The following is a 288,358-nucleotide window of genomic DNA, read 5'->3' on the forward strand; positions in this document are numbered from 1 at the left end:
CCACTGGTTTTAGCAGCAAATATTTAGAGACACGAGCCTAGAGATTTTGATTTTTCTTCATACTTGGTGGATAAACTTCATGAAGGCTTCATGAACTTGAAAGATAATCTAGACAAGCATTTCAGGCATTATTCGCTGTTAATGCATATTATTTTATTTTATGGGAGATTTAGAGGGTTATGGTCAGAAGGTTTGAATATAAGTACAGTTGGAAAGAATTTACAGGATCAACTAGTGTAGTTATGGGTTTCTCTCTAGGATTATAGATATGTAAATTCTCATTACCTCAAATTTGAAGAATTCTTTGTTAAACCGATTTTCTTTCTCTTTGGTGAGCCTTTGTAGGGATGGTTTTCTAAGGATGTAAAGAATTTTCTTAGGCCTCATGAGCACAAAAAGCAAAAGGTTAATCACAATTGGGGTGATTGGTACTAATGCCAAAACTTCACTTTTGTTCAGTGCTATGGATTTGAGGGTTACCCCTATGTGTTGCCGAAGCCTGCACCTGACAGGATTGCTTTTTTGGAAATTGTAAGGAAATTAAGTGTCTCTAATTCCAAACATTTTGGAGGTGCACATAAGTAAGCCTTCCTCCTTGACACACTTCATTTCTTAGATTTTAAAATTGTATCTACCAAAGAATATGAGGTTATTGACAAGAAGCTGGTGGATGAGTACAACTTGTTCCAACACACATCTAGAATGCATTATGATCCTGAGGGCTACATCCACACAAGCAGGAAGAGACAAGAGTTGGGAGATTACTTTCATCAAAAGGATGAGTTTGAAGACATGTGTAAAAATAAGGAAGTAGAGGAGCTTACAAAGGTTATGGAGACCTTGGAGAAGAAACTGGAGGAGATAAGACAAAGAGTAGAAAACATGGAGGGAGACCTAGCTCAAAGTGATTCAGGGGAGAACGAGGTAGTTTCCAAGCTCTGTGCACCTGAGAAAGAGAAGGAACCAGAAGCATAGGATAAGCTCCTCATTGTGCTAAATGCAGAAATGGATGAAAGAATGACAGAGCACATTTCATTTGTTTGAGATGATCAATTCATCAAGTCTAAATAATTTAAATCTTTCTTATACCACTTCAAAGGGAAGAAGATGAGGGAAGCAATGCCAAATATCACACCAAAGAATGAGGAGTCAATTTTGCAGAAGCTTAGGGATGACATTGATGCAGAAATGGAGACAATGACCCCTCAGAGAGGAAGGCAGTTTCTAGTGGAGGCAGGTATTATTCTTTTCCCAGGATGGGATTGAGTGCATCTTTTATTTTTGAAACTTTATTACATTCAAACAATAAGGACTTCAAGTTGAATGTCCAAGGGGTTAATGATATATTCATTGGATCGAGGTATGATCTGGATGAACAAGCAATATTGTTATGGGCATTGTACCCCCCAAATAAAAGGCCAAAAATCATAGATGTGGATAAAGATTTTGGTCACATGATGAATTTAAAAGTTGGAGAGGTAGATCCTATGGTCACTGCTGACATAGGTATTAATATCGCAAAATTCAATAAGGCTCAAATGAAGCACGAGATAGCAGAGAAAAATAAATATAAGGACTTGTATGAAGAAACCCTTAAGAGGAGTGGGCATCTAATCCCTTAAATTACTGATTCAGGAGGCCACTGCAAGAACAAATTTGAAAAATTAGCTTATGAGCACAATAAGTTAGAGATGGAGATGAAGAGCATTAGGGCTGATACTTCTTGTGTATTGATGAGTAAAAGATATGATAACATGGAGAAGGCATTGAACAAATTTTGGGATTTATATCAAAGGAACATGGACAATATGGCGTCTAATACCAAAATTCAAGATAGACTCAACCTGTTGTTACAAGATGCATCGACTATGGAAAATGTGAAGAAGAAGGTTTAGGGTTTGCTTGTCACACATGATGAATTTACGAAGGAATTGAAATCTGAATTTGAAGAGTGCCAACAAATTGTTCAACATGGTGTTCCTAGTTTGGTAGATGATACAGGTATAATCAAGGACAAGACCATATGGCTTTCTAATTGCAAGTCTTTTCTTAGTGCAGCCCAAGCCATTGCCAAAATGGATATTCTTGATATGAATGACACGACCGATCAGTTGGAGAACTTTTACGTGATAGAGAACACAGCCAAGGATGCAATATTCAATGCTACAACTTACAAAGACACAGGCTATTTGCGGCACATTCAGAAGTGCGGATAGCAGCTGGATCAAAAATCGTAAGTCATTGTTTAGTTTTGTATTTATAGTGCAGTTGATATTTAAGTTAGGTTGTTTAGTTAGTTGTTTAGGATAATGAAAGGGCGTGTCCTTTCATTCGTATCTCTTAGCATGTGTATATATAATGAGTCATTTTGTATGTAAAGGCATAGAGGATTCAGAAAAAACATACTGCCTGGAAGGACTACAAGTTATATGTATTAGGGAGGTCTATAGGAAGAAGAAGTATCTTTTTTGTGCAAACAGACTATAATGGAGTATTTTCAAGTCCAGCTTATGTATGCAATCATCTCCTAAGGATTAATATATAAAGGTTCATTGTTTCTTTTTCTAAATATAGTGCATACTTCTGTGTTGATGAGTTATCTTTGTCCTCTTGATAAATCTATAATTTGATTTTCTATGATGCGCCATCACATGTTGTTACATTAAATGTGAGATTGGTTTTTTTTCATTGTTGTGTAACACATACTGAAAGCTTCATAGTTGATGATTAATATTGTCTCAGGAGTTGATAAGGTTTTTTGTCCACAAAGTGTCATAAATATCCCTAGATAGAGGCATTGGTCTATTATTTTTCTTGTAAGGTCCTGGTTGGCCATGCATTTAAGGTCCTTGATAGAGAAACATTCTTCCTAAATTTTATATGAACTGATCTTGCATATTTCTTTTAAGTCCTAAAAGCATTCTTATTCTTAATACATTATCATAATCATTTTCATTTCTTTTCAAAGGCATTCACTTAAAGAACATAATAAAGCATAATTGCAAAACAACAATTTGCAAGTTTTGTAATTTGCTAAAAGGCTTAAATCCACTTTAAATAATCTCTTTGTGCTTGAGAAGAAGAGGTATACCCACCTAGGCTCAGTGGAGCCTTAAGTGTAGAGGGATTTGATCTTCGACCATCCCTATTCGTTTGCAAAGGCTAGTTGGATTAGTTGAGGGTTTGGCAAACCCTTAAGTTTTCCAATCTATGGTTTTGGGCACCAACATACCGGAGGAAGATTTCAAGGAGGAAAAGGATACACCGGATGAAGAGGAACTAGTATGGATTAGAACAAGGACAAGGAAGTAAGAAAAGAAGGTAATTCATACCGGAAGGATGATAGAAATTTCTACCAGAGGAGAGAACCAGATGGTTACCGGAATGAGAACTTTGGAAGACAAGACAACAGGACATTCCGAGGAACCTATTTTAAATGTGGAGGAGAAAGACACTGTTCCTTTGAATGTAAGAAGTCAGAGGCTACCAGAAGAGTGACAGTGGTGGAAGAGAACCCCACCAGATCAAACAATAAACCAGAAAATGGAGAACTATTGATGATGAGGAAAGATTTGTGTCATACCAGAGAAGATAAAGAACCCTTATAGAGGAAGAGCCTGTTCAAGACTAGATGTAAGGTATCTGAGTGTTGTAAAGTTGTTATTGATTGTGGTAGTTTGGATAATCTTGTTTCTGAAGAGATGGTGAATAAGTTGAATTTGGAAAGATTGAAACACCCTAAGCCTTACTAGATAGCATGGATTCAGGATGAACATAAGTTGTTAGTAAGTGAACAGTGCTTAGTAAAATTAAAAATTGGGAATTATCATGATGAAGTTTTGTGTGATATTATGCCTATGGACATTTGTCATCTTTTGTTGGGAAGACCTTGGCAGTTTGATAGAAAGGTAATACATGATGGAAGGAAGAATACATACACTATTGTGGCCAATGGGATGAAGCAAACCTTGTTGCCTTTGGAGGAACCTCTGAAGAATGAAGTCTGTACAAATACCAGAATCTGTCTTGTAGATGGAAAGAAGTTCATAGATGGACTGAGACATAAGAATAAATATTTTTCCTTAATTCCTAAGAGGACTGAGAGAATGAAACCAGAAGGAGAACACCCAACAAAGATAAGAGATTTGTTGACAGAATATAAGGACATCATTTTAGATAATGTACCTGATGGATTGCCACTTGTTAGAAGTATTAGTCATTACATGGACTTAGTTCCTGGAGCTAGTTTGCCTAACAAATATGCACACTAGTTAACACCAACAGAGAATAAAGAACTAAATAGACAAGTGTAGGAGCTCTTGAAGAAATGTTTGATCAGGGAAAGTTTGAGCCCTTATGCAGTACCAACAGTATTAGCACCTAAGAAGAATGGAGAATTTGTATTATTTCAAGAGCAATAAACAAGATCACAGTGAAATACCAGTTTCCCTTGTCTAGTAAGGATGGCATAATGGACTATTTGAGTGGAGAAAAGTAGTTTACAAAGATAGATTTGAAGAGTGGATATCATTACATTAGGATCAGAGAAGGTAACGAATGGAAGAATGCATTTAAGACCAATGAAAGATTATATGAATGGTTGGTGATGCCTTTTGGATTGACTAATGCATCAAGTACTTTCATGAGGTTGATGAATGAGGGTTTGAAGAAATTCTTGGGTAAGTTTGTTATTGTATACTTGGATGACATTCTAATTTTCAGTAAAACAAAAGAGGAACATTTGTTGCAGTTAAGACAAGTTTTGTAGAGGTTGAGAGAAGAAAAGTTACTGATCAATATCAAGAAGTGCACTTTCATGAAGGATGAGTTAGTCTATTTGGGCTTTGTGATATATGAGGATGGTTTGAAGATGGACCCGAAGAAAGTGAAAGCCATTATTGAGTGGCTTACACCAGAGAGCATTGGAAAGGTGAGATCATTTCATGGATTGGCTAGTTTTTACCGGAAGTTTATCAGGAATTTCAGTTCAGTTTGTAATCATATGACCGAGGCCATGACGGGAGATAGGAAGGAATTCAAGTAGACCACCAAAGCAAACAAAAGTTTCAAGTTGTTGAAACAGAAAGTGACTGAGCAGCTTGTGTTGGCTTTACTGGATTTCAATAAGGTATTTCAAGTAGATTGTGATGAAAGTGGAACCTCAATAGGAGTAGTTTTGAGTCAAGAAGGGAGGGAAATAGCATATTTCAGTGAGAATTTGAATGATGCCTAGATTTGGTATATGATCAGGAATTTTATGCAATAATTCAAGCCTTAAAGAAATGGAAATATTACTTGTTTCCTAAGGAGTTTGTGTTGTATACAGATCATCAAGCTTTGCAATATTTGAGAAGTCAAAGTAAGTTGAATCAGAGACATATGAGATGGGTAGAGTTCTTGTAAAGTTACACCTTTGTGTTGAAGCATAGAAGTCTAACAAAGTTGTTGCTGCATTGAGTAGGAGGAGGAATTTCTTGACAGAGATGAGAGTGACAATATTAGGTTTTGAAGATTTGAAGACCTTGTATGATGAAGACCTAGATTTTGTAGAACCTTGGAAATCCTATAGAGAACCGGTTATGGTTGATAGGAGAAAATGGTTGGATTACTTCATTCAAGATGGAATGTTGTTTAAGGGTGTTCAATTGTGCATACCTAAAAAATCCATGAGAGAGAACCTGATAAAAGAGAAGCATAGTGGAGGTTTAGCTGGACACTTTGGCATTGATAATATAGTTGTATTGGTAAGTGAGCAATACTTTTGGCCCTAGATTCATAGAGATGTTAAGAGATATGTGTAGAGTTGTAGAGTTTGTCAAGTTCCAAAAGGTAGTAGTCAGAATGTGGGATTGCATAAACCTTTGACAGTACCGATAAGACCTTGGGAGGATATAAGTATGGATTTTTTACTTGGCTTACCTAAGACATTGAGGGGGAATGATTCTATATTTGTGGTTGTGGATATATTTTCAAATATGGATCATTTCATACCTTGTAAGAAGACATCAGATGCATTGCATATAGCAGACCTATTTTCCAAGGAAGTGGTAAGATTGCATGGATTACGTAAGAGCATAGTTTCAGACAAAGACACTAAGTTTGTTGGCTATTTTTGGAGAACACTTTGGAAGAAGATGAAGATAGATTTGAAGTTCAGTTCTACTTTTCCCCCATAGACTGATGGACAGACAGAAGTAGTTAACCAAAGTTTGGGAAACTTGTTGAGATGCTTAGTAGGAGATAAAAATAGAAGTTGGGATTTGGTCCTTGCACAAGAAGAGTTTGCCTATAAAAATTCAATGAATAGAAGTACTGGAAAAACACCTTTTGAGATTGTACCGGAGTGAATCCTAAAGGAATAGTAGAATTAAGAGACATTAGCAATGAAGATTGAAAGAGTTCAGAAGCAAAAGAATTTGCAGATCACATGGTAACATTGCACATTCAGGTTAAACAACATTTGGAAGACGTGAATAGAAAATAGAAGGAGAAGGCATATGAGAAGAGGAGACATAAGGAATTTGAAGTTGGCAATGAAGTAATGGTCTATTTGAGAAAAGAGAGATTCTCGGTTGGAACTTATAATAAGTTGTAGATAAAGAAGTTTGGACCCTGTAAGATCTGGAGAAAGTTCAGTTATGGAAATGCATATGAAGTGGAGCTATCAGATAGCTTAAGTATTTCACCTATATTCAACATTACAGATCTTCATGAGTACCATGAACCAAAATTCAGTAAGGACAGTATTGCAGACTTGGAGAAACAATTTCCCTAGAAGGAACCAAATCAGATTGAAGAGATTTTGAATAGTTGGATCAAGCGTAGTACCCAAAGTAGTCAGTACAAAGAATACCTTGTGAATTGGAAGAACGGACCAGTGGAAGACTCATCTTGGATTTCTCAGGAAGAGGTAGACCACCTTGGTTTTCCTCTGACCCCAACAAAGTGAGAGGCTCACTTTCTATTAACCCCGGATGTTTGATGTAGGAGCATCCTCTGTTCATAGAATTCTTGCATCAACCAAAAACATTTTCTTTTTTGTTTGCAGTTTCAGTTTTTCTTTATGTGTGACCCAGTTTTGGCACACTGGTTTCCTATGGAGTTGGTTTCTTCTTGAATACTTGACCTCCCTGCTTTCTCTCTAACCACATCTCATTTGGATCACTTTCCGACAAGATATCGATACCGGTTTCATCGACAGTTTCTTGTTACTAGGTTGTTCCGTTGTTACCGGTTACCTAAGACCTATTCTGGTGATCTACCAGAACCCATTCTGAGGCTTGCAAAACCTTGGATGTTGATCTTGATGTTTCTTGATGTGTGGTCGACCTTCTACATTTCATCCTTTGGGATTTTCCGCAGGCCGACTTCATTCATTTCTATACACTAGGGTTTTGATCCTTTTGCGCTGACCTGATCCTTTGGATCAATATATATATTTTTAAGCATGCTTTGCAATCCAAGAGATAAACTGGGAGATAAAGGGGTATCAGATAGATAGTGCTTAGAAGATAGATCTTTCGACTCAAGGTCCCTATGAGACCTATTCTACCAGGCCAGTGTGCTAGTATGTTGTAACCCGGTTGTCACCAGTTCGATGTAATTAACTTTTCATGCAATAAAACAATTTGTTCTATATTTTCCTCCATCATATCTATGTGTTTTCGTTGTGTTAACTCTTGTTGACTATTTTTGGACTGATCTCTTTGAGGTCCCTCCTCGTCAGTGATTGCTTCAGTGCCTTTCTTTTCTTCCTCTTTTTGGTCTTCTTTGCCATGGTCATGACCTCCATCACACACTTCTACATCATACCTTTTTTTTTATCTTTATTAGGTTCCCAATTTTTCCTTCCAGTGGTCTAATCCAATTACTATTATGTTCACATCCAAGGCAATTTTGGGGATTTTCCAAGTTCTCGATCCTAACATTAAGATACTCAACCTCTGTAGCCATTATATACTAATCATAATTCTCACCCAATTCACCACCAACCTAGATTGGTCTTCATGTTTACCACAATCTTTGAGGCTATTTAGCCATTCAAGAGCCTCATTGATCCAAGTTTCCATTCAAGAGAAGGAAGAAAGGGAAACTTTTGGAACAAGATTCAAATGTTCATCCTTGGTTTCCTCACTACTCTCAAAGCTAGTGCCATGAAAAATGAAATCTTTCGTTTGGTCTTCACTTTTGTACTCTATGGGGGTCTTAGTAGTAGCTTCAACAATCTTAGAGGCTACCATTAGTTTAGCAAGCCTAGCAACCTACATTCTCTTGAAGAATTGGTAACATTATCCTTGGTTACCCCACTATCTAAAATTTCAATGGAAAGTGAGAGGTAAACCACAAGGCTATTCTTTGAAGACTTGTAGATATCTTTTCCTTTGATGCTAACAAATTTAGGGTGGCTACTTCCAACTTGGTTTGGTAGAGTTTTCTTTCCTTTGAATAGGGTGACTTTTGGTTCAATATCAATAAATAGGGGGAGGCTTTATATAGGGAAATGGCATGTGAGGAGGATGGAATTTCATCCTTAAATACAATTATTTTCTTGGAATTACATGGCAGAGGAGGGTTTCAATCCTAGTCCACTAGGGAATCATAGGGAGAGGTATGGTTAACAATAGGAATATTCTCTAAATAGTAGTATAAATGGCATAAATTAAACCCCAATGTAACTAAGGAAAAACCCCCTTAGCAACACATTTTCCCATTATAGAGAGGACGAAATGAATAACTTACTAGTTTCTATGCTGCAAATGATTCAACATGAGAAAGTGGTAACTGTGAACCATGTTGAACCTACCTTGCAAGGTGAAATAATCAATAAGATGGTAGCACATAGCTCCCTAAGTGGTAGAGAATCTTCTCAACTAAACACACTCTAGTGTCTCTTCAAATGCTCTCCTTCTTGTAGGAAACATGTCATGTAATCTTCATAAGTATGCCTCTAGCTTACTCTAGGAACCTTCTCTCCTTCACATTTAAGCATGGTGACTTGCTTACAATTAACTTCTTTAGCACTTCCATTTTGAACTCTCCAACCATAACTCTTCCATTCTTCCAGTTGTTCATGAATTGTAAGGATAAATCTTCATCACTCCCTTTGATAACCTTGAAAATAGGGGTTATTCCAACCCTGTCAAAAGTATCCCAAACTTGGGTGTTCTTCTTGAGATAAAAGAACAAAGAGGGATCTACATGCAATTTCATCAATTTGGAGGTTCTTCCCATTGAATTCAGCCTTCTCTTTAACATAATTATTAAAAATTGGTTTAATTCTCACTTTGCATACATAATTTTATGAATCCTATTTCCAACACTAAACAATCACTTAAAATTCCATGTGTTTTTCAAAATAGGTCCCATATTGAATGCACTTCTTCAATTATGAATTTATAGAAGAACATATTATGAAAGAGTAATCTTTATTCAAATTGTTGGCATCTATGATTCGCATCTTAAACCCTTTATTCTAATCAAAACAGGTCCCATGTGTTTTTCTTAACTTCTATGATTCACATCTTAAACCCTTTATTCTAAACAAACCTCCTTTCCTTTAGTCCTTGAATGCAATAACAAATGGTTAAGTAAAAACTATGAACATGAAAACACAAACAAATCAATTCTTCTTTATCAAACTACAAACCTTGAGTTTAAGTGTATTGTGATGACTTTCTCATGAACGAATGTGGATGTAACTCAAAAATAAAACATTATGTTGGTGAGCTTCAATGGAGACATGAAATTGGATTATGGAGTGATTTTGTTTAGATGCAAATGTTTCTTTGAAACAAGGCACCCGACCTCTTCATGTCCTTAGGGTTGTTGTCTTTGTTCCTATCCAACCTTGTGGAAAAATTTTGAGTGGTGTCACCTTGCAATCTTTAACTAGTGACTCAGCCTCAAACTCTTCATAAACTTTGGAGCCTCCTTCTCTATCAATTGTCCCTACTTCAATGGTTCATTGATCCCTTGTGGCCCTTGCCTAGGCACCCCATGTATCTTTGATTGTTGTTGCTCATGCCCAAGATGATTTGGCCCTTTTAGATCACTCCTTGCATATTGTTGACACTCCTCTTGCTACTTCAGAGACTCTGTCAAGTATGGGACTCACTCCTTCCTTAGTTCCAAACTATCTTTCTTTGCATTGTAGAGTTCCTATTGTAAGTTTGACAACTTTTGTTTTAGACTTTTTGTTGCCTTCAAGGGTTCTCCAAGCACTACTCATCTCATTTCTCTATAAAAGGATTCACCTTGGACTATGGTGTGTTTAAAGAACAAGAGTAATTATCTTATGACTCAAATATTTCATATTGTTCCTTTGGGGCCACTTCTCAGTCCAAAATTTAATTCTCAATGGTATGTTTGAAACTTGAGCTATGTTGTCATTGATGTCAAACTTGTTAGGTGTTGATGTCAACTTATCTGTTGTTGTCATTGATGACACAATTTGTGTTATATGTAATTGTGTGTCGAAGTAATAGAAGTGAAGAGGAAGTTGGAATTATTCAGTTGTGTGAATGTAGTGTTTTGTCCAAATATGAGTGTTCAAATTTTGTTATGTTGTCTGGTGATGATGTTAAAAGACTATGAGGTGTTTTTAGAAGGCTATAATAGTGGAAATTACAATATGCAAGAAACAGTGTTTAATGTCTCTATGGAAGAATGCTCTACATTCCTCAAGTTCTTAATTAAGATGACTTATATTTTTGGATATAATGTTTACATTCTATGATATTGCACTATCACGTTTTTAGGTCATTAATCGCTCAGATGATGAAATTGGTTATGGTGGTTGGTTGAAAATGAAGTCATCTTTTAGAACTAGTTTGAAGAATGCTTCGCATTTGTTTGTTGTATTGGTTCAAGTGTTGCAACTTGAAAGACATGTTCATATGGTTAGTGCACTATCCTAGTTCATATTTCTAGTGTTGGTTTGACTAGCAAGTGAAGTTATGTTATTTTGTGTTTGGCACTATTAGTTGAGTTGGACTGTAGCCAACCTAATTGATTTATCTTATTTAAATCATACTATTTTGCTCCAAATATACATTAGAGGTCGAGTTACAATGTTGAAATGGGTCTTACCATGGTGGGTGTAGATCTGCATTGAGTAATTTACATTGGATGATGTTTTTTGGTTGACTAGTTAACGTGTACTTCATTGTTTTTCTACACGTTACATTTGGTGCCAAATTTGGAGGATGTGCTTACCTAGTATTGAGAGGTTGATGAGGAGAACAAGTGGATATTGGTTGATGGTCAGTGGATGTCCAACTCCTTGGTGTCTGATGTCTACACTGAGTTGAGTGTATTGATAATGCTGATGACAACAATGATATGGTGATGTCTAGATACGTTGAGATATTAAGATGTGAAATAGATGCATGATGAAGATGATGTACAAAATGAGAAGGTGGCATTTCTAGGATATTTTTCTTCGTCGAAGTCTAATGGAGCGAGTTGGTATAAGAAGTATGTATTGATGTGTACCCAAAAGAATGCTCCACATTCCTCCATATTCCTCCGCATTTGCAGATATGGTCATGTGGACTTCAATATAATATTTACGCTCTATGTACATTGTACTCCTCTATTTTATATCCACTGGTGTTGTAGTTGATGTTGTCAGTAATTATTGTTGGCTGATAATATAGTTCTTTGTTAGAAGTGATCTAAGAAATGCTCCACATTTCTCTACATCAGTGTTTCTAGTGTTGTAGCTTGGATGAAATGTTTGCAAAATCTATGCTATGTCTTATTTTAATTGCCAAATGGTGTTGTGGTCTATAAGTAATGATATTGTGTTATTTGTTTGACTGCCTCTCCAAAATGAAGTGTTTATTATTAGCTATGTTATGCCAATACGATCTTCATATGAATAAGTAAATGAAGAATTTGAGAGTGTTGTTGGATATTCATGGAACATCCTCATTTTCTCTTCATACTAGTAGATCTTTTTTATGATTCATGGTGATTGAAATTTATGTTTTAGGGTAACTGCTTTGGTTCAACTAACTAGTGTGGTTTCTTAATTTACAATGAATCCTTGGAAGTTTCCACTTGTTTAGAAGTTTGTGTTTCATTAATTTTGAGTCCTACCTTGGTGTGTAGGGATCCACATTTGACTTTTTCATCTAGAGGATATGTGTTGGGATGACTTGTGGTGTGTTGTTTGGTGTATCTATATGTTACCTTGTTGCCAAACTTTGGATGATGATTAATAGCATGTGAATTATTTCTACCTATTTGGAAAGAAGTATTAATATATTTTAGGTCTTCTCTATCTCCTATATTGGACCACTTTCACGATAATTATGTTTTTGTGGCCAATTTGATTGGACCTATGTTTTCTCTCTATTCTAGCTAACGTAATTGATGTTGAGTGTGTGAGTGTGGATGTGTGAGTGGTTGTGTGTGTAGGAAAGAAGTGTAAAATGCCTAGATGAATATATCATTTACAAAAGTTAGTTGAGATAAGGTTAGTGTGTATTGTGGAGTTGGTCACTTGAGATAAATTTTCAAGGCTAGCTTCATGTTTGGAGATTGTTGAACATAGTATTATTGAAGGCCTAGTTGTTGTTGATTCATATATTCATTATATTTTTCTCTAGAGAAGTGATCTTCAAATTGTAAGATTTTTATCTTTCCCTAGAGTTATGCAATTTAGTCTACAATTCCTTTACGGAGCAATGTACTTCTTTGGATGTGAGCCTAAAACTATATTTTAATTATTTCATATATTGTGAGGGGACTTTCACCATGGTTCTTCCTTTCTTGGAATTTCCACATAAATATTATATTCTCTTGTGCATGGTGTTTCATTGTTATATCTATTATTATTGTTCATAAGAATAAGGTTAAAGAATTTGTGGATTAAGTAATAAAGTTTAAGTATTAGGTCTAGATTGATTCACCCCCTCCCCCCCCCCCCCACCCTCTCAGTCCTAAGGTTTGTTCAACATAACAGTGTTAGCTCAAATAAACAAAGCATCAGAATCATCATTAGAGGACATTTTCATGGAGAGATCATAATTCCAACACTCTACCCTTTCAAGGGCTCATAGAATGTCCTTTGGTCTTATCCATTTTTAATCCCCTTTAGGCTCTTTCTATTTGGATATTTATTGCACATGCAAAATAAATCTTGCGAGTCAACATATGTGGACTCTCTCCTCATCTCTTTTAAAAGAAGAATGTAAATTATTTTATTCATATTTGGCTCTGAATTACCATTGCTAATTGTAACTATTATATTTTCCCAAGATTCAAGCAAAGAGAAAATAAATAAATATATATATATATATATTCATCGTCTAATTTAGCATCTATTGATGTAAGCTAACTTTAAAATTAAAATAAATGTATTCAAATGATCAACAATTGAATTACACCATTCATTTTTTAAGAATACAACATCCTCTTGAGATATAACTTATTGGAGAAACTTTTGGTTTCACAAATATCACCTATCCTCTTCAACAAATTATATATGGAGTCCTCTATGAAGATATTGAAGAGAATAAAATTAGTAAGATACAATTCAATGGTTCCTTAGGTCTTCTTGTACATTTTATTTTAATATTCATCAATCATAGTAGATGGCTTTATCTATTCTAAAATTGACAACCACTAATCTTTTTCTTCCAAAAGATCTTTCATCTTTAGTTTCCACATCTCATAGTTATTGCCTATGGTATTGTAAACAAGCTATAAACAATCCTCATCGATGAGAATTCAAAACTTCAGTTATATGGCGTCTAGTCATGGATACATTGGTGCATCCTAATGGCCAAATAGACATTTCCCATAATTAATGTGCATGTTAAGACACATCAAAAATTATATTTTCTCCATATTAAGATAAAAATTGATGACTAGAAATTTGGCTTTTAGACTAACAAATAGGAGGGATTTTTTGCAATGTATCAAATTATGATATACATTTCAAGATTTAACTAAATAATTTTTTAATGAAACTCATTGACTCATATTTTACTAGTAATGGTTCACATAAGGACATCTCTCATGACTAGTGGGTCACATAAGCCCATTCCTCATGGAGAATAAATGATCCACTTAGTATTCATTGCATCTAGGTAATGCTCACAAGGGTAAAGCACTAGAATTTCCAGAGAAGTCACACATCCCAATACTACTCCGACTCAAACATGTTTAACCATGGATTTTCCTTTAAGATCAAGTCCACATAGCTTTCTATACTATTTACAAAAAAAATAAAATTTTTTTGCCTTACAATCCATTCATTTATACAATCCCATTAGTTCACCCATAGAAAAGTAAGGATGTTTTTCATTGTTTGTGAAATTATGATATTTTTATAACAATTCAAGTATATAATTTTAAAATTAAAATCATTGACCTAGATTTTATGAGTTGTGGTTCACATAAATCCATCTCTCAAGAAAACAAGATCAAAATGCAATATTCAAACTATCAAATAAACAAAAATTTTAAAATCATATTGATAATTTATCTCAATAATGACCTATCCGACAAAACTAAATCACAAAGAAAATATGAATTATTTATCTATTTATATATGAATTTCTAGATAAGCACAATTAAAAAGATATATATCTATTTCCAAGATAGAGAGAGAGAAACTGGATTACACAACAAAGGAGAGTATTGGATCTATTTGTTGAGCATTTCATGGATTAATTAGAACTCAAACCTAAGACCTTCCATTGTTGTTGGAGTATTCTATTGAATGAGCTATTTGTCTTTATAGAACTAGCCTATCTATAATTAGAATGTGATTTATTTCCAACAACTCCTTTAAGAAATATGAAACAAACAAATTACATCCATTCTTGAAATAGAGAGAGAAACTAAATGACAAATCAAAGGAGAATTTTGGATCTATTGATATATATAAATTCTAAGAAATGTAAAACAAACAAGGTACATCCATTCTTGGGATAGACATTGAAAATCAGTGCTTTCATTGCATGGCTGGTGAGAAGAGGCTTACCGTTCAGCCCAGATGTCTAAACTATGGAATTGTGCAGAAATAATTCAGTCCTAGAAGCCGCTGTTTTACCAACTAATAACATTTTACAGAGAATTTTTTGCACATACAAGAACTACAGTTTACACCAAATGGTTTATACTCATAGGAATCCTTATTTATACACCGCTGAATGTCAAATACTATAGAATTTTGAACCTTGCCTATCCTCTCTAAACCAGCTGATTAGTAAACAATAACAACAAAAAGAATAAATTGCAAAAAGAAATCACAATTCAGAATAAAAAACAAAGTGCCCTATTTCTTGGAATTGCACACACCAATTTATTTTATTGAAGCTTAATTAAAAAATTACATAGAGGCTTTATATATAAAGAATTTGCAGCCTAGAAGAATTAATAATAACTCCAGTTCTAAATATATTCCTCGCATTGCATGGAAAGCTACTAAGGCTCTCAAATTAAGAAAACAAACTACTCCCTAAATTAAGAATACAATAAGTGCATGCACAACATGCTTTATTTACTAAAAACAAACTCATGCAAAAAACAAAACTAAAAATAGTCCTAAGGATTAATGCATGCTAGAGTACATGCTTTATTTGCATGAATAAACAAAAACTGATTTAAACTAAAAATAGCTTATGCATGGTGATGAATGGATAGATTCATGTCCAAACTGGAGCTGCATGGAGCCGCATGCTAGAGCAACATCAGTTATCAACATACTACCCCTTGATGCTGAGAGGGCTCACAATCTTATCTTGTAGTGCTATAAACTGAGCTTTTGCAACCGCTTTCATGAATATATCTACTAGCTGATCCTGGGTGTTGATGTGCTTCAATTCAACATCCTTCTTCTACACCAGATCTCGTATGAAGTGATATTTCAAATCAAAATGCTTTGTTCTACTATGATGAACTGAATGCTTAGCTAACTTGATGGCACTCACATTGTTACAATATATCAATGTAGGCTTAATTTGTTTTTCTCCAATTTCTTCCAAAACTTTTCTGAGCCAAAGAGCTTGTGTACCTGCTGAGGTAATTGCAACATACTTTGCTTTTGTAGATGAGAGGGCAACAATACTTTTATTTTTTGAGCTCCAAGTAATTAAACCAGAACCAAAAGAAAAACAATTTCTAGATGTATATTTATGGTCACCCATACTACCTCCCCAATCTGAATTACTAAAGCCTACAAGATTGAACTTTTCAGAAGAGTAGTAATGAATACCAAAATTAAATTCCCTTTCACATACCTCAAAATCTTCTTGGCTGCCTTCAAATGTATTTCAGATGGATTTGTCATATACCTTGAAACAAGTGAAACTGAATAGGCAATATCAGGCCTCATGTGGATTAGAAACATCAAGCTCCCCACAATACTTTTGTAAGTTGCCTCATCAACTAAATCAGCACCATCATCTCTACATAAAAAAACTCCATGAGCACTTGGAGTGGAGGTAGGGTTACAATCAGTCATATTAAATTTCTTCAGCATATCCTGTGCATACTTTGTTTGACAAATGAAAATCTCATCCTTACTTTGATAAACCTTCATTCCTAGAAATTATTTCATCAGACCAAGATCTTTCATCTCAAATTCTTTCATCTTAGAAATACTACCCATATACAAAATATCATCAACATACAAACTTATGATGAGAATATCAGTACCTTCTTGTTTGTAGTAAAGGGTAGGATCACTCTTACTTCTTTGGAAGCCATTCTCCTGAAAGTATCTATCAATCCTAGCATACCACGCTCTTGGTGCTTTCTTGAGGCCATACAAAGCCTTCTTCAACCTGTAAACAAGATGCTCTTTTCCTTCCACTTCAAAACTTTGTGGCTACTCTACATATACTTCCTCTTCTAAATACCCATTCAAGAAGGCACTTTTCACGTCCATATGATGTATGTTCCACTTCTTCTGAGCTGCTAATCAAATCAACATTCTTATGGTCTCTTGTCTTGCTACTGGTGCAAATGTTTCTTCATAGTCAATTCCATCCTTCTGTGTGAAGCCTTTAGCAACTAATCTTGCCTTGTGTCTTTCAACACTCCCATCACTGTTAAACTTGGTCTTGTAGACCCATTTGGTGACAATCTTTTTTTTGTCATGTGGAAGTTCTGTTAACTCCCAAGTGTCATTCCTGTGAATGGAATCCATCTCTTCTTCCATGGCTTTCACCTAACCCTCATTAGTACATGCATCTTCAAAACATGATGGTTCAAAATCAGCCTTGGCTAATAAAGCAAAATTCACTATCTTACCTATTGGGTTTTCTTCGTGTACTTGATTTCCACTCCTCTGGTAGATATCACTCAATTTCCTTACCTTTCTTGTAGAACTTGGAGAAGAAGCTGGAATTGAACTTGGTACTGAAGAAATTGATGAAGGGTTGCTTGGTGGAGTTAAACCACTAGATATAGAAACATTAGTTGGCTTCTCATGATCAATATCAATAATTATATCATCATTCAAAATAGATTTTTTCTTCTCAACATGGCCTTTTTGATGACCATAAACTCCCTCTTCATAAAAAATCACATCTATTGAGACAATAATCTTGTTAGTGAGGGGATTATACAATCTATAAGCCTTTCTTTTCTCACTATATCCAATAAAAATACATGACTCACTCTTTGCATCTAACTTCTATCTATTTTGATTAGGTACATGCACATAAGCTAAACATCCAAAAACTTTGAAATGATTAACATTAGGCCTTTTTCCATACCAAGCTTCATAAGGAGTCATCTTTTCTAGTGCACTGGTGGGGCTAGGGTTGAGGATGTACACCGTTGTAGCAACTACATCTCCTCAATAAGAATTGCTCAATCCCTTGGTTTGTAACATGAACCTTGCCATTTCAACCACAATATGATTCTTCCTTTCAGCTACTCCATTCTATTGAGATGTGTATGCAGTAGTAAGTTGCCTCTTGATGCCATTAAAATCATAATAACTTTGGAAAGCCTTTGAGCAAAACTCTCCTCCACGATCAGTCCTTAAACATTTGATCTTGCACCCTTTCTCATTTTCCACAAGGGCTTTAAACTTCTTGAATGTATCCAAGGCTTCATCTTTGGCCTTCAAAAAATATACCCAACAATTTCATGAGTAATCATCAATAAAAGTGATGAAATATGATGACTTACCCAAAATCTTAGTCTGCATAGGACCACATATATCTGAATGAACAAGCTGAAGTGGGTGATGAGCCCGCCATGCATTGCCCTTTGGAAAATTTTCTCTTGCATGCTTTCCTTTAGTGCAACCTTCACAAACCTCCTTGTTTTCCTCAACCTTGGGCAAACTAGAAACTAATGCATGCGAGGTTAGAAACTTCAAACTATGAAAATTTAAATGCCCATACCTGAGATGCCATAACCAACTTGAATCCTCATAAGCCATATTTGCCAGACTATTGTTATGTTCACCAAACGTCAAGGGGAACATCCTATTTCTTGTCATAGGAACAACAATGATCACCCTATTATCCTTATTCGTATAATAGATAGTACAAGTCTTATTCTCAAAGAATACTTTATAATTTTTCTCACATAGCTACCCAACACTTAACAAATTGTGCTTCAATTGTGGAGTATAATAAATATCATGAATACTGTTTATACCTTTTTTTGTTTGGACTTCCATAGCTCCTTTGGTAGCAACCTCCAATGATTTATCATCACCAAGATGGATCTTGGATCAGAGCATCTAGAATCTAGGTACCAAACATCTTTACTAGTATTTTCACCCTTGGCATAAGATAAAAATAAGTGATCAAGAGGATTGTCACTACTTTCTTGAGCATAGTTAGCACTTTTACCTTCTTTCAATCTGCATTTTCTTTTAAAGTGGCCATACCTATTACAATGGTAACATTGAACATTTCTCTTATCAAATCTGCCTCTACCTCTTCCTTTGAAACCACCACTTCCTCTTGAGCCACCTCTTCCTCTACCTCTTGAAGAATTTTGGCTTTGCCCTTTACCTTGGCCTTGATTGATTTTGGCACTAGTGCTTCTTGCATCTTCATTTTTTGTGATTAGCAATTTAGAGGAAAACGCTTTTTCTACACCTTCAAAAGATTCTTTCAATCTTTCTTCATGAGACATCAGGGATCCAACCAATTGATCAAACTGCAGTTTTGTCAAATCCTTGCTTTCTTCTATGATTATTGCTACATGATTCCATCTGGGTGTCAAAGATCTCAACACCTTTTTTATCAAAAGTTCATTGCTTACAATTTTCCCAAGTGTAGCCATTTTATTGACCACATCTTTGACTCTGACACAATAATCACTTATACTTTCAGCTTCTTGCATCTTCAAATTCTCGAACTCTCGCTTCAATGTCTGAAGCTTGACCACTTTAACTTGATCACTACCCTGGTAATCTTCTTGTAGAGTCTTCTAGGCATCTTTGGTAGTTGTTGCTCCTAATATTCTTTGAAATAAGCTCTTATCAAGAGCTATCTGAATGTGAAACAAAGCTTGAGCATTCTTTTTCCTTGCTTCCTTTCATGTTGTTCTTTCATTGGCTGTAAGGGCATTCCAATCAGCTGGCTCTTCATAACCTGATTCAATAATCTCACACAAATCTTTTCCAATCAAAAAGCTCAGCATTTTAATGCACCAATAATCATAATCATTCCCATCAAATTCTGGAACGGGCATATTGTTAGAATTCGACATGATCAACTTTGGTGAAATTCCAACAATAAAACTTTAACCCAAAACAATTTTACCTGCTCTGATACCACTTGTAGAATTTTGAACCTGGCCTATCCTCTATAAACCAGCTGATTAACAAACAATAACAGCAAAAAGAATAAATTACAAAAAGAAATCACAATTCAGAATAAAAAACAAAGTGCCCCAATTTTTGGAATTGCACACACCAATTTGTTTTATTGAAGTTTAATTAAAAAATTACATAGAGGCTGTATATATAAAGAATTTGCAGCCTAGAAGAATTAATAATAACTTTAGTTCTAAATATATTCCTAGCATTGCATGGAAAGCTACTAAGGCTCTCAAATTAAAAAAACAAACTACTCCCTAAATTAAGAATACAATAAGTGCATGCACATCATGCTTTATTTACTAAAAACAAACTCATGCAAAAAACAAAACTAAAAATAGTCCTAAGGATTAATGCATGCTGGAGTACATGCTTTATTTGCATGAATAAACGAAAACTGATTTAAACTAAAAATAGCTTATGCATGGTGATGAATGGATAGATTTATGTCCAAACTGGAGCTGCATGGAGCTGCATGCTAGAGAAGCATCAGTTATCAACAAATACTGCACACAGGAAAGTGCAGGGTTTATCTATATCTGAGTATCTATTTCCACGTGTACACTACTGTCGTTTATGCTTATTGGGAGCATCAATATTTCAACCACCCTACTCATGGAAGGCCTCTTATTTTTGTCCTGCTTAATGCATAAGCATGCTGTTTTCAACACCCTTCCATTTCCACCTTTGATTTCCGCTCCATATCTCTCCCTCCTAATTTCGGGTCAACCAAGTTGTCCGTCCATATATTTTCTCTAACACTGTCAGAAGCCCATTGCACAAAATTACTCCCAGACACATTAAATTCCGCAGCCTTCCGCCCGCTAACCAATTCCAAGAGAAGAATGCCAAAACTGTAAACGTCTACCTTGGCTGTGATTGGAAGGTTCATTGTCCATTCGAGAGCCAGATACCCTCGTGTCCCTCGTATTTTAGAGAAGGTGAGAGCACTAATTTCCTTGTCATTTTCATGCTCCTTGTCTACCAGCTTTGACAAGCCAAAATCTGAAACTTTTGCATGAAAGTGCTCATCTAGAAGAATATTCTCTGGTTTGATGTCGTAGTGGAGAATCCATTCAAGGCACTCCTCGTGTAGATAAGGCAGCCCTCTCGCCGTGTCCACTGCAATTTGAAATCGGTTGTTTCAGTCTAGAACTCTTGAGCTATCGTGGGTAAACAGGTAATTATCTAGAGAACCCTTCTCAACATACTCATAAACTAATAACCTCTGATCACCCTCTGCACAAAACCCAAGCATTTGAACCAAATTCATGTGATTCACTCGCCCAATCATGCCCAGCTCTACCCGGAATTCATCTTCTCCTTGAGACACTCCTTCCAATCGCTTCACAGCCACCAATTTATTTTTGGGGAGGAGGAGACCTTTGTACACTCTCCCAAATCCTCCCTTCCCCACGCTGTCCTTGAAATTTTTAGTCGCTCGTCTAAGCTCTGAAAACTTGAACCTTCTAAGTCCTCCAAGAACGGCAGAGTAACCTTGATAATTATGGACACTAGGACTGCGAAATATCCGGAAGAGAAATCCCCATCCGAGTGCTATGAAAACAAACTCTGTAACCCCAATAGCCATAAGAACAGATGCCGGGGCAGTAACTATCTGACTTCTTCTTTTCTTTGAAATGCCAGACGAAGTATTTTGCTGCTGCACTCGGGGTTCAAGCGAACATTGTGATGAGCCCGATCGCATCAACATCAACATAGACACTAATACATTTGGGGTCAAATTCTGACGGAGGTTTCCGACGGACAAGGAGCATTGTGTGAAAATTTGATTTTTTTTTTTAAAAATGCCCATGTTTGTCGGAATTCCGACGACCTCGGACATTTTATTTAAAAAAAAAAAACACAAGGCATTTTCATTTTGAAAGCAAACTGAAGCCGTCTTGCCTCCCTGCACCCCCCCCCCCCCCGCTGGAGTGATCTCTGCACAAGCAAGGTAAGAACTCTTTGTTTTTCAATGAAGGCAACTAATTTTTTTTTGCAACTAGTTTTTTTTTTTGAATTAATTCATTTTGTGCATATCCTGCGATCTTAAAATTCCATGAAATCACATCTCTTTGAGGTATTTCGTCATACAGTTCACATGCCGTGTGTATGCTACCCCATTTTGCGATTAAAACCCCCTTCGATTATGCTTTGATGCTACCCCATGATTGGAATTGGTTGTTGTGTCTTCGAGTTCGGGTGTCCAACCAACTATTACTTCCTGGAACTATTTCTATCCCACCCTACCTATAGTTTGATAGCTATACAACCAAAATCGAGAAACTTTCCATTCCATATATGGATGGAAGCTAGAACCGCTAATCCATGAACAAGAAGGTGGGTAAACCATTACCCGGGGATAGATAGAAACTAGATACCGAACGAGGAAACCAGGGGTGGGTGGATATCGGGATTATGTGTGGTGTTTGAGTTGGGTCCGCGCCTCAAAGTTAGGGTGAGGGCCGAGGAGGGAGGAGAGGATGTGTATGCGAGGGGAATGAGGGAGATTAGTAGTATGAGGTTTAGGGTAGAGATTGGTGATTCCATTTTCAGATGTTATTGAGGAGGGGAATGTGGGGAATAGGATTAAATAGGTTGTGATAGTGAGAGTGGGTGAATTGGATTAAATAGATTCACCTAAGAGAAAGTAGATTCACATAATGATAGGTGGATTTTCCTAAAGATGAAGGGATAAGACTTAACAAAAAGAGGACTTAGGATGATGACAAGGAGGATTCATTTAAGGATATGGCATATTCACCCAAGGGATAGTGTATTCTCCCAAGAATATGGAGAAATTATTGATTGGTGGAATGACATACTAGATCAAGGAATGATACAAGGGTAGATTCACCTAAATATAGGGTAAATTCAGCTAAAAGGGTACCCATGAGATTGTGGTATTGAGTACCTATCTATGGATGGTGTATTTGGATACAAGTATGATGAAACCATGCTTGTGTATGATGAAACAAAGTCCAGATCTCTATTATAGGTCCAACATAATCTCTATTATTTGAGACACCATTTTATTAGCATATCCAATTAGGGTAATTTATGGGTTTAATTATGGATCATGTTGTCTATTTCCATGCACTATTGAACTTAATTGGATGTATTGTGATTATTTTAATTTTGAAGTTATAAATAAATTATGTTTGTACCTTAGAAAGGGTAACTCCAATTAATGTTTGGGCAGTTTATTTGAAAACTTATGGTGATTATTGCCCTATGTTATGTAATGGAGTTATTTTTACACTAAGTAATTAACTAGAAAAGTGAATTTGTATTGTTGTACAAGTATGATGAAACCATGCTTGTGTGTTTACATGTTTGTGCATCCTATTGAGATCCAACCTCACTATTGAGGAACTCAATAAATGTGGTGTTATGTAGAAGAATGGAAAACTCAAGAAGCTATGGTGACATATTGTGCCATTAGGAGGGATTATCTCTATTGACAACACCTTTCAAAGATAGTATCCCCTAGTTCTCTCATAGAATGGATCATTGGATGGCTCATAGTGGTATCCTATCCTACATTTATCTTGATGGCATTGCTGATAGTTGGTATGTGGTTTTTGGTACGGGTTTCCTCTTACCCTATTATCTTATTTATATCTTTGTTCCAACACATGGAGATTTATTTTTGTCATGCTATGATGATTTTCATGTTTGCATGTGTTTTGACTTTATGCAAATAGATATGATGTCACACCATACTTATGTTCTGATATAGTGTAGGTGATGGTTACATGTTGTTGATGGTAGCGATTTGGGTTCAAAGACACAATTCCACACACACACACAAATATTTGAAGATGCATTTTATATTATTCATTCTTAGTGGCGATTAGTGTTGGAAGATTTGCACACATGTAGAGAGGAACTCATGTTAGATATAATAGGTTGTGTTTGATAACATATGAATGTGCCTCATGATGTATACATATAGCTTTGGTGTGTGACATGCATGCACATTTTTCCATAAGACACATTGCTATGTGGCATGTGCCCTATGCATGTCTTCTTTGTGAGGCATGTTGCTATATGCAATGTGGCCCTAGGTGTGTCTTCTCTATGAGGTGTATTGCCATAATATGTTAGGATTTGTAGTGTGCAGGCCACAAATGCATGCATGAGGGACTATTATTATCATCATGTTTTTTGGGCATGTAGCCTAGGCATGTCTTCTCCATTAGGTACATGGCCATGTCGTGTGGGAGTTTTTGTGTTCATGCCACAAATGCACACATGAGGGACTATTATTGGAGTCATGATGAATCTTCACTCTATTTAGCCACAATTTCTAGTCGTATAGTTATGTAATGTGCACTTTTAAGGATATTGAAGTTTCCTTCAATTATTGATGATCTCTCATCTTTGTTGCATGGGCCAACAATTTTATTTTATCTTGTTTGAATTAGTTTAATCACTATTGTGAGTTTTCTCTATTGTGTAGTTATTGTGGCTATGTTTGATTTGCTATTGGAATTGAACACATTTATTTGACTTATTATTGTTCCTATTTTTTCTTTCTTTCAATATTTATGATCTTTGGTAGTTTAGTGAAACTCTTGCTATTTTTAAATGTTTCCTTCTTTGTTGTGATGTGATTCCTCACCAAGATTGACATAGATAACCTTGGATGAGTGTATATAAGGAATCAAACATTGGGAAAATTTGAGGATAGGGATAAGTGTTTGTTGTATGGGTAGCTACGATCCTCTTGTACATTCTTAGTGATTATTGACAGCTATGTCTTGGAGCTGGATAATCCCATTAAACAAACAAGGGGGAAGTCATACATAATCGTATGGATCCTCCCTAGTTGTGTGTGGATTCAAGACCATCATTTCATATGGTTCTTGGTTACTTTGTGAGACCATGGCATCCTCTTAGACCAATATGTGAGCCTTGTATTGTTATCCCTGCAATGTGGATGAATAAGTGTATGTTAAAATAAATGCTTTGCTTAGAATACTCAAAAATGTCTCTCAGAAAGTCTGCAACAAGAAAACTTTTAGTAAGAATTTGCAGACACAATGCTCATAAATTCACACAATCGGCTACATTAAATACGTTCTCTATTAAGTTCAATGGTTTTGGTTCGATTTGCAATTTTTGTGAAGCTTTTGCACTGAAGTTTCCATAGACTAATTTTTTTGCCTGTGAAGAAAGACCATGTCAGATAATATCAGCGAAGAACAAAATAAGGAGACAATTGCTAGATTATGGTCTAACTTGAAAAGAAAAGGTGATGGGAAATGTTATTGTCCCTGCAAAATTTGTAAGGGCTTAAAGACTAGAAGACTTCTGATCAAAATAGCTAAGAAACATTGTAGGTAGCATGGTCACATTGAAGGGGGACATGATTATCATCCACTAGTGAGTTGTTCATTATATCGTTTTAACAATTTATATACATAAGAAATCACTTGATAATGAGATCATGATCACGGTTTATTTATGTATATCAATTTTATATAGGTGGAGCACCCTAGAGCACATGTTATGGATCAACAAAACCCTGAGAATATGGTTTTCAAAGTGGAGGAACATGGAGGTGTGAATATTGAAGCTGAAGATAATGATCCCATGGAAGATGACGATCATGCACCAGAAAACACAATTGAAGATGATGGTACAAATGCATTGATCCATGACACATTTAGTATTGGCACAACTGATCATGATGATCAGGATGACCTTGATGTTCATGATTTACCTCTTCTTGAGAAGGCATATGAGCCCCTTTACAAAGGCTCCCAAACAACTCTTCTCTCTATTGTATTGTTGTTGGTGAACTTGAAGGTTATGAATGGTTTATCCAACATAACAATCTCACGTATGTTAAGGTGTGTCATACATGTCATTACAGTTAATAAATGGTGAATCATGTACCATTAATATTCTTTATATTAACACCTCAAACTTTTTTTTTTTGCTGTAGATTGATAGGTGAGTTTTTCTTACCACCATCAAATATTCTACCTCGCTCATACCGAGAATTATCTGCCATTATGAAAGATATTGGAATGGAGTATCAAACAATAGATGCTTGTCCCAATGATCATATTATATATCATAAACAACATGAATTTGGAACAGAATGCCCTGAATGTCATATCAGTAGATATCGAACAGATCAAATAACAAAAAAGATGCCTCGCAAGGTTCTTCGTTATATTCCCATTATTCCACATATGCAACAATTATTCAGGTGCACTAGCTTGGCACAATTTATGGATTACCATGCACACAATATAAGTCGAGATGACATTATTCAAATGCCTGCGGATGGTTCAGCATTTATGGACATAGAGGAAAAGTGGCCACACTTTAAAGAAGAACCTTGTAATCTTAGGCTTTCATTGGCAGCGGACGGTGTCAATCCATTTGGAGAGTTGAGATCTGTTTACTCAGTGTGGCCTATTTTTGTTATCAACAATAATATTCCTCCATGGATGTCAATAAAGAGGGAGCACATAATGTTGGCAATGATTGTTCCAAGTATTTTATCATTTATAGTCATCTACATTTAATTATAAATATTGCAGTAAAATGGTCATAATAATTATGTAATGTTTTTGTTCATTCCACTAGGCAAGTACCAAGTTAAAGATATGAATGTATATATTGAGCCTCTTATTGACGAGTTGCTAGAGTTATGGAATGGTGTGACCATGTATGACATCTCTAGACCAATAGGACAAAGACAATTTCAATTCCATGCAATGCTTGTATGGACAATACATGATGCCCTAGGGCTAACACATTTTTGTGGTACGTTATAGTGTTGAAGTTGCGCATGATAATTATAATTATAAAAATTAACAGATTTAATAGAATTATACATTATCTTGTAGGTCTTCAAACAAAGGAAAAATTTGCATGTCCAGTTTGTGGTCCAAAGATGAAATCCTGTCATTCAAAAAGTTTAGGAAAGCAGGTGTTTGATGAGTATAGGCACTTCCTTCACAAAAATCATAAGTACCGGAATACTGAAAAACATCTTTTCAATGGGAAAGAAGAGACAACATCAAAGCCATGAAGAATGACTCCTCACTTATGGAAGTTGGAATATAATAGAATTAATCATCAAGGTAATGTTATTCCATCTAATGGTTTATGTTTGGAATTTGAATTTTTCTATCGTGTTTTGTTTACTGATGATGTAATTGATGATACTGAAGGTTGTCAAGGCATGGATGGCCACCTTCCAAAGGGACTAAAAAGTTATCCCAGACAATTCAGTAGGTTGCCTTACTACGAGCAACTAAAAATTGTGCATTTGTTTGATACAATGCATATTGGAAAGAATATAACAGACATTATGGAAAATATTGGATGGAAGGCATGACAAAGAAAAAATTGTCAAAATTTGTAGTGACATTGTGAAATCCAATCATGCAATGAAAAATGTCATTCAATCAAATAGCAATGGAGATCAGATTAATTTAAGTGCCCTTCCTTGGTTATTAATGGAGCAGCAAAGCAATTCTATAAAAGAAGTCATACGAAAAATTCAATTTCCCATAGGATTTGCTGCAAACATAAACAATCTCATATCAAAGAAGAGTAAATTTGGACCAGGGATGAAAACACATGATTGGCATACCTTCATTAAGGTAATTCGTGTTCTTGTGTATTTACTATATATTTGTATACTGTGCATGTACTTTTCATTGTATTATGTTAGAAAACAATGAAAATATCATTTTATAATTGTTGCAGTACGTTCTACCTCTATCTCTCCCAGACCAATTCGACAATAATATCAAGCAAGTCATATATGATCTTGGAAAATACATGAGGTAAGTAGTGATGTTTGTTCCATTTGTTGTATAGATATTATATTTGCCATTTGTTTTACTTGTTATGCAATATATTGTATATTATTTTGTAAAGTCTCGTTTATATATTTTTACATTTTCAATCTCTTTAATTAGGTGGTTGTCATCTAAAGAAATCCACAAGGAAGATATAAAATATTGGAAGAGAAAAATCCCTCATTTAATGTGTGAAATGCAAAAGTGTCTACCTTCAACTTTTTTGAATGCACAAGAACACTACCTCATACACCAAGTTGAGGAGAACAAATTGTGTGGACCTGTACACACTAGGTCAATGTGGATGGTTGAGAGGCACTTGAAATTTTTGAAGGCTTTGGTTCGACAAAGAGCACATCCTGAGGGTTCTATGGTGGAGGGATATATGGTATACCAAACTATGGTGTACATTACTGAATATCTTCCTAAGTTTGCAGCAAAAATCCACGTAGATCGCATTTGGGATCCCAACCCCATTAATAAATTCAAAGGGGAGCACTTGATGGGGAAAGGTAGATTGAAGAAAGTGATAGGTAATTATAAGATGTTATTGTAGTAAATTAATTCTTCATCTTCTAAATAAATCAGTTGTAAGTGGTCTATTAATTATTTGTACAGTTGGTCAAGAGTGGGATACGCTACATTTGTATATTGCAAACAATCTTTATTGGAAGACGGTGTGGATTGAACGATGTCAACATTCTGGTCACACATTAACATGGAATAGTGTCGCTTCATTGGTTAAAGAAGCTCATCGTAATGGAGATTCCAATGTTACACAAAGGGAAATTGATTTAGCATATGCTTTAATAGATCAACAGGTACGTATAATTTTATTAATCACCCGTATGTTTATCAACTCATGATGCAATAATTTTAATATGTTAGACATATTGCAGGTCAAACACCACAAGGCTATGTGCTGCAATGGTCATAAATTTTGCATCAAACAGTTGGATGACAGGAAGAAAACTTGTGATTCTGGGATAACTACAGTCTTTGAGGTGACCAATATTTCATCTAGAAACGACATACATCCTCAAGTGTCTAAAAATCGATACTATGGCATTTTGGATGATATACTTGAGTGTGACTTTAATTCCTTCAAATTAGTTCTGTTCATTGTCAAATGGTATAGGCTATGACTGAATATAAATGATCTTGATAGAACTGTTATCGAACATGATAATGGATTTACAATGGTTAAAACAAGGTCGTTTGAACGAGTTGGGGATGAGCCCTATGTTCTTCCAAGTCAATGTGAGCAGGCATTTTACTTGGAGGTTCCACATAAACCAGGTTGGTCATTTGTTGTTAGACATGATCCAAGAGGAAGGCTGATAATGTATAATGTGATGGAAGCAGAAGATACCGAAGAAGTAGAAGATGATATAGATGATCACGATCGACAGTTACTCGATGATGTTCCTAACGGAAATGTACATGAAGAAAAAGTTGATGATGATGATGGTGCTGCTACTGATGATTATGGTGATGGTGATGGTGATGGTGATGGTGTCAGTGATGGTGATGACGATGACAATGACGAACACAATGATGATGACGACAACGACGGCGATGATGACGACGACAATGACGACGACGATGATGATAATGATGATGATGATGATGATGATGATGATGATGATGATGGTCATGATGATGAGTTGGATGAAGAAGAAGATCAATGACATGAATGAAATGTATGAGATTCGATTATTATATTATCTATTTAATATTGATATCTTGATAGAAATTGATTTGACTTATATGGTTACATAACTAATTCATATGTTTTGAATTCTAATGCCATTACTTAATTAATTCATGATGCACCTTTAGCTATGTGATAGATGGTGATTTAAAATACATATGTGACGGATTACATGCTTATGATGATACATGTGACATTTTTTGAACTTTTTGTTTATTTATGGAATGTGGACTACTTATTAGCTATGTGATGGATGGTGATTTATGATACGTATGTGATGGATTACATGTTTATGATGATACATATGTGATTCTTATGATGCTAAATTACATATATGATGATACATATGTGATGCTTATGATGCTTATGATGCTTATGATACTGCAATATTTATTGTTTATCAAATTACAAATGTAATGCTTATGATGCTCAATTGTTGGTGCAGGAACCTGAACCCCTTTGATGAGGATCTGCATAGTCTCATGGATCGATAGGTATAAGTCAATAAACCTTATAGAAATAATATATTTTTTAATAATTACAAGAAAAACAAACTTCCTTAGTTTTTCAAACCTCAACATTAGCAGCAAATCTAATACAGTTATCAACACTTGAGGCGCCAGTTGGACTTACTCAAATTTTAATCTCAACATCAACTTTATGGCTGACTTCTTCATCAATATTGCCCTCATTTGCAAAATATCTCTCTCATTACCAACTAACTCTCTCATTTGATGGTGCACAGGTATCACCAAATAGGTATTTGTCAGATGTGTCTTCCTTGAGTGAGGGAAATGCAGGAATAGAAGAGGAAAGTGAGACATGTAGTAGATCTCAAATAGGGAGATCAACTAGAGGTCAAAAGATTAGAAGAAAATTCAATAAACGCATGGAATTTTTTCTTGCTCAAGGGGGGTCATGTTCTTATGATGATGAGACCAAAGGCGACATTGAGGTGCCCTCAAGGTACAAACATCTACTGAAACAATGTGTACCCAAGGAACTTCCTCCAATAAACACTGATTTTTTGTGTTAATGAGAGGATATATTGCATAGCACCTTCGTCATTACATGGTTTGAGCCTATTTTCAATGGACAACATAAAGGTCTGTTACAACAAAGTTGCTGAATTGATGGAGTTTGTTGGACCTTGTTACAGTTATAATGATTGGATGCAGATTGTTCGATATAAAAAAAGTATGCGTAGGTATGCACTGTCAACCAATTATATACAACAAAAAGATAATGATCAAAGTAAACGAGTGGCTGTATACATTGATGGAAGGCCAAAAGCAACAGGGAATATTGCAGGTTTTATAAATAGTACATGACCTGGGTCAACTAATAAGCAACCCAATTGCATATTTGAGGCACGTGAGGCAAATTGTGTGTTTGTATGTGCAATAAAATAAATAAGTGCAGGGGAAGAGCTTCTAATCGATTACAATTTGAATCGTATAGATACAAACAAAGTTACTATCATGGGGGTGGTACATACTATATATATACCATTTAAGCCAACTTCCAATTAATGAATCCAATAAACAATTGTATTATTAAGTTTTTTTGCTAAGTCTATTGGTTTCATTTCGCTAACGTTTTTATTTTTTTTCTTTGTCATAGGGCCACATGGATCCACCACATAGCACAGATAGGGGTGTAGGTCCTGACACTTCTACGGAGCAGGTAAACCTCATTGTAATTGTACAAATTAAATAGAATCAAACTGTTACATTATGATCTTTTCTTGAGTGTTTTGAAGTAATTTTGATAGTGTTAATTATATTCTTGTCACAGACGGATGTTTGGGATAAGGGAAAGGAACCTACAGTACCTCAACACCTCCATAGGGATGTGGGGCGCTCGACAGTGTTATGCGCTGATGACATCACACTTAGCGCAAACTCTATGCAATTTGTACAAAAGAATATTAGAAAAATTAGGCAAGAGATTGTTGATTTGGCAAACATAAGTCCTCAGACTGATGAGATAACAAAGAGGGTGCAACTATTGTTGACAACAATGGAAAACTTGCAAGTAAGCAGTAATGAAAGCTTTAATCATAACAAAAGTTCAATAATGGTTTATATTTTTATCTCTTTTATGTCATTAACTAAAATATGTATGTGTTGTTTTTATAGAAATTTATAGGGCCTCATCATCTTGGTGGCAATGATCAAGGTATTGCGAGTAGTTCAGGTGATGACCATGTTCTATATATTAAAACCACTCCTTTGGACTTGTGAACTTGCTTTTTTAATGTTTTACATATTTAATGTATTACTCTTCAGGTGCTGACATGGGTTCGAGGTCGAGCCCAACTGTATTGCCGACTGCAATGTCGGAAACACGTAGCATGCAGACATCATCTGTTGCACCGGCTCGTGTTGACCCGCCCACTGGTGGTAGATCCCTCTTTTTCTCTCTCTTTCGTTATGTGTTTATTACCCTTGAAGTGTTCTTTCTTGGAGGCATTTCATAGTGGATTCATTTACTATGGTAGGAGATGCACATGAGGATGCGCCAGAGGCGAGTACTGCTGATAACATACCATCATTTCCTGGATCTTCCCGTATTGCTAGTACGGGAACGTTGGAGGCCACATTGGTGGTGAGCGACGAAGAATTGATTCCCTTGAAGATACAAAAGGTTCCAGGTACTTTAAAAATATTATTATATATAGTCTAATTGTAATTTACTTACTGATCACTTATTTTGGACTAATGATCCCATGTTTTTTTTGCAGGAAATGATATTTTTTATAAAAATTTTAATGACATTTTGTTGCAGATATTTGGGCCCACCATACGTAAAAGGTGGAACATCATACATGAACTAACCCTTATCCACTATTTTGATTTCATATCATTGCTAGAATAGTTTTCCTTTTATCCATTTCTTGAACTATATCAAAGGTAGCTTCAGTTTCTTTCTAAATCTAACAGGTTTGATTTTGCTTTAAAGGTGGAATGACCAAGAAAAAAAGTTAAAAGATGAACTCACAAACCATATGGTAGGGTTGTTTGGAAATGACACATTCGACAAGACTAAGCTCCTAGAAAAAGCTGGCACATATCTAAAGTATGTGAGGGACCAATACAGGACACATTTAGAGAAGAACGTAAAGTATGAGCGTCCCCCCATGATTCCAGAGAGGGAGTGGAAGGACCTGATTTTGGATGCAAAGGAGAGAATTGAAAGGAAAAAAGGAAATACACCACTAGATGCCAGAAGAAGGTATGTGATACTATTAAGAATATGAATATGTACTAATTATTCATTATATTTATATAATCTAACATATTTCAAACTTTTCATAGATTGAGTGACACATTAAAGGCAATCAAGGCAAGACAAGAAAAGCATGGGCAACACAAACTCGGCTCTGGTGGTTATATGAAACTTGTCGCATGAATTGTAAGAATCAGTAAATTAAGTATCACATCAAAATATTTTTAAATTGTAAACAACTTTTTTTTTATCAAACAATAAAGCAAAATTCACAATACTAAGCAAAAATGGAGGGCTCTGAATTCAATAGAGCACCCACGGAAGATGACAAGAGAATTGGCTACCAGCAAGGCTATATAGCTGTGGCTGAATGACTATGAGAATTGAGTGGGCAAACACGAGATTTTGATGCATCTGTCACAATGGTAATCAAGCTAAATGAAAATTATTTCAAATTGAATACTTAACCAATAATCTATTTGATGTTAAGTTTCAACATAAAGTGACTATATTTTTTTTAAATAAGCAAGCAATGATAACACTGTGCATGACATTGGAATGCAGCATGATAATCATGGAATAGAACCTGTACATGAAGGTCCGGATGTGCATCCTAGTAGTGGAGGTATTCATTTGCTATTCAGATTTTTTTATGTAATTATTAATGCAATTAAACATCTTAAATTGAAAATTAGTTTAGTAATTAATGTAACCTTTATTGTTAATATTTTAAAGCATGTAGTCGGTGGTGACCAAGTGGAGCATGACCTGAGTAGAAAACATCAGGAACGTGATATTCCCCAATTAGGTAAAGAGGACCACTGTTATTCCTTTAAAAAAATTTAATTGCAATTGGTGTATTGATTAATGTAACGTTTCGTATTTCAACTCCAAAGGATCTAGAGGGTGCTCAACATGTCGAGGTTGAGGCTAGACAAAATGATGTGGAAGATGATGTGGCCCCATCAGGTAAAGATGTAATGGTTGTGTTCTTTAAATTAATGAAATACTTGTAACAATAATAAAAAAATACATTTTGAATTTAACCCAATTCTTTGTTATTACAGAGGACCCCCCTTTGGTTCAGCATCCTCATCCTTTGTATAGGACTAGGCATACATCAAGAGCATGAGAAGAGGGCATAATATCTGCTGATGGGGGAAATGATGAAGAAACTGATGTTCCACTTAGTCTTTTCATAGCTTCAAAGAAAAAACAAAGAAAGAAATGATTGTAATCTACCTTATTTGATAATGACTGATTTTTATGTGTAATGAATGTAATTATGTGCTAATGAATGTTCATGAATGATATGTGTTGATGATTATTGATGAATGTTGCATTTTAATGAAAGTTAATGAATTTATGTGTTAATGAACGTTATGTGATAATGAATGAATGTTATATTTTAATAATGGATGAAAGAATGAATGAATGTTAGATGTTAACGGGGAATTTAGAGTGATGTTAGGGGGGGGGGGGGGAGGGGCCAAATGAGCTTCCACCTTCATGTGGTTGGCCCTATTAAGTAGAGAATATTAAACTATTCTCAAAACAAAGCGAAGCTCAATTATAAGATGTGAAATGTTTGAAAGGTGAGAGTCCACAAACAAATGTGAAATGTTTGAAAGGTGAGAGTCCACAAACAGATGTGAAATGTTTAAGTAGGCCTCCCAATGAAGTGGATCTCATAGACACGAAGAATCCTATATAGAGAATCATTAAGAGCCCTTGAAGAAGAAAATTTGAACTTCGATGAAGCAATACATGATGGAGGAATATCTTGCAAGAGGAAATCAAAGTCATTATGGTGTCATCTAGATCTGAAATGTGGTCTACTTTTCAAAAAAGTAAAGATGCTTGATATGAATGTGTCCTAGTGGGGTGAATCTAGAAGACATATAATCCTATTGCAAATAATCATGGAAAGTTCTAGAAGAAGCAACTTTTAATTCTGAAGTAGCAATGTGTACAAGAGATGTTCTCATTTGTAGATGGAGTATCAAGAGGAGGATCACTAGTCCATGGACCATGTCATTGTTGTTAGATACCTACTCTTTTGTTCATAGTCACTTGGTGTAGGAATGAATTCAACGAGATAGGGTAGGAGATCCTACATAATGTAATTGTGGTTTCCCCATCTACCTCTACCATTGTGATTAAAGGGGTCTCAATCATAGAAGGGTGGATAAGGTAGCATGGATAGGGAGGGCAGGTACAAGTTTACCCACTAAGCACACCACCTCATATGGATGGCGGACTGCCACATGGGGCCAAGAGGGATGGTATATCCTCTCTTTGGCTTAGCATGTGGACAGCTTCGGGTGCCCTATCATGTTTCTCATCCAAGCCCTATTATGGTTTAACTCCAATTATGCATTATAGATATTGTGTAGTTCACATAAAATTGAAATAGTTATGAATATATGCTATCTAAACCTAGTTGAAATGGTTTCTCTATGAATTATACTTTCAATACTTGTCTAACATGATTGCAGGTTTTATCTAACATGATTGCAGGTTTCAAAAATTATTCTAATACCCTGATGGTATTGTTTCTTCATTGGGACTACTCACATGCATTCGAGGACTGCTAAACTATCATATTCACATAATATTGTCTCAATAATAAAAAGAGAACCCTAGGTCATCTTTACCATTATATGCTTTTGATCTTGCAACTCTGCGACTACAAATAAGATTTTAGTGGGATTCTAGGACTTCTCCTATGTTTTGATTTTTTCTTTCTCCATTGGGGCTATATTGTTCTAGGGTCTTAAACTAAGACAGTGATTGTCTCATGTAGCTTCATCCCTAGTTGTCATTTGTATAATTTGATGCCAATAAGGACTGATATGCTACTCCTTTTAGTGAAGTGTCATAGTTCTTTGTACTGCTCATACCATATTCTAAAATTTTATGAAAACCCTACAATGAATGACTCCTTGACTATCATCATTGTTTGTATCTTACCATTGTGGATTTGAGTCTTGATTTGACTATATGGCTTCTCTCAATAGAAAATTGTTTAAGGCATTTGTAACTTCTAATCCATGACTTCTCATCAAGCTTTGGCACATTGAGATTGGAATAGGGATCCTATATACCATCACTAGAGATTATGAACAAGAGAAGATTCACCTATTGATCCTTTAAACTGATAATTCTTGATTGCCTTTTTGACTCATCGTGCTTTGTAATGGTGATTATCTTATTTATGGCTTAATGGATATTGATCTCTCTCTCACAAGAGTTTCAACTAATCTTTGGTGAATACAAACCCTTCTCTTTTGTTGAGTGCAAATATCATGAATGCATTTATTTTTCTAACTATCCATAATGACATTTTCAAATATCTGAGACTACACTTAGGCATGTTGTCTCTTGATTCTTCATTGGACTATGGTTTCTTTGATAGTTCTTTGTAGCTTTATCTTTGAATGGTCACTATCTTATTTGTAGCTTTGTATTTCCTTTATGGTGGTAGACCTCATGCAATGTTATCACCTTTAAAACCAACACTAAACCTTTCAACAACCATCTTCATAGACAGTTTGATATCAAATTGTGATACAACATTAATCATTTCACCACTATTATCAATTATATTTTTGCATGCTCAGTGTCCATGCCTTCATTATGCTTGAGTTGTTGATTGCTACAACTTTATTACTGTCAAATCTGCTTCATGATGTCTTGTATGCATATGACATAATGCTAACCTATTTATCAGTGCTATAGACTTTTCACTTTGTGTCATGGCATCCTTTTATCTTTCATCAAGATCTGGGGGTGAAGAAAATAATTATGACACTAAATACCTATGACCTTGCATTATGAATTGCCCTTGCACATCTTCTAGAACTTCATGGGCTATGGAAATACTGTGATTTTGACCTTTCACAGCCTTTTGATTCTTTTTTGGGCTACTAGATGGTTGTCTCTAATCTGACTATAGACCTTGGTGCTTCATATTTATTGTTCTCTCTTGAAAAGACTCAAATTAGGACCTCTATTCATGCTTTGATAGTGATACTTGACACTGTCATCTCCATATCATGGCCACTGTCATTCATCAAATCTCATATATTGCCGCTCTCAGTGTTATACCTATCAGTTATCCATGTTGAAGACTCTCACACACCTTCTAACACTATCTTAGACTTGGCTTTTTCTATTTAATACAACATAAGACTGTAATGAGGCTACTATGTGTCATTGATTTGACAATTTCTAATGTCTGGTAGATGACTTTGATGCTCTCAAATTGTTCTTGAAGCTTATATGGCTTGGTTCTGATCCTTATAAGGTTTTAGACTGATTTAGGCACTATGATCTCACTGCAAATTTATCATTTATTGTTTGTTCTTTTGTTGATAGTGACATTTATCACTACTTTCATCTGAGGCAATCACTTCTTGACAGTCAAAGGGTTGCCCATCAATTAGTTTTCATTGTCTTTATCTTCTTGAGACCTCTTATTTATTGATAGAGAAACACAATAAATTCTTCAATAATCAATCAAACCTACTCAAATAAAGAAGGAGCTTCTTCTAAAGTTGACAATGATCCCATACTCTAAGAAGAGGATTTCCATTTCTTATCCATGTTGATTGTTACAAGTCCTATGAGCTGTTCACATGGCTATAACAGTGAATGTTACTACAAAAATTCTAAAATCCACCTTTCTATTTCAATGTAACCCTATAACTTGTAATTTTCTGTTGTAATTGTCTTTGTGTTTTGAACCGTAAAAAAACTTTTATCATTGTCTTTTTAATTCAAAACCCTTCTTCATTACAAGCTCTAAGTAATCTATTCCTTGCTATACTTATGATTATCTATTAATACTATTCAAGAATTGGGGAAAAAATAGACCCTATTATCAATGTCTAAACCTTCTAACAGACTACTCTACTAGTCCTTACTGTCATTGTTATTTTGGTGGAGGCTAGACTATACTTCATTTGAAACAAACAAACCATCCATACAAATCATGCTTTCTCAAAAATGTGAAATCCTAGACTAGAGTAAAGGAGATAGCTAGCCCAGACATGAAATGCTTTGAATGTTCCAGACATGTAGCTACTCTTTGTTAGAATTTCCCTTCTAATTTTGCAACATGTCATGGTTCTCCTTCTACGTGGCTGTCATACTGCACCTTCGACTATAGCTTACCAAACTGAATACTAGGGTTTTCTCCCATCAAAAGTGGAGTCCTCTACCATTGAACTCAAGATCCTCATCTTTACCACAGGTTTATCTTGAATTTTGATTGACCTTAGTTAGAATGGGCATTGAATAGTCTAAGAAAATTACCTCCAAAATGTTAAACTCAAACTTCAACTCATGAATTATAAGGCCACACAAGTTTTTCTTTCTCTTTTGATGAAAGTTTAGCTCCCCACTTTAAAGATTTTGACAGTATTACCATAAAACAAATGTGACACCTTTGAATAAATTAAGGCTTTAAAAACCTTAATAAAACTTGGAATGAGCCTGAAGCTTAGAATATGAAAAAGAACTCTAACAAAGAAGCCTATAGAAAATGTGTTCCACAACAGAAAGGTAGATTCAAATTCAATTTTGACATTGCTCCAAAGGACAACCCAGGTATTGCAAGAAGTGGAGGACTCATTATGGATAATGAATGTAAAGCCCTTCGCATTATTAAGCTTTAGCCCTCCGCTTTGGCATTAGGGGACTAGAGATAGAAGAACGCTCACTCCTAGTGATCAAAGGAATGCAAAAGAAGGGAGTGACCAGCAGGAGGTTATATAATATTAGAACAGTATTAGTGCTAAGAATAGACATAACTTTTGCACATTGTTATGAATAGGCAAAGTTGGCAAACAAACCAGTGGAACTCCTCATCTCCAGAGGAACCCTTCAAAACAATCGAATAATTTACTAACGTCATTACAAAACTATCCAAAAGCAAACACTGGATTTCACTTATAAGACGAATAATTTCAATAATTTGAGCGAACAGCCGTCTATGAGTTCATCGCCTTCATTCTTCATCATTTTGATGTCTTTTGTACATTGGAAGGTAATTCTTGACCACCATACCTCAATCTTGACCTATGCTACCATAAAACCCTACAACCTAGTCATGTTTACAATTGAGATCTTGGTGACTTGATCACTTAATACAGCTTAATCATGCAGGTCTCATCTGACTCCGACTCCAACACTTAAGCAAATCAACCCTAGCAACCAAGTACTTTGGGAAATAACATGGGTAATGATGGAGGAATGGAAGGTGAGACCTATAGAGGTGAGAGAGAGAGAGAGGGTGAGAGGAAGAGATAATGACCTGGAGAGGGTAGAGAAAGAGAAGTAGAGAGGGAGAGAAGAAGAGAGGGATGGAGAAAGAGACCTAGAGAGGGGAGAGAGAAGAGAGATAGTAGAGAGGGATAGAGAAGAGAGATAGAAGAGAGATACCAATGTCAATCTTTTTCTATAAAAAAAAATATCTGAAAAATCGGCCTACCGTCGGAATTCTGACAGAGGAGTGCCGTCGGATGCACAACATCCTCGTCGGAATTCTCCTAGAGGCCATCGTAATTCCGACACAAAAGGGTTAAAATTACGACGGCCTCCAGGAGAGTTCCGACGAGGATGCTGTGCATCCGATGGCACTCCTCTGTCGGAATTTTTACCCTTTAATGTCAGAATTCCGACAGTAGGCCGAGATTGGGACGGTATTCTTTCTGGGTATGAGCATCCATGGTGGCCGTCGGAAAGGTTGGAGCTGATGTCGGAATTGCGATGACCACAAGGATAGTCGGAACTTCCGACAAAAAGTTTTCGACGGCTTTTTTTGTCGGTAGTACGACGAAATTGCGTCGGAATGCCGACGAGGTGCCGTCGAAATTTTGACCCGAATGTACTAGTGAGATGAGACATTTTTCGCTGAAGAATCGCTGGCAGATATTTTGATGTACATGTCGCGGGTTACCCCGGGAGATTGCAATCCGCTGGTAAGAAGGTACTTTGGGGAGCAGTCTCCTGAGCCAGTAGTTGCGTAAGCAAAGCCTAAACAAAAGCAATCATCCATGCAGATCTTTCTTCACACTTGGAGCGATAACCCATATGCATAGCCAGACCGCTCGTAACCATAATAATCTGTGTAAGGAAGCCGGAGAAACTGAGCATTATTTGGGGCGCAGGAGAGTTTCTGAATGAGCCGGCAGCCTTTGAACCAGTCTGTTGAGTCTTCCATTTCAAAACCAGGCGGGCAGATGCACTTGGGCTCTGGTGTATATGTGCACACACCGTTGAATCCACAGAGGCCGTGGACGTTGCATTGTTTGGTAAGAGCAATCCACGTTATCGCCCAGGTGAGATTCTGTGAGTCCAGACTGTATAATCTCAGGTTCCCATCAATATCCAGTGTCAATCTTCTGAGGGGGGCTTCTCCATAATCCGAGGCATTAAAACTGAACATATCGCTTGATATGAAGCCACCGAATTGATCAAGAGAAGCCAGGCGAGTAATGTTATAAGTAGTTCTGCCGATGTCAAATACACCATATGCAGTATTCGGTTGAGGCGGCCAATACTTGCTGGACAGATTCAGGCCTTGATAAATGAGCCCCAGGTAATTGTCATCGTTGAAGTAGAAGCGGTAGTAGCCAGATTTATAATTACCCAACTCTATTCTTGAGATAAGCTTACTATTCTTTGTGAATGTCTGCTCGGGAAGGAGGGTATCAGTGGGAAAATCAAAGCTTTGCCAAACTATTTGTTCAGAATCACTGCGCAACACCAGATTTCCTGTGGTGAGAAGCAGAGCTTCCTTAACACCGACGCCTTTGGTGTCAGTTCTCCAAATGGGGATTCCGCCTGCGTCCACCAGAAGGAGGTCGCCATCGTTTAGAAAACGGAGAGAAGAATCCCGTCCATTGACCGGTTGGTCTCTGTTGGCCATCCACACCACTGTCTTGGGTTTGGGCTTACGAGAATACCATACCGCCAAACAATAGGCATTGATGCCCACATTGTAAAATCCAGCAGAAAATATGCCATCAGGAGACAGCAGGATAGTTTCTCTTGCTTGCGGTGAGAGAGAAGAATATCCTAATCTCAGCCTGTCGAGTCCATTAGTGTCTTGGCCAGCGACAACGGAAGTGTAAATTAGCACAGAGGCTAGCCATAGACGGAGAATGAAACGAACAGAGTTTTCCCATCCTGCAGATTCCATTGTTACGTATGAGTAGTAATGGCCAAGTATGTAGCTAATGAATCATTTAAGTGGCTTGAAGTAGATAGCCGAGCATAATGGGGCGTCCAATTTCTTTTAGAAAATCAATTCTTGACCCGGACAAGCCGATACCGCCCCAACACTTTTGTGAACCAGATAGATATCCACGCGACTTGAACAGAACATTCTTGACCAGATACGCACGTGATTTGAACCACGGACCTAAAGACCTCTAGATAGAGGTAAAGACTTTAAAAAATATTTATATTTTTATACAATTGTTGTTTTTTTCTTTTGGTAGAGCTTTCATTACGGCTATACATGTTCTTTCTATTTTAATTTTACATTATTGTAAAACTAACTCCGAACTGTAGGAATTAATTTCTACCACCATGAAACCACCAACCTACAATTAATACTCAGTTTAGAAACATTGGTAAACAAGTCTAGGCGATGAGAGAAGAGTCCAGAAGGGAAGACCAACGAAGGAGAATGAAAAATATAGAAAGAACGCGACTCTTCCAAATCCTCCTATAAAAGAGCACAAATGTAAATCGTTTATACAGAGCAATAAAATGTGTTTATCTGTGCAGCAGCACAATTAGTAAGAGTTTTATGTGTATTATTATGTATTGCTCCATCCACCCTTAACAAAGTGGTATCGGAGCAGATGTTGGAGATCTTGGGAGTGAAGGATACCATAGCAGGTTATAAGTGTTGTGCAAAGGTCTGAGTTAGAGCATCTATGTTGTCAGAAACGAGAGATACGAAATGAAATGGAAACGGTAACGTGACGAGAAATACAATATTTTAAGGTTGCGTATAAGAAATATATATATATATATATATATATATATATATTTGTTTGTTAAATACAAAACATAATTAAAATATCAAAATATATCATCAAAAGTTTGAAGTTGAACAAGTGTTTTTGGTTGTTTCAACTTTCTACATTTCAACTGCAAGTAAGCTTTCCTCTACATTATCTTCAAGGACTTCTATTGGCAACTCATCAGTCCCATCATCCATTGAACCACCATAGTCCCACATCTTATGAGGCCTTGATTTATAATCAGTGGAAGCTCAAGATAAAAGACGAAGATTTGAATGTATATACACAAGATCTTCCACCTTTTTGCTACCTAGCCTATTATGCTTCATAGAATGGATGGAATCATACTCACTCCAATTTATTTCACATGCAGAAGCACTAGAGACCTGTTTATGTAAAATCAAAATAGATAATGGTAATATTAACATTTTAAAATAAATGAACAACAAAATGAATTATTTATTTAATTATTATATGATGAAATATGCAAATATTTACCTAAGACAACACACGAATTGTGGTATCTCTTAGATGTGGTGTTTTTGTTCCATAGTTCTCCCAAAATACCTTGGGTTCCATATTCAATCGATCAAATGGAACATCTCGATGGGCAAAATTATCTACTCCATCAATATATTTTGACATTTCCTATTTAATTATAGTACGGTCTTCTCTATTTGGATAAACTCTATCCATATATGCTTGCCATCCAGTAGAAACCTCATCAGCCAACCATGGTTTTTTGTGAAACCATTTTGGATTAAGTAGAAATCCAACAAAATGAAGAGGACTGTGAAGCATCTTACATCTTTGTAAACTATATTCCCAAACAATATCCTTTGTTTCTTGATCAAATTATTGTGCCCAAATAGTAAATATATATCGTGTAATCTCTCCCTCAATTGATCTAGTTTCTCAAATACATCTCCCATGCATGGTTTATCATTATCAAAAAGACAAAGGACTTCAAGAATGGGCCAAGAAAGTATTAGAAGGTCACTTGCCTGTTGCCAAAATAAAAATGATCCACTACCAATTATGAGATCAGAAATTTCATCGCAAGCTTGGCTACCAATACTTGGTCTATCACTCCATCTCTCTCATTCAGTGGACACCACCATTTGTCTTGATGCTTGTTTTACCTTCACAATTCTATCAACCACGCTAAAATTGGAAGAAAAGCATGTTTTTGCACATCTAAGCAACAAAAAAGAAGCATATTTCCTATATATAGCATGTGGCATAGAGTGATTTACAACAAAATGTTGTATTTTTTTAACATTTGCAACTACCTGACCTATCCAAGGAAGCGTATTGTGTAAATCTTTAAGAAGTAAGTTCATGCAATGCACTACACATGGTGTCCAAAAAATATCTAAATATTCATCTTCAATCCCTCCTACTAAGACATTGTTTGAAGCATTATCAGTTATAATCTACACAACATTATTTCTTCTAACTTGTTCAATTGCTTCTCGAAAAAGACCTACGAGATATGTTGCATCTTTTATATGACCTGAAGCATCATGTGATTTCATAAATATTGTACCCTTAGGTGAAGAAACAAGAATATTGATTACTGGTCTATGTGCAATGTCGGTCCAGCCATCAGAAACTATAGAGACACCTATATATGACCAACTATCTCTAATATCTTGTAGTCTTCCTTCAATATGTTTCTTCTCATCATCTAACACAACAATGGGAATTTTTTTATAACTTGGAGGCACATATCCTTTGGGTGCATTATTGACCATCATCATAGCCTCTTTCCATAAAGGAGACCTATCTATGTTGAATGGCATTCCACAACCAAAGAAAAGTCTTCCAATAGTAGTATCTACATTCTTTCTGTCGGTAGAATCAAACATTTTCCCAGGTTGAGATTCATAAATAGAGGTAGAAGCACTCCCTAGTTGAAAATCTTTTGATTGTCCTTGAGGAGATTTTAAAGACTACATAATTGAACTCTCTGATCAAATTAGATCTTTCTCCTTTTGGAATTTGATTGCAAACAACTATTTGTTCTTTTTTGCCAACCCCCAACAAATGATATCAAACTCGTGCAATTGAACTAGTCTTGTTTGATTTGCAATGTGGGCAATACCATTGCCTACTTCCAAAACTTTCATAATTTGCAGCTGAATAATTTCCAGTTACTATAACAATCTTCTGCAACCTTTGATCAAATTCTTTCTTTGCTTTATTATATTCAGTGGGTTTTGTAGATTCATTTTGTGATTCTCACACAGAAGGATTTTAGGGGGTACCATCCATATTTTTTCAAATGTTGTTTACAAGTATATACAATTTCAAAATAAAAATACATACAACCAAGAAATATGTTTCAAACTTTTACAATGTAAACTTTTTTATTCAAAAAAAAATGTGGAATTGATTCATGTGCTAAGATTTATTTTATAACAATAAAAAATGATCTATAAACTCATGGATAGAAGAAATAAGCATACCTAAAAAATGAATTTTGAATTCTCTTCTTTCTCATGTAAATATTTCAATGAATTCTCTTTACAAATATTGTTTAATAAATATTAATCTTTCTTTCAATCATTTAATAACCAAATTAAAACATAGAATATTTCTAAAAGAACTTATACTGTGTATAGAAAAGTTACTTTATAGATTAATTTCAAAAAACAAAAAATATTAAATATCTAAATTACTTTCTATACTAATTTAGAAAATACAAAAATAATATAGTAAATTTCTAACCTATAATAATATGTAAGGAAATCTTCTTTATAATCTCCTGTGTTAATTTTAGAAAAAAATTGGAAAAATCAAACTCCCAAATCCTCCCTCCTGTAAATATTAGAAAGTTAAAAACTGTGTGCTGTGCAGAAATGTGTAGTGAATATTAAAATAGAAAGTCAAAAAATCTATTTAAAATAAGTTAAAAAAGAACATTCCATATGCTAGCACCACCAAGAAACCCGTTTCTCTGGCGGTGAAACCAGTTTCCTTCGTTGAAATGGGAAACGGCAGGGTGTCGTCCCATTTTTGGCAATAGAGTGGAGCATACTTGTGAAAGATGCCAAGCGAATGGAAAGCCATTGATTTGAGGAGATGATATTGTCTAAGAAAAGAAGGAGAGAAGGCTAAGTTGTCACCCAAGTTGAAGATTGTAGGGATTAATGAAGTTGCGAAACTGAAAGCCACTATAGGCATGTCGAAGGACCAAATTCAAGAAGTGATCGCACTTTATCACTACTACAAGACCGCTATTGAAAATTGTTATCAGAGTATTGAGAATGAAATCACTATCAAAATTACCAGAGAAAATGTATAAGAAGATAGGAGACAAGTTATATTTTTAAGACGTAGATATTAATTTGCTAAAAAACACCGATATTAGAAAGGAGTGAACAAAGCAGAATTTAGAGAGACAGAGTAGATGAAAGTATATTGTGCAAAAATCAGGAAGATTGGAGGCACATGCAGTTGTCGAATATCGGAATAATGAAATCAAGATAACAAGGTGAGTATAATTGATTGCTGCAATGGGAAAGATAGGAAAAAGGGTGAAGAAAGAAAACAAAATTTTAATTTCTGAGGTAGATCTTTTAAATGAAAAATTAATGAAAGTGAGGAAATAAAATGAAATTTTAATTTGTAAGGTAGATCTTTTAAGAGAAAACCTCAAGAAAAATAACGAACTTGAAAAGAAAAATAAAGAGTTAGAAGCAAAACTAAAGTTGTTTGATGAGATTAAGAAGAGGAATAAAGAATTAGAAAAAAGAGGGAAATTGGTTGATGATTTAGAAGAAAAGATTAAAAAATTAGAAGAGGAAAAATAAAGAGCTATAGAAAAAGATGAAGATGTTTGATGAAGTCAAGAAAAATAATGAAGATTTGGAAGAAAATATGAAGAGATTAGAAGGAGAGAATAGGTTGTACAAGAAGGAAATATCAAGATTGAATGAATGTTTAAAGTCAAATCCATTGATATGTGATGTTTCATGTAGTACTGAACATTTGTGTATGCCATTTGATAAGTGTAACTTTGTTGAAGATGTTAGTGATAAAAATTGTCATGGTGAAAATGGTAACATTGTTAATACAAAAGCTTCTAGTAATCTTGATAATAATGTTGGCTTGAAAATTATGAAAACAATGGGTTATAAAGGTCAGAGATTGGGTAAACATGAACAAGGTATGAAAAGGCCTATTGAACCAATAATGAGGTCGAAGTATGAAGATCTTCTTTATGTCGCAGGTGAAGGAAAGAATGATACCGGTGTTCCAAGTACAAGTAAATCAGTTCAAGTGATGCAAAGTATGGAATGTTCATATTGTAATAGGGAAGGACACACAAAGGAATAGTGTTGGGATCTACATCCTTTCAATATTTGTGGTTTGAGAAATAATTGTGAGAACACATGTTGGAACAAAGAGTTGAAGAATGAATGCATAAAAATGGATTGTGAATAGATTTATGGAACCAATTAGTAGAAAATTACAGGTATGATCAAGAATTTGTTCAAGTATAAAAGTTCACAAGTGAAAGTTGATTGCAATCAAGCAAGTTTTTCAAAATGCATAATAGATGTTTCAAGTCAAAGGAAAGTATTGTCTAGCAAGACATCCATAGATAGAAAGTTTGCACAAAGTTGTTGATTGAAATTTCAAAGAACTCTCATAGCAGTTGGAGAAAGCTAAGAGAAAGGCATCATCATTGAAGTAAATATTTGAAGATCATAGAAATGGTTTGAAGCTATGGAAGAAAAATAATTTGAGGAAGTTCGCAGACTTCGTTGGAGACAAAGGAAAATAATTTGCAAAGAATAATGTTTCAATAGCGTTGGATTATTGTGAATGATTGTGATTGTAAATGGGTACTTAACAAGGCTTTAGGTCAGGACCCATCTCTACTAGATCATGGCATGTATATTCAAAGATGGTTTGTCATAGAAATTAAGGGGGAGAAATGTAGGAATCAATTTCTACTACCAACAAACCACCAACCTACAATTAATGCTTAGTCTAGAAACATTGGTAAACAGATAAACTAAGTGATGATAGAAGAGTCCAGAACGGAAAACCAATGAAGGAGAATGAAAAATCTAGAAAGAACCCGACTCTTCCAAATCCCTCTATAAAAGAAGACAAATGTAAATCATTTATATAGAGCAATAGAAAGTGTTTATCTATGCAGCAACACAATTATGTAAAAATTCTAGGTGTATTATTATGTATTGCTCCATCCACCCCCAACAAGAACAAATGTAATTGTTAAAGAGGAATAGTGAAGTAATGTTGGGATGGTCTAGTTAAGATGAATACATTCTTACCCTCTAAGAAAAGGCATCAAAAAAATTTAAATTAACAATCCATAATTCTATGCAAGACCACAAAAAAATTTGTGTCGAACACTTCATAGCTTCTTTTGGGTTTTGGTTGAACTTTTCACATTTTCTTTTTGGATTTTGATGAGGCCTAAGTGGGAAGCTCATTCATGACATCATTGTGATGCATGCACAAACTTCTTGTCATTCAATTAGAACATGCAGTGACAAAATCTTAGCAGAGAGTGAAAGTATGAATTTGCTACATTACAATTTCATTACACACACGGAACATAAACGACTATCTAGTCTTTAAGATGCATCAAGATATTAATATATTTTATATATTAATACATTATAATAGATTTGTGGTGCATTCGAAGGGTTGTATATCCATTTCCGAGTGGAACGACTATTTAACCACTAGGATGCATCAAAGTATCTAGGGCTAGATGTTATATAATTGAATTTTTCACTTCTCATCAATTAGGATTGTTTGTAGCTTGTTCATTGTACTATCACCTCAAAAAAACAGCAGCAGTTCTCATTAATGAAAATAAAACTTCAGCTATGTAGCATCTGGCAATGAATCTCATGGTGCATCTTGATGACTGCATACCTATATTTCTTTAATTTTCTGTCTCCTTGTCCTACTTCATACTTGATTTAAGAAACCTTCCATCTTATTATCTATATCTCTAACTCAACATTGATCCATACTTTTCATATATCCTAACCTCTAAATCTTCACCTTCCATTTGACTCAACATGTAGCACCTCATGGCTTCTCTTCCTCTAATAAATTATAATATTATCATAGCGTCAACCCTAAATTTAATCCTTCCTTTGTCCTTATCAAAAGCCGACTCTCAAGTTAGCCCCTTTGCCCACTCTCACGATTTGTCGTTCAAGTTGCAACTTTCCTTTATTATTGAGTCTTATCATTATGGTCCTAAAGTCTCGAGAATCGCCAATTTCACTTGAGTATCCTTTAAGTTGAAAGGGAATCGTCAGTCATAAACAACATCAATATCTTCAAAGTTAGATGATCGAAGCATTTCTGAACCATGGCACTAGTTCTAAAAGTTCTAAGTACCTCTTACTAGTCGATCGTGCTTGAATATTTTGTGCATTTATAGAATATAAAGATCAGACAACAATTGTGTTAAAGTATGTATATGTTTCAAAGTCTTAATCTCTATCTGGAGGTCTCGAGTTCAAATCACGTGGTTTATCTGGTCAACGATGTCCTGGTCAAGTCGCTTGGATATATATCTGATCCACACAACTCTTCAAGAAAGGTCGGGCGGGTTTAATTGCCGTGGGTGTCTGGTCAAGGATGTCTTATTCAAGTTGCGTGGATATGTCTGGTGCACAAAACTGTTCAAAATCCCTTTACCCACAGGAGTGGTATTTGGCTTGTCATAAACAAAGACATTAAAATAACATATGATTTTGGAGACACTAACTTGCTCTCCTTCACAAATTATTTCTTCACGAGGTCAAATATCACCACATGTAATACTCTAAAGAGAGAATGTTTGGAGTACATGTAAATTATCCCATAAAACCACCCCTATTCCACAAATGTTTTTTTCTTCTTTGATAAAAAGTTAGATTGGATAACTAATTAAAAAAATAAGTTAAGATATTCAAATGAAAATTTTTAGAATAAAATGTATGTTTAAATATTCTCTATGAAGGATCTCATAAAGAACATATAAAGTATAAATGATCTAGTGGTTGTCCATGTTCTAGTAGTTGTCATAGCATTTGTTAATTTAATATCTAATATTTTTAATAATATAACACTAAAAATTGTGACTTTCTTTTTATAATAAATTGTTTTGATGTATTTTATTATTATTAGAAGATTTTTCTTTTTAAGTTTATAAAAAAGTTATTTGTTTGTATGGACATTATGGTGGTGTTTTTCTTTATCTTCTTCATTTCTTCTTTTCATCATCAAGTGATTTTTTATTTTGTTTTCAAATTATAATAAATGATTTCAATACATCAATACTATGGTAGTGTTAGTCTTTTTCTTCTATATTTTCATTTGTGATAATAAAAAAATTTAATTTTTTAAATTTATGATAAAATATTTTAGTACATAGACACCATTTTAGTATTAGTCTTTTCTTCTTTTCTTCTTTTTTCATCACCATTAAAAATATCATAACTTTTCTAGTTTACAATAACTAATTTGGCACACGGATATAAGAGTAGTGATGGTATTTTTCTTCGTTTTCTTTTGTTATAGTCAAGAAGACTTTAGTTTTTCAAATTTATGACAAATGATTATAATGCCTAGACACCATAATAGAGATGGTTTTCTTCTTCTATACTTTTCTAGTCATAATCAAGAAGACATTAATTTTCCATGTTTATAATAAATGATATTAGTAAGTAAATTTAGTCTTTTCAAGATAGAAACTAAAATCTAACGTGCAATAGAAAATGAAGATTGCTTACATTTGATTAATGATTTTTTTGAATTAGACTATGTAAAGAGATTGCCAAAATAGTGCACTTCAAAATTATTGGGTGAGTTGGGGAAAAACAAAGATCTACCCTAGTGTTTACCTATCCATCTTAACATGTTGGCGTAGTCAGTTTTTCTCCACAACTTAGGAAATCAAAAATTTCTTCTTCTCATATTTGTACTACTCTCTACTAACAATTTTGGAAGAATGCATTCAATATTAGCATGATCAAATGACATTGAGTTGATCAAAATTTAGAGAGGTTAATACAAAGGGATTCCATATTCACTCATAGGTCAAAACAAAACATCCATAGGTGATAGAAGCTTTGAGAACTATTCCATCATAGTTTAATAGGTTTTTTTCTTTTAGGGCTCTTAAGAGATTATGTAAGAAAAATGCACTCTAGAATGACCAAGTGACTTGAGGAAGGAACAAACCCTTCCCTATCATTCACTCACCCACCTTGACATGTTGGTGTAGTTGATTTTTTTCTAAAACACATGAAACCAAAAATATGTTTCTTTCCATATTTGCACTACTCTCCAGGATGCATGGAACAAAAAAATTGACATACTTGAATGAATAATAACTTTTCCTCCACCCCTACACTTTTGATACTCAATTCTATTGTAAAAAATAAGGGCATTACAATGACATAGGATTTTGGAGGCATTAACTTGCTCTCCTTCACAAATTCCTTCTTCACTAGGTCAAATATCACTACATGTAATACTCTAAAGAGAGAAGGTTTGGAGTACATGTAAATTATCCCACACAACCACCCCAATTCCTTTAAGGTGTTTTGTTTCCTTGTTAAAAAGATAGATTGGATAACTAATTAGAAGAATAAATGAAGATATTAAAAGGAAAAATGCTACAATAGTAATGCATGTTTAAAGATTCTCTACGAAGGATTTCATAAAGAAAATGTAAAGAAAATAGGATAGTTGTGCATGTTCTAATGGGATGGCTTAAATCAGACACACTAAGCTTACACTTCTAGGCTTAAAAGTGTTAAATACTCATAGTTGACAAATATTTTCTAGGCATAATATTTTGCTTAATGTATATTGTCACACTAAGAATACACTTCTAATTAAAAGTGTTAAACACTTAGAATTGACTAACATCCTCTAGACTTAATATGTTACTTAGTGTGTGTGGTTTAAGGTTGCCCTATTCTAATAGTTGTGATAGCATTTGTTAATTTAGCACATAATATTTTTAATAATATAACACTAAAAATTGTTCCTTTAAAGTTGTTAATGTTGATCATAAGTACTCATAATTGAACTAAATGTATTCTTTAGATCTAAAATACAACAAATTATGAGATGCCACATCAACATGCCATAAAAACATAACTTAATACTGTGAGGCCCTACCCCGATTCAGTTTGACATTTACAGTTATTTGCCTATTGAGACTATTATGGTTGTTTTACTTTATGCATTATGGACTTAGAACTTATATGATCTCATGATTTGGATCACACTGACACTTGCTGATGTTTTATTTCATGCATGATGATTATGGAACTTTAGATATGATTTCTAGAATAGAATTACATTATGATGGTGAATGTCATTTGCAGGATTTTATTTTGGTAAAAGAAAAATGATGCATATTTATGAATGGTTCATTTTTGGGAAAATTATGTTAATTGCTTATGTGAAATTGAATTTGAAAACAAATGAGATATTGAATTATTGTTGCCTAATGTATGAGTGTTGAATTGCAATGGAATCCATGTATTTGATTATGAATAATTGTGATTATTTGGAGTTACTAATGTGTAAATTGAGATGCGCAGGAAATTATCCATGTGACCATGGAATTTATGGAGAATCAAGCCTAGACCAATGTGCGTTTGTTAAGCCGGGAGTTGTCTATTTGGAGAGACAACACCCCTCCCCTTGTAATGTATTTTATTTGTGATGTGTATAATGCTTGAGTGTAAAAATTTAATTTATATGTAATTGTGTAATCCTTCAAGAGACCAATTTTCCATGTGTGATTTTATATTGTATTTTTGTTGTGTCACTTGACACATGTGCTGAATAAGTGTCATTGATTTTGACTTGTCTCTTGGAGGGAGTTTTGTTCTATCAAAGCCAATTCAAAAACTTGAGTGTGGTCCCAAATTTGTCTTGGGTAGGGAGTCATGGGAGTGGTCAACTCATGCTTGACCCGTAGGTAAACTTCAATGGAGTTTCCAAAGGGTTTAATGGACTCCTAGGGTAAGTTTTTAGGCTTTTCCAAAGGTCCTAAGGGTATACCTATGGGTTAGGGGTGTTTTGCAACATGTGGCTTCTCCCATGTGACTATGAAGTCACTTCAAAAAGTGATAATACCAAGATGCACGAAAATTGGACTTAGAAAGTTCTCCCTAGGATAGAGAACCTTCCCTTTAGGAGTTAAACTCTCTTCCCCATTCTCTTCCACCTTTTCCCTTTCCAATTTTAGTAAAGTGCAAGAGTTTGGGAAGGGCAACCAATGGGAACTCACATCTCACCCAAGGAGTTGGGAAGTGTGTGAGAGGCCTTCTTAGGCAAGATTTTTCAAACTTAGTGAGTAATCACCCACTCTCCTCTCTTGGAGATTTTGCTTGTTTTGGAAAAAGTTAGTAGGAGTTGACATTTTTAGTGGAACTTTGGGAGGAAAGATAGTGGAAATTGGGCAGCTCATCCCCAATTAAAGTTAGCATACCTTTTGGCAGAATAAGGTTGGTTACTCCCTTCTTCTCTTGTTATGTGGTAAATGTTAATTTGTGTTGTTTTGTGAAAGCAAAGAGTTGTATGTAAGAATGTGCATTATGAAGTTTTTATTGTTGAGGTTAAAAATGTGTAGTTTCTCTTCTTTGTAATTTGTTTGTGTTCTTAATGTTTTGGGAGTGTCCAAGATCTCCTATCCTTGGGAGGGTAGGATGATCTTGGGGTGGAAGGAGTTTGACAGCCATGGGTGAGAGGCTCTCCTTATGGAGAGTGTTCTCAAGGGAGTCCTTGGTGACCCTTGATGCATAGCCTTGTGTATGCATTTGGGGGTCATAAGGGGAGCATATATGGCCTTGAGCCTTTTTGGGGGGCATAAGGTTGTGAAAGTAGTTGGGTTGCATTTGTGTTGCCATGAGGTGGCTAGTGTAGTATTGTTGTTTCGCATGCATTCTCCCCATTGGTACATGGTCCACTTCCACCCATGGAAGAGTCACCATGAAAGTGGTGAATGTGAAGCTTAGGAAGGGGAATTTTGATTGTAAATGTGTTCCTATGTTTTATAGTGGTTTTGTGTGTGTGTAACCCGTCTAGTGCTTGGTTCTCCAAGCTCGAGGGTGGCTTCTAGTAAGCCTAGGCTGGGAGGTGAGCTTCCCATGGTCAAAATATGTTTTAATGCAGGTTGCATGGGAATGGGAAAAGATGGATTAAAGAGCTATGTGGCTGATTTTTGTTGCAGAAGAATGTTTAAAAGATAGGGAAGAAATGGAAGCATTCAATGTTGTAGTATTTTCCTTCAAAAAAAAGTTGTATTATTTTTAAGTAACTATGTAGAGAAATACATTGTAGGGTGCTCAACCCATTTGTATTCAAGATTATTTTTGTGTACATGAAATTTCTTGATATCTACTTGAGAATGAAATATTTGTTGCTTTCTATCCCTATTTCTAGTAGTGGCAAATGAAAGCTTTAGTGTATTAGATTGTATGAAAATCTTGTGTTTAACTAGGGTGGGAAAAGTAGATGCATTATATTTCTTTTATGTATTCTGCAAATAAATGTAACCATGTTGCTGTAAATTTAATAAAACAGTCCTTTATTTTCTGGTTATTGCAGAAAAGGAATTTTATTAAACAAGTTTATCCTTTGCAAAAAAAAATAGAACTTTTAGCTTTTAATGTTATCATTTGTTTCAAAAATAGAAAACAGATCTAGAAATCCCCTTGAAATGTATTTCGTTGTTTACAAATTAATTAGACACAAAGATATTTATATATATGAATATATCTATATATATATATATATATAAATATATATTTATATATATTCCTTTTATACTAATTTAAACATTAAAGAATCTGATTTACACTAAAAGCAATGCTCACAGCCTAGTTATATTAATTTACAGGCAAGAGATCTGAAGAAAAAAAAAAAAAAATCATTTAAAACATAAATCTACTCATATATATATATATATATATATATACTATATATATATATATATATATATATATATATCTATATATATATATATATATATATATATATCTATATATATATATATATATATATATATATATATCTATATATATATATATATATATATATATATATATATATAAATAAAGGATCTGTCTGAACTGTTACAGTGTATACCATGTTTCCTTACCCCTTTGTGTGTATATATATATATATATATATATATATATATATATATATATATATATATATATATATATATATATATATAACACATACATTGACATTTATATTTAAACCAAAAAAAAACATGTTTTAAAACACATCTATTACCGTGGGTTTTAAACGCGGTTTTTTTTTAACTCTGCAAAAATAACGCGTTTGAGCAAATAAACAAACTGTGTAAGTGGGCGCGGGCCGCAGCACGCGGCTGCGCCGATCGCAGCCTGCGGCGGCCGCAAACTGCGGGCGACGACGCCGCAGCCTGCGGGAGCCGCAGTCTGCGGCGGCGCCGTCCGCGGCCGGCGGTCGCCGCGGCTGCGGTGCCGCCCCGCCTTCCCTTATCCTCCCTGCAGAGCCACGTGGTTGTGGAAACCCTGCGCTAAAACAAAACGGGTCTGCGGTTAGGTTCCGGTTCTCCTTTCCGCTCGGCCTCCGCCCTTCACCTTCCTCCCACGTGGAGTTAGCAAAACGCTCGGCCCTACTCCGCCCAATGCAAGAGCAAACCCAAAAAAAAAAATATAAGAAGAACAAGGGAGAGGGCCCGGCTGCGGGAGTCGGCCCTGCACGCCTCTCCCGTGGCGGCCGACCCTGCTCATAGCACACTCCCAACATTCAGGTTCAAAAGATAGTAAAAAAAAAATAAAAATAAGAGGGGGTGTATCACATTTCGCCCTAACCCTAGCTCGGGTTAGGGCAACACCCAATTTAGTCTAAAATATGAGCGGGTATGTGTGTGGTGGGAAAAGTAATGGTAAAATGCAATATTTAATAAAAGGGGGATTATAGTTCTTCACCCATTTGAGGTAGCATTTAAATAAATGGTGAAATGAAGAAATATTATATAAGAATATGTATAAATATATATATATATATATATGTATATATACATATATATATATATATATATATATATATATTTATATTATTCTATGTGTAAACATTTATAAGAAGTTTTATAATTGTTGGAGATGGCTAAGAAAACAATTCGCTAAGGGCATCTTTAGGAATATTTTAGAAGATATAGAAAAGACACTTACGTAAATATATATATGAATATATATATATATATATGCACTTACCAATACGTATGTACATAAATATATATATATATAAGAGTAATTTCTAAATTCGCTGTAGACGTTGGATAACTCGAATTTGTAGATGGTAATGTCATCCAGAGTTCATTTAAATTTTAAGTGTGAAGCATTATAAAGATGGAGGTTTCAATTAGATAAAATGTTTTAAATTGCGAGATTAATTAAAGTAGGCTATCTAGTGGAATAAGAAAAAAAATAAAATAATAATAATAATAATAATAAGATAGGTTTAAAATATTCATAATCGAGTTTAAACCGCCTTTTCTTTTGAATTGTAATTATTTATTAAGGAAGCTTAGTGGATTTTCCGGTTAGGGTGAAATATTAGTTCATTGATAACTTAGTCATTTCTGCTACCTAAGCTGAATTTAATTACCCGATTGACACTTAAATAGTTGAGACCTAATCTAGAATACATTATTTATTTAAGTTAATCGCACTAAGTTGCATCACTTTAATTTAGTTAGTCGATAATTAGTTAAGTATTTTAAAAATAAAATAAAAAATTCCGTTCGTGCCCAAGAGTTGGGCATGACAAATACATAACTATTACAATTTAATACACAATTACAAATATACTTATTTAAAAAAATAATTAAACGTCTAAAAACATATATTATTATAACAGTAAATTCAATAACATAAACTTGAAATCCTAATTATTAAATCCTAAAATTAGGGTGCTCTCCCATAATTAACTTTGAATGTGATCTCGTTTACCAAGTATTTCTCATTGCATGCATCACGACGACGTCAGGAATGAGCTTCCGACTCGGGGGTCGTCAAAATCCGAAAAGGAAATATGAAAAGTTGAACCAAAACCCTAAAGAAGCTACTAAATGTTCGACGCAGATTTCTTCATGGTCTTGCACACAATCTGAAGCCTTCTCTTAGATAACAACGTGAACGACTTTATCATAACTATACTGTCGTTAATCCACTTTAAAGATGACATTTGTCTGGAATTGGTGACACTACAACATATAATTACAATAGAAAAAATACATTTGTAGCCGTCCTGAAAACTCTACCAAAGAAAAAACAACAATTGTATTAAACTATAAACATGTTTTAAAGTCTTAACCTCTGTTTAGAGGTCTTTAAGTCCATGTTTCAAATCGCGTGGGTGTCTGGTCAAGGATGTCCTGTTCAAGTTACGTGTATATCTCTGGTCCATAAAACTGTTCAAGACTCTTTTTCCCACTGGCTTGTTCTCGTCAAGAAATATGAGGTTCATCAATAAAACGGTCCCCAGTAACTACTATAAGTCCCGTGGGTGTCTGGTCAAGCATGTCTTATTCAGGTTGCGTGCATATGTCTGGTCCACAAAACTGTTCAAGACTCTCTTTCCCATCGTCATGATATTGGCTTGTCCTGGTCAAGAAATGTCAGGTTCTAAGTGTGGAAGTTTTCCACTTTTAATTAGATAGCAATTAGGGTTTAAGGAGAGCAATCGATAATCTTTATCTTCTCGATTTTTGGCAATGCTAGAAGTAAGATTGAAAATTGAATACTATTAAATTCGAGAATTTTTTGAATGCCATGAGCATGAAATTTGTATTTATGATTGTTTTTCTTATAATTGTAATCGAGGAAAGCTTTAGCTAAAAGTTGATTCTCTTTCATGTAGTTGTTTAGTCGAATGCGACTTGTGGTTTAAATGTATGTTTGTTTAAATTGTTGTGATGCATTGAATCCCCTTGCTTATGGTTGTTGAATCAAAGACGACTTGTGGTTTAGATATATGCTTACTTAAATTATTGTAATGGAGTGAATCCCCTCCACATGGTTTCTTGGTTACCATTCAAGATATTATATTTTTTTAATTTTATAATAAATAATTTTAATACATGGACATCAAGATAGTGCTAGTCTTTTTCTTTTTCATTTTCTTTAGTCATAAAGAGATTTTTTTAATTATTATTTATAATAAATGATTTCAATAAATGGATTCTATGGTAGTCATATCTTTAGTCACAATCAAGAAAACTTATTATTTTCACATAATTTCTCCCCCCTTTAAAAACGAGTAAAGATTTAAATAAAATATAGTCGTCTTTTAATCATGAATAGAAGACTTTTCTTTTTATGATCTAAATTATTTTAGTGTATGCTATTATTGTCAAGAAGATTTTAATTTTTAATTTATAATAAATAATATAAATATATAGATACTACCATGAAGTAATTTTATTTATTCAAATTTACATGGATATCATTGCAGCGCTTGTCTTATTCTTCATTTTCTTTTGTCATGATTAAGAGGACTTTGTTTTTACAATAAATACTTTTAGTCCATGTATACTAGCATACTTATATTTGAAAAAAATATGTACAATACATAGAGAGATATCTTTTGAAAAGCTTAAAAAATAAAATTTGGAAATATTTAACATTCAAAATTAGGACCAAATGAAGAAATTTATTATTAGAATTAGTTAATAAATGTTTGAATCAAGAGAATATGGAAAATTGTGTTAAATGTAATTTGAAAATTAGTGAAATATATTGTTATACATATAATTTATTTTAGTGGAAGAGGGGTGGAATAATAAAATGGCATTGCTATTATCATTGAAAATATGAGAACTCTTTCTTTAATATATATTTTGTTACAGTTTTTTTTAACACCCAGATAAAATTACTACTTAAAGAGTAAGAAGAAAAATAATATAAGAATAATTTATATAAGTAAAATATTTTAGAATCAATTTAAAGATAATGCTTGAGAATTTAATAAAAGAGAATCAATAAAGATTGTATTGAGATACTATTAATATTTTATGACTTAATAGTTTGTTTGTTCTATTTTCAAAGTAGTGGGAAAATGATTCTTTTGTCAGCATACAAAAATAATGTACAATAAAACTTGTAGTTGAGAAATGAAAACAATCCAATAGATGAAATGATTATAAGATATTATCCTTGTAGCTACCTTTAATTAAGGAATTCCTATAACGAAAGTCAAAAATATTTTTTTCTCCTACACATTAGTAGTATGTATATATTGATCAAATTGTACCACAATGGAGAGGGCCTAAAGAAGAGAATGACACAAAACAACACAACCAATACAAAGAGAAGGTAGAGTGTTTAGCTTTACGCACAATTATTTGTGCACTCAACCACAAGATTGTGACCATACAAATACATATGTAATATAATTGCCAAAGATGAATGTGGATATGGGTGGATGTCTATATCAATAAAAGAGAATCACCTATGCATATGAAATAGATCTATTTTCCAAGTGAGCTTGGTTATATGTATAAATTTGACCTGATAAATATACCTAGAGTCCTTTGTTATAAAAATATGGATTAGCTACATTGATTAGGCACTACAAAGGACTTAGTCCATAAGCAGATCCTAGTATATTAAGTGAAATGCAAGCAAACCCTAGCAATCAATGTCACTTTGATGAAGACCAAATAGAGAAAATATTTTTAGATTGTATCGCAATGCATCTATGTGAAAAATATCAGACAAGAAGAGCTATACCAAACTTATTTCAATTTACAATACTTGAATTTATTCACACTCATCTATTGAGTTTTCAAATAAAACTTTCTAGTCACACAACAATCAACATTATATGAACAAATTGCCCAATGCTTTGTGCTTTTTCTTCTCAAGTGGGCTTCTATTGTTGCTAGCTAGGTTCTTCCCCATGAGGCTCCTATGGAGGTGGAGTTTTCTCTTGAGGCTATGGTGTGGGTTTGTCTCATTTTCTTTCCTTTTTCTCTTTCATTGTTCCTATTGAGGTGGAGGTATTGCCTATGGAGGTGGTGAATTTACCTTATGGGAGAAGTTGGTTGTTTCTCTATGTGGTTGATTTATGTCTCTGGCTACTTGGTTTTGGGGTTGAATTGAGTTTGGCTCTTCCAATTGTTGGTCCATTTCTCTTATGTTCCTACAGAGGTGGGTTCCTTTTCTATTGAGTTGGAGAGGAGTTTCACTGGAGGGGAGATGAATTTCTATTGGAGAATCTTTGTAGGTTTCAACATGATGGTTTTGGGAGCCATGTCAAAACTCAATTTGAAGGTTTAAGGAGCCTTTCAAAAGCATTTGATCCTTGTCTTGCATTTGATTGCTTGGGAGGCTTAGTTATTTCCTAAAACCCAACATTCAGACTAAATGTGCCTACAAAAACCCTTGAATCTTGAAGCAGGTTAAGGGTGCCTTGGTTAAACCCTTGGATCTTGGATCTAGCTAGTTATGTAATGAGTTATGCTCTTTGGAGGATTTTGTTGCTTGGTGCAGGTTATTTATGGGCAAACCCTTTGTTAAAAGGTTATGGGAGCCTTGCTAAAACCCATGTTTTGGGTTAAGGGATCCTTGAAAAACCCTTATCTCTTGTGGTGCTAACATCTCTTATCTGATGACTTAGGCTAGGTGGGTGGCTTTGCTTGTCTTTTGTTGCCTTGCTGATTTTTGGTTGATGGTTGGTTGATGTTAGTCTTTGTTTGTATCTTCTTGCATCATTTTTCTTGTGGGTTATGGATTCTAGTTAATTCCAAAGGGTTTCAAATCCCTTCAAAACCTGTTGTAAGGGGTTTTGGGTCCCCTCAAAACCTGTTTTATCCTTAATAAAAAATGGTAAGGGAAGAAAAATTAGATTTTAAAGCTACACACAATATGAACTACCAAAACCATTGTTGATTACTTCTTTGTACATTGTAAACTTACACTAACAATTAGTCTCTCCTTCCTACGTGGCTAACATTCCCTCTTTAACTTTCCTAGATAGTTGCTCCTCTTCACATTCCAATTTTCACGCTATAGAATTTCTAGTCCCTTCTCATTGGTGCACTAAAACATTACTTTTTGTGGGCATTAAGTTACCCCACACCTCTCTCCCTTTACGTAGATTCCTTACTTTCTTCTGCATAACAAATGCTTCCCTCTTATTTCTACTTTCCAATGCTCTTTTTTCTCTCTCCTTCCTTTTCCATGTCCTAGTTCTCATTATCCATGCTATTTCTCTACTCTCTTTAGTTGTGCTTCCTCACTTAGTCTTTACACCATCCACTAAATGTGCAAAATTCCACTCTTTGTTTCTTTTTTTTTCATCTATTGCAAACTCAATTTGGTACCACTTCTTAGGCTCCCTTCTTGCTTCTTGCATGACTTCTACTTTCCTTCAATCACACTACCTTCCAAGAGGTGTTGGACTATCTCTCTCTCTCCAATGATATCATTTTTTCTAGAATTATTAGAAATGCATTTGGTGAAGTGCTTCATCTTCCTAATCTTGGGATTCTATCCATTTTAACACACGTTCAATTCAATTTTATTACAGACCTTTATTACTCTTTTTTTCCCTACGTATTATAGTTATTGCTCTTCAATTTTTTATTATTTTACCATGATTTTTCGTAGTCTTCTTTCTTTTCTCTTCTTAGTTCCTTCTCTTCTTGCAATTTTTATTTTCTTTTCAATTTTCTTCTCATCACATATTCCCTTCTCACACGTATTTTTAAATAATTTGTTTGTTGCTAGAGAATGACATTTTCTTTGAATGTAAGATGCTCCTACATCAGGCCCACTCAGTAAGAAGTTTGTGAGTATTGCTCACAAAAGTGGAGTTGAGTGATCGAACAACTCCTTCAAATTGAATTCAATCTATAGAAAACTCCTTTTCTAGAAAAGCAACTACAAACTCAATTTTCTTTCCCTCTTCTTCCAACATTTAGTTTTAATGATCTTCTCTCATCTCCAACAATTATTCTCTTCACTCTTATCTCTCAATATGATATTAGTTCCACCACATATCAATTTCCTCTTTGAAATAATTCTTCCTCTCCTCTCCTCATTCGTGGGATACAACTGACCATTTCTAGGCCTCCTCCACCAAACAATCTTTGTTGCAATGTGTGCTCTCTTGTTCTCCTTGTGTTGTGTAGCTCAACACTCGAGTTTGTGACATGGTTTAACCACCTCCTGTGGATTCTATGTGTAGTAGTTGTATCAAGCATTAACAGGTTGACCTTTTGGTGCAATGAGAACCACACTTGTAACAAATGGTATGAAAGCTTGGTCACAGGTTCAAACCCCTCACTTGCAATGGGGGGATTGTTACAAGGTGTGTGCCCTTGGTCTCTTTGTGTTGTGCAGTGTAGCTCTCGAGTTTGTGACATGGTTTAACCTTCTCCTGTGAATTCTATAAGTCTAGTGGTTGTATCGAGCATTAGCAGGTCGATCTTTTAGTGCAACGACAACCACAATTGTAACAATATTTTCACTCTTCTCTTCTTTCATGGGTTTTGACCCATGAAAACCCAATGACCTCCACCAAGTCTATGCTACACTAACTTCTATAACTTCTACATACAAATTCCTTGCATGCCGATTTGTAACTACAAAACCCATTCATCTCATCACTAGATTCACTTGTATATATTCCTCCTTATTCATCTTATGCATATCAATAATAATTTTTTCATCACAGAATTAAGAAAAGTCCAAATTTACCTCTACTATTGTAATATCTTCTTGATCACCACTCGCTACAATTTGCAACTTCTTCAAGTAGCTTTTCTTCATCTTCTTTCTAATTTTCTTCACTCAAAATTAACAACTCTTGTTTTTGACAATCTCTTTTGCAAGAAATAGGTTATCTTCCTTACTCTTGTCTATCATACCTTTCTCATGGCATGTCATTACAATCATGCTCTTTTCTTCTTTTATGTCACACGAATGATACTTTGTTGTAATTTTTTTCATATTTACCAACCATGACTACCACAATTGTTGGGTCCTCCGAATGACTCAAAACTATTGTAATATTATCCTTTAAAATGGCTACAACAATATTTTTTTCCTCAATCAATACTACATTCTCACAATTTTCTTCTAAAACTACACCATCTTCCTTTTCATCCTTAGCAACCTCTACCCATAGTTTCTTTACTTTCTTCTTTATCTTTAGCCAGTATTGCACTTTCCTCCTTCTTTATCACCTTATTTCTTGATTCCTTTATTAGATCACACTGTTGCAACTCCATTTGACAATTCCTCTCATTTATCCTTATTGTCATTTTTGATTATGCTATATGTATTTTCTCTACCACTATGTACAAATTTTCTATCATACAACCATGGTTGACTCAATAAAACATGATACATATTCATAAGTACTATATCACATACAATTTCATCCTTATATATACAAATATAAAAAACAACAACACATTTTTCACTTACCCAAATACAACAATGTTCATGCAACCAAGAAATGCAGTATGGTCTAGAATGCTTCCTTGTCTTCAATTTCAAATTTTTAACCATTTCTAATGACAATTTATTTTTTGTATTGGCAGTCCACAATCACTCTACAACACTTTCCACCCAACATGCAAATACTTTGAAACACATTGCTCCTCTAAATTGCCTTGTTTTTCTCTTTCTATGGCTTCAAATAGATTTTCTTCATCGTCAAACATTCTCCTTGCCTCCAATACATTTTGTCAAAAACTTGTTCCATACTCTAATCCCCCTTGTCTCACTCTCTGCATAGTTTCTAGCATACAATATACACTCTCAGAATCTTACGTGCTCTGATATGAATTGGTGTAGACCAAATAGAGAAAATCTTATCAAAGGGTCTTTGACTGTAGCCACAAAAAATATCTCAGATAAGAAGAGATATATCAAACTTATTGCTTGATTTAAAGAAAAACTCTCTCCACACACAATAGTTTTTTTTTGAATAAAGGGGTAAAAACTTTATTAATAATCAGAAACTAGCATTACACATGAAAGTCAGAGCCACAAGGCTCTAGAAGAGAAAAACAAACCCAACCAGAAATCATCCAGCTTCATAACTATCCATATCCTTAGCAAAAATCTTATGCAAGTCCTAACAATAATTAGGGGAAAGATGCTCCCAACCCTCAACTTTCCAAACATCACCATGTTCCAAAGCCCCCTTAGCCAAACAATCTGCAACTCTATTTCATTCACGAGGAATGTGGATGAAAGACACCCTCTCCATCATAGCACTAATTTGCAAAATCTTGTGTAGAATCCCTTCTAGCTGCCAATTAATCCCACTCACCTTCTGCTCAATCAACAGATTAACAATAATCTGTGAATCCGATTCACAGATAACCTTACGCCACCCAAGCTCATATGCACACTCTAGGGCATAGAAAATTCCTAGTCCCTCCATAAAACTATTAGATTCTTGCCCTTTATGTACTAAAAATAAGAAAACCACAACCCCCATACAATCCCTACCAACCACCCCAATCCCTTCAGGACTCGAGTTACCTCGAGAGGAGCCATTGTTGTTAATCTTAATGAAATCATCCTGAGGGGGCAACCATCTTCCCACCCTTTGAACCTTCTTCTTAGAACGTCTACCTCTCCTCACACAAGCTGAGATAATAGACATCTCTTGGAAAGCCAACCTACTCACAATATTAGCCTCTCCTCTATCTAGAGGAAAATTCACCTCACATTTAGCTTCCATTGTCTCTTGGATCATGCCAATGATTCTATTTCACACTTGCTGAACTAACAGTCTGACATCCCTAAAGATCCTCCTATTCCTCTCTAACTAGATCTGCCAAAGTATAAAAATGGGCCCAATGTGCTAGACAGTCTAGAGAAAAGAGGACAAAATAGGAGGCTTGCCCAAACTGCTCCAAAACTCCACCAAAGAATCCACGTGAACATAGGGGTGCTTCCACACCCCCCACCACTAATGCCAGAGTAGCAACGAGAAAGGGCATCTGAAGAATAGGTGAGAGGAATCCTCCTCTCCATTACCACACAAAACATAGATGGAAGGCCCATGGAACCCACACTTGCGAATATTGTCCTCTGTTAGACACCTATTCAAAGCCAAAGTCAAAGAAAAATAGTTACACTTAGGCAAGAGAAATTGTTCCAAACATATTTCCACCAGTGCACCTCCCTCCCCTCCAAGCAACAAAACAACAACTCCTAGTACCCACTGGCAATAGTAAAAATACCCTTAGGATTTGAGGACCAAGCAAGCCTATCCCTATCCTTAAGGGAACTATAGTGTCTACTAGCCAAAATACCATGAAGCTCAGTGCAGTCTTCCTCCATATCAACAACCGACCATTCATTAGGAACCTTCCACCGCACAATCTCAAGTTGCCCACACCTATTAACATACTTAAAGCCGCTCACTCTAGACCACCCTACCTCCAGGAACCTCTGGAAAAGATTCACTAAATTAGGAAACTAGTTAATAATGGTAGGATAGCCATCCCAAGCATCGAACCAAAAAAAACCTCTTCTTTCCTCTTACAAATCCAAAAAAGGCCTTCTTTTATCAGTGTAGCCCCTTTCTTGAGAGTACTCTAAATCATAGAGCCTTTTCCTACAAGCAGATATATTATAATTTCCTCCTTCAGGATCCTCTGCATATACTTGAAAGACAAAATCCTTGCCCAACCTTGATCCCATTCAACACACCACCTCCAGCACAATTTAGCTGCCAAAGTCTCCCCAAATAAAGAAGACTTCCTTAAGCCAAGCCCACCCAGCTACTTCGGGCTACACACCAAGTCCCATTTGACAAGACTCCATTTACAAGAGGATAGATTGCCTGCCCATAAGAATTGCCATGCCAAAGAATCCAATTCCTTCACAAACCACTTTGGGGCCACTTGGAGCATACACCTATAAATTGGAAGAGCATGGACCACTGCCTAGATCAATTGAACTCGCCCAGCAAAGGATAACCATCAATGAGTCCAATGTTCAACCTTCATGCAAAATTTGTCCATAATACCTTGCCAAGTGTCCCTAGGAGGATTACCACCAGAGATAGGAATACCTAGGTAAGTCAAGGGAAGAGAACCCACCTGGAATCTCAAGATATGAGCAATCCTCAACTGAATAGTTCTAGGTGTGTTGAAGAAGATAATGAAATATTTATCCTCATTGATCAACTAGCTAGAAGCCACAAGATAGACATCCAATATTTTAAGCAGATTTATAGCTTCTCTGATCCTAGCCACTCCCATCAGGGTCGTATCATCCACATATTGCAAATGGGACTGAGGAGGTATATCATTACCCTAACTCCAACCATGAATAGTACTTAGTCCCACATTATACTTAATCAATCTCCTCAAACCCTCAACCAGAAGAATAAATAAGTACAGGGAAAGAGGGTCCCCCTGATGAAGACCCTTGGACACACCAACCAACTTAGTATGATCTCCATTAATTAGCACAGAGAATGAGGTAGACGAAACACAACTCATAACCCATTGGATCCATTCATCAGCAAAACCAAATGCCCTAAGAATCTTCTAGAGAAAGGACTATCAGACTCTATCATAAGCCTTTGCCATGTCCAGCTTGATAAACATAACTTTTTCCTTGGAAGCTACCATAGAGTGAATGGTCTCAGTAGTGATGACCACTCCATCCAAGATTTGATGGCCCTGCATAAACCCACTCTGCTCTTCAAAAATGACCCCTTGAAGCCAATTCTTCAACCTTTTCATTATCAGCTTAGAAATAATCTTATAAATCACATTACAAAGAAAAATAGGATGGAACTGGCCTAACCGGTCAAGCTCATCACACTTGGGGATGAGTGCAATGAAAGTTGCATTCAAATCCTGAAGCATCTACTTACTCCTCTGGGACTCTTGGACCACCTCCAATAAGTCCAATTTGATAATATCCTAGAATTCTTGATAAAACTCAATCGGAAACCCATCCGGTCCAGGCGCCTTCCCCTTCTTCATGTGAAAACAATCCTCTCAATTTTGTCCAACAAAATAGGTCCCATAAGCTACTCATTCATCTCCCTAGTAAGTAGAGAAGGGATACAAGTAAGGACCTAATTTTCCTCTTTCGATTCCCCCTAAGAATCCTCACTAAAAAGGGACTAGAAATACTGCATAGACTCCCTAGAAATATCCTACAAGGATAAACACTGATCACCTCTATCATTAACCAGAACAGGGATGGAATTGCCATGCCTTCTTGCTTTCACTGAATTGAAAAAGAACGTAGTATTCTTATTCCCTTCTTGAAGCCAATCAATACGAGCTCTTTGTTTCTAGTAGATTTCTTCCCTAAGTTCCCACTCCTCTAAAACCTTGACTACCCTAACTTCCTCCCTAAGAAAGGCTTCTAACAATCCATGCTCTCTAATCTCTCTAGTAATGCCATTTAACTCTAATTGAGGAGTTGTCTTAGCATGAAATATATTACAAAAATACTGACGATTCCACTAGTTAAGCTGAAACTTAACAAATTGCAGCTGCTTGGCAAAAGTGTATATGGTAGTGCCAAAGGTTGGCCTCCCTTTCTTCCACCACTCTGCAACATGAACCTATAAAGAATAATCTCACAACCACATAAGCTGGAATACAAATGAAGGAGTGCGAGTGACCCAAGTAGAAGAGGACACCAATTTGATCCCCCACCAATCCAAAACCTAGAAACTGGAAAGCGATCTAGCCTCTCTGTAATCCAATACTCCCCTAGTCTCCTATTGTTCCAAGTGAATAAACCATTACCAAGCTTGATGTCAACAAGATTCAAGGTTGATATAGTATCCCAAAGAAGGAAGGAAGAAGGCTCCAACCACATAACACCACCCTTCTTCTCACTCAACTCTAAGATTGCATTGAAATCGCCTGCCATAATCCACAAATGAAAAGGAAAAAATGCATGCATAAAAGTAATATGAGACCACAAATTCTGCTTACCTTGAACATCAGTGAGGGCATAAATGTTAGTAAGCAAGATATATTCACCAATCTCAAGACTAGAGGCAACCCCAGATAAAGATGATCTAGAAGAAACCCACCATATAGGGTGAATCCTCAAGGGGTTCCTAAAAAAATCCACACCTCTAGAGGAGCCAAATTCCCCAATACACTGACATTTGCCTCTCCCCCATAGCTTAGGAACCAGACCCAACATACTTTCTACAGATAGTTTAGTTTCCTGCAAGAAAAGGACATCAGGAGAATGACTCCTAATCAATTCCTGAACATCTTTTTGTCTAGGACCACTATTCAAGCCCCTCACATTCCATGAAAGCACAATCATTTCGAGGGATTAGAAAAATGAGAATCCAGAGTCTTTACTAACCCTGACTCAACCAAGTTCTCCCCCATCAATTTAGTCTTATCCAAGACCTTCTTTCTGCCAACCTTCAAATTCTTCTCTGTTGCACCTTTCTTGATGTCCTTCTAGAGAAGACCTAGATGTAAAGAGATCTTATTACTTTTAACCCTAGTAGAGTCCAATTTTTGTGTTGCAGGAGAAACATCCCCACCAGCTATCTTCATTTCAGCACTAGAGATGGGTTCCATCTGAGCCAATACCTAGTGATCCATCTCCATTTATTGACTTCCAACCTCCTACAAACCCTGGGTAGGATCCAAGTTCACACTATCAGGCATCAACCATACTGCACTATCATCCAAAGGAATCATCCTCGAATTCACCTCCTACTGACTAAGGTCATCCAAGGCTTCAAATCTGTTAGAGGTATCCTCCTCCTGACTTTCCTACAAATACCTCTTTTGACCTTAGTTCCTATTCTTTGTCTTAACTGGGACAAAACCATTAGCACCCACAACCACACCAGACATGGAAGATTTTCCTTTATTAGCCCCATCAAGGTTACAGGATGGCTGTTGAGGCTGATGCACAACCATCTTAGACCTAGGGTACTTGCACTACAAATGACCATACTCATGACATAGACAACACCAAAATGGTAAAGTCTCATAATCCAGCTGTTGGACCCAAGAATAAGAGCCCACAAACATATCTATAGCATCTGGAAAAGGCTTACTAAGATCAATTTCAACACAGATACAAGCGAAAGTCATTACTTTTCTCTCCAAGGTTTGCGATGAAGATCCAATAGGCTTCCCAAGCAATGAAGCGAGCATCTGCAACACATCCTCCCGATAACATTCCATCAGAAAATGAGGTAATCGAACCCACACTGGGAACAGATTTGGGAGTTCCTCTGAAGGGTTAAATCCCACATGCCAAGGTTTGATGAACAACCTCACCTGGTTATAAAAATATGGGCCTCCTTCAAAGACCCTATTGTGATCCTCCATGCAATTGAATGTAACCATGAAGTAATTATCTGCAAGAAACTTAATATCCATTTCCCCTTCTGGTGCCCAAGTCCTCTGAGCCCAATTCTCCAAAAACTGCAAAGAAACCCCCATCCCCAAAAAATTTTAGTAAAATGAATGCTTTGAAAAATATTCAACATCCTCGGCAATCACCTCAAGCAGAATTACCAATTTTGGCCTCTCTTTACATCTCTCAAGACATTCGTTAAACTTTGAAATCTAGGATCAATTGGACACATCAGTCCCAGCAACCCCCGAGTCGAGAGCAAAGAGATTATTATAAAAAGTCTTAACGCCATGATTAAGGGATTTCAAACCCAAAGCTGCTAAAAAATCCAAGCTAGGAGAAGCCTATGAAGCCACTTCTCGCGAACCAGCCATCATGCATGACAGAAAACCCCCACCACAAATAGATATGGGAAAAGAAAACCCTCACTCTAAAAACACCCACCCCTCTCACCTCCCAAACTCCACCAAGGAAGGCTCCAAAACACGAGCCCTCCCAACCCCGCCAACATCACAAAATGCAACAACAGACAAAGAAATGGGGACCTATCACCCTCAACACCCCCAAGCTACCTTCTACAACAAACTGAAAAGAAGAAGTCGCATGCCTCCCTGGAGTGCTGAGGATAACCCACCTCGCTATGCAAAAACGATCACAAGCTAGGGCACAGATGCCCTAGCTCGGCCTCTGCACACTCCGCCCTCGCATGTCATAAATTCCTTCACACAATAGTTAACTAACTAACTAATTAAATAATTATATAATTATTTAATTAATTAGGCCCTTTAATTACTTTATTCACTTAAGCTAAATTTAGGTGTCTTTTTTCCTTTTATTTAATAAGGCTAGTAATAGCTTAAGTTGTGTAATTAATTATGATTATGACACTTGGCACTAGCTCATTTAATCTAGCATTAGGGTATTGCATCTAGGATTTCATTCATCATTTTAGAAGGATTCATTTATTTTAATCATATTATTTTGTGCAATCAATATTAAATTATCAATTTGTTGAACATATTGTTCTCTCTTGATCTCTCTTGTGTGACAAGTATTTTCCTTGCAAATGATCCTTAGATCCTATGATCATATCATCAACTTCTACATGGTATTAGAGCTCAATCTTTGCACTTACAGGGTATTAGAGCTAAAAATCTATTAATTTACTCTCTATATGCTTGAGGGGTCTAAGCATGGGTGTTTCTTCTACACACATTGGGCTCAAACAAAGGTTTCCATCACATTTGTAACATTCCAAAACCTTAAGATCAGCTATTGCTTCATCAAAATTTGATTAACTAAATTTTGGGTCAATTTTGTTGAGGGCACAATAATCAAGGAAAAATCTAGGGCTCTAAAATTTTTTGGCACTTTGTGATGAAATCGACATAACCATTGCACTTAGAGATGGCAAAAGCCCTATAATCTCCTATCCAAATATGAAAATCCATGGTTTACAACTTTTTTGGAAAAATTATTTTGGGCACACATATTCATATTGATCATTCAACAATACTATATCATAAAAAAAATCCCACCATGTGTAGTAAAAAAATATTTATTTTCCTTCAATTTAAATTAAAAAAAAATATCATTAAATTCTTTATTGCCTTCAAACTTTATTAAGGTATAAATTTTTTTTTTGCATTTATTGCACTTGTAAGTGCAAGTATGTAGGTCCTATCATAGTTACAAAACTGAAGAAGATTACAAGGGATGTTTTCCACTTAAGCAACTCCATTTTTTACAATAACTACTATATTTTGGCACTACCTTGCTAAATTTACCGATAGAATCTAAGTATCTTTTCTAGAATATTTTAATTAGAAAGGCGAATCTAATATTTTACAGCAAGGGGAATTTTCTTTTAATATTTCTTTTTTGACATCAATGCAAATGCATGTGCAAGTACTTTTAACCCATATTTGCCCTAATTGACAAAGGTGTGATGTTTTGGCCATAACTTGGTTATATGGGCTTGAAATTGTGCAAATGAGATATCATTAGAAAAATGGTTCTCCTACCAGTTAAGTGGCGTTGGTCTTTTTTCTAGATTTTGGTCCATTTTTTGTACCAATCCTTCTTTTCAATTTTCAACATGTTTCATTAAGATAGATATAAGATGAAGTCTTATCCCCTCATTTGAAACATCTCTCATCAAGGAATATCACTCCACAAATAAAATTCAAGTGAGAAAGCAACCGAGCATCATTAGAGTGGTGTAGGAGAGGACAAGTATTCATATTTCAAGCATTCAAGATGGCATCCATGTTCAAGTTATTATGAAGACATCCACGAGTTCCTACATGACAATATCAACTTTTTTTATGAAGACTTCAAGGTATAGGAGACTCATAAATAATTCAATTTAGCATTTATTTATAGATCTAACCTCTACCCTACAAGGGTAACCTCTCTTTTCTATTTTATTCACTATAGAATTAATTTTAAATCTAGGGTTTGACTTAAGATCCCAACAACATTGTGTGTTGAGAATGGGTTTGATTTGTAATTTGCATGCTTAAGCTAGTGAACCCCATCCATTTTCACTTAATAAAGAGTTTCATTCTCTGTCTATGGGTAATGTATGAAATAATTTACTTTATCATGATCATTGTACAAAGCATTAATGACCTAGAGAGGTTGCAATTAGGATATTCTTCTATCTCACTACAAGAAAGAAAAACTATCCTAGTGTCTCCTAATGGCACATTATCTATTGGATTTTATAATATGGGAGTCGACAACTATTGTCTGGCTATATGATATTCTTGTATACCCAAACTGAAGATGAAGGAGTGGATGGTCAATAGAGATCAACTTTTCAATGGGTGAGATTCTCTCATTTTCTTTTAGAAGGTGACCTATTGGTCGATGTAGGTGGAATGCCCATTTGGAGAACTAGCACAAAATACTTTGTTGTTTGTGAATTATATTAATTTAATATTATGATGGACTTTACAAGGCTTTAAATAAATATCATATTAAAAGAAACCATATGATCAATTCCATGAAACTCTATCATCTCCATCCTATAAATGCCTACTATACCCCAAAAACAAGATCAACTACAAGACTTCCACTCAAGAAAGGATTAATATCATTCAAATTCCTTCACAATAGATTCCCTCAATCTTTCTAGGTTAACAAATATTAATAAAATAAATACTAAGAACCTTAAACAACATGAAACCTTAACATGCAATATATGAAAGCAAAAAAGAAAGCACTTGCAAACCATGGAACTGGAGCTCTAATACCAATTGAAAGGAAAACAAGCATCCTAGAATGATGTCTAAGAATCAATATGAACCTTTAGAATCATTTGTTTATTTTAATTAAATATTGAATATCATGATACATGAACATATTACTACACCTTTAAAGCTAAAACAAACATAGTAAATTTCTCATTGCATTAATGCTTTGAGGAAATATAATTCACCTCATTGATCTATGCAAATTTAAGTAGCATAATGACATATAAATTAATACATTAAAACATGAGAGAAAGAAGAATTAGACAAAAAATAAGAAACACCAATATACAAGGGAAAACCTTTATAGGTAAAAGAACCTAACACTTTGAAGCATAAAACCAATTTATTAATCTACATCAATAAGTTACAATACAATTGCAAGTTCATAGACTTAACATGGCGAGTAAAATATTGCTATTCTTTGAAGAAACATAGATATCATATCATTATCTCATAGTTCTTCAAATTATCATCCAATAATGAAATGAAACTCAATAATATAATGCTTTGCAGGTTAGGTGCCAATGAAAGCAACTCCATCTTCAATAAAGCAAAAAAGTTGAATAAAGAAAATCATCAATGGGTCTAACTTTATCTTGCATATCCAAATAAAGCTAACCTCTTCCATAGGTGTATAACTTCAAAGAAATCACTTCAATCCTTAACTCATCCTCCAAGAAAGATAAAAGAAAAAAACAACTTTCTTTTCTTTTCTTATTCAAGAATGAAACTAGACAATAAGTCTCTCTTCTAAACATATGAGATTGTCAAATTTATTGTTAACTTTAACATGAAATATTTTGTCTTCAATATTGTAAATCATAGGACTTCTAAAATGGGTATCCATTTCCTAAAAGATAGCAATTTCACAATAAGAAACATTGTTCAGACTAGAAGCTCTTCTAAAAATTCTAACAAAAGTAAGAAGCCCATGGCTACCTTAGCTCCAATTCCCATGGCTACCTTGGCTCAAATGATTCAAGATATAGAAATATATGACATGAAAATCCAACAAAATAAATCAATGACTCCATTTGAAAAACAAATACATGATATCAAGAGTGAGAAACTTCAAGGATTGATAAAACGATTGTATGACTTGACAATAAAAAACTAGCAAATAATTGACAATCAAAAGGCCAATTCTCAAACAAGTTCACAAGACATCTTCACCAAGACATAAAGACATTTCTTCCAAATATCCTCTAGATAGACAATTTTACACCTTTGGGGCAATCTATTGAGTCGACTTTGAAAGAGCTTATTGAGCATAATCTTATCATATTGCCTAAAAAGACCACATGGGGATTTGAATTTTTTATTAAGTATTGAGCATATCATAGACAAAATGAACATAAGATTTTGAAGTGAATGGAATTAAAACATAAGATTCAAGATCTCATTGATAATGGTATCATTGAAATTGAAGATCCTAATGACTCACCTAAAGAAAGAAAAGGAAATACTTCTAAGAATGATCAAAATCATGAACCTATGTCTAGCAAGGCTCCATATGTGGCCTCCATCCTTTCCATGATGCCTTCATCTCTTAAAACTTCTCAACAACAATCCATACCATCTCCTTCAAACAATGAAACTTCTCATGTTTACCTTCAAGGGCTATCTCCTATGGAAATCCAAGTTTATGCCAATATTGATACAAGTTCCTCTAAAGATTTAAAAATCCCAGATCCTATTCCATCATGCACTCCAATTCCAAACATACCCACTCCAAAGAGTCCCACTCAAAATGCTTCCCCATCATGCCAAAATATGGAGACCTTCCAAGAATCCCTTACGCATATGCAAAATCTTGTCCCTTCCTTAGAAGTGGTTCCATGCCAAGATGAAATAAGTCCTATCATAAATCCAAATCAAGACACCAAAACTCCTCAATCCCATCTAATGATTGAAAAAGATCCTATTTCACTACAATCCTATGATGATCCCCTTATACCTTTCCATTTCTTCCAAGATGATCCCTTTCTATCTCAAGATCAAAGTATCCCTTCATCTCCTTGTCACAATCCTCCATGTTCACCTCAAGGATCTATCATGCCTACAAATCCCTCTCATGATCCTACAAGTCAAAATATTTATAAACGCAAAGGGGTAGACCTTCACAAGCAAGAACCCCTCCATGTTAAAGACAGTATTAAGGGTCATGGCCTCAGTGACATTCCTCAAGATGGTTGTATCCCTACTAAACTAAAATCTAGGTACATGCCTTCCCCTTCATCTCTTCCATCTATTTTAGGACCCTATATTCCTCCATCCCTTGTGCAGGATCAACAAAGGCATACATCTTTGTGTACCTTCCATCCATCTAGGACACAAAGGATCAATGAGAAAAAGAAAGAAAAATAAAAATCTATATGGGCTCCTAAGGCACTTGTAGAAGAAATGCATTCCAAGAAAATCCAAAAGCATGAAAAGTCAAAAACCATGTGGATCCCTAAGCGTCTCCTTGAAGCACAATAGTCTAAAGAAAAATCCAAATCAACAACCAAGATTGTTGTTCCTCCATCCAAACCTTCTAAATCTATTTCTCCATCACCTCTTTCATCCATTTTAGATCCTTATGTCCCAAAATCCTTGATTGGTCCTCCATCCAAATCTCAAAATGTGAGATCCACTTTTCCTCCATCAATCCACCATCCCTCAAGATGTGTGCCAATGGTGATCCCGCAAATGTTTCCATTCACTCATACACCAAAATTTCAATATTTGATCCATTATAAAACACCTCTTTTTCATCTTCCCATACCCCTTATCTGATCCTTTGCATAAGACTTTACCCTAGTTTCATCACCAAATCTAAAAACTAAGGAAATCAACATTGGAGATGTTGGACATGTACACTTAGCTGAGTCCTTCTTGGAAAGACATCTTTATGCTGGACCAATGAACTACCTGCACAAAACTCCCTAACCCTATGAATAACATGCACCTTAAAACAATACTATATCTAAGGGTTGGGTTAGTTTAGCATTTGCTTTCTGCACTGCATATCATTTTCTTAAAAGCACTGCATTACATATAGTTTCTTTTTCAAATGCATCACATTCACAAAATTTCTGCATTTGCATATAGTAGCATCAATAAAACAAGGCAATTTTCCAAGCTTATCATTTGTTTGCATTCAAGACAAACAAAGGTCATCTCCTTTCTTAGATATTCAGCCATGAAGTCTTTGAGGTCCTAAGGTCATTCATTTTCAACATTACCCTGTGACGACGCTTTACTTATGGTTGGGTATGATTTCACTATTTGAGACTTGTTAACCCAAAATGTATCAATTGTTATATCTCAGACACATTAGCAAAATCTCTAATTCATTCAAGACACCTAGTTGATCATATGACTAGTGAAAAATATAAAATTCTACTTCAGTGCCACTGTAATTGTCACACCCAAGTAGGTTTCATTACTTACAAGTCAAGGCAAAAAGAATAGAAAAAGAGAAAAAAGTGTTATGCCAAATATTCATCTCAAGGAAAAAGAGCAATGATATATAACTGAAATATCACACATACAAAGTGTGATGAAAAGCTTGACTATGGGAACATACGAGTAACTCCATCAGGGCTATGGATGCCTACTGGCAATGGAGCAATATTCGAGAAATTGCAATCTATAACCTCGTCGGAGCTCTAAAATCTTGTTGGTAGTGAGGATCTATTTGGGATGCTTTTGAAGTTAGGATAATCCATGTAGCTAGTCATATAAGATGCTAAGGATCTTTAGTGGACACAAGAGCAGGAATTAACTAATTTGCACTCACATGGGCAAAATAAGATCAAAGTTTCAAGAATTAATGAGGAAGTTTTAGGCATCTCCATTTGTAAATCCTAGTCACTAAGTGTGTTAATTTGGATGTTCCAAGGGACTTTAAGGATCAATTAACCGCTTATTTCTGAAATGTTTTGTACCTCCAATTCAATTGGTGTATTACAAAGTGCTAAAAAAACACAATCATCCTTGTTCAAATAGGAAATGCATCTTCGTCATGCATATTGCATTAATATAGATCATATCAAAAAATCATTGTCTCCACATGCATTCTGCAGATCATCATGTCATATAGGTTTGCATACTAGGGGCATAGCTGAGAAAATCATAAAATGTCCTAAAAAAATCATAAAAATCATAAAATGTCCTGAATAAAATCCTAAAAAATAAAAAAACTCAAAGTAAAAAAAACTGAAAAAATTGAAGCAAGAAATAATAGACCATCCATCAAACCAAATCAATCATAGACAAACTCTCAAGGTCTACAATCAAACTTATCGCATGTCTTGTTAATCAATCTATCAAACTTTATCAAACATCAACATGTCTTATACAAGGAAGGGTACACTAGAAACCAGACAGATCGGTCTTATATGGGGTACTTACTCTTTGAAACTAGACATAGATCAGTATGGCTGCTAGATTTTGTCCAGGTTAGTCTTATCTCTTGTACTAAAGTGCTACATCTATGCTTTCACTTGTACATAACTTTTAGTCCCTTTTGTGACATCCTAGTTCTTTTGGAACCCTCATGGCTTGAAATTGATCAAACGTCCTAGTCTTAGGGTATTTGAGTGATCAATTTACATGTCCTAAGCAGTATCAACCAAGTCATCTTTCTATCGGTAGTACTAGGCCATCCACTCTGAGTCAGTCACCTATCTCGTAACTACTACAGAGTTTTATCACTAAGTAAACAAGCAAAACAAGACTACTAAAAACAATCACTAAATTGTTTGAGATATGCATGGAATTTTATTTGTATGTTATCTTTTACATTGGTTTTCGATTATTATTCCCTCCGAGTAACTCGAGGAAGTCTATCTTGACAAAGAGGAGAAAGGATTGGGGGCATAATACTTTTCTTTGTTTTCTGCTTGTAGGAATGAATCTGATGATCTGGGAACATCTAAATCAGTTGGGTGTTTGTGATGAGTTCCTTCACATCAAGGTGAAATCGCTACACATACCTCGACTCCACTTATTTATATGCTACAGGGAGGTTGGAGTCATTTCTTTATCTATTTGAGCAATTTCTTTCATGTGCAATCCAGATGCATGCGCAATTTGTCCAAGGATATGAACCAAAAAAGGTCATTGCAAACAAGATAATTAATATTGCATATATAAAGGAAGGAACTCTATTTTGCCTACTGTGCTTGTAAAACGCTCAGTGATGAAAATTAAGCATTCTAAATCCAGTGACTAGGTCTAGGTTGATTCATTCTAAATTTTATGCATTTTGAATGATTTTGGCATGATAACAATGATCTCTTTATCTTCTGAATGAGATTTTGAAGCATCATCATTTTCTCAACTAAGTGGTCTGTTTTTCATCATTGTCTCTTCGATCAAGTACTTGTGTCTTGATATGTTAGTTGCATACATAAACATCTCATATAGATCCATGCATTTCATTATATACATTCATTTGCATTCATATTATTGCATGAAGAAAAATAAACATTAGCGTTACTAGTTGCTCATTCTAATCATTCATTTGCATATAAAAAGAAACAAAAATAAACATCCATGGCATACATCCATACTGAAAAATATGCATACATATAGAATAAAGCATATAGAAAGACATCTCATAATCAATTGACACAAGTACGATGAAATCAAATCAAGATCTCATATATATCATAATCTCAGAGTCTCATAGTACAAGTGATATCAACTGTCAAATACAATGTCTCATCGAAGCAAGAATCATATAAGCTACAAAAACCGACTGTCCTGAGTCCATTTTCGGGATCGAAATCAAAATCTGACATCAATTTTTTAGTCAAAATTTCACGACTGAGACCACTTAGCACTTTCATCAAATGCTCATTCTTTTCATCATTTTGCACTCATTTTCTCATTAATCAACGCTAAATCTTAATTTAATTCTCAAACCAACTCTAATTTTAATCTTCAACATTAATCTTTATGCTCAAATAACTTATCATCGCTCAAAATCAAATTGCTTGAAATCACTGCACAACTCTCACTATCTTTCGATTTCGCTCCCGAGGGGGCATACTCATGACATCATCATCAGTGATTATCATCCTCAAAGTTGAGAATTTCTTTCAAAACCTTCATTGCAAGTCGAGCAGCTAATCTGTATCAAACATCAAAAAAGACCTCATCGCTAGGGGCATCTCAGCTTCATCGCTTCATATCAAGTTGATATTTCTCGATCATCTGAATCAAATCAATCTCTAGGGGCATATCAGTTTCATGGCTTCATATCAAGCTGATATTGTCTTTGTTTGAATCAGTCTCTTAACGTTAATCAATTTCATTGCTTTTCATCAAGCTGATTATTCATTTAAACTCAATCAAGGGTTTAAAGAGTATCTTTGATCACACACTCAATCTAAGCAGGTGTTCAATTTCATCGCATTAAATCAAGTTGGACTGTTTATCTTCACTCATCGTATCTTGATCCATCAAGTTCAAGATCAGTTTTATCTTTGCTCACTATATCTAGTTCAATCAAGTTCTAGATCAGTAAGATCCGCTTCTTGATCAATCAAGTTCACGTTTGGTATCTTTGCTCTTCATCGGTCCTAGTTCAATCAAGTTTGGGATCGATATCATTTTCAATCACTCTGTTCAATTTCATCGCTTCAAAACAAACAGAATACATCGCTCTTCATCTGGTTCGTTATTAATCAAGTTCAAAACTAATATCTCCTAGACATCAACTATTCTTTGAATCAACGCGTTGCTCGCACATCAATTCAAAGAGGGGAAAATGTAATACCCTAAAAATGGTCATCTAAACCATGGGCCCCTAATCTCGACAAAATCACCAAGGTCCTAACCAAAGGCAATTAAATTCAATCTTGAGCACACAATTAATTTCTTAAATCATCAATGTCACATGGCAAATTAATCAGCCAATATTAATTAAATAATTATTTATTTAATTGATCATTTCAAGTAAATCATTTTAAAATAATTATCCTATTTATTTTATTAAATATCCTAGCATATTTAATTAAAAAAATCAATTCACCATTAAATCATCAAAAAAGGAATTAATTGACAAAAAAAGAATTAAAATTTGAGAAAAGAAATCAATTGGAGATAATCTTGAAAATCAAATTAAAAATTGAAGAATAATCTCACAGAAAACAAATAAAACAATTAAATATCAAAATTGAATGAAATAGAGAATAAATCAGTTTTTCTGATTTTATCTTAATTTTAGTTCAATTTCCTTTGAAACTGAGAAAAGCAGGCAATCACATCAATTCACCTAGATTGTGCTTCCTCTTGGAAAATCTCGACCACTGATCATCATTTGATCTCAGTTGTTGGCTTCTTTCTGAATTGTCTATAAATTCAGGCTCTCATCTCTCATTCAAGGGTCCTAGAGAATATATTGTTATTATGTTGATTTTGCTCTAGGTTCATTGAGATTTGTGCATTCAGATACTTATATATTAGTTATTGCATACTCATTAGATTTTTTAAGCTTAATATTTCTTAAATCATGTTAGATTAATCTTGCATATCTGGCATTCATCTAGCTTAAATCTTGCATCCATTTAGCTCAATCTTATGCTCATATAGATTAAATCCTTCATTTAGGTATTGTCTAGTCACTGGTATTGCATATGAAATCTAAGAGAAAGACTAAAATCACATCTACTAGAAGGAAATAGGTCGCTTTGTAATGGTTTATTGATCATTGATTGATTATTGATTTACTAATCGCGCATCTAATGACTTAATTGAAGTGTTGTGTATTCAGATACATCTTACAAATATGATCCACTTTTCACACACACAATAACATGACCATCTATGGGTCCTTATTGGATTAAACAAGTGACAAAGGTGCCTCTACATCACCTAGTTCAAACACTCCTAATTATAATAATTTCCTATGATTGCAAAATAAAATTGGAATGAAGATCTATCATCTTGTCAATGACTCATTTCTCTAGCTTGTAATAAAAAAAGGGAAGGTTGTCGAATTCATTTCTACATGGCCTTATGAGGTTACCTATTACATCTTCTAAGTGGCCTTATTAAGAACTTACAAACATATTTCATTCTCAAACCCTTAATTAACCATTAAACCCCAATAATGTCAAATAATGATATAAATATGTCTGTAAAGATAAAAAATGGAATGATGAGTCAATGGAATCAGTTTTGATATCAATATAACATGGTTTTCTGCTCATTTTTCATGTTTTCGACAGTATAATAGTCTGATAAATTTAGTTTTATGTGTTAATACCCAGAAGTTTTGGTTTATCATCTATTGGATTTGATGTGACACTAAAAAAATTCAATTTGGTTTTTTATTCTATTCAAATCCATCATTGTTTAGGCAAGATATTCAAGTTTTTGTCCAAATTACAAACCCTTGGTCTAGGGTATCTAGTGACTGGTAAAATTGTAATAACTTTTGTTTTCATGTGCATCAAGTCCCCAAAATTGGTAGCATAGAGGGGAAGGATGTGCACAATATGTGTTTAAGCCTGTAGGAGACCATATATGGATTGACACATGTGTTGGTGGATGAAGATGATTGAAAATTTGTCGCAAACTGAGACAAAGCAGTGAAGTGGCAGTTTGATGAAGGTTTTGTGCATGCAGGTTGCTTGGAAGGTAAAGTGGTGGTTTGGAGAGATTTAATAGTGATTTTTGAATGTGTCTAAGTGTTTAAAAGGGTAAGGGACACTTGTTTGGGGTTGTGTTGGGTGACTGTCTCAGATAAAGGTATGATTGTCACAGCTGATAGTGAATTCTTGTGTTGGATTGTTAGGTTGCATTAGGGAATAATATTCAGTTTTGTTGAAGGTCTCTTAATATTTATGAGGATTCAAGAGTCCTAAGGTGTAAGGGATTATTTCAAACCAAGAGTTGTTAAGGGTTGTTGAATGCTTAAGGGGAAAGTTTATGGGATAGTCACAGCCATATAAGTTATTTAATGTGCTGACAGAGGTTTGAAGTTGTTAATAAGCCATTGTGAGTACTTTGGATTATGGAGATGGTTTGGTTGTGTGTAGGCGAGTCTAGGTTGTTACCACAAGAAGTGGAGCCTAGTTGTCAATACAAGGGTTGTTGAGTTGTCAATATGAATGATGTTATAGGATTGGATATGTGTTCAAACAAAAGTTGCAGACTAGAGTATGTTATGACCAATAAAAGCATTGTTTGTGTGATCAAGTTTGGAGTGAAAGGTTGTCTAAGGGTTTTGAGGCCTAATGCATGAAGGCTTGACCATAGTGGTCATTTTAAGAAGCAAAGAGATTATGAGTGAGTCATGAATGATGGTGGATCTTGGAGATAGGTCCTTATTGTGAGTTTGAAGGTGTTGTTACCAAACAAAGTTGGAACCATGAAGTGTTTCATTGCAATTGTTTAGAGGGCCATGATGGCTCCTCATCATCACATGACCCTCCTTGTGTTCCTTTGGGGTTTAGGTGCTCCTACATCACTTTTGACCTCTCTTTCAAGAGTACAAGTTCTTCACCACTAGGCCAACTTAGGTTGTCTTCGAACTCATGCATTGCCACTACTTTGTAGGCATTGATATCATTGTTTCATAGTGCACTAAACTATCAATATATATGCATCCACATTATCTTGGTTTATTTGTAACTTTAGGAGTCATGGGGTTAAGTATTAATGATTTCATTATCCTCATACTATAGTGGTCACTACTTTGATCTTATCAAAGTGATTTAATATTGTTGTAATATAGCTACTGCTCTTGTGATCTGTCAATGACTATTGTTCATGATGATAGTGATGCCTCATGTTCTGGTCATCCCTAGGAAAAAATATATACCTATGATTTAAGTTTTCTTATGAACCTAAAATTGGTGTTATGTTGATCTCCACAAAACCTCGAATTACCTATCCCTAGGACGTCCCCGCACCGAGTACTTGGAGTGCCTGAGTACTATGTTACTATGTTACTATGTTGAATGTTCAATGGTTTTGGTTCATTTAAAAAAATTTCTATGTTTAAGTATTTCAATTTGGTATATTATACTGAAACATCATTTCATAACTAACATTTCAAGTTCTTTATAACTAGTTCTAAGAAGACTTTCGTACTTGCGACATCATTTTGCTTAGTTTGTGAGGTTATAGACCGAAGTTTCCATAGCCCAATTTTTTTGCTTGTGAAGAAAGATCATATTAGATAATATCAACAAAGAACAAAACAAGGAGACAATTTCTAGATTGTGGTCTAGCTTGAAAAGAAAAGGTGATGGAAAATGTTATTGTCCTTGCAAAAATTGTAAGGGCTTAAAGACTAGAAGACTTCTAATAAAAAAAACTAAGAAATATTGGTGTATTGATTAAGGTAACCTTTCGTGTTTCAACTCCTGAGGATTTAGAGGGTGTTTAGGATGTTGAGGATGAGGCTAGACAAAATGATCTGGAAGATGATGTAGCCCCATCAGGTAAAGAGTACCCCTGTAATTTTCTTTAAATTAATGAAATACTTATAACAATAATAATAAAACTCATGAATTTAACCCATTTCTTTGTTATTGCAGCTGACCCCCCTTTGCATACGCATGCTCATCGTGAGTACAGGACTAGGGATATATTAACTAGATCATGAGTAGAGGGAAGAAGAACTGAAGAGGGGACAAATGATGAAGACAACGATGGTCCACTTAGTCTTTACGTCCAAGCTTCAAAAAGAAAGAAAAAAAATAAATGATTGTAATATTATTATATGTTCATAACTATATTTTATGTGTTAATAAATGTTGATGAATGTTACTTGTTAACGAATGATATGTGTTAATGAATGTTGATGAATGTTACATGTTAATGAATGTTAATGAATTTTATGTGTTAATGAATGTTACATAATAATGAACGAATGTTATGTTTTATTAATGGATGAAAGAATGTTAGACATTAATGGGGAATTTAGAGTGATATTAGGGGGGGGGTGCAAATGAGCTTCCCCCTTCACGTGGTTGGCCTTGTTAAGTAGATAATATTAAACTATTCTTGAAATAAATAGAAGCACAATAAGGTAATGCACTTTTCAATATTTCATTATGCTCCACTATTATTCTTATTGATGTTAAGCATCTTGTTTGTAGGTTACATATTCAATGTTGCAGGTTGTGAACATGCTTCTACAAGACAGTTCCCCATTACAAGTGAATGCATGCCTCATTGGGATCCATGCCAAGCTCTGACTCTCCATTGGACATTCATTCTCGTAAAATGGAGTCTACTTGTAAGGTAAGTGCATTTTAAAATTATGTATGAACATGGATAACAAGTGTTGGGGTAGACACTAAATCAATATTTAAAATCTATATTGCATATAATGAAAGTATAAATGCTTCCCAGGTAACTTGATAAATGAAGATTTGGTGGGATGGAGATCATGATATATGCATTCGAGAAGCCCCTCTCTCTTCTCCTTTACTACCTCGGATAGTACATTTTCTCAAGTATGTCTTCTATATTGGCAACTTTTGCCTCAGCCTATGTATTTTTGTCTCATCTTTCATCTATAGGTTGCTTTCTTTCTTCTCTATATTCCACTTTTCAAGGATCCTTGCAATAGAGACATCACATCTTTCTATAAATGTTCAAGCTTCCCACAATAATTTCACAATAATTTTACCCCTTACCTACATTTTCCCATCCTCAAATTACCTGATTACTCATATCTCACATGTCTTCATACCCAAACCCTTCTTTGATTGATCATTTGTGTTCCCTATGACAACAAACTCTTTCTTCTCACTACCAACTCAATCTAGGATTCATTTGACATCTCTCTGATCTCTTCAAACACTTATCACTCATTTTAAGCCTCATCAAAACCCAAAAAAACTCTAACTCAAATCAATTTTAATGTGTTTGATAAGGTCTCTAAGGTCTAAGGTGTCAAAAGTACAAAAATGGGAAAAGTTATAAAAAAGTGCAAAAATGCAACTTTGAATTTTTGCAAATGTTGCATATGAGTTCTTAGCCATCGGTTGAAAAGGGAGTGGTTAAAGTATGTAACTATCATATGGGCCTATAAATTCCTAAAGTTGGCCGAGTTTGAGTAGAGAAGGTGATGTAGAGTGACCAATGGCTCTTCAAGTACTCTTGGGTTTTCTTCATGATGTAGAGCATCATGGGAATTCATCCAAGTGTTTTATGAACCAACTGATCCAATTCTTCATTTCAACATATCAATCATTCATTAGAGGCATTTCCCACATAACTACACTCCTTAAGAATGGAATCATTGAATTTATGACATACATGATAGGTTACTCAATAGAAATATTCAAATTTTGTGATTTATCAATAGCCTTATGTTTTCTCATCACTATGCAGACATTTATGTTGTCTTCTCCTTGAATTGACTAAGAATATCAATTGGAATTGTAACTGATAGTTATGATTTTGTCTTAATCGATATTAGTAATGTTGCTTATCTTCACCCATCAATGCTTGATTATCATCGGTCACTTATAAACATTTTTTACTTATCGATTGGAATGATGAATCAATTATTTAATGGTTGTCACCATAAGTCTTATCTTGTTGTTTAATTGGTACTTCAAACTCTTGATTAACCATCTGATCAGTGCCTTCTTCTGATATTTATCTTTAATCAATGCATTCAAAGACTTAATTAATATGCTGAATCGATATATGTGTTAAAGTCAATATATTAATAGTTGCAATGGTTGTGTTTTACTTGGTAACTGTTGAGGCTATAGAATTCTCATAGTCAAGAAAAGTTGTTTGATCTTATAAATGCTTCATTGTCTATGGTCTTTGTATAAGCAACATATTGAATGAATAAAGAAATCTTTGTTAGTAATTTGAACTTTCTAGTACAATAAATTCAATTTATCTTTGTTGATTATTTTTACTTTGCAAAGATAGTTGTTGCCATATGTATGTAAAGACTTGCCTCTTAATTGGTGCTCATGCCCTTCAAACAATTTGCATTACATTTAAACTTAAAGAATAAAAGAGAGTGAGTGAGGTTGGTTGTGCATCAAAATGACCAAAGATTTAATGTCCCATAAGCAATGAAATACCTTAAAAAATTTTGTTTCCTCATTTGCATGAGTGTGTTCCAATAATTATACAGAGGTGTAAAGAGCATGAAATGGGGCATCACCATCATGGAAAATGTTACAAATAAAATTTAAATATATAACTTTCACTTCAAGGGAATATATTTGCCTTAGACTTTTCAAGTGCTATTGTTGAGCCATCATTTCATCTCCAGACAAGGAAAATTTATTCATTTCATAGGGCAAGGCTCAACCAATTTTCACACCAAGAGAATGCCATCACCCTATAGGTTGTTTTGTGCATATTCCTGCATCTTGTAACCTTACCTTATTGGGCTCCTGGGCTACTAGTTATGAGTTTCCATGGATACTTCTAGTTATGGTTATATTACCCTTGAGGAACCAACTAGTTGTTGGCATTATGTGAACTGGTATGAGGTCATGAACCAGTATGAGGACATGATGACATTGTATGTTGTCATTGATGTCAATATGCTGAAGAAGAGAGAACCGGTATGTTACCAAGAACCGGTATATGTGAGAACCGGTATCATTGTGAACTGGTATATGTGCCAAAGTGAGGCTGTATGTTTGTTCAAGGTGAGCTAGCATGTTGATATGAGAACCGGTACATGGAAGTTTTGTATGACTACTAGTTGGTAGTCTCAACTTCAGGGTTTCCGATTGAAGTGCTTCAAGCCTGTGTGACTCAACCGGTGACTTTATGTGATGAGTTAGCATTGTAATGAAGAACATATCGCGTTGCCGTGTTAGCCTTGTGCATGTGAAGGATCCTGCATGAAGGAGATTGTTCCTATCTACCTCGGGAAGGTGCGAAGTCTGTAAACAGTGAAAATGCGTGATGGGTTATCAGCCGCCATGAAAGCGGTGGAAAATGAACAAAGGAGAACGTCTTGAGATCGGTTCAAGACTATTTCATTTAATGCAATGTGTTCAACGGTCAGGATTGAACCATTTGAATTGCTTAACCTAACAAGTTTAGGGTTTAGGGTTTAGGGTTTATGCTACCAACCTATCTGTTTCCTATAAGGTCGATGTTGTGTTTCTTTCTGAGGTTGTTGGCAAAAGTTGTGTGTGTGTATCCAAGGGAAGAGATACATGATTCTTGCCAGACTAGAGGAGAGAAGTGATATCTACAGAGTGTAAGTGAAAAAGGTGAAGAGGAGCTAAAGTAGATCTACATTGGCATTGAGTGTTGTTACCACATCATTGTAATACCTGTTGATCTCTAACCACTTCAACAGTTGGTAAATCCCTTAATAGGGTAGCTTTAATCGGCTTATTGTAAATCATTTAACAGGGTGACTCAAAACCATTGAGTTCTTGAAATCCTCTAACAAGGTAACCTTTAACAGGGTTTAACCCTTAACCGGGTATTCTAGCCATCCCTTAATCGGGTGATCCCTAACAGGATCAGTTCCTAACAGAACCTATTGTATCAGTCTTTAACCGGACAAGGCTCCTAATAGAGTGGACTTCTAAAGAGTTCAAAAATAGCTTGTGGGTATTCATCCCCACCGTGGTTTTTCACAGTTGGGTTTCCATGTGAAAAATCTATGTGTCATGTGTGATGTTTTCATGTGATGCTTTAGTGTCTTATGTCTAATGGTAAAACATGTTGAACTAGCTGCTATTATGATTTTGATGATAGATTACCTATTCATGCACTGGGGTGAAATGGAAATGAAGTATTAGATTGTATGAAAAGATAAGTGTCAACCGGTTTATGCTTGTCTCAGTTATTCTGGGTTTTGCCAGTTGTACTATGTTTAAGACCGGTGTTACTGTTTGTTTGTCAAAGCGCAGTGTCTGTTGACAAACTAGTTTTAGGAATGTGTTTTTGTCTGTACTGATTCACCCCCCCCTCTCAATACCGGTTTGGTACTATCCGCTCATCATTGAGTTATCAATTGGTATCAGAGCATCCTCCAGGTCCTCTGAGTGATAAGCCTAACCGCTTGAGGAAAAGATCCCAATCCAATGATGAAGAGGGAAGGTCCAAAGTTCAACAAAGATAATTTCAGTATATGGAAAGACAAAATGAAGATATACATCAGAAGCATGGGTGCTCAACACTCGAGCTATGTTGAGAATGCCTATGTTGCTCCTACTGGTACTCTCACCAATGACCAAAAGAGAGAGATGTCAGAGAATGGGCAAGTCATGGAAGCCCTAATTAGTAGTTTATCTGACATTGAGTTTATTGATGTTCAACATAAAGTAAATCCCTTGAAAATATGGGATACTCTTGAAAATATCTATGGCGGTGATGAGCATGTAAAACAAGATAAGAAAGAAAGCCTTACAGGGAAGTTTGAAGACATGCAGATGGTTGAAGGTGAGACCATTCAATAGTATGGAATAAGAATCAAAACTGTTGTCGGAGATATCAAGAATGCAAGTGGTAAAATGGAAGATTCCAATGTGGTAAGCAAAGTTCTGAGATCCTTATTACCGGTCTATGCAATAAGGGTTGCTGGTATTTAGGAGTTGAGATCAATAGACAACACTAAGGTATCCTTAGACTCCATCATTGCAAAGTTGACAGCCTATGAGCTAAATAGTTTTGATGGCAGTGTTCAAAAGACTGAATCAACTTTTAAAGCTTCTGTTGTACCATCCAGAAAAGGAAAAGAAGCAAGCACCAGTGGTGAACCAAGATAGAGCAGAGTAATGGATGATGAGGAGTTTCTGATGGAATTTGAAGCTCTTCTTACCAAGAAACTTCCTAAAGGAACTGGTAATACAGAGGTAAGCTCCCTTTGAAATGCTTTTCTTGTAATCAGATAGGACATATTGTTGTAAACTGTCCTAATGGTGACAATAAGGACAAACCAGAAAGGTTCAAGAAATTCAAAGGAGGAAATTGGAGAAACTATTTTGTGGTAGTTGATGAAGGTGTCATAGATGAGGAATCAGAAGATGAAGAAAATGAAGATATTGTGTTTGTTGCTATTAAGGAAGATGTGTCAGACAAGAAGGTTCTTGTCTCCCGCTTTGATAATTCCAATGAGTGGATTATTAATAGTGGTTGTTCTCACCATATGACTGGTGACTAGAGCAAGTTTCTATGCTTGGAATAATATGATGGTGGTGTGGTTCGCTTTGGTAATGATGCACCATGTATGGTCAAAGGCAGAGGGTCCATCTCTCTGAATGGAAAGAGCAGTGCTGACAATGTGTATTGGGTTGATGGTCTCAGACACAACCTTATGAGTGTTTCCCAACTGAATGATAGTGGTCTCACTCTAGAATTCAAGAATGGAGTGTGCAGAATCAAAGGAAAGAATGGTGAATTGGTGGCCACCGACATGTAGACCAAAGGTAACCTATTTCAGTTGAATGCAAATATCAACACATGTCTTATGGCTAAGTTTGAAGACAGCTGGATATGGCATAGGAGACTTTGCCATGTAAACTTTGATAACATTGTGAAGGCAGTAAGATCAAGGTAGTTAGAGGGTTGCCGGTGCTAAGCAAACCGAAAAATACCTTGTGCAGAGAATGTCAACTAGGGAAAATGTCTTCCTCAACCTTTAAAGGTAAACCTTTCACTGCTGACAATTTACTTGATCTTGTGCATACTAATTTGTGTGGTCCTATGAAAACTAGGAGTGTGCAGGGTGATAGGTACTTCATGATTCTCACTGATGACTACTCAAGAATGATGTGGGTCATAGTCTTGAAAGATAAGTCTGAAGCTTTTGGAAAGTTCAAAGCTTTTAGAGAATTAGTGGAGAAGGAAAGCGGTAAAAGGATCAAGTGTCTTAGAACTGATCAAGGAGGGGAATTCACTTCCAGTGAATTCAACAAATACTATGAAGAACATGGCATCAAGAGGAAATTGTTTGCCCCCTAGACTCCACAACAGAATGGCCTAGCAGAGACGAATAACCGGATTATGGTTGAAGTAGCAAGAACAATGCTGATCCAAGGAAAGGTTGCTCACACCTTTTGGATAGAAGTGGTGAGCACTGTAGTCTACACAATGAACCGGGTACTCATCAAGAAAGGTAAGGATAAAACTCCTTATGAGTATTGGACCGGTAAGACACCTGTAGTTAGCTACTTTAGAGTGTTTGGTAGCAAATGTTACATCAAGAGGAGCGAACACCAGAGAAAATTTGATGCAAAATGTGATGATGAAATATTCCTAGGGTATTCCACCAAGAGCAAAGCTCTCAAGTGTTTCAATAATAGGACTTAGAGAATTATGGAAAGCATCAATGTGAGAGTTGATGAAACCTTTGAGAATATTGAGGAAACCGACAGTAAGAAAGCAGTAAATGAATTGGTAGTAACCTTCTAGGAACTAGTTGCCAGTCAACCAAGTACCAGTAACAACGTTCCTACACCGATAGATGTAGATACTAATACTGATGGAGAAGAGGATGAAGAAGAAAAGCAAGAGGAATCTATTAAGACCATTCCTCGGTATGTCAAGCCAAATCATGATCCTAAGTAGATCATAGGAGATAAGGATGCAGGAATCCTTACAAGAAGAAAGGTCAAAGAAAACTCATGTATGATCTCTGAATTTGAGCCTAAGTCATTCAAAGAGGCACATAAAGATGAAGACTAGATCAAGGCAATGGAAGAGGAACTTGACCAGATAGAGAAAAATGGTACATGGTCTTTGGTACCCAGACCGGAGCATAAAAATGTCATCTGTACCAAATGGGTTTTCAGAAATAAGTTGAATGAGGATGGCATAGTGATTCGAAACAAAGCTAGACTGGTTTGTAAAGGATATGCCCAAGAAGAAGGAGAAGACTATGGAGAAACCTTTGCTCCTATAGCCAGATTGGAAGGAGTTCATATGCTTCTTTCATATGTAGCTTTTAAAGGATTCAAAGTATATCAAATGGATGTAAAATATGCATTCCTAAATGGTGTACTTGAAGAGGAGGTGTATATAGAGCAACCAGATGGGTTTTCCCTATCTGAAGACAGTGACATGGTGTGTAGGCTACATAAAACCTTATATGGTCTAAAGCAGTCACCTAGAGCATGGTATGAATGCCTGCACTCCCATCTTGTGAAGATTAGATTTGAGAGAACAAGCGAAGATAACAATATCTACTTGAAATCTGAAGGAGATCAGATCTTGATCTGTGAGGTATTTGTTGATGACATTATCTTTGGTGGAGATGACAAGATGAGTCATGAGTTTGTAGATGAGATGAAGAAAGAGTTTGAGATGTCATTCATAGGGGAGATTAAGTTCTTCATTGGACTGTAGATTCAACAGATGAAAGATGGAATCTTTATCACTCAATCCAAGTATGTCAAAGAGGTGTTGAAGACCATTGGCATGGAAGATAGCAAACCGGTTGGTACATCGATGGTGACTGGTTGTAAACTATCTAAAGAGGATGACTCAGCATTGGTTAATGAGAAGGAATACCAGTCAATGATTGGTAAGTTGCATTATGTAGTGCATAGAAGACCAGATATTGCACATGTAGTTGGCATTACTACAAGGTTCCAGAAAATTCCAAGAGAATCCCACTTGTTTGCAGTCAAGCGAATTATTAGGTATCTGAAGGGAACTATTGATTATGGATTGTGGTATCCATATAGAAAAGATTTCAACTTGAAAGTATTCACAGATGCTGATTGGGCAGGTAATATGGATGACCGGAAGAGCACAACCGGTGGTGCATTCTTTCTCAGTGGTAGACTGGTCTCATGGATGAGTAAGAAGAAGAGTTGTATTTCTCAGTCTACAGCAAAAGTAGAGTATGTTGTAGCTTTCATGAACTGCACTCAGACAATTTGGATGAAACATGTATTAAATGGCTTCAAAGTTCCTGTACCTAAACTGGTAAGTATATTTTGTGACAATACTAGTGCAATTAACATCTCCAAGAATCCAGTTTTGCATTCTAGAACCAAGCACTTTGAGCTTAAGTATCATTTCTTGAGGGAAAAGGTTCAGAACAAAGAGATTGCACTGGAACATGTTTCCAGTAAGGAGCAGTTAGCAGACATATTCACCAAGCCTCTCCCAAAGGCTACATTTATGTACTTAAGAGGTGAATTAGGGGTACTGCCCCTTCAGGAGGTGAACTAAAGGTATTTGCTCCACATCAGTCAGGTATTGCATAGTCAATTTTTTTTTTTTAGGATTGATGTGTTGAAGGATGCTACTCCTCAGGGGGAGCAACATAATGAAATAGGGAAGCTTCTGCCTCCACTTTGGCATTGTTGTCAAAGGGGGAGAAGAAGTGAAGTGGAGAAGATATCTGCATAAATTGGGGGAGAAGATGTGAAGCGGAGAGATATATTTGTATATTGCCATCAATGCCAAAGGGGGAGATTGTTGGCATTATGTGAACTGGTATGAGGTCATGAACCAGTATGAGGACATGATGACATTGTATGTTGTCATTGATGTCAATATGCTAAAGAAGAGAGAACTGGTATGTTACCAAGAACTAGTATATGTGAGAACCAGTATCATTGTGAACTGGTATATGTGCCAAAGTGAAGCGGTATGTTTGTTTTAGGTGAACCGACATGTTGATATGGAAACCGGTACATGGAAGCTTTGTATGACTACCAGTTGGTAGTCTCAACTTTAGGGTTTCCGATTGAAGTGCTTCAAGCCTGTGTGACTCAACCGATGACTTTATGTGATGAGTTAGCATTGTAACGAAGAACAGATCGTGTTTCCACATCAGCCTTGTGCACGTGAAGGATATTGCATGAAGGAGATTATTCCTATCTACCTTGGGAATGTGCGAAGTCTGTAAACGGTGAAAACGCATGATGGGTTATTAGCCGCCATGAAAGCGGTGGAAAATGAATGATGGAGAATGTCTTGAGATCGGTTCAAGACTGTTGCATTTAATGCAATGTGTTCAATAGTCAGGATTGAACCGTTTGAATTTCTTAACCTAATAGGTTTAGGTTTTAGGGTTTATGCTACCAACCTATCTGTTTCCTATAAGGTCAATGTTGTGTTTCTTTCTGAGGTTGTTGGAAAAAGTTGTGTGTGTGTATCCAAGTGAAGAGATATGTGATTCTGCCAAACCAGAGGAGAGAAGTGATACGTACAGAGTGTAAGTGCAGAAGGTGAAGAGGAGCTAAAGTGGATCTGCATTGGCATTGAGTGTTGTTACCAAATCATTGTAATACCTATTGATCTCTAACCACTTCAATAGTTTTTAAATCCCTTAACAGGGTAGCTTTAATCGGCTTATTGTAAATCCTTTAACAAGGTGACTCAAAAACATTAAGTTCTTGAAATCCTCTAACAAGGTAACCTTTAACAGGGTTTAACCCTTAACCAAGTATTCTAGCCATCCCTTAATCGGGTGATCCCTAACAGGATCAGTTCCTAACAGAACCTATTGTATCAGTCTTTAACCAGACAAGGCTCCTAACAGAGCAGACTTCTAAAGAGTTAAAAAATAGCTTGTGGGTATTCATCCCCACTATGGTTTTTCCCAGTTGGGTTTCCACATGAAAAATCTGTGTGTCATGTGTGATGTTTTCATGTGATGTTTCAGTGTCTTATGTCTGACAGTAAAACATGTTGAACTAGATATTATTATGATTTTGATGATAGATTACTTGTTCATGCACTAGGGTGAAATGGAAATGAAGTATTAGATTGTATGAAAAGATAAGTGTCAACCGGTTTATGCTTGTCTCAGTTATTCTGGGTTTGCCGGTTGTACTTTGTTTAAGACCGATGTTGCTGTTTGTTTGTCAAAGCGCAGTGCCTGCTGACAAACCAGTTTTAGGAATGTGTTTTTGTCTATATTGATTCACCCCCCCCCCTCTTAGTACCAGTTTGGTACTGTCTGTTCATCATTGAGTTATCACTAGTGGTGTTTCTTGAGATATTTTATGGTAGATCGAGTCAAGTACAAGTTTTATGTACCTTTGGACTTAAAATGTTATAAGACCTATGTCAGGGTGGTGTATTTAATGTAGACATGATTTTATGTTATAGGAGGCCAATATAAAACAACAACGAAAGGATAATTTTTTTGTTTTGTTGTATTTAAGGTTTTCATTCTTATTTCCATTCTAAGACTAGTCCCTTTTTGAGATGCTTTAGTATTATAGAGTTTGTGTCCTCTATATCCTTTGATATGGATTTAGTACTGATAAAAAAGTTTTTTTTCCTGTTGTTTGTGAGGCATGCTTTTTATTAAAAAACTTAGGGAAAACTAGTGGTGTACATTTTTCACTTGTAATATAATATAGAAATACCAATTTTTGTTGACTAACTATACTCAGAACAACCTTCATATCTGTGTTTAGGCAAATTTAGTCAGTTTTGGGCTTCTACTATAAAGTTTTTGATGAAGATGTTTATGTATTATTGATAATTGAAGCAAGCTTTCAGAGGAACTTAGTATGTTATTATATGTTGACAGAGCAATTTGGTTTCTTGAGCTTCAACATTTCCTTTAGGCATCAAGGCTTGGCGAATTAATTCATTCAAAGGGAGTCAAATATGGTATATATTGTGATGCTAGCATACAGTCCTAGGATCAATGAAAGATAATCTTTTCTTAGATTGGTGTCAGTGCAGATACATGTATCAATACTCTATTTTCTAACATTCTTTCATCAGATCTAATGCAAGCAGTTGAACTATTCAAGGCTAGAATGCTAGAACATTAGCTTCACTGTAACTTGTTGTTAATATAATTCTCTATTATAGTAATCATATCCTACCATATTTTGGATGAAACTATCTTTGTCCTTAAAACAAAATGCAAAGTTATTAGAGTAGATTGAAAAATATTTAATGTAACATGAGAAACTAAGAATGTTGTTTACTCACATGATCAAAGTTAAAATATTAATTCAATGAATGGATATGGTGTGGACTGCTTGAAATATGATAACTACAACAATGGTGACCTAAAACTTTGACAAATGTACATAATACTTGTTCATATTTGGACAATAAACTCTCTATATTTGGGTCTATCCCATTCACCTTGGAACTCCTTATCCATTCGCCTCTCACTCTTTTGCAAGACTCTCTCTTAGTGTACCGAAGCCCTGCCATAATCTCCTCAATCTCAAAACTCTGCCTATTCCATCACGCTTTCAAACTTTGACCAGAACCTTAAGCCATTCAATTCCCCAGTATATCTCTAAAGCCTTTGAAACTCCCCTACCATTTTCCATAAGCCCCTTGTATTCCCACAACTTCTTGGAGCCTCCAAAATTTCAAATAAGAGTATTATCTCATGTATAATAAATGATTGATAGGTTATTTATTATGTTTTCTCATGCAAGGTAAATGTATAAACCAAACAAAATGAAGTATAAGTTTAAGGGGATTTTACTTGAATCAAAAATCACTTCAAGTTTGGCTTTGTAGCAAAGATTGACATGGAGCATGTGGATCTAGAAGACTTCTAATTAACGAATGTTTGGAAAGAACCCTTCCTAGTTGGCTTAGAAGTTGGTTATAGTGGCATAACACAACTTGTTGGATTTCCCACTTGAGCTCAATGTCCAGATTTCATCATGGAATGCAAAGAGTTCTATTTGTCTAACTTAAGGAGAATTGTAGCATATGATGGGAGGATTGTAGTAATTGATCTCTCTATTCAAGAAATCACAAAAGCATTGGCCTTACCTACTATCTTTCCATGATAAATATGTTAAAGGAATATGGTCAAATAGTTTATGACCAAGGCCCAAGGAAATGGAAGGTCATTATTGACCATTGGATGAAGAAGCCAAGCTTTGCATTGACTAAGATGCCTAAGAACTTGTACAAGAGTAATTTAATTACTAAGATCAATGGTGTGGTGACTTTGTTGAGTAGATTAATGGGCCTGCCATTTTCTTCCTCATTTCAAGATTGGATGTAACTTTATTGAAGAGAAATAGAGACAAGAAATATAATGAGCCAAGGTAATCGATGACAATATTCACAAGCAATTTATGGACATGAGAGAAACTAGAATATTCTACATGACCTCTTATGTTGTCTACATGCCGGCAAGGAACTTTTTCTAGTGAGGATTAACATGCATTGTCAACATTGGCAATGCTCTTGGCCAAGTGAATGTGTATGATGGCTACCCACAATTAGAGATGTAGAACTCTTTCTCATTACAAAAGAGTCAATGATGCATTAAACATGCATATTACTAGAATGGTACAAGGTGATTTGAGCAAGAGGTTGTCTACCAAGCCACAAAATTGGTAAAGAGATTTGAATATTGGTTAATCTGATTTCCAAAATTCACATACTTGAGAATAGAGTGTTTTCATGGAGCTCCCTGTGTAATGCCCCACCAGGAAACCCCTAAGGGTTTAAGTTAAAAACACTCAAATAGAGTGTAAATTTTTTTTTTTATTAATAATAATTAAGAGCGTTAAAGCAAAGTTACAACATTAAGATAGTTGAAGTTAACTCAATTCATAATTAGACACGACATTAAAATACAATGGAGATAATCTTTCAATTTAGATATCACAACGGAAGGCTCAAACAATCCTAAGGAGTTTCCTAACGTGATTACACAACCTTACACCTAACTCATCTTGCGTCATCAGATCCATCAATCTGGATATCTTATATTACGGGAAAATGCATAGGTCTTGATTATATATGTGTTTTTCAAGATATGACATCTTAAAATTTTAGGAAGCGTTCAATTGCTTTGGTTGATGAGGAGACCCTCGAGAGGTTAATTACTCAAGGCACTTTAATTCATAATTTCATTAGGGGGTCCCCAAATGGGTTCAAGCGTTTTAAATGTAACCAAGTTCATTCATTAGAGTTTTAAAAATAACCATCTACACTTGACATCATCCTTTCATGCTATAAGTATGCCTAACGAGATTCATTCTTTTAGGGTTAAGCTACGATTAGTTAAAAGAGGATTCCTTCATTTGATTTTAAAATATTCACCCTCGTTCGATATCCTTCTTAAATATTAAAAGCATGGTCGGTAAGAGAAAATCATTCCTTAAAGTTTAACTACAGTTAATAGAATGAGATTCCCTTCATTAGATTTCGTGCATAGCTAACTGATGAGTTGAAGTTCTTTTATGAAAGGTAAAATGTGAGTAGCCTTAGGAAATTCATTTGGAGTTTTAATAATACTACTAGATGGCTAAAATCATTACGTTGAAAATGTGTTGAGCCACAGAAGAGTTCATCCTTTAACTTTAAGATATAGTTAGGAAGATAATATTTATCATTTCAAGATTAAAGTATAAATTCCAAGAGATGCTCTTCCATTAGGATTGAATTACAATCATCTTGTTGCAAATCACTTTTTTTTTTATTGTTAAATGAATATAAGGTGAGAGAGATTCTTTTATTAGGTTTAATGTATCAACAACTAATTGAATCCCTTCTTTTTCAGTTCATCTTTAACAATCATAAAGAAATTCGTTTGCTGGGGTTATAATTAGGGTGGACTAGTGGAGTTTCGCCAATTATCAAGTTAAATTTCGGTAAGGTTGATTTGTTAAGATTAAACGTAATTGACCAAACAACTATATCCAATATAATGAAACATAATTAACATGACGTTTCCCATTCTAGTTCAATCTTAGCAACATGAGGGATTCCTTTTATAAAGATTAACATATGGGTTTTCTAGTTGGGTTCACCCGGTTATAGGAATGATCTGGTGAGGATTATTGATTCAAAATTACAACATAAATTACTAAGTATATTCGTTCAATATACAACATGAATATTTGATTGAGTCCACACGATTAACAAATTAATCCGGTGAGGATTATTGGTTATGATTAAAACGTGAAATATCTTAACAAATTTTATCCAATGTAATGAAACATAACTGACATGGCGTGATTCATTTACTAAGGTACAAGGATAGATATTTCTATGATGTTCTTCTTTTAAATTTCAATCTAAGAATTGTGACATAATTTTTTTTTAAAATTTTGTTTCCCCCTTTTTACATTCATTCCAATTAACATACTTTTTAACAATTAATCCAATGAAGTAGTTCTATCTAGATTTCTTCCACTACTACAATTCAAATTAACATTACCGGTTTACTTTTTCCACACTTTAATTTCAATATTTAAATACCATGTCATATTCATAATTCACAACGTTTTATGAACTTAAATAACTGCGTTTATCCATATGAAAAATGTTACACATTTAAATTTGAATTCATTTAATTTACACCATACACTTTGCAAGAGTACAACCATTCAAGATAATTTAAAACATAAAACAAAGCACGCTATAAACAATCGCATAACACAGATATGATCTCGGAGTTCACCCCGGATGGGCTACATCTCCGGGTCTGCTCAACTGCATGACCCCTTTGGTATTATATCGTTAGGAATACAAAATTTATAAGTCTTTTACATCTTGCCACTCAGGCAAATACAATCATTATACAACAGACACTTCGGACATTAATTACGTAATGATCCCTTTTAGAAGCGGGTCAAATTGAATCATAACAAATAAAAAAGAAACAAACAATCCTGGATTCTCTTGTTTGACGGTTTCCTAATTAGGGGCTTGACCAACTTGCAACCAACACTATCATGGCAAGTTCTACCATTACATAACCAAATTCGATAATAGAAAATTTAATTCCGCATAGGCATTATCCGGTCGAGGTATTCGTTTACCGTATTGCTCTAACTAGTAATGTCGATCCAATGGTAGACTTGCTAAATTAACTTTTATTTAAAATTTCATATTAATCCACCATTACTAATTAGTCCATGTTAATAATAAGTACAACCCGAGTATGATGAAATCAATATGAAATTAGTAGCTTGAAATTATAGTATGGATTTTCTAAATGTTGAATCTCTAAATTCCAAATCTATTATTTAGAAATCTGAGATTAAGTAACATAAAAGAAACGAAATTTGAATAATATAAAAAAAACTAAGTTTAATTCACTTATACTAATTTTATCTTCACTTATCAATTGACTCTTCTTTATTTTTACATGTTGAATACATACACATTTTTTTTTTTTACCTTAAAACAATCATTTAAAATAATAAAATTATAAATATTATTAAAAATAAATAAAAATGGAATAACTATATTTTTCTGTATAACTTTTTTTTTTTTTTAAAAGAGTGGGAGGGTACCCACGTGGACAACCACGTGGGCCCCCCCCTTTTGCAGTCCCTGCTACCATTTGGTAGCGCAGCTGCCATGGTAGCGCAGCTACCATTTGGTAGCAGTGCACTACCAATGGTAGCACTGCTACCAAATGGTAGCAGTGCTGCCATTGCAGCTACTCCCTCCCAGCCGTATGGGGGGTAGAGTGTGTAGGGTTTCTTTTTAATATTTTTTTTTTTTCTTATTTATTTTTGTTAAGAAAATTTTCTGTTAAATATATATACAGTAACAAACACAGTCTCAGCTGCCAATATGTGCAGCCCAGTTTTAATTTTATTGAATCTAAATACATATATTTATTTTTTTCTAACTAATTAGAATGTGTAGTAGTACAAAAAAATATATGAACATCTCTTCAAAACACAGTCTAAAATCACAAAACTTATAGTATTTTCCAGCAATCCCATTTTTGAAAAAAACAAAAACACACTCACAGCCATTCCTCCCTTTCTTTTTTTCTTTTCTCTCTTTTTCATTCTCAGAATATCATGGATTTCAAAAGAAGGCAAAATAGAAGAGTCTTTGAAGAATAACCAAGCCTTCAACCAACTGAAAACTAAATCTTAATAACACTCATGGGTAGCATTCCTCTCTATTTTTCCAGCATTTCATGGAGGGCATAACAATAAACAAAAGGGTAGATTAAAATTTCTTACCTCCAAACGCTTTCCAGGAAGAGATTTTGATGAAGATGAGCTCCCAAATCAGCTGCTCTCATTCCTCATCCCTCTCCAAAATCCCCAATCTCCCTTGCAAGAACCATGTTTTTCCAAGAAAGACCAAAAAAGCCAAGAACCCCCAAAATGCTTGCAAAACTAAGTTAAAAAGAAAAAGCCCTAATTTTGCCCTAATTTTTAATTTCAAAATTAGGCATTTATTTTTAAAATAAAATAGATGAAAAATGGAAACCTCTTATTCATTTTTCCCTTAAAATTAAAAAGCTTCCTTTTCCTATTGCGTTCTTTTAAATTTTAATTTCTCACTACAAGTTTTAAGCCTACTTCTTATTTCGAACCTATTGGCCGAGTAAGGCATTTTGATTAAATTTTAATTTTCTAAAAATCAATCTTTTTATACTATGTCAACTATACAAGTAAAAAGGAAATAATTTTCGTTTAAATAATAATAATTTATCCCTTTTCTTCCAAAATGCGAAAATGAGTAATTTATTACTATCTCCCAAACGACTTAAAAAATTTTCCTTTCTAAAATGCATAATTTATTAAAATCGTAGTTATTAAAATTAACTATTAAATTAACTCGCTATAACTTAATAAAGCGACATTTTTAAATAAATGACTAATCTAATGCAAGAGTCTTGTTTATTCAAATTTCTCAACTACAAATGCATAAAAGTTACAAATGCGTAAATGAGCACACTAACCTCAGTTAAATACCTTAAGCTTGCTACAATAACAATTTAAAGCAATCTCTTAAATTAGTGATTAATCATATAGAAGAAGCTACCCATTTAAATTTCTAAATTTCTAATGCGCTCGTCTACTCTTAAATTTAAATTTAATACTTAGGATCACAAACCTCACTTACCTCGCGCATGGCACGCAAATCGAGGAAGTCCTCCAAATCACTCGACACGCATCCCATTGAAGAGAAAGCCCACGAATCCACACACGATGCTCACCTAACCATGGCTAAGGCAAGACGAGAGTTATATGACCACTAAATCCGAATTCAAAAGATGAACGAGCATACTCAACCTTGCAAATTCCAAAGGAGATGAACCTTGCCCTAAGCGGTGTTGTACCTGCAATCTCCTGCACCCATGAATTCATACAAGCATGCATATACAAATACATATTCAATGAGGATGTTAGCTCAAGATTTATCACAAGGGTTAGGAACAATTGCATTTACGCGAGAATCGATGCAAAAACACAATAATAAGTATGCTCAGTTTATTTATATTATCTAAACTACACATTGCATATCGGTTAATCTACCATTCGAGAATGCCACCTAGGAAGTCAATCAAGGTTAAACGGGTTTTAAAAGTCCGACTAGGGTATGGGCATTACATTCTCCCCCCCTAGGTTCCGACTTACTCCTGGAAGTCGCAAAGTTAAACGGAAGTCCTGCAACACTTATTAGTCCCTAAACTCAATTAACAATTTTCATTTTGTACAAACAACTATTTTATCAACAATTTAAAACATTATTCATCAATAAAAATGCATCTAACATCATTCACACCTTCAAATATTCTATAATTTACACTCAATCATAGCAAGGATACGAGACTTTTCCCTTTTTATGTCACCAAATTCAAAGCAATCAAAATATATAAGCACAGTTATCATACTCATCTATTAAACATGACAAGGAAATGTGCTCTCAAGGTCAATTTCTTTCACCAATTCATCTCTTTCACAAAATTTTATCACATAAAACTAGCCTCAATAAAACAATTTCTACGATCAAGTTAACTTCTCAACAAATAAGAACAACGTAAGAGCTCAATTGTTTACATTTTTCAGACATACAAGATCCTTTCCAATGACTATGCCCCATAACATAGTGACAAGTTAATACCATTTAATCCATGATTTCACATAATATCCATCCACAAGACTGGTTTGCACAACACAATAGGCCACATGTGAGCATGTCTAATGCTCGGTCAAAGGTAACATATATGATCCACATCTCTATATCTGCTCTCAGAATACATACATGATCAACAAATATCCATCATCTCACTCAAGGGCTTGATGGTGCTAGGGTACACCATAGCGGTGCCACCTTCCATACAAGTTCCCCGTGAATATCCCTTGTTGTGTAAGGTGTTTAGCCTCCAAGAGATAGTCACCACTCATAGGTAGGTAGTGGATCTTAGCTATTTTCACAGCCTCACATACCTCCATCCTCAAGGTTCCTTGCGTCTACTTCCTCGTATACACTCATCCAAGCCCGTCTCCTACATTCTTGGAGAGGAATTCACATTACAACACAAGACCAGCATACGAAAACAACAAGGATAAACCGGTTTAGCCACTAAATTACAATAGATTAAAGATAATAATTGTCAATTCCAACAATAAAACAAGAAAATAATTTCCAGATTTGCAACATCAAATCAAGTAAAATCAAGATCGCAAGATCGTGGCTAAACTGTCAGGGTCAAGGTAAAATAAATTGCTGGCCCACAAGGAAATAAATAAATAATTAAAAGGGAATCATAATTGCACATTACATCACTACGTGACTAGTAGCTAGCCACCAACGAGGAAGGAAGGAACAATCGTCTAGCTATCCTAGTAGCTCATCATGTGGTGTGGCCAAGTCACACACTCGCATGGCATGGCAGTGTGCACCTCAGCATCACCCCGCATCACGTCGTCACGTGGCATGGCTATACCCAATACATAGCGGTAGACCGCATGGAAATGTCTACTACATCCCGCATCATGTCTCAGCACGGCATGGCAATACTCCAAGCGGACAAAGCACGCAATGGACGTATCCCGCATGGCAGTGTACCCCGCAGATAAGGCACACGCTGGTCACACTCCGTATAGCGATGTTCCTCTCAGGATACTCGTCGTAAGCCAGAGGTATACATGGCTAAAGTCTACCCATAAGTCTACCAACACTAGCCAGTTGGTAACTTATGTAGAACAATAACACGCCTCTCATGAAGACAAGGCAACAAATGCTCCAATATGTAAGAAAGTACCACGCCTCTCATGAAGACAAGGCAACAAATGCTCTGATGGAATCCAACAATATGCTCAAAAACTGTCATCTATATGCTCAAGATAAAGGATAGGAATAAGGCTGGCACACATGAACCTCATAAATCGGTTCATCACAACGGGAAGTACTGAGTACACCTATGTTATAGTTTGTTACAAAACCATACTTTTCCCTCAAAATAGGGAAGCTAAAGTCGCTTCGCATTGACATTACTCGTACGCTGTTCATACTATTCGAGGAATGGTGACTTCTACTACTACCCCTTCACATACTGACTTATCAACAACCCGTGGGTTGGCACTCAGTAAGGGAAACAAACAAGCAACATCACATAGATAGGTATGGTTTCCCATACTCATAAACAAACACATTCCCCATGGTTGATTACTTCACCATCCCATGGGCACACAAAGCAAGTACGGGTTTTCTCACAACACACACCGAATAGCACTATTACTGGTTTAGTCACATTTACGGGGAGCACTTTACATTATGCTAACATATACTTAAGGGAAGTTTTTTTAATTATGCTTTACACATGAATCACCAACAAGGTTTACTCTAGATCCATGTACTGAAATTTTCAACAATTCAAATTTACACAACGAGCTAACATCATTCTGATATCTTTCTCAATTTTCCCTAAGCATTTTCACTCCCATTACTAACTATGCAATTTCTTCTTCTTTTTTTTTAAGTTGCAAAAATGTTCCCCTTTCAATTTGAAGCCCAAAGCAACATAAATTTTCACATGCATTATAACAAAATTTCTTCTTAATTCACTGCATTCTAAATAGTGTTTCAAAAACAACAATTCCTATATTTTAGACAAGAGGGGGAAAGGAGTTGGAAAATCAACCATTTCCTACGAATACACAAGGATTTCAAAATCACACCATATGCTCGGATATAAGTTTATCATTTGAGTTGCACGGTCTTCATTTTTCTATCTTTTAGGAAGGTTCCAAAACATCCCACATGACATTCCTAATCATTATTGCTGCACTATAATGTTCTAGTTTTTCCGAACAAGAATTCAAATAACCAAATTTCTTTTTTTGTAATACAAGCCTTCATGAGGACAATCACCATTCGTGATATGATACAATACAATAAAACATAGAATCTAACATTGAAAATTTATAATACGACAAAGAGGTAATGAAGGGCTATCTACTAGATTTTACACATTTAGTGCATACAATTCCACAAGTCTTTTATTTACTCCTTTCGAAACATAATAAGGCCATTATCTAATTCCAAAACAAGTTAAATGGTGCGTCATTTAATAGGTCCTAATCACACTATTTGAATAAGCACATAATACAATCTTTTGAGGAGTGCATCAATACATTCCTGAAGCTACAACGACATGTCCTCTTTTGGTTTTCCTTTCACATCAAACAATCCTCACAAAATCAACTTTACACATTTTGAAGCACCATACTTAAGATGAAATTTAATTATATTACTCCTACCAAGCACATGGAGCACCCTTTAATGCAACCATACAATTTTCTATCATTAACCAAAAATTAACTCCTAAATCAATCCTTTTCACAATCTAAAGCACAAAAACGTTATGAAACTCACACAAGGCTCAAGAAATATCATCCTTTCTCTTGCAATTAGAAAACTTAACTAAGAGGTAACTACACATAGCAATTACTTTTAATTTTTCCAGAGATAGAAGAGGAAGAGTCATAATCTCTAATTTTTCTACATAATAAGCATTAATATTTGTCATACTAGTCCTTAAAGTGGGCAATCATTAAAATATAGCCAAAACCACAAACAACACATTTCGTACTTTTAGGTTCAAGATATTAACATCCAACTCAGGTGGATTAGTCAAAGAGTAAAACAAGGCAAGAATGAAGGTACATACGAATCCTTTTTAAGTAAGAGAAGTCATAGACCAAGACCTCAATAGGTAGAAAATACACCCATAATTATTTCCAAAACACCCACATCAATAAGGTGAAAGCAAGGTGTGAACGCACACGTTACACACAAGTAGGGTTTGTTAAATCACACCCTCACATCAAGGTGGGCAAGCGCACAACATAAGGTAGGTACACACACACCAACTAAGAGCACAAGTGAAACCAGAGATCCCAGTGTTGCAACATGGGCTCTGATACCAAGTGTAATGCCCCGCCAGGAAACCCCTAAGGGTTTAAGTTAAAAACACTCAAATAGAGTGTAAATTTTTTTTTTTATTAATAATAATTAAGAGCGTTAAAGCAAAGTTACAACATTAAGATAGTTGAAGTTAACTCAATTCATAATTAGACATGACATTAAAATACAATGGAGATAATCTTTCAATTTAGATATCACAGCGGAAGGCTCAAACAATCCTAAGGAGTTTCCTAATGCGATTACACAACCTTACACCTAACTCATCTTGCATCATCAGATCCATCAATCTGGATATCTTATATTACGGGAAAATGCATAGGTCTTGATTATATATGTGTTTTTCAAGATATGACATCTTAAAATTTTAGGAAGCGTTCAATTGCTTTGGTTGATGAGGAGACCCTCGAGAGGTTAATTACTCAAGGTACTTTAATTCATAATTTCATTAGGGGGTCCCCAAATGGGTTCAAGCGTTTTAAATGTAACCAAGTTCATTCATTAGAGTTTTAAAAATAACCATCTACACTTGACATCATCCTTTCATGCTATAAGTATGCCTAACGAGATTCATTCTTTTAGGGTTAAGCTACGATTAGTTAAAAGAGGATTCCTTCATTTGATTTTAAAATATTCACCCTCGTTCGATATCCTTCTTAAATATTAAAAGCATGGTCGGTAAGAGAAAATCATTCCTTAAAGTTTAACTACAGTTAATAGAATGAGATTCCCTTCATTAGATTTCGTGCATAGCTAACTGATGAGTTGAAGTTCTTTTATGAAAGGTAAAATGTGAGTAGCCTTAGGAAATTCATTTGGAGTTTTAATAATACTACTAGATGGCTAAAATCATTACGTTGAAAATGTGTTGAGCCACAGAAGAGTTCATCCTTTAACTTTAAGATATAGTTAGGAAGATAATATTTATCATTTCAAGATTAAAGTATAAATTCCAAGAGATGCTCTTCCATTAGGATTGAATTACAATCATCTTGTTGCAAATCACTTTTTTTTTTATTGTTAAATGAATATAAGGTGAGAGAGATTCTTTTATTAGGTTTAATGTATCAACAACTAATTGAATCCCTTCTTTTTCAGTTCATCTTTAACAATCATAAAGAAATTCGTTTGCTGGGGTTATAATTAGGGTGGACTAGTGGAGTTTCGCCAATTATCAAGTTAAATTTTGGTAAGGTTGATTTGTTAAGATTAAATGTAATTGACCAAACAACTATATCCAATATAATGAAACATAATTAACATGACGTTTCCCATTCTAGTTCAATCTTAGCAACATGAGGGATTCCTTTTATAAAGATTAACATATGGGTTTTCTAGTTGGGTTCACCCGGTTATAGGAATGATCTGGTGAGGATTATTGATTCAAAATTACAACATAAATTACTAAGTATATTCGTTCAATATACAACATGAATATTTGATTGAGTCCACACGATTAACAAATTAATCCGGTGAGGATTATTGGTTATGATTAAAACGTGAAATATCTTAACAAATTTTATCCAATGTAATGAAACATAACTGACATGGCGTGATTCATTTACTAAGGTACAAGGATAGATATTTCTATGATGTTCTTCTTTTAAATTTCAATCTAAGAATTGTGACATAATTTTTTTTTTAACTTTGTTTCCCCCTTTTTACATTCATTCCAATTAACATACTTTTTAACAATTAATCCAATGAAGTAGTTCTATCTAGATTTCTTCCACTACTACAATTCAAATTAACATTACCGATTTACTTTTTCCACACTTTAATTTCAATATTTAAATACCATGTCATATTCATAATTCACAACGTTTTATGAACTTAAATAACTGCGTTTATCCATATGAAAAATGTTACACATTTAAATTTGAATTCATTTAATTTACACCATACACTTTGCAAGAGTACAACCATTCAAGATAATTTAAAACATAAAACAAAGCACGCTATAAACAATCGCATAACACAGATATGATCTCGGAGTTCACCCCGGATGGGCTACATCTCCAGGTCTGCTCAACTGCATGACCCCTTTGGTATTATATCGTTAGGAATACAAAATTTATAAGTCTTTTACATCTTGCCACTCAGGCGAATACAATCATTATACAACAGACACTTCGGACATTAATTATGTAATGATCCCTTTTAGAAGCGGGTCAAATTGAATCATAACAAATAAAAAAGAAACAAACAATCCTGGATACTCTTGTTTGACGGTTTCCTAATTAGGGGCTTGACCAACTTGCAACCAACACTATCATGGCAAGTTCTACCATTACATAACCAAATTCGATAATAGAAAATTTAATTCCGCATAGGCATTATCCGGTCGAGGTATTCGTTTACCATATTGCTCTAACTAGTAATGTCGATCCAATGGTAGACTTGCTAAATTAACTTTTATTTAAAATTTCATATTAATCCACCATTACTAATTAGTCCATGTTAATAATAAGTACAACCCGAGTATGATGAAATCAATATGAAATTAGTAGCTTGAAATTATAGTATGGATTTTCTAAATGTTGAATCTCTAAATTCCAAATCTATTATTTAGAAATCTGAGATTAAGTAACATAAAAGAAACGGAATTTGAATATTATAAAAAAAACTAAGTTTAATTCACTTATACTAATTTTATATTCACTTATCAATTGACTCTTCTTTATTTTTACATGTTGAATACATATACATTTTTTTTTTTACCTTAAAACAATCATTTAAAATAATAAAATTATAAATATTATTAAAAATAAATAAAAATGGAATAACTATATTTTTCTGTATAACTTTTTTTTTTTTTTTAAAAGAGTGGGAGGGTACCCACGTGGACAACCACGTGGCCCCCCCCCCTTTTGCAGTCCCTGCTACCATTTGGTAGCGCAGCTGCCATGGTAGCGCAGCTACCATTTGGTAGCAGTGCACTACCAATGGTAGCGCTGCTACCAAATGGTAGCAGTGCTGCCATTGCAGCTACTCCCTCCCAGCCGTATGGGGGGTAGAGTGTGTAGGGTTTCTTTTTAATATTTTTTTTTTTCTTATTTATTTTTGTTAAGAAAATTTTCTGTTAAATATATATACAGTAACAAACACAGTCTCAGCTGCCAATATGTGCAGGCCAGTTTTAATTTTATTGAATCTAAATACATGTATTTATTTTTTTCTAACTAATTAGAATGTGTAGTAGTACAAAAAAATATATGAACATCTCTTCAAAACACAGTCTAAAATCACAAAACTTATAGTATTTTCCAGCAATCCCATTTTTGAAAAAAAAAAAAACACACTCACAGCCATTCCTCCCTTTCTTTTTTTCTTTTCTCTCTTTTTCATTCTCAGAATATCATGGATTTCAAAAGAAGGCAAAATAGAAGAGTCTTTGAAGAATAACCAAGCCTTCAACCAACTGAAAACTAAATCTTAATAACACTCATGGGTAGCATTCCTCTCTATTTTTCCAGCATTTCATGGAGGGCATAACAATAAACAAAAGGGTAGATTAAAATTTCTTACCTCCAAACGCTTTCCAGGAAGAGATTTTGATGAAGATGAGCTCCCAAATCAGCTGCTCTCATTCCTCATCCCTCTCCAAAATCCCCAATCTCCCTTGCAAGAACCATGTTTTTCCAAGAAAGACCAAAAAAGCCAAGAACCCCCAAAATGCTTGCAAAACTAAGTTAAAAAGAAAAAGCCCTAATTTTGCCCTAATTTTTAATTTCAAAATTAGGCATTTATTTTTAAAATAAAATAGATGAAAAATGGAAACCTCTTATTCATTTTTCCCTTAAAATTAAAAAGCTTCCTTTTCCTATTGCGTTCTTTTAAATTTTAATTTCTCACTACAAGTTTTAAGCCTACTTCTTATTTCGAACCTATTGGCCGAGTAAGGCATTTTGATTAAATTTTAATTTTCTAAAAATCAATCTTTTTATACTATGTCAACTATACAAGTAAAAAGGAAATAATTTTCGTTTAAATAATAATAATTTATCCCTTTTCTTCCAAAATGCGAAAATGAGTAATTTATTACTATCTCCCAAACGACTTTAAAAATTTTCCTTTCTAAAATGCATAATTTATTAAAATCGTAGTTATTAAAATTAACTATTAAATTAACTCGCTATAACTTAATAAAGCGACATTTTTAAATAAATGACTAATCTAATGCAAGAGTCTTGTTTATTCAAATTTCTCAACTACAAATGCATAAAAGTTACAAATGCGTAAATGAGCACACTAACCTCAGTTAAATACCTTAAGCTTGCTACAATAACAATTTAAAGCAATCTCTTAAATTAGTGATTAATCATATAGAAGAAGCTACCCATTTAAATTTCTAAATTTCTAATGCGCTCGTCTACTCTTAAATTTAAATTTAATACTTAGGATCACAAACCTCACTTACCTCGCGCATGGCACGCAAATCGAGGAAGTCCTCCAAATCACTCGACACGCATCCCATTGAAGAGCAAGCCCACGAATGCACACATGATGCTCACCTAACCATGGCTAAGGCAAGACGAGAGTTATATGACCACTAAATCCGAATTCAAAAGATGAACGAGCATACTCAACCTTGCAAATTCCAAAGGAGATGAACCTTGCCCTAAGCGGTGTTGTACCTGCAATCTCCTGCACCCATGAATTCATACAAGCATGCATATACAAATACATATTCAATGAGGATGTTAGCTCAAGATTTATCACAAGGGTTAGGAACAATTGCATTTACACGAGAATCGATGCAAAAACACAATAATAAGTATGCTCAGTTTATTTATATTATCTAAACTACACATTGCATATCGGTTAATCTACCATTCGAGAATGCCACCTAGGAAGTCAATCAAGGTTAAACGGGTTTTAAAAGTCCGACTAGGGTATGGGCATTACACCCTGCAAATTACCAAAGTACCTAACTAAAAAGATGGTACTTATTGAAGTGACAATGCATGAACTTTGTCCCTCTAGTAAGATTCTTGAATATTTGTATAGGGTTGTTGAACCTATCCCATTTTGGTTCGTAAGGGATTGTTTTCTTTTCCTTTCTATTATTATGCAGAGGAATTAGATGGTGGATTGCAAATGTACCACTTGGTGTGTTATTGAATGCAAGGCCACACTTTTATCTCTACCACAAATTAGAAAACAATGCGGGCAAGCATTACCATCATGCAAGGCCACACTTTGATCTATTTTCTTGCCATACTTTATTGATAGTATTCATTCTTTAGAGTTCTTCATTGGATGTAGATTATCTTCATGGGATCATAAATTATCTTTTGTCTTGCATAGTCATGGCACTGCTAATGTTGATCTTCACAAAGTTGATTATGATGCACAACCATGTCATCTCCTTGATGAAGGCTGATGATAGTATTGATCATTGTAGCTTCCATATAATATTGGTTGTTTATGAATATCTTTATGTTTCTTGCAATCATCTCCATATCATCATAATCAAATGGATACACTTCTTACTTGTTACAATGATCACCAATGCCTTTATGGTGTATTCTTCATCTTGAATTCTATCTTTGTAATGATATGACTTGTATTTGAATGTTTTGGCTAATGGTATGGAAGAAGTTACTTCTTCTTGATGAATCATTTATTAATCTCTTTACTCCTTAGTGTGATGGATATCTTTAAGGTCTTATCTTTAAGATCTTCCTTCCTTTAGGCATTCCCTTAATATGATGGAGACACATGATATTTTGTCTTGGTGGTGATCATCTCTTGGGTTCAACCCTTATTTACCTTACGAAACCGTCTTATTTATAAGACTCGATAGCTTCCTTAGATATTATTCTCTTACTAATATTTAGTTATATTTACTTCTAACAAAGTTTACTAACTCCTAAATGCTAATGGTGTCCAAGGACTGTCACTCCTTGTCCACAAATGTACCTCACTACTTTAGTGGGAATATTTCAAGAATGGGGACATTAGATAGCTCTTGTATTTCACATGGCATTTCATTCAATGCATCAAAATCCTATAGTTGACCTGCATCCCATATATATAGGGCAGTCAACCTACATAAAAAAATTACTATATTTTTTTTTAAAAAGTGTTGGGGAACGTCGAAATTTTGATGAACACCACAAGACAACCGATGAGGTTGTCATACCTACGACATTCTTGTCATCAAAAAAGAGGAGTGTGTCCTACATCTGATCATCACACATTCGTCAGAATTATGACATCTCTTCATCAAAAAAAAGGAGTGTGTCCTCCATCTCATCATCACACATATGTCGGAATTCTGATGTCTCCTCTTCAAAAAAAGTGGAGTATGTCCTATGTCTCACCGTCGCATATACGTTAGAATTATGACGCCTCCTCATCGAAAAAAGAGGAGTGTGTCCTACATCTCATCGTCGCACATACATCGTAATTCCAACGTCTCCTCGTCGAAAAAATATGCCACTTCTCCATAGAAATTTCCAATGTGGAGAATTCAGAATTGCGATGTGCAGCTCATCGTTAGAATTTTTGACCAAAAAAAAGTGATGGGGATTTTCTCCCAATTTCGTCAGAATTCTGATGTTTTGTTGTCTAAACTCCGATGAATGCTCATCAAAAAATGACCCCAAATGTACTAGTGAAATACCTTTATCCAATTGAGTAATTTGCAAATCCAAAAAGAATTTTATCTCACCAATCATAGACATCTCAAACTCATTTTTCATATCGCCATCAAACTTCTTGCACAAACCATCATTTCTTCCAAAAATAATGTCATCAACAAAAACTTCAACAATCAAGATGTTATAATTATCAGTTTTCAGGTACAAATTACTATCAATAGTACCTTTTTTGAATTTAAGCTTCATCAAATACCTATCCAATCTGGCATACTAGACTCTTGGGGCTTGCTTCAATCCATATAGTGTTTTCTTCAATCTACAAACCATATCCTTTTCTTTTTCCAATAGAAATCCATCTGGTTTCTCAATATAGACTTCTTCTTCCATCTCACCATTAAGAAAGGTTGATTTGACATACATCTGATACAATTTGAAATCTTTATAAGAAACATAAGCAAGAAATAGTTTAATAACTTCAATTCTAGCTACTGGAGCAAAATTATCCTCAAAATCAATACCTTCCATTGGAGAATAACCCTTACAAACAAGTCTTTCTTTATTCCTAACAACCTCACCTTGTTTATTCAATTTATTCTAAAACACCCATTTAGTTTCAATTACATTCTTATCCTTAGGTCTAGGAACAAGAATCTATGTATTATTCTTTTTCAGTTTGATTTAGTTCTTCTTTCATTGCTTTAACCCAATTTTCATCTTTACAAGCTTCATCAACATCTTTAGGTTCAATCTTATAAATCAAGCAATACTCTTCAACAATTCTTCTCCTAGTCATCACACCTTTTTTCTTATCAACAATTATTTAATTTTCTGAATGATTCAATCTTACATACCTGGGAGTCTTAGGATTTCCATGATTTTCAAACTCTTGACCTCTTTATTCTGCACTAGCATTTGCACCTTCTCGTTCATTCTTAGGCTTTTCCAAAAACACTTTGCACTTGCTTTTGGGTCTAGACTTGCTTTCCTTTATCTGTACTGACATCCTAATCATTTGAATCATATTCGCAAGATCTCATCTGTCTCTCATTTCCTTCATCAACCTTCACATTAGCACTTTCAACTATCTTTCTTAGTCTCTTTTTATAACATCAGTAGGACTTACTCTTAGTAGAATAACCAAGAAAGATTCATTCATCACTTCTACCATCAAAATTCCCTAGATCTTCATCTCTTTTGATATAGCATTTACTATAAAAAATTCTCAAATTTCTAACTATAGGAGCATGACCAAACCATTAATCATAAGGAGTCTTACCAGTATCACCATTGATATGAACTTAGTTGAAGGTATACACTACAGTACTCACAATTTCTCTCCAATAGATATGCATAACATTTCCTTCAATCATCATGGTTCTAATAGCTTCCTGAACTATCAAATTCTTCCTCTCCACAATACCATTTTGTTGAGGGGTCCGTGGAGCAGATAACTATCTCTTCACCCCATTCTCTTCATAGAAAGAATTGAACTCACCGAAGGTAATTCACCACCTTTTTCAGATCTTAGAAATTTTAGGTTCTATCCAGTCTTTCTCTCAACCATAGCTTTTAAAATCTTGAATTTATCCAATGCTTCAAACTTCTCCCTTATGAAAGTAACCGACATCATCCTTGAATAGTCATCAATTAGCAACATGAAATACCTATCACCTTGCAAGCTTCTCACTCTAGAAGGACCACACAAATCAATATGCGCAAGATATAATATTCCTTTAGAAGTAACTGTTTGGTTTTGAAAGAAACTCTTGTCTGCTTCCCTAACTAACATTCCTTACATACCAAATAGAAGGTTTTACAATCTTAGGAAGATCTCTCACTACTTGAGTAGAACTTATCTTAACCATACAATCAAAATTCAGATGACACATCCTTCTATGCCATAACCAACTTTCATCAAATTGAGCAATCAAACCACTTTTACCACTAGCATTCAAGTGAAAGATATTACTGTTAACACAAAAGCTTGGACCCTTGGTGATCAGGCTTGACAACCAACCTTGTGAAACATTGAAGAAACGTCTCAAGTGTGGGACTTTGTGTTGTTGTGAGTTTGAATCTCTGGAGAAGGCTAAATTCCTCTTCAATATGACTACAAAGTGTTGGACCAACCCAACACTGATAAGACTAATCTATGGTTTGACAGGGAAAAGGGAGAGAGAGAAGGGTTGTAGGAAAGAAGGGAAAAGGGCTTGCACCCATACTGAAATAATGATCCATCCCTGTGTATAGCTGGACAAAAAAATTAATGAAAACTACCCAAGGATGCACATAGTTATATTTTACTTATCCATCTAAGTGTGAGTGAAGGATTGGAATCAACACAGTCACTTACACTAGTACATAAAACCAAAGGAGAAAGAATTAAAACAAAGAGGTAAACACTTACAAAGATTGGAAGAATCAAATAAAGGCAAGAAAGATAATTTTATTGATGAAAGGGAAAGGAAAATTTATAGATGCAAAGAGATGTAAGAATTTTGCATGAGAAAAGAAGGGAGAGCATCCTGAGAAAAATGTATAAAATTGCCTTTATGGTTCAGGCATAACTCATATGATTACATTGAGAAAACCCTAACCCTACTTGGGTTAGGTTACAAAAAATCAAGGAAGAGAGGGAGATCGAATATGAGATCTGATGGCATGTTATAGCTAGCTCTACAAGTTGGTCCTCTATCTCTGGAAGTGTGAAAAAAAACCCCTTGACGAAGTAATCCCTACCAACAAGCATGACCGAGCACACTTGTAGGGACAAAAAGTCTCTATTTTGCATTAAAGAGGGCATGGTGGCATTTGAAAATGGCCTACAGGGTCATGTCTGGAGTCATGGCGTGCAAATCTAGTGGTTGTACATAAATCTGGTCCAAAATCAGGCATCGACCAAGTAAAATGGAGACCTCCAACATTGGGTCAACAACCACCCTACACAAGGCATTCAAAACTCTATGGCTCAAATAAATTTGAATCTCAATCGTTGGTCAAGAGATCTCGTGTGTAGATGGACGTATGAGATCTCGCCATGTAAGCGCACTCAAAAGCCCAATCGAATATTAAAACATCGCCATTGGATCGGGCTTTATGAAGATCCAACGACCGTGGGTGGTTGATGTGGCACCCCGAGTCCATGCTTCCTTGGCTGTGTTGACCACTGACTACACTATATTCTTACCCTGCAACATTTCTACGGGTCACTTTTAATCTCATGGGATAAAAATTTTGCTTTGATTCTCCTTTGCTTTTTTTGTCCCATGGGACCACTTGTGTCTTTGTTTCCTCTTGTGGGATAAGAGTTTCTTTGATTTACTCTTATTTTTTTATCCCACAAGACCTTTGATGCCTTTTCTCAACCTCGCGGGATAATCCTTAAGGTCTTTGCTTTCTTTTTTCTTATCTCGCGGGCCATTTGTATCCTTGAATTTACCGCATGGGATAAGCAAAATGCTTTGTAGTTTTTGTTTGCTCCTTATCCTGCATCATCACTTTGTGCCCATCTTTGCCTTGTGGGATAAGAGAAAGCCTTTCACTTTACATTGTCTTCTTTGTTTTCCTTATCCCGTGGGACCTTTTCCCATGGGTTAAGGTTTTCTATTTGTTTCACCTCGTTTAGCCAAAATTCTACCCGCCTTTGACTTCTGTTATCCCGCAACGTCTTTGATGCATTTGTTCCACTTCACGGGATAAGAGAGGAGATACTCCTTGCCTTTGAAAACTCTTATCCCATGGCCTCTGCTTGCTCCATTCAAAAATCCTACGACTGGTAAGAGGAAGTGGGGAATTGGCTTGCTGACAACTTGGAGCCCCTCTAGCCAGTGGTCAATAACACGACCCGGTCTTAGTGGTCAATAACATGACCTGGTATTGACACATCATATAACCCTCATGTTATATGACTTTTCAAAACTATGAAGAAGTAGATAACTCTATTGAGACTAATAACATGACATGTTATCGGTATTGACTAACATAAAATGCTAGTTACACTAAATTTATGGAACTAAGCTCTGCTAAGATTGGCACAAAAATGCCAACATTTCTGGTGAATCAGAGGAGGTGACAAGCCTTCTTGGCATATTTATCAACAACCTTAAATGTCCATTGGGCGCAAAGTCAAAACCTGAAGCAGAAAGATAATCTTTGTCCTTGCAAAAGTCAAAATTTTGCCATTCTGAAGAATAGCATGTGCATGTGCACTTCTTGGAAAGATGAAATAACTGAAAGAATCTAAGCTAATATGTACACTGCCTCACAATGAGGGGGCTAAACAAAGCCATAAACTAGTTTGTCAAACTAGCTACCTTTCTTGACTAATACTTGATACTCTTCATGCCTGTGGAAAATCAGCTAGGAAAAGAAAATTGAAAGGCATCCAACAGATTGTTGGAATGCCTCCCAAAACCTACGAGCAAAGAAACTCACCCATGGCTAAATTTTATCCTTCTGAGGTAGCTGGGTGAAAATAACTTGCTCCTCTTCATGGTGCTCAAATTCATGCTCAGAAATAAGCATGACAAGGGGTGAATTGCAAGTCTGAGCCAAATGTCTAATAGGGCATCCCCTTGAAGGAGATAGACTTAGACCATCACCGCTGACCTGCCCTTTGGTTTACTGATTTGACAACAAAATAGGCACCTCTAAGATATGCCCCTTCTCTTCAAAATTTATTGCCTCTGTTGGCAATGTAAGATCTTCCTCTTGATCCTCTTGATTAAACTAACTAGAAGTTGTCAACTCAATGTCAAAACTTGAGCAAAATCCCTCTAGATCATCCCAAAAAGAATAATCCTTTGAATCCCTAACCCCTAGCCCAATCTCATGCTACTACTCAAATGTAGGCATATTGTTCTCCTCAAGGGAGGAGGGGATCTCTTCCTGAAATGAGGAAACAAACTCTTCTTCACTACTATCTTCTACCTCCTACCAGTTTGTAGAAAAAAAATCTTTGCACCACTAAGGCATGAGAGGCATCCCCATCTCTACAAGTGACCATATTAACATGATTGGACTACACAAGAACAAATGCTTTTGAGGTACTTGCACTTGCAAGATTTAGGCTATCCAAAGGCCTAGGGCCCATCCATTGGTTTTGTCTTGCAAAAACTGGATATCTAAATCTCTATGAATGATGGAGGAAGTGCAAGTATAAGCATTTGTCCTGTAGATGTCACTAGTATAGGGGCCAAAGCAGGATGTTATCTAGGAACCTCTAGGAACAATGACATTGGGTTCCTAGGAGCTAACTTTCCAACCTATATTAAGAACCTTTCTGCGTTGATGGGAATATCATAAGCTCTTGGAAGGTTATCCCTTCCTAATGATTGTATCATCACAACTATGTCACTATTTAGAGCTCCAAGGAAGTATAAGAAGGCACAGTTGGAAGATGGCTTGACCAAAGTAGGGATCCTATCCCAAGTCTTCTAGAACCTATAGTTAAAGTCTACCATGAATTCATATGGGTCTCTCTTGATAGTTACTAGCTATTCAATCAATGATAAAGAGTCACTCCTATCCTCAAAATTCTTGCACAATCCCTCCCCTAATTCATCCGAAGTATGGATTGAACTAGAGGGTAGACCCCTAAACCACTGCAGGGATTTTCCCTTGAATTAAGAGGCAAGAAGACTCACTGCTATGTTATCCTCTATGATGTCAAAGACAAAGCAGATACCTGCTACATCCTGAATGTGCTTAGTTGGGGTGATAGAGGTCTCCCTAGTAAAAAATGGTACAACCCTAAAGGCTACAATTGGGATGTCATTCTTTTGGACTAGAGCTAAGGGGTTACCACCATTAAAGGTGACAAAAGAATACATTCTAGGGATAGCCATATTTTTATGCTACTCCCTCTACTTATAGAATCTAAAAGTTCATATTATTAGAGAAAAATACCTCTAGAAGGAGCTCATGTTTGGTTGTTTGATGTGAAATGATTGTTGGTCCTAAACAAGAGCCTGGATCTGATCCTCAAAGTCACCAGGTGCTAATGTGACTACCTCCAAACACAAGATACTAAAGATCACACCAAGTCTTCAAATGTTTTGGGCATTGAACTGCTTCACCTGTAAATTTGTTGTAGAGTTGTTAGGTACATAGGTTGCTGCCTCCAATGGCTAAATTTGCTAATGGACACACTAACCATCAACAAAATGATAAGAAGCTTGAACTAGAGATGGTTCAATCTATCCCACCAGGCGTGCCAACAACTGTGGTATGATCAGTGGCTTGGAATGGAACTTAATTTCTTCTTGAATGCTTTAAAGATCTATCCCATCGGGCATGCCAAAAAATATTAACACAAAAGTTTATACCCTTGGTGATCAAGCTTGACCACCAACCTTATGAAATATTGAATCAACATCTAAACTATGGGACCTTGCGCTATTATAAGGTTGAATCTCCGAACAAGGTTGAATTCCTCTTCAATATGGTTGTAGAGTGTTGGACCAACTCAACATTGATAGGGAAAAGTGAGAAAGAGAAGGGTTGTAGGAAAGAAGGGAAAAAGGGTTTGCACCTAGACTGAAATACCCAAGGATGCACAAAATTCTATTCTACTTATCCATCTAAGTGTGAGTGAAGGATAGGAATCAACATGGTCACTTTCACTACAGAGAACCAAAGGAGAAAGCATTCAAACAAAGAGGTAAACACTTACACAGATTGCAAAAATTGAATAAAGGCAAAAAAGATAATTTTATTGATGAAAGGGCAATGCAAATATACAAATGTAGAGAGACATAATAATTCTACATGAGAAAAGAAGGAAGAGGATCCTGAGAAAAATGTACAAAATTGCCTTTATAGTTCAGGCATAACTTATATGGTTACATTGAGAAAACCTTAACCCTGCCTAGGTTAGGTTACAAAAAATCAGGGAAGAGGGTGAGATCAGATCCAAGATCTAATGGTGTACTACAACTATCTCTACAAGCTGGTCCTCTGTCTCTAGAAGCACGAAAAACCCCCCTCGGTGAAGTTATTCTATATTAAAGAGGGCATGGTGGTGTCTGAAAATGGCCTGCAAGGTCACGTCTAGAGTCATGGCATGCAAATATGGTGGTTGTATAGAAATCAGGTCCAAAAGTGGGTGCTGACCAAGCCAAACAAATACCTTGACCATCGGGTGGACAACCACCCTGCATAGGGCATTCAAAACTCTACGGATCAAAGAAATTTGAATCTCAACCATTGATAAAGAGATCCTATGCGCAGATAGACATGCAAGATCTTTCCATGTAAGCACACTCAAAAGCCCAATCAAAGATTTAAACATCAATGTTGGATTAGGATTTATGAAGATCCAATGATCATGGGTGGCTGATGTGGCACCCCGAGTCCATGCTTACTTGGTCGTGTTTGTTGGAAATTTGGATGAAGTGATAGTGTTGTACTGATGTTTGTCATTGATGTCAACACTAACTATTTTATTCTCTATTGGGTTCCAGTAGATTGGTTAGTTTATGATGTTGATTGGGAGATCTTCTTCGGTATGTTTCAGCTTGTGGAATTGGTTTGGATTGGTTATTCATGTGTTCCTCATACGTATCACATTTAGCTGGTTAGAGATTTGATGATCCAGAAGTTATCATTTGTTCTAGTAAGCCTTTTCATTATCGGTAAGGGTTTTATCAACAGATCTTTGTTGAAGATCTTTCGATGGATCCCTTTAAGTGGTGTTGGTGCAGATTTTTTAAGGTTATCAGGATGCTGATGGTTATCTTGTTCGTGTTCCAGTTGATCAATGGTTTTTCATTTGTCTTATGGTGACCTATTATAGGTCCGTTCTTATTTTTCTAGGTTATGGACCAGTTTCTGTAACATGTTTGGTGATGCTCCTGATGCATTACCGATTGGATTTATTATTGGTTTATGTTGTTTTGGTCTTAGGCCGACTTGGTTATCATTGGTTTATGGGATTATGTAATAGATTTATTGTATTATGTTTTAGGTGTCTGGCCTAATTGTTTAGGTCCCAGGTTGGTATAAATATGATCTAAGATCTCTTTGTAGATTGTGGCATGTGGGTTATGAGATTATCTGTGTGAGAATAAATTTATAATCATATGCAGAGTTTTTGGTCGATCATAGGTGATTGAATTGCGTTTGTGTAAGAGGTTTAAGACCTATGGTATTGAGCTTAACCGAAACTGTACTCAAACATAGGAGATGCTATTCTTACAGTTCATTCATCTTTATGGCTTGTAGTAAGTGAGGCTCCTTTTGTGATGAGCAGTGCACTCTAGGCTATTGGCCTTCCTACATGTGCAGGCCCCTCATATTGTAATCACATACTTACTATAGAAGTATTATCTGACTATGGGTAGGTTTCCCACCATGGTTTTTCCCTTTACCGGGTTTTCCATATACAAATCTCGGTGTTATGTGTTGTGGATGCTTGGTAATTGTTTTGTGATTTATGTTTGTGCTTAATTATTATATCTTCTATTCTGGTATTTGGTTTATGCATTCTGGTAAAAGGTTTTGTATGCTTAAATTTTAATAATCTGTTGACAACTGACTCAACCCCCCCTCTCAGTTGTCCTCTGGTTATCCTAACAATCGATATCATAGCCTCGTCCTCTCTATAGAAGCTTGACTACTTGAGGAAGATCCTATGGAAACTAATAGTTCATCTGTAGTTGTTTTCTAGAGAGACACCCCTAAGCTTGATTCAACAAATTACAGAGTGTGGAAGATTCAGATGGAAACTCATTTGAGATGTATTGGGAAAGAGATTTGAGAGATCACCGAGAAAGGCTATACTCCTTATAATCCGACATCTAGCAACCCTCCTCCGATAGACTTGGATAAGAACATTGAAAATTACTATAGAGCTAGATAAGCACTCTTGAGTGCACTTTCTGATCAACAAATAATGGGATTAATTGACCAATCATCTGTAAAGGCTATATGGGATAAGGTAGAGATTTTGCATGAAGATGACCCTACTATTAGAATTGCTAAACTTGATGGTTACTGGGTGAAGTATGAGAATCTGAAGATGGAAGAAGATGAAAGGATTACTGCTTTTATGGAAAGAGTTAATGAAATTATTATGGGAATTCAATGTTGCGGTGGATCTTTGAGAAAAGATGAGATTGTTTCAAAAGTACTGAGAGCTTTTCCACTGGCTTACAAGATGAAGGCTACTGCAATTAATGAGCCAAGAACAATATCTAACACCTCTATTATTAGGGATACTTTCGTTGGAAAGTTATCTTCTTTTGAGCTTGAAGAATTTGGTCCTGAAGGAGCTACAAATATTGAATCTACTTTTCATACATCTGCATCATCAACCGGCAAGAGTGTTTGAAAAGATTTATATGCAAAGCAACTGGAGGAAATGAAGAAAGAAGATGATGAGTTTGAGCAACTTGAAGCCCTATTTGCTAGAAGAGTACCTAAAGGTCCGACAGGAAGTAAGTATGAAGGCAAATCACCTTTTAAATGTTTTGCATGTAATAAGATAGCTCATTTTGCATCTAGATGTCCTAAGAGGAATTCAAGATTTGAGGAGAAAGCTAGAAGATCTTTTAGGCCTAACCATGATTATTAGAACAAACATAAGTATAGAGAAACAAAGACAAATCATGTCACTATACGAATGAGGAAGGTGTGACTGATTCTGATGATGAACGGACACAAGATTCAGCTAGTGGATCCAGCAGTGGAAAGGAATGGGTATTTTTGGCTATCAAGGAAGATACTCTAGAGCCTGTCGTTCAAAATGAGGAAAAGGCCCTTGCTGCTAAAATTGAAGACAAGGATGAATGGGTGATAGATAGTGGATGTTCACATCATATGACTATAGATAAAAGGAAGTTTCTATCTTTTTAGGAATTTGATGGTGGTCTAGTTAGATTTGGAGATGACAAAGCATGCATGATCAAAGGAAGAGGAACTATATCATTGGATGGTAAGCATAACACTGATAATGTTTATTATGTTGAAGGTTTAAGGCAAAACCTTTTGACTGTAGGACAGTTGGTGGATAAGGGATTTCAATTAGAGTTCAAGGATGGAAAATGCAAAATCATCAAGAGATCTAGATTAGAGATTATAACCAGTACTTAGACTAAAGGTAACATCTTTCATTTGAACTCCAGTGAGAAGACATGTTTGATTGCACAAGTTTATGAGAGTTGGCTATGACATAAGAGGTTGTGTCATGTGAATTTTGATTGCATTGTAAATATCAGTTCAACTAAGGATGTTAGAGATATACCTAATATTGTGAAGCCCTATAATCCGGTATGTAAGGAATGTCAAATGGGAAAACAAGTCAGAATTTCTTTTAAGAGTATACAAGACAAATCTAATGATGTTATTGATCTTATTCATATTGATTAGTGTGGTCCTGCTAGAATAAAAAAAATTCAGGGTGATAGATATTTTATGCTAATCTTTGATGACTATTCTAGAATGATGTGGGTTACTTTTCTAAGGGAGAAATTCGAAGCTTTTGAAAATTTCAAGATCTTTAAAGATAAAGTTGAGATAGAGATAGGGTTGAAGATTAAATTCTTAAGGTCAGATCAGGGTGGTGAATTCACATCTGGTGAATTTAATAGTTATTGTGAGAAGCATGGGATAAGGAGACAGTTGTCTACACCCCAAACACCTTAGAAAAATGGTGTTGTGGAAAGAAAGAACATAACTATCTTGGATGCAACTAGAACTATGATGATGGAAGCTAATCTGCCTCATATCTATTGGAGAGAAGTTATGAGAATGGTGGTATATACATTCAACAAAGTTCATATCAAAGGAGACACTAGTAAGACACCTTATGAGTTATGGTTTGGTCATACACCTACAGTTAAGTATTTCAGAATCTTTGGTAGTAAATACTATATTAAAAGAGATGATTACATTGGAAAGTTTAATCCTACTTGTGATGAAGGGATATTTCTTGGTTATTCCAGTGAAAGAAAAACATATAGATGTTATAACAAAAGATTGCAGAGAATTGTGGAGAGTGCTAATGTCAAGGTGGATGAGCAGTACAAAGGTCAAATCAGAACTTATGAGAGAGAACTAGAAGTGGAGATGATCATAAATAAACTGGTAGCACCTATACCAGAATAGAATGTTGAACCAGTTACCCGGACAGTATCAAAAAATTCAACAGTAACTAAATATCAGAGAAAACAAACAGAAAGTCAGAAGACTCCTAGGTATGTAAGGTTAAATCATTCAGAAGATCAGTTCATTGGAGACAAGAATAAAGGAGTAATGATAAGAAGGTTGACAATTGATGAGGTAAGTTTAATTTCTCAAGTTGAACCGGTATTAGTTATTGAAGCTTGTAAAGATGAATGTTGGATGAGAGCTATGGAAGAGGAATTGGATTAGATAGAAAAGAACAACACGTGGACTTTAGTTCCCCAACCTAAAAATAAGAATGTTATTGGAACTAAATGGGTCTTTAGGAATAAATTGAATGGGGATGGACAAGTTGTGAGGAATAAGGGTAGATTGGTATGTAAAGGATATTCTCAGAAGGAAGGAATTGATTATGATGAGACTTTTGCTCTGGTAGCTAGGATTGAAGCTGTGAGATTATTTCTTTCTTATGTTGCCCACAAGAAATACAAAGTTTATTAGATGGATGTTAAGTGTGCATTTTTTAATGGAGATCTTGAAGAGGAAGTTTACATTGAGAAACCTGATGGATTTTCACTTATAGATGACAAAAACATGGTTTACAGGTTAAGGAAAGCTTTATATGGATTGAAACAAGCCCCTAGAGCTTGGTATGCTAGATTGGACAAATATCTTTTGAAGCTTGGTTTCACTAAAGGTAATGCTGACAATAACTTATATTATAAGATCACCGATGATTATTGATTATTGAAGTATTTGTTGATGATATCATATTTGGAGGTGAGGATAAGTTATGTATGAAATTCTCTGAAAATATGAAGAATGAATTTGAGATGTCTATGATTGGGGAGATGAATTTTTCCTTAGGTTTGCAGATTACTGAGAATGATAAAGGTATTTTTATCTATCAAACTAAGTATGCTAGAGAGTTGTTGAAGAAATTTGGTATGGAAAATTGCAAACCGGTTGGTACCCCTATGGTTACAAGTGAGAAATTGACAAAGAATGATGCATCAGCTTTGATAAATCCTACAAGGTATAAATCTATGATTGGAGGTTTGTTATATCTAACTCAGACTAGACCAGATATAATGAATGCAATTTGTATTGTATCAAAATATTAGAGTGATCCTAGAGAGAATCATGAGAGTGTGATGAAAAGGATTTTTAGGTATTTGCAAGGAACAACTGAGTATGGTTTGTGGTATACTAAAAAATGATGACTTTACACTATGTGCATTTATAGATGTTGACTGGGCTGGAGATGTTGATGACCGGAAGAGCACATCTGGTGGAGCTTTCTTTCTTGGAAAGAAATTTGTTTCATGCATCAACAAGAAATAGTCATGTACTTCTTTATCTACTACTGAAGCTGAGTATGTTGTTGCTTCTACTAATTGTACACAAGTTCTATGGATGAAGAAAATGTTGAAGGATATAAGGGTAGATTGTAATGAACAGTTATTTATTAACTATGATAACTCTACTACTATTGACATATCAAAGAATCCAATATTTCATTCTAAGACAAAGTACATTTCTATCAAGTATATTTTTCTGAAGGAGAAGGTGGAAGCAAATGAAGTCATACTAGTTTATGTGAACACTAAAGAGAAGAATGCAGATATCTTAACTAAACCTTTTCCTAAGGAATCATTTGAGTACTTTAGAGATGGATTGGGTGTCTGTCCCCCAGTAGAGACTTGAGTGATGCTGATTGGCATTAGTCTAGTATGCATTATCAAAACTATCATTCATTCTAGATTGATGTGTTGGTATTACTACTCAAGAGGAGTAGTCAGCTATGTGGTTTAGAGAATTTATGATTTTTATTTGATGTTTATGTTAGATTTATGGAAGTGATGTCAAAGGGGGAGAGATATTTATGTGAAAAATAGAGCTTAACAGGGATATCATTTACAGGGGGAGTTTGTTTTGTTGGTTCAAAACTTCATTATCATATCATTTTGGGGAGATTGTTGGATGTCTTCCTTTGGGGAGACTTGTTTGGAATTTCTTGGTACTTAGATGTTTTTCACATCTAGTGTTACTATCAAAGCCAAAGGGGGAGATTGTTGGCAATTTGGAGGAATTGATGATGTGTTGCATTGATGTTTGTCATTGATGTCAACACTAGTTGTTTTGTTGTCTATCACGTTCTGGTAGAGTGGTTGGTTTATGATGTTGATCTAGAGATCTTCTCCGATATGTCCAAGCTTGTGGAATTGGTTTGGATTGGTTATTCATGTGTTCCCGATGCGTATCACATTCAGTTGGTTTAGGATTTGATAATCCGAAAGATATCATTTGTTATAGTAAACCTTTTAGTTACCGATAAGGGTTTTACCGATAGATCTTTATTGAATATCTTTTGATGGATCTGATAAGTGGCATTGGTGCGGCTTCTAGAAGGTTATCAAGATGTTGATGGTTATCTTATTCATGTTCTAGTTGATCAGTGGTATTTCATTTGTCTTATGGCGACCTATTATAGGTTTAGTCTTATTCTGCTAGGTTATGGACTGGTTTATGTAATGTGTTGGTTGATGCTCCCGATGCGTTACCAGTTGGATTTATTGATTGGTTTATCATTGGTTTGCAAGATTATGTAACGGATTTATTGTATTATCTTTAAGGTGCTCGACCTAATTGTTTAGGTCCCAGGTTGGTATAAATATGATGTAAGATCTCTTTGTAGATCATGGCATGTGGGTTATGAGATTATTTGTGTGCGAATAAAGTTGTAATCATATGTAGAGGTTTTGGTTGATCAGAGGTGATCGAATTGGGTTTGTGTAAGAGGTTTAAGACCTCCAAAACTGTACTCAAGCATAGGAGATGCTATTCTTGTAGTTCATTCATCTTTCTAGATTGTAGTCTGCATTTCTTTTGTAGTCAGTGAGGCTCCTTTTGTGATGAGCAGTGTGCTCTAGGTTGTTGGCCTTCCTGCATGCATAGGCCCCTCTTATTGTAATCACATAATTACTGCAGAAGTATTATCTGACTGTGGGTAGGCTTCCCACCATGGTTTTTCCCTTTACTAGGTTTTTCACGTACAAATCTTGGTGTTATGTGTTGTGGATGGTTGGTAATTGTTCTGTGATTTATGTTTGTACTTAATTGTTATATCTGCTATTCTAGTATTTGGTTTATGCATTCCAGTAAAAGGATTTGTATGCTTAAAGTTTTATAATCTATCAACAACTAATTCACCCACCCTTCTTAGTTGTTTACCGGTTATCATAACAATGTTGACCACTAACTGCACTGTATTCTTACCCCACAACATCTCTATGGGTCCCTTTTAATCTCGTGGGATAAGAATTTTGCTTTGATTCTGCTTTGCTTTTGTTTTCCCACGAGACCACTTGTGTCTTTGTTTCCTCTTGCGGGAAAAGAGTTTCTTTGATTTACTCTTTTTTCATATCCTGGGGGACCTTTGATTCCTTTTCTCAACCTCATGAGATAAGCCTTAAGGTCTTTGCTTTCTTTGTTCTTATTCTGTGGCCATTTGTGTCCTTGAATTTACCTCGCGCGATAAGCAAAATGCTTCGTACTTTCTATTTTCTCCTTATCTCATGCCATCGCTTTGTGCCCATCTTTTCCTCATAGGATAAGAGAAAGCCTTTCACTTTACTTTGGCTTCTTTGTTTTTCTTATCCCACGAAATAAGGTTTTCTCTTTGTTTCACCTCATGGGATAAGAAAAAAGTCTACCCACCTTTGACTTCTCTTATCCTGTGGCCTATTTGATGCATTTGTTCTACTTCATGTAATAAGAGAGGAGATACTCTTTGCCTTTGAAAATTATTATCCTGTGACCTCTTCTTGCTGTGTTCAAAAATCATGTGACTGATAAGAGGAAGCAGGAAATCGGCTTGTTGAAGATCAGGAGCCCCTCCAGCCCATGGTCAATAACATGACCCAGTCTCAGTGGTCAATAACATGACCTGGTATTGACACTATTGGCAAATGCACACTCCAATGAGAAATTGTAGGTGATTGAAGGTATTTTCATTGATGGCAACCTTACAATCATATGATACTGGCAGGCACCGGCACTGACATACTCAACACCAGCATACAGTTCACTGGCACCGAAAAGAAAGATTACTGGCACCATGGCTGATAGGAATTTTGTTTAAATGTATTTTTTATTTAATTGTAAAACCTTTTGTAAGCTGACTTGGAGGATTGTAATATGACTCATATAAGTATGAGATCATTGTAGATCATTTAGATAGTGAATATGGAAGGATTATTGCAGACCTAATATGCGAATTGTAAGAAAGATTTTGAATAAGGGTTTATGAATATTGCTGAGCTTAAACCGGTACTGAACTTGTCATAGTAGATGCTGATCTGAAGCAGTGTATGACATTGGATTTGTATAATCCATTTTTGTAAGTCAGTGAGACTTCTTTTGTAACTGAACAGTGAGCTCTAGGCACTTGGTCTTCCTGTATGTGTAGGCATCTATTGTAAATAGTAATATTCCCTTATTGGCAAGTAAGCGAATATTGTGGGTCACAAATCCCACCGAGGTTTTTCCCACACTGGGTTTCCTCATTAAAAAATTGTGTTGTGGTGTGTCTTTCATGTTGTGTTTACTGTTCTTATTTACTGCATTAAATTTAGCTTACCAGTACATAGTTTTGAATTTCTTTTCATATAATAAGTCAAGAAAATTCATATACCGGTCAGATACTCATTCACCCCCCCCTCTCAGTATCTTTGGGAATCCTAAAAATTGGTATCAGAGCTTGGTCCTCTATTTTCAAAATCCTAATAGCTTGAGGAAGATCCTAACACTGGTAGAGATGGAAAACTTGAGAAAGCAATTTGAAACAGCTCTTTTAGACTTTGATGTAGAAAAGGTGAAGAATATCAAACTTGAAGATGATCTGAAGGCTACACAGGATAACATTCAAGGACTTCAAGAAAATCTCACTATTGCAAGGAATAAGAGAAGAGAACTTTGTGAAAAGATGTAGAATGATGATGATGAAAAGGAAACTCTTAATGATCTAGTAAACAAACTGTGACAAGAAAATAGTACAATGAAGAATGAGATGCAAGATATGACTATGAGATTTTGTAAAGAAATTAAAGATAGAAAGAAAAATGAAGATGACTTGGTTAGAAGACTAAATGATGATGGAAATGAGAACACAAGACTTATTTATGAAAATGATATATTAAAGATAGATTTGATGCATACACAAAACAATAGAACTAAACTCATGAGACAAAAAGGAATCTTGGAAAATAAATTGGCTACTGCAAATCAACACAAGGAGAAATTCAAGAAAAGCTTAGAAGAACTTGATGACATGTTGAAGAATCAGAAACCTAATGGTGATACAAATGGCCTTGGATTTGAAGTTGGTGAAAGCTCTGGTACTACAAACAATCATGATCACAACAAACTGGTAAGAAAACCTAATGCTTACAAATTTAATGGGAAATGCTTTAACTGTAACAAGTATGGTCATAGAGCAAACAGTGTAGATCTAGAAATTATCAAAACACCAATATACCCACTGGTCAATGTTCTAAATGCAACAAAGTTGGTCATAATTCAGAAAATTGCAGAATGAATGTAAGATGTTATGTTTGTGGAAGATTTGGACATTTATCTAATTAATGCAGAACACATACAAGCATAGGATATGGGAAAGCTATTTAGAAAAACAATGTGACTTGTTATGCTTGTAACAAAATTGGACATATTGCAAAATTTTGTAGAAGTAAGACATCATCAGCAAACAACAAAGGAACCAGCCTAAAAGGTAAAGAAAAAGTTGAAGAGGTAAAGCAAGAATTCTCAAAGCAATGGATCATAAAGTCAGATCAAAATGTTGATGGGAATACTCCTCCACTGGCAGAATAGAGTATCACTCCACCAGTAGGAGACTCTTCATCTAACTGAAGGAAAATCCATTGGGGGTTTGGCAACAAATTGAAAAACATGCCAATGTACCCTTAGTTGATGGTGAGAAGTTGAATTAATTCTTTACCAGCAAGATGTGTTAAGTTTGACTTAACCGATAGGCATTAAATGTGGTAGTTGAAGAAAATAACATTATATAGTAAGTTTTTTGGCTCTTTTTTCATTCATCGAGCATTCAAATCTTCAAGAGCACAAAAATTCCTGAGCAAAGGCATCCTTAGCGAAAAGTAAAGCATTGTATCCAAGCACTCATCCTAAAGGCAGATTGAGGTATTTATAGCTATGGCTTCTTCATCTGCACCTGAATTTATTGTAAACCCTACTATGATTAAGGTTATCAAGTGACCTAGACCCATATTCAAACTTATTCCCAAAATTGCAAAGAAGGATGATACCCTAGGAGCATTTTCGAAAATTCCTAAGGGAGTAGTTTATGCAGAGGATCCTAGGATATACATAAATTGTCATATAGAGGAACTAGGAGATGATGAAATCAAGAAAATGTATAGGACAGTGATTTGTGATGCAAATGGTAACATTAAACCGAAACACAAGGTTGTAGAAACCCTAGGTTTTGTGGATATTCTTAGCATTCCTAATTTTCCTGATGATGTGATAAGAATAGTCGTAAGTAGAGTCCATGGTGAATTCTTTTTGTTGGATTCCATCCATAAGATCACTAAAGAAGCAGTTAAGGCAGTAACAGGGTTACCTTCCACCGATAGCAAGCCTGACAGAACTAAGAAAGTTCCAAATGACACTATGATGGCCCTAACTGGTGCAAAATTTGACAAAAGGTCTCTAAGAGTCAATGATGTGAAGGACATCAATGTCAGATTTGTTAGTATGATTCTTGGCTATAAGGATACACATGCAAATAGGTTAAACTTGGTATCTAGCCTATGTATTAAAAGTGCATATGACATGATGAACGACAATAAAAGAATAGATGTGTGTGAATGGCTTAAAGATGATTTGATAGACAACCTGAAGAAAATCAAAGGTCATAAGAAGGGAACATTCAAATTTTGAAATCTGCTTGTATGTTTGATGCTATACATTACTAAGGAAGTACCTGGTATTGGTAGGAAAGACTTTGGCTTTGATATACTGGTAGGAAAGCAACTGTTGGATACATTAAACAACATGGGAGAAGACAGAAAGAAACATATAAATGAACATTTTCAAGCACTTAAGGCTCGAATGAAGAGAAGAATAAGGCTATCTCAAGCAATTGTTGATAAATATCAAAAAGAGATATGCTTTTTAATTAAGAAAGATGAAATCTGGATGGAGGCATTTGTCCCTAGAACTCTTTGGGTAACTGAAATGGGATATGAAATAGATGATAACATAATTGAGACTTATGCAAAAGCTCTCCTTGAAGCACCAAAGGAACCATCTGAGAAAGTTTTTGGCAATGCAGAAACAATTGAGAGTGGTATTCAATCTCAGAAAAGGGTTAAGAAAACTGAACAAATAGTGAGGAAAGGTACAAGACAAGCTAAAGCAATTAAGGAAGATGTATTAAACAAAAATGGTATCAAGGAAAGTGAGTTGGAAGGACTTCAACTGGAAGCTCATCTTTCACCGGTTGCAACTTCTTCTGAAAGTGATATACCAGCTGAGTTCAAAAGGGTAGCTAGGAAAAGAAAACCCTCACTGGCACCCTCACCTACACCTAGAAGATCAAGACAAAAGCAACAAGCAGTTAGGCCTCCAACTAAGAAGTTAACTCCAAAGAAAAAGAAGGTAAAACAAGCTATTGCTCAACTAGAAAAACTTCTAAATGAGATAACAGAGGATGGAAAACTGAAAAATATTAGCAAGCTGTATAACACACTTTCTACTGATGATAAAGAGAGCATAGAGAATAGTGTAATTTTACACTTAGACATATACAAGAAATTTTTGATGGAAATTGTTGATGATATGCCTACTGATTTATACAAAAGACTAGAAGCTAGAAGGGTAGCTATTGTTGAGTTAGACAAAAAGATAAAAATAGAAAAATTACTTGTAGTTCACCTAATGAACTCCACTGAAGAGATAGCTCAATTAATCAGTGAGGCCAACCGGACAATATTTTCAACTAGTCACTAACATGTAGCACTAATGGCAGGTAGAGTGAATGAAATCACTAAATAAACTGTAGATCAATGGGATATATTCTTTGTTGAAAAGGAGAAATGGGAAGAACTTAAAAGACCTAAGACTATCAGAGTCTACCAAAAGGACAAGGATAAGGGGAAAGGTAAGGTAGGTGGACCTCCAAGCCTAAAGATAACTGATAACTTGCCTCCACCTCTTTCTGATACTCCACTGGTACATATTGTTGACAAACAACCGGCAACAAAGAGTATGGAGACTCCTCATGAGGATACAAATCCTGAGTCTGAAATTTTGTACACTATGAACATAGACACCCAAGAGGTAAATATTGTGGTGGATAAAGAGACTGCTGAAGATAAGAAGAAAGATGTGGCTACTAAGTCACCAGCTATAGACATTGTTAAACCCACTGAGCTAGAGAAACCAGTTGAGACATCGGCTGTGGACAGTGTAGAGGTACATACTGAGAAACCGACAGTGAATACTGAAACTTCATCATAGAAACTAGCAGTAGAGAGAACAATGAAACCCACTGAGGCACAGGTTGAGAAACAAGAATAGAAAAAGGTTGAGGTACAAGTTCATGTAGAAACAGTACCACTGGTAACAGCTAAGAAACCTAAGCCTTTTCTAATAGAAATGCAAACACAAACTAACTGACCAGAGGTCAATACAAGAAAAGAGGTTACTCACACTGGCAGAATGCAGATTGTTGGCTCTTCCATGACAAAATTCAGACCAACAAATGTGACAGAGGTTTTGTTGGACTCAATTAAGAAAATGACAGAGTGTAGTGCACAAGCATATAAGGCTATTGACGATACAATTCCTATTCTAAAATTGATTGCATCTAAGTGCAATGTGGAAAATAAAGATTCTTTAAATCAACTAGACACGTTGTCTAAGTAAATCACCGATAACATTGTGACAGTTGATCAGATAAATGAGGAAACATTCAAAGAGAAAATGGAGAAAGAAAAATAGAAATTCTTTGATGAGAAAATAAAGAAGTGCATGGGACAAATTGATACCCTTTTATCGGCACTAAGCAAAACAATAAAGGAGTTTTAGGAGTTGTATAGAGACATGTAAAACTAAAATTTTGATAGTAGATATACACAAGGAGATCAGTAAGGTACAGAATGAAATAAATGATATAGCTGAAAATTTCATTGATTCATTTGAACCATTATCAGTTATAGAGCAGAAAATAGCAGGTTTTGAGGAGAAACTTGAAAAATTGGAAAAAGAGAAGGAAAGAATAAAAGGAAAGGCAAAAGATCTTAAATGCAGACTCAGTCCCAAATTGGACTACCTCATCTTTTTGAGAAAAGAGATCTCAGAGGCACTTGTTCAAGGATTGAAGACACCAGAAGAGAAAATGCAACACCTCACTAGTACAATTCAAAGGATAGAGGCCGCATTGAAGGATAGTGAAAGGTTCATTGAGAGCCTGAATCTTGTATTGGAAGACCTTTTCCAGATTGTAACCAACCGATTACAAGGATCAAGCTGAAACTGCACTCAGTTGACACTTTGACAAACTTTGTCATTGATGTCAAAGGGGGAGTAGTGGACTGAGAAAAATGATCAGAAGAAAGACATCATCAGCTCAGGGGAGCATCTTGATAACACAATTTTTGGTAAGACAATTTTGGCAAAACATTTTTGGTTAGACAATTTTGTATTTTTCTCATGAGTGTTGCCATCAATGCCAAAGGGAGAGATTATTGGAAAATACACACTCCAATGAGAAATTGTAGGTGATTGAAGGTATTTTCATTGATGGCAACCTTACAGTCATATGATACTGGCAGGCACCGGCACCGACAGACTCAACACCGTCATATAGTTCACTGACACCGAAAAAAAAGATTACCAACACCATGGCCGACATGAAATTTGTATTTAATTGTAAAACTTTTTGTAAGCTGGCTTGGCGGATTGTAATATGACTCATATAAGTATGAGACCATTGTAGATCATTTAGATAGTGAATATGGAAGGATTATTGCAAACCTAATATGCGAATTGTAAGGCAGATTTTGAGTAAGGGTTTATGAATGTTGTTGAGCTTAAACCGGTACTGAACCTAGCATATTAGATTCTGATCTAAAGTAGTACATGACATTGGATTTGTATAATTCATTTTTGTAAGTTAATGAGACTTCTTTTCTAACTGAGTAGTGAGCTCTAGGCACTTGGCCTTCCTGCATTTGTAGGCCCCTATTGTAAACAGTAATATTCCCTTATTGGCGAATAAGCAAATATTGTGGGTCACAAATCCCACCAAGGTTTTTCCCACATCGGGGTTTCCTCATTAAAACATTGTGTTATGGTGTTTCTTTCATGTTGTGTTTATTGTTCTTATTTACTACATTAATTTTAGCTTACCAGTACATAGTTTTGAATTGCTTTTCATTTAATAAGTCAAGAAAATTCATATACCGGTTATATACTGATTCACCCCCCCCTCTCAGTATCTTTGGGAATCCTAACAGACACATCATATAAAACTTGTGTTATATGACTTTGCAAATCTATGATGAAGCAACTAACTCTACTAAGACAAATAACATGACATGTTACTAGTATTGACTAACACGAATTAGTTACACTGAATTCCCAGAACTGAGCTCTACTAAGATTGGCACAAAAATTTCCAACAATTCCCTTGTGTCTTTGTACCTAATACAATCTAAATTTGGGAGCTACTCAAGATCTTACATTTCCACTCTTGAATTGCAAATCATAAACCTTATCAACCATCTATCCAACACTCAAAATATTATGCTTTAGACCTTCAACATGCAAAACATCATCAATGTTATGCTTAACATCAACAAAAATAGAACCTCTACCATAGATTATACCAGCTTTGTCATCTCCAAACCTTACTACACCACCATCATAATTTTCCATACTCATAAAATTACTCTTATCACCTATCATATGATGAGAGAAACCACTATCAAAAACCCACTAATCTTTCTCTTCAAATTTAGCAACTAAAGCTTTGTCTTCAACAATACAGCTAGTTGAATCAACAGTCACTGAATCATCTTCCTTGATAGAAATGAATGCCCATTCATCTCCTAAATTTCCCTTCTCATAATCATCATCTATACACCCTCATCAGCAGCAAAATAACACTTCTTTTCATATTTAGGCTTGTATGGCTTCAATGGCTTCTTAGGAATTCTTTCTCTTTCTCCTTGAGAAAAAATGTCCTATCTTATTGCATGAAAAATATTTAAAAGGTAAATTACCCTCATACTTACCGACACCTTTAGGTAATCTTCTAGCAATCAATGCTTCAAGCTCTCTCTCTTCTTCTTCAAGCTCTCTCATTTCCTTCTCATATCTAGACACCCTTGTATAACTTTCTCCCAAATCATATTTTTGCTTCTTAGATACAGTAGCTTTGAATGCAAATTCAAACTTAGGAAGGGCTTTACCGAACTCACTCAACTCAAAAGCAACAAGCTTTCCAATCAACATGTCTCTAGTCACTTTTATCACAACCCGAATCTCTTTAATAGCAACAAACTTGTGCTTGTAAGAAAGAGGTAATGATCTTATATTCAATACCACCTCATTCACTTTCTATATAAAAGAGGTTATATTCTCATCTTCCCCCATCTTCAACATCTCATAATTTCCTTTCAATCTCTACAACTTAGCAACTTTCACATGACTACCACCTTCATACAAAGTCTCTATCTTCTTCCAGATCTAATGAGCATTTGTAAATCCATCACATTATTCATCTCATAATTAGACAAGGCACTTAGCAATGCTTCTTCCATTGTAATATTGAATTTAACTTCCTTAATCGCATTCGGAGATGAAGGACCATTCTGAGGAACACTATACATATTCTTAGTAATCTTCTAATAGTCTTCACCAATGCATCTCAAATGACATTCCATTTGGTTCTTCCAGAGAGTGTAATTTGTTCCATCAAAACTCACACTGTCCTTCTTAAAAGAAAGGGTTTTCATCCTGAATCTCCTCAAGCAGCCAAGTGTCTTTTGAAGGATCTAGCTCTGATACCAATTTTTGGCAACAGTGCAACAAATTGCGAGGGGGGGTGAATCATTTTGAACACAAACTTTACTTAAACTTAAATTCAGATCTAATAATTAGCAATGAAAGTATTTATCAACACCACATCAATAACACACATACACCAAGATTTTTAACATGGAAAACCTGGTTAAGGGAAAAACTATAGTGGGAACCTACCCGCAATGAGATAATACCTTGTTAGGAGTAAGTAAAATATTATAATGGGAAATGCACATGCATTCAGACACACTGCCTAGAGCTCACTGCTCAAATACAAGAAAGGCTATAACCTTGAGGAAGTCTCACTGCCTTACAAGATTCAGACAACAATCCAAATTACATGAACTATGAAAATAGTATCTTCCAATGCCTGGTTATAGTTTTGGTTAAGTACATATACTAAAACTCTTCACTTTCACACTTCTGCACACTCTTTCACACTTCTTCACTCTCCTCCTCTGCTACTGAAAGATCAAAATAATATTTGCACATGTAGATACATCTCTCAAATGAATATTACATATATTTATACAATTCATCAACCTATATTTAAAGGTCAGCTAAACCCTCAACACAAATTACAAAATAATAACTTCATAGGCTACAACAACACATGTGGAATCTTCCAAGAAAGTGGACAATTTAGAAGTTGATGGGACAAGTAATCTCATCTCCTTGCCTAATTATTTTAATGAACTAACAAAAGCCATCAATGACACAAAGGCTCTCACTAGAGCTTATGGCTCTCAATTTAAGGTTGTGGAGGCTAGGTTCAATGAATTGGAAAAGAGGGTTCTCAACCATGAGGATACCCTAAAGAAAATCGGAGAACAAAGCCAAACAATTATGAAAGCCTCTGTTGATAGCTTCAGTGTGATGATTACCAAAATGGAATAGATCCACTAGGAAAAGAACATGATAGATATTTCTGATGATAAGGTTTTGACCCTTGAGGGTGTGGCCACTGGACATGGTAAAAGAACCCTGACAAGTATGAGGAAGATGGCTTAACAAGCCAAGGAGCTGGAGGATCTTAAGGATGTTGCTACCTCAATGGTCCAACTAGAGAAGGAAGCAGTGGACCTTCTCAAAAAATTATCTTAGGTTTGTTGTTTTGTGATCTCAGTTGTCCCTTAGGTGTTTTTGTGATGTCCTTTTGTTTCTTTTGGTACTCTTGCTGGATTTTTGTCTCTGCTAGCTATCTCTATTTCTTGTTTTGTTCTATCTAGCTGGTTTTTCAATGTTTTATCTACTTTATAACCTATGGTAAAGGGTTTCAGGGCCCCTTCAAAACCTACTTTTCACTTAATCAAAAACAACACATGTAGAACAAAACAATATAGGCTAAGACATATTCTCAACCCAGATCAACACTGTGAACATGAAACACCTCCAAGAATTATGCCTCGATCATCTACAACATGCTATAATCACCATAAATGTAGCATAACACAAATAACACCACTAAATCAAGAAAATGATCAATAAAACGCAAATGATCAATGTGGACCAACAACATGGATAAAACACAATCTAGAAACATCCACAAGAAATGTGAATCACCACGGAAACAACCACAACATTACATCTTATTAGAATCTTCATCATCATTATACTGAACCTCAAGAACACCAACTCAACTGACTGTAAAACTGAAAAAATCACTTGCAGACTTACAAATCACGAACCATCTGAATTAAGGACAAACCTGAACATTCCAAACACTCTACCAAATCCACAAACCAAGATATAGCAATTCTGAAACAATGTGTAGCACAAACCTGAATACCGAATAACATGAACAACTAAAGCACATATTCAATACCAGATCATACAACTCAATCAAATCATCATGCAAACCACTAAAACTTCTGCTAAATCAACTACAAATACTTATCTCAAAACCCATTAAACCACAACAACTCATCTACAACATACTAACCAAACCAACTCATTTAATTTGTCTGCAACACTCGAATACACATAAGAATATGTTTCTAGCAAATTTCTCAACAATGTCCAACAAGGAGATGTCTCTATGTAATCAAGACAATCAAGACTCTTCCAATAAAAAATTTTGTCTTCAGTGTCATCATCATACATAAGATCATCATCTTTATCAAGGAGAGAAGCATGTCTATAGTGGGATCTCCATACATTTCCCATAAAGTGGTCCAAATAGTGTGAGGGCACTCAATGTGTGATAGAGCCCATGATGTGTGGTTCTCAACACTTAAACCAATTAATTCTAATACATGATCATTTATAATTTCCCATGGATATTTCTACCAACAAGTACCTGGTTTACAAATAAGCCCATTCCATCACGCTAGGACTTGTAGTTTCCTTCATCCAAAGTGATGACAGATGGATGATATTTTATTCCCATTCTAGACTTAGATTTCCCCCTTTTGGAACTTTATTTCAGTTCATGAATATGTAAATAAAATTTAAAAATAGCCCCCAAGACAATGCAAATTTTCATTCTAAAATAGCTCTAATCTTTAACAACTGCAAAAGATTATTAATGCTTCTTCTTTCCAGCAACCATGTGCTCTGATACCATGTAATTTTTTTATCTAAACATGTTGGATATTAGAGTTGTTTGATGTATTGTTGTCATTGATGTCAATATATTCTTGTGTTCTTGTGCTTCGGTGTTGCAGAGAGTTGGCTTGATTGGTTTGGTTGCATATATGCTCATGTGGATTAATGGGTTTTGAGATACTTATCTCTAATTTATTCGGTATGAGTTTCAGTGTTCTGAAAGGTGATTTGATTGAGTTATGTCTATATTGAAGAGTTGTGATTTTTGGTTTGTATTTCTCCGAAATTGATTCATTATGTTGAGAGGATTTTGGAGAGTGTTTGGGACATTAATGTGTGTCTCTAGTTCAGGTGGTTCATGATTTGGAACTTCACAAGCATATATTTTAGTTTTTTGTTGGTATTCTTGAGCTTCGGTGGTAAGATGATGACGATTCTTGTAATTGGAGTGGTTGTGAAGGAATTCACAATGCTTGTTGATGTTCTATAATCATGTTTTATGCATTATTAAAGATTTTATTGGTTTGGTGGTATTCTTCTTGTTATATGACTTTTTGGCCTACTCGATGATTGTTGCATGTTGTAGATGAGCTCGATGAGATATTCGGTGGTGTTGCATGTTCAAGGTTTTGATTTGGGTCCATGCTAACATTGTATTGGTTTGCATATTGATTTGTGTATTGTGTGATGTAATTTTGTAATTAGGTCTTATGTTTTTAGCCAACCTTGAAGTTAAGGTTGATGATTTGTATAAATAGGAGTTGTAATCTTATAAGATATGTATTTGTGGTTGTGTCTGCATTCCTTAAGATTTTTTATATGTGCAAACAAGCGAATTGATCTTTCAAAAGTGTGTAGAAGAGAAAAGAAGTATTGTAGTGCAGATAGTATGCTTAACCAAAACTATGATCATGCATTTGGAGATGTTATTCTTTCAGTTCATGTAATCCGGATTGTTGTCTGATCTTTGTAAGGTAGTGAGCCTTCCTAGGGTTGTAGCCCCTTTTTTTTTGTTTTTGAGAAGTGTGCCTAAATGCATGTGCATTCCCAATTGTAATATTTACACATACTACTAACTAGAGAGTATCATCATATTGTGGGTAGGTTCCCATGATGATTTTTCCCTTAACCAGGTTTTCCACATCAAAAAATTGTGTGTTATGTGTGTTATTGATGTGGTGGCTATCTTTGTTATTGTTGTTCTTGATCAGATTTGAAGTTGAGATTAATTTATTTAATTTTGGTGAAAACTGATTCACCCCCCACCCCCCTCCCTCTCAATTTTCCTGCATTGTTGTTGCCAACAAAACCTGCACAACATAGTAAGATATAGCTCGGAAAGTAAGAACACAACTTTCAAATTAATAGAAGAAAATTTGATAGAAATAAGAATGAAATTATCTCATTTATTGATTAATTTACAAATGAATGAGTTACAAAACATATAGAGCCTTCGTCAAAACCAAAAAAAATGAAGGAAAATAGGAATAAAACTAAAAAAATAGAGATATTCCTTAGTTAGCTTAACAACTACGAAAAAATAGTTTTATCCAGGTCATGGGATTAAAACAAAAATCCACGATTATAATCCCATAAAACCTGGAGGAAAAACTAATTTATGTGCACTAATACTACCCACATATCATTGCAGATCTCTATGTGAACCTGGTTGTCATTTCTAAATTGCAATGCTTATGATTTGGTGGTTCATTATTGGTAGTGATTGAAGCTTCACAACCTTTATTATATTGCTTGACTATGATTGACTTGTCTTATCCTCCTATTTCTTTCACTATGAGGGTAGAGGAAGATCTGATTATCATTGACCCATATTTCTGATGGAGCTATTTGTTGGGTGCTCTCACTATTGGAGTCATGATATTTTTTTATAGCCTATTTTATTGTAGCTAGCCCATCAAATCCATTCACCAGTCATTCCTCCTTTTTCAACAATGCTTACTTTATATATTCAAGGACTCCATTAATTTTTTTGTTGGCGCATTGATGTTGGTTTGTATTGAAGTCATTAGCTATGATTTGGAGACCTTTCTTGCAATTTTGGTCGGTTCAACTTTTTTGAGAGTTTCATATTTGAGCAACACATTAAATGTTTTTTATTGTGTCTAAAATAATCATTATGGACAAGTATTGTGTTTGATTGGCACTTATTATTAATATCTCACTCATGATCCACAAAGCCTACCTACACTGCCTGAAGCTTAAGAGCCCTTGAGAACATTTATTTTGTGACTTAATTTCTCTATAGAAGGGCTCGTGTGGAGTTTGTTGGGCTCACATTTAATTATTATTTATTCAGCTCAATTTTATATTGACAAGGGTCATTTATCATGTTCATAAATATGTGTGAGTTTCTTGAGATCAACTCAGAATGTTCTATGTCTTGTGGTTATGTGGAGCTATGGAAAGTTGCTTCGACAAACTACACTATGAATAGGGTTTTTTTGTTTTTTAAATTATCATTTGATGACAAATTTACTAGCTTGAAGTTGCCAGTTGTCTCTTTTGTTTCTCTTGGCAAAGTTAGTGTTTGGGAACTGTAAAATCAGTTTATATTTTCTTTGGGGGGTGTATCTTGCATATTAGTCCTTTTTGTACCTTTGTACAACATGTTAGACCCTAGGATTGAATTTCTCACCCCACACAACTATCAAACAGGGAATCTTAAGATGTCACAATTGTGGCAATCTCAAGGTCTTTGGTAGTTGTTATATATTGACCAACCAAAATGTACTAAACCATTTGAGTAGTTTGTTCGTAGAAACAAATGGATGAGGTGAAAGGACTCATTGGTCTTTATGTGTTAGATGATTTGTTGTTTTATAATGTTAAGTGTACAAGACCTAAAGAACTATGGGATAAGCTCACTAAGTTGTATGGTAAGGTCAACCAATTCAGGCTCTTGTAGCTTGAAGCCAATCTCACTTCTCTTTCTCTAGATGTATTTCCCTCTATTTAGAACTTCCTTGCAAAAATCAAGTCAAATTTGTATCGACTGAAAGGTTGTGGTCATGCCAAAAAATATAAGGAGTGTATTTTGTTGATCCTAAGTGTTAAATTCATTTCCAAGTATTTGCCTCTACCTTCTATTCTACTATGGATTCCATGGGAGAAGACCATAAGATGCCTTGTTTTGAGGTGTTTTATGATTGTTTGACTAGGGAGTAGGCCAAGTCGATTCAAATGAATTTTGTATGCAGAAAAATATGGTGAAAAAAATGAATAAACTGAATCCAAAAGACCCACACACCAATGAGACTCTTGGTGCAAGTATATGAACTAATTCAATTACTTTAACCTCCCAAGGGGTGTCCCATTATTCTCTATCTCACAAGATCCCTAAAGTCAATGCTTTTCTCTCAGATCATCGAGCAAGTGACTTAGGAATGACAACTCCAAGAACGAGTGATATTTGATTTTATATGCATGAATGCATTCTAAGATATATAGGATATTAAAAATATGATGATTAAGATAGTATGAAGATGATGATATGATAAAAGATTATCAAATTATCCTAGCATGATATACTATCCTAACATGAATATCTTATGATATGAAAAATATTCAAATGCTATGATGATGTTCTAACAAAGAGAGGCTAAAATGTTTAGTAAATTAGACTATAATGTAGATGCATGAAACTTGGATATATGAAAAATGAAGAATGAGAGCTCTATTTATAGGGAAAATAGGGCAATGGATGGTTAAGATTGAATAATCTTAACAAGGGCTAGGATTGAAAGTTAATCAATCCATGTTTACAATTCTCACCAATGAAATGGTGACAATTGTCAACAAGGGTTTACTTGAGAGGAGATACAAGAAGCATTAAATGTCCGAGAAGACATGAAGGTTACCCTAGGAGGTAAGGGTTAAGGTTAGGTTAGGGTTATCTAATGGATAAATCTTTTACCGAAGGGATAAACTCTTGTGCAAGTGTTAATAGGATAACCAAGGTTAAAGCCATGAATGCTTGATGAGACCCTTGGGTTAGATGAGCGTTAAGTTAGAGAGAGTCTCTAACCATGCAAGAAGGTTGAGTTGATCATAAATGGTTATGTAAGAGCCTTTAATGGTTTGAAAGACTTTTAGAGGTTAACCATTTGAAGACATAAAGCCTTTAATGGTTATTGAAGACTTTGGAGGCTTTGAGAAGTGACTTCTCTTTTCTTAGGAATGTGACAATAATTATGAGATGAATTAGGATAAATTGGAAGTGATTAGAAGAATATAGAAGGGGTTTAGGGGGCAAGTGGGAGATGTAGAAAAATGCAAGTGGGGGGAAAAGGATTTTAATTAAATTAAATTACTTTATTTCAACTAAAATAGATGCAACTTGCATAAATACAAGTGGGGGGACTTTAATAAATAAATTAGATTTATTTATTTGCAAGGATCAATTTAATTATGTGTAAATTTATTAAAAAGGGAGAAAAGGGGAAAATTAAATAAAGTGATTTATTTAATTAAAATCTAGAAAAGGTTTAGGTGAATTTAATTAAATAAATTGAGTAATTCATTTAATCAAATAGATGAAAATGAAGAAATTAATTAAATAAAATTTAATTAATAGGGGGGATGGGGTTAAAATAAATATTAAATATTTATTTAGGAAAGTGGTCAGATTTATACGTCTATATTTTGCCCCTCCTTGAAGTGACATGTGTGCACATAATGATTCAAAGAAAATTTGCCGGATATGCTGCCAAAGTTTGATCGATATGATATTGTGTGTCGAAATGTCAATATGATGTCCTAGATGTAGATTTGATGAACGATATTGATGATGTGCCCTCAAGAGTTGAATCGAGGATTTAGTGAGAAATTGTCAAGTGGATGAGCATTTTTGAATTAATTGCAATATGAGAATATTGATTGCATTGAATGCACATTATTGATTCATCTTCTGAAAATGATGGTGGTAATGTTAAAAATGAAAAAGTAGGAGTAAAATACATGCACCACTTATTAATCTTTTTTATTTTACCCTATTAAAAGGTAAAAAGTGACTTTGAAAAATCATTTGCACACTTGTCTCTTTGTGATTGTGATATTTGGAGCTTTGACGATGATGTTGATTCCATACTCACACCAATTGAGCATGTCAAGCGACATCAGAGACCCGCCGCCTATAGCCCACTAGTAATTGGCCAAAATCTATCTTCGTTTTTTATTAATTTTATTTATTTTTGTCATGGTTTTTAATTTTGCGTCAGATTTTTCTAGTTGAGCACGTCGGCTAGGTTGTCTAGCGTAGGAAGGTTAGCGCGTAGAAAACCCTAGGTAGGTTTAGCATCTGAGGGTTAAATGGTAGCACGATTGGGGGGTAGGTTAGCACGTAGAGTATGCATAGTAGCACAATGGGTTTTCTAGTTAGCGCGTAAGATAGCTTAGTGCATTGGGGTGAACTCACAAAGCTGGTTCCCACTTTTTGGTACATCCTGATTTTTGTTGAAATCATACATTTTTTGGAAAATATAATTATTTAAGCTTTAAGAGGTCCCATTTGAAGTAATTAATTGAAGAGAGTTAGATCAAAGGCTCTTAGATCAAAATTTCTTGGATAGAACCTCTCTACTTATAAATCATACTTGCAATGGAGTCTCCTTTGCATCTATCAAATGCTGATAAAAAACCAATTTTACATTAGCTTTTGAGGGGTCAAATGAATTCATTTAGAAGTTTTGTTTTCTTAAGGATTTAGTCCTTATTATAAGCTTTCCAAATAGTATAATTTTTAATATATTTAAGTTTATTAATATATTTTTATTTTATTTTTTATGAATGTAGGTTTTTCACCGAACATGAACTTCTTTGTTCAATGCATTGGAAAAAATAGCAAACTAATTCAAAAAAATTCTGAAAAATATCTATGCCCTAGGTATTGATGTCTTCTTTCTAACAAAAAAAATATAACTTAATTTTGATATATATAGAGCAAGTTATGTGTTCAAACGTACACCTATATCTAAATTATAATTAGTCAGACTTCAAAACTTAATAAAATAAAAACTATTCAACATATCACTATCAAAACAACTGCATGCCCTGGGTATTGATGTTACAAACCAAAATTTAAAAGAGATAAGTTTTTATCATTTATAGAAAAAAATTTATACGTTTCAGGATGCACATCACTCTTAAAAAATGTTGTTTCCTGTAAAAAACTACTTTTGTGGGAGATGGAAAAATCAATAAAATTTTATTCAAAAAAATTTGAAAAAAATATATTTAGAATCTACAAAAAGGATGTTACAAATCACTAGTTTACATCATCTTCAAATTCTTAACGATTTAAAAGATATAGGTGTGGGAAAGTGAAGGTTTTTTGCAAAATGTTCATCTAGGTGTCAAAGTTGGTCAAAAAGTGGGAACCAGTATTGTGAGTTCACCCATTGGGTAAACAGGGTAGCACAATGGGTAGGCCAGTTAGCACATAGGATATGTTTAGTGCATTAAGTGTGTTTTATAGCACATTGATGGAAAAGGTTAGCACATAGGTGGCATCTTAGCACCTTGGGGCCCTGATTTAGCGCATAGGGTCCAAAGTTGGTAAAAAAAGGTGTTGTGAAGAATGCGTCGTGAGTCAAATAGATTAGATAGGTTGTGTAGATATTGATATGGGTTTGTTGATTGCTCTGATATGGTTCATGATCCAATGTGAGTCATGTTTTGTGATGATGTCTGATTCTGATATGCTGGTGTATTACGATATGAGTCTATGTTTGATATGGATCTTGTTACTTTCGATATGAATTGCTTTCAATATGAGTTGTTGAGTTGATTTGAGTCTTGATTTTGATTTTCGATATGGGTCATGATTTTGCTTTCGATATGGGTCCTTGATTTTTGATATGGGTCCTGATTGATTTTCGATATAGATCTTTGATTTTAGATATGAGTCATGATTTTGCTTTCAATATGGGTCCTTGATTTTCAATAGGGTCTTGATTGATTTTTGATATGGATCTTTGATTTTCGATGAGTCCTGATTTTACTTTCGATATGGGTCCTTGATTTTTGATATGGGTCCTAATTGATTTTTCGATATGGGTCTTTGATTTTTGATATGGGTCCTTGATTTCGATGAGTCTTGATTTTTCTTTTGATATGGGTCCTCGATTTTCGATATGGGTCCTAATTGATTTTTGATATGGGTCCTTGATTTTTGATATGGGTCTTGATTGATTTTCAATATGGGTCCTTGATTTTTTATATGGGTCTTTGATTTGATGCACTGATTAATTCGTTGATTGATGTGAATATGTTTCTGATGTACTCTTGAGATGCTTCACTTTTTCAAGTTGATTTTCTTTAATTGTTGATAGATTGGATGAAATTGAGAATTGATGATGGATACTTATTGATTTGCAGTCAGGGCTTGGTGTTCTCCAGTCTCAAGAGAAATTTTTGAGGCCATGGACACTCATCCCACATTTGTCATAGGCTAACATAGATGTGATTGAGAGATGTGGGTTATCATATTTGTTAGACATGCCCCAATATATAATTAACCGGGGGTTATTGACAGCTTTGGCCGAGAGGTGGCACAGTGATACGAACACCTTTCACTTGGCGACTGGCAAGATGACAGTCACACTAGAGGATGGTTATCAGATTCTACAGATTCCTATGGTTGGGGCTTTGTTACCTTATGAGCAGACCAAGGAGGGTGGCATAGAGACTATCTACCATATTTTTCAGGATGATGAGATTACTGGCAATGAGATCCCGTGGTAGGAGTTTTTGGATTTATGTTACGCTTCGTTGTCATTAGTATTAGCGGGTTTCATTGGTGGGTTTTTGTGTCCCGATCATAGGTCAAAGGGACTATCCATTGGATGGGGATTAGTGTTGGAGGACATGGTGATGCAGGGATGTAGGTTTGCATGAGGGTGCTATATGTTGGCCCATCTATCAAGAGAGCTTCAAAAGGTGGTATATCTGGGATATAGTAGTCTATCAGTTTGGGTGACATTGTTACAAGTGTGGGCCTACTAGTATATACCAGTGTCGAGACCTCTTGCAGATAGGGATAGGCCAGTTGGTCGGGCCTATGTTTATGGGTATAAAGGTGTAGTTGTCCAGCATAACCTGGGCAAACTAGAGCAGTGGTGGAGGGCACTGGATGATATTGATATGGCCATCTAGAGACCATATATAGATTGTGAGGTGTGGGCAGAGGATGGGCTAGAGATTCCCTATGTATATATGTCAAGTTACCTGATTGTGTGGATACAAGTGATTCTTGCATAGCTGCATTCATCAGTTGTATGGTAAACATTAGGGGATGCCACATGGAGCCTATTTGTATGCTCTTCAATGATAGGATGTGCCTAAGTGGGGACCTACCCTAGATAGCGGAGCAATTGTAGAAGAGTACATGTCCTAGGCAGGATAGGTATGAGATTATGGTGTTGGGGTAGTAGATGCTGGGATGATAGAGGAGTTCTCCACCTACTTCATGGTACATGCAGTGGCACGCATATCTCATCTGGTAGAGTTGTTGTGTACTTTTGACGATGATGAGGAGGAGGAGCCATAGAGGCGTGGGGGAGCCAGACGAAGAGATTTGGATGAGGGAGAGGAGGTAGGAGAGGGAGGTGGAGGCTATGGTAGGAGAGATGGAGGAGTTAGAGGTGGAGACAGAGGTAGAGGGGGTGGAGGCAATAGAGGAGGTCTTGTTCTTGGTGTTGGCGGGGGTGGTATGGTAGGTGTGGTGCTAGCTATTATAGGAGGGATATAGGATGATAGGCGAACTTCCCAGAGGAGGAGATCTAATGTTCTACCTCCACCAGCACCTCAGACATGGATAGGTGTGGGTGGGACCATGAAACAAGTACCAGTTTAGATCAGGGTGCCCACCCATCGACAAGATTCTCATATTAGAGCATTATAGGTCTCGGTGCAACAGAAATAGATTATGCAAGTTATCACAAAGCAGGACACAGAGATAGAGCATCGTGGTAGGGAAGAGGCCCTTGCTCATAGGTTAGAGAGAGCCACGAATGGTGCCCCAGTTCGGGACACATTGAGAGAGATGAAATACTCGGCCAAGGAAGCTGAGTATTATAGGTGTTTATACGAGGAGGTGGTTGGTGCAGAGGCACTTAGCAATTTTTGTTGAGATTATTTCCAGGATGTTGGAATCATGTGTTTTAGTTTTTTAATAAGGCCAAGAGGCAATTAAGAATGTGCTCAAATGATTGTAAGGGCCCTAAGAGTCTTTTTTTGGCTAATGTTGGCTTGTGAGCTCTTAAGGGTGTCAGTTAGAGCACTTAATAGGATAAGTTGTTTTTGGGTTAATGTAGGTTGGTTGATGTTGTTTTGAGATTGTTAAGGTCATATGAGTCATTTGAGAGTGACCAAGTTTGGGTTTGAGAAAATTTGCTCACCTATACAACAATTTGTAAAAGTTGCAAAAGTTGCTCATAGCAACTTTGCAACATTTTCATACTCCAACGGTTAGTTGGTTGACACAATCAATTGTGAGCATTTGTAACTACTCCAAGGCTAGTATAAGGCTTGGAAAGAATGATGATACTCAGTTGTTGAATTTTGTTGAAGATCTGAAGCAAATAAATAATTTTGGTTTCCCATTTGTGGGTGTTCTTCTGATTTTTCGTTGTTCTTTCTAAGTTTGTGTGATCTGTACGGATTGAGAATCCCCAAACAGGGTCATGGATTGCTAGATCGGTGTCTTTCCTTCATTTTGTATTTGATTTGGATTCTTAAAGTGTTATAGGTTGTGAATAAATTTCATTTTGTTGTAGTCGGGTTCAAGAGCCCTAAAAACCAGGGTTTTGAGAGAAAAATGGCTCCAACCTAACATTCCATGCTGGATTTCATCTCTTAAACCTTATGGAATGTTAGGTTGCAATGTATTTTATGTTTTCTTTTTTATTTTGAGTTAGGGGAAGCCAAATCAGATATTTGCCACCATACCCTAAGCTTGGCACATTGAGTTGGCAAGTGTTAGGAATCATGGATAACAGACCCTAATTGGGTGAATTCGGTGGGTGAAGGAGAAGTATGATTGGTTTGGAATTCCATATGAAAGAACATACCCCAAAATATCATCAATTCACTCAAGAAATCAGTCAGGTAAAGGAGTTTTGATCAATCTCTATTTTTAAGGCCTGAAAAGGGGTATTTAGGCCTAGTTAACTGGTAAGGTTTAGATATGTTACTGACCAAACCCACCTCCAATTTTGAGATATTGTATGTAAACCCCAAAAGGGTGTTTGGAATGTAAAATAGTTCATAGGGTTGTTCAAGAAGTATAATCAGTGAATGCAGAATACCTCGCTGACAGGGCTACTAGAACTGGTTAGGCTTAAAAGTGTAGTTTGTTTGTAGAGCACCAAACCGGTAAAGTGTCAAAGATCTTAAGAAAGGAGTAGTGCTGGGAATCCATCCAAAACCATCCATCCTAATGTCTGTAGTGTGGGGAATGATAAATATTGTGTTAGAGCGATTGAACTCTCAGGTTGAGTGTGAAAGAGAGTCGGAAAACAAGGTCTCATAGCTAAGAAAAATGGAACTCACAAAAAAGCAAGTTCTTATCCTAGCCTAAGGAACTTGGGAAGGTCAGAGAGGATAAGTCTTGTAGACCCTTGGAGGGTGTGAGGAATAGAATCACTAGATGGTTCTTTTGTATCCTAGAGGAGATACCTAGACAAGGTAGCACAAACTGGTGAGAGACAATCCACTCTACATCAAATTGGTATCAGAGCCAATTGATTGAACAAAGTGGTGTATGTCAGACCCTAAGGTAGGTTCAGAAGCTAGAAGCATGCCACCAAAGACAATGATCCAAGAGGCCATCAGGAAGTTGGTCCAAGACATGTTTAGTGAAGCCCGGGAGCAAGAAACCAAGAAAGGCAAGGGCAAAGTCATTGAATGGGGTGATGAAACTAATGATGAAGATGCAAATGTGATAAGAGTCATAACAAAAAAGGAGTTGGACAAAGATCATTAAATATTCTTGGATGCCCTAAAGTCACTTAATAAAGACAACATAGAAGGTTTACCTATCTATAATGGAACCCTAAATGAAGAAGATTTATTGGATTGAATAGAAGCCTTGAACAATCATTTTGAATACAAGGAAATTGCAAAAGAAAAGAGGGTCAATTTGGCCAAATCAAGATTGAAAGGATCAACCCTTGTGTGGTGGAACATGATGCAAGAAGAAAGAGAAAAAACCGAGAGAAAGAAGATCATCTCTTGGGAGAGAATGAAGATCAAGATTAAAACTCAATTCTTACCTATAGATTATGAGGTACAGATGCACAAGAAGTTGCAGAATTTGAAACAAAGAGAAATGGATGTGAGTAATTATACTAAGGAGTTAAAAAAACTTGCCCTAAGATCTCAGAAGCAAGAGGAAGATGTGGAGAAGGTTGCAAGGTACTTAAATGGCCTTAGACAAAACATTCAAGATGAGATCAACATGATAGCACTAGACATAGTCCATAAATGCTTTCAATTAGCCTTGAGAGTAGAAGATAAGATCAAAAGGAAAGGTGAACATAATCAAAGGGGCAAAGGTGGTAGAGGTTACAAAGGAAGAGGCACCTTTGGAAGGGGCTATAATACCACCAAGAATGAAGAAGGCAATAAATCAGAGAATGGTGGTGATAATCCTAACAAAGGAGGACAATTTAGAGGCATCTCTAGAGGAAGAAATAACTATAGAGGAAGATTTGGAAATTCAGGAAGAGGAACCATAGTCTTCACTGGCAAATGATACCATTATCATCAAGTGGGGCATACCATGAGCTAGTTTCCTAAAAAGACTTCAATCTCTCACATGGGAGACAAGAGAACTTAGCTGGTGTAAGAAGAATATTGTCAAAGTGTTACCTCATCAATCAGCAAGGCAAGACTAGTCCTACAAGGAGAAAACCTGATGCTACGAAGGAACTTGTTGAAGGTACCACAGTCCAAAGAACCTACACAAAGGAAGACACTTTTCAAAACCACCTGCTGATCTGATGGTAAGATTTCTAAAGTTATATTAGATTTATGGTCTACTAAGAACATTGTAGCAGTTGAGATAGTAGAAAAACTAAAATTGAAAAATTTGCCACATACCACCCCTATAAGGTATCTTGGTTGATTAAAGGTCAACATGTGCTTGTAGATGAGAAAGCTTGGGTAGATTTTGAAATAGGAGATTACAAGGATAGTGTGCCATGTGACATATTACCCATGGATGCATGCCACTTTCTATTAGGATGACCTTGGCAGTATGATGTCAAAGCCATACATGATGGGGAGAAGAATTCCTATGTTATCACCAAGGAAGGTAGAAATTTTCAAATGGATCCTTTGATTGATCAGGGTGAAGAAATACATGTTGGATCAAGTGTTATGTTGCTCAGTGGGAAAGAGTTCTTGAAATTGTTGAAGCATGAAGGGAACCAAGGATGTGCTCTTATAGTGAAACCCAAAGAAGAGACAAAGACTAAAACTAAACCGGTGATACCTCAAGAAGTGAAGACCTTACTAGACCAGTACAAAGACATAGTTGTCAATGAGATTTCAAATTCCTTACCCCCTCTGAGAGATGTTAACCATGTTGGGAGTCATAAATTTGAGTCAATTTGAGAGGCCCATTTAAAAATTTTGCTCTGTACTTTCAAATGACCTCTTGATGTCAACCTAAATCACCTAGTTTGAGGGCATGAAAAATGAAGCCAACATCCTCCCCTCACATGCCTATGAAAAGTGAAGGCATTTAGAAAACCTTCCAAGCAAATGCGATTGTCAAGTGTAAATCCAAATCTCTGCGGCCCTTTCTAGCATTCTCCCTCTGCATGCAGTGAAGAGGGTTTTAAAAGGCCAGAGAAACTTCCAAGTTAATGTTGCCAGGCATAAAAATTTATCCCACATTTGTTGTGCGGAGGAAATTTTTTGTATTTAAATACAAAGCCCCACACATATCAAGTGTCAAAAGCTTGAAGGCTTTTGGCAAGAGGCAGCTCATGGCCTAGTGGACTTTGCACATGCACACATCTTGAGGCAACCCAAATTTTGTGACAGGCTAGTGAGAAGATGCTGAAGATCAAGAAGATCAGATGGTCAGATGAAGAGATCCAACGGTTATTGCCAAGTCATGATGGGAAACTACTTGTCGGTTAACCATTACGACTTGGTGACAAGGCATTGTACCCGCCCAGGTCAAGTGGTGGGTCCAATGTTGGTCCAAGTGGCGGGTCCAAGTGGCAAGATAGGTGGATCCACAAGTGGGTCAGAGGATGACGCGTGGCACGAGATGGACGAAGGTTAAAGATCATGCAAGTTTGATCACAGATCAACAATTGTCACTATACTGCGATGGGAAACTGCTCATAGATTAACCATCGCAACATGGCAACCAAGTGGTAGGACCTGATAGGAGAGCATCTCAAGTGATTAACGGGCATGGAAGTCTAAGGAAGATCGATGGTTGCCACTATACCGCAATGAGAAGATGCATGCCAGTTAACCCTTGCAACATGGAAATTGAAAGTCATGGTCCAGTGGCAGGTCCAAGTGGTGGTCACGTGGTAGGTTAGATGGTGGCGAGCTGGATGCATGGACAAATCAGGAAGTGACATGCAACATAAGGGAGAAAGTTAAAGTGATTAATGGGTGAGCAAGTTTGAGGAAGACCGATGGTGGTTGCTGATCTGTAGTCTGAAATAGATCGATGAATAACCATTGTGACTCAGCAACAAAGATGTGAAAGGTCTAGCCTAAGGTGACGTGGCAATTAGGGTGGCACCCAAATGGATCCAAAGGCAAAGTAGAGGCCAACACATGGTGGGCCTGACAAAAGGGGTGAGCGGCCTAGGTGAGATTAAAGAGTGAGCAAGTCTGAGGATGATCTAATGGTAGTTGCTATACCGCGATGGGAAACTGCTCATCGATTAACCATCGCGACATGGTGACAAGGAAGAGATAGTAGGTTCGACCTTGCTTAGGTGGTAGGATAGGTGGTAGGATAGGTGGTTACCAGAGGGACTTGCGACCAATCTAGTGGTGACACGTGGTAGGCTGCAGAGGGAAAAATTTCAAAGTTAAATATATAGTTTTGGACTATAGGACATAAATGCCAAAATTTAAATGATTGACCTGCATGAGAGTTTAATTCACTAATGGGTTATTTTTTTCCCAAATATAAAAGTATTATATATTATTGGAAATCTCTCGACCCCAGGAGTTTGTTTCTATAGTCAGTTGTGGCACACGTCAAGTATCTCAAGAGTAGTTTCCTCAAGATTTCAGAAATATTTTTCAGTTTGTCAGAGAAGATTTTTTGCAGGCCAAGTGTGTGAGCAGTAACTGTAGAAAGATTTGGGATGGTTGTCATGGTTAGATAAAATCTGAATTCTCCTCTCTTCCTTATTATTTTGAGGTTTTCTCTTTTTGTAAGGGTTTAGGACTTTTGTGAGCAAGGCTCCATAATCTTGGTTTCCAATTCTGAGTTTTTCCAGAAGTTTGTATAGTGTAATGTCTTTTTTCAAGTAATGGAGTATATCTTCTTCCTGTAGGTGTTTCTATTTGTAGGTTTATATGTATGTAAGGCATGCGTAAATTCACACAAAATTGTCTCTAGATATATATATTTCTTTGTTACAAATTAAATCCTCAAGCAGGCTGAAATTTGTCATCTCAAGGAGATTGTTGTGATTGTTTGCAGGCATTCTTCAAGGAAGAATTTAAATTTTGTAATCAATCATAAATAGTGAGATATATTTTCAAGATCTGATGATTTTGTGAATGAGCTTAGTAATGCATTTATGCAAGGCATTAATGCAGAAATATTTAATGATGAAGGTGGATTCCCAGTAGAGGTTTTTCATTTGTAGTTTGATGTATGACTCCATGCCCTTGGATAAGGCACTGGTCTTGCAGATTCCGGGGATTCTCAGAGATTTTTAATATTCAAATATCCATTTACTTTTATGTTTGTAGTTTTAGTTTGTTTCACCTATCTCATGCTTCAACTTAGTTGAGATGTCAATGCAGATCTAGCCCATATGTAGTAACCTCCTAGTTGTTAAGCCTTATGAGATCTATCTTCTTTTATTGTTTCTATCATATGTGGGTAATGAGTCTGATTCAATGCATCAAAGGTACACCCACCTAGGTTTTGAAAAGCCTGAAGAGTAGAAGGATTCAAATCCTTGTTATGTTGTCCAAGTCCCAAAGTTCTTCATTGTGTGAAGTTGGCTATTTCATAGATAGATTGCAGGTGAACTTGGGTTTCTCATTTTTTAGAACAATAAAAATGGCATCTCTGTTGGGGAGAATGATGTAAAAATTCTGTCAAGTCAAACCCATGAGTTTGGCCAGTATTCATTTGGGGAAGATTCTTAGAAGTTTAGAAATTTGAAAGTTACTTTCAGATTTGAAAGTGTGTGTCCTTGAAATTTTGTTGCTGAGAAATTAAAAAAAAATAAAATATGTGACTCTGCTATGTGGAATGACCCAGAGATCTGAAAGTGTTTTTAGAGTGAAGATCAATGGTTAAGTTTTATTCCTCCTTAGGGAGGTGGCGACTCTGTAAGAATGAACTGAAGATGTGGAGATCCCCTTCATATCTTTAGTCAAAAGTAAAGTGAGCAGCAACAACAAATTTACTCTAGGTATTCCTCATTGTTGAGATAATTATTTGTTCATTATTAGATGAAAAAGTCACTATAGAAAGGAAAAGAAACATGCACTTCTCATACTTCCTAATTTGAAAAGTTTTAGTTAAATGATGGGAGAAGTATGTGGTTATGAAGTTAATGACTATATGTGCTTTGCAAAAAAGTTTGTAAAATAGTAAGGATGAATGGTCATAATAATGGTTCAGTAGGTGTTACAAATTTGATAGATCTAGATGTGGTTCCTAGATCTCCAAATCCTTTGTCAAATCTGAAAGAAATTGATAGAGAGATTGAAGTATGTCTTAAGAAGATCCAAGAAAAGTTCATCTTGTTTTTAAGAAAGAAAGTAGGGAAGAGAAGAAAGGAAGAATTGTCATATGTTTTTTATGAAAGATTTATAGTTTCATTAAATGAGCTTCCAGCTGATGTTAGACCCCATGAGTCTGTTTGGATTGAATTATTGTTAGAGCTTGATGAGCCCGACTCAATTAATTGGTCTATAACCTTGAGAGAAGAAAGTGTTGCATGTATTAAAGAATGGATAGATGAGATTGAAATGACTAAATCTGAAAATGCACATAGTATTGAGTATAGCGATGGAGATGAATCTATGAGTGGATTTATCTCTTATGATGTTGAAGATGACTCTTACTCTCAACATGACAGTGCAGCTGTGTGTTTAGAGAAAGAAGAAAATTGTGAGAACATAAGTTGTTGTTCAAATAATGATGAGCATGTTGAGCTTTTAGATTTGAATAATATAGATGATCTTGCTATCAAGTTAAATCCACAAAATGTTTACAACCAAGGTTATGAATCTATTGTTGCAACATATTGCAGCACTTTATGATCAGGATGACAAAGGTTATGATGTAGATGCAAGTTGTTGCAATGATAAAATAAATATGCATAAAGACATGAGCACAAAAGATTTAATGCATGCATCAGATTGGGACAATGTTTACAGCACAGAAGGTAAAGCCAAGGAAAATGAAAATGAAGGAGAAGGATCACTAAGTAGTAAACAAATCTCGGAACTCTTAGTTGTTGATCTTTAGAGGTATGCATCCAGAAGTGTCCCCAATCTCTCATACCCAACTAGTATACACTTTTTATACTGATGATATTTTTGAGGGTGTGAAGTATGATACATATGATATTGATTCTTTCCCTACATTTAAGTTGAATAGTAGACAAGGTAAAAATGCAAATAAGATTGATAGATATAATGATGTGGATTTATATGCTGATATGAATTCAGAATTTAAATCTTATGCTAATCTTGGTGTTAAAGAGAAAAAAAAATCAGAAGTTGTTTTCCTAGATTTACAAGTGGTTAATGAACCATTACTTGATGATGTATTTCCATGTGTGCAAAGTGCTGATAGAAATTGTGATCAGCATGTTGTATTGTAGTCATTTCATGAGGAAATTTTCCTCTCTAGTTTGCAAGCCAGTATTATGGATGAGTGTTTTTTGTTGGGACCTACAAAATCTTGAGGGTTTAGGGTTTTTGCTTTTTCATGAATTTATTTAGAAAAATTAAACCTTTGTAGCGCATTATTGTAATTCATATTGCCCTTTAACCCTTGAACCTTTTTGGTTCAAGGTTCAACCGTTTCTCTTGCGTGAGTCATGGCTTTGTAATGTTTTTTAATAGGCAAGTGAGAATGCATTATCTCATTTTTGAACCATTTACAAATTGGTTCAAGGTTCAAGGTTCAAGCTATTGGGACTCATAAAAATTTGAGTATTTTGGGAGGCCCATTTCAAAATTTTGCATGTGCACTTCCTCCTGGCGTGTTTCTGGTAGTTTTGAATTTTTCCCTTATTAGCAAGACCTACCTCGATCGGCAGCACTCACCCCGATGAGGTCGCAAGTGGTGTGTGCGGTGTTATCGGGCATCAGGTGGGGTGGTTTCATGCTATCCTGACCACCCGATGAAATGGTGCAAGCGGGGGAGATATACATCGATGACATCGGCCATCAGAATAGCGCAATGTAATGCTACCCAATGACACGATGGAACATCATCCGGAGCATGGTAAGTCATCGACCATTGGAGGTCAAGTTCTGAAGTTATCCTGATGACCCGATGGATAGTGCAAAGAGGTGCGGATCACAAAGTTTGTCATTGGCCATCGAGTTAGCATGTTTGGAGAGGTCCCGATGACGCGATTGAAAGGCCTAGGCGTGGTCCATTTATCCCACATTGGTCGTGGGAAGGAGAATTTCAGTATTTAAAGACAAAGCCCCATACATATTAAGTGTCAAAGCTTATGAGATTTTGGCAAGTAGCAGCTTAGAAGTGGTAGGCCTCCCGCGTGCATCTGAAAGGGGCCCAAATTTTATAGCAGAAAGGCAAGATAACCAGTGAGCAAGTCAGGTAGATAAATGGTGATCGCAAAATATCCACTGACTATTGCTATGTCATGACATAAAGATGCTCGTCAGATATCACCGTGACTTGGCGACAAAGAACATGTCGATAAGGGGTGAGCATTTTAGGTTAAGGATCGAGTAGGTTTGAGCCAATCGAATGACCATCGCTATACCGCAATGCGAAGGTGCTCAACTGTTAAAGGTTGTGACTTGGCGACAAACCACTAGCGGTGAACTATGGCCTACATTTAATGTAAGCAGTTAAGGCAGACGGTTATGAGGAGGTTTATTCTGGTGGTTAGTTGAGGCCATGCTAAGGTGTTAGGATAAAGACCCTAGAGCCAATCAAGGAGTGTCGCGTGGTAGATAGGTGGCATGTCATCAGAAGTGACTTCAAGCAAACCTTGGCTATGATGAATCTCCAAATGGACTCATCAAAGGCATTAGTTCCATCAAAAAGGGGCCATCGAAGAAATTAGAACTGGTTTCATCGACATAAAAGGTGTTGATGAAACTAAGGTTTCAATGAGACAAGAAAATGGCTAGCCAAAGAGGAAGTTTGGCTCAAGGAATGGTTTTTAATAGAACCAGAGATGACTTGGCGGTCCAGGTGGGTTAGGTGGAAAACTAAAGGTTGACGCGTGGCAGACCTAACAGATAGGTGGTGCCTAGGTATATCTCAGAATGAATCATTGGTTGACAGGTGGTGACACGCGACAGAAGGGAGAAAATTAGCTAAGGTAAAGTCCTAGTGGGTTAAGAAGATCTGATGTCCGGGTGAGATGATCCAACAGTTGTCACCATGTCGCGATGGGAAGATGATCGCTAAAGATCCCCTATGACTTGGTGACAAAGCATGTGCAGAAAAGGTGAAGCGGCCTAGGTGTTAAGAATCGAGCAAGTTGAGGGAAGATCTACGACCGTCGCTATACCTCCATGTGAAGAAGCTTGATTGTTATCCCATGCAACATGGAGACCGGTGAGGTGACAGTTGAGGTGGTTGTCTAGATGGATCCAAAGGAAAATCAAGACGTGCCATGTAGCCGAGTGTAAGAAGAAGAATCAAGGTGGGCTCGGGTCCAATGGCAGACCTATGTGGCAGTTAGGTGGATTTGCAAGCAAACCAAATGTTGACACATGGCCCAAATGGAAAAACTCTGAAGGTTTTCAAGCCGATGACCTGATGTGACTTATCAGGTATCAGTCTGAAATTGTTCTTGCTACCCCGATGACCCGATGTCAGTTATCGGGTATCAGGGGGAATGGATTCATGTTGTCCCACAGAACCGATAGGAAAGCGCTTGCAAAGATGAGAGTTATCAGCCATCGGAAGGAAAGATTTAGTGTTATCCTAATGAAAAGGCACAAGTGGAGGAGGATGGCATTAGCCATTGGGATAATTTGTTTGGAGGTGTCCCGAGGACCCGATGGATAGTCCCAAGTGAGGTAAAGGCCAAAAAAATCAAGGCAGATCAACGGTGATCCAAGGAAGATCAACGATCGTCGCCATGTCACGATAGGAAGTAGCTCGATGGTTAAGAGACGTGACTTGGTGACCAAGTAGTGGGACGTGACAAGAGAGTAGTTCAGAGAAGAAACAAAGGGCTTCATTCCAGTGGTGGGTTTGGTCATGCTTAGGTGGCAAGACAGGTGGAGTCCAGAGGGACTCATGGCAAGCCAGGAGGTGACATGTGGCTGAGATCTGTGTGGGAAAGTCTGGTTAAAATATAGTTTTGGACTATAGTCAAAAAGCAGAAATTAATGATTTACCTGCAGAGGGATTTATTCACCTAAGGGTTATTTTTTGCCCAAATATGGATTTATCATATATCATTGGAAAACTCTCAATTTGAGGAATCTGATTTTACAATCAAGTGTAACCCACGACAAATATTTTTGGGACAGCAACCTTGGGATCTCAGAAGTTATTTCTCAGTCAGAAGGTGATGATTTTTTGCAGGCCAAGTGCAACAATGATTACGATAGACAACCAGTGGTAGTGGTTAAGTTTATGTAATAGCTAGAGACCAAGTGGTGGGGCTCGTTTCTAAGTGGATTACTCAAGAAAGTTAAAGGGCATGCTAGTTTCCCATGATCAGATGGTTGTCGCTATACCGCAATGGAAATACATCCGAACTTTAAACGCTGTGACATGGCGACTAAAGGAAAGGTGCTCACAAGGAGGGCTTCCCTAATCTGTTGGCACCAAAAATTTAAAATATTCAAAAGAAATGGTGGCAAAGATGTGCAAATCCCATCAGATATTGTTTGAAGTGAAGGGTTGGTGAGAGGTATCCAAGGAGATCTGTAGGGAGATCTACAGAGAACATAATGGTGTGCAGCTTTGCGTTTTCTTAGAAAGAGCCCATCAATGCTCTGGCACGAGATGATCCATTGACATTATGAAGTTGACGGTGGTTGTATCCGATTTTGGGGAATAGGACTTACCCTTTCGGCCTTTTTCCAAAAGAATGCCTAGTGAATTAATGAAGCAAGCATCCCAGAAAGAATGTTAGGTTTCTCCCTCAACTACAATGGCACAAAAATATAACTTTTGCAATAAATGCAATTAGGGTAAAGATTTTTCTTCTAGGTAGCTCAAAGCTTGTTGCATCCTGATTTCTATAAAAGGATACCAAGGCTACCTAGAAATGGAGGGACATAAATTTTGTAACAAAACTCTAGTGAAATTTTAATGTAGGCCTATTTCTTGGCAAATTTATGAGTCAGATATGAAGTACTTGTAACCTTTTGATAGGGGAATGAAATATACAGTCCACAAAATTTAAATCCAGATTTGCATTGTCTCTATGTCACTATATTGGTGTTTATTTCATTTAAGTAATCAAGGATTTCTTATTTGAATGATTTGTTGGGCATCTAATGAAGCTGTTCTAAGTCTTTTTATTAAGTAGGAAAATATAAAACACTTTGAATAAAGTCATTGATATCAGTACTCTTAGTGTGGATTGGATGATGAAGTCTGATGCAGATTTGGACTTTATATATGTCAGGCATATTCAAAGTTGATAGATCAAGAACTTGTGATTTGTGTACTAGTTTCTTTTGTCAGGTTGCAGTTTGTTGTAGATGACTCTATTGCCCAGATAAGGAATTGGTTTACTTGTTGGTCTTTTGGGTGCATTTTGTGATCCTTTTCAAAAGTCAAATCAACTTTCCATTTAGGTTTAGTTGTATCAGTCAGTAAGGAAAATTTAAAGGAATTTATACTAGTTTTCTGCAAACCATTTAATATTTTTGTAAGAAAATAGTCTTAAAAGGGTTCACCAACCCAAGCTTTTATAAGCTTAAAGTGTAGGAGGTTTCCTAAATCTAGAATCTCATATTGTTGTCTTTATTTCAAACTTTTGTTATTCTCTTCCATTGTAGCACAGAGGCAGTAGTTTTCACTTTTTAAGAGAAGAAAAAAAGTTTTCAAAATGGAGAACAACAAAAATGGGGACTCTACTAGGGAGAGTCAAATAAGGTAAGTCTTATACTACAGATCTGTGTCTTTATTGCATAAAAGTGTTGAGATCAAGTTCCCTTGGTTTCAGTTTGAAAATTATTGAGATTATCTTTCTGAAGAAAATCCTTGATCTATCTCATAGCATCTTAGAATACTATTCTATTTTTTGCTAAAGATCAATAGTTTCATTCTCATGTGTCTTGTAAGTGATTCACTGTGTTAAAATATATTTTATTCCCAAGATATTGGGTGGCAACTCTGAATTAAGGAAAAACTAGTGTTCTTTTGAAAAAAACCATCATAGTCACTTCAAAGGGTTAGCAAGATGAATAGGAGAAGGTATAATAGGTCCTATATGAAGAAAAACCCTCAAGAGAAGTTGCATGAAGGGTTACATAAACTAGTCAAGAAGGGATGGAGAGGAACTGTTATTCCTGATCAGTCAAATCAGTCATGGAAATAGAAGAGCAATCAAATGGGTTAGTCTTCTGAGAATCCTGTATACAAAAGGTCCAATGCCTCTTCTCATGACTTTGACCATGATATTATGGGTTTTCATGCCAGCCTATTTGACACTAATGATGATATCCAAACCTTTCACCAAAGATTGTCTAATACTAGCATTTCTGGGAGAGATAGGCATAGTACAAGTATTAGAGCCAGTTCCATTCCCAAAACTATGGAAGGAAATATCAGCCTGATTGATATAGACCAGTTAAACGTGTCTGATTCAGAGGAAACTTTGCCAAACCAAGATGAAGTGTCTCAGGAGATTGAGGTACTAAATCAGAGAGTACATCAATTGATTGTCGTAAGAAAAAAGAAAGAAAAGGAAAAGGAGAATGAAACCAAAGCCAAACTCATTGAAAGAGATAGGTTATTAAGACAGATTGCAGAGCTTGAGTTGTTTACTCAAGTAGAACCTATGAGTAAAGAGAAAGGTCCTGTTATTAGGGAAATCCTTGATCCAAAAATTGTTTCTAAACCTAAAGTTATAGTACAACCTAGTAGGGAGGTTCACAGTGATCCTCAACCTGCCAGACCCATTGCTGGCAAAGGAAAACAAAAATTAGTGGAGAATAGATCTGCGGGTCTAGTGTCAGGAAGTGTAGAAGTACCCCAGGGAATGTTGTTGCATGAGATCAAGGTAGAAAGGGTAAGGAAAGAAAATGAAGACCTAAAAAGGGAGTTAGAAAAGGCTGAAATAGAAGCACTTAATATTGAGTTTAGAAGAAAGATATGTTGTTTAAAGGCTCCTCCTATAACTTTCCCACCTGTAGATCATAGTAATCCTACGTCCCGACATACTTCTGCCTCTTTGTTGAATACTCAACCAATGATGCAAAAAAATGCTATCCCACTTGTTAACCAATCTAATAACGCTACCCCAAATAATTCTGCTATTCCCTCAAGTACAATTCCAGCAAATCAAACTAGTCACGGACTGTCCCATAATCAAAGTCATCAAAATCCTAGAGCTAGTGGTTCAAGCCCAAGGGTGAATGCTGGAAATAACTTTACTAGAAATTAGTTCTAAAGGAGACTAATAAATGTTGAGCTATATAGGCAGTTGTATTTTGATGGAATTCCTGGATATCTGAACGATGACCCTATTGAAATGAGGGATAAACTCCAGAAGTTTGTTGGGAACAATGCTATCGGTGCTGAAGAACATCTAAAATATTTTGGTGACATGACTAATGATTATGAAATTGCACATGAGGATGTCAGCATGAAGATGTTTGTGCAATCTTTGATTGAGGATGCTAGAGATTGGTGCAGAGGGTTACTTGTGGACAATATAGGTTCTTGGGAAGAGTTCAAAAATTGCTTTCAAGAGCAATATGGAGACAAGACGAATGTGAGATTCATGCTCAATGAATTTAAAAACATCAGGAAATATGATAATGAAGCCGTTACAAATTTTAATGCAAGGTTTCAAAAGGAAATGCATAGACTTTTTCAAGTAATGAGGTTAGATGAAAATGTGTGTCTAACTACCTATTATAATGCATTTGATCCCAAAATGGCTTACATTCTCAGAGATAAGAACCCACATAGCTTGAGGGATGCTTTCAGAATTATCATTAATGTAGAAATTAATAGAAAATCATCAGGTAAAGTGGGAAGAAGGACTAATGGAAGATTGTGGCAGGAACAAAAACCACAACAAAATAAATCCTCCAAAGAAGAGGATAAGATAGAGAAATTAATGACTCTAGTCAAGGATCTTACTACTAAAGTAAGTAAACCCGAGAGGACTCACTACAACTGGCAAGACAAACCTGCTAGATTGCATGATATGCCATATAACACTGCATGGAAAGATAGAAAACATGTGCAAGATAGATCAAAAGGCACACAAAATCAGAATACCCTTGTTCCTTTGAAGGGAGGAAACATACATAATGTGGAAAATACTACGTGGTGTATGATATGTGATGGGCCACATTCCCCCTATCAGTGTGTTGTGGCTCAAGCTCTAAATGAATCCATGAGAAGTGAGGATGAACCTACAGCTAATATGTTTGAGTATACTGTGGAAATTGACTGTGAGTCTTCAGAGGATGAAGCAAGTGAATATGATGTCTCAAGAAGCAATGCACATTTCCAAGAGCAATTGACAATTGATTGGCATCCCACTTTGAATTTAATCACAATAGAAGATCAAGAGATTCATCTTAGAAGGCCTAGTGAGGAGGAAGTTAAGAATCTCACTAAGCCTGCAATAGCTAAAGCTAAGCATAATTATATTCTAAGAAGCAACAAAGATGATGGAAGTCAAGGTATCCCTGGTTCTCTATTTTTTAAACAAACTTCTTCTAAGAGGTCCACTGAGAACAAAACTTTTGTCAAAGATAGTCAGGGTAAAGGTGATTAGTCAAGTAGTTCAACGAAACCTGATATTACTGATACAACTGGAAATAAGGCAGAGACCACTGGTGACAAGAGAACAGGTCGCTAGAAGGCAGAAAAGGTTAAATCTCATGTTGAGTCTAATGCAAACATAATTTTTGATATGACTCAAGCTTCAATGCAAATGAAAGTTTCAATACCTTTGATAGTGCTGCTGAAAATAAAAGAACATAGGGAGGCTACCTTTTCTTTGATTTCAAGTATATCAGATGGAGATGCTTCTCCTAAAAGGGGAAATGTAAAAGATGAGAAGGATCAAGAACAAGGGGTACCAGAAGTTTATGTGGGCACCACTATTAATCAGGAACCATCTCAGATAGATCTCTTTTATGTCACACTGTTAGTAAATAACATATTGATAAAAAATTGCATGATAGATTCTGGTGCAACTGCTAATGTGATGCCTTATGGGGTTATGAAAGAACTAGGTTTGTCAGTACACACTTCATATGGGAGGTGTTATGCTATGGATAATAGACAAGTGCTTGTTGTGGGTACTATGAGAGATGTAGAAGTAAAAATAGCAGCTTTCCTTGAAGCTACTTATAAAATGGATGTAATTGTTATAGATACCAAGCCACATTATGGCATGCTTCTATCTAGACAATGGGTTGCTACTGTTGGAGGACATCTTCAGTTGGATTTATCATATGCAACTATTTGATTGAATGGGAATTCTATAAAATTATATAGAGAACCACATGCCCCAGTGGTTATTGAAAAAATAGACCCAAACATGCTTAATTGCATGATTGATGTGGATCTTGATAACTTCAAGATTGAACCCATTTAGCCTCAGTTGAAGAGTACTGATCCTATTATTGATGAGCTGAAATCCCAACAAGAAGGCCTATGGTAGATGTACTTTGATGGAGTTTTCTCTAAGGAAGGGCCTGGAGTGGGAGTGCTATTTGTTTCCCCATCAGGTATTGTATATGGTGAAAATGGATAACAATAATAATGATATTGAGAGGCTAAATGAATTCAACCACAAAACCCTAGCCTAACAACAAAAAAGATCCACCATAACATATGAAGATTACCTAAGACAATGCAAATCAAACGAAATCACAAAGATTATACCATCATATGTCCAATAGGGTTTGGATCTCCATTCTTCCTATCTCCATTGATCTTGCTTGATATATTTTCTCTCAAATTTTGTGTGCACAAGAGCTCAACAAAGAACGGAATGTGGTTGCAAGTAGGATCACATATGCCAAGTAGTCAATTGATCAAGTAGTTAGGTCATTAGGATGATTGATTAGGGTTTGATAATGAAATAAGCATCTCCTTATATAGAAGATACTATATGAAATGGAGGGATAAGATTGAGAGGTGCAAAAGGAGGTCGGCTATGATTAGAGGGTAGGTAAAAGAAATAATAAAATAATGAAAGGGGTAGGTAGTGTATGAATTAAGAGATGAATGACATGTGTCATGGGTAGAAAAGGTTAATGAATTAATTAAATAAATAAAGATTTATTTAATTAATAGAAGGAGTGAAATCAATTAATTAAATAAGATATTTATTTAATTTAGGAAAAAGGGTAATTTAAATAAATAAATGTATTTATTTAAATGAGAAATAAGGCTAGAAGAGGATAAATGAATTAATTAAATAAATAAAGATTTATTTAATTAATAGAAGAATTAAGCTTAGATAATTAAATAAATAAAATATTTATTTAATTAGACTAGACAATTTTAGGTGTCTACAGGTATTACCTTCAAGTATTCTTTTCTATTAGCATTCCAGTGTACAAACAATACAGCTGAATATGAAGCTCTATTATTGGGCTTAGAAATTGCTAAAAGACATGGGATCAAGTTGTTAAGGGTTTATGGAGACTCTGAACTTGTAGTGTCTCTGATAAGGTCAAGATATGCATCTAAAATTGACAAGTTAAAAAGGTACAAGCATGCTATTTGGGATGTCATTGAACACTTTGATGCATTTTCCATTGATTGGATTTAAAGGTCTAAGAACATTATGGCACATATTTTTAGCTAATGTTGCATTAAAGAATGATGATGTAACATTGAATGGAGTTTCAATAATTGAGACAAAAGCCAGACCAGCCATCCCAGATAATGTGTACAATTAGAAAGTCTTTGAGGATGATGAAGACATCCTTAGATTTTTACAATGCATAGATGACTATGAAGGTCAAACAATTGATTGTAATGCTTTGGTGGAAGTAGTAGATGGACAGGAAACAAATTTTGGAAGTGACATAGTGCAACTAGAGACAAATGACATACCCAGGGGACTAGTTGAACTAGAGGGTATGTTCAGTTACAATGATGGTCACTTAAGTCAAGCATCATCTAAAAAGTTGGAGGACTTGGATGAGGTGAACTTAGGGACAAAAGCATTCCCTAAGTTGGTGTATATCGGGAAGAACATGTCTCCCCATATTAGGACCAACCTCATTAACTTATTAAAAGGATATAAACATGTTTTTGCTTGGTCCTATTAGGACCTTAAGGCGTATAGACAAGACTTATTTCAACATGAAATTCCTTTGCATCTCGATGCTAAGCCTTTTCGACAGAAGCAAAGACCTATTAACCCCCTTTTGGAGACCAAAATGCAACAAGAATTAACCAAGTTAAGGAAAGGGGGGATTATAAAACCTATAAGACATTCTTCATGGGTAACGAAACTTGGTCCCTGTTAGAAAGAAGAATGGGGATATAAGGCTTTGTGTAGATTTTAGAAATTTGAATGTTGCCTCTTTAAAAGACAATTATTCTTCCCCAAATATGGAAGCCATGTTACAAAGGGTAAATGGTTGTGATTTATTATCAATGATGGATGGGTTCTAAGGTTATAATCAGGTATTAGTAAAGGAGTCTGAGCAATTTAAGACTGCTTTTACTACCCCTTGGGGGACTTATGTGTATGTGAGAATGTCATTTGGTCTACAGAATGTTGGAGCTACTTTTTGAGAGAGCTATGGATGTAGCTTTCAAGGAAGTTATTAATATCATAATGGTTGTTTACCAAGATGATTTGACATGTTTCTCAAAGAAAGCAGTTGATCACTGAGATCACTTGGAAAGGGTCTTTTGCAAATCTCCGAGGTTTGGTGTATCCTTGAACCCCCCAAAATGTCATTTTGCAGTGACTGAAGGAAAATTATTGGGGCATATTGTCTCCAAGGAAGGGGTTAGGATAGACCCTTAAAGGATTGAAGCTATTAACAATGTACCTCCGCCAAAGAATGTTAAAGGGATTCAGTCTTTCTTGGGCAAGGTGAATTTTGTTAGGAGATTTATTGCAAATTTTGCTGAAATTGTCAAGCCCATTGTGAAGCGTTTGAAGAAAGATGCAAAGTTTTCTTGGGATGAAGAAGCTGCACAAGCTTTTGACAAAATTAAGAAGGCTATTCAGGAAGCACCAGTGCTAAAATCCCCTGATTACAGTAAGCCTTTCTTATTATTTTCTTTTGCTTCTTATCACACAGTAGCAGCACTTCTGCTTCAAAAGGATGATGAAGGATATGAACATCCAATTGCTTTCTATAGCAAATATTTACAACATGCTAAGTTAAAGTATGAAATCATGGAAAAACAGGCATATGCTCTAGTCAAGGTTGTTAAAGTATTTCATCCTTATCTGGTAAATGCCCGAATTGTAGCCTATGTACCACATGCAGTTGTCAAGGATATCCTGTCCCACTCTGAAGTAAGTGGAAAAAGATACAAATGGATAAGCAGAATACAAGAATTTGATCATGATATCAAAATCACAAAGCTGGTAAGAGGTCTATGTTTAGCCAAGTTAATGACTAAGACAAACTTTAAGGATATTGACATAAATAATGTTGAGATTGAACAAGATTTTGTAACCAGGATTGAGAGGCAGCCATGGTATTCAGATATGGTATACTTCTTGAAGAATGCCTCATGTCCAGAGGGTATGATACATAGCCAGAGGATAACATTAAAGTTAAAATCATAGAAATATGTTTGTATTCAAGGAGACCTATATTGAAGGAACAATGATGGGATGCTACTAGTTTGCCTAGACGAATTCCAAGTTGAGAAGGTTCTGAAAGAGATGCATTGTGGGATGTGTGGAGGCCACTATGCAGCCTAGACTACTACTGGAAGGATAATCAAAGAAGGGTATTATTGGCCGACCTTGTTCAAGAATTCTCATAAATATGTTCAAAAATGTGATCCTTGTCAAAGGTTTTCTTCTAAACTAAGGTACATTGGTTCTTTGCCTTTGAATTCTGTTATAGTTGAAGCTCCTTTTGTTCAATGGGGCATTGATTTTATTGGAGAGAAAATATAAAAATCAAGTAGAGGTTATAGATGGATTTTGGTGGCTACAGACTATTTCACCAAGTGGATTGAAGCCATACCTATCAAAGAGGCCACTAGTAAGGTAGTCATTAATTTTTTGATGGATAATATGGTGACAAAGTTTGGTGTCCCAGCTAAAATAGTTATGGACAATGCTATGTGCTTCTATTTTGAGGAGTTTGTAGAGTTGTGTGCTAATTATGGGATTATTATGTCACACTCTTCACCCTACCACCCACAGGGAAAGGACCAGGCATAATTGAGTAATAAAAGTCTCTTCAACATCATCAAGAAGATCTTAGAGGAAAATAAAAGGTTCTACGATCAAAAGCTCATATTAGCTTTATGGGCTGACAGGGTGACTGTAAAAAGGGCCATTGGCACATCCCTTTTTCAGATAGTTTATGGAGTGAAGGCCATATTACCTGTGAATAATTTGCTTCCAGTTTACCAATTTTTGCAGATTGAAGAACTAGAAATGTTTGAACCCATGGAAGAAAGAATGATTCAACTGGTAGATCTAGAGGAAATGAGAAATGCAGCCCATAAAAGGAATATGAAACTTCAATTATAGTCAAAGTACTTTTTTGATAAAAGGACTAGTTCAAGAAATTTCCAGATTGATGACATGGTATTACAGTGGAATGCAAAAGACCAAGACAAAGGCAAGGATAAGAAATTTGAATCACTGTGGATAGGCCCTTTAATTGTTTGTGATATCAATGGAAAGGATTAATACTTCTTGCAAAGAATGAATGGTGAAGTACAAGAATTTCCAATGCATGGACAATTCCTGAAATATTACTTCTCTTGATCTATTTCAGTCCATGCACAATAGTGGTAGGCTGTATATATTTTAGGTTTTCTTGTGTTAGGGTTTTATTGGTCTGCATTCTAGAGTTTTTGCCAAATTCTTGTGTTGGTCTTGTGTCCAACCATCCCTAGTTAGAGCCACTACTGGGACCTATAAAATCTTGAGGGTTTAGGGTTTTTGCTTTTTCATTAAAACATTTAGAAAAATTAAACCTTTGTAGCGCATTATTGTAATTCATATTGAACTTGAACCTTTTTGGTTCAAGGTTCAATGTTCAATCATTTATCTTGTGTGAGTCGTGGCTTTGTAATGGTTTTTAATAAGCAAGTGAGAATGCATTATGTCAGTTTTGACCCATTTGCAAATCGGTTCAAGGTTCAAGGTTCAAGGTTCAAGCTATTGGGACTCATAAAAATTTGAGTATTTTGGGAGGCCAATTTCAAAATTTTCCATGTGCACTTCCTCCTGGTGTGCTTTTGGTAGTTTTGAATTTTTGCCTTATCGGCAATACCTACCCTGATTGGTAGCACTCACCCAGATGAGGTTGCAGGTGGTGTGTGTGGTGTTATCGGGTATCGGGTGGAGTAGTTTCATGCTATCCCAACCACCCGATGACATGGTGCAAGCAGGGGAGATATACATCGGTGACTTCGACCATCAGAATAGCTCAATGTAATGCTACCCGATGACACGATGGAACATCATCCAGAGTGTGGTAAGTCATCAACCATCAGAGATCAAGTTCTGAACTTATCTCGATGACCCGATGGATAGTGCAAAGAGGTGCATAGCATGAAGATTGTCATCGGCCATTGGGTTAGCATGTTTGGAGAGGTCCCAATGACCTAATGGAAAGGCCCAGACATGGTCCATTTATCCCACCTTGGCCACATGGAGGAGCATTTCAGTATTTAAAGGCAAAGCCCCATACATATTAAGTGTTAAAGCTTACAGGCTTTTGGAAAGTAGCAACTTAGAAGTGGTGGGCCCCCCGTGCACATCTCAAAGCACCCAAATTTTGCAGCGGAAAGGCAATATAACCAATGAGCAAGTTAGGCAGATCAATGGTGATCGCAAAAGATCCAACGAGTGTCGCTATGTCGCGACATAAAGATGTTCGCCAGATATCACCGTGACTTGGTGACAAATCACGTGCCAAAAAGGGGTGAGCGGTTTAGGTTAAGGATCGAGCAGGTTTGAGTTGATCGAACGGCCATAGCTATACTGCAATGTGAAGGTGCTCGACTGTTAAAGGTCGTGACTTGGCGACAAGCCAGTAGTAGTGAACTATGGTCAGCAGTTAATGCAAGCAGTTAAGGTGGATGGTTATGAGGAGGTTTATTCCAGGGGTTAGTGGAGGCTGTGCTAAGGTGTCGAGATAAAGACCTTGGAGCCAATCAAGGAGTGCCACATGGTAGATAGGTGGCATGTCATCAGAAGTGACTTTGAGTAGACCTTGGTGGTGATGAATCTCCAAATGGACTCATCGAAGGCATCAGTTCCATCGAAAAGGGGTCATTGAAGAAATTGGAACTACTTTCATTGACATAAAAGGTGTCGATGAAACCAAGGTTTTGGTGAGACAAGAAAATGGCTAGCTGAAGAGGAAGTTTGGCTGAAAGAATAGTTTTCAAGAGAGCCAAAGATGACTTGGCGGTCCAGGTGGGTCAGGTGGAAAACTAGAGGTTGACACATGGCTGACCTGGTAGACAAGTGGTGCATAGGTATATCTCAGAATGAATCAATGACTGACATGTGGTGACAAGCAATAGAAGGGAGCAGATCAGCTAAGGTAAAGTCCTAGCTGGTTAAGAATATTTGATAGTCAGGCGAGATGATCCAATGGTTGTCATCATGTCACGATGGGAAGATGATTGCCAAATATCCCCTGAAACTTGGCAACAAAGCATGTGTGGAAAAGGTGAAGCAACTCAGGTGTTAAGAATCGAGTAGGTTGAGGGAAGATCTATGACCATCGCTATACTGCCATGTGAAGAAGCTCAATTGTTATCCCATGCAACATGGCAACCAACAAGGTGGCAGTTGAGGTGGCCGTCTAGATGGATCCAAAGGCAAATCAAGATGTGCCACATAGCGGAGTGCAAGAAGAAGAATCAAGGTGGGCTTGGGTCTAGTGCCAGGCCTATGTGATGGTTAGGTGGATCTGCGGGTGAACCAAATGTTGACACATGGCACAGATCAAAAGATTCAGAATATTTTCATGTCGATGAACTGATGTGACTTATCGGGTATCGGTCTAAAATTGTTCTTGCTACCCTAATGACCTGATGTGATTTATCAAGTATCAGGGGGAATGGATTCATGTTGTCCCATAGACCTGATAGGAAAGCATTTGCAAAGATGAGAGTCATCGGCCATCAGAAGGAAAGCTTCAGTGTTATCCCGATGACTTGATGACAAGGCACAAGTGGAGGAAGATGGCATTGACCATCTGGCTAACTTGTTTGGAGGTGTCTTGAGGACCCGATGGATGGTCCTAGGCGAGGTAAAGGCCAAACAAGTCAAGGTAGATCAACGGTGATCCAAGGAAGATCAACAGTCATCACCATGTCATGATAGAAAGTAGCTCGATGGCTAAGCGGTGCAACTTGGTGACCAAGTGGTGGGACCGGACAGGAGAGTAGTTCAGAGAAGAAACAAAGGGCTTCATTCGAGCGATGGGTTCGGTCATGCTTAGGTGGTAGGACAGGTGAAGTCCAAAGTGACTCACGGTGAACTAGGCGATGACATGTGGCTGAGATCTACGTGGAAAAGTGAGGTTAAAATTTAGTTTTGGACTATAGTGAAAAGGGACAAATTAATGATTGACCTACAGAGGGATTTATCCACCTGAGGGTTAATTTTTGCCCAAATATGGATTTGTCATATATTGTTGGAAAGCTCTTGATCTGAGGAATCTGATTCTACAGTCAAGTGTAACCCATAGAAAATATTTTTGGGGCAGTGACCTTGGGATCTCAGAAGTTATTTATGAATCAGAAGGTGATTATTTTTTGGAGGCCAAGTGCGACAATGGTTATGGCGAACAACTAGTGGTAGCGGTTAAGTTTTTGTAATAGCTAGAGACCAAGTGGTGGGAGTTTTTTCTAAGTGGATTACTCAAGAAAGTTAAAGGGCATGCTAGTTTCCCATGATTAGATGGTTGTCACTATACCACAATAGAAATACATCCAAACTTTAAACACCGCAACATGGCGACTAAAGGAAAGGTGCTTAGAAGGAAGGCTTCCCTGATCTGTTGGCACAAAAAATTTAAAATATTCAAAACAAATGGTGGCAGAGATGTGCAAATCCCATTAGATATTGTTCGAAGTGAAGGGTTGGTGAGAGGTATCCAAGGATATCTGCAGGGAGATTTGTAGAGAACATAATGGTGCGCGACTATGTGTTTTCTTAGAAAGAGCCCATTAATGCTCTAGCACGAGATGATCCACCAGCATTATGAAGGTGATGGTGGTTGTAACTAATTTTGGGTAATAGGAACTTACCCTTTCGGCCATTTTCCAAATGAATGCCCAGAGAATTAATGAAGAATGCATCCAAGAGAGAATGTTAGGTTTCTCCCTCAACTGCAATGGCACAGAAATATAACTTTTGTAGTAAATGCAGTTAGGGTAAAGATTTTTCTTCTAGGTAGCCCAAAGCTTGTTGCATCTTGATTTCTATAAAAGGATACCAAGGCTACCTAGAAAAGTGGAGACACAAATTTTGTAACAAAACTCTGGCAAAATTTTAATGTAGGCTTGTTTCTTGGCAAATTTTTGAGTCAGATATGGAGTACTTGTAACCTTTTGATAGGGTTATGAAATATACGGTCCAGAGATTTTAAATCCAGATTTGCATTGTCTTTATGTCACTATACTGGTGTTTATTTCATTTAAGTAATAAAGGATTGCTTATTTGAATGATTTGTTGGGCATCTAATGAAGTTGTTCTGAGTCTTTTTCTTAAGGAGGAAAATATAAAAAAAATTGAACAAAGTCATTGATATCAGTACTCTTGGTGTGGATTGGATGATGAAGTCTGATGTAGATTAGGACTCTGTATATGTTAGGCATATTTAGAGTTGATAGATCAAGAACTTGTGATTTGTGTACTAGTTTATTTTGTCAAGTTGCAGTCTATTGTAGATGACTCTATTGCCCATATAAGACACTGGTTTACCTCTTGGTCTTTTGGGTACATTTTGTGATCCTTTTCAAAAGTCAAATCAACTTTCCATTTAGGTTTAGTTGTAACGGTTAGTAAGGAAAATTTGTAGGAATTTACACTAGTTTTCTGCAAACTATTTAATATTTTTGTAAGAAAATAGTCTTAAATGGGTTCACCTACCTGAGGTTTTATAGGCTTGAACTGTATGAGGTTTCCTAAATCTGGAACCTCATATTGTTGTCTTTATTCCAAAATTTTGTTGTTCTCTTCCATTGCAGCACAGAGGCAGTAGTTTTCACTTTTTATGAGAAGAAACATAAGTTTTCAAAATGGAGAACAACACTTTTCATTTATGCAAACTAGCAATCAGTATGTGCCTAATGTTCCTAGTGATCAGAGGGAGTTGGATTTCTTTTCTTTTCAATAGGGAGTGAATTGTAAAGGGTACGACATTCTTATGTCACATAGTCATCAACACTCTCAACATTTGTTTGATTTCCAACTATTTGGTGATTACCAACATGCTGAGTATCTTTTATGTGATAAGTTGATGAGAATTTGCAGAATTTGTGATCAGGCAGATGACAATGAGAGTTCTAGCTTACCCTCAGTTCATGGAAATGATAATCATGTGTTTGATAGAGGTAAGAATTAACTTCAATTTTGATGGTCGGGGCTGTTGAACAATATATTTGAAATCAAAAATCTTCCCAAAGGCGTGAGAGCTAAAAGATCATCGGCCAAAATATCATGTCGAGCATCTCAGAAAGAGTTTCACCGAAAGAATACTTTCATCGAAATAAAACATAAAGTGTAAAACACTAAGTTAAGATGTCTTTGGCTGAATATCTATTTTGGTAAAGGAAGGAAGCCACTCATCGATATTTCAGTTTCATCGAAAAACCAAAGACAAACAAAAGGTGAAGTTGAGGAAATACAATTGCCGAAGAGACTTAAAAAACATTCATTGAAAAGCAAATCTTATCGATAACATTATATCGATAAAAACAGAGGGGTTTCATCGATAAAAGAGGACATCGAAGAAAAAAAGGTTTTTGGAGGGCTTGCATGAACTTTCACCGAAGAGGAAAACTCATCGAAATATGATTTCGATGAAACTCACGGATGACTCATCGAAAGAAATTTCATCGAGGAAAGGATGATTTCGAGGAGACTAGAAGATGGTTTTTCGACAAGGGCTATTCATCGATAAGGTGATATTGAGGAAAATGAACTTTCGATGAAAGATTAAAGTATTCAGCTCAAGACAAGGGTTTCATCAAAATCTGGATTCACGATTATCTTAGTTGAACAGTGCTTCCCGTGAAGGAATTAAAGGCTCAAGTGGAGGATGTCACATCTGCAATTAAGTTTAAACATTTGAATAGCTGTTATTGTGTAGGGGAAAAAGCGAGACTAGGTTAATCATGCCCTAATCCTACCTTTTGACACACATTACGGAATACAAAAGAGCCTAGAGATATCGCACAATTGGCTACTTCTTTTTGTGAAAGAGAGAGCCACGGGATATCTATTAGGATTTCTATTCCCTTGTTGAAATTGTAAGATCAAGTAATGCAAGTTCAAACCCTAATCCCAAAATGCAAGTATGAACTGATAACAAGATTGCAGAATTTAGATTAAACAATGAACAGCTGTAAATACCAGGATGAAATAACAATGCAGATGTGTACCCGGAGTCAAAATCAGACTAAAAATGTTTGGGACGGGGGTGCGGGTGCCATTATCCTGAAAACTGCACCGGAACCTGTTGTTCTGCACTCTGGAACACTGTCGGGAAGCCATCTGAAAGCTGTCTGTCCGGAGGACCAGGGCACCCAGCGCCTCTGTCCCAGGGACCAGGGCGCCCAGCGCCCCTGTCCTGGCATGACCAGGGCACCCAATGCTCCTGTCCCAGTCTTCTGCTCTGCAATTTGATACAGAGTGTTGTCTCGACCTTCTTTCTCCGGATCTGTATCCCGCAACATCGTCTGAATCCCGAAACCTGCAATAATATTTGGAAAAGGGTGTATGGGTGGCTATATAGGGTTTTGCCTTAGTCAAACCCCCGCTTCGGTGATTTCCACCTCCATGAATAGCCAATTTGTTTTGTAAAATGTATTGTGTGTGCAGACCTAGTGTGTGTGCAAGGTCCTAAAATGCAAGAAAGCAAACTAGAGCAACCTAGAAAGTAAACCCTAATTGCTTGTAGATGATAATGTAAATGCTCTAAATCAAGATGCAAAGTGATCTAAAGCATGAATACATGATGTATTGAAGCTTATGTAAAGACATGAAAACAACATGAAATCATACCCAACCCTCAAGGGAGGAGTACAAGCCAATCTTCAGTCGGTAATCTCCTATTGTTCTTCAATGTCTTCCAAGCCCTAAGTGGATGAATGAATTTGATAGATGCTTGATAGAAAGATGTTGTAAGATGTTGAAGTCTTCAAAGATCTGCTCTTTCGCTACATATGAAGTTCCTGGAAACAAAAATTGGATCCCTTCAAATGAGGAAAGAGAGCTTTTATGTATGAAACCCTAGGTTGTAAATTCGTATTTTGGCCGACCTAGAGATTGAATATCCTGCCAATTTCTTGGGGTTAAGCTTTATTTTATGATTGGATCGCGCTCCTAAAATTTCCGGAAAAATGTCCGGGACCATGTTGCACTCCGGGCGCCATGGTCCCGACAAATTTTCACCAAATTTTCAGGGCCATCGGATATGATGATTTTAGAGAGAATCCCGAAGTTACAGGTGATTTCAAGATGTTTTGACCCCAAAACCAAGCCCCCAAGTTCGAAATAGGACTTAATTAGGGTTTTTGATTAAGTGGTGTATTGGAGGAATAAAATGCGAAGGGCGCACTTTAGTGAAAAGGGCCCAATTTTATGATGTAGAGAATGATGAAATAGGACCTTAGACCTAATTAATTTGATTAATTAAGTGCTTAAGGAGAAATGCAATGCAAAATGTAAAATGCACTAAGGCGGGTGCTAAACTAGGTGTGAAATTGGACCACCCTAGCAAGTGCGTACAATTTACAACGCTACATTTAGCCCCCACTTTAGCAGTCATATGAGTACTATGTGCATATGCAAGCTAAAGTATAGAAAAGTAAACATTATTTGAAAAAGGATATATCCATAAGTTGTCGGACGATGCCCCCAGCGGTATCCGCAGTACACAGTTAGGAACCACACCCTACAAAACACACGTTAGATCACAAAATCACCTAATTCTTACTAGGGAAAGTGATGAAATCTGTGAGTAGCTATATGCCCCCCCCTGTTTCGACTTGCTTATTAGGGAGTTGAAATAGGGTAGCATGTTTACTTGCGACAAATTATGTAAGAGAGTTTTGATGAGGGGTGTTCACTAAATAGGCTTCATCAGAGCACTTTTTGGAACATTCCGAGAGTAGGGGAAGGAAAATACAATTCCAACGCAACAAACAGTTCGAAAATCGCATCTCCCAAACTCAAGTTATGATAAAATGAATGACAGAGGAGAATTAGGGTTTCAAAAAGTAAGAATAAGCAAACGAGAGTATATACCTCGAAAGTGACACTTGTATTTGTCACTTTGTTGATTTCAGAATACTATTCAGTGCAGCGGAGCCCACATAGCCATCATCATGCCTTCACGACAACCGGAGCATCCCACGAGGATCGAGATTCTACGCCAGGCCGTGATCGACGATGAGCCACTGGACGAGATGAGTTGACTGAACGTTTGACTTTTGATTCTTTCGCATTTTGACTTTTTTGTGATCGTATGCAGGCCTTGAAGGTTGACCGGGGCCCACCCAGGGTGCCATGGTCCCTGTGGGGTGCCCTGATCCCCCCAGGGCGCCATGGTCCCTGACAGGGGCGCCATGGTCCCTGATAGGGCGCCATGGTCCCCTCAGAGCACCATGGTCCCTGACAGGGCGCCATGGTCCCCAATCAGGGCCTGGCGAGGGGTTACAAGGCTAGCATACAATGTACGACAGTTTGCATTAGCGTTTTTGATGATCGAGTACTGATTACAGTCATGTTTTGATGTTGCAGGGTCTCCCGTACATGAGAGAGCATATAGCGGGACATATTCTTCACACTTTGCGAGATCAGATTTCGCGGCTGACTCAGTCAGAGAGAGACACACTATCGATTGTGGGATTGTGGTCTGTGATTCTCATGCCGGCCATTCGATTTCATCCTGCGATGCTGATGGCCTTGATGGAGCGATGGGATCCTGACACATGCACTTTTCACCTTCCAGTATGTATTCGGACAGGGGTTCAGTTTGATGACATGCACACTTCTGCAGGTGTGGATTTTAGAGCACTTCACATGCACCAGGCTCATCGGCTTTTCGCTGAGTACAGCGAGCGAGCAACCTAGGGTGTTCGCTTATCCACTTACCAGCGAGTGGAGATTTGGAGATTTGTTATATTGGAGAGTGATTTTTGATAGACTGACAGCCGAGGTGACAGTGTGGAGACCTTACCTACGGATGCACAGATGGGATGGGATGGAGAGACAGTTAGCATGCTTACAGAGGAACCGCCTACTGCAGGGACGATATTCACACATCATAGTCCCTTTCTATTTTCAGCGAGTATGGAGGCAGTTCGGGCTAGAGCAGTGTGTTCCAGTCGATGTGCCCATCTATACTCGACACTCACGGGTCCTTCCTAGACCTAGAGCAGTAGCGAGACTGACGATAGATGACATCGAGACTACAGATATAGAGGGATCTGATAAGGATGTAGTCACTGATTATTCTGCAGAGCCTGGAGCACAGTGCAGGTATGTCTCATGGTTAATGAGATCATATCCTGGTCCTATCTTTCCACCGGATCACCCAACAGGCCATCCAGGCCCATGGAGACATGGAGACCAAGACGAGGACTAGGGATCCAGATCAGAGGAGCCAGAGGAGGGAGAGGATCATGAGGAGGTGGGAGATCCTGATTCACCTACAGGCGATTAGTCCAGTGCCGAGGAGGAGGAGGAGGAGGAGGGTACAGATAGAGAGGAGGATGAGGGAGATGTAGGTGATGATGTGGATGAGGATGAGGATGACGAGGAGGAGGATAGAGATGATGATGAGGAATCGGATGCATCTCCCCACCATTCAGGAGATGATACCATAGCTCTGGATCCACCTCTTATTCCCCAACAGGGGGAACATGAGGCGATACGGAGACCTATTCCTAGTACCATCCAGCCTACACCCATCGTGCATAGATTATTCGAGTGAGGGGAGCCTAGCAGTGCCCAGGCACAGATGGTACCATATCATGATCCCTACTGGTGTGAGGGAGATCCAGGTATAGTAGTTTTATATTGATTGATTAATGTTTTGATGATATAGAATGGTACTAACAAAAATCTGTTCTACTACCACAGCTAATGTGTAGGAATGGCGTTCCCTGATTCAGCAGGCAATGACAGATATTTCCATGATAGCACAGATCCCCAGTTCCTCACAGATTGCCTAGAGGCCTCAAGGGAACGCGGGTCGGCATGAGGATTTATTTTTCCCATTCCGAGTACAGGTAGATATATGGAGGGAGAGAGAGAGAGTCCTATCAGAGGACCTCCAGCAGGCGCGACAGAGAGAGAGAGTCCTATCAAAGGACCTCCAGCAGGCGTGGCAAGATCTAGCAGCGGCTCAGACCGAGGCTACCACCTATCGCGCGATCCTTATGGATAGGGATCGCAGGAGTTCCTCTTGGAGTCACTCACGATCTGTATCGCGCTACACACCCATGGGTCCACCTTCACGGCCAGATCAGGAGGGAGCGTCCAGTCGACACTATCCAGCCACTAGCCCTAGGGATAGGAGATGATTTTATGATGTAGGAGAGGTCACATTTTGGATGTACAGTGACCTATATTTGTATACGATCCACACATATATATATGTATATATACATGCTTCTCTTTTGTCTCAAATGTGTTATCTTTAATGCTTAAAACAATGTATATTTTGTTTTGATTAAATCTAATTCATTTGGTAAATGTACATGTATGTTCAGAATTTAATTTCCATGTGATTGATTTCTCAATGCTCCATGATTAAATTGATACATGTATGACTTAATTAAATATTTAATCAAGTACTACATTGATGATAAGGAAGACATATGCATTAAGTCTAAGAATCATATAACTAATGTGATTTAATTCCGAACTTAAACACAACATGATATAATTCTACTTAACACATAAAGACACTGTATAATATGCTAGCATAATAGGAATGTAAATCTTTTACAATTTACATGAATGAATTCAAGACAAACTATAAAGTAAGAAGACACGCTTGTCAGGAACGAAGCAATATAGATTAAACAACATAACATTTAATTCTATTTTGCTTTAATTAAGAGATACTAACATATTATCCAATGTTGAAGAATTGAAAAAAGAAGATAGATGAAGAATGAAGAATTAAGCATAATATCTACGCAAGTGCATAGCATTAATAGGTTCTTTAAGAGGCGTACCGTCTACATCCGCTATTTTGTAAGCACTTGATCCATAATCCTCAATAACAATATATGGTCCAAGCCAATTAGGACTAAATTTTCCCTTTTCTGTAGGTAAGGCATTCACATTGCGCTGATTCTCATAAAGGACTAAGTCGTCTACTGAGAAGGAACGTTGAATGACCTTATCATTATAGCTTCGTTGTAGAGTTTTGTGATATGCTTGAATATACTCAAGAGCGTTTATGCGCTGTTCATCAAGCATCTCAAGCTGTTGAAGTCGTTGTTCTCTATAAGAGTCATCATCTACTATACCTTTGAGAGAAACCCTAAGTGATGGAATCTCTAATTCTAAGGGCATAATAGCATCAGCACCATAAACAAGATTATAAGGAGTAGTTCCCATAGCAATTCGTACACTCGTTCGGTAGGCCCAAAGAGCATAGATCAGCTGGTTACTCCAATCCTTACCATGCTTATTCACGGTTTTGTGAAGAATTTGTTCAATTATCTTATTGGATGATTCGGCTTGGCCATTTGATTGAGGATAGTAAGGTGTAGAAAATCGATGTTTGATATGATACTTCTCGAGGAATTTCTTCACGTCCTTGTTCTTAAATGATGTCCCATTATCTGAGATTATAGTGGAAGGTATCCCGAATCAAGAAATAATGTTTTCTAGAAGAAATTGACAAATCACTTCAGCAGTAGTAGAGCGAAGGGGAATAGCTTCTACCCACTTTGTAAAGTAATCTGTTGTGGTTATAATGAAGGTGTGTCCTTGAGATGAAGGAGGAGAGATTTTTCCAATAAGATCCAAACCCTATGTGGAGAAAGGCCAAGAAGCTACTTGAGAACGGAGTTCTTGGGCAGGAGCATGAATCAGATTATTGTGTTGTTGACATTGATGACATTTTTTAACAAATGAAAAGGAATCCTTCTGCATAGTTTGCCAATAGTATCCCATACGAAGCAATCTATGAACCAAAGATTTGCCCCCAAAATGCCCCCCACAGGCACCTGAATGTGCCTCTTCAAGAGCAACAGGGATTTCTAACTTGTTAAGACAACGAAGGAGAAGACCATCATAACCCCTTCGGTATAGGACATTAGAAAGAATGATATACCTAGCAGACAGCTTGCGGATTCTAGCCCTAGTGTTCCTATTAGCAGAATCAGGAAAGGTACCATCAGTCAAATATCTTACGATATGCGAGTACCATTCGTCTGAGTCTACAAAGTCACAACATGTTACCAGGCTAGAATCATCTACAATAGCTGGAGAAATAAGGTTGTGATAATGAATTTAAGATCGATCACAGGGTCCTCTAAAGATACCAGAGAAGCCACACATGCCATTGCATCCGCATGTCGATTATCTTTTCAAGGAACGGGTTCCATAGTATAAGAATCGAAATTTTGTAATAAAGAGACAGCAAGGTCTTTATATTGTGATAATTTGTCTTGTTTTGCTTGATATATTCCTATTACTTGTCTTATAATCAATTGCGAATCTCCATAGATATGTATGTGTTTTATATTCAGAGCTAAGGCTACTTTTATTCCCGCTATAAGAGCCTCATACTCAGCAATGTTATTGGTACACAGGAAATTTAGATGATATGATAAAGGAATGGACTTCTTTGTAGGAGAAATCAGAACAACCCCTGCCCCCGATCCTGTACGACACTTAGAGCCATCAAAGTATAACTCCCAAGTTTCATCTTTCTCTATAGAAAGAATGAAGTCATCAGGAAAAGACTTAGGGTTAGGGAAGGAGAAAGGTGAAGGGGCCTCAACTAAGTGATCGGTCAATGCTTGCCCTTTAATTGCTCTTTGTGAAACAAATTTAAGGTCAAATTCAGTTAACATCATAACCCACTTAGCTAGATGTCCTGATAAATCAGTTTTAGAGAAAAGATGCTTCAAAGGATCAAACTTTACCATGACATGGACTTCTGAATTCAAAAGATAATGTCTCAATTTCTGAGTCGCAAATACCAAGGCCAAGCATTGTCTTTCTATCACAGAATATTGGGTCTCATAATCGAGTAAGGTACGACTTATGTAATAAACCGGACATTCCTTACCATCTTTATCATGTTGTGCCAACAATGCTGCGAGAGCATGAGAGGAAGCAGCTGTATACAGAAGGAAGGGTTAGAAGGTTCGGCAGGTTGAAGAATAGGAGGACTAGCCAAATACACTTTTAACTCTTCAAATGCTTGCTGACAATCCTCATTCCATTGAAAAGTGATATCCTTTTTAAGAAGTTGAGTAAAAGGAAAGGTACGATCCGCAAGCTGAGACACGAACCTACGAATAGCTTGAATCTTTCCTTGTAATCTTTTAAGTTGAGACACATTTCTAGGAGGTGGCATGTTGATAATAGCATCTATTTTCTTAGTGTCCACCTCAATCCCACGATGCGAAACTATGAATCCTAATAGTTTTCCACTATCCACACCAAAAACACATTTTCGGGGATTCAAGCGCATGTGATATTTACGAATCCTTTCAAAGATTTGACGAAGGATTTTAATATGATCCATGCGAAGAAAGGATTTGGCTAAAATGTCATCAACATAATCCTCTAAAATCTTATGCATATAATCATGAAAGATAAGGGTCATCGCTCGTTGATAAGTTGCACCAGCATTTTTAAGTCCAAAAGGCATCATTATCCAACAAAACATACCCCAGGGAGTAGTGAAAGCGGTTTTGAATTGATCTTGAGGGTTAATAAAAATTTGATTGTATCCTGAAAAACCATCCATGAAGGATAACAAGGCATGTCCTGCTGTAGAATCAACTATCATGTCAATGTTTGGAAGAGGGAAATCATCTTTCAAGGAAGCTTTATTCAAATCTTGAAAGTCAGTACACATTCTTATTTTGTTATCTGGTTTAGCCATAGTGACAATATTTGAAATCCATGGGGAATAGTCAATAGGGCGGATAAATCCAGCCTCCAATAATTTTTCAATCTCAGCCTTAACAAGCAGAGCCACCTTAGGATTCATTTTTTGAATCTTTTGTTTCACGGGCTTAGCATCAGGAACTAAGACAATATTATGAGTAACAATCTTAGGATCTATACCAGGCATGTCAGAATATGCCCAAGCAAAGATCTCAGGGAATTCATGCAATAGTTCTTCATATTGTTTCTGTTCCTCTTCATCCAAACATTTCCCAATTTTAATAACTTTCTCTTTATTGCAAGGGTCCATCTTAACATCAGTGGTGTCACTTATGAGAAGATTACTTTGTTGAGGAGTATCCTTTAACTGAGGGAATTCTTTCACAATCTCATCATTATCAATCTCTTTTCCAAAATAGGCTTCGGTGTTCAAACAATAAGGGAGTCCCCTATTGTGATGATAATGAGGAAGAGTGTCATAGGCTCCCAAGAACTCAGCTAAAGCATCATCGGTAGGGAAGATATCCAAAGCACAGTCACCCGAAGGATCCCCATCAATATACTCAGGGTGCTGCATTGATAGAGATGTAGAAATAGCATTAACACTAATGCATGGTCTTTTAGAAGCTTTAGTACGTCTGCAGGGATTATAGCGAAGTCCAAAGGCATAATTGTGAAAATTAGTCTCTAGAGGAACTCTTATCCCTTGTTCATGAGCACCACAACCTTTTCCATGATACCCATGCTTAGCAAAAATGCGAAAACCACGACCATAACGATCAGCCATTTCAGGAAGAGAAGGTGGTTTTTCATAAGACAAAGAATCAAACTCTTCATAATTAGAGGTGTGAGGAGAAGAAGTTTGAGAAGCGGCCACAAAATTATTACTCATAGATTTAGGTAAGGTTGATTGATTTTTAGCTTCTTCTTTCTTTTCAACTTTATGATTTTCAGCTTCTTCCTTCTTTTCAATTTTAATTTCTCTAGAAGGAACCTTATATTCACCTACAAAGGTAGGGTTAAAATCAAGAGATCCCCAATCATCGTCTGCGAGAACCTTCTCAGGATCAAAATCCTTTTTATGTGTAGTTTCAAGTCGAGAAGGATCCTCTTCAGGAGCTCCAGACTCATCCAAAGAATTTCGATCATTGGAGAGCGAGGATTCACCGATAGGTATCTTATTTAAAGAGTCATCACTAGATGAGGACGGCTTGGAAGAACCCCCCTTGGAAGTAGATGTTTGCAAACAAGCTTGAAAATTAGTATCACCTATCAAGGTATATGTCTTATTGTTATAAATAAATTTAACTTGTCTATGCAATGTAGAGGGGACAGCTTGCATACTGTGAATCCAAGGTCTCCCTAGTAGCAAGTTGTACGTTAGATTTCCCGACATAACATGGATAGGTGTAGGCAAAGTAACAGGCCCCACTGTGATGGGTAAGGTGATAGTACCTAATGAAGTTTTAGCCACATTATCAAAGCCTCGAATAGGACGAGAATCTGGTTCAATTAAGGATGTATCCACATTCATCTTATGCAAAAGATTAATGCTACACACATTAAGACCAGAGCCATTATCTACTAGTGTTCATCTTATAGCAGTGTCTTTCATGATAACCACAATCATCAAGGGATCATATTGTTGTTGAATTTCACTAGTAGGCAACTCATCTTGGGAAAACACAATTTGAGCTTTAGGATTCATCACAGAGTTAACAAAAGATGCTATATTACTAGATGTATTCGGTGGAGGAACATTCAAATCTTTCAAGGCATCTTGTAACATTCCATGATAAGTGGAAGAAGTTTGAATCAAATCCCAAAGGGATATCTTAGCAAGGGTAGCTTTAAGTTGTTCTATGAGATCATATTCCTTGCCAAGAACTTGTGAAATACGTGGAGCTTGAGGAAGAATTGGTTGAGGATTAGGAAGGGAAACTGGAATAACAGGAGGAGGATTAGGTTGCCTATTATTTCTAGTATGATAAGTATGGGCAACCGCATGATAACTCTCTCTAGTTATTTGTTTAGCATAACTGTAAGGACTTACAGGTTTCCTTCCTTGCACGGTGACGATTGGTTTATTCGGGGTACAAAAGGAATCATGATCATACCTTCCTTGGACAGTAAGGAGAGGTGATTTAAGAACTTGAAAGGTGGGAGAAGGATAAGCACCTTGGACTTCAAAGAGAGGCTTATTATGTTCATTCAATTTTATCATGTTAACCAATTTAGAGGGCTTGTTCTTGTTTAAAGATTTCGATAAAGCCACAAAGTCATCAAGAGCATCATCCAACAAAGCATGATCATATCGGTTAAAAGGTTTGTCTTTTGATTCAAAAGGAGACATCTCCTCATAGAGGGGATTATTGAAAACAACCATGTTACTAGATTCAGGGGAAGAGTTGATAGGAATGTATCCTTGAGAGGAATCAGTCGACTTATCTTTCTCATCACACCTAAATGGCATAGTAACAAGGTTTATGAGTTTTTGGTAAAATGAAGGTTTGGCATCTTTAGGGTTTAAAAACTCATCTAAAGCTTCATCTAATTCATCTTGGCTATACTCATAATAATCATCAAAAGCATGAACATTTTGCAAATAAAAATCTGACATTTTGAAAAGATTGCATAAAATTTAAGCACACAATGCAAAGAAACACACTTTTTTTTTTTTTTTTTTTCTCTCTTTAATGAAAATGAAATGAAAACACACTAAATCTAGATCTAGATCTAACAAATGTAATGCAAGAGGAAGCAATGATAGATTCACGTCGGGTTCACCAAAATGTGTAGAGGAAAAAGCGAGACTAGGTTAATCATGCCCTAATCCTACCTTTTGACACACATTACGGAATACGAAAGAGCCTAGAGATATCGCACAATTGGCTACTTCTTTTTGTGAAAGAGAGAGCCATGGGATATCTATTAGGATTTCTATTCCCTTGTTGAAATTGTAAGATCAAGTAATGCAAGTTCAAACCCTAATCCCAAAATGCAAGTATGAACTGATAACAAGATTGCAGAATTGAGATTAAACAATGAACAGTTGTAAATACCAGGATGAAATGACAATGCAGATGTGTACCTAGAGTCAAAATCAGACTGAAAATGTTCGGGACGGGGGTGCGGGCACCATTATCCTGAAAACTGCACCGGAAACTACTGTTCTGCACTCTGGAACACTGTCAGGAAGCCATCTGAAAGCTGTCTGTCCGGAGGACCAGGGCACCCAGCGCCTCTGTCCCAGGGACCAGGGCACCTAGCACCCCTGTCCTGGTAGGACCAGGGCACCCAGCACTCCTATCCCAGTCTTCTGCTCTACAATTTGATACAGAGTGCTGTCTCGACCTTCTTTCTCTGGATCTGTATCCCGCGGCGTCGTCTGAATCCTGAAACCTGCAATAATATTTGGAAAAGGGTGTATGGGCGGCTATATAGGGTTTTACCTTAGTCAAACCCCCGCTTCGGTGATTTCCACCTCCACGAATAGCCAAGTTGTTTTGTAAAATGTATTGTGTGTGCAGACCTAGTGTGTGTGCAAGGTCCTAAAATGCAAGAAAGCAAACTAGAGCAACCTAGAAAGTAAACCCTAATTGCTTGTAGATGATAACGTAAATGCTCTAAATCAAGATGCAAAGTGATATAAAGCATGAATACATGATGTATTGAAGCTTATGTAAAGACATGAAAACAACATGAAATCATACCCAACCCTCAAGGGAGGAGTACAAGCCAATCTTCAGTCGGTAATCTCCTATTGTTCTTCAATGTCTTCCAAGCCCTAAGTGGATGAATGAATTTGATAGATGCTTGATAGAAAGATGTTGTAAGATGTTGAAGTCTTCAAAGATCTTCTCTTTCGCTACATATGAAGTTCCTGGAAACAAAAATCGGATCCCTTCAAATGAGGAAAGAGAGCTTTTATGTATGAAACCCTAGGTCGTAAATTAGTATTTTGGCCAACCTAGAGATTGAATATCCCGCCAATTTCTTGGGGTTAAGCTTTATTTTATGATTGGATCGCACTCCTAAAATTTTGGGAAAAATGTCCGGGACCATGTTGCACTCCGGGCGCCATGGTCCCGACAACTTTTCACCAAATTTTCAGGGCCGTTGGATATGATGATTTTAGAGAGAATCCCGAAGTTATAGGTGATTTCAAGATGTTTTGACCCCAAAACCAAGCCCCCAACTTTGAAATAGGACTTAATTAGGGTTTTTGATTAAGTGGTGTATTGGAGGAATAAAATGCGAAGGGCGCGCTTTAGTGAAAAGGGCCCAATTTTATGATGTAGAGAATGATGAAATAGGACCTTAGACCTAATTAATTTGATTAATTAAGTGCTTAAGGAGAAATGCAATGCAGAATGTAAAATGCACTAAGGCGGGTGCTAAACTAGGTGTGAAATTGTACCACCCTAGCAAGTGCGTACAATTTACGACGCTACAGTTATAAATGCAGAGACATTAACTATTGCACAAGTTGCCCATACAATTATAGCTGAATTGATCGAATTTTCATAAGAACGAGATTGATGCCAAAAGATGGGAAGTTGCAAGGAGTTTGCTGAAGTTCGTAAACGACAGTCAAAAGAGCTTGACAATTCTCCAAGTAAGTGTGATTTCTCACATTGATTGAAATTATGGAGCCTTCTTCTTCTAAAAAGAGTAGAAAAGGAAAGGAATTGAACCCTGAAGAGAAGCCCAAATGACAGAAAAAGGAGGGTAGAGCTTCAACTCAGGATTTGCTAGACCAGTGCCCGACATCCAGTGTGAGGTCCAAAAAAATTAAGAGTGAAGAGGAAGGGTTGGAAGATAGATTTGAACATCTAGGAGACATATGGACTGAAATCAGAGGACATGAGTTGTTCTTATTTGGTTACAAGAGAAGGGATGCTCCTGAGCCCATAAGTAACCTGTGGAAGAAAAATTTAGGTAAATTGGTAGTTCCGAATGTATTTGCGGATGTTGAATTAATGAAAGCTCTAGTAGCTTGTTATGATCCAAAAACCAAAACCATATGTGACTACCGAGGAAATCCTATGGTGGTAATTAAGAAACAGACTATTGATATGGTGTTTGATCTAGACTAGGAAGTAGAAGAGAAAATTGATATATAGAAACTGTCGCGAGAGTTCTTTAACTTGGAGGATATCTATAGGACATGGAGATTACCCATTCACCGGCCAAAAGTAGGAAAGTCCTTTGTTCCATTCAGTAAAGATGACAAGGTGCCATTTGATGTCAACCAATTCCATCCGTATTTTAAGTATACATACTATGCTGCGGCCCAAGTATTAGGCTTAGAGGCTCATCCTCTCATGGATATTGGGGTTATGGTTCTATGTGCTGATCTACAATCAAAAGACCCTAGGTCGTTTGAATATGCCACTTATGTTGTAGAAGCCCTAAATCATGGGTTGGAAAAGTTGAAAGGAGACCTTGTAAATGTTCATTTCTCATTGTATTCATTATTAATGCACATCATTCTTTATTGTGGACAAGAAACCAATTTCTGGTCAGACGATTTCAACATCAGAGCTTATGATAAGAATGGTTTGAAGAAACCAGTTCAGTTGTGGGTTTCTGCATGGGATCAAAGATTTATTAACAACCAATATTGGTACTTTCAGGAATATTTTGTGAAACCTCTTAGTGCAGCCTTTGGACAACACAAAGATTATACTTTTTCTCCTAAAATTAAGAGATTCCTTAGGCCAAAAGACTTCTCTCTAGAGTCTCAGATTGATCACAACTGGGGTGACTGGTATTGCCACCTTAATCATACAGAAATCAGGGTATTTGGGTATGAAGGAAAGCCATACATGCTTCCAATTACAGTACCAAACAGGGTGGCTAGCCTAGAGATTGTAAGACAATTATCTGCTGTCAGTGCCAAACATCTTACAGATTTTGGTAAACAATCCATTGTGCCAGGGTTATTGGTGTTTTCTGATTTTATTGTTAAAAGTTCCAAAAGTTATCATTTACTTCAAAATAAATTAGATTATTATGGCATGACTCTGGGTGATCCTAGAGAGAACTTTGATCCTGAGGGATATATAAGAGCTACAAGGGCATCACAGAAACTAAAAGCTGGAATACATGTGGCTCAAATGCCAGATGATTTAATCAAGAACCTTGAAAGGGAAGAGGCCAAGGTTTTGAGAGAACGAAGTGAGATGACCTGGGAAGCCTCCAAGTGGAAAAGAGCAAGGGGGATGGTGGATGGAGACCTACTTGGAAACCTCCAAGATCCTTTGGAGATAGCCAAAAAACTACTTTAGCATGAGGTAGAGATTATGCATAGAGTACCCCCACAGTTCCTCCATTTTATCAACACTGAAAACGATAGTCAACCATTGGCTCCCATGTCACCGAAATCAGCTGCTAGTAGCATCCTTGCTGACTCCCCTAGAGAAGATTATCCCCCTAGTTTTGAAGCAGAGGTAGATGTGGACACTGGTGAATTTAATATTAGAGATCTAGTTGATATAGGGATGAGAGAACATGAAGACTTTGTTGCGGATGACGGATTCGCTTCTTCAAGAGAATTCCTTTCATTCTTGTACCAGTACAAAGGGGCTCATGTGAAACAAAGTATGGCTGGGAAATCAAAAGAAGAATAGATGAGAAGGCTACAAGATGACATAGATACCCTCATGAAAGATATGACCCTTGAGAAAGGGAGGAAAATATTAAAGGAGGTTGGTGTTATCATCTTTTCTGCTTGGGATATAAATTCAGCACTTCTGTTTGATGGATTCTTGAAGAAGCAGGACCTAAATCAACAGGTATTGCCTCAAGAGATAGATAAATTGTTCCTAGGCTCAGGATATGATCCTGATCAAAAGGCTTTCCTACAATGGGCACTGTATCCGAAAGGAAAAAGACCAATTATTGAGGATATTGAATAAACCTTTGGACACCTTATGATCCATCAGGTTGGAAAGGCTGACCCTAGGGTCACTACAAAATTGAACCTCGATGTAGCCAAATTAAATTTGGATCAGACAGAGTTTTTGGTCAGGGAAAACATTACCTATAAGGGCTTATATGAAAGATCTAAAGAGGAGAATCAGAAGCTACAAGCGAAGATATTACAACTTGAGACAGGAACTCCTTTAAGTGAATATGCTTCATATCCCATAGGACAGAGCTTGGATGATGTCTCTGATGTTCTATATTGGAAGTATCAAGCGAAAAAGGCTACCAAACAGGTAAATAATATTCAGCAAAAGATGGATAAATTGGTTAATGATATCATTGAACACTGATTCAACACCATGCTTATACATGTTGAACATTATTGGAGGGTATACACTAGAACCATAAAAGCATTAAGAGAGCATGAAAGGTTAAAAGCACGATTGAATGAAGTAATAAGCAATGTTGATGTAATGACAATAGAGGAGAAAACAGAAGGAACTTCGTATATGGAAAATCATGTTAAATACGAGGGTGCGCTAAAAAGAGATTTTCCAAAATTGGATGATGGGAGCCCTATTGGAATTCCCTCGATTTATAAAGAAGGAGAAGTAATATCTATGGAAGATTGGCGGAATGAACTTATAAGCGTCAAGGATTGGGCTCTGTCAAGATTGGATCGAAGCAAAGACATGGCCCCTACCGTCAACTAGATGATATTTGAATACCTTTCACAGGGAGAAGAATTAAAGAAACAGAGTATCAAGATCAAGACTTTTAAAGAGGATGATTATATTCATCATTTAGGGATTCTTAATCTCTTTTTACTTAAGTTTGTTAGGAGTGTTCAAATTGACAATTAGTATTTCGAAAAGACACGTCCTTTCATAGATAACTTTTTCTCTCATATATATATGAGAGAGTTTTCTTGTAATATTTTTTTCAAGAGATATCGTAGGAACAAGACAGTAATGTATGATAGCCTGTAAGCTTTCTGTTATACAAATTTTGATGGAATACATAATATGATCAGTCGTCTTTTCTTTGCATATGTGCTGTGGATTATTTCATTTTGTTATTGGCAATCGCTTGTGATATTATCTAAAGGAGATAAGGTTATTCATATTCTTTGAGTGAGATTTATGTTGTATGTCATAAGGTTGAAATAAAAGTTCTCCTTGTAAATTGTAATTGTTCTTTGCAGTGCTTACTTAGATGGTCCCTTAAAGGTAGGGTTAAATTCATTCAAGCAACTTATGATATAGGCATTCAATTGATCTCATAAGAAATAGTAATTGACAGATCCATAAAGGGGTGGGTTTAAAAACTGTCTCACAAGTTCACACAATAAGTCCTAAGGAAATATAAAGACTCTGTAGCCCAGACAGCAGAGAAGGCACTGGCCATTTATAAATTACACTTATCACCATATTTATCATATTTTATTTTAAAGCAATAGGTGTAATTGAGTAGGAAACATAGAGTAAGTTGGCAATAGTGTATATATATAAATTCTAAGCACAAAGATCAAATAGCTTTTAAAAACAACAATCTTGAGCTCATCCGCTATATCTCCATCCTAGGAACTTATGCCATTCTGAGATAGGTGGAAGCCAGAACAAGATATTTAATCTGCTATAAAAGGCACTAGTCATTGAAAACAACTAGTGAATAGGTATACCCGCCTAGGTCCTGCAGAGCCTAAAGTGAGAGAGTTAGTAACCATATAGGTTCACTCTATAAGATAGCCAAGTCAATTGGAGGGTTTGATCATAGGAGTTGGCATTTCCTTAGAACCTATCCAATCTGTTGATTTGAGACCCAATAGATTGGCAACTCTGCTGGGGAAGAATTATTAAGACTCTGCTGTGGGAGAGAACTCAGAAGAAAGAAAAAAAATTCGTCTTAAGAAGAGAGGTGGCGACTCTGAATTAATAAAAAGAGACAGGAGTATCTATGCACGGAACGAGATCAGTCACAAAAGGACAACCTTTGTCCCAGTTAGATTTCTCTTAATGAAAGAACCAAAACAAAGAAGAATCCATGAATGAATTCATGAAAGAAAGGTACAATCAGTATAAGCATGAAAACAACCAACATTCACCTTTAAGAGAATAGGATAAAGCAACTACTTCAAGCCCAGTAAATGAGGATTTGATTGCAGCATATAAAGCCCAAAAGGGCTGATATCAAATTCCCCCTGGTTTTGAATATCATGAAGCACGATCCAGACAAAACACATCACCTTCATCGAGATCAGGTATGGCAGATCCTGCAGATAGATTTACGGATTTAACTAGACAAATGATGGAGGCAGCTGCTGAAATGAGAGATTCAAGAAGGACTCAAGAATTTTTGGAGCTATGTGCTAAATTAGGCATAAATGTTGGTGAGGATGACTTTAATCAAGATGTAAACAATTACAGAAAAAAACATGCTTAGACAGATCAGGGAGTGAGTAAAACAAAGAATAATGATTTTAAGGCTTATGAAAACCCCTTTTTTTGTGACAAAAGGAATGATCATGTGCAATCGAGTGCACCACCAGTCCAACCAAATTTACATAAAAAATTTGCTGCTCATAACCAGTTTCCACCCCCAGGGAAATTTTATAACCAATGTCCACCCCCTGATCAATTTCAATATCAATACCAGAATCAATACCCTTTTCCTTATCAAAATCACATGCTCTTATATGATAACATGAACCAAAACTTTAGGAATCCTCATGGGGGACATGGGCTAATGAATATGGAACAAATGAGGCAGTTTGATTTCTTAGGAATGATGGTATACCCATATCCTATCCCGAATGAAATCAGGACTGCAATACCAAGATTCACTGGAAGTAATGAAATTACAGGGGAAGCTCATTGTAAGGCCTTTGATGTAGTAATAGAGGATTTTGGTTTACCACATGAAGATGTTAAGATCAGGTTATTTATGTAGTCATTAACAGAAGATGCAAGAGATTGGTTTAGGGCATTGCCTGATGCATCCATTAGAAGTCTTGCAGAATTCAAAAGCTTATTCCTTGAACAATATGGAGACCATAACAGCCCTGAGTTTGCTTTGCATGAAATCATTAACATAAAAAAGGAGCAAAATGAATTAGTGGTAGATTTTAACAAAAGATTTAACAGGGTTCTAAACAAAATTCCCAATAGGATGAAACCAGTACATGAGGTAAGCATTCTATATTACATCAATGCTTATGATAGCAAAACAAACTATGAGCTGAGAACCAGAAATCCTAGAGACCTTTGGGATGTTATGAAAGATGCCATTGTTATAGAAAATAATAGGAAGGCTGCTCGTAAAGTGGGAAAAAGAGAAGATGCAAGGTTGTACAATCCTAAAGCACCCAAAGCTAATAAAGATGAGGATAAGCTTGACAAAGTTTTGAATGCTCTAAAATATTTATCTGTGAGGGTAAACAAAATAGAGAAGCAGCAATATTATCGTCCTGAGAGGCCCAGATTGCATGACATGCCCTATAACACTACCTAGAAAGATGAAAAACCAGTAGACAGGAACCACAGAGATAACCAGCAAATTCTAGATCCCTTGAAAAGAACAGTGAACTACGCTCAAGATGATGACATGTGGTGTTATGCTTGCAATATGCCACATGCTCCTTCTTTGTGTGTTGTAGCAAGAGGATTACAGGAGGAAGAGAATGGTTATGAAGAGCACATGGGTGACTCGACTGTTAACATGATATCCTTTGCAGAAGAAGGAGGATCAGATTCCGTAAACATTGATCAATGCTCTGTGTTACCCATAACCACCAACATAGGTGAAGGTGTTAAGCTCAGAATCCCCACTGAAGAAGAAAAAAGAAGAATTATAGCTTATGCCATTGCATAAGAAAAAAGGACTTACGATTTGAGGAATAGAATGGTGAATCCAGAGCAAGGTAAACTTGCTAGTCTTTTTATAAAAGAAACTGATGAAACACCCAAGCAAACAAATAAAGCAATTAAGACTAAGGAAGTTGTACCAAAGAATAATACAAGGGGTCCTGATGTTCAAAAGGAAGAGACAGCAAAATTTCCTTTGGCACAACACTCCACTTCATTTGATATTTCAAATGCATTAACACAATTAAAAGTTTCTGTTCTCTTAATGGAAATAATGAAGTTTCCTGAATACAGAGAAAAGACTCTTGAGATGATTTCAGGTGTCCAAAAGGAAAAGGTGAATGAACAGAAACAAGAGGTTCCAAAAGGTGACAATAATGAGCAAATGGCCCCAGTTATATATTTAGGGTCCACCATAACCAAAAACCCAACATAGGTAGACCCATTTTATCTCACTTTGGTGGTAAACAGTAAGAAAGTAAAGAATTGTATGATTGACTCAGGAGCAACCATAAATGTTATGCCTGTTGGAGTGATGAAAGAGCTTGGATTGGAAGTTGATACTACCTTTGGGAAGTGTTATGCCATGGACAACAGGTCGGTCCCAGTGGTTGGTATCATGAAGGGTGTAGAATTCAAATTGGCAGCTTGTCCAGAAGCATCATACAAAACAGATATTACAGTAGTGGATGTCCCTCCAAATTATGGGATGTTGCTATCTAGGCAATGGTCGAACATGATTGGTGGGTATGTGTAGTTAGACTTATCATATGCTATGATTCCAATCAATGGACAGGAAGTAAAGATTGATAGGGAACCCCGGTCCACATATATCATAGAACACATGGAAAAATCAGCAAATCAAATATGCTTTTTGCAAACTGATATGGACAATTTCCGAGTGGATCCCCATTGAATTAGGTCTAGCTGGAAAGGATGATCAAGTGTGGAAAATGTTCTTTGATGGATCTTGTAGCAAGGAAGGGAGTGGGGCTGGAATCCTATTTATTTCACCCACAGGGGAAACCTACAAATATTCTTTCAAATTGTTATTTGAGTGCACAAATAACATTGCAGAGTATGAAGCCTTACTCACTGGCCTTAATATAGTAGTTAGACATGGAATTAGATTACTCAGTGTGTTTGGTGACTCAGAGTTAATAGTCTCACAAGTAAAGGAGAAGCATACTTCAAAGAACTTAAGATTGAAATAGTATAGAAATGTTGTCTGCGATACTATAGAACTTTTTGATGCTTTTCAAATAAACTGGATAGACAGTTCAAAGAACATTGTGGCAGACTTTTTTGCCAGTATTGCATTAAAGGATAATGATATAACACTAACTGGGATATCTAAAGTAGAGATTAAAGTAAGACCATCTGTTCCTAACAACCTATATAATTGGAAAGTGTTTCAAGATGATGCGGACCTACTAAAATTTTTACAGTGTGTTGATCACTATCAGACTCAGGTGATAAATTTCAATGACTTTGTGGAAAAAACTGAAGGTAAAGAAACTTTATTTGGACATGAAATCATACAACTGAAGTCAAACAAATTACCAAAAGGCCTAGTAGCATTGGAAAGGGCTTTCAATACTCAGGATGTGATTGAGACTAAACAATCAACTGTTAAAGAAAATGATGTGGAACAAGTCAATTTAGGAAGTGAAGATACTCCTAGAAATGTTTTCATTGGGAAAAGGCTAACTCCTGCCATGAGGCAACAACTGATAACATTGCTAAGGAGATATAAACACATGTTCGCATGGTCTTATGAAGATCTCAAATATTATAGGGAAGATCTTTTCCAGCATGAGATACCACTTAAGCCAGAAGCTAAACCATTCAAACAAAAGCAAAGACCTATTAATCCAACACTGTTACCAAAAATGAAGGAAGAGATCATAAAAATGAAAGATGCAGGAATTATTGAACCCTGCAGATATTCCACATGGGTCTCTCATTTGGTGCTAGTCAGAAAGAAGAATGGGGATATTAGATTGTGTGTTGAATTTAGAAACTTAATCATATCATCTCTAAAGGACAATTATCCATTGCCAAATATGGATAACATGCTGCAGAAGGTGACAGGGTGTGAGTTATTATCTATGATGGATGGGTTTTCAGGTTATAATCAGGTGAAAGTTAAAGAAACTGAAAAATATAAGACAACCTTTACAACTCCATGGGGCACTTATGTCTATGCACGAATGCCATTCGGATTGACTAATGTTGATGCTACATTTCAGAGGGCAATGGATGTGGCTTTTGTAGAGCTGACTGATATAATCATGGTAGTATACCAAGATGACTTAACTGCATACTCAAAGAAAGCTGATGATCATTGTGAGCACCTTGAAAAGATATTCAAAAAAGCCTTAGAGTATGGGATTTCCTTGAATCCTAAAAAATGCCACTTTGGTGTCGAAGAAGGAAGGTTACTTGGACACATAGTATCCAAGGAAGGGGTAAGAATTGACCCTGAAAGGGTGGCAGCTATCAATGAGGTTCCCATTCCCTGAACTATCAAGGCCATTCAATCATTCTTGGGACAAATAAATTTTGTAAGAAGGTTTATTTTAAATTTTGCAGACATAATAAAACCTATAGTAAGGATGTTAAAGAAAGGAGCCCAAATAGATTGGACTGAGGAAGCAATCGATTCCTTTGTAGCGATCAAAAGAGCAATTTCTGAAGCACGAGTACTAATCTCTCCAGATTTTAACAAGCCTTTTATAATATTCTCATTCGCCTCCTGTCACACAATAGCGGCAGTATTGCTGCAAAAGAATCAAGAAGGGTATGAGCAACCCATTGCATATTTTAGCAAGTCTTTGAGCCCCTCAGAAATAAAATATGAGTTGAATGAAAAGCAAGCTTATGCCTTGGTCAAATTAGTAAAACAGTTTAGACCATACTTAGTAGGGGCTGAAGTTATAGCATATGTTCCCAATGCAGTAGTGAAAGATATCTTCAGACAAACTGAGGTCATGGGAAAAAGATGTAAATGGATCAACCAAATACAAGAGTTCAACATTGAACTCAAAATTTCACAAGTTATCAAAGGACAAGGATTGGCCAAACTCATGGTAGGAACTGAGATCGAGGAGTCTTGTGTAAATCAAGTAGGGTTGGAAGAAGCCAACTTCAGCATTGAGAATACAACATGGTACACTGATATCATGTATTACCTTAAGCACTTAAAATGTTCGGATGGTATGACTGATAATCAGAGAAGAACTTTAAAGTTGAAATCTACAAAATATGTGATTGTCAATGGGGACTTGTATAGGAAAAATAGAGATGGGATATTATTATTATGTCTAGATAACTACCAAGCAGAGAAAGTTCTTCAAGAGTGTAAAGCGGAAAATCGCGATCGAACCCTAGTTGTTCTCCCCTCTTCCAACTCCAAGGAGAGAGAAGGGAGGTTCGCTAGGATTCGATGGTTTTCACTTAGGGGAGAGACTTTACATTCAAAAGAGGGGTTGAAACCCACTAGATCCAATCCCATGCAATGCAAGATTGGATGCTAAATGTGTTTCAAGGGTTAAGACAGCTAGGCTACCCTCTTTTGTAAAGAATGTTGATAGAAGAATTAAACTAAGCATGCATAGAAAGTGACAAAGATTTGCTTATAAACTAAGTTTGGATTATAGGATGAAGCTGCGGACTTGGAATTAGCAGTAAAATGTCGATATGGCGCTGTCCTGCAAATTTGAGCAAAAGTTGTCGAGACGATGGCGCCCGGCGCCATGGTCCTCCGAAAAATCCGCGAAACGAAGGGGGATCTGTTCGTCTCTGCACAAGGATTCCAGATCTTCAATTTCAGCCGCGTACCTGCAACCTACACACAGAAAAGCGAAGATGATTGGGGGGTTAGGGATTAGGGGTTTGCCTTTAGGTCAAACCCCGGTTTTGGAATTAACCAAGAAATGAGCAAGAGCTGTAAATGTAAATGTATGTAAAACAAGTACTAATACCTTGTTCTAAGGATGTTTGTATCCTTATGTGCGAAGGTTTAGATGTTGTATGTTGTATGTTGTAGCATGTAATATGTGATCTCCTCTTCAATGGTTGAATCCTTGTCTTGAATGCAACACTTAGCCTTGAATGGAGACTTAGAAGGAATGCTTGAATGCTTGAATGCTTGAACGCTTGAATGTTTGAATCTTGCTTTCGCCTTTTTTTTCATCTCCCCAAATGAGAGAGGAAAATGTAGTTTATATACTTGTCATTTAGGGCTGATAAACTGATTTTCCCGACCTTAGGCCGACTAGGAAAGTTAATTTCCAAATTGCAAACAAAAAAGACCCGAGCCCCTTAGGAGACCGGGCCCAAAATAGGACTCAGGGACCAGGGCGCTGGGCGCTCTGGTCCCACCTCTCGGGACAGCAGGGTGCAAGGAGGTTCAGGCCAGGGTACTTGAAAAATGCAGTTTTCAGTGTTGTGAGCAAGTTTCGGGGTCTCCATTCAGGTTGCGTGTTGCGTCGCCATCGTGAAGACCAAAATGCAGTCGAAATTGCAAGTGTCACAATTTTAGGACGCTACATTTAGCCCCCACTTTAGCGGGAGTATGTATGCTCATACTTCCGGTAAAGTACAAGGAAACAATATTGAAAGACTTTCACCACGTCAAGGAGGCAAGATACACCAAGCCCCCAGTGGACTAAGGATCTTACGACTTCGATTGACAAAGTAAAAGGGAAGATCACAAGGGAGAACCATGACTGTCAGTAGTAAGGTTCCCTCACTATGAGTCATGCAAGAAAGATATCAAAAATTTTCAAGGCAAGGTTAAATTTACCAAGAAATTTTCAAGTATCTTGAAAAGATATGAACGGGATGTATGCCCCCCTACGTTAAAGCGATCGCACACGCCTCACCGGGGGTGATTGTTTTAACGTAGTGATACACATAAGAAATGAGAAAGGAAAAGGAAAAGGAGCACGTTATCGCAAGGATTTAGCCCCCAAGTGTGAGATAAACCCAAGGATAATAGACACAAAACACAAAGCACGAGGTGACTTCACTTTCCTCGGGGTCAGTATGCTGTATGATAATTCATGTATATCATATGTATGTATGCATAATTGTTCTTCATTCCCCAATCAAGGAAGGTCACCTAGAAGAAGGGAACACATGTGTCTTTTGAGTCAACATGAGAGAGATCGAGAGATCTCAATGCTTTGCATCGTCCTCAAGTAGAAAACACTAAGGACAAAAAATAGAAGAATGAGAATACACATAGAAGAAGTGACAAAAGAGAGGGGGAGAGAATCTGCTATGCTAATGAAACTAGTCTAGCACGTCATCTACCCCCTGATCTTGCTGATCAATGTTTCGGGAAGGTAGGGAACACGCTAGAGGAGGAACATCCAACACAACAGATGGAGCTATCACAAGATCCAAACAAGGGCTATGTTCATGTTCCGAGCCACATTGTTCTTGTCTAGGAGCTAGGATAAGTGCTTTAGAAAATTCATTAGATAAATGGTTATCAATATCAACAAGTTCATATTCACTATCAGAATGAACAGGAGAAGTAGCATTTTCATCATGAATAACATTTTCATCTATATCATCATCAAGATTTATAAAAATAGGATCTTTAACTTGCACAGGATCAAGACCATCATGCATCTTATGTTTAGGAGATTTAGGCTCAATGTCTGGCTGAGGAGAAAATAAAATAATGCTTGTTGAAGGTGTTTTTGGAGATGGCAAAGTTTGAGAAGCAGCTGCTTGAGCTCTAAGATGACGCTTTCATCGACGTTCGCATGCAGAATGATTTTGTCTAGTCTTAGTAGGAAGTGGAGAAGATTGAGGAGGAGGAATGTTCTCGTCCTTAGCACTTGGGTGTTTAGGTTGTGGTCTCTTAGGCTGGACAATAGGAGAAGAAGAAGGTCTCTTCTCTCTATAAAAGGAAGGAGGAGGAACTGCTCCATATAAAGGAGGAATATTTGGTTTAGGGAGAAGACCAAGTCCATCATGACGAGGAGGTATAGGTCCACTCTTAGGAAGTTTATTAGGCATAGACATAGTCACATCCATAGGGATGGGTTGGGAATCTTCTTGAGGAAAGACATTAGTTTTATCTTTCAAAGGAAGAACTTCCTTCTCAAGAATGATAGGAATGTCAAGTTTAGGTGTTCTAGGTTCACTTAGAGATAAGATCATATCTTTTTTCCACTTTTGATAAGATTTGAAAAGATGATCACTTCGTGGAGGAAGAGATTGGAATTGTTTAGGCCAAAAGTAATCAATAGGAACGCTAGAAGTTCTTTCAGCAGGTTTAAAGAGACTATGATTGACAGTAACAACTTCACCATTATGGGGAAATTTCAAACACTTGTGAATAGGAGAAGCAATAGCTTTCATGGAAGATAGCCAAGGATAGCCAAGCTTCACACGAAATTGTTCAGAAGATGGAATAATAGCAAAGTTCACATCAAGAGATTTGTTATGGACCTCAATAGGCAATGTAATAGAACCAATTGCAGGAGAAGAAAATGCATCAAATAGTTTCACAATCACATCTGTTTTGTCATAGATCACTTGATTCAATTGCAAAGTAAAAAGGAATTCTTCAGTAATAACATTAATCATGCATGAAGGGTCAATAAGCACTCCACGGCAAGGTGTATTCTTGACTTTTGCAACTATGTATAAAGGACCATCAGGTGCCCTAGTGGTTTCATTGGAATCAAATGTGATGGAAGGTTCTTTAGGGATTTCTTGCTGCTCTACAAAGTTAATCACATTCGGAGTCATAGACACAAGACCATCAGATGAGAGAGAGGAATCATTAGCCTCAATTGCATTAGAGGTATGAGAAGGCAATGGATCAGTGAAAATATGAAGATTTTGGTTAGGAGGAGCTATAGATGTGTTGCCTTTATCATTCACTCCAGAAACAGAGATAGTATTGTTATCAATCAAATCTTGAATTTTACCCTTTAAAGAAAAACATTTTTCAGTATCATGCCCAGGCTGATGGTGAAATTGACAAAAAGATTTGTTATCAAAATAAGGTGAAGTAATCTTTGCAAGATCAATTTTTCTTATAGGAGGAAGAGTAAGCACATTTTGTTCCAATAACTTATTCATAATACTATGCAATGATTCATTCAAAGGAGTATACTTTCTTTCTTTCTTGAAAAATTTAGAAATAGGAGGCACACCTGATGCTGCATTCACATTGTTGTTGATGATGTTTTCATTGAATTTGATGGAATCTCTGTTCGGTTTGAACTTCCCAAATGGTTGTTGACTGCTATCACCTTTATCACTCGGAGCCATAGGATGTGATTGTTCCATTTGACTCACAGTCAGTTGATAATTGTGAAGAGTTGCACACAACTGTTGGAAAGAAGTAAACTCAGAAAACAGAAGTTTGTCTCGAATATCTTTTTGTAAATTAGAAATAAAGATTCTTTGAATATCATTGTCAGGCACTAGAAAAGAAATTTGAGCATACAAATGCTTATATCTACCAATGAAATCAGTCACTTTTTCTTTAACACCTTGTTTACAATGCATTAAATCAATCAAAGTAACCTTAGGACTTATATTGTTTTGAAATTGTTGAATGAAAGCATTTGCAAGTTGTTCGAAAGAAGTAATAGAATAGGAAGGCAACGAGCAATACCATTGTAGGGCTTTGTCTCTTAATGTTCTAGTAAACAGTTTTGCAAGCAACCTTTGGTCATAAGCAAAATCAGTACAAATTGTTTGAAAAGTCTTAACATGTGTTAGAGGATCTCCTTTACCATTATAAAGTTCCAAATGCGGGATTTCAACATGTCTAGGGGGAATAGCTCGAACAATGTCAAGAGAAAGTGGGCTCGCAACGTCAAATGTGGGCACACTAAACTTAGATTGATTCATAGAGGCAATTTGTTGCTATAAAGAAGAGACAGTTTGTGCTAGATTGTTAATGGTCGCTTCAGTCGAAGAATTCATATTGGATGTGTTAGATTGAGATGGAGGTGTTATGTTATTGAAAGAAGGTAAAGAGTAAGGTGGTGGGACCCTATGATAATTAGTCATAGGAGATGATTGGACAGGAGGAACACTACAAGGAGGGATGGAATGGTTAAACGAATTGCCCCCTTGTGTCATGTTCATTTGTGGAGATGTAATAGGAACACTCATTGGAGGAATGAATGAAGAAGTTGGATTAAATGAAGGAAGAGGATTAATTGAAGAAGAAGGGTTGCCCCCATGACTAGTAATCACGGGAGGAATGTCTTGTATAGAAGTAGCCATTATGTTTGACGTAAAGGTAGGTATGCTAGCAATAGAAGTCATCAAAGGAATAGAATGATTGACTTGTGTAGGAGGTTGTGTATAACCCAAATTTTCAGCACAACTCTTCATAGGCATCACATTCGAATCCACGATGTGTGCAATACCATGCAAAATATCAATTCCATTCTTATCACTTTGAAGCATATGTTTTAGACCCTCAATTAAAGGAAGAGCTTGACTATCAGGGTATTCTTGAGACATCCATTGTCGAAAATCGTCAAATTGGTTATCCAATTTCGAAAGTTGTTCTTCAGAAACCTCATGGAGAGCTTCTTCATCATTAAGAGGATTAGAGGAATTACCCATGTCCTCATTAAAAAGGCTATTCAAATTAGGTTCCATCTCCTCAGTAGTTACACCTTGGAAAGACTTAATTCTACGGCTTCGTCTAACAGGAATAGTGTAAGTAGGGCTTATTGTTGTAAAACTCATGCACTAGAAAGAGAGAGAAGATTTTGAATTTAGAGGTAGCAATTTTCAGTAAAATCAGCCAATCTTCTAGATTTAAGCTGTTAAATGCAATCACAACAATCTCCCAAAATTTCGGAAAAAATGTCCGGGACTGTGGCGCTCGGAGTGCAACACAGTCCTTGCAACTTTTTTCAAAATTTGCAGGGATGAAAGGTATGATGATTTTAGAGCTAATCTGAAAAAATTGAGTGATTTTATGATCTGTAGATAGGCCAAATTAAAGTTGCGATCTTGAAATTGAACCCTACCAAGATTGTCGAAAAATGCAAAATTTGAATTTTGAAAAAGAGAGGGAAACTGAAATTTTGAATTTTATGATTTTAGAGGGAATGCCAAGAGCAATGCAAATTTTGAAATTTGAAAATTGACTCAATTTCACGCAAAATTCAATTTTGAAAGCGGAAATTAAAGTTGTTGTAATTAAGCACTTAATTTCAAAAGTCACAAATTGTAAGAATTTGAATAAAGCACTGAAATTTTGAATGAATGCAAACACACTTTTCAGATTTAGGACAGTAAGAACACAATTTTGACACAAAATTTCAATTTCAATGATTTCTAAATGTTTAGAAGCCTTAATCCAAGCAATCACAAGACCAACTTTGACTGTAATTTTGAAGGTGTTATAATTGATAAAATCAACCAAAATTTTGGATTTTAGCAGGAAAATACAGTAAGATCTTGCTCCCAAAATTTCGGAAAAAATGTCAGGGACGATGGCGCTCGGCGCCACGGTCCTCGCAACTTTTTTCCAAACTTTCAGGGATGGAAGATGTTGTGATTTTATTGCGGAATCCAAAGTTACAACTGATTTGGAGATGTTTTGATCAGTGAAATTGTCGGACAAAGGTTGAATCAAGAGGGTTTCAAAAATTAGGGTTTTGACACTTAACCACTTAATTTTCAGAATTAAAGCATAGATATGAATTGATAATTTGTAATAGAAGGACAGATCTGAAACAAGCATTAACATTTAGACATTTCGCAAGTTCAATTACTAAAAAGAAAATTTTAGGGTTTTTATGCAATCACCTCTAAAATTTTACAAAAGATCAAACATGGAAATGTAATCAAGGAATCCAATTTTCAGATCTAGGCATGAAAAAAAAACCAGAAAGGATGTTCACGTCGGGTTCACCAAAATGTAAAGCGGAAAATCGCGATCGAACCCTAGTTGTTCTCCCCTCTTCCAACTTCGAGGAGAGAGAAGGGAGGTTCGCTAGGGTTCAATGGTTTTCACTTAGGGGAGAGACTTTACATTCAAAAGAGGGGTTGAAACCCACTAGATCCAATCCCACGCAATGCAAGATTGGATGCTAAATGTGTTTCAAGGGTTAAGATAGCTAGGCTACCCTCTTTTGTAAAGAATGTTGATAGAAGAATTAAACTAAGCATGCATAGAAAGTGACAAAGATTTGCTTATAAACTGAGTTCGGATTATAGGATGAAGCTGCGGACCTAGAATTAGCAGTAAAATGTCGATACGGCACTGTCCTGTAAATTTGAGCAAAAGTTGTCAGGACGATGGTGCCCGGCGCCACGGTCCTCCAAAAAATCAGCGAAATGAAGGGGGATCTGTTTGTCTCTGCACAAGGATTCCAGATCTTCAATTTCAGCTGCGTACCTACAACCTACACACAGAAAAGCGAAGACGATTGGGGGGTTAGGGATTAGGGGTTTGCCTTTAGGTCAAACCCCAGTTTTGGAATTAACCAAGAAATGAGCAAGAGCTGTAAATGTAAATGTATGTAAAACAAGTACTAATACCTTGTTCTAAGGATGTTTGTATCCTTATGTGCGAAGGTTTAGATGTTGTATGTTGTATGTTGTAGCATGTAATATGTGATCTCCTCTTCAATGGTTGAATCCTTGTCTTGAATGCAACACTTAGCCTTGAATGGAGACTTAGAAGGAATGCTTGAATGCTTGAATGCTTGAACGCTTGAATGTTTGAATCTTGCTTTCGCCTTTTTTTTCATCTCCCCAAATGAGAGAGGAAAATGTAGTTTATATACTTGTCATTTAGGGCTGATAGACTGATTTTCCCGACCTTAGGCCGACTAGGAAAGTTAATTTCCAAATTGCAAACAAAAAAGACCCGAGCCCCTTAGGAGACCGGGCCCAAAATAGGACCCAGGGACCAGGGCACTGGGCGCCATGGTCCTGGGGACCAGGGCACTGGGCACCCTGGTCCTGAAGGACTAGGGCGCTGGGCCCTCTGGTCCCACCTCCCGGGATAGCAGGGTGCAAGGAGGTTCAGGCCAGGGTACTTGAAAAATGCAGTTTCCAGTGTCGTGAGCAAGTTTCGGGGTCTCCATTCAGGTTGCGTGTTGCGTCGCCATCGTGAAGATCAAAATACAGTCGAAATTGCAAGTGTCACAATTTTAGGACGCTACAAGGAGATGCATGATGGGGTTTGTGGTGGTCATTTTTCAGCTAAGAATGCTGCACATAAGATATTGAGAGCTGGATAATTTTGGCCATGTGTCTTCAATGACTCTTATAGATATTTCAGAAAGTGTGAAGCTTGTCAAAAATTTTCAGGCAAAATGAAATATCAAGGGTCACTCCCATTAAGACCAATGCTAGCTAAAGAACCATTTCAGCAATGGGGAATAGATTTCATAGGAGAGATATCAGAAAAATCGAGCGGAGGACACAGATGGATATTGGTCGCTACAGACTATTTTACCAAGTGGGTAGAGGCAATACCCACTAGATAGGCTACTAGTAAAGTGGTAATAAAGTTCATAATGGAGAACATTATCACTAGATTTGGTGTTCCTGCAAAGATTATCTCAGACAATGGTATGTCCTTTAGGTCTGAGGAATTCAACACTTTTTGTGAAGAATATGGCATCAAAATATCTCATTCTTCTCCTTACCACCCTCAAGGAAATAGGCAAGCTGAATCAAGCAACAAGAACATCCTAAAGATCATTAAAAATATGCTAGGACACAACAAGAAGGCATGGGATTCAAAGTTGAGTTTTGCATTATGGGCAGATAGAATAATAGTGAAGAAATCTATGGGAAAGTCTCCATTTGAGTTGGTTTATTGCAAAAGAGCTAGATTGCCTTTGGACAATCTCTTGCCTGTACATAAATTCATGACTCAAGAAGGGATAGATGTTGAAGATCCCTCACAAGAGAGGATGATGCAGTTGGTAGAGCTTGATGAAGTCAAAGTAGAGGCTTAGAAGCAGAATATCAAAATTCAAAATTAGATGAAGAGGTTGTATGACAAGAGGACAACAAATGGGAAATTTTGTGTGGGTGATTGGGTTTTAATGTGGAATGCCAGGAGTCAAGACAAAGGCAAGCATGGTAAATTTGAGGCTTTGTGGATCGGACCATATGTGATTATGGATAAAAAGGAGAAGATTCTTACCTGCTCCAAAATACAACAGGGGAAGTCCAAGAATTGCCAGTACATGGACAATTCTTGAAAAACTTCTTTTCTTGATATATTCTGTTATATGTACAGTAGATTAGGATCCACTTCCATTGTAAATACCATGACTTCTCAAAATGTATCCTCGCTAACCAGAGATTCTGAATTCTTGAAGACATACACAATATGCCTCCATCCTCAATCAGAGCCACTGTTGAACAATATATTTGAAATCAAAAATCTTCCCAAAGGCGTGAGAGCTAAAAGATCATCGGCCAAAATATCATGTTGAGCATCTCAGAAAGAGTTTCACCAAAAGAATACTTTCATCAAAATAAAACATAAAGTGTAAAACACTAAGTTAAGATGTCTTCGGCTGAATATCTATTTCGGTAAAGGAAGGAAGCCACTCATCGATATTTCAGTTTCCTCGAAAAACAAAAGGCAAACAAAAGGTGAAGTCGAGGAAATACAATTGCCGAAGAGACTTAAAAAACATTCATCGAAAAGAAAATCTTATCGATAACATTATATCGATAAAAATAGAGGGGTCTCATCGATAAAAGAGGACATTGAAGAAAAAAAGGTTTTCGGAGGGCTTGCATGAACTTTCACCGAAGAGTAAAACTCATCGAAATATGATTTCGATGAAACTCATGAATGAATCATCGAAAGAAATTTCATCGAGGAAAGGATGATTTTGAGGAGACTAGAAGATGGTTTTTCGAAAAGGGCTAGTCATCGATAAGGTGATATCAAGGAAAATGAACTTTTGATGAAAGATCAAAGTATTCAGCCGAAGACAGGGGTTTCATCAAAATCTCGATTCACGATCATTTCAGTTGAACAGTGTTTCTCGCGAAGGAATTAAAGGCTCAAGTGGAGGATGTCACATCTGCAATTAAGTTTAAACATTTGAATAGCCATTATAAACACAGAGACATTAACTATTGCACAAGTTTCCCATACAATTACAGCTGAATTGATCGAATTTTCATAAGAACCAGATTGATGCCAAAAGACGGAAATTTGCAAGGAGTTTGTTGAAGTTCGTAAACAACAGTTAGAAGAGCTCGACAATTCTCCAAGTAAGTGTGATTTCTCGCATTGATTGAAATTATGGAACCTTCTTCTTCTTCTAAAAAGAGTAGAAAAGGAAAGGAATTGAACCCTGAAGAGAAGCCCAAACGACAGAAAAAGGAGGGTAGAGCTTTAACTCAGGATTTTCTAGACCAGTGCCCGACATCTAGTGTGAGGTCCAAAAAAATTAAGAGTGAAGAGGAAGGGTTGGAAGATAGATTTGAACATCTAGGAGACATATGGACTGAAATCAGAGGACATGAGTTGTTCTTATTTGGTTACAAGAGAAGGGATGCTCTTGAGCCTGTAAGTAACCTGTGGAAGAAAAATTTAGGGAAATTGGTAGTTCCGAATGTATTTGTGGATGTTGAATTAATGAAAGCTATAGTAGATTGTTATGATTCAAAAACCAAAACCATATGTGACTACTGAGGAAATCCTATGGTGGTAATTAACAAATAGACTATTGATATGGTGTTTGATCTAGACTGGGAAGTAGAAGAGAAAATTGATATACAGAAACTGTCGCGAGAGTTCTTTAACTTGGAGGATATCTATAGGACATGGAGATTACCCATTCACCGGCCAAAAGTAGGAAAGTTCTTTGTTCCATTCAGTAAAGATGACAAGGTGCCATTTGATGTCAACCAATTCCATCCGTATTTTAAGTATACATACTATGCTGCGGCCCAAGTATTAGGCTTAGAGGCTCATCCTCTCATGGATATTGGGGTTATGGTTCTATGTGCTGATCTACAATCAAAAGACCCTAGGTCGTTTGACTATGCCACTTATGTTGCAGAAGCCCTAAATCATGGGTTGGAAAAGTTGAAACGAGACCTTGTAAATGTTCATTTCTCGTTGTATTCCTAATTAATGCACATCATTCTTTATTGTGGACAAGAAATCAATTTCTGGTCAGACGATTTTAGCATCAGAGCTTATGATAAGAATGGTTTGAAGAAACTAGTTTAGTTGTGGGTTTCTGCATGGGAACAAAGATTTTTTAACAACCAATATTGGCACTTTCAAGAATATTTTGTGAAACCTCTTAGTGCAACCTTTGGACAATAGAGAGATTATACTTTGTCTCCTGAAATTAAGAGATTCCTTAGGCCAAAAGACTTCTCTCTAGAGTCTCAGATTGATCACAACTGGGGTGACTAGTATTGCCACCTTAATCATACAGAAATCAGGGTATTTGGGTATGAAGGAAAGCCATACATGCTTCCAATTACAGTACCAAACAGGGTGGCTAGCCTAGAGATTGTAAGACAATTATCTACTGTCAGTGCCAAACATCTTATAGATTTTGGTGAACAATCCATTGTGCCAGGGTTATTGGTATTTTCTGATTTTATTGTTAAAAGTTCCAAAAGTTATCATTTACTTCAAAATAAATTAGATTATTATGGCATGACTCTGGGTGATCCTAGAGAGAACTTTGATCCTGAGGGATATATAAGAGCTACAAGGGAATCACAGAAACTAAAAGCCAGAATACATGTGGCTCAAATGCCAGACAATTTAATCAAGAACCTTGAAAGGGAAGAGGCCAAGGTTTTGAGAGAACGAAGCGAGATGACTTGGGAAGCCTTCAAGTGGAAAAGAGCAACGGGGATGGTGGATGGAGACCTACTTGCAAACCTCCAAGATCCTTTGGAGATAGCCAAAAAACTACTTCAACATGAGGTAGAGATTATGCATAGAGTACTCCCACAGTTCCTCTATTTTATTAACACTGAAAAAGATAGTCAACCATTGCCTCACATGTCACCGAAATCAGCTACTAGTAGCATCCCTGCTGACTCCCCTAGAGAAGATTATCCCCCTAGTTTTGAAGCAGAGGTAGATGTGGACACTGGTGAATTTAATATTAGAGATGTAGTTGATATACGGATGACAAAACATGAAGACTTTGTTGCGGATGACGGATTCGCTTCTTCAAGAGAATTCCTTTCATTCTTGTACTAGTACAAAGGGGCTCATGTGAAACAAAGTGTGGCTAGGAAATTAGAAGAAGAACAGATGAGAAGGCTACAAGATGAGATAGATGCCCTCATGAAAGATATGACCCTTGAGAAAGGGAGGAAAATATTAAAGGAGGCTAGTGTTATCATCTTTTCTGGTTGGGATATAAATTTAGCACTTCTGTTTGATGGATTCTTGAAGAAGCAGGACCTAAATCAACAGGTATTGCCTCAAGAGATAGATAAATTGTTCCTAGGCTCAGGATATGATCCTGATCAAAAGGCTCTCCTACAATGGGCACTGTATCTGAAAGGAAAAAGACCAATTATTGTGGATATTGAAGAGACCTTTGGACACCTTATGATCCATTAGGTTGGAAAGACTGACCCTAGGGTCACTACAAAATTGAACCTGGATGTAGCCAAATTAAATTTGGATCAGACAGAGTTTTTGGTCAGGGAAAACATTACCTATAAGGGCTTATATGAAAGATCTAAAGAGGAGAATCAGAAGCTACAATCAAAGATATTACAACTTGAGACAAGGACTCCTTTAAGTGACTATGCTTCATATCCCACAGGATAGAGTTTGGATGATGTCTCTGATGTTCAATATTGGAAGTATCAAGCGGAAAAGGCTACCAAACAGGTAAATAATATTCAGCAAAAGATGGATAAATTGGTTAATGATATCATTGAACACCGATTCAAGACCATGCTTATACATGTTGAACATTATTGGAGGGTGTACACTGGAACCATAAAAGCATTAAGAGAGCATGAAAGGTTAAAAGCACGATTGAATGAAGTAATAAGCAATCTTGATGTAATGACAATAGAGGAGAAAACAAAAGGAACTTCGTATATGGAAAATCATGTTAAATACGAGGGTGCGCTAAAAAGAGATTTTCCAGAATTGGATGATGGGAGCCCTATTGGAATTCCCTCGATTTATAAAGAAGGAGAAGTAATATCTATGGAAGATTGGCGGAATGAACTTATAAGCGTCAAGGATCGGGCTCTGTCAAGATTGGATCGAAGCAAAGACATGGCCCCTACCATCAACCAGATGATATTCGAATACCTTTCATAGGGAGAAGAATTAAAGAAACAGAGTATCAAGATCAAGACTTTTAAAGAGAATGATTATATTCATCATTTAGGGATTCTTAATCTCTTTTTACTTAAGTTTGTTATGAGTGTTCAAATTGACAATTAGTATTTCGAAAAGACACGTCTTTTCATAGATAACTTTTTCTCTCATATATATATGAGAGAGGTTTCTTGTAATATTTTTTTCAAGAGATATCGTAGGAACAAGACAGTAATGTATGACAGCCTGTAAGCTTTCTGTTATACAAATTTTGATGGAATAGATAATATGATCAGTCGTCTTTTCTTTGCATATGTGCTATGGATTATTTCATTTTGTTATTGGCAGTTGCTTGTGATATTATCTAAAGGAGATAAGGTTATTCATATTCTTTGAGTGAGATTTATGTTGTATGTCGTAAGGTTGAAATAAAAGTTCTGCTTGCGAATTGTAATTGTTCTTTGCAGTGCTTACCTAGATGGTCCCTTAAAGGTAGGGTTAAATTCATTCAAGCAACTTATGATATAGGCATTCAATTGATCTCATAAGAAATAGTAATTGACAGATCCATAAAGGGGTGGGTTTAAAAACTGTCTCACAAGTTCACACAATAAGTCCTAAGGAAATATAAAGACTCTGTAGCCCAGACAGCAGAGAAGGCACTGGCCATTTATAAATTACACTTATCACCATATTTATCATATTTTATTTTAAAGCAATAGGTGTAATTGAGTAGGAAACATAGAGTAAGTTGGCAATAGTGTATATATATAAATTCTAAGCACAAAGATCAAATAGCTTTTAAAAACAACAATCTTGAGCTCATCTGCTATATCTCCATCCTAGGAACTTATGCCATTCTGAGATAGGTGGAAGCCAGAACAAGATATTTAATCTGCTATAAAAGGTACTAGTCATTGAAAACAACTAGTGAATAGGTATACCCGCCTAGGTCCTGCAGAGCCTAAAGTGAGAGAGTTAGTAACCATATAGGTTCACTCTATAAGTTGGCCAAGTCAATTGGAGGGTTTGATCATAGGAGTTGGCATTTCCTTAGAACCTATCCAATCTGTTGATTTGAGACCCAATAGGGGCCATATGTAAATAATTTCTATTATACAGTTGCTTTGTTTCAGTTGTGTAGTTTTGAATAAAATACCTTGTTGTTTGGGTAGAATAAGGAACCTGTATTTTTGAAAAGAAGAGAAGTGATCTATTTTTTTTGGTTGGTCTCCTCTACCAAAGTTTTTGATTTCTTCTATTGATCTTGCAATCAACCATCCCCAGTCAGAGCCACTATTGGGACTCATAAATTTGAGTCAATTTGAGAGGCCTATTTTAAAATTCTACTCTGCACTTTCAAATGACCTCTTGATATCAACCTGAATTGCCTAGTTTGAGGGCTTGAAAAATGAAGCCAACATCCTCCACTCACGTGCCTATGAAAAGTGAAGGAATTTAAAAAACTTCCAAGAAAATGCGATTGTCAAGTGTAAATCCAAATCTCTGCGGCCCTGGCTAGCATTCTCCCCCTGCATGTAGTGAAGAGGGTTTTAAAAGGCCAAAGAAACTTCCAAGTTAATGTTGCCAGGCATAAACATTTATTCCACATTCGTCATGGGTAGGAAATGTTTTGTATTTAAATACAAAGCCCCACACATATCAAGTGTCAAAAGATTGAAGGCTTTTGGCAAGAGGCATCTTGTGGCCCAGTGGACCCCATGCATCCATGCATCTCAAGGCAACCCAAAATTTATGATAGGCTAGTGAGAAGATGCTAAAGATCAAGTAGATCTGACGGTCGGATGAAGAGATCCAACGGTTGTCACCAAGTCACGATGGGAAACTACTTGTCTGTTAACCATTGCGACTTGGTGACAAGGCAGGCCCATGTCAAGTGGTGGGTTTGGCAATGGTCCAGTGGCTAGTCAAGGTGGTGGGTCTAAGTGGCAAGATAGGTGGATCCGCGAGTGGGCCAGAGGCTGACATGTGGCATGAGATGGACAAAGGTTAAAGAGCATGCAGGTTTGATCGCAGATCAACAGGTATCACTTTACCGCGATGGGAAAATGCTCATCAGTTAACCATGGCAACCAAGTGGTGGGACCCGATAGGAGAGAAGCTTAGGTGATTAATGGGCGTGCAAGTCCAAGGAAGATCGATGACTGTCGCTATACCTCAATGAAAAGATGCAAGCCGGCTAAACCTCGTGACAAGGCGACTGAAAATGGCAGTCTAGTGGCAGTCACGTGGAAAGTTAGATGGTGGCCAGCTGGATGTGTAGACAAATTAGGAAGTGATATGTAGCATAAGGGAGCAGGTTAAAGTGATTAATAGGTGAGCAAGTCTGAGGAAGATCGACGGTAGTCATTGATCTACAGTTTGAAATAGATCAATGAATAACCATTGCGACTCAACAACAAAGATGTGGAAGGTCTGGCCTAAGGTGAGGTGGTAGTTAGGGTGGTGCCCAGATGGATCCAAAGGCGAAATAGAGGCTGAGATGTGGCGGGCCCAACAGAAGGGGTGAGCAACCAAGTGAGATTAAAGAGTGAGTAAGTCTGAGGATGATCCAATGGTGGTCACTATACTGTGATGGGAAACCGCTCATCAATTAACCATCGTGACATGGCAATAAGGTGGGCCTAGGTTAGATGGTAGGTCCGACCTTGCTTAGGTGGCAGGACAGGTGGTGCTAAGAGTGAATCAAGACAAATCCAGTGGTGACACGTGGTAGGCCATAGAGGGAAAAATTTCAAAGTTAAATATATAGTTTCGGACTATAGTACATAAATGCCAAAATTTAAATGACTGACCTACATGAGAGTTTAATTCACTAGCGGGTTATTTTTTGCCCAAATATACAAGTATTATATATTGTTGAAAATCTCTTGATCTGAGGAGTTTGTTTCTGCAGTCAATTGTGGCACACGTCAAGTATCTCAAGAGCAGTTTCCTCAGGATTTCAAAAATATTTTTTAGATTGTTAGAGAATATTTTCCATTGGCTAAGTGTGTGAGTAGTAAATGCAAAAAGATTTGGGACGGTTGTCATGGCTAGATAAGATCCTATAAGATCCTAATTCTCCTCTCTTCCTTATTATTCTAAGGTCTTCTCTTTTTGTAAGGTTTATAGATTTTTGTGAGCAAGGCTCCATAATCTTGGTTTCCAATTCTGAGTTTTTCCAGAAGTTTGTATAGTGTAATGTCATTTTTCAAGTAATGGAGTATATCTTCTTGTTGTAGGTGTTTCTATTTGCAGGTTGATATGTATGTAAGGCATGCATAAATTCACACAAAATTGTCTCTAGATATATATCTCTTTATTACAAATTAAATCGTCAAGGAGGTTGGAATTTGTCATCTCAAGGAGATTGTTGTGATTGTTTGCAGGCATTCTTCAAGGAAGAATTTAAATTCAGTAATCAATCATGAATAATGGAATATATTTTCAAGATCTGATGATTTTGTGAATGAGCTGAGTAATGCATTTATGAAGAAATATTTAATGATGAAGGTAGATTTGCAGTAGAGGTTTTTCGTTTGCAGTTTGATGTATGACTCCATGTCCTTGGATAAGGCACTGGTCTTGCAGATTCTAGGGATTCTTAGAGATTTTTAATATTCAAATATCCATTTACTTTTATGTTTGTAGTTTTAGTTTGTTCCACCTATCTCATGCTTCAACTTAGTTGATATGTCAGTGTAGATCTTTCCCATCTGCAGTAACCTCCTAGTTGTTAAGCCTTATGAGATCTATTTGCTTTTATTGATGCTATCATATATGGGTAATGAGTCTAATTCAATGCATCAAAGGTACACCCACCTAATTTTTGTAGAGCATGAAGAGTAGAAGGATTCAAATCCTTGTTATGTTGTCCAAGTCTTGAAGTTCTTCATTGTGTGAAGTTGGTTATTTCATAGATAGATTGTAGGTGAACTTGGGTTTCTTATTTTTTAGAACAAAAAACCATCAGATAGACCTCATACTTGCTTCAACTTTGCCAAAAAAAGTTGCTTACAAAATGACACCTACTCAAAATTAAGAAATAAAAAAGCAAGTGGAGGAATTGCTAGATAAGGGGTTGATAAAGAAGAGTTTAAGTCCATGTGTAGTGCCTACTGTTTTGGCACCTAAGAAATATGGTAAGTGGAGGATGTGCACTAATTAAAGGGCTATAAACAAAATCACAATTAGATACCGGTTTCCAATGCCAAGGATTGAGGATCTAATAGACTACCTTGGTGGAGCTTGCTACTTTTTTAAGTTGGATTTGAAATTAGGTTATCATCAAATTAGGATCAGACATGGTGATGAATGGAAGACAACCTTTAAAACAAATGAGAGGTTATATGAATGGTTGGTGATGCCCTTTGGGCTCACAAATGTACCCAAAACTTTCATGAGACTCATGAATGAGGTTCTTGCAGAGTTCATTGGTAAGTTTGTCATCGTTTATCTTGACGACATTATGATTTTTAGCAGGCCAAAGGAGGAACATATCAAACATCTTAGTCAAGTTTTGAGGAAGCTACATCAAAAAATGTTGATGATCAACTTGGATAAATGTGAGTTTTTTAAAAATGAATTGGTGTATCTTGGTTTTGTAGTTTCTCAAGGTTGTTTAAAACTAGATCCATCAAAAGTTTAAGCAATAGTAAATTGGCCTACTCTTAAGTTGATAGGAGATGCAAGAAGTTTCCATGGTTTAGCTTCTTTTTATAGGAAATTCATTAGAGCTTTTAGCCATGTGTGTGTACCTATCTTGAACACCATCAAAGGTGGGATAAAATGTCAATTTAAGTGGACTAGTGCAGCAGTCAAGGGGTTTGAGTTGTTAAAACAAAAGGTAGTAGAGCTCCCTTATCTTAGGCTCCATGATTTCAATCATCTCTTCACTATGGAGTGTGATGCCAACAAATTGGCAATAGGGGCCGTTCTGAGCCAGGAAGGTCAACCAGTTATAGTTTTCTCTAAGGAGCTCAATGAAACAAAACAAAATTATTCTACCTATGATATATAATTATATGGCATGGTGCAAGCACTCAAGAAGTGGTGACATTATTTGTTACCTAAGGAGCTCATAGTCTACACTGATAATCATGCACTTAGTTTTTTTGAATGGGAAAGAGAAATTGAATCAAAGACACCTCAAGTGGGTTGAGTATTTATAGGCCTACACCTTTTCCATCAGGCACACGAAAGGAGTCACCAATAAGGTAGCAAATTCCTTAAGTAGAAGGGTTCTAACCATTCAAGAGATGCAACTACAAAGTGTGGGGTTAAATGAGCTCAAAGACCTCTACCAAGGTGACAAAGATTTTGGTGAAGCATATGATATTTTATTAAAGTTTACTAATGCTTATCATGTTGCCTATTCTGATTTTATGTTGTAGGAAGTCTTATTTTTTAAAGGATACCCACTTTGCATACCACAGTACTCTATGAGAGACAATATCATCAAGGAGAAGCATCAAGGCAGTCTAAGCAGACATTTTGGTCTTGACAAGACCTTAGAGCAGGTTGGCAGGTTCTACCATTGGCCTAGACTATAGTCAAATGTTAGAAGATTTGTGGAGCAATGTGCTATTTGTCAAAGTGCTAAGGGTACTTCCAGCAATGCAGGTTTATATCAGCCTCTAGCCATCCCAACAAGGCCATGGGAGTATGTGAGTATGGACTTTGTTCTTGGTTTACCTAGAACTCCAAGAGGATATGATAGTGTCTATGACATAGTGGATCAGCAAGATGGCACACTTTGTGCCTTGCAAATGCACTAATGATGTACATAGCAGGGTTGTTCTTCAAAGAGATTGTGAGGATCCATGGTTTACCTCTTAGCATTGTGAGTGATAGAGATACAAAATTGTGAGTCACTTTCGGCAAACCTTGTGGAAGAAACTTGGTACTAACCTTTCTTTTTCATTTGCATACCATCCACAATTTGATGGTCAAACTAAAGTAGTAAATAGGTCCTTGGGTAATTTAATAAGATGTCTCACCAAATAGCATGGTCAAGTTTGGGATCTAGTATTGGGAAAAGCAAAGTACGCCTACAATGACTATGTCAATAGAAGCACAAGCCAAAGTCCATTTGAGATAGTATATGGATGTCATCCAAGGGGTATCTTAGAACTCAGAGACCTCAGTTCTATGGACAATAGGAGTGCTTGAGGTGAAAACTTCACAGAGAATATGAAGGAGATCCATGAAAAAGTCAAGAAAACATTACAACAGAACAATGAGAAATACAAGACATAAGCAAACAAAACAAGAAGAGAAGTACACTACAAGGTAGGTGATCTAGTTATGGCCTACCTAAGAAAGGAAAGACTTCCTAAGGGACAAATTAGCAAACCATGCATGAAGAAGATTGGACCTCTTAAGGTTGTGCATAAGTTTGGCAACAAGGCCTATAAGGTGGAGCTACCACCAAACTTGGGAATATCACCAATCTTTAATGTTTGTGATTTATTCCTATATAAAGGAACTTAGTTAGCTGCAAACCAAGAAGAGACTACTGCTATTGAAGAAGTATATTGGATACAAGACCTGCCTCCAAGCCAACTGGTGACATTGGACTGCATTTTGGACTCTAAGATTGTCAAATGGACTAGGAAAGGAGTCTATAGAGACTATTTGGTTAAATGGTTAGGTCTCCCTAAATTTGAAGCTACATGGATGTTTGAAGAAGATATACTGAAGCATGGAACTGCTATTCAAGCCCTGTCCACTCAAGGGACTTGATTTTTTTTCCTACCCCAAGAGTATGGTGCAAGGACACTTAGCAATTTTTGTTGAGTTTGCTTCCAAGATGTTGGAATCATGTTTTTTAGTTTTGTAATAAGGCTAAGAGGCCATTAGGAGTGTTCTCAAATTATTGTAAGGGCCCTAAGAGTCTTTGTTTGGCCAATGTTGGCTTGTGAGCTCTTAAGGGTGCCAGGTAGAGCACTTGATAAGATAAGTTGTTTTTGGATTAATGTAGGTTGGTTGATGTTATTTTGAGATTTTTAAGGTCATATGAGTCATTTGAGAGTGACCAAGTTTGGGTTTGAGCAAAGTTTCTCACCTATACAACAATTTACAAAAGTTGCAAAAGTTGCTCATAGCAACTTTGCAACATTTTCATACTCCAATGGTTAGTTGGTCGACACAATTAGCTATGAGCATTTGTAACTACTCCAAGGATAGTATAAGGCTTGGAAAGACCGATGTTAATCAATTTTTGAAGGTTGTTAAAGATCTGAAGAAAATAAACAATTTTGGTTTCCCATTTGTGGGTGTTACAATTTTTTGTTGTTCTTTGCAAGTTTGTATGACCTGTACGGATTGAGAAACCCAAAATAGGGTCATGAATTGTTAGATTGGTGTCTTACCTTCATTTTTTTTTTGATTTGGAGTCTTGAAGTGCTGTAGGTTGTCAATAAATTTCATTTTCTTGTAGGTGGGTTCAAGAGCCCTAAAAACTAGGGTTTTGAGAGCAAAATGGATCCAACCTAATGTTCCATGGTGGATTTCCTCTCTGAAACCTTATGGAATGTTAGGTTGCAATGTATTTTATGTTTTCCTTTTGGTTTTGCGTCAGGGGAAGCTAAATCAAAGATTTACCACTATACCCTAAGCTTGGCACGTTGAGTTGGCAAGCGTTAGGAATCATGGATAACAGGCCCTATTGGGTGAATCTGGTGGGTGAAGGATAAGTATGATTAGTTTTGAATTCCATATGGAAGCACATACCACAAAATATCATCAATTCACTTAGGCAATCAGATCAATGAAGGATATTTTATCAATCCTTATTTTTAAGGCTTGGAAAGGGGCAATTACGCCTAGTTAACGGGTAAGGATTAGATATGTTAGTGACCAAAACCACCTTCAATTTTGAGATATTGTATGCAAACCCCAAAAGGGTGTCTAAAATGTAAAATATTTCATAGGGTTGTTCAAGAATTTTAACCAGTGAATGCAGAATACCTCGCTGACAGGGCTACTAGAACTAGTTAGGCTTAAAAGTGCAGTTTGTTTGTAGAACACCAAACTGATAAAGTGTCAAAGATCTTGAGAAAGGAGTAGGTTTGGGAATCCATCCAAAATCATCCATCCTAATGTGTGTAGTGTGGGGAATGAAAATTTTGTGCTAGAGGGGTTGAACTCTCAGGTTGAGTGTGAAAGAGAGTGGAAAAACAAGGTCTCCTAGCCAAGAAAAATGGAACTCACAAAACAATAAGTGCTTATCCTAGCCTAAGGACCCTGGAAAGGTCAAAGAGGGTAATTCTTGTATAAACTTGGAGCCTATGAGGTGTATAATCATTGGATGGTTCTTGTGTATCATGGAGGAGATACCTAGACAAGGTAGCCCAAACTAGTGAGAGACAATCCACTCTACATCAATGGTCCCTTGAGATCACAGAGCTCTTAGCTATGCTGCAATGGTGTCCAGTCGAATTGATCATAGTCATATGAGGATAGAGAGAAGAGGTGTTATGGGGCTTGTCCGATGTGATCCACCTGGTGGAGATTTTGGAGCTGGGAAATCTACCATCTGACTGTCTAGCTTAGGAGATAGTCATACCTAAGAGACCTGTCTCTGTTGTTTTTTATCACTTTTGTTGTATTTTGATAGACATGATATCCCTTGTACATTTGGACCATTTTTGAGATATATATATATATATATATATATATATGGCACTGATTTCTCTGATCCACATGTGATGTTCTTATTGAGGATGATTGATTTATGATGTGCATTATGTTTTTGAGATGATGATACTAAGATGATGATTAGATTCTTAGATAATAATGATGCTCTTGATATTCTGATTTTGATTATTATGTGCATGCATGATTCATGATGGAATGGGTGATAATGCGGTGATGTATTGTTGTGATTACTTTGATATGAGATGTAATGTTATCTGAATGTTATGATTTGTGAGATGTATCATGAAATGAGATTGTAGCGTCCTAAAATTGCGAAACTTTCAATTTCAACTGCATTTTGGTCTTCACGATGGCGACGCAACACGCAACCTGAATGGAGACCCCGAAACTTGCTCACGACACCAAAAACTGCATTTTTCAAGTACCCTGGCCTGAACCTCCTTGCACCCTGCTGTCCCGGGAGGTGGGACCAGAGCGCCCAGTACCCTGGTCCCTAAGGACTAGGGTGCCCAGTGCCCTGGTCCCCAGGACCATGGCGCCCAACGCCCTAGTCCCTGGGTCCTATTTTGGGCCCGGTCTCCTAAGGGGTCTCGGGTCTTTTTGTTTGCAATTTGGAAATTACATTTCCTGGTCGGCCTAAGGTCAGGAAAATCAGTCTATCAGCCCTAATTGACAAGTATATAAACTACATTTTTCTCTCTCATTTAGAGATAACACATAACACATACATGACAGAAAAAGCGTGGAAACTATACTCAAGCATTCAAGCATTCAAGCATTCCTTCAAGCCATTGATCATTTCAAGTCTCCATTCAAGGCTAAGTGTTGCATTCAAGACAAGGATTCAACCATCGAAGAGGAGATCACTTACTACATACTACTACAACATACAACATACAACATCTAAACCTTCACACATAAGGATACAAACATCCTTAGAACAAGGTATTAGTACTTGTTTTACAGTCATTTACATTTACAGCTCTTGCTCATTTCTTGGTTAATTCCAAAACTGGGGTTTGACCTAAAGGAAAACCCCTAATCCCTAACCCCCCAATCGTCTTCGCTTTTCCATGTGTAGGTTGCAGGTACACGACTGAAATTGAAGATCTGGAATCCTTGTGCAGAGACGAACAGATCCCCCTTCGTTTCGCGGATTTTTCGGAGGACCGTGGCGCCGGGTGCCATCGTCCTGACAACTTTTGCTCAAATTTGTAGGACAGCGCCGTATCAACATTTTACTGCTAATTCCAGGTCCGCAGCTTCATACTGTATTCCTATCTCAGTTTATAAGCGAATCGTTGTCACTTTCTATGCATGCTTAGCTTAATTCCTTTATCAATATTCTTTACAAAAGAGGGTAGCCTTGCTGTCTTGACCCTTGAAATTCATTTAGCATCCAATCTTGCATTATGTGGGATTGGATCTTATGAGTTTCAACCCCTCTTTTGAATGTAAAGTCTCTCGCCTAAGTGAAAACCATCGAATCCTAGCGAACCTCCCTTCTCTCTCCTCGGAGTTGGAAGAGGGGAGAACAACTAGGGTTCGATCGCGATTTTCCGCTTTACATTTTGGTGAACCCGACGTGAACATCCTTTCTGATTTTTCATGCTTAGATCTAAAAAAATTGATTACATTTCCATGTTTGATCTTTTGCAAAATTTTAGAGGTGATTGCATAAAAACCCTAAAATTTCTTTTTAGTAATTAAGCTTGTGAAATGTTTAAATGTTAATGCTTGTTTTAGATCTATCCTTCTATTACAAATTATCAATTCATATTTGTGCTTTAATTTTGAAAATTAAGTGGTTAAGTGTCAAAACCCTAATTTTTGAAACCCTCTTGATTCAACCTTTGTCTGACAATTTGACCAATCAAAACATCTCCAAATCAGCTGTAACTTTGGATTCCGCAATAAAATCATAATATCTTTCATCCCTGAAAATTTGGAAAAAAGTTGCGAGGACCATGGCGCCGAGCGCCATCGTCCCCGACATTTTTTCTGAAATTTCGGGAGCAAGATCTTACTGTATTTTCCTGCTAAAATCCAGAATTTTGGCTGATTTTATCAATTTTAACACCTTCAAAATTACAGTCAAAGTTGGTCTTGTGATTGCTTGGATTAAGATTTTTAAACATTCAAAAATCATTGAAACTGAAATTTTGTGTCAAAATTGTGTTCTTACTGTCCTAAATCTGAAAAGTGTGTTAACATTCATTAAAAATTTCAGTGCTTTATTCAAATTCTTGCATTTCGTGACTTTTGAAATTAAGTACTTAATTACAACAACTTTAATTTCCGCTTTCAAAATTGAATTTTGCGTGAAATTGAGTCAACTTTTGAAATTCAAAACTTGCATTGCTTTTGGCATTCCCTCTAAAATCAAAATTTTCTCTCCTTCTCTAGTGCATGAGTTTTACAACAATAAGCCCTACTTACACTATTCCCGTTAGACGAAGCCGTAGAATTAAGTCTTTCCGAGGTTTAATTACTGAGGAGATGGAACCTAATTTGAATAGCCTTTTTAACGAGGACATGGGTAATTCCTCTAATCCTCCTAATGATGAAGAAGCTCTCCATGAGGTTTCTGAAGAACAAATTTCGAAATTGGATAACCAATTTGATGATTTTCGACAATGGATGTCTCAAGAATACCCCGATAGTCAAGCTCTTCCTTTAATTGAGGGTCTAAAATGTATGCTTCAAAGTGATAAGAATGGAATTGATATTTTGCGTGGTATTGCACACATTGTGGATTCGAATGTGATGCCTATGAAGAGTTGTGCTGAAAATTTGGGTTATACACAACCTCCTACTCAAGTCAATCATTCTATTCCTTTGATGACTTCTATTGCTAGCATACCTACGTTTACATCAAACATAATGACCACTTCTATGCAAGACATTCCTCCTGTGATCACTAGTCATGGGGGCAGTCCCTCTTCTTCGATTAACCCTCTTCCTTCATTCAATCCGACTTCTTCATTCACTCCTTCAATGAGTGTTCCTATTACATCTTCGCAAATGAACATGACGCAAGGGGGCAATTCATTTAACCATTCCATTCCTCCTTGTAGTGTTCCTCCTGTCCAATCATCTCCTATGACTAATTATCATAGGGTCCCACCACCTTACTCTTTGCCTTCTTTCAATAACATAACACTTCCATCTCAATCTAACACATCTAATATGAACTCTTCGACTGAAGCGACCATTAACAATCTTGCACAAACTGTCTCTTCTTTACAGCAACAAATTGCCTCTATGAACCAATCTAAGTTTAGTGTGCCCACATTTGATGTTGCGAGCCCACTTTCTCTTGACATTGTTCGAGATATGCCTCCTAAACATGTTGAAATTCCGCATTTGGAACTTTATAATGGTAAAGGAGATCCTCTAACACATGTTAAGACTTTTCAATCAATTTGTACTGATTTTGCTTATGACCCAAGTTTGCTTGCAAAACTATTCACTAGAACATTAAGAGACAAAGCCCTACAATGGTATTGCTCATTGCCTTCTTATTCTATTACTTCTTTTGAACAACTTGCAAATGCTTTCATTCAACAATTTCAAAACAATATAAGTCCTAAAGTTACTTTGATTGATTTAATGCATTGTAAACAAGGTGTTAACGAAAAAGTGACTGATTTCATTGGTAGATATAAGCATTTGTATGCTCAAATTTCTTTTCCAGTGCCTGACAATGATATTCAAAGAATCTTTATTTCTAATTTACAAAAAGATATTCGAGACAAACTTCTATTTTCTGAGTTTACTTCTTTCCAACAGTTGTGTGCAACTCTTCACAATTATCAACTGACTGTGAGTCAAATGGAACAATCACATCCTATGGCTCCGAGTGATAAGGGTGATAGCAGTCAACAACCATTTGGGAAGTTTAAACCGAACAGAGATTCCATCAAATTCAATGAAAACATCATCAACAACAATGTGAATGCAGCATCAGGTGTGCCTCCTATTTCTAAATTTTTCAAGAAAGAAAGAAAGTATACTCCTTTGAATGAATCATTGCATAGTATTATGAATAAGTTATTGGAACAAAATGTGCTTACTCTTCCTCCTATAAGGCAAATTGATCCTGCAAAGATTACTTCACCTTATTTTGATAACAAAGCCTTTTTTCAATTTCATCGTCAGCCTGGGCATGATACTGAAAAATGTTTTTCTTTAAAGGGTAAAATTCAAGATTTGATTGATAATAATACTATTTCTGTTTCTGGAGTGAATGATAAAGGCAACACATCTGTAGCTCCTCCTAATCAAAATCTTCAGATTTTTACTGATCCATTACCTTCTCATACTTCTCATGCGATTGAGACTAATGATTCCTCTTTTTCATCTAATGGTCTTGTGTCTATGACTCCGAATGTGATTAACTTTGTAGAGCAGAAAGAAAACCCTAAAGAACCTTCCATCACATTTGATTCTAGTGAAACCATTAGGGCACCTGATGGTCCTTTATACATAGTTGCAAAAGTCAAGAATACACCTTGCCGTGGAGTGTTTATTGATCCTTCGTGCATGGTTAATGTTATTACTGAAGAATTTCTTTTTACTTTGCAATTGAATCAAGTGATTTATGACAAAACAGTTGTGATTGTGAAACTATTTGATGCATTTTCTTCTCCTGCAATTGGTTCTATTACATTGCCTATTGAGGTCCAGAACAAATTCCTTGATGTGAACTTTGCTATTATTCCATCTTCCGAACAATTTCGTGTGAAGCTTGGCTATCCTTGGCTATCTTCCATGAAAGCTATTGCTTCTCCTATACATAAGTGTTTGAAATTTCCCCATAATGGTGAAGTTGTTACTATCAATCATAGTCTCTTTAAACCAGCTGAAAGAACCTCTAGTGTTCCTCTTGATTACTTTTGGCCTAAACAATTCCAATCTCTTCCTCCGCGAAGTGATCATCTTTTCAAATCTTATCAAAAATGGAAGACAGATATGATCCTATCTTTAAGTGAACCTAGAACACCTAAACTTGACATTCCTATCATTCTTGAAAAGGAAGTTCTTCCTTTGAAAGATAAAACTAATGTCTTTCCTCAAGAAGATTCCCAACCCATCCCTATGGATGTGACTATGTCTATACCTAATGAACTTCCTAAAAGTAGACCTATCCCTCCTCGTCATGATGGACTTGGTCTCCTTCCTAAACCAAATATTCTTCCCTTATATGGAGCAGTTCCTCTTCCTTCTTTTTATAGAGAGAAGAGACCTTCTTCTTCTCCTATTATCCAGCCTAAGAGACCACAACCTAAACACCCAAGTGATAGGGATGAGAACATTCATCCTCCTCAATCTTCTCAACTTCCTACTAAGACTAGACGAAATCGTTCTGCACGTGAACGCCGACGAAAGCGTCGTCTTAGAGCTCAAACTTTGAAATCTCCAAAAACACCTTCAACAAGCATTATTCCATTTTCTCCTCAGCCGGACATTGAGCCTAAATCTCCTAAACATAAGATGCATGACGGTCTTGATCCTGTGCGAGTTAAAGATCCTATTTTTATAAATCTTGATGATGATATAGATGAAAATGTTATTCATGATGCAAATGTTTCTCCTGTTCATTCTGATAGTGAATATGAACTTGTTGATATTGATAACCATTTATCTAATGAATTTTCTAAAGCACTTATCCTAGCTCCTAGACAAGAACACCGCGGCTTGGGATATGAAAATAGCCCTTGTTTGGATCTTGTGATAGCTCCATCTGCTGTGTTGGATGTTCCTCCTCTAGCGTGTTCCCTACCTTCCTCAAACATTGATCAGCAAGATCGGGGGGTAGATGACGTGCTAGACTAGATACATTAGCATAGCAGATTCTCTCCTCCTCTCTTTCGTTACTTCTTCTATATGTTATTCTCATTCTTCTATTTGTTGTCCTTAGTGTTGTCTACTTGAGGACGATGCAAAGCATTGAGATCTCTCGATCTCTCTCATGTTGACTCAAAAGACACATGTGTTCCCTTCTTCTAGGTGGCCTTCCTTGATTGGGGAATGAAGAACAATTATGCATACATACATATGATATATATACATGAATTATCATACAGCATACTGACCCCGAGGAAAGTGAAGTCACCTCGTGCTTTGTGTTTTGTGTCTATTATACTTGGGCTTATCTCACACTTGGGGGTTAAATCCTTGCGATAACGTGCTCCTTTCCTTTCTCATTTCTTATATGTATCACTACCTTAAAGCAATCACCCCCGGTGAGGCGTGTGCGATCACTTTAACGTAGGGGGGCATACATCCCGTTCATATCTTTTCAAGATACTTGAAAATTTCTTGACAAATTTAGCTTTGCATTGAAAATTTTTGATATCTTTCTTGCATGACTCATAGTGAGGGAACCTTACTACTGACAGTCATGGTTCTCCCTCGTGATCTTCCCTTTTACTTTGTCAATCAAAGTCGTAAGATCCTTAGTCCACTGGGGGCTTGGTGTATCTTGCCTCCTTGATGTGGTGAAAGTCTTTCAATATTGTTGCCTTGTACTTTACCGGAAGTATGAGCATACATACTCCCGCTAAAGTGGGGGCTAAATGTAGCATCCTAAAATTGTGACACTTGCAATTTCGACTGCATTTCGGTCTTCACGATGGCGACGCAACACGCAACCTGAATGGAGACCCCGAAGCTTGCTCACGACACGAAAAACTGCATTTTTCAAGTACCCTGGCCTGAACCTCCTTGCACCCTGCTGTCCCGGGAGGTGGGACCAGAGTGCCCAGCGCCCTAGTCCCTCAGGACCAGGGTGCCCAGCGCCCTGGTCCCCAGGACCATGGCGCCCAACGCCCTGGTCCCTGGGTCCTATTTTGGGCCCGATCTCCTAAGGGGTCTCGGGTCTTTTTGTTCGCAATTTGGAAATTACATTTCCTGGTCGGCCTAAGGTCGGGAAAATCAGTCTATCAGCCCTAATTTACAAGTATATAAACTACATTTTTCTCTCTCATTTAGAGATAACACATAACACATACATGACGGAAAAAGCGTGGAAACTATACTCAAGCATTCAAGCATTCAAGCGTTCCTTCAAGCAATTGATCATTTCAAGTCTCCATTCAAGGCTAAGTGTTGCATTCAAGACAAGGATTCAACCATTGAAGAGGAGATCACTTACTACATACTACTACAACATACAACATACAACATCTAAACTTTCGCACATAAGGATACAAACATCCTTAGAACAAGGTATTAGTACTTGTTTTACAGTCATTTACATTTACAGCTCTTGCTCATTTCTTGGTTAATTCCAAAACCGGGGTTTGACCTAAAGGCAAACCCCTAATCCCTAACCCCCCAATCATCTTCGCTTTTCCATGTGTAGGTTGCAGGTACGCGGCTGAAATTGAAGATCTGGAATCCTTGTGCAGAGACGAACAGATCCCCCTTCGTTTCGCGGATTTTTCGGAGGACCGTGGCGCCGGGCGCCATCGTCCCGACAACGTTTGCTCAAATTTGCAGGACAGTGCCGTATCGACATTTTACTACTAATTCCAGGTCCGCAGCTTCATACTGTATTCCTATCTCAGTTTATAAGAGAATCGTTGTCACTTTCTATGCATGCTTAGCTTAATTCCTTTATCAATATTCTTTACAAAAGAGGGTAGCCTTGTTGTCTTGACCCTTGAAATTCATTTAGCATCCAATCTTGCATTATGTGGGATTGGATCTTATGAGTTTCAACCCCTCTTTTGAATGTAAAGTCTCTCCCCTAAGTGAAAACCATCAAATCCTTGCGAACCTCCCTTCTCTCTCCTCGGAGTTGGAAGAGGGGAGAACAACTAGGGTTCGATCGCGATTTTCTGCTTTACAGAGATGTATGATAATGATAATGATGTGAGATGTATCTTGAAAATGAGATGTATGATGATGATAATGATGTGAGATGTATCTTGAAAATGAGATTTATGATGATGATAATGATGTGAGATGTATCTTGAAAATGAGATGTATGAAAATGATAATGATGTGAGAAAGATTAAGATAATATGTAACTAAAATGAAATTGTATGTAACTAAATGCAAGGTTTAAAATGATATGCAACTAAATGCAACATTTAAGAATGATATGCAACTAAATGATCATTGTAATCTTGTCATTGTCATTCCCATTTAGTCACTTGTTTATGCTCTTTTTGTCATCATTGAGCTTTTGATATGTTGAAAGTTTAATACAAGCATCATGGTATAATTGAACCATAATGACTTGAGTAAAACTTACATGATTTTTTGATATTGCAAGATGACACAAGTGTCAAGGTATAATTGAACCAAGATGACTTGAGTGTTGCTTGTGTAAAATAGACAAGAGTTAACCATTTTTATGTGAAAAGTGGAAAATGTCTTAAATGATATGTTTCCAATCATTTCTCGAGACAAATTTACACCATATCAATGATCGCCTCACAGACAGAAAACCAAAAAAATATCAGATTCCTTCATTGTTTCTCTAGTTGAGTGCATCCTTGAGTAGCTCAGGAGATCTAATGATTCAGAAAGAAAGATACAAATAGTCAAAACTTCATGCTAAATGTAATCAAATCATAATTCAGAAAAATTATCCATCATGTGTGTGTTGAAGTTGTAGTTGGATAATGATCCTTTTTTGTAGCCTGATGAACAGTTTTGACATTGCTTCCCTAGTATGTTGTGATCCCCGTTTGTTGTCTGAATGATAAAGTGAGAGGAATGTTGCCCCTAGTTATGGATATTTTTTGATGTGGATATATACATTGATCACCAAGGCATGGTGGGATATGATACAAATTATTGGTTTAGATAATCAAGGACAGTGACTACACTAAGTATGTTCAAGATAATGTTGTGTTTATAAGTGTTTGGTGATGGTTATTAGCTGAGACTTAGATGGATCAAAGATATGAGCTTTGATAGATAGAGAAGCCATTCTCTCACAAATAGCACATTGTTCTAGGTTTTCACCACTTGTTTTTATTGCACTTTTTTGATATGTTTTTCTTTTTTTTGTATGTATTTTTCTGATTTTTTTTTTTTGCTTTTTTGCTTGATCCGTGCATTGGATGACTCAAGTGTAGAACTTCTTCAGATGGATGTTGTTGGTTGGTTCATCAAGAACGTCCCCTTCTAAAGTCAACAACTGATATGATGACAAAGGGTCCCAACCAGTTAGGTTCAAACTTCCCCTTCTTTTCTCGATCTTGCTGATTTCTAGGATTTTCCTTCAAGACAAGATCACCGACTTTGAAAGCCCTTGGGATGACTTTGTGATTATATCTTCTGCACATTCATTGCTATATTCCTTGAGATGGTCATAGGCATGTTGTCATTTTTCATCAAGAAGTTCTAGTTCCTAAAACCTGTTTACTCAATATTCCTCATTTGGTATGAGGCCCTTCAAAGATACTCAAAGAGATGGGATTTTGACCTTAAGAGGTAGAATTGCTTCTAAACCATACACCAATGAATATGGTGTAGCCTCTATAGGTGTCTGAATACTGGTCCTATAGGTCCAAAGTGCCGGATTGAGTTGTACATGCCAATCCTTGCCAACATCATTTACTATTTTCTTGAGGATTTTCAGGATTGTTTTGTTTGATGCTTCTTCTTGGCCATTCCCCTATGGGTAGTATGGTGTGGAGAAGTGATGTTTTATTTTGAATTGTTTGGATAGCTCTCACACATCTTGATTCTTGAAAGGATGTCTGTTGTCTATGATGATGGAACTGGGAATGGCATATCTACAAATGAGATAGTTGAGAATGAATGATGAGATCTGCTTTCCAGTTACGGTGGTCATCGGAACTACTTCGATCCACTTGGTGAAAAACTCTGTGGCAGTGATAATGAACATTCCCATTTGAAGACGAAGGATGGATTTTCCCTACCAAATAAAGTCCCCATTGACAAAAAGGCCAAGATGTGTTGAATGGCTACAACTCCCATGTTGGTGCATGGATAAGGTTGCCATGAATTTGACATTTAGGAAATTTCTTGGCAAATTGATAGGAATATCTTTCCATTGTTGTCCAGTAATATCCCATTCTCAAAAGTTTCTTGGCAAGAGTAGGACCACTTGAATGCATACAAAAAATACCTTCATGAAGCTCGTGTAAGGAAAAGTCAGATTCGTTATGATCAAGGCATCGAAGAAGAGTACCATCTAGACCTTGGCAATAAATTGTGTCAGTGGTTAAGGTATAGTGGGAAGCTTTCCAAATGAATCTACATTTTTGGTTGCGAGATAGGTTGGAAGGGAGAATGTTGTTTTAGAGATAATCATAGATTGTCCCGTATAGAGGGGAATCATAACCGACTAGGGCATAGATGACTTGGGATGTAGAATTGTCATAGGCTGGGGAAAAGAATTGCTCTACCAAGAACTCATAATGAATTTGTTTATTTGGAATTTGTAGTAGTGATGCGATAGTGGCCATTGCATCGACAACTCTATTATCCAATCTTGGGATTTTCTCAAAGGTGATGTGCACAAAGTATTTTTTGAAATCATCCACCATTCTCTTGTAAGGAATTAGCTTATCATCTTTTGTCTGATAGTCATCATTGATCTAGTTGATAACTAATTGAGAATCCCCATAGACTATCAATTATGTGATTCTCTATTCCACAACCATTTTGATTCCTATTACCAGGGCTTCATATTCAGCAATGTTGTTGGTACATGGAAACATTAGTCTGTAAGATCTTGGAATTGTGTGCCCCTCTAGAGTGAAGAATAGGATGTTGGCACCCGATCCATGTTGTGTATAAGATCCATCAAAGTATAGGGTCCATTACTTGGGTGTGATAGTGAGTACATCCATGTTCAGAAATTCCACCTACAATGGTTGTTGGTTTGGTAATGGTGCTTCTTCTAATTGATCTGCAATTTCATGTCCTTTGATAGCTTGATGTTCTATGTACTGGATATAAAACTCACTCGTAGTCATGACCCATTTAGCTAATCATCCTGTGAGAGCTGCCTTGCTGAGTAGATACTTGAGAGGATCAATTTTTGCTACCAGCTTGATTGTGTGGGCTAACATATAGTGGCAAAACTTTTGAGAAACAAACACCACTGCTAAGCAAGCCTTCTCAATGAATGTATAATTGATTTCATATCCATTCAAAGTCCTGCTGATGTAAGAGATAGCTTGTTCTTTTCCTGCTAGATCTTCTTGTGCTAGTAGTGCCCCCAATGATACTTCTTTTGTTGATATATAGAGAATGAGTGGCTTGCCTACTATCAGAGGTACCAAAATTGGAGAATTCATCATATATTGTTTGAGCTGGTGAAATGATTCCACACACTTGTCTTCCCATTTGAAAGGTATATTCTTATGAAGTAGATGATTGAATGGGAGACATTTATCTACTAGTTGAGTGATGAATCATCTAATGGATTGCAGTCATCCTTGCAGAGATCCAAGTTGGCTAATGTTTTTAGGAGGTGGGATCTCCATGATAGCCTGAACCTTTGTTGGATTTACTTCGAAGCCCTTTTCTAATACAATCTATCCTAACAAATTTCTAGATGTGACCCTGAAGACACACTTCTTAGGGTTTTGTGTGACCTTGAATTACTCCAATTGTTGAAAGATTTTATCTAGTATGCCCAGGTGTTCTACTCGGGTGAATGATTTAGCTAGTAAATCATCCACATATTCCTCCATGAAAGTATGCATCATGTCATGGAAGATTATTTTCATGTCTCTTTGATAAGTTTCCCCAACATTTTTCAAGCCAAAAGGCATGATGTTCCAATAATGTGTTCCCCATGGACAAGTGAACACAGTTTTATCTTGATCCTTTGGGGCTATTTTGATTTGATTATAGCAAAAGAAACCATCCATTGATGATAACATTGTGTGGCCTACTATGAGATACATAATAATGTCAATGCTTGGCAAATGAAAGTCATCCTTTGGACATGATTTGTTGACATCTCTAAAATCTATGCATATTTTGATGCTTTTGTCTGGTTTTGAAACTAGTACAATGTTTGAGATATATTCAACATAGTCTATAGGTCAAATGAATCCAACATCTAATAACTTCTTTAGTTATTATTTGACCAATAAGGCCACATGTAGATTCATCTTTTTTAGTTTCTTCTTGACAGGTTTAGATCTAGGAGTGATGGATAGGTGATGCATGATTAGATTCGAATCTATCCCTGGCATGTCAGCATAAGACCAAACAAAACTGATTTGCTTTTCCTTGAAGAATTTGATAAAATCTGGTTGTTCTTCTTCTGTGAGTGATTCTGCCAGATGTATGGTTTTGTCTATTTCTTCAATGCCAATGTTTATTGTTTGAGTTGGCTCAATCAATATAGGTGATATTCTTGATAATGTTCAAGAAGAGTGTCAAGTCTCCCATCTTTAGGTGCCTCAAAGGTTTTCACCTTCAAATGCATCCTTTATTTTGACTTTTTTGTGATCTAATACTGCCATTGACTGGTTTTCACCATTATATCCTTTGTTTATTTTATTTTTGCAAATGAGAGACTTGGCACTCCCCTAATTGCAGATACTGTTACTTTGTTCACTAGTGGAGCACGTTTTTGTGTTGACTGAGCACAAGTATTGGACAACTGAATCATCATTTGGGAATATTGGTATATCATGATGTTCGAGTTCTACCCAATCTATGAGATCAGGATATATGAGTGGTAAGGAGTCATTTGGTGGGTTAAGATCAGCTATTGTAAGTGTCATGATAGAGTCATCATTATAGTCATTTGGGATACTGGTGAGGTATATGATATTTTCAAGGTCTTCGATGGTATCATCTTCAATATTTCCTTGTTTGTATTGTCACTTCTCATTCTCACTGGCCTCGTAGATATATTGTGGTCCGAATTCAAGTAGTCAAGATTTTGAGCTTCGTCCCTCCTGAGAAATGGGTGTGTATGTGTGGATTGTATCCACCTTAATGTCTTCAGTAACATCAGAACAACTACCCCACTCATATTCATTGGAATCGGTTTAAGAATCATTGTCCCAGGTTACCTTGTTGTATCTGACAAGTATGTTGTATGGTGAGAAAAGATCACTGATGATTGACACCAGTTTAGCAACTTTTTTTGATTCGAGATCGATGCTGGTCTATACTCCTTATATTTCTTCATACACCATTTCTTTTCGATGAGTAACAATTTCTTTAAGTTGCAGCTCAACCTTGGTTTGATTAGGTTCTTGTACATGATGTACTTTCTTATAAGAAGCTTCCTTCTTTTGAATGACAAGTTCTTCTTGGCATTTTTTTGTTTTCTTGATGGTTTTTTTGCTTCCTCATCGTTTTTGCTATTTGGTGTAGTGCTTCTTGCCATGAGTCTTCATTATATTTTTTCTTTGCTCTCCACTAAGGTTTTTGCTGGTGATTTTGTTTCTGTCTAGGTAGAACATGTTGTTTATACCCAAGCCCTATTTTGTCTTTTGCAAATTGTGAGGGAAGTTGCAGGGGTTTTATTATGCCTTCTTGGCACTTTCCAATAGGTCCTTTTACTTTGTATCCCATTTCTTGCATGATCTGGAACCCATTTCCATACTATTTTGTTGGTACAACCACTTCTATGGTAGCACCTCTGAATTCTTCTTCATATTTGTATAGCCATCTAAGAATATCTTTCTCTTCTGATTCATTAGCTAGTGTGCCCAGTTGGATAAATTTACTATCAAACTTGGTGATGGGTTGTGTTGCCTGATGTCTTGATGTAGAAGGTTGTCCATAAGATTTTGGTGATGTTGGCAATTTAGATAGACATAATGGTTCAAAAGAGTACTCCCCCATGCCCTGGTCCTTGATTTTCATCTTTTGCTTGAAGTCTATGGATAGAGACTTGAGTTCTTCTTGATGATGATTGGATGCTAAGGAAGCTTGGGCCTCCCTATTGTGTGGAACTAAGCTACCTTGAGCTACCTCCATAACATTGCAATACTGAAAAGGGTTATTATCTACAAATATTGAAATTTCCTATCCGTTGTAGGGGAACTTGATACATTGATGGTATGTGGACGGAACTGCTCAAAGAAGCCCAATGCATAGATAAGCTTTGGAGTATAGATATTGAGACCAACTCCTCCATCAATTAACACTCTTTTTACTCGATGTTTATAGACTAATACTTTGATATGGAGTGGGGTGTTATGCGGATGATTCAAGGAGACATCATCGTGTTCAAAAAAAGATATGTTGTGAGACACCGTCATATGGGCCACCATGGCTTAGAATCGATCAATATCCAGATTATTTGGAATGATTGTTTTGATAAGTGCTTTCTCCAAGATATCCTTATGTTTTGGAAAAAGTTTGAGTAACTCAAGTATAGATATCTGAGCGAAAGTTCTCCGTAGTTGATCAACTAAGTTATATTGAGTCTTGGGGAGAGCTGTCGATGTTGATGTGTTCCCTTTCAAGACATATTTCCACACTCTAGTTGTCATGTTTATCGACGCATGTTCTTGCTTGTCTTTGATTTTTATGACATTTACTTGATTTTCATATGTTGATATGTGATTAATGGTGTTTTCATATATGTGATTAATATGAGCTCCCTTGGTATTGTTTGATGTTGATGCTCCTCCTTTGTCGTAAGTTGGAAGAGGATTCTTGAAATCTTCATGGTCACCATTTGTTTTATGACCATCAAATGTTAAATCGCCCTTGTCTATCATGTCCTGAACTATGTTCTTCAGCCTCATGCAATCATTTGTGTTATGCCCTTTGTTTCGATGAAAACCACAATAATGTGAGTCATTCCACTAGGGTGGTTTGACTTGGGGTTCAAATTTTCTTGTGGCTGGCAATGTGATGATTTTATTCGCCAATAGTTCTCAAAATGCTGATTTTTAGGTTTGTCCTAATGGTGTGTATATGCATCGATACGGGAAAGTATTTGTGTTTCCTCTTTGGTTTGTTTTTTTTGCTTGGTTGGTGTTGTTGTTGCCTTGATGATTTTTGTTGGTGTTTGATGTTGAATCTCCTTGGTTGGTATTTCACTGATAATTGTTAGTGCCTTGATTAGTAATCTTTTGATCATTATTGGATGGTGGGTTTCCTGATAAAGTCAACACTAGTTGTTTAGACTTCACATTGTTGGCATCAATTACCCCATCATTAACAATGTTTTTATTCCTTATCCAAAATCAAGATTTGTATAAATTAGTGTTATTGTTTTGATTATTAAAGGTGTTAGTGTTTGATGAATTCACATCTTCCTTAAATAACTTCAATGTTACTTTCTTGATGCAAGCTTCCTCTACTTGGATACCATTTCTATCAATTTTGCAAAAGATGGTATGCATTGGAGTTTGAGTTGATAAATCATCTCACTATTCAGATTGTCGATGAACATTTCCATATTTTCCTTTTCAGGAACATCTCGAGGATATCTTGAGACCATGTGCCTCCACCATTGCAAAAACACCATGAATGTTTCATTTCTCTTTTGTTTTGTGTTACACACATCTAGCATGGTGATTGCATGTTGAATGTTATAGGAGTATTATGTCATGAATTTGTTTACCAACTCATCAAATGATCTGATGGGAGGTGTAAGTTTAGACAACCACTCCATTGTTTGCCCTCCCAAACTTCTTGGGAATAATCTCATTAAGTATGTGTCATCGTGAACAAACTCTAAGCTCATGGTACAAAATTTCTAAATGTGATCACGAGAATCACTTTTACCATCGTATTTATCATACTTTGGTATATCTAAATTTGGGGGAAAAGGAACCATGTTCATCTCCTATCAAAAGGATAAGGATAGATTTTATCCAAGGAGTATCATACCGTGTTTCCTTGTTGCATGTCTTGAATTTGTCTTTACAGTGTTTAAAGTTGTTGTGTAAGAGAAGCCATGGGTGCATTTGTCCTTCGATGGGGAGCTTCCCCTCATTCATTAAGATTGTCTTGATTGCAAGCATGGTCTTGTTCGTGGGTGTTGTCTTATTCATGGGTGTGGTCTTGGTTGCATATTTTTTCTTGATCATGTGCCTCTTCTTCTCTTCGTTGTTCTTGATAGGCATAGTTCTCTTGTTCTTGAAATTCTCTCATATATATTCCTTAGGTTTTTTGTGTCCAAATCCTCAGGAATATTGACTCCTTTGCTAGTTAGCATGAGTAAATATTTTTCCTTATCTTCTTCTATAAGTCTTTCTACGAGTTTTTGGAAAGACGCGTTCTCTTGACATTCTTGGAGAATTTCTTCAGTGATCTTTATTTCTCCCATATTTGCATACTCATCAAAAGGATTGGACTGTCTATGACCCATACTTGATTCTAGTTGTGATTCCTTCTTTTTGTTTCTTTGAGATCGAGTGATAGTAGGCATTAATATATCTCTACCGTGATGAATTCTTCTTCTTCTATTGGGGTTCTTGGTGGAGTTGGTGGCTTAGGTCGAGCTTCATTGTAAGTGATAAGAAATTTTGGAAACAAGGCGGGGTTAATCCTTCCTCCACTATTAAGGCATTGGTTGAATGTTTCTTTATGAATGGAAGCCCTACTTCTCAAAGGCTCTTTGTCAAATTCATTTATTTTTCCTTGGATATACAACAACATATGATGCAAGAATGCATGATGTGATACAAAGAGTTGATGGTTGATATAGAGAAATTTATTCCTTCTGATAAGTGCCTTAGAACTAGGTTGTTTCTTCTTGTAGGATTTTGCCAAGATCAAGGGCACAATGAAAAGCATAAAAGAGACAATAGAATGACAAGAACAAACTGTATTCTCATCAATATGCAAAATGATCAACTGGATTAACCAATACAATGAATAGAGGCCTGCTTATATAGGCAAGGCCATATGGATGTATGAGCACACAAATATGACATGTGGCTCAATGAGAAACAAGGGTAGGTAAGAAATACTAAGGGTAGGTAGGAGAAATAATATAATATTCCAAAAGAGGTGGATGACCCACCGAACGTGGAGTGTAACAGCAAAATAAGACCACAAAAGGTGGAATTTCTCCTACAAGCTCTATCCCTATGTGCACACTTCCCTAAGTGTCTCAAATCCAAACTACGAAGAGATGCATTATCCTAAGTTAACTTAAGTAAGTGTAATAATATCCAAAATGAATATTTATTTACACTAACACTTCTTCAACTTAGTTTTTGGATGAAGACTTCTTCTTCTCAAAATATGAGGAGTGGTCATACACAAATGATCAAATGTTAATGTTGATATTGATGTTGGATATGGATACTTAATTTGAAAACTCAAGTTTACTTTATCAAGTAGAGGTTTAGTTTGATTCTCCTCCATGACAAAGTGTGTCAAATGATATGAGTCAAGTTTCCTAATGTAGAAACTTAATTTGACAACTTGAGGACCTAACTAGGCATTTTTTTGATAGAATTCATTGGATGGTGGAACTTTGATCATTGTTCTGATACTCTTTAATTTTGTTGGATGAAATCTAATCTCAAGCTAGTTGAAGATTTGAAAACTCTTTCTAAGAGTGCTTTGTTGGATTCGTAATTTTCTCACTTATGATTCTTTTTTCAAAGTTTTGTTGTTGGATTTGTCAGAGGACCCAAAAAGGTATCCAAAACTGTTGATAAAAAATTTCCAAAGTAACTAGTTTGGTCTCTGTTTTTCACTAATTTTGACCATATGCTAAGAAAAAGACCTGATGCACTAAAGGATGTTCTCAACGCACTACAAAATGTTCACTATGCACTATGTTGCCTTTCCAACACGCTACTTTATATTGTTTTGATAATAAAATTGGTGGATAGGTTATGCACTAATGTGTCCCTTTGATGTGCTGATGTTTGGTATATATGCACCATAATATGCTTTGGATGCATTATGTTGATGCTCTTATGCACTACAATGATGTTGACAAGCACTATCTAAATTCTTACTAGTATGATACTGATCATGTGCTAATGTGAGTGATGAAAGTGCTAACTATTGGTTGGAATGTGCTATTGGATGGTTGAGATGCACTAGGATGTTTCTCTTATGCGCTAACTGTCGTGATTTCTCCATTTGATGCTTTTGTTGTGATGTTGAAAAATTAACACTTATGATTTGATGGATGATTTTTTGAAAATGACTTAAAAACATGGCATATAGAAGAGATAACAACTTGTCTATGCTAAACAAATGGTGTATGTTCATTTGAAGATGTTTTCAAATTCTTGATGTTTTCATTGCTTCAGATTACAAAGAAGATATATCAAGCAGACTCTTTATTCAAAGGTCATCCACAATATCATAGCCCACTAGTCTCAATACTCCATCAGCTCAAACAACCTTGTCACCCCCTAGGGGGTGCCCATTTTTTTGCCTTTTGCTAGAAATTAACACAAAGTGAATTGCTTCAGAATTGGGTAATTATCTTGGGAAATATATGGTGAGTGATCCTGGGGGTGGATTATTCCCCACCCTTGCACTATGATATTTCCAAAATTTGGCAATTGACTCGGTTCAAAGTTTCTAATGCTAAGGTTCTTAATTAGGCTTTTGTTCAGTATTCAGTGATAAAATCCCTTGGAAGGCTTTCCAACCTTTAGAACAAAGTCTTTACGTATCTTAAAGATACTGGGGGAAGACTAATCGCTAAGAAAAACTGTTGAAGGGGAATTTTGTTAGCCTCCACTTTTGATTATAGTGGGTTGGAATACTTGGTGATAAAGTCATTTCCCACTTAGGTTGTTCCCCTCTCACCAACCATTAATGGTGCCCTAAGGGAAACTTGGGAGGGCAGGCCTTCTAAAGGATTTAAGTACTTGAATTAAAAGAAAGCAAGAAAGAGTAGTTTGGTTTTTTAGTCATCCAATTAAGGGTAGAGCATATACCTTCCACTTTTGAGACAAGGCAAACAATGTTCTTTTTAACTCTCAAGGAAATGATTAACTAAGATCTATTTGGAGATGTTGCTCCAAAAAGCATGGTGTTCTTTTTACCCCACAAAGCAATTTGTTGTCTAACTAGGAAGTAGAAATCTTGGTCGACAAAAAGTAAAGCACGTTTACTTGAAATGGAAATCGCTTTACAAAATAAATGGAAAAATTCATTGCTTTTTTCACTTTTACAGGGAAATGAAAATTTGTTGTTCTTTTTATAGCCCAAATGAAGTGTTTTCCCTAATCTTGCAAGAAAGTAGATGTGTTTGATTTTGTTGTTATTTTTACCTTGCAATGAGATTCCCTTTTAAGTCCAAAAGAAAATTTGATTTGTTATGAGCCCAAAATAAAATGAGATTCTTTTTAAACCAACGGGAAATGATTTCTTTTTAAATCAAATTTGAAAAGCTAGAAAGAAATCAAAATTCCTAGATCTAACTCCCTCAACCTGTAAGAAATGATTAGTAACCTGCAAGGAAATAAGTTAGTGAAAAATCAAAACCGTTGATGGGCTTACACAAGCCTAATTTTTCTAACGTTGTTACAAACTTTCTTTTTCTCTGTTAGAGTTATGTGCTAAAATTTTGCATAGATGTGCTATAGAATGGTATAAAAGTGCTAAAAGATGACTCCTACGCACTACCCTAATGCCTGAATGCACTACGTTGATACTTCTATGCATAAAAAAAGAAGTAGAGAAGGTTATGCACTAAAAGCAAGTTCAAAAGTTCTAGAAGATAGGTCCTATGTTAGACAGTTCAAATAACCAGAAGACAACTAAGAGGGGGTGGGTGAATTAGTTGTCACTGATTACCAGAACCTTAAGCATAACAGTTAAACCAATTAAGCATAATATTGGAATAACAGTTAAACCAATTAAGCATAAAAAATTATCAGAGAATAAATACCATCCACATGACACCAAGATTTATACATGGAAAAACTGGTAAGGGGAAAAACCATGGTGGGAAGCCTACCCATAGTCAGATAATACGTTTGCAGTAAGTATGTGAATTACAATTGAGGGGCCTGTACCTGTATAAAGGCTAATATCCTAGAGCACACTACTCATCACAAAAGGAGTCTCACTGACTACATAGAAAACTACAAAGATAGCATCTCATATTCCTGAGTACAGTTTTGGTTAAGCTCAATACCGAAGGACTAAATCCTCTTACATAATCCCAATTAGATCTCCAATGATCAACCAATTCCTCTGCCTGAATGATATTACATTATTTCCACATTACATAACCATTTCCTATAACCACATATACCTATCATGATCTACAATGAGATCTTACATCTATATATATAAACCCTTGACCATAACAATCAAGTCGGCCACCAGACAGTAAACCAAATACATAATTAAAAAACATGTTGGCCTTAGACCAAACAAATGATATTCAACACATAAGACATCCCAGAAACATATTGAGAAGTCCAATCCACACACTTTATTAAACCGGTCCATAACCTAGACCAACTGGGACCCAATATAGGTCCACACGCTAAAGCATTGATCTCCATCCACCAAGTCTTGAACATGATCACAAATAGCATCCTAAAACTCTACCAGAAGCTGCACTAACACCACTTATGCATATCAATAAGGATCTTCATCAAAATCTCTGCCAGTGAAACCCTCACTGGAACCACAAGCCAAGCTTCCAAGCAAACAGGACAACATCTGATCACTAGACCAAAACCAACTGATTGAATATGAACATGAGTATTATGAATAAGACAATTCCATAGCCAAACCATACCGGAGCCTACCGGATCATGCTAGATCCAAACCAACCAAAAACTACTCAACCTACCAGGACCAGAAGGGTGTCGGTAAAGCATCCAAATAGCTAGTGTTGACATGGATGGCAACACTAGATGTGAAAAACATCTAAGTACCAAGAAATGTCAAACAAGTCTCCCTCAATGAAAGACAAGCAACAATCTCCCATTCCAAGATATAGCAATGAAGTTCTAAAATAAAGACCAAACTCCCCTTGTGAATGATATCTTTGTAAAGCTCTAAATTACACATATATCTCTCCCACTAGTGTATTCAACTCCTTAAGTTTTTCTTTTTCACATCAATATCTCTCCCCCATTGACATCAATGCTAGAAATGTGACAAAAACATCAAAGCAAAAACATAGACCACTGAATCACAAAGCTGACTACTCCCCCTGAGCAGTAGCATCCCCACATCAGTGCCAGAATGAAAAATATCTTTGATAATACATACCAGACTAATGCCAAGCCAAATCAATTAAGTCTCTACTGAAGGGGTATAAACCCCCAATCTGTCTTTGAAGTGCTCAAATGATTCTTTAGGCCAAGGTTTAGTGAAAATATCTACAATCTGCTCTTTAGTATTTACGTAAACCAGTCTAACTTCATTTGCTTCCACCTTTTCCTTCAAAATGTTATACTTGATAGAAATGTGCTCTGTTTTAGAATGAAATACCAGATTCTTTGATATGTCAAAAGTAGAAGAGTTATCATAGTGAATAAGTACCGGTCCATCACAATCCACCTTTATATCCTTCAACATTTGTTTCATCAATAAAACCTATGTACAATTAGTAGCAATAGCAACATACTCAGGTTCAATAGTAGATAAAGAAGTACATGATTATTTCTTGTTGATCCATGAAATCAACTTATTTCCAAGAAAGAAAGCTCCACCAGAAGTACTTTTTTGATCATCAACATCTCCAGCCCAATCAGCATATGTATATGCACATAAAGTAAAGTCATCATCCTTAGGGTACCATAAACCATATTTTGATGTACCTTGTAAGTATCAAAAATCCTTTTCACCACACTCATAATTTTCTCTAGGATCACTCTGAAATCTTGATACCATACAAACAATATTCATTATGTCAGGCCTAGTCTGAGTCAAATAAAGAAGACCTCCAATCATAGATTTGTATCTTGTAGGATTTACTAGTGTAGAAACATCTTTTCTTGTGAATTTCTCACTTGTAATCATAGGAGTACTTACTGGTTTAGAATATCCCATACCAAATTTCTTCAACAATTCCCTAGCATACTTAGTTTGATAGATGAAAATACCTTTATTAGCTTGAGTAATCTGTAAACCTAAGAAAAATTTCATTTCCCCAATCATAGACATTTCAAATTCATTATTCATATTGTTAAAAAATTCCTTACACAACTTATCTTCACCTCCAAAAATAATGTCATCAACAAATACTTCAATAATTTGTATATCATCATCAGTGACCTTATAATATAATTTATTGTCAGCATTACCCTTAGTAAAACCAAGCTTTAAAAGATATTTATCCAACGTTGCATACCAAGCTCTAGGTGCCTGTTTCAATCCATATAAAGCTTTCCTTAACCTGCAAACCATATTTGTATCATCTGATAGTGAAAAACCATCAGGTTGCTCAATATAAACTTCCCCATCAAGATCCGCATTAAAAAATGCACACTTAACATCCATCTGATAAACCTTGTAGTTCTTATGGGCAGCATAGCCAAGAAATAATCTCACAACTTCAATCCTAGCTACAGGTGTAAAAGTCTCACCATAATCGATTCCTTCCTTCTGACAATATCCTTTATAAACCAATATAGCCTTATTCCTTCCAACTTAACCATCATTCAATTTATTCCTAAAAACCCATTTAGTTCCAATAACATTCTTATTTTTAGGCCGAGGAACCAAAGTCCATGTGTTATATTTGTCAATCTGATCTAATTCTTCTTCCATAGCTTTCAACCAATATTCATCCTTACATGCCTCAATTACTGATATCGGTTCAACTTGTGAAATTAAACATACCTTATTATTTGCCAGTCCTCTTCTTGTCATTACTCCATTGTTCCTTTCCCCAATGATTTGATCTTCTAAATGATTCAATCTCACATACCTAGGAGTCCTCTGACTCTCTATTCCTCTTCCCGGTTCTTCAGTTACTGTAGAATTTTTTGATACTGGCAGAGTAACTAGTTCAACACTCTGTTCTGGTAAAGGTGTTACCGGTTCAGATATAATCATTTCCACCATTTGTTCCTTCTTATAAACTCTGATTTGACCTTTATTTAGCTCATCCACCTTGACATTATCACTCTCCACAATTCTCTGTAATCTCTTGTTGTAACATTTATATGCTTTTCTTTCATTAGAATAACCAAGAAATATGCCTTCATCACATCTAGGATCAAATTTTCCAATGATATCATCTCTCCTGATATAACATTTACTACCAAATATTCTAAAATACTTAACTGTAGGTGTATTGACAAACCATAATTCACAAGGTGTCTTACCGGTTTCTCCTTTGATAGGTACTCTGTTGAATGTATAAACCATTGTGCTCATTGCTTCTCTCCAGTAGATATGAGGTAGACTATCTTCCATCATCATTGTTCTAGGAGCATCTAAGATAGTTGTGTTCTTCCTATCCACAACTCCATTCTGCTGAGGTGTCTGGGGAGCAGAAAATTGTCTCCTTATACCATGCTTCTCACAAAAGTTATTAAACTCACCGGATGTGAACTCTCCACCATGATCTGACCTCAAACATTTAACCTTCAATCTTGTCTCATTTTCCACTTTATCCTTAAAGATTTTTAACTTTTCAAATGCCTTAGATTTCTCCTTTAGAAAAGTAACCCACATCATTCTAGAATAATCATCAATGATTAGCATGAAATATCTATCACCTTGAAAACTTTTAACTCTAGCAGGGCCACACAAATTAGTATGAATAAGATCAAGAACATCATTTGATTTATCTTGTATACTCCTAAAAGAGGTTCTGACCTATTTATCCATTCGATATTCTTTACATACCGGATTATAGGGCTTCATAATATTAGGTATATCCCTAATTGCCTTAGTTGAACTGATCTTCACAATGCAATTAAAATTCACGACACAACCTTTTATACCATAGCCAACTCTCATCAATCTTAGTAATCAAATATATCTTCTCACTGGAGTTCAAATGAAATATTTTACCTTTTGTCTCTGTACCAGTTGCAATATTCGAGCCAGATCTGTTAATGATTTTGCATTTCCCATCCTTGAGCTATAATTGAAATCCCTTTTCTACCAATTGTCCTACATTCAAAAGATTGTGCCTCAAAACTTCAACATAATAAACATTGTCAGTATTGTTCTTACCATCCAATCATATAGTTCATTTTCCTTTAATCATACATGCCTTGTCATCTCCAAATCTAACTAGACCACCATCAAATACTTGTAAAGACATAAACTTCCCTTTATCTCCAGTCATATGATGTGAACAACCACTGTCGATTACCCATTCATCCTTGTCTTCAATTTTAGCATTAAGTGATTTCTCTTTAGGTACATTATCTTCCAGTGCTAGATCATCTTCCTTGATATCCAAGAATACCCATTCCTTCCTATTATTGGATCCACTAGCAGAGTTTTCTGTCGATTCATCAAATGAATCAATAATGCCTTCCTCATCCACTATGTAGAATGATTTGTCTCTTTTTTTCTTGTACATATAATTGTTTTGATATCCAGGGTTAGGCTTAAATGATCTTCTTTAAATATTGAATTTCTTTCAAGACATCTAGATGCAAAATGACCAATCTTATTACATGCAAAACATTTAAAAGGTGTTTTTCCTTCATACTTACTTCCTACCAGTCCTTTAGGTACTATTCTAGGAAATAGTTCTTCAAGTTGCTCAAACTCATCATCTTCTCTTTTCATAGCTTCTAATTCCTTTGCATACAAGGCTTTCCAATCTTGCTTACCGATTACAGATGTAGATGCATGAAAAGTAGGTTTCGACTTCACATCTCCAAACAACTGAGAGGGGGGGGGGTGAATCAATTGTCACATGTTATTGGAACTATTAGCAATTTAAAATTTAATATCGGAATCCAAAACATTAATACCGGAATAGTAGATAAACCAGTTGAGCATAAACAATAATCACAAAATAAATACCATCCACATAACACCAAGATTTGTACATGGAAAACCCAGTAAAGGGAAAAACCATGATGGGAAGCCTACCCACAGTCAGATAATACTTCTATATTAATTATGTGAATTGCAATTGAGGGGCCTGCACATGCGTGAAGGCCAACAACATAGAGCACACTGCTCATCACAAAAGGAGCCTCACTGACTACATATAAATCTTGACTATAATCCAGAGAAGTGTTGAATTGCAAAAGATAGCATCTCCTATGCCTGAGTACAGTTTTGGTTAAGCTCAATACCGGAGGACTAAATCCTCTAACATAAACCCAATTCGATCTCCAATGATCGACCGACTACTTTGCCTGAATGATATTACATTATTCGCACATTACATTCCTTGATCATGACCACGTACAATAACCATGATAATCTATAATGAGATCTTACATCTATATATACAAACCCTCAACAGTAAACAATTAGGTCGGCCACCAAAAAATAAACAAATTACATAATTACAAACCATGTTGACCTTAGATGAAACAAATAATATCAACACATAAGACATCCCAAAAATACGTCAGTAGGTCCTATCCACATGTTTCATTAAAGTCAGTCCATAACCTAGATAACCTAGGACCAAGAATAGGTCCACACGCCACAACAATGATCTCCATTTGCCAAGTCTCAAACATGATCACCAACAGCATCTTGAAACTGTTAGGACCTAGAGGCAACTGAGAGGGGGAGGGGTGAATCAGTTGTCTACTAATTTCAACCCAAATATACTTTAACCAAACTTAGTGCATAATATCGGTAAACCAAACTTTATGCCCATAGATAATTTAGCAGTTAATAATAGCACCGGCAAAGTTTAATGCATGAAACAGAATGACAAATAACATACACAACACATAACACAGTTATTTGTACATGGAAACCCTATAAGGGGAAAAACCACGATGGGAAACCTTACCCACAATCAGATGATACTACTACAGATAGTATGTGTGTACAAATGGGATCTGCACATGCAAAAAGGCCAACTGCCTAGAGGTCATTGCTCAATCACAAAATGGGAGTCACACTGACTACAATTGGATGGTTAAATCCAATGATAATACACTACTCAAAATAGCATCTTCATATGCTAGATTTAGTACCGGTTAAGCTCTGATTGTCTTCCTCATACCTTCCTTGAATCTTCAAATGATGTCTTCATGTATAGCTCTACTTATATTCACATATACCTTATTACAATCCTTTTTCACCTTCTCTGCTCTATAATCTCACAAATGAGATCTTACATATATACCAAAACCTAAGACCAAATGTGTAGGTCAGCTCACTAAGATATTACAATAAAATTAATTACAAATGAATCAATATGTGATGCATGATTTCAGCTCAATGCATTTACAACAATAACCAATCAATAAAACATCTCCATAACATGTTGTGCTGATCTAGAATAGATAATGCTTGCCGGTCCATAACCTAGATCTATTTGTCGGTAACAGCAAATATGCAAACTCGATTGTACCAATAATCAAATCAACAAAACCAAGTGTCCAAACAATGTCTTCGACATAACCAAGTAATCTCCAGATGATAACAGATCATCCTCAGTGCCGATGAACAATATAACCTGCCAATAAACCAAATACTGGTGACTGTGCATAAGTCACTAAACATGTCGGTGAACATAACCAAAGATCTTGACAAGGATAAGTGTTGACAAGTGTTGACATCAATGACAAAACCAATACAACATATCCATAATATCAACAATCTTGCCCTTTGGCATTGGTGGCAACACAAGATGGAAAAACCATCTAAGTGCCAGAGCAAAAATGCCAAAAACCAAAAACCAACAATCTCCCAAAGAGATCATTAACCAAAACTCAAAATATAGATACAAAGAGTAACAATCTCTCTCCTAATAAATAATTTCTCCCCAAAAGATAATGTGTTTTTCCATAGATATCTCTCCCCCTTTGAAATCAAATGCCAAATCAATACAAAACCAAATACAATCAATTCATAGAACTTGTTACAAATACCAATTGTTATAACCACATTTATTCAATCTACTCCCCTTGAGAAGTAGCTCTCCTTCATCAAGGCTGGAAAAAGGTTTCTCTATTAATTCTGTTGGTCTGATGCCATGCTTCAACTATCTAAGTTTCTACCAGTGAGGATATAATTCCAAGCTGTTCTCTTAGATATTCAAAAGTTTCCTTAGGCAAAGGCTTAGTAAAGATATTTTCAATTTGCTCTTTAGTATTCACATAAACAAATTTCACTTGTTTTGCTTCAACATTCTCTTTTAGAAAATTGAATTTGACAGAAACATGTTTAGTTTTGGAGTGAAATACCAGATTCTTTGATATATCAATTGGTACCATATTATAATAGTAAATGATTATAGGTTCCTTGCATTTTACCTTTATGTCCTTCAACATTTTCTTAATCCATAATACCTGTGTACAATTAGTTGCTGCTGCAACATATTTTGATTTTGCTATTGATAGTGATGTACAACTTTGTTTCTTTCTCAACCATGAAATTAGTCTGCTGCCAAGAAAAAATGCTTCACCGGTGGTGCTTTTTCTATCATCTACATCTCCTGCCCAATTTGCATCTATGTATGCACATAAATCAAAATTTTCATCATTAGGATACCATAAACCAAGATTTGTTGTACCTTGTAGGTACCGAAAAATCCTTTTCACTGTCGATTCATGATTTTCCTTAGGATTACTCTGAAATCTTGAAACAATACATACTGCATTCATAATATCAGGTCTTGTTTGTGTCAAATAAAACCTCCTATCAGAGACTGTATCTTGTTGGATTAACAGGTGCTGATTCATCCTTCAATGATAGTTTTTCAGTTGTAGTCATAGGTGTGCTTACTGTAAGGAAGTTAAGTAGTGGAAACAACTTCCTACACTAACCTTGAGAGGAGGGTAATGCAAAACTTTTTTAGATCATTACAACAGTTACAGAAAAATAGAAATAGATATAATAGCATTCATACCACAACACAGTGATTTACGTGGGGAAAACCCTTTCGGGAGAAAAACCCCACACTCCAAAAGCAACTCAATATTTTATTCAACAATCAAAAATAGATTACAACATACTTGCAGAGCAAGCTCTTTACAGGAGTACCACTAATCAGAGATTCAGAGGCAACTCAATAGCCATAAGACTCTTACACACAACCTCTATCTCACACACCTCATAAATAGGAGATACAATATAGGAAACCGTCAAATGGTATTACAAAACCATGGGCTAAAACCACCCAATAAGGTGTAGCCGACCTTATCTCCCTTCTAGATGCCCTATGACATGTTAAAGCACACATCAACATGTGTCGCTCCCTTTTACAGCTCATTTATGTATCCAATACAAATTATTTTTCCTATTTCAGGAGTACAAACTTCCGGAGGCCATAACTTGAGAACCGGGTGTCCGATTGACGAACCATTTGAAGCGCCGGAAAGCTCGCGAAGTGCTCTATCACCTCGTAACCCGCTGCACCAGTTATGGCCACTTTTCAGGGCGTTTTGGAGCCTCTAAAGCCCCCAAAATTAAGTTTAAACATTTTATCACACCCCTCCAAGACGAAAAATTTAATATCTTCAAAACTAGCTGTGACCTTGCGACGCAACTTTACCGGAATGCTTATCTAGCCAACCAGAAGCTTCAGGGAGAGTTTCGCACCATTTTGTGCTCAAATGAAAACTTACTATAAATAGTAACCTCGCATAAATGCAAGGTTGAGACACCACTTTTCCCAACAAATCTCCCACTTGTCGAACACCTGGCAGGAGTGAAAGGGAATGTCAACACAATGAATCAATTGCTAGGGGCCATAAGGCCCATAGACTCTGAACACCATCTGAACTTCTCTGTGCTCACAGCCTTAGTTAAAGCATCTGCAACATTTATCAATGTTTCCACCTTAACCAGCTTCACCCTACCATCTTCGACCATATCTCTAACAAAATGATACTGAACATCAATATGTTTGGTCCGGGCATGAAATGTCGGGTTCTTAGCTAGGCTAATTGCACTCTGACTGTCACAGTAAACTGTCACTGTACCTTGTTTTATTCCAATATCCGAACATAGTCTCTTAAGCCAAATGGTCTCTTTACAAGCATGAGTAGCTGCCATATACTCTGCTTCAGTAGTGGATAAAGCAACCACAGCCTGTTGCTTACTCATCCAACTAATTGCACCACCAAACAAAGTAAACACATAAGCACTGGTGGATCTTCTGCTATCAATATCACCTGCCCAATCCGAATCCACATAACCATGGATATCAAGGGAAGTCATGTCTCCAACTGAATTACCATGATAACACAAAGAATACTCTGAAGTACCCTTCAAATATCTGAAGACTCTTTTGACTGCATCCCAATGAACTCTACCAGGATTAGACATATATCTAGAAAGTACTCCCACTGCTTGGGCAATGTCTGGTCTAGTACAGACCATAGCATACATCAAGCTTCCAACCGCACTCTGGTAAGGCACTCTGCTCATGTCTTCCATCTCCAATGGGGATGTAGGACAATCTGAAACAGATAGTTTCATTCCAACTGTAAAAGGAACACTCAATGGTCTACAATTCTGCATGTTGAACCTCTGTAACACTGAATTCACATACTTACTCTGGCCTAGCCATAGCTTTCTGTTCACCCTATCTCTTCTAATTTCCATCCCAAGAATGTGCTTTGCTACACCAAGATCTTTCATTTCAAATTTAGCAGCGAGCTGAGACTTCAGTTCTAAAATCATACCTTTCCCTTTACCAATGAATAACATATCATCAACATACAATGCAATGAATAAGAAATGATCACCATAAGATTTATAATAAACACAGTGATCTGATTTAGAATGTTCAAATCCCAAACTCAACACATATGTATCAAATTTCTGGTACCACATCCTAGGACTTTGTTTGAGGCCATACAAAGATTTCTTCAATATACAGACCAAATTACTTTTGCTTTTCACCACATAGTGCTCCGGCTGTGTCATATAAATATCTTCTTCCAAATCACCATGAAGGAAAGCAGTTTTCACATCCATTTGCTCAACCTCTAAATCATAAGCAGTAGCAATAGAAAGCAAAAATCTAATGGACGTCATTTTTGCAACAGGAGAAAATATCTCACCGTAATCAACACCCTCAACCTGAGAGTAGCCTTTTGCAACCAACCTTGCTTTATACTTCTCAATGCTTCCATCTGAACCAATCTTTTTCTTGAACACCCATTTACAACCAACAGGTTTTCATCCTTCAGGCAATGGTACAAGATCCCATGTATCATTCTTTTTCAAAGCTGCCATTTCTTCCTCCATAGCAATCTTCCAGGATTCTACATCATTCATACCTAATGCCTCTTCTACAGATTTCGGTTCATCTGCACTAGTATTCAGAGCAAAAATACATCTCCAATCATTAGGTGAATACCTTTCAGGTGGTTGTCTATGTCTTGTAGACCTTCAAACAAGCTGAGTTGGAGGATCTTCCTCCTCTTCTGAAGATTCAAAGCTAGACGAGCTCTCCTCAAATTCTTGCCTATCTAGGGGTCTCGATTCAACTTTTTCAGGTGTAGAAGGAAGTTGAATCACATCTTCTTTTTTAGTCTGTTCTGGCTGCAATGTAACAGAAGGAGACTTAATTTCTCTAAAAATAACACTTCTATTGTGAATTACCTTTTGTGCAACAGGGTCCCAAAGCTTGTATCCTTTCACACCATAACTATACCCGATGAAGATACATTTCACAGCCTTGTTCTCCAACTTTGTTCGCTTCTCCTTTGGCACATGTGCATATGCCTCGCAACCAAAAACTCTAAGATGTCTCAATGAAGGCTTGTGACCTGACCATGCTTCCATAGGTGTTTTATCAACAAGAGCTGATGTAGGAGACCTGTTAATCAGGTAGCAAGCAGTGGCAACAGCTTCAGCCCAAAACTTTTGTTTGAGACCAGCACCACTCAACATACTCCTAGCCTTCTCCATCAGTGTCCTGTTCATTCTTTCTGCAACTCCATTCTGCTATGGAGAATACGGAGTTGTCTTCTGCCTATTAATTCCACAGTCTTTACAGAATCTATCAAAATCATTAGAGCAAAACTCACCACCATTATCAGTTCTCAAACATTTTATTTTCTTTCCATTCTGCAACTCAACCATTGCTTTAAATTCTATAAACGACTAAAAACTTCATATTTACTCTTTAGAAAATAAACCCATGTCCTTCTACTAAAATCATCAATAAATGAAACATAATATGTGGATTTTCCAATCGAAGAGACATCTACTGGACCAAACACATCAGAATGGATAAGATCCAAAACACCAAAAGTTTTATGAGAACTCGAGTAAAACTGAACGCGGTTTTGTTTTCCATAAATGCAATGCTCACAGAAATCAAAGTCAAGATTACAATCATTCAAACCTTCAACAAGATTTTTATTTTTCAAGGTCCTTAGACCCTTTTCTCCAATGTGGCCAAGTCTCTGGTGCCATAACATAGTCTTCTCTGCAGGTAACTTTGCTTCAGACGAAAGAGCACCCTTAGGTACCCAAAAACCATTTCCATCTGCTGAAGGTGAAACCTTCAAATCTTCCAATGAAGTATCTGCAGATTTACTTTTTACAGAAGTGCTATTACATTCAACAGTGTATGCTTCAAGCTTATACAAAGTGTCAAACCTGACACCTCTAGCAACTACCATAGCACCCTTAATCATCTTACATCCTGCTTCAGAAAAGACTACCTGCACACCTGCATCTATCAGTTTGATCACAGATAACAGGTTTCATTTTAATCCAGGGATATGCAGCACACCGTTAATCCTTTTTATTCTACCATCAGAAAACCTGATTCTAACTTTACCTCGACCAACAATGTCTAGATGTGAATCATCACCCAAGTACACCTTACCTCCATTAAATCCTTCATATTCAGAAAACCAATCTCTATTGGAAGTCATATGAAAAGATGCACCTGAGTCAATTAGCCAGGCATCATTACCTGCATGAGTCGCCAAAGCTGCAATAAAGGCATCGCCATCTTCCTTGTCAAACTTAGAATCAGAATCGAACCTTTTCTTTTTCTTCTTCTTCTTTTCTTCTTTGCAGTCCTTATGGATGTGACCCAGTTTACCGCAATTCCAGCAAATGACTTTGGACTTTCCAGGAGATTTCGATCTCCCTTTGGATTTGGACTTGTCGTGCTTCTCATTCTTCTTTCCTTTCTCCTTAGGTCTTCCACGAATGGTTAGGGCTTCCTTTGAACTGATGGATACCTTCCTTCACATCTCTTCATCGAGTAGGGCACCCACCACATCTTTAGATTTCAAAACAATAGAAGTACTACTGATAGCCATAACAAGAGAATCCCACGAATCAGGCAAAGAGCAAAGCAAGATCTGACATTTCTCCTCCTCGTCCATCTTAACACCGACAGATACTAATTGAGCCACCAACATATTGAATGCTTCCAGGTGGTCTGCAATTCGTCCACCCTCTTCCATCTTCAAGGAATACAATTTCTTTCTTAAGAAAATTTGATTTAATAAAGATTTCACTTGATACATCTCACCAAGCTTAGTCCATAGCTTCTTTGCAGAGTTTTCTTCATGGACATTGATTAGAACAGAGTCTGCCAGGCACAGTCTGATTAGACCCTTGGCTTTCCGGTCCATAACGTCATACTGAGCTGCCGCAGTAGGATCTGAGGGCCTTTGGACATTCGCATCAACAGCATCCCAAAGATCTCGATCTATTAGCAGATCTTCCATCTTCAGCTTCCACATCTCAAAATTACTTCCATTAAATTTCTCCACCTCTATTCTCCCTGACGAACTCGCCATCTGAATATTCCTGCAACAAGATCAAAAAGTGTCTTCTGCACAAGCTCCCACTCAAATCTGGATTAGTTCAAAAAACCCAACTGCCCACAATTGAAACCAAAGGTGATTAGGCTCTGATACCACTTGTAAGGAAGTTAAGTAGCGGAAACAACTTCCTACACTAACCTTGAGAGGAGGGTAATGCAAAAATTTTTCAGATCATTACAACAGTTACAGAAAAATAGAAATAGATATAATAGCATTCATACCACAACACAGTGATTTACGTGGGGAAAACCCTTTCGGGAGAAAAACCCCACACTCCAAAAGCAGCTCAATATTTTATTCAGCAATCAAAAATAGATTACAACATACTTGCAGAGCAAGCTCTTTGTAGGAGTACCACTAATCAGAGATTCAGAGGCAACTCAATAGCCATAAGACTCTTACACACAACCTCTATCTCACACACCTCATAAATAGGAGATACAATATAGGAAACCGTCAAACGGTATTACAAAACCATGGGCTAAAACCACCCAATAAGGTGTAGCCAACCTTATCTCCCTTCTAGATGCCCTATGACATGTTAAAGCACACATCAACACATGTCGCTCCCTTTTACAGCTCATTTATGTATCCAATACAAATTATTTTTCCTATTTCAGGACTACAAACTTCCGGAGGCCATAACTTGAGAACCGGGTGTCCGATTGACGAACCGTTTGAAGCGCCGGAAAGCTCGCGAAGTTCTCTATCACCTCGTAACTAGCTGTACTGATTATGGCTACTTTTCAGGGCATTTCAGAGCCTCTAAAGCCCCCAAAATTAAGTTTAAACATTTTATCGCACCCCTCCAAGACGAAAAATTTAATATCTTCAAAACTAGCTGTGACCTTGCGACGCAACTTTACCGGAATGCTTATCTAGCCAACCAGAAGCTTCAGGGAGAGTTTCGCACCATTTTGTGCTCAAATGAAAACTTACTATAAATAGTAACCTCACATAAATGCAAGGTTGAGACACCACTTTTCCCAACACTTACCCGTTTAGAGTTTTCCATGCCAAATTTATTTAGTAATTCCTTCAAGTACTTTGATTGATTTATGAACATACCTTTATCAGTCTATGAAATCTGCAATCCTAAAAGGAATTTTATCTCTCCAATCATAGACATTTCAAATTCTTCCTGCATCTTATTAGAAAAGTCTTTACACAATCCATCTTCTCTTCCAAAAATAATATCATCAACAAAAATTTCAATAACCATGATGTCATCATTAGTCACTTTGCAATATAAGTTGCTGCCAGCATTACCTTTAGTGTAACCAAGCTTTAAAAGATATTTGTCCAATCTAGCATACCAAGCTCTAGGAGCTTGCTTCAATCCATATAAAGCTTTCCTTAACCTGCAAACCATATCTTTGTCATCTATAAAAAAAAATCCATCAGGCTATTCAATGTAAACTTCCTCTTCAAGATCACCATCCATTTGATATACTTTATAGTTCTTGTGTGTTGCAAAAGCTAAGAATAATCTGACTGCCTCAATTCTAGCTACCGGTGCAAAGGTTTCATTGTAATCAATTCCTTCTTTCTGTGAACATCCCTTACACACTAATACTGCTTTGTTTCTGATTACCTTACCATCTTCATTAAGTTTATTTCTAAATACCCATTTAGTTCCAATTACATTTTTGTTTTTAGGTCGGGGGACCAACGTCCATGTGTTATTCTTTTCAATTTGTTCCAATTCATCTTCCATAGCCTTAATCCAATGTTTATCTTCACATGCCTCATTAATAGTTGTTGGTTCAATTTGAGAAATTAGACATACCTCTTCATTTTCCAGTCTTCCTCTAGTAATAACTCCTTGATACTTATTCCCAATTATCTGACTTTTAGAGTGATTCAATCTAACATACCTGGGTGTGTTCACTTGTTGTTGTTCTTTAGTCACCGTGGAATTCTTAGATGATGCTGGTGTGATTGGATCAACATTTTGTACCGATGTACTCATAGTAGGTTCATTTGTGATTATCTCAACTGCCGGCTCAGAGTCTATGTACCTTGAATTACCTCTAAACTATTCATCAATCTTCACATTTCCATTTTCAATGATTTTCTGCAATCTCTTGTTAAAACATCTATATGTCTTGCTCTTAGATGAATAACCAAGAAATATTTCTTCATCACTTCTAGGATCAAATTTGCCAATATAATCATCTCTCCTAATATAACATTTGCTTCCAAATATTCTAAAATATTTAAGAGTAGGAGTATTACCAAACCATAGTTCATGGGGGGTCTTACTGGTTTCACCTTTGATGTGAACTCTGTTGAATGTATAAAGAACTGTATTGATTGCTTCTCTCCAATACACATGAGGTAGGTTTGCTTCTGATATCATGCTTCTAGCTGCATCCAAAATAGTTTTGTTCTTCCTTTCCACAACTCCATTTTGTTGGGGTGTCTGAGGTGCTGATAATTGTCTTTTGATTCCATTCACTTCACAGAATATATTAAATTCCTTAGATGTAAATTCACCTCCTTGATCTGATCTCAAACATTTGATTTTCTTACTAGTTTCATTCTCTACCATGACCTTGAATAGTTTGAATTTTCCAAAAGCTTCTGATTTCTCCCTGAGAAAAGTAACCCAACACATTCTAGAATAATCATCAATGATTAGCATAAAATATCTATCTCCTTGTAAACTTCTAGTTCTTGTTGGACCACATAAATTAGTATGAATTAAGTCAAGAACATTATTGGATTTTTCTAGAATACTCTTAAAAGTTGCTCTAACTTGCTTTCCAAATTGATATTCCTTACATACCAGATTGTGAGGTTTAACAATATTAGGAAAGTCCCTTACTACCTTAGTTGTATTGATTTTCACAATGCAATCAATCAAAATTTACATGACACAGTCTCTTATGCCATAACCAACTTCCATCAATATGTGCAATCAAGCATGTCTTCTCATTGTTATTTAAATGAAATATATTACCTCTAGTCTGATTATCGGTTGCAATTTCCAAACCAGTTCTATTCATGATTTTGCATTTACCATTCTTGAATTGTAATTGAAATCCTTTTTCAACTAATTGATCAACACTCAAAAGATTATTCTTCAAACCTTCAACATAGTAAACATTATCAGTATTGTGCTTACCATCAAAAGATATAGTCCCTTTTCCTCTGATCAAACAAGCTTTGTCATCTCCAATTCTTACTAGACCTCCATTGTATTCTTGAAAGGTTAAGAATTTACTCTTATCACCAGTCATATGATGTGAACATCCGAAATCAATGATCCATTCATCCTTTTCTTCAATTTTAGTTGTCAAGGCCTGCTCTACTGGTTGAACAGTAGGTGTCGGTTGATCTTATGTTATTGCAACAAAAGCCCACCAATTGTCTTCTTGTTCCTCATCAAAGTCATCAGTAACTCCTTCATCAACATAGTAACATGATTTGTCTCTATTCTTCTTAAATTTGTACCTTTGATATTCAGGGTTGGGCTTGTATGTTCTTTTATCTTCTTCTTTCAATCTATCATGTCTATCAGGACATCTAGATGCCATATGACCAATTTTATTGAAGTTAAAACATTTAAATGGTTATTTACCTTCATACTTACTTCCAACTGGACCTTTAGGCATTTTCCTTGCAAATAGTGCTTCAAACTCTTCAAGTTTTTCATTCTCTCTTCTGATTTCTTCAAGTTCTCTAGCATAGAGTGCTTTCCAATCAGATTTTTTAGATGATGATGCAAATGATGTAGATGATGAAGCTTTGAAAGCCAAATCTATCTTAATTGTAGCAATAGGACTAAATTCCTCAAGTTCAAAAGCTAAAAGTTTTCCAACCAATGTATCTCTAGATATTGATGCATTAGGCATTGTTCTTAATTCATTAATAGCAGTTACCTTCATTTTGTATGTCGGTGGCAAAGCTCTTAAAAATTTAGAAACAATTTCATCTTCACTTAAGGATCCTCCACAACATTGTATGCCCAAAACAATTTCATTAACTCTTTCCATAAAAGCATAAATCCTTTCATCTTCTTCCATTTTCAGATTTTCATACTTGACTTGGAAACATTCCAATTTTGCAATTTTGACTGTGGTATCACCTTCATTCAATGTCTCCAATTTATCCCAAATAGCTTTAGCAATAGATCAGTAGGATAATCCCATGATTTTCTGATCTGACAATGTGCTCAAAAGTGCTTCTCTTGCTTTGCAATCATTTTCTTCATCTTTAGCCAAGGTTGGTGGATTAGGTTGACCTTGAGTAGGAGAAATATAGCCATTCTTTGTAAAATCCCATATGTCCTTTCCAATGCAATTCGGACGAGTCTCCATTCTAATCTTCCATATACCATAGTTAGTTCCATCAAGTTTCAGACTATCCTTCCTGAAATAGTTAGTTGCCATAGAATCTCCTCAAGCTGTTAAACTTCTACAAAAAGAGGACTAGGCTCTGATACCAATTGTTAGGACTTGGAGGCAACTGAGAGGGGGGGTGAATCAGTTGTCTATTAATTTCAACCCAAATATACTTTAACCAAACTTAGTGCATAATACTGGTAAACCAAACTTTAATGCCGATAGACAGTTTAGCAGTTAATAATAGTACCGATAAAGTTTAATGCATGATACAAAAAGACAAATAACATACACAACACATAACACAATTATTTGTATGTGGAAACCCTGTAAGGGGAAAAACCATGGTGGGAAACCTTACCCACAATCAGATGATACTACTGTAGATAATATGTGTGTACAAATGGGGTCTGCACATGTAAAAAGGCCAACTGCCTAGAGCTCACTGCTCAATCACAAAATGGGAGTCACACTGACTACAATTGGATGGTTAAATCCAATAATAATGTACTGCTCAGAATAACATCCTCATATAATGGATTCAATACCGGTTAAGCTCTGATTGTATTCCTCATACCTACCTTGAATCTTCAAATGATGTATGCATGTATAGCTCTACTTGTATTTGCATATACCTTATTACAATCCTTTTTCACCTTCTCTGCTCTATAATCTCACAAATGAGATCTTACATATATACCAAAACCTAAGACCAAATGTGTAGGTTGGGTCACTAAGATATTGCAATAAAATCAATTACAAATGAATCAATATGTGATGCATGATGTCAGCTCAATGCATTTACAACAATAACCAATCAATAAAAAATCTCCATAACGTGTCGTGTTGATTTGGAATAGATAATGCTTGCCGGTCCATAACCTAGACCTATTTGCCGGTAACAACAAATATGCAAACTCGATTGTACCAATAATCAAATCACCAAAACCAAGTGTCCAAACAATTTCTTTGACATAACCAAGTAATCTCTAGATGATAACTGTAGACATCTAAAAATGGTCAATGCTTGCGGAGTCATACTTTAACATTTGCGCATTACCTTATTTTAGGGTTTTTGCATCGCATTAAAATTTCTCGTATGATTCACACTTGGTCTTTATCATTTGCAAGCATCGAGTCCTTCTTCTGCATTCTTCATTTATCTCGCTCTCGAATTTGGTCTTGTCGACAATAATCTTCAGTCATGATTTTGGTCAATCTCATCTTGTCGCATCAATGTGCATGATAATTTGTCATCATTTTGGACATCGTCAATCCTAATTAGGGTTTTGTCCTCTTATTAATCTTGTCATCATGCGATCGATTTGTCATCGATCGTTGTCATTTTCAATCTAATTATCTTGCGATCGATTTGTCATCGATCCTTGTCCTTTGATCAATTTGTCATCAATCTTGTCGTCTTGTGATCGATTTGTCATCGATCGTTGACATTTTCAATCTTGTTGTTTTGCAATCTATTTTGTCATCGATCCTTGTACTCTTGTCAATTTTGTCATTTTGCGATCGATTTGTCATCGATCGTCGTCTTTCTCAATCATGTCAATTTGAATCAATTAGTCATTGTTCCTCGTCAATTGGAACATTTATCAATCAAATCACTTATCAACATTGGTCATTTATCAAGTTAGAATCATGATCAAATCTAATCGACGTCAATTATCTTTTGTCAGGACCTAATTGTCATCCTTTCATTTCTAATTCATCTTTTAGGGTTTCAAGATTTTATTCATTTAACCCTGTTTGTCATTTCTCCCTCTAGGTTAAATAATTTATTTATTTATCCTAGGTCTTCGTGTCACAATTAAATGTTTATTTAATTGGCTAACTAATTATTCCTCTTTTTGTGAATTAATTAATAAATGACAAATTATTAATTGATTTATCTAATTTCTCCTAATTCCTAATTTCCTAATTTCTATTTCATCTAATTTCAATTCTCTCCTATTTTTCTCCTAATTTCATGGGAATGACATTTCAATTTGTCATAATTTGTCATAATTGACAAAATCAATTTTGACATAGAAATTTGTCATAATTTTGTCATAATTATCAATCGATTAATCTTGCATAGAAAGTGCAAATTTGTCATAATTTGTCATATTTTTCATTCTTGATTTGCAATTTCCATTCGAATCTCTTCATGCTAATTTGATATTTTCTCCAATTTGTCTATAAATTGGATGATTTTCTTCAATCAAGATCCCTACCTGGTCGAATCAATCATGCTTCGAGTATTCTTGCGCTACAATATTGTCTACTTGATTTCACATCATGCTTATGCACTAGTAGGTGAGATCCACAAACAAATCTATTTGAAGAAGAAAGAAGGAAAATGGAGCCACATGAAGGAGACATTCAAGTCTGCATTTGGTTTGCTTAGTTTTCAATCTTGAACGTCTTGTTTGCATGTCTTTATTGAGTGTGTTTAGGATTGATCATTGCATTTGAGCTTTCGTGATTGAGCTAGATTACTAATACTACTTGCTTTGATGATTTCCACATTTCCTAGCTATATTAATTGTTGAACCCGACGTGAACTAACCCCCTAATCATGCTTTTGAGTGCTTTTGAGTTGATTTGCAAGTTAAAAACCCAAGAAACAAGGTAATGTAGGGTTTTTTAGGAACTTTTGCACCTGTGTGAGACAATCTGCGCCTATGTCAATTATTTTGCGCCCATGTCAAGGACAATATGCGCCTGTGTGAGACAATCTGTGCCTGTGTCAAGCATTCTGTGCCTGTGTAAGTCTAGAAATAGAGGTAAAAAAGCAGTGTTTTTACTTGCAAATTGTTTTGTTTTGGATTCTATTTCTGCTTTTTGGTTTTTGGTACTGATTCTTTGTGCAGCACCTTGGCATTATGCATGGAAAAGACAACAAATGAAACTACTAACACGTTTTATGCAAGTTCGATAGTCAAAGACTAAACATATCAAACTTCTGACTTGGGTTTTTGCAGGTTGCCTTGGACTACAACTAAACTTTGTATTTGTAATTAATATTTAGGCACCTTGTATGATTTCTAAATAGGATGGAATGAATGTATGTTTGCTTTGATTGTTGAGTTTGACATTGGAGTAGGAGAGTATGCTCTCATCCTTCTTAGGGTGATCAGAAATCTAGATCTTCGATACCATGCTCATGTTTTTGATTGTGTGTCACCTTTAGAGGGCCTGCCTTCCTGACCATTTGCTTTTGCAAGCAAGTAACAATCATGAGAATGGAACGACCCAAAGTGAGTACAGCTAGAATACCTTGGCATTCTAACTCACTATAAATAAATACGTGATGGGCGAAAGCTTTGAAGGAAGAGTTATGTGGGAATTGTAGTTACTTGGGAAGTGATGACCCTTGGACTCTTTCTCATATCAACATCTAAGTAGGGCCTCAAGGTCTAAATCATGCTTGCATGACTACATTTGTTTGGTATCTTGGTGGGCTTAATGTCTTAATCATGCTTGCGTGACACCAAGGAGTAACACTTAACAAAAATCCTTACTAAACACCTTGTATTTAGAGGCCAAAAAAACTTCTAGTTGCTTGAGAAGGACAAGTTTAGATACTTGGAAGAGATACTAAGTTTGCCATGGGGAGATTTCCATGGGGACTAATGCTTGGCTGCCCTAAGAAGTGAGTGCCGTGGAGGGGAGCCCGTGGGGTCAAACATCTATGTATTCTCCTTGAATCCCATAATGAGTCTACCTCTCAAGTACCTAATGTCCTTGCCTACCATAAGAAATGTGTAAATGAGCATGATTGTATTAAGTCTAAGTTGAAATATCTTGTCTTCTTTGCTTGTCAAAAGTTGAATTGCATCTCATTTCAAAAACAAGACAAATTGATTCAAAACAAGGTTAAACATAAGAACATTTCATCCAACAAAGTTCAAAACACCTTCAAACATGGCTGTCAAACATTTTTCAAAATCTTGTCTCAACATTCATGTCACTTAGATTTAGGTTCATCCTAGGTTTGCATTTTGCAAATTCATTGTCAACTACCAAGGTTAGGTTTCATCTAGGTCATACTCCTTTGCATATCAATAAGGGTCATCCATTTGCATGTGTCCTCTTGCATTAGAGTAATACCATTTCATAATTCAACCTAGGCTTAGGTCATTATCATATCATATTAGGGTCATTTGCATAGTAATTGTCCCTTTGCATATAGTGTCAAAACTAGGTTTTCTCATACTTGAGTAATCTAAATCTTTGATAAAACCCTAAGTCATTGTTAGGAAGTCTAGATCTTATCAAACCTTTTCTCTTTTTGTCATTATTGCCATTTGGTCAAACCTAGCTTAGTATCCAAGCATATAGGGGAGACATTGTCATTTTGTCCTTTTGTCACTTGGTCCTTTTGTCCTTTGAGGTCTAGACATCATTTCAATTTCCTAAGGGTCTCTTTTAGATTTGCATTCCAAAAAGTTTGTCAAAATCTTGAAAAACAACCAAAAACATAGGTTGCATTCTTGCCATAGATTGCATTCTCATTTATTTAGTTTACATTTAGTTGCATATCATATATTATCCTTGAAAATTTCCAAAAATATTGCATTTGCATAAGTGACATGCCTATTGAAACAAGGTCAAAATCTAAAAAGATGGGCGAACCAATGTATCAACCCATTGACAACATATCAAATTCACAATTTCAAACTAGTCAAACAGTACAAATTGAAGGTTTATCAAACACATCATTACCACCATATGGGATGGTTCAACTTGGACCACCTCCATTATATGAACCAGTATTTGTACCCATGAAACCAGGACATGGGAGTGTTCCACCAACACCAAGAGGAAATGCACCTTTCGATTGGAATCAACCAAACCTGCAACATGAAATTCAAACATTACATGAAGAAAAAACTCTTTCACAAGGATTTTGGTTCAGATCAAGGCATTCAACAAGAAACGAATCCAAATGTCCAACCAAATTCTTCATTAGATTCTGATGCTTCTGATGATGTTGATATGTTCCTTCAAGATCCAAAGTTGACAAAAAAGATGGATAAATTCTTGAAAAAGGTCTTTAAGATGTTCCCACAAAAATATCTTAACATGATGAGTAATGTGGCCTCCTCAAGTGAGCAAATCAATGTGCAAAAACAACAAGGTGGTGAGTTGTTAAGTTTCTCTCCGCATCCAAATGAAGAAAATACGCAACAAGAAACTCAATCTACCTTGATGAGTAAACGTGCTTCAAAGGCATTGACAGTGACTATTCCTCAAAAGTCACCATTTGAGACAATAAATAATCCATTATTCAACACAACACATGTAACACAAGATCAAATGAAGACCATGCAAATATTGACAACTATCCCTCAACAAGAAATGGTTCCTTACATGCATAAAATTGGATCAAAATCTAAGATGCAAGAGAGCTTCATGACTGGAATGCCTGATATCACCAATGTCCAAAACAATTCCACGATGCAACAAAGTTCTTATGTCCCATTAAGCTCAATATATTTGCCAAACACTATTGCGACAGATCCTTCGATAATGGTGACACAAAGAGCTACGGATAGTGGTTTGCACCAACAACAATTGTTGCAACAATTGAGTAATACACAAAAGGTACAATCAAATGTGCAAACAAGCAATGTACAACAACAACAATATCGCATTCGACAACAAATTGCAGTGCCTTCTGCCCCATTACAAGTTAATGCAAACTTGCAACCATCACAATGGATTGGACAAACAACACAGCAAGTTAATGCAAGTGCCATACCCCATCTTAAGGAGAAACAACAAAAACCACCCAAACAAAGTTTTTTGCTAATGATGGGATTTACACCATGACAACAATTGGCACAAAGTCAGCAAATTCCGATTCGTCAGCATCAACAACAACATGTGCCTCAATATGTGCCAAGACAAACAAGCTATCATACTTCACAACCGCAATTGGCGCCTGTGCAATATCAACAACACCCTCAATTGCAATATCAACCTAGGCTACAAGAAGCACAGTAACAAGGTTAATATCAAGGCATGGCACAACCACAACAACAAGAGATGTACCAAGAACATTATATGCTGGAGACACCAAAAATGGAAATTTCAGAGCATCAACAACTGATCGGAAACACGATGTATCGACAAAGAGTACCCACCGGGATTAATGATGGACCTCCAAAATCTGATACAATTGCGCAATAGCTTGAGAGGTTGCAACGACAAATTGATGCATTAGAAACTAAAGGAACAAAGAAGTTGTACATAGATCAAGATTTATGTCCTAATCCATTTGACAAGAGCTCATACATGCCTCCATTCCCTAAGCATTTTGAAGCACCTAATTTTGAGAAATATAAAGGGAATGACAATCCAAAAGATCACATTTGAGCATTTTTTGTGGCATGTACTGAAGTGAGTTATGAGGAAACATATTTAATGCGCTTATTTGCATGAAGTCTCATGGGACAAGCCATGGATTGGTATTCACATCTGCCAAGAAATATAAAGACTTGGTCTAAATTGGCTCAAAAGTTTATATCTCACTTCGCATTCAACATCGATAGTGATGTGACCATGTCAGATTTATGCAACACCAAGCAAAAGCAAGGTGAACCATTAGTGACTTTCTTGCAATGATGGCAAAGCTTGTATAGTCGTTCTTCCCTAGATATACCTGAAGAACAACAAGTGAATCTATTTATCCAAAATTTGGTCCCAGAAATGATGTATGAACTAAAATTGAAAAGTCCCAGTACTATAGAGAAACTCATTAAGAAAGGGATGAACATTGAAACTGCTCTTGTAGCCAAGGGAATCATTAAGCTTAACAAAGACAGTGACAACACAAACAATTTAGGGGACAAAAATAGATTTTGGTATAAAAATAAGAATGTCACTAATGATGGAGTTGTTAATGCAAGAGCGGTGAATGCAAGTCAACCCCCATTCACAATCAAGAAATTGAGTGTTCCTAATATGTCAACTATGGAACAAAATCAAACACCAATGAACAATGTTACTCAACAATAAACTCAACAATATAATCAACAACAAGGCCAGCAACAAAACCAACAACGTAAACCTTTCCGATCAAGGGATGGGCCTCTTCGACAGTTTATGCCATTGGGAGAGCCTATTGAGTCAGTAATGAAACAATTAATACAAGCAAAATTTATCAAGTTACCAGATATCAAGGCAGAACCAGTGGTAAAACCACATTGGTGGAATGATAATGCATACTATGAGTACCATCGGTCAAAAGGACATAAAACCGCGCCATGTTTTCAATTGAAACATATGATTCAAGACTTGATAGAGAAAGAAGTAATTGAGGTAGATCCGCCCAACGTGACCTCTAACACTGATCATACCATTTTCAAAACTCCTTTGCTTGATCATGACAAGGGTAAAGCATCTTCTTCAAACTCTACCCAAATAGCAAATTATGCAAGTACTTATTATAACAATGTCATCAATTGTTTTCGAGCATCAAATGAGTATGTTTCCACCCTAAGAATAAAGGGACAAGATCCTTCTTGCGCAGTCACCACTCGTCAAACCAAAATAGTCCTGAAAGGAGCTCCTGCAGCTCCTCCCAAACCAACTCCTACAAGTCAGTATAATCTCTTGGATCATCTAGGAAAGACACCTACACAAATATCAATCCTTGAGTTGTTGAAAATGTCCCCCATGCATTGTGCAGTCTTAGATAAAGCTTTAATTGAGTCCACTGTCCTGACAGACATTGATGTTGACCAGTTTCAAGCCCGAATTGGACATCTAGCTATTTCCCAAAATGTCACATTTTCTGATAATGATATCTCACTTGATAAGCTCCCTCATAATGATCTTTTACACCTTGAAGTCTTTGTCCATAATTGCAAAATCCGACGAGTCTTGATAGATGGCAGAGCAGGTCTTAATATTTGTACCTTGAGAGTGGTCATTGGCCTTGGTTATACAGAAAATGACATTGATGCTTCCAGAAGAATAACAATCAAAGCATATGATGATGCTGAGTGCCCATCCAAAGGGATAATTACATTTCCTATTAGAGTCGGTCCAGTGATAGAAAACACTTTCCTGCAGGTCCTAGACCTCGATCTCCCTTACAATATGATTCTTGGCCGTCCATGGATCCATACAATGAAAGCAGTTCCATCCACCTATCATCAATGTTTAAAATATCCTTACAATGGAACTGAGATAACAATTCCAAGAGATCCTAATCCATTTCAATTTTGTGCTACTCTAAAGGATTCTCCGCAACAGCAAGTCCCAGTCAATAGAGAGGCCAAATCACATAGTTATGTGGATCCTAACGAATTGTTAGATGCTGTCAAAGGAAAATTGAAGATATAGGACCAAGGATGCGGAGAATATTCAATGGATCAAACATTCATCACTGGGAATTTACTAATATCTCCAAAATCATATGGCAAACCACATTTGTTGCAAAAGGAACCTAAGGTAGTTATTCAATATCAGCCTCCCACTACATTTACAAGATGGGGTGAACTTGACAAAGAAACTTTAGATGATGATTTCATAGATTGGCTTTATAAGGATCCAACTGAGACCCCACCTATCAGGTTGCCAGTGGAACAGTATGGCAAAGGATTTACTATGCTGCAAAAGAAAGGATATGACGGCTGCAGTGGCTTAGGTCTGAACAAGAATGGAAGGCTAGAACCTGTTATACCCAAGATGCAACCTCCAACTTTAGGGTTAGATTTTGTACTATTGCAAATTGGATCCTCATCTACCAAAGTGACCACGTGTGGAAAAGGGTGTGACTCTGATGATGAAATAACACCTGAGGATACCCGACCCGAAACTGATTCCAATGAATGGGAGTGAAGTTCTTTTTCTTCTAGCTCCTATGCCCTTGACAATATTTTCCTTGACCCTGATAATTTGCCTATGGAAGACAAACATGAAATAACTCCCCTTCCTAAAACATGTCCTAATGCTTGGATATAGTCATTCTGGGACCTAAGCTCTGAATCAGATACAAGCAGTTCAGACAGTGATACCACAGATATTTACATCTTTACCATCTCAGTCCTCTCTCTCCTTAAAACCGATGATGACATGCCCCTCGTCTATCCCCAGCTTATCCAACATGACCAACAAGAACCACTCACATTGGATTATTTTCAAAATGATGAAGCAATTACAGAATTCCTTGGATTACGGGAAGGCATACCACAAGGTGATCATAAGGCAGGATTTGCTATTGATCTAGATTCCACAGCATATTTTGGGGAGTCAACTCCATCTTCCAATCATCAAAATGAAAAAAAAAAGAAAAAGTAAAAAATCAAAAGAATAGGTCTTTGAGTGAAAACCGTAAGGCACTCTCTGATCATACAAAAGTAAAAATAAAAGGCGTACCTATGGGTGAAAACCTCTCTAAGGTGCCCAAAGGTGGAAGAGTGGACATACCCATATCAAGTTAGGATAAATCAACATTGCTTGTGGAAATGACCAAGGAAATCAATTTGGGTACACCTGACAACCCTAAGGTCATTCATTTCGCTACTTCTCTATCAAAACAGGAAAAGATAGATTTTGTCAATTTATTTCTTGAGAAGAAGATCAGCTTTGCATGGTCCTATGCAGATATGCCTGGCCTTGATCCAGAATTAGTCCTTCATCACTTGCCATTAAAAGTAGATGCCAAGCCTGTCAAACAGAAACTTAGAAAGATGCATCCACAGGTGACTCTTTTGGTCAAGGTAGAACTGAAAAAAATTACTGGATGTGGGCTTTATCAGACCCATCAATTATGCAGATTGGATTTCAAATTTGGTACCAGTTAGAAAAGTAGCTGGGGGCATCAGAATCTATATAGATTTTAGGGATCTCAATAAAGCATGCCCTAAAGATGATTTTCCACTACCAAATATCGACATCATAGTTGACATGACTGCTGGATATGAGATGCTCTCATTGATGGATGGTTTCTCTGGCTATAACCAAATTCTCATTGCTTCTGAAGACCAACATAAGATTGCATTCACATGTGCTTGGGGTACCTACTATTGGAATGTGATGCCCTTCGGTCTTAAAAATGCAAGCGCAACATATCAAAGAGCGATGCCGACAATTTTCCATGATTTCATGCATACCTTGATGGAGGACTATGTTGATGACTTATTATGCAAATCTGTCACAAGAGATAGTCATTTAGCCATCCTAGGCCCAATCTTTGACCGAATGGAGACCTACAAGCTCAGACTCAATCCAAAGAAGTGTGTCTTTGGTGTCACAGCTGGCAAATTACTAAGGTACATTATTTCTCACAGAGGCATTGAAGTCGATCCTGCCAAGGTTAAAGCAATAATGGATATGCCTCCTCCTTCTAATCTCCATCAACTAAGAAGTCTGCAAGGAAAGCTATAGTCAATCCATTGCTTTATAGCTCAGTTGGCAGACAAATGTCATCCATTCTAGCATCTATTGCATAAAGGTGTCGCTTTTAAATGGACTGAGCAATGTCAATCAACCTTTCAAGCTCTCAAGGACTATTTGCTGTCGCTGCCTATTCTAATGCCTCCTATAGAAGGAAAGCCATTTATATTGTATATTTCTACAACTGAAATGGCACTAGGATTTCTCTTGGCCCAACAGGATGAGAACGGAAAAGAGCGAGCTATTTATTATATCAGCCGGACACTAGTAGGCTATGAGCTGAATTATTCAACTATTGAATGGGCATGCTTAGCAGTGGTATTTGCAATGCAGAAGCTCTGACACTATATGTTAAATCACCAAACATTGCTGGTTGCAAAAATTGATCCCCTAAAATACTTGCTTAGCAGAGCAGCTTTGATGGGTCACCTAATAAAGTGGGTTATGATCCTCAGTGAATTTGGCCATGGTCTTTTGCACCTTCAATTGCTTGTCCTTCATGCATCTGATCTCCGATTGTCAGTCTGTTTGCTCCTATCATGTTCTATCATTCTTATTGATCAATTGGCCTCTTTTCTGGATGTTTCCGGCCAATTCCTCGAGGGGGCATGCATATGTCATTGTTATTGTCTGGGGCATTTTCATTAATGTTCTTTGAAACAATGCTTAAAATCACATTATCTCAAAGAGGGGCAAAATGTAGACGTCTAAAAATGGTCAACGCTTGTGGAGTCATACTTTAACATTTGCGCATTGCCTTATTTTAGGATTTTTGCATCACATTAAAATTTCTCCTATGATTCGCACTTGGTCTTTATCATTTGCAAGCATCAAGTCCTTCTTCTACATTCTTCATTTATCTCACTCTCGAATTTGGTCTTGTCGACAATAATCTTCAATCATGATTTTGGTCAATCTTATCTTGTCGCATCAATGTGCTTGCTAATTTGTCATCATTTTGGACATCGTCAATCCTAATTAGGGTTTTGTCCTCTTATTAATCTTGTCATCATGCAATCGATTTGTCATCGATCATTGTCATTCTCAATCTTATTATCTTGCGATCGATTTTTCATCGATCCTTGTCCTTTGATCAATTTGTCATCAATCTTGTCGTCTTGTGATCGATTTGTCATCGATCGTTGACATTTTCAATCTTGTCATTTTGCAATCTATTTTGTCATCGATCCTTGTACTCTTGTCAATTTTGTCATTTTGCGATCGATTTGTCATCGATCATCGTCTTTCTCAATCATGTCAATTTGAATCAATTAGTCATTGTTCCTCATCAATTGGCGCATTTATCAATCAAATCACTTGTCAGCATTGGTCATTTATCAAGTCAGAATCATGATCAAATCGAATGGACGTCAATTATCTTTTGTCAGGACCTAATTGTCATCCTTGCATTTCTAATTCATCTTTTAGGGTTTCATGATTTTATTCATTTAACCCCGTTTGTCATTTCTCCCTCTAGGTTAAATAATTTATTTATTTATCCTAGGTCTTCATGTCACAATTAAATGTTTATTTAATTGGCTAACTAATTATTCCTCTTTTTGTGAATTAATTAATAAATGACAAATTATTAATTGATTTACCTAATTTCTCCTAATTCCTAATTTCCTAATTTTTCATCAATTTCTAATTCCTAATTTCCTAATTTCTATTTCATCTAATTTCAATTCTCTGCTATTTTTCTCCTAATTTCATGGGAATGACATTTCAATTTGTCATAATTTGTCATAATTGACAATCAATCAATTTTGACATAGAAATTTGTCATAATTTTGTCATAATTATCAATCAATTAATCTTGCATAGAAAGTGCAAATTTGTCATAATTTGTCATATTTGTCATTCTTGATTTGGAATTTCAATTCGAATCTCTTCATGCTAATTTGATCTTTTCTCCAATTTGTCTATAAATTGGATGATTTTCTTCAATCAAGATCCCTACCTGGTCGAATCAATCATGCTTCGAGTATTCTTGCGCTACAATCTTGTCTACTTGCTTTCACATCATGCTTATGCACTAGTAGGTGAGATCCACAAACAAATCTATTTGAAGAAGAAAGAAGGACAATGGAGCCACATGAAGGAGACATTCAAGTCTGCATTTGGTTTGCTTAGTTTTCCATCTTGAATGTCTTGTTTTCATGTCTTTATTGAGTGTGTTTAGGATTGATCATTGCATTTGAGCTTTCGTGATTGAGCTAGATTACTAATACTACTTGCTTTGATGATTTCCACATTTCCTAGCTACAATAATAGATCATCCTCAAGGCTGGTGAACAATATAACCTGTTGGTGAACCAGATACTGGTGATTGTGCATAAGTCACTGAACATGCCGGTGAACATAACCAAAAATCTCCACAAGGATAAGTGTTGAAAAGTGTTGACATCAATGACAAAACCAATGCAACACATCCATAATATCAACAGAAACTCCACCAAAAGCTACATCAACACCACTTATGCAATTAATCAAAGATCTCCATCAAAATCTCTACCGGTGAAACCCTTGTCAGACCAAAAACTAATCTTCTAAGCAAGCAGGATATCAACTAATCGCCAGACCAAAACCAACTGACCAAGTATAAGTATGAGTATCATGAACAAGCTAGTTCCATCACCAGATTATATAAAAGCCTATTGGATCATGTTGGATCCAAGTTAACTAGAAACCACTCATCCTACCGGGACCAAAAAGGTGCCAGTAAAGCATCCAAACAACTAGTGTGGGCATCAATGACAAAACTTCAATGCAACACATAATCAACTCCACTAAATGGCCAACAGGAATATCTCTCCGAAAGATAGCTCCAGATGAACTGGATGAACTTGAACTGTCAGATGCAATAGGATCTTCCTTAAATGGTTAAGCTTTCTGCAGAGAGAACCAAAGCTCTGATACCAATTCTTAAATAGTTCAAATAATTGGAAGACAACTAAGAGAAGGGGGGCGATGAATCAGTTGTCACAGATTATCGAAACCTTAAGAAATTACAAATTTAATATCAGAACCCAAAACATTAATACTGCAATGCTCAAACCAAATACCGGAATAGAAGTTAAACTAATTAAGCAAAAACAATAATCAGAGAATAAATACCATCCACATGACAACCAAGATTTATACATGGAAAACCTAGTAAGGGGAAAAACCATGGTGGGAAGCCTACCCATAGCCAGATAATACTTTTGTAGTAAGTATGTGAATTACAATTGAGGGGCTTGCACTTGTAGGAAGGCCAACAGCCTAGTGCGCACTGCTCATCACAAAAGGAGTCTCACTAACTTCATAGAAATCTAGACTACAATTCGGAGAAGTGATTGAACTACAAAGATAGCATCTTCTATAATTGAGTATAGTTTTGATTAAGCTCAATACCGGAGGACTAAATCCTCTTATATAAACCCAATTAGATCTCTAATGATCGACCAATTCCTTTGTCTGAATGATATTATATTATTCACACATTACATAACCATTTCCTATAACCACATATACCTATCATGATCTATAATGAGATCTTACATCTATATATACAAACTCTTGACCATAAACAATCAGGTTGGCCACCAGACAATAAACCAAATATATAATTACAAAACATTTCAGCCTTAGACCAAAAAAACAATATTCAACACATAAGACATCCCGAAAATGTATCGATAAGTCCAATCCACACGCTTCATTAAACTGGTCCATAACCTAGACCAACCGGGACCCAATATAGGTCCACACACTAAAGCAATGATTTCCATCCACCAAGTCTCGAACATGATCACCAACAACATCCTGAAACTCTACTAGAAGCTGCACTAACACCACTTATGCATATCATCAAGGATCTTCATCAAAATCTCTGGCGGTGAAACCTTCACCGAAACCACAAGCCAAGCTTCCAAGCAAATAGGACAACATCTAATCACCAGACCAAAAGCAACTAACTCAATATGAACATGAGTATTATGAATAAGCCAATTTCATAGCCAAACCATACTAGAGCCTACCAAATCATGCCAGATCCAAACCAGCCAGAAACTACTCGACCTACCGGGACCAGAAGGGTGTCGATAAAGCATCAAAATAGCTAGTGTTCACATCAATGACAAAACATCAATGCAACACATAATCAATTCATCCAAATGGGCAACATCCTATGCACTAAACAATGTGATTAATGTGCTACTGTTTGCCACAAATGCACTAAAGTATACTCTAGATGCGCTAAAAGGGTATTCCCACATGCTTGTAATCCTTAGCTTGCACAAAAAATGATGTTATTTATGGGGATGTGCCCCATGGTGGGTGCTAGAAGTGTATGCGGGAAAATGTGGTGACAAAAACAAATAAACCGAATCCAAAAGACCCACACACCAATGAGACTCTTGGTGCAAGTATATGAACTAATTCAATTAGTTCAATCTCCCAAGGGGTGTCCCATTGTTCTCTATCTCACAGGATCCCTAAAGTAAATGGTTTTTCTCTCAGATCATTGAGCAAGTGACTTAAGAATGACAACTCCAAGAATGAGTGATATTTGATATTATATGCATGAATGTATTCTAAGATATATAGGATGTTACAACTATGATGATTAAGCTAGTACGAAGATGATGATATGATAAGAAATTAGCAAATTATCCTAACATGATATACTATCCTTACATGAATATCTTATGATATGAAAAATATTCCTAAATGCTATGATGATGTTCTAACAAAGAGAGGCTAAAATGTTTAGTAAATTAGACTATAATGTGTTGGCATATGATGAATTGGCATGATGATATGACGATAATGTATGTTGTCATTGATGTCAATAAGTACAAGTGAACTGGTATGAAGATTGGAAGGAGTTGGTGAACCGGTATGAAGAGATATAGTGAACCGGTGTCAGGGTTTCACTAAGTGTGACTACCAGTTGGTAGTCCCAGCTCCAGGGTTTCCGATTTGGCAATCTAGCTTGTGCGATGAAACTAATGATATTTTGTAATGAGTTAGCTAAGAAATGAGCATGAGATCGAGATGCCATGTCATTTTTGTGCACGTGAAGGATTTCCTTGAGGATCTTGCATGTGAAGGATTGACTATATTAAATGTCTACCTCAGGAATGAACATTCTTCTTAGCGGTATGAGAAGAGAGCATGATGGGTTATTGGTTTCTATGTGTGGTGAAGAATGGATGATGCAGAATGACTTGTGATCTGTTTGAGATTGTTTCCTTCTATGTAAAATGTTTGGACGGTCAGGATTGGACCGCCTATAATTGTAAACCTAAATGCTTAAGGTTTAGGGTTTATGCTACCGACCTAATTGTTATCTATAAGGTCGATGATGTTTGTTATTGTAATTTGTTGGAAAATATTGTGTGTGTATCTGAGTGATGAGATACTTGCCAGACCAGTAAGTGGAAAATTGTAGAGTGTGATTGCAGAGTAGAGGAACTGAAAAGGATCTGCCTTAGCATATAGTGTTGTTATCAAATCAGAGTTTTACCTATTGTCTTCTAACCATTTCAATAAAAGGAAAATCCCTTTGTCAGGTAGCTTTAATAGGCTTATTGTAAATCCTCTAAGTAGGTGACTCAAGATCATTGATTTCTTCAAATCCTCTAGTGAGGTAACCTTTAATAGGGTATATAGCCATCCCTTAACCGGGTGATCTTTAAGAGGATCGGTTCCTAACATAACCTTATTGTAAAGTCTTTAAGCAGACTAGGCTCCTAAAAGAGCGAGCTTCAAAAGAGTTCAAAAACAAGCTTGTGGGTATTCATTCCCACCGTGGTTTTTCCCATTTGGGTTTCCACGAGAAAAATCTATGTATCATGAGTTGTGCATTTTTCATGTGATGGCTGAGTATTCTTTGTTTAAGTGGTTATGCATGTAGAGCTAAAGGTTATAGTATTGTTGATGTACCATATGCATATGTTTATGGGTGAAGTAGTTATCAAGTGTTGAATGTATTTGAAGTATTCAGCTTTACTGGTTTTGACTTTTTGAAGTCTTACTATGTTTAACCAGTATTGCCATGGTTATGTTCAGTGATGAAGACAACCGGTTAGTATTGTTTTAACTTGATAAGTTGTGGAGAGAAGTTTTTGTATGTACTAATTCACCCCACCCCCTCTCAGTACTAGTTAGGGTATCTATTGTTCATCATTATTCATCAATTGGTATCAAAGCAACTCCAGGTCCTCGGTGATATAAGCTTAACCACTTGAGGTAAAAGATCCTGCTGTAATGATGAAGAGGGAAGGTCCTAACTTCAATAGAGATAACTTCAAAATATGGAAGGACAGAATGAAGATCTATATCAAGAGTTTGGGTGCTCAACACTGCAGCTATGTTGAAAATATCTATGTAATCCCCATTGGCACTTTAACCGATGATCAGAAAAGAGAGATTCATGAAAATGGGAAAGTCATGGAAGCCCTTATTAGTAGTTTGTCCGATATTGAGTTCATTGATGTACAAGATAAGGACACTCCTAAGGATGTATGGGACACACTGGAAACTATTTATGGTGGTGATGAGCATGTCAAGCAAGTTAAGAGAGCCTTAGAGGAAAATTTGAAGACATGAGGATGGTTGAAGGTGAAACCATTCAGTAATATGGCATAAGGATCAAGACTGTTGTTGGAGATATCAAGAGCACTGGTGGAACAATTGATGATACCATCATTGTGAGTAAATTTTTGAGATCATTGTTACCGGTCTATAAAATTAGAGTTGCTGCTATTCAAGAGCTAAGGTCTATTGACAAAACCAAGGTATCCTTAGAATCTATCATTGCAAAGACCGCATATGATTTGAATAGCTATGATGGTAGTGTTCAAAAGATTGAGTTAGCCTTTAAAGCATCTGCTGCACCATCCAGAAAAGGAAAAGAAGTAAGTACCAATTATGAATCCATGCAAAGTAGAGGTATGGATGATGAAGAGATTCTGATGGAGTTTGAAGCTCTTCTTGCTAAAAGACTTCTGAAAGGAACCGGTAAATATAGAGGTAAGCTTTCTTTAAAATGTTTTTCCTGCAATAAGATAGGACATATAGTTGTTAACTGTCCTAAGAATGACAATAACAATAAACTGGAGAGGTTTAGAAAGTATAAAGGAGGAAATAGAAGAAATTGTCTTGTTGCAGTGGATGAAGGTGTTACTGATGAAGAATCTGAGGATGAAGAGAATGAAGACATAATGTTTGTAGCTATAAAGGAAGAAGTGTCTGACAAGAAATCCCTTGTCTCTCGCATTGACAACTCTAATGAGTGGATTATTGATAGTGGGTGTTCTCACCACATGACTGGTGACCAGAGAAAGTTTCTATCTCTGGAAGAATATGATGGAGGTGTTTTCTGGTTTGGCAATAATGCAACATTCTTGGTAAAAGGAAAAGAATCCATCTCACTAAATGGAAAGAGCAGTGCGGATGATGTCTACTGGGTAGAAGGTCTTAAGCATAACCTATTGAGTGTTGCTCAGCTAAATGAGAAAGGAATCACTTTGGAGTTCAAAGGTGGAGTTTGTAGTATAATTGGAAAGAGTGGTGAACTTATTGCCATCAGTAAGCAAACTAGAGGTAACTTGTTTCAACTAAATGCCAAGATAAGTTGGTGTCTGATGGTGAAGTTTGATGACAGTTGGATATGGCATAGAAGAATTTGTCATATGAACTTTGATAATATTGTAAAGGCGAGTAAGATCAAGGCAATAAGAGGATTGCCTTTGTTGAACAAACTAGAGAATTCTTTCTGCAGAGAATGTCAACTTGGGAAGATGTCTTCCTCAACTTTCAAAGGTAAGTCTTTTTCAGAAGAAAACTTACTTGATATTGTGCATACTGATTTGTGTGGTCCTATGAAAACTAGAAGTATTTAGGGAGATAGGTATTTCATGATTCTTACTGATGACTGCTCAAGAATGATGTGGGTCACATTCTTGAAAGACAAGTTTGAGGCATTTGGAAAGTTCAAAGCCTTTAAAGCATTAGTAGAAATGGAAAGTGGTCAAAAGATAAAATTCCTAAGAATTGATGAATGAGGTGAATTCACTTCTGATGAATTCAATAAGTACTATGAGGATAGTGGTCTCAAGAGGCGATTTTCTACTCCAAGGACACCACAACAGAATGGCATAGCAAAAAGGAATAACATGACTGTAGTTGAAGCGGCCAGAATGATGCTGATCCAAGGAAATTTTGCTCATGCTTTTTGGAGAGAAGCGGTGAGCACTGCAGTCTATACTATGAACCAGGTACTCTTCAAGAAAGGTAGAGTTAAAACCCCTTATGAGTATTGGATGGGGAAGACTCTCACTATGAGTTATTTTAAAGTATTTGGTAGTAAATGTTACATCAAGAGAGGTGAGAATTTGAGCAAGTTTGATGCTAAATGTGATGAAGGAATATTTCTGGGGTATTCCACTAAGAGTAAAGCCATCAAGTGCTACAACAATAGAACACAAAAAATTGTTGAGAGTATCAATGTCAGAGTTGATGAATCCCTTGAGGAACCTAAGGAAACCTACAATGAGGAAGTGGAAGATGAACCAAGTGTAGCCTTCTGGGAACCGGTTAAGAAATAAACAAGTAAAGATCTCAGTGTTCCTGTACCGGTAGAAGCTGCAGTAGGTGAAGAAGAAGAAGTGGAGAAGAAGAGGAAAAGTGAGCAAAACCAGCTAGAGTCATTCCTAGATATGTGAAACTACATCATGATCTAAAGCAGATCATAGGAGATAAAGATGCAGGGATACTCACAAGAAGAAAGGTGAAAGAAAACTCTTGCATGTTTTCTAAATTGGAGCCCAAGACTTCCAGAGAAGCACTTACAGATGAAGACTAGATTAAGGAAATGGAAGAGGAGCTAGACCAGATAGAAAATAATGCAACATGGTCCTTGGTACCCAGAATAGAACATAAGAATGTTATAGGTACCAAATGGGTCTTCAAGAATAATCTAAATGAAGAAAGCATAGTTATAAGGAAGAAGGCAAGGCTTGAATGCAAGGGATACGCTTAGGAAGAAGGAGAAGACTATGGGGAAACCTTTGCCCCTATGGCTAGATTGGAAGGTGTTCGAATTCTACTTGCATTTGTAGCATTTAAGGGATTCAAGGTATATCAGATGGATGTGAAGTCTGCATTCTTGAATGGAATCCTTGAAGAGGAAGTGTATATAGAGAAACTGGATGGGTTTTCCTTATCAAAAGATAGTAACATGGTGTGTAGATTACAAAAAGCCCTGTATGGATTGAAACATGCACCTAGGGAATGGTATGAATGATTACATTCTCATCTTGTGAAAATAGGATTTCAGAGAAAAAGTGAGGATAGCAGCATCTACCTGAAATCTGAAGGTGATCAGATTCTGATCTGTGAAGTATTTGTAGATGACATAATCTTTGGAGGAGATGATGAAATGAGTCATGCTTTTGCAGATGAAATGAAGAAAGAGTTTGAGATGTCTCTGATTGGATAAATAAAGTGTTCCTACTTACTAAGTTGCCATTAGTCTTATGTTCAAAGTTATTCTAGTCGGTTACTACTACCGAATCATGCAGTCGGCAAGCACAGAGCGGTTGGTAAGCACAGTGTAGTCGGTTATAGAAGAAAGTAGTCTTAGAGTGTAGTATACACCGAACACTCTATGTCTACCGAGTAGAAAGAATGATATACCAAGTGAACACACACCGAGTGAAACGTGTTACCAGATTCATTAAACCTAGACATATATGGGAAATGTGTTACAAAGATCAAGGAACAAGTAACCGTTATCACATTCGAAATTGCACTTAAAGATTGTGTATGATTTTGAGGTCATCTAACCAATGAAATATTTTGCATGGTTATTCATTCAAGAAATCATGTTTGTAAGATCAAAGCATGAACCAGATCACTAACATAAGAGATCTATTTATACAACATGAATTTAGGATTAGACATGTGAGTGCATGTGTGTATGAAGCAAGGCTTGTATGAAAAAGGAAAATCATGAGAAATTATAGATTATTATGACTGTTACAGTTGACAGAGAAACACAGAGGTCACTGAGAGGGATTTCAGAGGACAGTCAAAGAACAGAGTAAACAGAAGGGTTTACCGAGTTAATATATGGATTAGCAAGGTATGCTATAAGCAAGGTAATATCATTTTGAGCACATAGAATCTTCTATAACATTCCAGATGTAAAGTTGCAGATATTTTGTAAAGATTTTAATTGTAATATTTTGAGTTGTAAGGAAAACCTCTAACAGGGTAAAAGACTCTGACTAAGTCTATAAATTGTAAAGCCTCTAACCAGGTGCAACATTTAGAATAAGTGTTGTAAAATCCTTTAGCAAGGTAGATCTAACAAATCTTGAGACTCCTAACAGGGTAAGCTATCAGAAATAGCTAAACATGTAGCTCTAACCGAGCAACCTTTATTATTGCAGTAGTGAAGTTGTGGGTGTCATCCCCACCGCAGTTTTTCTCTCTAACCAAGAGTTTCTGCGTAACCAAAATATATGTATGATTGTTATTTATTTGTTTTAGTATTATATTATGTTACAACAATATTCAGTTTATGCTTAATAGTAAAGTTAATGTGGAAGAAAAGTTTTGAAGTACTGGTTCACCCCTCCCCTCTCAGTACATTAGCTTTCCATATTGGGCCTAACAATTGGTATCAAAGCTTGAATCTTGGAAAAGGGTTTAACTACCTAAAGAGAAAGATCTTATCAATGGAAGGCTATAAACAATCTTGGAGAATTGTATATGTGCAAGAAGAGTTGGATCATGCTAATCAAGTGATTGCAGAGATGCAAAGACAAATGCAAAAGTCTCTGAAAGTTAGAAGAAGATTGTCTAATGATTTGTAGGACTCTCAAGAGCTAGTGGAACAAATTGAGACATCATCTGAGAATAGTATGTCTGAAGAGACTGAAGAAATGATTGAAGTGTTGAAAGAAAAGAACAAATCACTGACTGATCAGCTAAAAGGAATGAAAAGTGAACATGAACATTTTAGCACACAGATGACTGAAAATCTTGATGCATTGAGGACAACCGAGGATAAAGTAAGAGATGTAGAAAGAGAGAAACAACAACTTGAAGCATTAGTATCTGAAAAGAATGATGAAATCATAAGGTTGACTAGCATTCAACAAAATCTATCAGATCAACTAGGTTATGCACATCATGAAGCAAATCTGAAAGATGATGAGAATCGAGCATTGAAACTTGAAGTATCAAGGTTGATAGATGAACTTGAAATAGAGAATAAATCCAAAGAAACATTGAAGAAGAGTTATGAAGCATCAAAGATGTTGGATGAGCAACTGAATATAAGAAGACCCAACAAAGATGCAGGACTTGGTTACAAAGGAAAAGACTCTACCGAGAAGGGAATCCATATTACCGAGAGAGGAGAATCATCAAAGCAAGCTAGAAAAAAGAAGATCATCAAAAGAAAGAAGCCTATTTGCAACTACTATGGAAATCAAGGTCATACTGCCAACATGTGCCAAATCAAAAAAGGTAAGCAACTGAATGTCACTAAGTCCAATGGTTATTGTTAAAATTGCAATAAATATGGTCGCACATTTAACCAATGTAGGACAAAGTCTTTTAACAATTATAAGAAGGCAAAATTCAAAGGGTTTTGTAAAAATTGTAATAGATATGGACACAATACCGAGAAGTGTTGGTTTAAGCAAAAGAACTATATGTGGTCTGCACACTGAACAAACATTGGAAGCTACCGAACTCACAGAGATCTTAACCAACAATATGTTGTAGTACCATGGGATTACAATACAAGGATATGGTGTGAATGTTGTGGAAGATATGGACATATAAGTGCCAACTGCTTTATAAGGTTTGGAATAAACAACCGAAGATCATGGAGAAATCCTGGTATGGCATGTTTTCATTATCACAAAGTTGGACACTTGGCTAGAGATTGCAAAGATCAAACTAGAGGAGACACTAAAGAAATAAAAGGCAAATTACAGATGATTTGAAAAAAGAAGGAAATTGTGTCAAATGAAGAAAGCACCTTACCTACTAAGTTAGGTGCATCTATTCCAAATTAATCGGTAAAGGTATGAAGGGACTGCATTCTCTCAAGGTTAAATCTTAACAGTTCCTATTTTAGTATGTACTTAATTCAAAATATGCATAGTTAAGATGTATTAGTAAGTTTGAAATTCTATCAAAGTCTTTTGGAGCACTATACAGGAAGCCTATCAAATCGGTAAATACAGGAAGCCTGTCTAGTCAGTAAATGAAGGAAATTTAGCTACTCGATTAAAGCGCAAAAAGAAGAGTAAATCAGTTTATTAGTGGAATCGAGTGCATTTAATATTTTTGACCTAACCTGCACAGAGCCTGATAAGGTATATTGTGTACTTAAATCATTTACACGATCATTTTACACTTACCAAGTTTTCAAGAGAGCAGAGCAAGAGATTCCAAGGTGATCAAACCTCCTCCGAAGTGAAATTCAAGGTATTTACATCAATCTCAACGCATTGTTAAGCTGGTTTGCTAATCATATTAGTTGAGAATTTTTGTTTCATATTTGCTAAGAGGAAAAACATCTTTTGTTAATTTTTATCTAAAATCTACAAATGGCATCTAAGATCCAAGAGCCCATTGTTGTTAAGAATGTTGAAAAGCCCTCACTAAAATACTCTCTAACTCGCAAAGTAACATCAGAACCGGATGACAAAACTGTATTTTCACTCATTCCAGATAGAGTTTTACTAGTTGAGGATGTCAGATTCTTCACCAAATGTCGAGTTGAAGAACTAGGTCATGTTGAAATGAAAGACACCTATGATGAATTGTACCGATGGGAAATTGGATAGCAAGTATGAGCACATTAAGATCAAGGGATTGACTAAAGCCCTAACCTATCCCGTGTCTTCAAACCCCAATGGGTCAAGTTTGTTCTGAGTAGAGTTCACGATGATTTCATGTGGTTAGAGCAGCAACCACTCAAAATCACAAAGGAAATCATTCATCTGATCACCGGTTACCTTATTTTTTATCATGCCCGAGCTCAGAAGATGATATCACAAAAGGAATTGATCACTTTAACTGGAGTGGAATCCAATTGCAGAGGATTGAAACTGAACAATGTAACTGATGCAGAGCTAAAGTTTTCTATTAGAGTAATAGGTTATTGTTTCTTCCAATCGGCAAGGGAAAATAGTGTAGCTTGTGCAGCAGTAGACTTAGCATACAAAATTGTGAAAAAGGGAATGAAAATTGATCTTTGTGAAGTATTGCTGAAAAACCTATTTGAGAATATGAACACCATAAGGAATCTGAAGAAGAACAACTCGGCCAATACACTGAAGTTTGGATCACTGTTAGTATGCATGTTTTTCTATTTTGAAAAATTCTTTCCAACTGTTGATAAAGTAGTTTGGGAGCTACACCGACCAATCACCCATCAAATCAATGACTTCATCAAACATCTAGTTGAAAACTTCAATGATATTATGGATGATTATTTTAGCAAGTTTCAAGAGAAGATGTATAACAGGTATAGAATTCCACCCCAGCTAGTGGAAAAATACAAGGATGACATATGTTTTGAAGTAGACACCGACTACTGCTATGTGAATGCTATGGAATCAAGAACTCAATTTTTGCCACCTATGGGCTATGAGATTGACTTTGACATCACACAACAATAGATAGATGCTTTTCTTACATTACCAAGGCATGCTACCGAGCTAAGATATGGAACATATGAAGAAGTGAAAGAGAAAGTAAAGATGAGCATTGTAGTACCAAAAGCTACAAGAAAAGCAACAAAAATGATCAAGGTATTATCAGAGAAATTTGGAGAAGGTTCTTCCTCCACACCTGTCAAGGGCACTCTAGTCATCACTGAGGAGGAATCAAAAGCCTAAGAGGCTGCTATTACATTAAGCACCGAGTTGCCTAAAGGGAAAGTTCTGAAGAGGAAGAAACAAGACACATCAAAGGCATCACCGACTCCCTTAGTGAAGCACCCAAACACAAGATCATCTGTAGTGTCACCGAGTAAGAAACCAAAGACTATTGTTGTTCCTAAGGTAACAAGAACCTATAAGAAATCTACTCAGAGACTTATTTTGACTAAAGAGTCCAGTGACACAGAGTCTGAAGATGCTAACAAATTTTAGATTGTTAAGAGTACAAAAGAAAATGTACATAGTGTTGAAAATTTTTGTGCCAATCTAAAACAATATGGTGGATTTGGATCATTCAGATTTGTCAAGTATGAATCCAGATCTGATGATGAAAAGAGACAAATTGAAAAAGTTGTCATCTGCACACTTCTGAAATTTTGATTGGTCCCATTGGAAGTATCTAACTCTCTTCCAAAAGAATTATATTTGCATATTGATAACAAGTGGAAATATGCAATGGACTCGGAGAAATAGATTAGAGAAAGAAGTCTAGTACATCTCTTTCCAGACATGTTGGTAGTTGAAATAAATGAAAATCTGAAAACCTACCACACAAATTTCCTCGTCAAACAAAGAGCCTTAAAATTGATGAATGGTCTGTATATTGAAGTGGAGAATGAGACAAAAGAAAAGTGGCAAGAAATCTTTCGAATCAAGACTACTGGTGAGCAAGGTGAAGTTGAAATAGTTGATGTCACCGAGCAAGATCCTGATGTCACTGAGCAAGACCCTACACTATACAAATTGATGAAGACATCATGGACACCAAGGCACCTGAATAGGAAATGATCGAAGGGAATGCATATGCAAAACTGGTATCTAGTGAGTCAGTTTTGGAACAAGTTCAACCCTATCCTCCGGTCACTCAGTCTGCTGCAACCGAGGCCCCTCAAGATACTGAACAAGGTGCAGAGGTTCACAAGTCTATAGAAGGAGAAGCTACTCCTCAGGCCACCAGGGAACAGACCTCTCAAGATCCTTCTAACACTGAAAATGTTACAACTGAGACCTCAAGCACTGAACCACTGAAGGACTCAGCAGAGGCTAAAGAAACTGACAAAAGTGTTGCCTCCACTGAGCAACCCACCAAGGATCCACAAGACTCCCAAGCTATTGTATTGGTTCAACTGGCAAAATCTAAAGAAAAGAAAATGAAGAAGCATAGTTTCAAGGTAGATTTATCGAAACCAATAGTGTTGCCAAATATAGACATATCAAAATTAAAAGGGCAAGCACTCATTGAATTCGGTGAACTATGCAAAGCAAAGGCCGAACAAGAAAAACAAATGGCCATACAAAAGAAAAATAAAGTACTTCAGAAGGTAAAGACACTATTAACAGATATGCTACCTGCAACTACAGTGTCAACCGATGCAGCCATCCATATTCAACTAGATGAACTGCTAAATTAGATAGAGACATCTAGAGTAGATGCATCTGAATATTTGAGCAAGTTAAAGGACAAAGAGCTCATTGCAAAAATGATTGAAGAGGTACAGAAAGATATTGCTATTGGCAAAGTTAAACTTGTCAAATTTATTGTTGAGTTGTCGCCTCAACTCAAGCACATTCTTTATTTATTTCAGAAACTCTGTACATTCTCTTTATTCATTAAAGATATCAAAAATAAAATAGAAGTGATTGAGAAAGAGATCACCAATCTCTCAAATAAGTTGACCACTGAGCCCAATTCTGTTCAAAATTTTTATACAAAGTTACAAAAGCTCATGGCTCAACAATTGGAACTCAGGAATGAAAAGCACAAAATAAGGATGGACATTATGACTCTTCAAACCTTATTCATTCCACATTTGTCCTCTGTCCAAGAACAGATCAACCGAGCCACCTACCTATCTACTACACAAGAGGGAAGCACATTAAATGGCTTAATTTCCCTATTAGCTGATATTCAAGCACAAAATTCTTTAATGGACAGTGTAAAGGATGCCCTTTTTGTCGCTCTCACTAATGCAAGGACAAAGTATAAATCCATTTTTGACCAGCTGCCTCCACCAAATGGTAACTAAATTTTGATGTTTTTCAAAAAGGGGGAGTATAGTCTCAAAGTATATAGGGGGAGTTTAGTAAATCGAGCAGTAATCAAAGAGAAAAGAACAAGAGAAACACATAGAACATTGATCACCGAGCATGTAAAATCAGAGTTATGTACAATATATTGATAAGGGGATTATATCTGAATATACTATTTCATTGACAAATGTATATACTGTCAGCTTAGTCAAATTTTGCAAGTATATAGATTTTTGAGTTATAACCTTGAAAGTAGTTTTTGTCAAACATCTCAACTAATGTCAAAAGGGGAGATTGTTAGTACTTACTAAGTTTCCATTAGTCTTATGTTCAAAGTAATTCTAGTTGGTTACTACTACCGAATCATGCAGTCGGTAAGCACAGAGTAGTCGGTAAGCATAGTGCAGTCAGTTATAGAAGAAAGTAGTCTCAGAGCATAGTATACACCAAACACTCTACCAAGTAACACTCTATGTCTACCAAGCCGCAAGAACGATATACCGAGTGAAATGTGTTACCAGATTCATTGAACCTGGACATATATGGGAAATGTGTTACAAAGATCGAGGAACAAGTAACCGTTATCACATTGGAAATTGCACTTAAAGATTGTGTATGATTTTGAGGTCATCTAACCAATGAAATATTCTGCATGGTTATTCATTTGAGAAATCATGTTTGTAAGATCGAAGCATGAACCAGATCACTAACATAAGAGATCTATTTATACAGCATGAATTTAGGATTAGACATGTGAGTGCATGTGTGTATGAAGCAAGGCTTGTACGAAAAAGGAAAATCATGAGAAATTACAGAGTATTATGATTGTTACAGTTGACAAAGAAACACAGAGGTCACCAAGAGGGATTTCAGAGGACAGTCAAAGAACAGAGTAAACAGAAGGGTTTACCGAGTTAATATATGGATTACCGAGGTATGCTATAAGCAAGGTAATATCATTTTGAGCACATAGAATCTGCTATAACATTCCAGATGTAAATTTGCAGATATTTTGTAAAGATTTTAATTGTAATATTTTGAGTTGTAAGAAAAACCTCTAACAGGGTAAAAGACTCTAACTAAGTCTATAAATTGTAAAGCCTCTAACCAGGTGCAACATTTAGAATAAGTGTTGTAAAATCCTTTAGCAAGGTAGATCTAACAAATCTTGATACTCCTAACAGGGTAAGCTATCAAAAATAGCTAAACATGTAGCTCTAACCGAGCAACCTTTATTATTGCAGTAGTGAAGTTGTGGGTGTCATCCCCATCACAGTTTTTCTCTCTAACCAAGAGTTTCTGCGTAACCAAAATATATGTGTTATGGAGTGAATCATGTATGATTGTTATTTATTTGTTTTAGCATTATATTATGTTATAGCAATTTATTCAGTTTATGCTTAATAGTAAAGTTATTGTTGAAGAAAACTTTTGAAGAACTGATTCACCCCTCCCCTCTCAGTACATTAGCTTTCCATATTGGGCCTAACATAAAATTCTTCATTGGTTTACAGATTCAACAAATGAAAGAGGGAATCTTCATTTTCTAGTCCAAGTATGTCAAAGAGGTATTGAAGACCTTTGGAATGGAGGAAAGCAAACTGGTTGGTACACCGATGGTGATCGGCTGTAAACTGACTAAGGAAGATGATTCAACATTAGTGAATGAGAAGGAGTATCAGTCAATGACTGGTAAGCTGCACTATGTGGTGCACATCAGACAAGATATTGCTCATGCAGTGGGCATAGTAGCTCATTTTCAAAAAAGTCCAAAAGAATCCCACTTGGTAGTAGTTAAGAGGATTCTTAGATACCTGAAAGGAATAGTTGACTATGGATTGTGGTATCCATACAATGGTGATTTTAATCTCAAGGTATTTATAGATGCAGATTGGGCTAGTAATGTGGACGACTAGAAGAGCACAACCGATGGAGCGTTCTTTCTTGGTGGAAGACTAGTCTCTTGGACAAGAAAGAAGCAGAGTTGTATTTCTCAGTCCACAGCTGAAGCGGAGTATGTGGTAGCATTTATGAACTGCACTCAGGCAATCTGGATAAAACATGTATTAGATGGTTTCAAAGTACCTATATTTGAACCAGTGAATATATTTTATGACAATACAAGTGCAATAAATATTTCCAAGAATTCGATACTGCATCCTAGAACTAAGAACATTGAGCTTAAGTATCACATCTTGAGAGAGAAGGTTCAGAATAAAGAGGTTGTCTTATAACATGTTTCCACTAAGGAGCCGCTAGCAGACATATTCACTAAGCTCTTATCAAAGACTACATTTACCTATTTGAGAGGTGAATTAGGGGTTCTGCCCCTTCATGAAGTCAACTAAAGTTGTGTGCTCCACATCAGACATGTACTATAGTGACAAATCTTTCAAGATTGATGTGTTGAAGGATGCTACTCCATAGGGGGAGCATCATAGTGGAGAATGGAAGCTTGTGCCTCCACTTTGGCATTGTTGTCAAAGGGGGAGAAGATATCTAATGTATGGGGAAGAAGATACCTGATGATGAAGATACACTAGTCTATGATGTTTCTTGTTGCAATGCTACACTAAGTAAGTATTGCCATCAATGCCAAAGGGGGAGATTGTTGGCATATGATGAGTCGAAATGATGTTATGATGATAATGTATGTCAAGTCATTGATGGCAATAAGTACAAGTGAACTGGTATGAAGATTGGAAGAAGTAGGTGAACCGGTGTCAGAGTTTCACTAATTGTGACTACCGGTTGGTAGTCCCAGCTCTAGGGTTTCTGGTTTGGAAATCTAACTTGTGCGATGCAACCGATGATATTTTGTGATGAGTTAGCTAAGAAATGAGGATGAGATCAAGATGCCATATCAGTTTTGTGCACATGAACAATTTCCTTGAGGATCTTGCATGTGAAGGATCGACTGCATTAAATTTCTACCTCGGGAATGAACATTCTTCTTAGCGATATGAGAAGAGAGCGTGATGGGTTACTGATTTTTATGTGTGGTGAAGAATGGATGATGCAGAATGACTTGTGATCTGTTCAAGATTCTTTCCTTCTATGTAAAATGTTTAGACGATCAGGATTGGACCACCTGTAATTGTAAACCTAAATGCTTAAGATTAGGATTTATGCTACCGACCTAATTGTTATCTATAAGGTCGATGATGTTTGTTATTGTAAGTTTTTGGCAAATGTTGTGTGTGTATCCGAGTGATGAGATACTTGCTAGACCAGTGACTGGAAAACTACAGAGTGTGATTGCAGAGTAGAGGAACTAAAAAGGATCTACCTTAGCATATATAGTGTTGTTATCAAATCAGAGTTTTACCTGTTGTCTTCTAACCATTTCAATAGAAGGAAAATTCCTTTGCCAGGTAGCTTTAACAGGCTTATTGTAAATCCTCTAACTAGGTGACTCAAGATCATTGAGTTCTTCAAATCCTCTAGCGAGGTAACCTTTAACAGGGTATATAACCATCCCTTAACCAGGTGATCTTTAACAGGATCGGTTCCTAACAGAATCTTATTGTAAAGTCTTTAACCAGACTAGGCTCCTAACAGAGCGAGCTTCAAAAGAGTTCAAAAACAAGCTTGTGGGTATTCATCCCCACCATGGTTTTTCCCGTTTGAGTTTCCACGTGAAAAATCTGTGGTCATGAGTTGTTCATTTTTCATGTGATGACTGAGTATTCTTTGTTTAAGTGGTTATGCATGTAGAGCTAAAGGTTATGGTATTGTTGATATACCACATGCATATGTTTATGGGTGAAGTAGTTATCAAGTGTTGAATGTATTTGAAGTATTCATCTTTATTGGTTTTGACTATCTGAAGTCTTACTATGTTTAACCGGTATTGCCATGGTTAAGTTCAGTGATGAAGACAACCGGTTAGTATTGTTTTAACTTGATAAGTTGTGAAAAGAAGTTTTTGTATGTACTGATTCAACCCCCCTCTTAGTACTAGTTAGGGTATATGTTGTTCATCATTATTCATCATAATGTAGATGCATGAAACATGGATATATGAAAAATGAAGAATGAGAGCTCTATTTATAGGGAAAATAGGGCAATGGATGGTTAAGATTGAATAATCTTAACAAGGGCTAGGATTGAAAGTTAATCAATCCATGTTTGTGATTCTCACCAATGAAATGGGGACAATTTTCAATAATGGGTTTCTTGAGAGGATATGCAAGAATCATTAAATGCCTGAGAAGACAAGAAGGTTACCCTAGGAGGTAAGGGTTAAGGCTAGGTTAGGGTTATCCAATGGATAAAGCTTTTACCCAAGGGATAAACTCTTGTGCAAGGGTTAATAGGATAACCAAATTTAAAGCCATGAATGCTTGATGAGACCCTTGGGTTAGCTTAGGGTTAAGTTATAGAGAAAGTCTCTAACCATGCAAGAAGGTTGAGTTAATCATAAATGGTTATGTAAGAGCCTTTAATGGTTTGGAAGACTTTTAGAGGTTAACCATTTGAAGATATAAAGCCTTTAATGGTTATTGAAGACTTTGGAGGCTTTGAGATGTGACTTCTCTTTACTTAGGAATGTGACAATAATTAGGAGATTAATTAGGCTAAATTGGAAGTGATTAGAAGAATCTAGAAGGGGTTTAGGGGGCAAGTGGGAGATGTAGGAAAATGCAAGTGGGGGAAAAGGATTTTAATTAAAACAAAATCACTTTATTTCAACTAAAATAGATGGAACTTTCATAAATACAAGTGGGGGGATTTTAATAAATAAATTAGATTTATTTATTTGCAAGGATCAGTTTAATTAAATGTAAATTTAATTAAAAAGGGAGAAAAGGGGAATTAATTAAATAAAGTGATTTATTTTAATTAAAATCTAGAAAATGTTTAGGTGAATTTAATTAAATAAATTGAGTAATTCATTTAATCAAATAGATGAAAAATAAAGAAATTAATTAAATATAATTTAATTAACTCATTTAATCAAATAGATGAAAAATAAAGAAATTAATTAAATATAATTTAATTAATAGGGGGAATGGGGTTAAAAAAATATTAAATATTTATTTAGGAAAGTGGTCAGATTTATACGTCTACATATTCTCTTCCTTAAAGTCATTCTTTAATGGCTCATTCTTCCAAAGGAAAGCATAAGTAGAAGAAGAAGCTCAAGAGAAATTTGTCTTTAGGTGATGAGTCTCTTCCCAAGCCTAACATGAGAAATGATAAGAAGGCTAAACCTCCTTCACATCCTTTTCCTTCTGGCTCAGGAGAGTCAACTTTTAAGCCTAAGGAAAAGATGGAGAATTGTTCCTTTCATGGAAAAACATGGTACACTAATGCACAATTATTTGTAATGCTAGAATTGGAGGAAGCCATGAGGAATCATAATCTTGGCATTCCTAAGACTTCTCCCATGGAAAAAGGGAAAGCTCTCTCAGTGCAACCTTTGTCCTCTACCAATTCTAATGGGATTCTCAATTCTGGTACTTCTCACCACATGACTCATGTTGTAGATCTTCTTGATTCTCTTTCTGATACTCCTACTTCACAGATTGTTGTGGGGAGCTCTAATTAGATTCTATTTTTGCAAACAAGCTCAGTTTAGATGTAAGATGGTAGCATTGATGATGTTCTTCTTGTTCTTGATATCTCACAAAATATGCTTTTCATATACCAAATTTGTAGTCATGGTGATGGAAGGCTTGTTGAGTTATCTCTTATTGACGCGACTATTGGAGAGATACAAGATCCTAACAAGGTCATTTCTACATGCATAGTTGATCATGCATCCAAATTGTATAGGTTTTTGATGGATTTGAAGCTTCATTATGATCATCCTTATTGCTCATGCAAATTTTGTGAGCAAGATTTGGCACGAATGGTTTGGGCACCTAAAATACAAATATCTTCAAAAGATGAGCACACAAAATTTTGTGATTGGTCTCCCTCATAACTCTATTTTAGATGGTTTTTGTCAAGGTTCTATTCTTAGAAAAAATCATACAGATCCATTTCGTAAGGGTATGGTCACATGTGCTTCAAGACCTCTTGATTTGGTGTATAGTGACCTTATGTCATTCCCCACTCAATTTTTTAAGGTGCCAAGTTTGTGCTCACCTTTATTGATGACTTCTCTAGGTGCACATGGGTGTATTTTTGAACTATAAGGATGATTTTCTTTAACATTTCATGACATTCCTTGTATTTGTGGAAAAGTAGTCGAAACATTGCCTTCAAAAGATTCACATAGATAATGAGGGGGAGTATGTGAATCAGGCATTCTAGGAATTATACTATGCTCAAGGTATTCTTCATCAACACACAATGTCATACACTCCTCAACAAAATTTTGTTGTTGAGTGAAAGAATAGAACCTTATAGGAGATGGAAAATTATATGATTTAGTCTAGATCCCTAGCTCCAACATTTTTGGTAGAGGTTGTCAATTATGCCAACTACATTTAGAATTGTATGCCTCACAAGGCAATGTAGAATATGACTCTTGAGGAGGCTTGGTTTCATGTCAAGACGAAGGTTTCCTTTTTAGAGCATTTGGAAAATGATGGATGAACATTCATTCCAAATGGTCGGTACAAAGAAATAGAGAAGAAGAGTCAGTGTTTCATCTTTGTTGGCTATTGTGGGTATGTCAAGGGTTATCGATTATTTTATCCTATCACTTGAGAGTTGTATTTTCACCATGATGTTCAATTTGATTAATCCTTCACTTTGATGCATTCACCATCACAAGCCTCTCTCCCTCTCTTCTTTAAGGTTCTTTAGATGATGATGTTCTTCTAAAGGATGATGATGCTAATACTCCTAAAAATGTTGTTCCTGAAGATTTTATTGATCTAGTTGTTGATATTAATCCATCTTCTCCTTCTCCTCTACCTACACCCTATTGACCTTTATGGGCTTGTACAGTTGTTGAGGATGCTAATTCTCTTGCACGTGATCTGACAACTACTCATCGCACTTGTTCCTAGACTTCAGGTATCAATCTTTTAATTCATATAGTTTCTACCAATCCTTGGGAGTTTTTAGATTCTTCTAGTATTCCAAAATGGGATAGTGTATGGCTAAGGAGTATTTTTTTTAATGAAGAATCATACTTAGGATTTGGTTCCTCTTCCTAAGGGAAGAAATTTGGATTGGTGTAAATAGGTGTATCATACCAAATTTGCAACTAATGTTATTATTGATAAGTATAAGGTTGATCTAGTGGCTAAGGGATTTTCTCAGGTTGAAGGTATTGACTATTCTAAAACCTTTGCCCCTATAGCCAAGATGGACTCCATTCATCTTTTAATTTCTATTGGTCCATCTAAGGTTTGGTTATTGTATTAGATGGATGTTAAGAGTTCTTTCCTCCATGGTGATATTCAAGAGGAGATCTATATGGAGCAGCCACTAGGATTTTTGCAGGACCCTTCACTTGTTTGAAAGCTTCAGTGTTCATTGTATGGTCTCAAACAAGCTCCTATAGCTTGGTATGAGAATATGGACAATTTTTTACTTTCTTCTAAACTCGCATGATGTCACTCTAATCCTACAGTTTATATTCAAAGGGATGGGGGATTTTCTCATTCTACTTCTTTATATGGATGACTTGATTCTCAGAGGGAGTTCTCCTGCCATTATTGTAGATTCTTCTAAATCCTTGATGAAGCATTGAATATGATTGATCTTGGTTTTGTGCACTATTTTCTTCATCTTCAAATTCATGTTTTTTGTCAGTATTTCTATTTTTAAGAAAAAGTATTCTCTTGATTTTCTTTAGATATTTGGGATGGTTGATTGCAAGCTATCCCCTACTTGTTTTCAATCAAGAGTTGTTTTGTCTGCCATTTGTACTACTTCATCAGTTGATGCTACCTTGTATTGAAAATTGGTTGGTAGTCTTTTGTACTTGACACATGGTCATCCTAATAATTCTTTGCAGTTGATCTTGTCTCTCAGTTTTCTCAATATCCTCATGAGAGTCAATGAAAGGAAACCAAACTTATATTGTGGTACATTTAGGGCACTATATAGTTTGGCATTCACTATACATCAAGTGATATTGAAAATTGTGGGCTTCACTAGTCACTCATATTGGGCTAGTGATGGTAATGATCAAAATTCTACCTCTAGATTTGTTTCTTGTCTTGGTTCTATTCTGGTTGCTTGGTGTTGCAAGAAGAAAACTACTATTGCATTATCATCAACTAAGGCTTAGTATCATGAAGTCATCTTGGCTAGTTAGGAGAGATTCTTTGGCTTTGATGGTTGATTGCTAAGTTTGGTTTTCCTACTGATCATCCCACTACCCACTACTCTTCGGTGTGATAATCAGAGTGACATATATTTTTCATCTAATTCACTGGAACATCAATGCACTAATAAGCATATTGAGATCCACATGCATTTCATCGGTAACTCATTCTAGATGGTGGTCTCCCATTAGATTATTTGCCTACAGAGCAACACGTTACAAACATATTCACTAAACCTTTGGAATCTCCTAGCTATCTTCAATTTCACTTAATGTTTGAAGTGAAAGAAGTAGTCCCTGGGGGTTCTTGAGATGTCATCATCCCTTAGTTTCAATTTTTTTTCTTTTTTGCATTTTTTTTATCTCTTTTGGAGAGGATTTTTCTCCTACTAGGTTTTCTTCTTTTCTTAGATTGTGAGAGATTTCATTTCATTGCATTTTAGTTGTATATGGGTACCTAACATGGCTCTCTTTCGGGCACTTTTAAACAAAAAACCAAATTTCATTTTCGACGAAGTCGGGCATTTTTTCAAAAAAAATCAAATTTGGTCACAATATACCTTTTCCGTCAGAATTCTAGACCAAATGTATTAGTGTCTTATTGCATTGTCATCCTCCCTAAGTTGCACTTAAGGGAGGGGGGGTGTTGGAGTAAATAGTTTTCACTATTTATGGTTTACTTAACTTAACTTAGCTAACAACATGTATTAGGTAGATGGATAATTGTAGATTGATATTAGGGCTATAACTTCTCCAGGCTAAGACACATGTCTAAACCTTGTCCAATCTTCCACATTGCTCTTGCCTATTTAAGCAAGGTAGCTTGTACATTTCTACTCCCATCTTAACTCAATACAATCTCATGTGTTGAATCTCTCTTAGCCTTGGGTGGAAACAACTACACCTAATTTAGTTATTTTAGAAGCTTTTTTGAGTTATTTTGTATAGTCTTTTCAATGTACTACACATTTTTTTAAAATGATTATCATCTACACTAGTCCAATAATAATAAGTTAACCATTGTTATAATTTAAACATATATGGCTCAACTTTACTTCTCTTAAACCATACTACTAGAAAAAATTAATTACTTTTAGTATACCATTGCCATACATTTTCTTTAGGACTATGTACTGACTATTTTATTAACTACACACTAGATGATCTTTGTGAATTTTAACAAATCCTAGTTGTTTATATGTGTAAATTTATTCATTTAAATCAAAATGTAAAAATGCATTGTTCACATCTATTTGATGAACATTTCATCTATCACTTTATGTTTGTGACAAACATCTAGTGACCATACTTATTATGTGCTTCTCAATAGCTCCATCTAATCTAAATTTTATTTGTAGGTTTATTTGTAAATTGACCTTTAATCTTTTCGAAGAGTTTTCAATTCTCATTTTATTTTATAAAAATTGTGCCTAGGGTCTTATAGGAAATTTTAAAATTTTTTTTCTCATTATTGCATTTTCTTAATCATTTTGACTTGATGGTTCAAATTATCTTCCTTCTTCTCTTGCAAAGAATGTAAACACTTCATGTGAAGTACTAATATGAGTAGGATTATCCTCTTCAATCAAGATTGAAATAGAAATTTTTTTAGCAAATGTATAACTACTATTGACAACATCATCTTTAAATATGACATTATTTGTATAGAACCCATATCCATTTCAGAATTCATCACACCCAATCATTATGTACTTCTCACTTTCATTTATCTCTTTCCTATTTTGATTAAGAATATGATCATAGAAATTACACCCACATAGTAAAAATGGGGACATAGAAGGCTTTTTACCATTACATTCCTCTTGTAGAGTTATATCCATAATTA

The 288,358-nt window shown here is 36.3% G+C and overlaps 1 protein-coding gene and 1 pseudogene across 1 annotated transcript; both read right to left on the reverse strand.

Moving 5' to 3' along the window:
- Positions 1-20,474: 20,474 nt before the first annotated feature.
- LOC131040360 (putative receptor protein kinase ZmPK1) lies at positions 20,475-21,518 on the reverse strand (annotated as a pseudogene).
- An 18,150-nt stretch (positions 21,519-39,668) lies between these two features.
- LOC131040359 (putative receptor protein kinase ZmPK1) lies at positions 39,669-40,802 on the reverse strand. Its single transcript, XM_057973263.1, has one exon. The coding sequence runs from the start codon at positions 40,800-40,802 to the stop codon at positions 39,669-39,671; it is 1,134 nt and encodes a 377-aa protein (XP_057829246.1).
- Positions 40,803-288,358: the final 247,556 nt, after the last annotated feature.

This window comes from Cryptomeria japonica, chromosome 1 (genome assembly GCF_030272615.1).
Source record: "Cryptomeria japonica chromosome 1, Sugi_1.0, whole genome shotgun sequence".
Classification (NCBI taxonomy): domain Eukaryota; kingdom Viridiplantae; phylum Streptophyta; class Pinopsida; order Cupressales; family Cupressaceae; genus Cryptomeria; species Cryptomeria japonica.

Excerpts from the sequence above, each read along its gene's own strand:
- LOC131040359 (XM_057973263.1), bottom strand. The coding sequence starts at position 40,802 with ATGGAATCTGCAGGATGGGAAAACTCTGTTCGTTTCATTCTCCGTCTA.